The following is a 281666-nucleotide window of genomic DNA, read 5'->3' as shown; positions in this document are numbered from 1 at the left end:
ATTCCTCAAAGATGAGTTCCACTGAGTTGTTTGTTCAAAGTCACATGGGTATGAGACTGGGATTAGAGGCCAGTGTCATGTCTGCATGTGTACTGTTTTATCCTCTTTATAAGTTGTTCAGACCTGCATGTCCTGGGCCCTGGGCCCAGGAAAGATGTATGTATTTCTGTTCAGTCCTCATATGAATCCAGTGAGGTGGGTGTTACTAAGATCTCCTTCTCAGATGAAGAAACTACAGCTGAGAGTAGTTAGGAATCTTTCCCAGGGCTTCTGAACTAATAAATGGCAGAGTTGGGCACTAGACCTGTCTTCAAAAAACAGTCTTTTCCCACTGCACTGTGTGTCTCAAACCTTCACTGTCAGCCTCCTTGGTGAGATGCACCGGTACACGGAATTCACCCCTGTCACTCAGTGGAAGGGGGGCTTGGCCAGCCCCAGCTCAGTCTTGCCTGCCCTTCCTGTGTCACTGAGCACATAGGGCCTTTTTCATGGTGTCTGTTAGCAACTCTGAGCACTACCCTCACCCCCTTCTCTCTGTCCTCACATGCTTCTGCCTCTGACCCTCAGGGCGAGTTCATTGAGCAACCTAGCTGTCTTTGAAGCTGGGAATGGGCACTGACCTTGGCCCCAAGTTCATTCTGTCCCTGGGGTGCTGCTGCCGGTGTTGGGGGCAACTTTTTTTTTTTTTTTAATTTTTTTTTTTCAACGTTTTTTGTTTTTTGTTTGTTTTTTTTTTTTTTTTATTTTTGGGACAGAGAGAGACAGAGCATGAACGGGGGAGGAGCAGAGAGAGAGGGAGACACAGAATCGGAAACAGGCTCCAGGCTCCGAGCCATCAGCCCAGAGCCTGACGCGGGGCTCGAACTCGCGGACCGCGAGATCGTGACCTGGCTGAAGTCGGACGCTTAACCGACTGCGCCACCCAGGCGCCCCGGGGGGCAACTTTTGTAAAGAGGTGAGCACTGGATGTGGAGCTGAGCTGGCCAGATTGTTGCCATTTACTCTCTTTGACCTTGGCCAGGTCATCTGGTCCCTCTCTATGCCTCAGTTTCCTTCTCTGTAATAAACAGGGAGTTGGAGACCTGTCTCGTTTGCTCTTTCATGTCTTTGCCACCTAAGAATTTTGATTGTGTTCCACAAGCTTCTTTAAGCCTTCTCTCCCCCAGTGATCCAATTTCCCTTCTCTTGTTTCCTCACCCCACCCCCTCTTTTTCCTTCTGGCTCTGGCGGATAAACTCTGCACCAGGCTGATCATCAGGTCTGCTGGCTAAAGCCGTATAAAACCGTAGCCTTCCCTCCACGTTGACAGGTGGGAAGGGAATTCTTAGAGGCCACAGACCAACCAGACTGAGCTCTGACTGGTCAGACCGGCTGCATTTGCCTCTGTGTCCCCACTCCCCAGCAAGCAAGAGGGACCCCGCAGAGGTACCGGGTGAGGTGAACTGGGAGCTAGGGGACCTGTCCTGGTGGCTGTGGACAGGGCACCAGCCCAGAGCTGTGCTCCGCCTCCTCCCCTCTGCTCCGCCTGTTAAGTGAGTCACAGGCAGCACATACCTGGGCCCTCACACCCGTCTGGCCACTGTTTCAGGCGCTTGCCCTGTGTCCGGTGAGGTCACACGTGTGGATCCACCCTCTGATGGGCACATCGGCTGCTCCGAAGGCCGAGCTGCGTATGGCCTGGTCTCTGGGCCCCTCGGGAGGAAGTGAGTGGCCTGGGGGCCCTTCCCTGCAGGCTTCCTGCAGCCTGGGTCCCACAGGAGGGTGGATTCAGGGATGGGTCCCTGGGGGGGGGGGGGGGGGCGGGCGCTTCATGGCCCTGTGTCTTCCCCAGGCACAGGCTCCCTTGTGAGCAGCAGACCGGCCTGGTGGCTGGCAGCAGGACCCCCTCGCCTGCATGCTGAAGAAGATGGGTGAGGCCGTGGCCAGAGTTGCAAGGAAGGTCAACGAGACCGTGGAGAGCGGCTCTGATACCCTGGGTGAGTGAGGGCACCCTGTAGGCGGTGTGCGAAATCAATTTAGATGTGAAATCGAAAGAGAAGAGCAAAGAGACCGTGTCCGTGTGCGCCCTCGTCACGAGGAGAAGCGTGCCGGGGAATTTCATTGCGGTCGTTGTTCAGTTTGTGTATACCAGGCCGCAGTGCGAGACTTATCATGGCCACGGACAAAGAGGTTCGAAAAACACTACGTGAGGGCTCCCGCTTGCTGGGAGCCGATCTGCCTGCCCTTGCGCTGCCGCTGACTCTGAGAGTGTTATGTGCCCTTGACCCAGGTGACCATAGCTGGCACTGCCGAGTAGCCCCGTGTACCAGGCCCTGTGCAGGTGCCTCATGAGTGGTGCCGTATTGACTCTGCACAGTGGCCTTGTGATAGAGCGGGCACTCGCCAAGCATGACCAGCCTTGGTCTTCAGATAAGGACGTGAGGGTCGAAGGCAAAGTGGGCTTTTCCCAGGTTCCTCAGCCTGCAGGCCCCTTTTCACGCCACCGTTTTACCTCAGTTGTGTCTTATGTATTTTTTGCTTTGACTTGGTCATGGCATTTTAGGCCAGACAGTTATGCCAAGACTTCAAGCATCTAAGCAAACCGTCCTATGTGATTGAATTCAGATATTTATTGCCTGTTCGCGTGTACAAGGATTGTGTGCATGTGCATGTGTGTGTATGTGTGTGTGTCTCCCGCTGGCATGTGTGTGCCCCCTTAGAGCCACTGACATGTTGTGAGAACCCAGAGGAGGGGAGCACACTCCTGCCTTGGGGATGACTGCATACACAGAGTGGGATTTGAGTTGGGTCTTTGGCACCCAGAGACGAATTCACAGGTAGGTCGGGATATCTGTGCCCATGCGTGTCTGTGTCTCTCCAAGGAGCGTTTCCATGGAGGTTATTGGCCGACCAACAGCCCAGGGACTGGGAAGATAGAGTATTTCTGTGCGCAGCCTTTGGTCCGGCGTGTCTGAGGCTCCCGGACAGGGCGTGGTAGCCCGGAAAGTGGAGGGTCACTCGGCCTTCAAGGTGAGCTAGGTCACTGCCTCTTTCAGGAAGCCCTCAGCCCTATACCATCCACCCCTGGCTCCCTTCCTCATCTGTAGCAGTCATGCAGTGTCCCTAGAGGGCAGGGACTTTTGCCCCTGTGCCCCAAGAGCCAGAGCCGTGCCAGACGCCTTGGGCGCACAAAGCGTTTGCTAAACTGAGCTGAAGGGGGAGAGGCATCATCTGTGGCAGACGGTCTTGCGAGTTGTCGTCGGTTTTGGAGGCAAGGTTCTGGGGGAGGCTTCAGCTGGTGAGCTGACGGCCATAGGCCCTCAGGAAAAGCAGTCTGGATTGCTGTGCTGGCCGCTAAGGCGGTTGTACTTAGCCTGGTGTTCAAGACTCGCCACCTGACATATGGCCTGGATTGGAATCCCCACTCTGCCACCAAATAGCCCGATACCCCGGCAGGCTGCTTAACCTCTGATTTAAGCTGGTTTTCTTCATGGATGTAACGGGGGTGTTAACCGTGCCCACCTCGTCAAGGGAGTTCAGGGGAATGGGGGGTCTGTAGGGTGTTGCCTTCGGGTAGTTCAGCGAGTCTCTGAGGACTAGGGGCGGGGCCTAAGTCCCTCTCGGCCACAAACACGCCTCCTGCAGCTGTCAGTCGGCCACCAAGCTGGGTGTCTTCACGCTGTCTTCAGATGGGGAGTTCGGTGCAAATCAGCAAGTCTCTGCAGTGAATAACCTACCCCTGCCTTAAAATGCTGCCGGGGAGAGGGACACGCGTGCAGCTCAGCCTCTTCCAGATGCGTCATGGGAGCAAGGATGGAGGGGCGGCAGAGGCGGGAGGACAAAATTCTGACTTCCTGGAGTCAGTGTTGTTAGCAAAAGGACTTTGGGAGGCTGATGTCCCAGGCGGCGCTGGGATCTCATGCATGGCAGCACCACAGAGTTGCCCCCGTGGCATGGAGGAGCCGGGGGGACGGTGCCCTGCAGCTGGGGAGCCTGGAAGGCCACATGGAGTCTCGACTTAAATGTCTGTGGATCAGAGACTGCAAATGCAGTTCTCTGTGCAGGCGAGGTGCAGATTTCTGTGAAGAGTGGCCGCCCTGCAGGGGTGCGGTGCACAGGGCATCTAGAGTGGGGTGTGCTGTGACCAGCCCCTTTGCACTGCCCGGCGCCGTGTCCGTTGAAAACCCCGAGGCAGGCGTCTGCTGCTCTGCCTGGCTGCTATGGTACTGGGATTGAAACCCTGAGGGTCCGGCCCCAGAGCCCGGGAACTTTCCCTGCCACAATGTGTTGGGGTGGGGACCTGGGCAGTTGCTGGTCCCCGGCATTGTGCACGCTGCAAAGCTTTAGTCATCTTGGGAGGGGAGTCGAACCTTTCAGCCTTGGCTGTCTTGACTGGAGCTCCAGACTTTCACGGGGAGATGACTGTGTCTTTAAAGTTAGGGCAGACTGAGGGAGGCTGGTTTATTACCTTTTTGGTGCCCAGTGAAGAAGCAAAATGTCAGACCAGGCCACTGTGGGCACCTGCAACCCGGGCGCTTCGGCAAGTGGAGCTCATTGGGCTCCTGCGGTCTGAGGGGTCTGGGGTCTAAGCTGTCCGTATGTACTGATCATCCGCTGTGTGCAGGGTGCTGGGGGGCTCCCTAGGGTTCTGTGCAGTAGAGTCGCGGAGTCCCAGCCCACCACTGTGGGACAGAGAGCAGCGAGTGACACAAGGGCTCCGTGCTGGCCCTGGTCAGACACACACCGCAGGTGGTTGGAGTTCACAGGTGGGAGATGTTGCCAGGTGTTGAAGGCATCTAGGAAGGCTTTCTGGAAGAGGTGGGAATGGAAGTGGGTCTTGAAAGATGCGTGAAGGAACCCAGTGTGGTTCTCATGTAAAACAGCAAACAACCTGAAACAGCCTAAAAAACCAGCAGCGGGTAATCACTTTAATAAATTTTGTTACAGCTGTAAAATGCAATTTATGTAGCTGTTAAAAGTGGTGCATGAAATTTCATTACATGCTTGAATGAAGACTGGCAAATTTTTCCATATAAGATGACTTGGAAAAAAGCAAGGATCCCAGACGGTACAGACAGATACCAGTTATGTTAAATGTGTGTATACTGGAAAAAATTGAAAGGAAATAAAACGAGACACAAAATGGATGTTAGAAAATACTATTGTGCATTTTCAGAACATTCTGTGATACACATATTACTCCTTTAAGTAGCGAAGAAAGATTTTAGGGAGAGGACCACCCCCTTCCCAAAAACAGATGAGAGTTATGGAGGTAGCTCCTTGTGTAAGCCCTTGGGTGTGGAATGGGCTTCTCTGGCTTCTTCCTTCTGCTGGGTTCCGCTCCCTACCTCCCCATGCGCAGGTCCGGGATGCAGCCCTAGGATGGCTGCTCAGAAGCCTCAGGTGTCTCTCTGAAGAGTGGAAGGTCCCAGTAGAGACCCGGCTGGGAGAGCTCAGTTACAGGTTCTCACCTTACTCGGGTAGGTCACCCTGGAAAGCTCCACACACGCTCGGCCAGGCGCCTGTGGCTGCCCTCCGGAGCCAGGCTCGCTCCTCCTGCAACCTGAGCTGGGGTTCCCAGCCCTTGTCTCCCCACTGCAGGCCTCTTCATCCTCCGAGAAGTGGGTTCCTTTCCCTCTGGCCCCTGGTCTGCCCCTCAGCTAGAGTTGAAGCCACTTTTCTCCAGCCCCTCACCTCTCCTCAGCATTTTCGATTGAGCTTGTGCAGAGTCAGGAACTCAGGCTTTCCTCTCCATCCACTCCTTGTGTCCTCAGGTTAGTTCTTTCTCTTGGTAAAGGCCTCATGCACATCTGGGCTTCCTGGGTCCTTGAACCCCTGGGGGCCTCTGTCTGACCTCACTGTTCCCTCTGGCCAGTAGACTGGCGGGCCTCGATGCCCTGCACCCCACTTCTCTCCAGGGGAGAGAACCCCAGGCCTTTGGGGATGACTTTTAAAAACTGATCCTCATTGCCAAGGAACGGGGCTTGGAAAGGCCCGGCAGAGTGTGGGAAGGGAGGGCATGGCCGGCTGGGACAGAGGCCTGACAGAGCTGGCGGGAAGGAGTGCCCAGCACGAGCTGCAGAGGAAGGAGCCAGCGTTGCCCGGGGCCCGCTGTGTGCCGGGCACAGGTGTCTGAGACCACCTTTCTGTGGTCTTTGGCGCTTTCTGCCTGCGGATCCCCATCTGTGTTCATTTCACAAAAGTTCCAAGTCGTTAGCTCGGGGTGTGTGTCTGCCCCCTATCCCTCGGGGTCTCTTTGCCTGCACTTCCTCTTGGGGCTTCCATTCTGTGCGTCCCACCGTTGCACTAGTATATTTCCTGTCTCTTCCTCTCTCTGCTACATTTTGAGATCTGTCTGCTGGTTCACTATTTGCTTGTCCATCTGTGTTTAGTCTGCTCTCGAACCCCTCATTGAGTTTTAATTTTTACGGCTACCTACCTTATTTTCAAAAGTTCTGTTTGGTTCTTTAAAAAACCTGATTTCCTATACTCTGGTTTCTCTTCAGATCTGATAAATCTTTTACCTTTTCTTTTAAAAAAATCTGACTTAGGGAATAGTATCTTATTTCTGTTTTATGTGTTTAATCTCTTTTTTTAGTTCTTTAATCATTTGACTATACTTGTCTTTTTTCATCTTTTGTACTACCTTTATCACAGGGAGTTCTCAGCGGCCCACATCTCCTGTTCCTGTTGATTCTAGCTCACAGTGGGTTGTTCTGGGTGGATCTGATATAATTTGGGACCCTATACTCCTGGCTGATAGAGCCTGGCCTGCATGACCCTGGACTGAGGGCGTGTGCTCCAGAAGGGTTGTGTTTGCTTGCAGCAGATGCCTGCCTGCCGCTGGGTTAGAAACACATCTTTCTCAGCCCAAGGGGTGTCGGGGCCTCTAGGGAATTGAATATTCAAACCCTACGCCCACCTGTGGTTTCCAAATCTCAGGGGGGTGATTTGTTTGTTGTTGTTTTTGGTTTTTTTAAAGTAGGCTCCGCGCCCAGCTCAGAGCCCAACGTGGGGCCTGAACTCACTACCCTGAGATCAAGACCTGAGCCGAGACCACGAGTTGGTGCTTAACCGACTGAGCCACCCAGGTGCCCCTGTTTTCTTTTTTAATTCAGTGCCCAGGCAAAGACAAAGCAGCGTTCTAATTATGAAAAAGTGGGTCTTATCCCTAGTCCAGTCTTTCTCTGAAGGTAGTCCTCCAAAACCCCCGCTTTCCGCGGGGCTCTCGGCTTCAGCTTCCCTCAGGCAGGCCAAGCGCTGCATTCCTGACCTCTTCTAGGCCTTTCAGCCTGAGCCCCTTGGGAATGCCAGCCCTGGCCAGCAGAGCATCGGTAGCCTCCTGCCCCTGTGTCTTTGACATTCCTCTCTGACTCGTGCAGCTTGCTCTTGTCACACACCAGGCCGGGTTGCCGGCTTGTTGTTGCAGGCGTTGCGCCATTTAACCCTCACGCTGACTTTGTGAGAGGGGTGATGTTAATATCCCCACGTTACAGATGCAGTAACCAAGCCACAGACCTTTCTAAGTCCAGGGTTTCTAAGTGTTTAGTAGCACGGAGGCATTCAGCTTGCCCCTCCGCCGTGCTGCTTTTGAATTAGGAGTTCCCTTGTTTTCGAGAAGCTGGAGCTAAGGCTGAGGGCGTGACACAGGTGTTGGGAGGTGGGGCCGGTTTCATCACAGCTCTAGGTGACCCTTCCCACTGAGGACCTGGGGAAGTTGATGGGGAGAACGTGGAGCCCCTGCTCCCCCTCATGCTGGCCTCTGGCTCACACCGGTTGGAACCACAGTGGGGCCTGCCCTGTTCCTTGAAAAGGAGGAAAATTATCAGAGGCTAATATCTGCCTGGTCATTTAAGGTGTCTCCGGTGGTGATGGGGATAGCCGCCATGGGCTGCTTCTGTTACATACGGATTCATGGAGCCCACTCTAGAGCTTTAAAGGTGACATCCCAGGGTGGGCTTGGTGACCTGCATTTTAACACGAATCCTGTATGATTCTCCCCTGCCTTGAATTTTGAGAACCAGTGGTTTATGAATTATATTCTAGAACTTCCTTCTCCTGGTAGGTTCTGGGTGGCTGGGCAGGGAAGGGCATTGTCTGGGCTGGCCTGGGTGTGTGTGTGTGTGTGTGTGTGTGTGTGTGTGTGTGTGTGTATGTGTGTGTGTGTGAGAGAGAGAGAGAGAGAGAGAGAGAGAAAGGGAGAGAGAGAAAGAATGAATATGAGTGTGGTGTGACCCATCCTCAGGGAACTGAGCAGCTGGGCCACGAGCTGTGAGATGGTCAGGTGGGCAGATCAAAGCTAGTGACAGAAGGGACACATCCCCCCTCTCCTACTTCGCCTGTCTCCTAGGCTCACCCCTACTTTGCTGGGGTGAGTGCTTGTCTCCTCCTGCTCCCACCAGCAGGTGGCGCCCTGTCACCAGCCGACCGTTGAGCGTCAACTGAGACCCAGGCTTGACCAGAGTGTTGGCTGGGCATGAGTGCCTATGTCCTGGCGTCCTGATGGGGCTTCCACTCAGCCCAGCTCACGTCCTGTATTTACATTCCTAGCTGACTCCCACAGGATCTGAGTTTGCAGCTCCTTTCTTGAACAGGGGTACTTAGGAAGCACTTAAATAATACTCACTAAATCTGAAGAACGCCTTCTCTCAGGTCAGATACTGCCCCTTTTTAAGAAACACCACATTGAGCACTTACTGTGTGTACCTCACTTGGAGGAACCAAGTGGCCCAGGAGTGGCCAGTGCGGAGGGGGAGGAAGATAGACACACGTATTCTCCCAGGCACACTGTCAGGGAGGGGAGTTCACGGCCCCGAGCCCAGGAGGCCGATGCTGGTGGGGATGACGGATGTGTGTGTTGCTCACCCGTCTCCTGGCCTGAGGGTCAGCCAGGCACAGGTCAGATGTGTGGAAGAGGGAGTGGGCCCTCACAGGGGAGCCCTCAGCCTGGCCGGGGCCACCTGTCCGTTCGCTACGAGGGCTGGAAGCCCCTGATCTGCTGTCCTCAGCTTCCTGGCTCTCAGTTGGGAAGGCAGAGTGCTATAGCTATATACATTTGATTAAAACACACAAACAAGAAACGACAGGTGTTACATGTGCCCAGTGTGCAACACATGAGACCCAAGAGGTAAACAGTGGGAAGCCAGGCTTCCTCCGGCCCTGTCCTCTGTACCCTGACCCCTTCCTCCCTGGTATAGTGTCTTGTGGGAGCAGAGGGGGAGTTGTAAGGCCCTTCTGGGGTTACATTGGCAAGTTCTGGAATTGCTAGGGGTGAGGATGGTTAGCTGGTATCCCGAGGCTTTTTCAGGACTGTTTCTAGCCCTGGTGGGAGAGGACCCCAAAGCCCAAACGGATGTGGCCCTGGTCTCTCTATTGGGGTTCCCCAAATCCCCTTCTAGAACTTTGGGAGCTCCAATGACCAGAAGTCCCACCTGCCCCCACTCTAGCCCCACGGGGGACGGATGCCAAGAGTGGGGTTCACTGGTGGGCAACCTCCAGCACAGCCAACCCGTGTCTTGGGTCCCCAGTCACTGTGGTGCTGACACCGCGGCATCCAGAATGCATCTGAGGGGTGGATGGGCAGATGCCCTCAGCCTCTCAGGTGTGGGTGCAGAACACTCAGTGCTCCCCACTTAGTCCTCTCCCCTCATTCTTCTGTCTGCAGAAAGGAGATGGCCCAGCTGTGAGAGCTGGTCCAGCCGTGAGCAGCCTCCAGGAAGGCCCTATGGGAGGTGGAGTGCCCTGTACAGGAAGGAGGCCATGAACATATGAAATACTTACAGAACGAAAAATGAATCAAGCGAGGAGGACTTCTGCCTCTCCTGTCTTCGGGTGTTTATGCCCTGGGCGTTGCTTAGCGCCCGTGCTAAGGGGATTGCACGGAAGATGTGGCATTGTGGCTGAACCGTAAAGGATGGAGCAGGTTTAGGGGAGTGGGTGTGGGTCACGCATCAGGGGAAGGCCATCCTAGGTGAGGTGTCTGTGTGAGCAAAGACATAGCAGCATGCAAGCGGGCACTTGTGATGGGGACAGCCAGGCTGTGACACGGGAGGGTAAAGGGAGCCGAGGGTGGCTTCAGATCTGAGGGCCTCGAGTGTCACCTAAAGTAGTTTCTACAGTGGAGTCCTGTTGAGGCAAAATGAACAAACCTTTAGAAACTCTAAAAGTAAGAGAGAGGGGGCGCCTAGGTGGCTCAGTCGGTTGAGTGTCCGACTTTGGCTCAGGTCATGATCTCGCGGCTCGTGGGTTCGAGCCCCGCGTCGGGCTCTGTGCTGACAGCTCGGAGCCTGGAGCCTGCTTCAGATTCTGTCTCCCTCTCTCTCTGCCCCTCCCCTGCTCATGCTCTGTCTCTCTCTCTCTCTCTCTCTCTCTCTCTCTCTCTCTCTCAAAAATAAGTAAACATTCAAAAAAAAATGATGCGGGGTTCGAACTTACAAACCATGAGATCATGACCTGAGCCAAAGTCGGACGCTTAACACCCAGGCACTCCAATAGGAATGTCACTCTTGATCTCGGGCTTATGAGTTCAAGCTCCATATTGGGCATAGCGATTACTTAAAAATAAAATCTGAAAAGAAAACTGTCTTAAGCCTAGTTGTCTGTAAGTTTGGGCACTGAGACAGTAGTTGAACGTTTATATAAGTTACAGGAATCTTGGCAATTTTCTACAGATTGGGAGAGCTGTACATTCTGGGTTTCTGCAGTTAGTAAAGAAGACCATTGGGCCGCCTGGGTGGCGCAGTCGGTTAAGCGTCTGACTTCAGCCAGGTCACGATCTCGCGATCTGTGAGTTCGAGCCCCGCGTCAGGCTCTGGACTGATGGCTCGGAGCCTGGAGCCTGTTTCCGATTCTGTGTCTCCCTCTCTCTCTGCCCCTCCCCCGTTCATGCTCTGTCTCTCTCTGTCCCAAAAATGAATAAAAAACGTTGAAAAAAAAAATTAAAAAAAAAAAAAAGAAGACCATTGATTCATAATTACCTCAGAATCTTCTGGATTATATGGCAAAGTTAGATTTGGGAGGTGGCTAAATCCACCAAGTCACTCCTACATTAGAGTCACTGGTCGATAACCCATTTTTTTTTTTTTTTTGTCTTGAGCCATTCCATCCACTAAAATATGGTTTGTGAGCACATTGGATGTTTTGGCATGTTGGACAAGCTAAACTAAGTTCCTCCTGTTGTATGTAGCCAGGAGCTTTCACTGGCAATTGATAAATTGCCACCTAAGTTTATAGAAATGCAAAGGTCTATCCATTGAGTGTTATATATAATGCAGGTTACATTTGAGTCAGATGGTACTTCTGGAGAGGTTTTTCCTAATGGAGGCCCCTCATAATGTATAAACACCAGAAAGAAAAAGAATATTAGAACCTGTCCAAGAGGTCATGAACATTCTAGCCAAGTTCCCGTCGGAATGAGGTACCAGGGACGTATTTGACATTATGTTAGTTACATTAGCGAGTAACCAGGATGTAATAAAGGCAGAAATGAAAGCAAACAAGTGGGTTGACTGTCTTCTAATACTACAGTTTAAAAGGAAAGGAGCATAGAAACACAGGCCTGGTCCTGAATCTTGGGAGAGCAGTCTGCCCTGATGCCATCTACTTCTGATCCCGGCTTGTGGTTCGGACGGCTCTGATGATCTTTGCGTGGCCCACTGGGCAAGGGGCACAATGATTGCCTACGCGTGAGCTACTGTAGCGATCTTTACATCCGGTTCGGTTTGCAGGGCTTCAGGAAAAGAGGGCAGTTTTAGTTCTCAAATGATTCCGGGTCAGAAAGGTGGGAGAAAAATCAAAATGTTAGCTCGGAGAGGAGGACGTTAGCCAGGCATTGGAGGACACTAGAAGAAATCAGGACCTAGTCTCGTTTATAACGAGTAGTATTGAAATCTAATATCTAACACAAAGGTGTGTTACTGAAACGTCTTTTTTCTACAGTCACCCTGATTTTTACCAAAAATAGCCTTAAGACGAATTTGTTTGTAAAGCAAGTCTAGTTTTAACACATTTGGCCTCATTATGTTCATAAGCACTATTGATTAGTCATATAAGTTTTTTTAAAGTTTGTTTAGCGAGAAAGAGAGAGTGTGTGCACGAGGGAGGGGCAGAGAGAGAGGAAGAGTAAAAGAATCCTAAGCGCTGATAGCGCCCGATCCCACGAACCGTAAGGTCATGACCTGGGCCGAAATCAAGAGTCAGACACTTAACCTACTGAGCCACCCACGTGCCTCGGTCATATAAGTTCACTGTAATCTGCTTTGTGTAACTTTTTCTAAGGAATTTTAGATTGAACTTTTAATAGCATCTCAAGGCCAGAAGCCAAATCAAATACTTGCTGTCAGATTTTCCTGCAATACCTATAGATTTGAGTATATTCCTCTTCTCAAGGTCCCCCAAATCTTCTGAGGTTCCTGCACCTGCCAGGAAGTGACATTCTTTACTTACCTGGTAAGGCTGCTGGGAACACTGTAAGCAAGTATCAGGCCAACATTTCCAAGGGGCTCCATTGGCTTCATAAAGTCCACCTTAGTTCCTTCAAGCTGTCCTTTTTATTCATATTTTGTTCTAAGCCTTCTCTCGAAATAACCAGTCTCATTTTAGGACAGATTTTTTTTTTCTTCCTTCATGAAAATGTATTCCCATTCCTCACACCTTTCTTATCAACAACACATCTTCCATTCCTTGCATTCCGAGTTGCTTTCCTTATCATTTCCCAGCAGTCCTAATTGCATTTATCAGAACTTTCACCTTTAGAAACCTCAGACTCCAGTGAAAGCTAAGTGGTGACTGATGCGAACTGTCTGTTCCACCAGAAGTCTTCAGATTGGAAATCTGTGGACACATTTCATAATTTCTAGAAATGTGTATTGTTTTTCTCAGAGGACAACTTTCAGTAAAGCACAGAGCACATTTACCAACAGATCCAAGTATCTTGAGTTTCTCTGCAGTCAGAAGCCCAAAGCAGGCAAACCTACATTCAGGAATCAGTGCTTTAGTGTTCTCTCTTATTTGGAAAAGACTTAGATATCCAGTGAATTCAACCCAGCTTATCACTTAACTTAGCAACCCTTCGAAGTTTCAGGTTACCAAAGATTTTGAAAGCTATAAACCTTTTTATTTATGCAACTTATTTTTAAAATTAATTAATTTATTTGTAAGTGCTCTCTATACCCAACGCGTGGCTCAAACTCGTGACCCTGAGCTCAAGAGCTCAAGAGTCATGCGCTCTTCAAACTGAGCCAGCCAGGCACCCCTCAGCCTATTTGTTTTTAACAGTTACCCATGAAAACTTCATGAGACAGACGAAATTAACCATCATTTTAAGTCATTTTCTGCTGACCAATTGCAACAGATAAAACGTGAAGGTAACCAGTAAACTCAGCTGGAATAGGAGTTGATTATCTGTATTGTATTCGATGTTGGTGACTCCAAAAGACATATGTTGAACCTAACTCAAAAGACATTTTAGTTGAACCTACAAACTGAAGCTAGTTTTAATACTGAATCTTTTCCCAGATCCGATGAATTTGAAAAACATTTGCATCAGCCTCCATCTTTCTGAGTTTTAGAATGCCCGGTTCTTATAAGCGCTTGCCCTTTAACCAATTAGATAGAGCCCTTTTACCAATTAATTTTAGCAATGCCGTCTGAAGGTAGAAAAAAATCTCTCACATTTATAACACACACGCACAAACAAGATGCGAACAAAATGTAGCCTTTGTTTCATTAATATTTGTGGAGAGGACATCAAAGGCCCGATTTCCAGATTCCTCCCTTTTATGAAAACAAATCTCATTGCAAGATAGCATTATCATTTATAGATCCATTCGTTAGTTATTTCTCTTTTTTCAGTGAGAACACGACCAGTTCTGTCCAAAGATGCCAAGAGCTGCACCAACAAACAGCCAGATGAAGCCCAGAGGGCCTCAATGGGCATTGGTTCCCCCCCAAAAGCCAGGAGCTTCACCGAGTGACCTGAACGCCTTTCGTTTTTGGTTGCTTAGTCTTAACAGCCGGCTCTCTCTAATTGTGCTTGCTAGAAAACTAGTTTAGACATGTCAGAAGAAGCTTGTTTGGACCATCTGAACCTCAGGTTATCCAAAGTTACATTTTCCCATTTAAGTAAACACTTGCATGTGGAGGCTCCGTAAGTGTTGTACCTACAGCCTGCTGGGGTTCCTGTGAGTGGTGGTTGGTTTTCCGGGAGCTGTTCCGCTTTTGAAGCGTGACTCCCCCATTCACTTTAGTTTCAGTTTGGGAATAAGGCTTGAGAAGAATCTAAGGATATTAATTAAGTGTGGTGGATCGAGAGGGTGGTGCTTGTGAATGTCACTTTCAAAGGGGCATGATACTGTCTATTATGTGTCTCAGTCTCTCCCAGCAAGGCCTAAGACCACCAAGGGGGCTCAAAGCGTTGGATGATCAATGCTTATGTGTGTGTCCCCGGACAAGCCAATTGTTAATTACTTTATGCGATGGGGAATTCCTAGAGAACTGCTACACATCTCAAAGAATATCCTCAGACACTTTCCCCTAGGCTTTCAGTCACTGGAAAGCAGCATTTGGCCAGAAGGAGCAAGGGTCCCGTCTCTTCAGGGCTGAGTGGTTCAGTCTCTCTTATTTCTAGCCAGAAAATTGACTCAAGCCTTACGTTAATAACATCAATTAGAACAATGGCAATTTAAAACAACCACCCCATCCACTCCAGCCACTCTAGGTTATTCCCACCTAAAGAACATTACCAGTAACCCTCAACAGCTCAAATGAAAGTCAGGACCATTAACTTGAGGAGGTCTGGATACCAGGAGAACTCACAGATACTCCTGTGAGGTGCCCTGAAGTCAGAGGGGTGCAAGGCCCCTTGCTGGGCTGAGCGCACGATTCCACGGCACCCCCAGGTGACCTTGGGCACCTTGCTCTGCTATCCCACCGTCTACGCCAGGAAATGTGGACACAAAATGAACAAGCCTTTAGAATCTCTAAAAGTAAGAGAGAGGGTTTTATTCCAGCCAAGTTAGGACAGCTGCCCGGGAAACATGCTCTTTACAGGGAAGAAAGTGCTCTGGAGAATGAACAGTTTCTACAGGGTCATGTAGTTTTTACATCTTGGAAAAACTCCAAAGATTACAGATTAGCATATAGGCAGGGATTACGAGTTTTAAAGGAATGCAGGGAGTAGAGGCACTGATCACTATCTCAAGGTCAGGATGGTTTTTCTTTTTAGGCTACTCATTTACAAAGCAGATGTACAGTGCACACGTGGTGGGCAATGAATCAAGCTTTTCAACAAAGTTTATATACAGTCGTGTTGACTGAGAAAGAAAGCTAAAGTGGCTTCCCTTGTACATCAGACCTTTAGACAGTTTTTCCCTCATCACTAGCTATGCAGGGGTTAGGTTCTCAAGACAGCCTAAGAATGAAAATCACCTAGAGTCAAAATGATCCACGAATAACGATGAGCCCACACTTCCTTAATGCCCACGGTGTGCTAGACTGTCTCTGATAATATGTCTTGTCCAGTCCTCCCTGTGAGCCTGTGATCTGTTCACCACTCAGCCTTGTGAGGTGGCTGCTGTTATCCCCGATATTCAGAGAGAGAAACTGGCACAGAAGGGCTAAGCAGCAGCTCCACAGGAGGGGATTTGAACCCGAGCTCTCCAACTGCCGAGTTCACGTTCTTACCCCTGTGTTAACCAATAGCATGGGATAGACTGTTTTGACGGCTGGGGATCCGGGGAAGTCACCGGCTGTGGACAGCAGACCCATGTTGTACGGAGACACGTGCCTTCAGATGCGAGAGTCACGCTCGGCATCTGCGGTCAGTACGTTAAATGGGACCTGAGTGCCTCTGCTGTACTTGATCTGGTAGTTTCTGAGCAGGGAGTCACACGGTCCAGGTAAGGTTCGGGAGGGTCACCACTGGGTCCAAGACAGATGTGTGAGCAGCAGGAGGGAAACCAGGGAACGGCACCTTCCATGTGCCGGGCCTGTGCTGGTGTGGCTTTGTCCTGAGTGGGACCGGGGGGCAGGAGACCTGCACGGAAGGCTGTGGAAGGGGGTGCGCAGCTGATTGGTTGTGGGAGCGTGCAGTTTGAAGCCTGGTCATGCCTTAACAGAAATAGGGAGGTCTAGGCTGTTTGGAGGTGGATAAAGGGTTTCTGATGAGTTTGGGGGTCCCCCACCCCTGAAGAGGTGCACAGCAAGGGGACTGGAAATATTAGCACGGCCATCTAGAAATGGAGATTTCTGTGGAGCCTGGGAGCAACCCTGTCTGTCTCAGCCCCCACTGTAATTCTGGGGTCCCTCGCGGCCCTCAGAGCATCCTTCACCTCTCCCTCCAGCGTAGATCCACCGACACCTGACTGCCCTAGTGTCACTGGCGCTTGAAGTAGGCTTTTTTTTGAAGGCGAAGAGAAATATCAAAATCACTTGGATAATGTGCGACTTCAAAAAATACCTGTTGGCAGAAGACTTAAAAAGTTCTGCCTCGGGGCGCCTGGGTGGCTCAGTCGGTTGAGCGTCCGACTTCGGCTCAGGTCACGATCTCGCGGTCCGTGAGTTCGAGCCCTGCGTCGGGCTCTGGGCTGATGGCTTAGAGCCTGGAGCCTGCTTCCGATTCTGTGTCTCCCTGTCTCTCTGCCCCTCTCCCGTTCATGCTCTGTCTCTCTCTGTCTCAAAAATAAATAAACGTTAAAAAAAAAAAAAAGTTCTGCCTCAGAGAGATAACCAAATAGAACCTTCTGTGGCATCAAGAGCTTGTGTCGCTCAAGTAGGAAAGCGTTAGCGCCCTGGTAGTTCAGCGAGACTGAGGAGTTTATGGAGATCAAATGTTTCCAGAAACGCAGCCGTGGCTCTGGCTGATGAGGCAGCCAGGGACACAGCATACCCTGGAGGGGCCTGGCCCTGGAGCTCCGACAAACCCCGGGCTGCAAATGTGGTGACTGGCTGAAACGAGTGATCTCTGCCTTCCTTTACAGGTTAGGAAATTGTGGTTTATTCCGAGAGACCAGTGTGGCTGAAGGTCATTATCTTTGGAGGTGAGGTTGAATTCAGTAGCCTTTTCACCGGCATCCGCCTCATCCTGGTTGAATGTGTTTTGCTAAGACACGCGTTTTTGTCGTGCGCCAATTTATCCCCAGGATTCCTTATTCTGTCAGGTCAGTTTCGGCACACCTTTACTCGCTGTGTGCTGTGCCTGTCTATGTAACGCGCTGCAGAGGAGGGAAGGTGAGGGAGGAGGAGGGAGCTAACGATTGAGCTCTGGCAGGTGTCCCATCAGACCGGGCCCTTGCCTGTGTTTCTGCCAGGCTGTCCTTTGCCCAGATCTTTGCATCATGCCCTGCTCCTTCTTATTCTCGTCTCCGCTGAGTGTCGCCTCCTCTGAGAAGCCCTCCCTGACCACCCTAGGAAGTGGTCTTTGTCTCCATTACCTGGTCTGCCATTACACCATTTTCTTTTCCTGAGAGCAGTATTCCTGCTTGACATGGTCGCAGGTATCTGTCTGTATTTACTGCTCCTCTCCCCACACGAGAGTGTAAGCTCGGGGCAGTCAGGGACTCCGTCTTGCTTACCACCATATCCTCAGACAGTGTGAGCATGTACCAGATACTGAGGAGGTATTTGTCAAATGAATGACTGCGTCTGATCTCCCCAACGGCTCTGGCCAGGCGGTGTTTTCACGTCACTCATAGAAGGGGAAAGTGAGGCTCTGTGAGCAGCACTGGTTTGCCTGGAGTTTCACAGCCAGCAAGTCTTGTCCTGGAGTGTGCACTTGAGTCTGTTGGCCTCCAGGTCCCTCTGTAATATGCCACCCCACCTCTGTGGGACTCGATCTCTGCCCTCAGGGAGCTCTCCGCCTCGCCAGAAAGGGTGAGACAAACGCGTTACTAACTCTCACTTAAGACACACGGACATGCAGGGCAGGCATCTGGACGGAGGGGCAGACACGTGACGGACAGGGGCTGGGGTGGGCTCGAGGCCAGAAGCTGAAGCTCACTTGAAGACATGAGCAAAGGTTTCGTGGAAAGGCAGCCTGCAAACAAAGCCTTGTAATAGGGTATTAGTGAGAGAGGTTTTTGAGGCTAAGGGAATAGGGCCAGGAAAAACACAGAGGTGGGAAAGTAAAGAGAGTTTGTAGGGAACAGTGAGCAGTCTGGCTTGGCTAGAGGGTGGGAACTTCGAGGAGTTGTATGAGGAGCTTCTGGAAAGGGAGGTCGGACCCAGATCCTTCGGTGGGAACGCCAGCTGGCAGAGGGCGGGTTCCACTTGTGGGGCATGGGGGTCCTGAAGGTTCTTGACTGGGAAGAGGTATTTGGGTGATGGGGATGGAAGCCTGGGGCAGGGCGCAGAGCCAGGGAAAGGGGCTCCTTAGCAAAGGAACAGCCGTGGTCATCGTCAAGGTGGATTCCAGGGTTCAAGGCTGATTTCAGGTAACAGTAAGACCTTATTAGTTGGACTCATTACATATTGGCCGCAGAGGGCATGGTTCTTGCTGTGAACTCAAATATTAGGACAGATACTAGCTCACCGTTTACTGCATTCCCCAAAAGGGCCCCGGACCCCCATTTTACAAAGGGAGAATCCCAAGGCAAAGCTTTCTCGGTGGTGAAGGTATAGTTAAGTTCAGAAGTGTTTGCCCAGCTCAGTGCCAGGCCCGAGGGGTTGTCAACATACCTCTCCTGTCAAGTTCACCTCACATGGGTCCCAGATGCAAGTCTGCAGATGTTTACCAGTTGGGAGAGGATGATCCAGGACAAGCACTAAGGCAGGTGTCCTGAAGTTAGAGGTGAGGCATCCTTCCTGGGGGAGGTAGGGCTGGCCAGCCCAAGGATTTGTGGGGGCAGAGGAGAGAGGGAAGGGTGTTCTGGACTGTGGGAATGGCACGAATGAAGCCCAAGTAGTGAGTGAGCTCCACGACTGGCAGGTGGGTGAGGCAGGGTGTGCAGGCTGGAGGACAGGCAATGGTGTTTGACGGAGTCAGATGCTGAGCACAGATGCTGTTTCGAGGTGTTTGCTGCCCTTCCCTGAGTCCATTCATCCAGCCTGTGACTTCCAGAAGCCCAGTTACCGCTCAGAGAACTCATTCCTTACAGGGTGGATTCCTCATCGTCTCAAACCCTGAGCGATTATTTGGGGAGGAAAGGTGAAAACTCAAGTTAATCAGTAACCATGCAGCTCTATTGTCGTGCAGTCCTGTTGTGCCCTGGGCCCTGCCTTTGTGGGTAAGCGCAGTCTCCCCACTGTCCACCGCAGCCCCCTCACCATCTGCCCTGCTCAGAAGTGGGCTCCGGGCGAGCCGAGTTGTCTGGAGTCTCCCCACCCCCAGAGATGTCCACCTGTACGTGTGTGCTCCTGCCCCGTGGCCAGTGCCTCAGCCGTGGCAGGGGTACCAAGGCTTCTGTGCCCGGCAAGTCAGACCAGGGAAATGTCTTCTGGGACGTGCACTGGCCCCTACTGTGGATGAGGCACTGGGCTGGGCGCTGCGGGTGTTGGGGACGATGGGAGGGCACTAAGGACACTATTTTTGCCAGCAAGAAACAAGTGCGCACCTCCCTTCAACCATGTTGCAGGTGACCTTCACAGTTCTTGCCATGTCGGAGGGCCAGCTGTCCTCTTCCGTAGGTGGAATAACGTGGTCGACTCTGAAGTCGGGCTGCCCTGATTGGAAACCTCGCTCTGCCACTTGTTAGTTGTGTGACCTTGGGCAAGTTACTTGATCTCTGTGATCAAGTTAAGTCTGATCTCAGTTAAGTTTCAGTGTTCTCGTCTCTAAAAGGTCCTCACTTTGTAGAGTTGTAAGGATGAAAATTATGTTATCCCGGTACACGTTGGAATGGAGGCCAGCATATACTCAGTGCTATAAAAGTATTAGTCGTGATTATGTTACTTAACGTTTTTCTTGAAAGGAAATTAGCTCAATACAATTTAAAAAGGCCTTTATATCATTACTACAAATGGAAAATCAGTATAATTTTTCATAAATAGTTGATAACCATAAAAATAAATATGAAAACAAAACGCCATTACGAAATCTTAGGTATATGTGTTGGCTCAAATCTGCTCCTTCGTTGAAAAGGGGGTAAAGCAGGGGTGCCTGGGTGGCTCAGTCGGTTGGATCCGCGTCTGACTCGATTTCGGCTCAGGTCGTGATCTCACAGTTCGTGAGATCAAGCCCCACGTCGGGGTCTACGCTGACACTGCGGAGCCTGCTTGGGATTCTCTCCCTCTCTCTCTGCCCCTCCCCCCCCATAAAATTTTAAATAAGTTTCAAATAAAGTTAAAAAATAAATAAAAACAAATAAAATGAAAAAGGGGGAAAGCAAAGATGAAAGGGGTGATGACCAGCTCTGGACTGAGAGTTTGAAATAGGAATTTTCACCACCTGGCTCATTGTCATTTGTATCGTGATTACCATCCAAGTCCTGGTTCTCAAAGAAACAATATCAGCATCGCCAAGAAGTTCATTAGAAATGCAGATTCCTAAAAAAAAAAAAAAAAAAAAAAAAAAAAAAGGGGGCGCCTGGGTGGCTCAGTCGGTTAAGCATCCGACTTCGGCTCAGGTCGTGATCTCATGGTGCGTGAGTTCGAGCCCCACGTCGGGCTCTGTGCTGACGGCTCAGAGCCTAGAGCCTGTTTCAGATTCTGTGTCTCCCTCTTTCTCTGACCCTCCCCTGTTCATGCTCTCTCTCTGTCTCAAAAATAAATGTTAAAAAAAAAAAAAAAAAAGAAATGCAGATTCCTAGGGCCCACCCCAGACCCGCAGATTCAGGACAAGACCTCCAGGCGATTCATGGGTACACTGTTTTCAGGAGTCTGGTCGGTAGTCACCAATTTTGTGTGTTCCACACATGGAGAGAAATGAGCCAAGTTCATTCTTTGTATTTTACACATGAGGAACTTAAGGTTCGAGTGACCTGCCCGAGGTGACTTGATAAGTTAAGGGCAGCGGCATATCAGAATCCAGGTCTCCAGACTCACTCTGCAGGGCAACATCCTCAGAAGAAGTCAAGCTCCACCCCATCTTTACTTACTGTGTGACCTTGAACAAATTCTTAACCTCTCTGAGCCTTAGTTTCCTTATCTGCAAAAGGAAACTGATAACAGCGCCCTCCCTCAGAGGTGGTTCTCGGGATTGTCCAGAGAGGGTGCTCAGTCGGTGTTGGCCGCTGCTATCTTTGCAGAAGACTTCAGGGCCTGTCCAGCCTTCTCCAGGGCCTGGCTCAGCGTGTGGCCTCTGCTTGGGCCAGGTATGGTTGCTTCAGAGGTGTTGGTGACCACACCGTAGGTATCATTGTGACTGCTGTTTCTATTCCCTTTTGTCTCAACATGTTGGCAGTGAGTTATCTATTAAATTAAAATAATTTAATATCTCAGACGGTTACTGTGTGTCATTTGGTTGTATTCTGCGTGGGATTCATTTGCTTCTGATTTTAATTAAATATAGGTCTTTGTTGATTGGCTCGCTTGCCAGGAAGACGAGGGGTTGTTTTGATAAGTCCCAGGCTCTGCAGCACCATGCACGGTTGTCTCCTTGTTGTGAGGCTGTTCCAGCAGGGGACGGCCAGGCCTCCCTCCTGCGGCCAGGCACGGGGCTGAAGCCCATGCCTGTAACAGATTCCCACATAGAAGCGGTGTCTACATGCCCGCGGCAGCACCTCCTGTCCCTTGAGCGAGGCCACCTGCTGCCCTCCGCGCTAAGCCCCTCGAGGACATTTTATTTCCTGCTCAGAACAACCCTATTAGTTAGTTGGGTTGTTTTGTTCTCATTTTTTCTTAACTGAGGAATAATTCGTATTCGTCAAACCCTCCATTTTAAAGTGCAACATTCTGTGGTTTTGATCAGATTCACCATCACCACCATCAATTTCAGAACGTTGTCGTCACTCCCGAAAGAAACCCTGTACACGTTAAGCGGTCATTCCCTGTTTTTCCCCTCTCCCCGCCAGCCCCTGACGGTCTACTTCCTGTCTCGATGGATTCGCATATTCTCAACATTTTACAGCAATGGAATGATACAGTATGTGGCCTTTTGTGACTGGTTTCTTTTATGCAGCCTGCCATTTTCAAGGTTCATATGTGTCCTATCAGTACTTTGTGCCTTTTTAGGGCCAAGTGATGTTGTGTTGTATGGAGATAGCACATCTTGTCCATCCTTTGCTCCATTGATAGACGTTTGAGCTATTTCTGCTTTCTGGCTACTGCGAATAATGCTGCTGTGAATGTGCACATACAGGTTTTTGCGTGAATTCTTGTTCTCATTTTATTGAAGGGGAAACTGAGGCAGGGGTTAAGTAACTTGCCTGAGATCTCATGGCAGAAAAGACCCAGTAGAGGAAAGCCTCGTTTCGGATCCTGAGGAAGAGTGAGCTCTCAGGCCTCCCCTGCGGCCACCTCTTCCTTTTTAGGTCTCTGGCTCTCGTGGGGCTAGAGCGTGTTCTGATGGTAGGTGTGATGGCTTCCAGCGGGGGGGGGGGGGGGGGGACCAGAGGTTCAGCCTAGTTCTCCGAGGCGGACACCCTGCGTTCGTGTTATTTGCCACTGGGGAAAGGCTGGGGCTTCTGCAGTCATCGGTGAGGAAGTACCTCTGAGATCCGGGTTCCCATGTGTGCAGCATCTTGCAGCCCCTGTCCCCTGGTCCCCCTCAGGACCATCTCCACTGACCCAGCGTTCTTAGTACTTGAGGGAAGACGTTCCCATGGGTAGCTGGATGCTAAGGATGTCACTCTCTTTAAATTGAGGTTATTAGTAAGAAGTAATGAGTGCTTGTTATAAAAATATCACACAACGCAGAAATCTATAAAGTAGGAAATAAAAGAAACAACTCTCCCAAACCCATAGCCACGTTCAAATTAAATGGTTTGCCCACGTCCCAGAAGATGCCATGCCCGCTTACCCCTTATCCTGAAGTGCCTTTCTGCTCTTCTCTGGCTACCGGCCAGGGCCCAGCATAAATGCTGTTGTGCTGGAACTTTCTGGACTTCTGCGGTCCTCTGTGATCTCCTCCTGTGACCTTTTCTCTCCAGGGGGCATGACACAGGGAAAGACTAGAGATCAGGAGTTGAACAGCAGCAGAATCCCTGCACCTGAGAGTAGTCTGTGGAGAAGGGGGTTTGTGAAGAGAGAGTAGTGCCAGGCCTCCTTTCTCAAACCTTCCAGAGCTGGTTAGCTCGGTAAACACCGTGCACAGGTAACTGTTAAAATCCCGGCAGATTGTGTGCAGTGGGGCACCGGTGCCTGTCCTTGGTGACTGGTGTGTTTTGCTGGCCCTTGGTGTCCCGCATCCCCCAGCTCTGGAGACCAAGTGGCATTTCAGGGACCGGCAGCCGAGTCACGGAGGCCCGGCCGTCTGTGGTTTTGCTTCTTGTTCCAGTATGCCGGCCCCCACCCCTGGCTCCTGAGCATACCTGGAGGTGCTGAGAGTTTGGTCTTCTGGAAGGGGTGCAGACACCGGTCTACTTTTTTATTTTCGTGTTCCAGAAAAATCTTTTTTTCTCCATCAGCCTCTTGGATGAGAGCCCCATGCCGCACCGGGCCGCTGTTCTGATGCCCTCACATGATCCCATGTCTTGTGCTGTTGAACTGAACTCTCTCAGGGCAGGGGAGCTGAACAGCCTGGCTTTGAGCTGTGGTTCTTCTCTTTATGCATTGTGCGTCAGTTTCCATGATGATAAAATGGGGATGAGCATAAGAATACCTATCTCGCGGGTTTTTAAATTAGAGTATGTCAGGTGCTTAGAAAAGTCTCAGGCTTAGGTGCACGGGTACATATGGTACATGGGAAGTACCATATAAGACAAGCTGTGATTAAGAGGGCTTTTTGTTTCCAGGACTGTCTTCTGACCATGGTAGGGAGAGTAAGCATAGTATCGTAGTATAGTGTATAGTAATGTGTCGTGGAAAGACCATGAGCTTTGGGGTTGGGTTACTCTGGATTCTAATTCCGGCTCTGTACTCGTGGGCATGGGTAACCAACTTCAGCAAGCCTCAGTTCTCCCCACTGCAGTGCACATTCTAGCATGTTCTAAGGCAGACAGTTCAGAAACATTTGATTGCAGCTTGCAGCCTGTCCTTTTTGATAGGAGCATTGGCCCAAGAGCCACTGTTTAGTAAAATCGTGGAGCCACAGAATGTCCAGCCCGGCTGAAATGCCCCAAATCTCATAGTTCCAACTCTCCTTTTACAGAGAGGAGACAGGGCCCTTGGAGAAGCTGTTTCTCTCAGACTCCGTGGCTGAAAGCAGAGGGGCTGGGGCGAGAACGGGGGCCTCCTGAGTCTAGCCCATGGCTTCTTCCTCACCAAGGGTTGCCTGTGCCTCTTTCAGAGCTGGAAACAAGGCCAGAGAGAAGAATGAAGACAGTGGCTGTGTTTTGAAATAGCCTGGTCTAGGGGAAGCAGGAGGCATACAGGGCAAACCTCAGCTCCCTACACAAGCCCCGGACCGGCCAGCTCTCACTAACCGTGAGTGACTGTCACTATTGCTACCACATTGTCCTTAGGGCCAGTAACCGCTGCTGGTGGGAGGCCTAGGCCCTCTGTGCCAGCAATTCTTGGACAGGAGCGGGCATCGGAGTTGGAGGGCTTGTTCAACCACAGGTGGCTGGGACCTGCTCCTGGAGCTTCTGATTCTATAGGTCTGGGCTGGGATCTGAGAATGTGCCTTTCTAACAAGTTCTGGGGTGTTGCTGTTTCCATAGGTCCAGGGATCCCACTCTGAGAACCACTGTGTTGACCTGGCCCTTGCTACTGAGAGTGGTCCTTGGACATGCCTGATAGAAATGCAGAATCCCAGGCCCCATCCCAGACCTGCAACAACAGCAGCCTTGCCTTAGCAGGTGCCCAGTAGTCTGTGTGCACATTGTGGTTTGAGAGGCAGTGGTATAGTGTGGAGTTCCCCACTGTGGCTGCAGAGTGGAATCACCAGGAGAGCTTTGGAACCCGCGGATTCCCAAGCCCCAGCTCATACGAATTAGGTCAGAGTCTCTGGGAGTGAGACTCGCACATCAAGAGTCTATAAAGCTCCCCAGGTGACTCCTGTATCGCCACGTCTGAAAACCACCAGCTAGAATCCACAGTGGCAGCCACGAGGGGTCTCAGGGATGATGGGTTCCAAAGGTGGCATTGGATGCAAACCAAAGGCATGAGAGCGAGCCAAAGCAGCCTGCCTGCGGTCCCACGGCCGATAGTGACACATCCAGGCTCTGGATGTCAGATAATTCTTCTACTAGCTCTTTCAATTCTAAGTCCCCTTAGCACAGTTCATGTAGCTGCGGTGTACCAGTGTCCACAGGAATCCACCAGACCTTGGAAGATCGGTCTGCTCATTGGAAATACAGCCTCCGGTTGTATTTCAGAGCAGCCTTCTGTACTGAGTGAGAGTTCTCTGTTCTAGGCAGGCAGTGTGCGCGGTGGTCAGGGCCACGCACTGAAAGCCGGCCCTGCCACTTACTAGCCAAGACCTGTGGCTCTGCGCCCCAGGCTCTTCCCCTAAAAACAGGGATGGTAATGATAGTGGCCACCATGGAGTGATTTGGAGATGAAGGGTTAATGTGACAATGCTGAGGTCAATGATTTGCACACAGGAAGCGCTTTATAAATGTTAATTATTATCTCAGTAGCTGGGTGACCTTGGGTAAATCACATGACCTTGACCAATCCAGGCTTTTAACTTCTCTGTGACTCGGTTTCCTCCTCTGTTAAATAGAGGTAAGCAGAGAACTGACTTTACAGGGTGATTATGAGGAGTAGATGAAATTGTGACTCTAAAGCCATAAGCACAGTTTCCTGCACACGGTTGGCATCAATGAATAGTGGTTCCGGTCGTGTGTTACAGACTAAAACGCTGTGCAGGAGTAAGTAAGTTCTGGTTGGGGCAGGCTCTGAGTTGGGCCAGTCCTGACTCTCTAGAGGGAGCATCTAAGGCCATAGGGATTGAAGGCTTCTGGGATATTTTTGCCTGGAGAAAAGCTTATAATGCCCTTTATCCTCCTTGACGTAAAGGATTGTCATGCCAAGGCAGATCGACTATGTGTGATCCAAGAGGACAGAGTAGCAGTTATCATGTAGTTCATGAGAGAACTTTCTGATAGTTAAAACTATTCTGTAGAAGTGAGAGTGAGCTCTCCATCACCAGAGGTATTCAAGGAGAACTTTAAGTCCTCTGGTGGAAACATTAAGAGAATTTCAAGTCTGAGATTAGAAGCTACATTAGTGTTTCCCAGGTTTGCTTATTGGTAAGAATCATCTGGGAGCATTTATTAAAAACACAGATTCCCTGGGGCACCTGGGTGGTTCAGTCGGTTGAGTGTCCAACTTTGGCTCAGGTCATGAACTTGCAGTTCGTGAGTTTAAGCCCCACATCAGGCTCTGTGCTGATAGCTCAGAGCCTGGAGCCTGGTTCGGATTCTGTGTCTCTCTCTGTTCCTCCCCGGCTTGCACTCTGTCTCTCTGTCTCTCAGAAATAAATAAAGATTTAAAAATAAAGGCACACACACACACACACACACACACACACACACACACACACACTCCCTGCTGGTCATCCCAGACGAATTAAGCAGGCTAGTCCAGGACTAGCCCCTCCACATGATTCCTACTGGGAAGTTTGGAAAACATGGGCTAAATGACCTCCAGTCTCCTTCCAACTCTGAGATTCTTTGCAAAAGATTATGGGGAAACACATTCTGGGCGGGAATAGGTCACACTGACCCCAGGTCTCCTCCTGTAGCTTTGGGAGTCCTGCTTCTTGGCCAGGCCACGGAAACCATGGGCACACCAGCTTGAGTCCCTGACACTTGTTCCTTTGGGCCTGTACCTGGGTTGGCAGGGAGCGCCACCACCTTCTCTGCTCCCCCCCCTCCCCCCCCAGGGACCTGTCACCAGGCCCTGCTCTCAGCCCAGACTGAGCAGGGGTCAGAATCCTGTGTTTCTGAGAAACAACACGAATTTGTCCCAGCCCTCCTGGCTTCCTGCAGTAGGTTTTGTTTACTTGGATTTTGCTTCTTTTGCCCTGCTTCTGCCTATGGTTACTTTTCCTCGGCATTCATTAGAATTAACAAGATAACCATTAAAGGTTAAACCACAGAAAGACCTGTGCCTTGTGACTAAAAGTTGCTTTATTAACACAAAGCACTGTCCTAATTAGAAGTTTAGGGAGATGCAGTTTGGCCTCCTTGCAATAATAATTACAATTATGAAGATAATTTTGTCCTGTGTTTATTACAGTGCCTTTCTGCAAACTTCCCTATTCTCTGCTGCAGCTCAGGTGTCAGCACTGGGGAGGGCACCGGGGAAAGGCATGCTTGAACCCGGCTGCTGTCCAGATGCTGGTGTTGTCTCCTGTTGTTAGTCCCCCTGAGCTCCCGGTTGAGGTCTGTGGGCATGCACTCACCACCAAGTAGCATGAAGTGCTCCTATGCCAGAGCCTTCCCCTCTGAGGACTCGTGAGCAAGAGTGAGGCTCCAGGAAGATATAGAACAAGGCAGGGCTCAACGATGGAGTCCCAGAGAATAAAAGGCCTCTGGGCCTTTGTTCATGCCTTGGCCCACACCTGAGTTGCCTTCCCTCTTTCCTCTCTGGCTCTCATAATCTCTCATCCATTAGCATCCAGCCTGAATCAAGGGTGACCAACTCTCCTGAATGGCCCGGACTGCAGAACGATCCCCCAGGATGCAGGGCTTTCAGTGCCAACATTGGGAATGTTCTGGGCAAACCAGGACAAGTTGGTCACCCTGCTGGAATCTTTGCATTCACATTCTTTGTCCTTCAGTACCTTGCCAAAATGACCTTGGGCAGTTTACTGTCAACACGGGCCTCACTTTCCATCTGTGAGGATAGCTCATGGTTGTTATGAGAATTTAATGAGTTCATATATGAAAAGTGCCTATTACGTTTCTGGCACATACTAAACACTCAGTGATGTTAGCTATGTTTGTTCGGTTGAGTTGAGTGAAAATGAGATCTTTGAGATCCCCTGGCCTCCATGTGGTTCACGAATCCTCTGTGCGGTGAGTGCTTGATCACACCCCAGCATGTGGCACTCACTTCCTCACGTGGGAGCCTTTTCTTTACGACTGGTGCACTGTTCCTGTACTGTCAGCTCTGAGGATTCATAGAGAATGGGACCCCCTTCTTGAAGACATCCCATGGCTTCCTGAGGATTACTCACCTGTCTCCAGTCTGGGTCTTCTCTTTCCTGGGTGGGGTACCCCCTCCCTTAGGTGAGACCTGACTCCTAGCCATATGCTTGCTGTGTCCTCTGGGCCAGCTAAGGACGCTTTTCTCTACTGCAGACATGTGTAGCGGGGATAGATGGTGCCCATCCTCTGAATTAGACCTGAGATGAATTTCCTGAGAACAAAAGATGACTGGCCTCTGTCCCCAGAATCACAGGCTCTGAACTACAAAGATCTGTAGGATTTCTTTTAGGGAAGGCCCCGGTTTCCCTTTGAGATGCTCTGCATAGACTCCCCTTTCTTTGGCTCAGCCTACAGGCAGGTACCTAGGTACTTCTTAACTCAAGATTGGTTAGGACCCAGGGCTTCTGGAACAGCATAACCATCCAAATCTTACTCCCCTGGGGTACCTGGGTGGCTCAGTAGGTTGAACATCCAAGTCTTGATTTAGGCTCAGGTCATGATCTCACGGTTCATGAGATCGAGCCCCGTATCGGGCCCTGCACTGACAGCATGGAGTCTGCTTGGGATTCTCTCTCTCCTCTCCCTCTGCCCCTCCCCACTCGCTCTCTCTGTCTCTCTCAAAATAAATAAATAAACTTAAATCTTACTTCCCCTTTAGCTGTATGACCTTGGTCAAGTCACTTAATAGCAGTTTCCTCATGTGTATAGAGAGGAGATAGTTCTTAGAGCCTAGCATGTGTGAAATAGTAAGCGGTACTATCTATGGTTATTGTTAGCCCCACCCCAAAGGAACGAACATGAAGTATATCGCTCCTCGTGCACAGATAGGAAGATGACTGGGCAAGGCTGAGATCTGCTTCAGCACGTCTGGGACCTGGATCTCCGTGTGTTTGTCCCAGGGACCACAGAGAACTGTTCCCGAGATCGTGGGCCTGTCCTCTCAGCAGGGATTAGAGTCCCCATGCAGTGTTAGTGGCTGGTGCTGTGGCCTGGATGGGGCGGGCATGTTTGCACCAGCCACCGGTGGGCGGTTCTGCGGTCAGAGGATGGATGGAACATCCCTGAGAACGAAAAAGATCCTAGGGAAGTCACTAGGTACAGCGCAGAACACTGCCTGGCACACAGTAGGGCTATTTGGGAGAGTAAATGAAAGCAGCAGGTGTGGATATATTCCAGGCCCTTGGCACCCTTCAGATGTGGTGGCCATATGCTTCTGTGACTTTGGCTGGTTGTCCAGACGAGGCCGCACAGGCCCGTGTTACTTGAATTGGAGACTGGAAAGGGGGCATGAGGTTGGAATGGTGTGTGGGTAGCCCGGGTGGGAGGAAGGAGGTTGTGGGACTGGACATTTCTGGGCTGATGTACTTGGGGAAGACAGCTGCCATGAGGACCCTTGGAAGTAACTTGAATGACCTTGTGGCTTTATGTTTCTTCCGCATGCATCGTGAACACTCTCTCACCACTTTGGGGAGCGGGGGTGCATTGCACAATTGATTCTCGGTGCCTGAGCCCCGAAAGTTCCATCTCATATCCAGTACAGTTCCATCTCCAATCCAGTAAAATCCAGTACAGAATTTCTTTCTTTTATGGAGCTTTCTTGTTTCTCTTACTGATGAGGAGCTGGCTGCCCTCAGTTTATACTTGAATTTGCCAAGTTTTTTTTTTCCAATAAAAGGTATTTTTATAATAAATAAATTTTCTGTTTTAAAAGTAAATTATCACTATATATACTTGAAAAATATTTTTATTTAAATATATAGTGGTACTTTGCTTATTTTAGGTAAAATAAGCAGCAGGACTATAAGTAGTAATAAATTGCTCAAATCCTTTGTCATTGCTGTTGAACATTCTGGTTATTTTCCTTTTGATCTTATTTCCCAGGCATATGTACCTTTTTTTTTTTTTTTTTTTTACCTACTTTTACACGTATTACAGTGCACATATAATTTTTTTTATTCTGCTTTTTAAAATGGTATAACTTGAGGGGCACCTAGGTGGCTCAGTCGGTTAAGTGTCTGACTTCGGCTCAGGTCATGATCTCATGATTTGTGAGATCAAGCCCACATCTGGCTCTGTGCTGACAGTGCGGAGCCTTTTTGGGATTCTCTCTCTCTCTCCACCCCTCCCCCACTCATGCTCTAAATAAATAAATAAATAAATAAATAGCTGTTTTTTATATGCCATAACTTGAACCATTAAACAAGAAAAACCATGAATGAACATAGGTTGATAATACTATTTAAGAAGCTTGGGCACCTGGGTGGCTCAGTCGGTTAGGCGTCTGACTTCGGCTCAGGTTATGATCTCGCAGTGTGTGAGTTTGAGCCCTGCGTCAGGCTCTGTGCTGACAGCTCAGAGCCTGGAATCTGCTTCCGATTCTGTGCCTCCTTCTCTCTGCCCCTCCCCCACTTGTGCTCTGTCTCTATCAAAAATAAATAAATGTAAAAAAAAAAAATTTCTTTTTAAAAAAAGAAGCTCTAGCAACATTTGGGAGGTAGGGGTTGGAATGCAAGAACTCCAAATAGAAAAATAGCAAGAGACGTGAGCAAGCCTTGCCACAAGGGAAATAGAAATGGTTAATTAACTATGAATGATAATCAGTCTAATTATTGAAAGAGTTGATTAAAGCAAGGGATGTCATGTCCCCTGTTCATATTAGCAAAGATTTTTTTTTAATGATCCATTTACTTATTGGGCAGAATGTGTATTAATTGGCATAAATACTCTGGAAAGCAGTTTGGCAATACATTTCAAAAGCCATAGGTTTATCTGTTTACTAATTATATTCCCCTCGCCCCCCTCACCCCTTGTTAACATCTTATATTCTTTTCTTATCTCTCTCTCTGGTGGTCTTAATTTTTTAAATTAAATTACATTGAGAATTTTACATAATATAACTTTTTTTTTAAAGATAAATAATTTATAGATAGATCATTATCTTTTTAATAAAGACAAATTTATTTAAATAAAGATAATTTTTTTTGAGAGAGAGAAAGAGCGTGAGCGGGGAAGGACAGAGACAGAGAGAGAGACACAGAATCCAAAGCAGGCTCCAGACTCTGAGCTGTCAGCACAAAGCCCGATGAGGGGCTCGAACCCAGGAACCATGAGATTATGCATGGTTGAAGTCAGATGCTTAACCACTCAACCGGCTGAGCCGGCTGAGCCACCCAGGCGCCTCTAAAGTTTTTTTTATTTATTTACATAATCTCTACACCCAGCGTGGTGGGGCTGAACTCATGACCTTAAGATCAAGAGTCATGTTCTCTTTCGACTGAGCCACCCAGGCGCCCCTAAAGATAAATCTTTATTCTACTTATAGATCCTTTTCACAGTCTGTCTTATTTTTTTAAGTATCCGGGTGTTCTGTATGTTTTATACAGTTAGATTTGTTGATCTTTGTGACTCTTTTATGGCTCCTAGGTTTAGAAAATCATCTCCACTTCAGAGGTTGTATAAATATTAAGTTTTGTTTACTTCTGATTTTTTTGTTGTTTGATTTCAAAAAATATTTCAAGTGTAATTCTCTGTAGAGTTTACTTTGATTCTTAGGTTAATCGAGAGTCTCTATTTTGTTTTCCCAGAACTATTTTTTTTGTAAGTTTTTTTTTTTTTACTTTTTAAATTTTTAAATAAATTATTTTTGAGAGAGAGACAGAGTCTGAGTGGGGGAGGAGGCAGAGCGAGAGAGGGAGACACAGAATCCGAAGCAGGCTCCAAGCTCTGAGCTTTCAGCACAGAGCTGGACGCAGGGCTCGAACTCATGAACCGTGAGATCATGACCTGAACTGAAGCCGGACGCTTAACCGACTGAGCCACCCAGGTGCCCCTTCCCAGAACTATTAATTGGTTATTCTGATATGTTATTAATCCTCCCATTCCCCAATTTATTTGTGAGGCCTTCTTTAGCACTTATTAAATCATGACATATTACTTATGGACTACATTTTCTGGACTATTTTCTTTCTATAATCTATTTTTCTTTGTGCTTTATAATTTTATCTAAATTCAAGTTAGTTAACATATAGTGTAATAGTGGTTTCAGGGGTAGAATTTAGTGATTCATCACTTACATAGAACACCCAGTGCTCATCCCAACAAGTGTCCTCATCAGTGCCCATCACCCTAAATTTAGCCCATGCCCCCAGCTACCTCCCCTCCAGCAACCCTCAGTTTGTCCTCTGTATTTAAGAGTCTCTTATGGTTTGCCTCCCTCTCTGTTTTTATCTTATTTTTCCTTCCTTTCCCCTCTGTTCATCTGTTGTGTTTCTTAAATTCCACATATGAGTGAAATCATATGGTATTTTGTCTTTCTCTGACTAACTTATTTCACTTAGCATAATACATTCTAGTTCCATCCACATTGTTGCAAATGGCAAGATTTCATTTAAAAAATTTTTTTTAATGTTTATTTATTTTTGAGAGAAAGAGAGCACAATCTGGGGAGGGACAGAGAGAGAGGGAGACACAGAATCCGAAACAGGCTTCAGGCTCTGAGCTGTCAACACAGAGCCTGATGTGGGGTCCAAACCCACGAACCACAAGGTCATGACCTGAGCTGAAGTTGAATGCTTAACTGACTGAGCCACCCAGGCACCCCTCATTCTTTTTCTTTTTTAATGTTTATTTTTTGAGAGAGAGAGAGAGAGAGACAGAGAGAGAGAGAGAGAGAGAGAGAGAGAGAGAGAGAGAGAGAAAAGCAGAGGGAGAGGGGGACAGAGGATCCAAAACCGGCTCTGTGCTGACAGCACTGGGCCCGTTGTGGGACTCAAACTCATGAACTGTGAGATCATGACCTGAGCCGAAGTTGGACTCTCAACAAACTGAGCCACCCAGATACCCCAAGATTTCATTCTTTTTCATCAAATATTCCATTGTGTGTGTGTGTGTATACACACAAATATATATGTATACACATGTATATATGTATATGTATATGTGTATATACACACACACACATACATACATACATACCACCTTTATTCATCATTTGATGGATATTTGGGCTCTTTTCATATTTGGCTATTGTCGATAGCACTCCTATAAACATCGGGGTATATGCGTCTCTTCGAATCAGCATTTTTGTATCCTTTGGTTAAATACCTAGCAGTGCGATTGCTGGGTCATAGGGTAGTCTACTTTTAACCTTTTGAGGAACCTCCATACGGTTTCCCAGAGTGGCTGCACCAGTTTGCATTCCCACCAGCAGTGCAGAAGAGATCCTCTTTCTCCGCATCCTCGCCAACACCTGTTGTCGCCTGAGTTGTTCATGTTAGCCATTCTGACAGGTGTGAGGTGGTATCTCATTGTGGTTTTGGTTTGTGTTTCCCTGATGAGGAGTGATGTTGAGCATCTTTTCATGCGTCTGCTAGCCATCTGGATATCTTCTTTGGAAAAGTGTCTATTCGTGTCTTCTGCCCATTTCTTCACTGAGTTGTTTTTTGGGTATTGAGTTTGAGAAGTTCTTTATAGATTTTGGATATTAACCCTTTATCTGATATGTTATTTGCAAGTATCATCTCCCATTTTGGTTGCCTTTTAGTTTTGTTGATTGTTTCCTTTGCTTTTGATCTTGATGAGGTCCCAATCGTTAATTTTTGCTTTTGTTTCCCTTGCCTCTGGAGACAAGCATGAGAAGTTTCTGCAGTCGAGGTCACAGAAGTTGTTGCCTGTTTTCTCCTCTAGGATTTTGATGGCTTCCTGTCTTATGTTTAGGTCTTTTGTCCATTTTGAGTTTATTTTTGTGTATGGTGTAGGGAGGTTGTTGTCCCCTGTTTAATTATTGTAGCCTTATAATACTGGTTACGCTCTATCTTCTTCTTTGTTAGGGAGAACTTGCTTGCTTATTCCCCTAGATGAAATTTAAACCATTTCAAAAAATGGTTTTGGATTAAAAAAAATTTTTTTTGATGTTTATTTATTCTTGAGAGAGAGAGAGAAAGAACATGAGGGAGGGAGGGGCAGAGAGAGAGAGGGAGACACAGAATCCGAAGCAGGCTCTAGGCTCCGAGCTCTCAACACAGAGCCCAATGCGGGTCTCGAACTCACAAGCCATGAGATCATGACCTGAGCTGATGTCAGATGCTTAACCAACTGAGCCACCCAGGCACCCCAAAAAGTGGTTTTGGATTTTAAAGTTAAAAAAACTTTATGACTTTTGAGCAGGAATTACATGAAACAATCTATAACCTGATTTCTGGGAAAAAATTTCATTTCAGTTGTTGGTCATTAACGAGCATGTTCTGTATCTTCACATACAAATCTATTTTTAAAGATACCTTTGTGAACTTTTCTACTTTTATTAATATTGGTCAGATACATTTTCCATTCTGATTATCTCTATATATTCTATATTATTATTGCTATTTGAAATAGGATCCTTAAAAATTATATTTTATTGCTGGCATATGGGAATATTACTGAATCTTGTGCTTTTATTTTGATGAGCCATTTCGCTGAGACTTTTTTTCATTTGCATAGTTTGTCAGATGCCTACTTTGGTTTTTGGAGGTTATGCGGCCATTTCATGTGCACATGATAATCGTTCTGTTTCCAGTGTTTATGTTTTCTGTTTCTTTGGCCAGAACTTCCAAGACCATATTCAGGGATACTGGTGTGGGAAGGCGTCCTTACTTTGCTCTTCGTTTTAAAGGGAAAGCCTCTGCCGTTTTCCTTGATGTTGCCTCTAGCTTGAATGAGATCTGTCGCTTTTACCCAAAGGGGCTGTTGGATTTACAGGCACAACAAAGACTCCTTTCTAGCCCTTTGCGCATCTGGCACGAAGCACTAGGGTACTCATTGTTTGGAAGTGTTTGCCCTTTCTGGAATCCCCAGCTTGCCCTAAACTTTGAGCCTACAGAGCCAGTCCATTTCCAGACCTTGGTCTCCCTGGACGGAAAGCCTGACTTGTGGGGATTCATTCCTCCCTGCCAGGACCTCTCACTCTCTTCTGCCAGCCCTACCAGCTGACGTAAGGGCCGGCACCTGACACTGGATGGCGGCAGGGCTAGAGGCACCTGGCACAGCCCTGGACCAGGGGAAGCAGTAAAGGCACTTCTTACCAGGATGCCCTGCAGAGGACTCCTGCAGATCCTCAGCCATCTGGACTTCTGCCCTTACCCCACCTGTCCCCTTTCTTTTCTCAGACCAGCTCAGTGAGGTCACCAGTACCCCTGCCTTGCCCTCCGAGCCTGCTGGGCACTGCTGGCCCTGTGCTCTGGAGGCCTTCCTGGTCCAGTGGGAAAGCAGACACAAAGAGAGAGGTTAACACAGTCAGGATGAAGAGGTCCCATTCGTGCTCTTTGAGACTCAGAGGCTGGAGCAACTAACTGTTTAGAGCAGTCAGAGAAGGCTTCTTAGAGGAGGTGACATTTGAGCTGCTCTTAGAGCGAGAGTAGAGAGACTGTGAGGCAGATGAGGGAGAAGGGCTTCAATTATGATTATTTTGATAGACTTCACATTATTGTTGCTGTTCAGAATGGGCTCTTTAAAAACTATATTTTATTGCTGGCATGTAAGAATATTAATTGAATTTTGCATATTTATTTTGGAGCAATCTTTAGAGCCTCAGGGCCCTGTGGGTGTCTGGCCTCTTTGGGGACAAGACAAGAGTTTGCAGAGACATGGGACAGTGCTGTGTGAGTTGGGTGGTGCTCCTGGGGTTCAGAGGTGGGAGGGCGATCCCCAGTCACGGGGGTGATCCGGGCAGATTTCCAAAGAGGTGGGATGGGGGCTGGCCTTGAAGCCTAGAGAGGATTTGGCTAGAGGAAGGGGAGGGTAGACTGGAGGAGGTGCAGAGAAGCAGCATCCTCACTGTGCACCTGCCTGCTACTGTGTCACCACACTTAGTACTTTTTATACTTAATTTTCCTGACAGCTCTGCCAGGTAGATGACAAGACCCCTGTTCCACAGATGAGGAAACTGGGGCTCAGGGAATTTAAGTGACTTAGGTGAGCTGGAGAGCCTAATTTCTGAGCTTCCATGCTTTCAGTGCCTCCCTTTTTAAAATGTAGGTACCTAAAAAATTGCTTTATTGGGAAAGAACTCACACACCATACAATTCACCCATTTAAAGGGTACAATTCAGCGGCTTTTGTATATCCACAGAGTTGTGCAGCTGTCATTACAGTCCAGTTTTAGAACCCCCAGCCCTAGGTTGCCCCCCCCCCACCCCAGGACCCCCAGCCCTGGGCAACCGCTGCCCTCCTTTCCGTGTCTATACACTAGCCTGTTCCAGATCGTTCATGTAAATGGCCTCATCAAGCGTGTGATCGTTTGTGACTGCTTCTTTCACTTAGAGTAACGTTTTCAAGGTTTACCCACGCCGTAGCATATATTGGTACTTCGCGACTTTTTATTGCCAAACAATATTCTTGTTTCTGGATAATGCCACATTTTGCTTATCCATTCATCTGTTGATGGACATTTGGGTTGGGTGCACTTTGGGTGCACTTTGTGAATAATGCTGCCGCGAGTGTTCCCGTGCGACATGTTTTGTGTGGACATATGTTTTCATTTCTCTCCGGTGTAGACCTAGGAGCGGAATGGCTGGCTGGGCCGTGTGGTGACTACAGGTTTTACCATTTGGGAAACTGCCAGACTGTTCTCCACAGCGACTTCCCGGCTGCCTCTTGCGCATGCTTGCCTTCAGAGTGACAGGGCTGGGGAGAAGGTCAGACCACAAAGTCTGTGTGAGTTGCCTGTTTTCAAAGAAGATTGTCGGAAAGTAGTGTGAAGACTGCAGCTTCACTGTGGAGTCTTTGGTGATTCCAGAAGGAGGATTCTGCAGGAGCTCAAGGACGCTGCCACAAGTGCTGGTCGTGAGCTGCTCCTTCTGCTCATAGGCCATGCCACTAGACAAGGTGTTGAATAGACCCAGAGGTTCGGGGTGCCGGAGAGGGACAAGTGCGACCCGTGGTGATGAAGGCTCTCGGAAGAGGGAGGGCAGGGCTTCGGGGCTGGCACAGGGGAGACGAGTGAGAGGAAAGGACTTGGGGAGGAGAGGCAGGGTCGGGGCCTTGTGGTTCAGGGCAAGTCCCTGAGCAGCTGTGGCCAACTGTCCTCTGTCTTTGTTCTTTGGCTGCAGATCTGGCCGAGTGCAAGCTGGTTGCTTTCCCCATTGGCATCTACAAGGTCCTGCGGAATGTCACCGACCAGATCCAGCTCATCACGCTGGCCAACAACGAGCTCAAGTCCCTCACCAGCAAGTTTATGACCACGTTCTGTCAGCTCCGAGGTAGGCCCCGGTCCGCCAGACAGGAAATCATTCCCCAGGGGAGGCTTCGAGGATGGACCTGTGTCCTGCCTGCAGCCTGGAAGTCTCTAAGTGTCACTCCTCCCTCTCGCTGGCTGTGAATCAGACTGACCGATGGTCAAGGGTGTGGGCCCAGCGGGGTGTTTGGGGTCCTGAGACCCACAAGTAGTTATTTCTCAGTAGACCTGAACGAGCCCCCGTCCTCCTCCCCAGCCTAGCACTGCTTTCCAGGTTCAGGAGTGACAGATGCCGGGGATGTTGGTGTTTCCTCTGCTGGGCCCACACAGGGCCGTGGACAAGGGTGCCTGGCAGGATGACGGGCAGGGGGCCAGCAGGTGGGCATTGTAGAGTCTCTTGAAACGGCTCCTCCGGGTGGGCCCGCAGGATGCAGTGGCCACTGCAGTGCCGCACCCCCCCTCCCCCATCCTTCTGTGAGAGTCCGCTGCTGCTCAGTGAGCCGTGGGGTGGGAGAACCAGGGAGGGCACAGGAGGCATAGGAGAGGTGATTCCCACCTTCTGGAATTCTATCTGACAGGGGCATGAAAAAGGTCCAAGGGCCCGGTTAGAGAAATCCATATGTCAGATGCTGGTGGAGCGGGAGGGACATGAGCAAAAGCATACCTCCCACGGCTGATTTCAGGCCTCCTAGAAGAGGTGGGGGCATCGGGCAGAGGCAAGAGGGAGGCGTGAACTGGCAAACAGGTCCCAGGGACAGAAGGCAGCTTGTAGAATGCTCAGCAGCCAGCTATAGGCAGGACATGGATAGGCCACTGGCTGGGTGGGAGGGGGGCGTCCCGGGGCAGGACTCGGTTCCCCGGAGGCACTGTGGGTGCTTTTCACCAGGCTGTCCCGTCCTTCATTTTCTGGGGGCCACTTCTCTGTGCACATGAGACGGGCCCTCACGGCCAGCAGGCCCCATCGGCCGCAGTGGTCAGCCCTGGCAGAAATTAGACTCATCTGAGGAACTTTTCTACAAACACAGTTGCCTTGGCTCTACCCCCAGCCCAGTTGAATCAGAATGTCTGAGTATGGGCCTGGGCCTTGTACGCATCTTTTAAAACCTACAGCAGTCATTCTGAAGTGGCAGCAGCCAAGGTTGAGGCCATGGGTCAGGGGTTATACATGCCAATGCCTGAGAGACTAGCGTGCGAGTACTAAATGTCGCGGTTTGAGTGGTGGGGCCCGTGGGAGACGTACCCCTCTCCTCTCTGCCAGGTATGCCATGAGGATGTTGGGGTTTTGTCAGTAGAAGCTAGAAATATGGGTTTTGTGTGAATTTTTACCAGGTGTTCTATAACATGGAAGCCAATAAAACACCCTTGCACAGTAGATTTAGCCCATGGGCCATCAGTTGGAAGAATCTCCCATAATATATGAGATCTGTCTCTGCCATCTCATGTCATGGATGGAAAAGGAAGGCCAGGGAGACTGAGGCTTATCGGGGATCTCGGAGCAGCACCCCCACGTCGTCCACCTTGCAGGCCAGGGCTGCCTCTCCAGGCCTCCCGCATTAGCCCAAGGGTCCCCTGGAGATGTTTGCTTTGCGGAGGAGGGTGGAAAGATCGAAAATGGGTGGTGGGGGTTGGCTGGGACCTCCAGGAAGGACAATCAGGAAGGGTGCTTCCTTTGGGTAAGAGGAGAGTTCATTTATGCTTTCCTTCCTTGAACCTTCCCCGGAGCACCGCCATATTCCAGACCTGTGTCTGGAGGCTGGGAGACAAAGACTGGCAGACCAGCTCCCTCCCGGAAGGAGCCCAGGGTCACAGAACAGACTTGTCAACCACACCAAGTCCTATGATGTGGACAACATGCTGGGAACAATGGGAAGAAAACTTAATTCTTCCGGCGAGTGGTATGGGCAGTGGGTGGGCCGGGAAGCAAGGGCTTTCAAAGGACTTGACACTGGGCATTGCCTTGTGAGATGAATAAATAAGCCCTCTCCAGGGGGCACAGCGACACATGCCAGAGAAATGCGCTAGAACCCATTGTGTTTGTGGCTTAGCTGTGGAAATTTATTTATCATAAAATACCCTTCTGGTCAGAAGTCTATGGAAGGATGCAGTTTGAACCCCCTCTGTGCGGCTGGCAGCTGCTGACTCCCCCATACCACCCTGGATTACAAAGGAAAAGCTGCGATGTGCCCAGTAATTGGGTTTCACAAAGGTGGTGGCGCTGGTGACCAGGGGCAGGGAGGGGCTGGAGCCGAGAGTGGCACCTGGCTGCTGGCTCCTGGCTCCTGAAGAGATGCTCCCAGCCCCAGCCTTTATTATAGGTTCTCTTTTAAATAGAAAAGCCCCCTCCTTTTATGTGTGAAGAGGAAACTTGAATAGGCTCTGCTGAACTTCTCCCAGGCCTGCCGGCTTCCCCTTCCCTGTTCGTGGCTCTTGACAGAGAAGGCGGGCTCTCTTGGTGCCAGGGAGAAAGGCATCCGCTTCCTCCCTCCCTGCCACACTGTCTCCTGTGGGAGCCCCGGGGAGTGTCTTCTGCTGGGCTCGTGGCCTCCTCGGGTTTGCGTCCCCTTGACACCCTTCACCCATTTTATAGAAGGAAAAAGCCAGTGGCACAGATGGAATCTACGCAAAGGGCAGGTGCGCCCTGTGGAGTGGCGGGTTTCATTGTTGGACTCTGGCTCTTCTGTCCCCTCTTCTCCTGCGTGCCTGTCTCCCCACTTCCTCCTCTCATTCAAGTCATTCTGCTCCCGGACTGTGCCCGGGGTCTTCCAGGCCCCGGGTGTGCGAGAGACACCTGTGGAAATCCACAAAGAGCCCCCGGATGAGAAGCACAGGCTGTTTACTCCGAGCTGGCTCCCGCAGGGGAGTGAGCAGCTGGCGGGCGGCATTGAGGAGAGACTCAAAGGCAGAGGAGGGGCGGGAAAGCTTTGTAGAGGATAAAAGGCCAAGCTGGAGGCAGACCAGCTTGCAGGGGGCATCCTACGTGACTGGTTAGGGTGCATTTTGGCTTTCCGGAGTTAGCCCTAAGTTGGAAATTGGAATAAAAATCAGAGACATTGTCAGTAGACAAGTCCCGGCTGTTTGGGGCCAGTTGTTAACGGGAGTGTTACAGGGCTTCCTGGACCGTCAGAAGAGATGGCAGTCTGACTCCCTGCAAGTCGGACCTGGAGCAGACTGGCCTCCTCGGCTGGTTACCGTGGCTAGTGGGTTGGCTCTCTGGGCAGGGTGCTGCAGGCTGTGGGCCACGGTTCTGTTTTTATGTTCGGTCTGGCCGTTGTCTGCGTGTATAATCAGTTGCTCACAGCCCGTCTTTCAACTCGGCTCAGCAGTTCCTCAGGAGCACCTGTCGTGGCCCGGCTGGGGGCATGAGCAGGTGAGCGGTGGCCCGGGGGTCCAGACGCACTGGGCGCTGAGCCCTCGCGGCTCCACACGGAGGGCTTTACACGTGTCATCTCAGTTACCCCCTCCTGACACCCGCCATTTAGGATGGGGTGAGACAACAGAGACCTAGACGTGGTTCTTGGGGAGCTCCCAGGCTCTCGGGGCAGGTGGGCGTGTGAGTGGACAGCCACCTCAATGTGTGGGGGGTGACACAGCAGACATTTCCTTGAAGCCTGGCGTGCCAGGGGGCACAAGTCTATTCTGCTTTGGGTGGGTGGGTGGGTGGGTGTGTCGGTCTGCTAGCATCGCCACAACAGAGCACTGCGGCATGGGTCGGGGGGGTGGCTTACATTTACTTCTCACAGTTCTGGGAGCTGCATGTCAGACACCAAGGTGTTGGAAGGTTTGGCTTCTTCTGAGGCCTGTCTCCTCAGCTTGCCAGTGGCTGATTTCTCACTGTGTCCCCACGTGGCCTGCCTGTGGACACGTATTCCTGGGGTCTCTCTGTGTATCCTGACTTCCTCTTGTAAGGACACCAAGCAGATTGGATTAGGGGCACCCTAACGGCCTCATTTGAACTTGGGCACCTCTTTAAAGACCTCACCTGCAAACACAGCCACACTAGGAGGTACTGGGAACTGGGACTTCCGCATAGGAATTTGGGAGGCGGGGGGAGACATCACTCAGCCCAAAATACTGGGGAGTCGGAAGCCTCCAGAGGAAATGGCTTGGAGGGGCCATTGGACAGAAGGAAAAGGGAGAGTTCCCAAGGCCTCCTTTAGGAAGATGGGAGGTATGTTTGGGAAATGGACTAAAATAAAAACAATACCAGATGGAACATTACAGAGCAGAGGATATGGCGTGTCATCGGCAACTGGTCTGAGCAAGTGAGTGGTCCTCAGAGAGTCCGTCAAGGAGGAGCCGGGGCAAGTGACCCCAAAGCAGGGGGAGACGGGGGCTGGGCGGGGGGGGGGGGGTGTTTCCCTCTGTTTCCCGCTTTGCCTCGGCCCACTGGCTTACTTTTCTTTTTGCTAATGGCACTGAGTGGATGAAGGAGGAGAGAAGAAGGCATCCAGAACTATTTGGGGAGAGCAGGGCAGACACTGAAGCCTTGCAGTGGTCAGTTAGGCGCTTTGGTTTTAGTCTGGGATCAGGCAGATCTCCTCTGTTGGGCACACATCTGGTTCCCCCTGCATAGCCCACCACTGGGATAGCGGGGCCTGGGAGGGTCCTTCTCACCTGAGTCATTCACAGGGGGCAGCTCCCCATTGCTGACGATCAAGAGTTCCTACCTGATACCAAGGTGGTGATCAGTTTGTGGCCTTTTACATCAGTTTTCGCCATCAGTCTTCAAGGATGTCTGTCCCCTGGGGTTTCCTGGCCGAGCTCCGTGGGGCCAAGGCCAAGACTGTGTGCACGCTGTGGGCAGTGGGTCAGCCCTCCCTAGCAGAGAATGAAAAGAATCCCAAGTATTATGGGCTTTAGCATTCGTTAGGCTAGAATCCCAGAGATAGGATTACCAAGGCCAGTGTTTCCAGGCTGTTGGTCTATACTATGAGGTCATCAAGCCCTGATGTCACCCTGAGCCTGGGGCCCACCAGGTGAGGAGCCTTGTGGTCAGGCTGAACCAGGACCCACAAGATGAGAGGCTGGGCTGTTGGATGTTCAAAGCATAGACGCCCAGTTCTGGGGCGTGATGTTTTCTGTTTCCCTCTGGGTCCACTCTCCATGCTGATCCTACCCTCTCTTACCCTCTGGCTGTGGTCAGGTGGGGCCAGTGGGGAGACCCCAGGAGGTCAGGGGAAGAGAGAGAAGAAGCTCAGTGAATTTATTCCCCTGGCACCGTGAGGTCCATCTCGGGCTGGCTGTGCCCCTTGTCCCGAGGTCACTTCTCTCGAGCCAGTGTTTATGTGACTGTCCTCCCAGGTTTCCTCTGGCTGGTGACAGCTCCCTGCTTCTAACCCGGGGTTCCTGCACAACCCCTCGAGGTTTCCCTACTGCTTCCTATACCTTTGTAAACAGTTCATTGCAAATAAAGCCTCCATGATTATCCTGAGTTGAGTGTTTCATCTGTTTCTGGTTGGGGCCCTGATGGATGCTCTTTGCCACTTATTAGCTCTGTCACCACAGGCAGGTTGTCTAACTATTCTTTGCCTCAGTTTCCCCCGTGGTATTGTAGACTCATACTGGTAAAGCCTTCACCTTGTAGGGATCCCGTGAAGATTGAATGAGTTAGTGCATGCACAGCCCTGGGAGCCGCTGCGCCCCCAGCATTATCCAACACAGTCTTTGTACACGGCCGTAGGTGTTCAAAACTACACACGGAATGGGCGAACGAATGACTTCTCACCGCACGGTCGGTCGGCAGAAGAGTGACCCCCCACAGATGTCCACGTCCTAGTTCTTGCCACCTGTGATTATATTACCTCACACAGCAAAAGAGGCTTTGCAGATGTGAATAAGTTGAGATCCTTGACATGGATTAAGTGGGAGGTGGGTGGATGTCCTTGTAGGGTCTTCATGAGAAGGCAGGAGGGCTAGAGAAGATGTGATGGTAGACACGGCCACTGGAGTGATGTGGCCACAAGCTTCTAGAAGCCGTTTCCGGCTTCGGTCAAGGCACGGACTCTCCCCCTAGAGCCTGCAGACGGTACATACCTCCCCGGCTTGGTTTTAGTCCTCTGAGACCATCTTGGCCTTCTGACCTCCAGCGCCGTAAGATGATACACTCGTGTTGTTTAAAGCCACCAAGTTGGGGGCAATTTGTTACAGCAGCAGTAGGAAACTGATACACAGCCGGAAGAGTTGGGAGGGGGGCTTCTGCCTCAGTGTCCCCACTTTGCTTGCTTACTCTGCTCTCCCACTTGACCTCACTGTGGAGCCAGGGCTGGTGCCCCAAAGGGGAAACCTTCTCCAAAGAGCCACCATGCCCGCCTTCCTCGGCTGCCCCGTTTCCCTCGGCGCCTCCAGCTTTTGGTCCCTCCTGTGGCACGCAGGCTAAAGGCGGGCAGGGCTCAAAACGACGCTCCATGGGTCTTGTTCAGACCCCGAGCAGGAGCCACTACCCCCACCGCTGTGAAAGAGGAGGCTGAACAGTCCCGGTGGGGTGGAACCTGAGGCCTGCTTCCCTGTCCAGCGAAGCCCGGGCCTGGGACACTGGTGAGACGTGGCCGGCTCTCCTTAGAACATCCAGGCAAGTGTGTGCTGCTCCAAGGGTACTGCTGGCGGCAGAAGAGCTGTTTCTTGGCTCTATTAACTGCACGTCAAACCACCTTACCATCTATTGGTTTAAAACAACAGTGTGCTATTTCCTCCAGCTCTGTGGGTCGGCTAGTCTCTGCTGGCGGTTCTGCTGGGGTCCCTCATCCTCCAGGGCCTCGCTCCCCGGGGCCTCTAACCTGCTTGGACTTCTTCACAGTGGCTGGGCTCCCAAGAGGAAGTGGCTGGTGCCGAGCTTGATGCCTGAACTTGGACGTCTCCTGAACGTCATTTCTGCTGTATTCTATTCATCAGAGCGCTCGCAGGGCCAGCCCAGAATCCAGAGGTGGGAACGAGTCTCTGCCTTGTGACGGGAGTTGCCCCAGAGTCTCAGCCCAAAAGGCCTACAGCCCTCTGTGGATGGCTTTTGTGGTTTGTTAGCCAGACCTCTGATGGATGGCACTTCTGTCATTCTTTATGCGCTCAGCTATTTGTGGCCGCTCTTTGGCAGCCACTTTGCTAAGAGCTGTGAGGAACTACCAGACCCTGGCATTTCCAAGCTGTGTGACCTTAGGCAAATTATCGAACCACTTTGAGCTTTCATTTTCTCATCCTAAACGGGACATAATAGTAATACATCGTGGAAAGTGTGTAAATCTCATAGGCTGTTAATTTGTTCACTTCATTTGTAAATCCTTATAAACCAAACTGTGTCCTTTTTCCTGGAAGGTGACAATAAATAAATAAAATAAGTTCCCTTTGGAGGGGTCTTAGAGGCACCCTGGAGAGCTATTCCTGCCACACAAGCAGGAGAACGTCTCTATCCTGCACCTCGCCAACCCCCGGAAGCCAGCAGACCCAGGACTCGTGTACGTACCTGGGGCCCTGGGACATCTGCAGCTCAGCATAGGCTCTGATGCCTCAGTCCCGCAGCGCCCCAGCAAACATGTCCCGCTCCCCGTGTGACAGGGGGCTTTGTCATTCCCCTTCATTTCCCTGTTCCGAGCCCTCCTTCGCTCCTGGCTCTGAGATTTAAGAGTTTCCATCCCTCCTCTGCCCTTCTTACCCACTTCTCGTACGTTTCTCTAGTTGGTATAAAACTCCAAGGCTTCATTTGAGGTTCCTGCTATTTGTTTTGAACGGGCAACGGATGCACACTGTATGGTATTCCAAGGCTCAGAGAGGGAAATAGCGAAACAGAAGTCTGCCTGTTCCTCCCATCCCCAGATATCCATTTCCTGTACCCAGAGGCACCTGCTCTTACCAGTTCTAGAGAGGCTCCGTGCCAGTGTGAACACGCCAGTGTGAACACACGTGTATTTAATGTCGGTAGCACTTACAGGATGAGGTCAGTAGTGTTATCAGCTCTTTGTTTCAGATGAGGAACCCTGAGGCAAGAAAGGGTTTAATTAAATAACTTGCCCGAGGCCACGCCACGAGGACAAAGGGTCAGATCTGCGGGTCCACATCCAGAGCTCCTCTGTGAAGCTCCTTTGTAGGGTGTGTGAACTGTTTTTGCGATTTGTGTTTATCTCCTAGCAACGTGTGTTAGAAAGTGGTCCATGTCAGTACAATGAGAGTCCCCTTATTCTTTTCACGAGGCAGATGGTTAGCACTTCGTCTTAGTTATTTCCAGACCTGGTTAGATGAGTTTTCTCATCCCTTCCTTCCTTCCATCCACGTAGATGTGGCTTTTGGAAACTTGGCTCTTGTCTCTTCGCCCCTCTGCCCACTGTGGACAGCAGCTTTCTGTGCTGAGCATGGACCAATTGAAGGTCACCTACTGCCTCACTCCAGGAGCTGACTGCCCTACAGGGGGGCCCTCATAGGCAGCAAGCTACATGATTGCTCACTGACGCAGGGTCACAGCCACGGTGCTGGCTGATCCTCAGTGGGCAGGTATTTTTGGAGCTGGCACCTTCCCTCCCTGCCCGGCTACGTAATTACTACAGGCCAGCCTCATCTGTCCTTTAATGGAACCAGCAGGCTTCCTCTGTCTGCTGGGGTCAGTCCTAGGCCTCTGAGTCACACTTGGCAACTGTCCAAGATACGGATGATACACGGAAGTAATAAGAAAAGCTTGGGGAAGGAGAGGTCCATTAAACAGACACCGGAAACCACAATTTACTAAGGATAACAAATAAGGGAATGTCACGATGGGCTGTTCTCAGGCTGTGGACAGTCTTGGGAGCCGGATGGAATAAGGTCTTCTCCCAGGGCCCCTGTCCATTCTGGGAGCCCAGGTTGTTTGGCTCTGAACCCTGATGTAAGAGAGCAGAAAGAAGCATGTGGAGTCCCATTAACGCAGCCCCCTGGGACCAGAGGACCTCCGCCCTCTCTGTCGAAGAGAGAGGCTGGCGGGGCCTGGGCATTGTTGTGACACCGCCACGAAAAAGAGTATATCGTGGCCCCAGGGCTGAGAAGCAAAGCCAGCTTGGCTGCAGGTATGATTTCTTTTTGAAGCTTAGCCTACCAGCCAATCAGGTGGCTGGGGCTCTCATCCACACTTCTGTTCTCCCTTTGAAGTGGAGATGGCAGAGAAAACCTCAAGTGCCAAGGGTAGGGTGAGATAAAGTCGCGGGAGTTCAACAGGACTGGGACTTTAGGTGTGGTGGATTCGATCCCAAGAAACCTGTTTTCTTAGTCCTCCCATGGTGACGGGGGCCTGGAAGCTGTTCCACGGTTTGGTCTCCACTCAAAAGCTACCGAGTCTATTATGAACAGTATTGCACTCATAAATTTGACATAAATTCTCTAGGCCCAGGTGATTGCACTGGAGAATTCTATCAAACTTTTAAACAAGAATTAACATCAGTTTTACATAGTCTCTGCCAGAAAATAGAAGAGAGGGGCATGCTCTCCAACCCATGCTATGAAGCCAGCAGTGCCTTGATGCCAAATTTAGATAAAGACGGTACGAAAAGAAAACTATAGGCCAACGTGTCTCATGAGCTAAGACACAAAAATTTTTAGCAAACAATTAGTGATCAAATACAGCAACATACAAAAGAATTGTATGCCGTGACCAAGTGGGGTTTACTCATTTTTCCAGAGGTACAAGTTTGGCTCAACATTTGAAAACCCAGTCAGTGTTCCCCATCCTATCAAAAGCTAACAAAGAAGAATCCTGTGATTCTCTCTGTTGACAAAAAGGAAGCACTTGACCAACTAGGCAAACAAGAGAAGTACCTCAAGGTGGTAAAGAACATCTGTAAACGTCCTATAGCTGACATCAGACTTACCGATGAAGCGTTTGTTTTCCCTGTAAGTTTGAGAACAAGGCAAGGATGTCTGCCCTCATCCTGAAAGTTTCAACTACTGCAGCAAGACGGGAAAAAGAAATAAAAGTATAGATTGGAAGCGAAGAAATAAAACCGCCCCTGTTTGCAGACGGCATGATTGCCGCATAGAAAACCGCGAAATCTACAAAAACGAAACCCTCCTAGGACTCGTAAACGCGTTCGGCAAGTTCCCAGGGATACAAAGTCTACACAAAACGCGCACACGTTTTCCCAAAATGCTTTCCGTGGCTTCCTGTCTCACGAAGAGTCAACCCACTATCTTCCCGGGGTCTCAGACCCTGCCTAACCTGGTTGCAGCCTCACGTCTACCACTTTTCTCCCTGCACTCCGCACTCTGGGCACACTGACCCCTTTTCTGTTCCTCAGATGCGTCAAGTTCTTTCCTACCTCGGGGCCTTTGTACTTGTTATTCCTGATAGCTTTCCCCTGGACTCTTCACACACTAGTTCCTTCTCATTCTTCATTCTGGTCACAAATACCTTCCTAGCAATCTGAAATAATCTTCTTTCCTTATTTGTCTTTGTTCCTTACCCACCGCACCCCCTCCCCCCCCGCCCCGGCCCCACCGTTGGTGTGTAAATTGTTAAGGGAAGGAACTAGTGTTCGCCATGACTTCCCCCACAATCACGCAGGAGCTGCCATATGGGAGGTGCTGAGTGAGAGAGTGAAGGCTGTTTTGGTATCACTGTGTCTCAGTGACTTTCCCGTAAGTCATGTGTCCCAGCTGCATCCACCTTCTTCGTGATTTTCCCTTTCTGTTTCTGCTTTAAAGTTCGCTTTCAATTTTGGTTCCCATAAAGGCTCCAGAATCCAAGAACTAAGCCCCATGGGTATTGTACCTCCCTCACAGAAATTCCATTTATTGCATGCTTTTGCTTGCCAAAGATTATCCTTTTTTCATGTTCAAGTGCTGGGCTGAGCGCCTAGGGGGTGCTTAATGACTCACACATCACACGGCACCTCTGCCATTCACAGCCCCCTCAGGGCATCCTCTCATCCCTGCTGTAAATGGGCAGGGAAGACCTCCTCATAGGGCTGTCCGGGGGAGAGGGAGGGCCCACGGACACAGGAGGAGGTAGACTAGAACCAGCCCCTCCGGCTTCTGCCCCCTTCCCTCATTCAGCACGACATAAACAGGTTTGCTGAGTACCCTGAGAACAGATGTCGCAGAGATTCAGGATGCCACCCTGGAAAAAGCTGGGTACGCGGATGGCCCACTTCCTTTGGGGGGTGTGGCTGGGGTTCAAGCCCTGGTATTGGGAGTTGGGAGAGGAAAGTCAAATATCTGGGGGGAGAGGTTGGGGTTCGACCTTGGACAAGTCATTTCCTCTCTCTGCAAACTGGGGGTAATAGGTTATGATAAAATGAAAATGCTGCTTGGCTGTAAACCCTTAGAACAAGTACCCGGAACATACTAGCGTCCATAGGCGTTAACTACCATTATTCATTTTTGTTAGAAGCCCCATACCCAGGGAGCTACACTTCTAGTGTCCAGCAGAAGAGCTCTTCCCTAGAATCCCTCCCCCACAAGCCGAGCGCTTTAGCACGTGCCGAATGCAGCAGACCAGGGAGCCTCTGGGTTCCCTTTGAAGCTCCGTAATGGAGAGTCTCCCCTTCCCTGCCAAGGTTCAGTCCAGCCTCGTTGATGACCTTGCTGCAGTTAAGGACCTGAACGCCAAGGGCATGAGCCCTGCCCACCCAGCTGCTACTCCCTCTACAACTTTTGCTCTTCAGAAAAGTTTCTGAACTGTGAGAGAGGCCGCCTTTCAGACAGATCCAGCCCCTCCTCCTCGCAGCTGAGTCTTTTCTGGGAGCCTGTTGCTGAAGAGACAGACTTCAGAGAGCAGCCTTCCCTGGGGAACATGAAGCCGGGACTAGGGGGTGATTTTGTATCCACAAGTCTGAATCTTTAGAGCAGCGATCTCCAGAGGATGCACCAAGCAATGACTTGGAAAGCTGCCTAAGTTCTCTTGAAGGAAAAAGGCAGGTCTCAAAAGAGTACATAGTCTATGATTGCATTTGTGTTTTTTAATGTTTTATTTATTTTTGAGAGAGCATGAGCAGGGGAGGGGCAGAGAGAGAGGGAGACAGAATCCGAAGCAGGCTCCAGGCTCTGAGCTTGTCGGCACAGAGCCTGATGCAGGGATTGAACTTGTGAAATGATGACCTGAGCTATAGACAGACGATTAACCGACTGAGCCACCCAGGCGCCCCTACCTTTTTGTTTTTTTAAACAATGCTGGTCCATCCATTAGTCTACCCATCTGTCCATCCATCTGTTAGTACGTACACAGAAAAATATGGAAGATTGAATTCCAAACAACTCTGGTACTCCCTAGGGGTGGAAACACATACAATTTTCATTTTTCTGTGTTCCATATTTTTGTGATGTCTGTATTTCTACGGTGAGCATGCACTGCCTTTGTAAGCAGAAAATACATTTAAAGGTAAACCAGCCGTACCGGTCAGGGTAGGCCAGTCTCGCATGAGGAACAAATAATCCCAAATCTCAGTGGCTAGAACAAGGATTGGAGTTACAGTTGTCACAGCGGCTGGTTTCTGTGAAAGCTATCAGCACCGCGCAGGGCTAGGCTCCCTGCCACCTTCAGTAGCGATTGAGGACTGGGCCGTGACTTTCCTCCAGCGTGTAGCTCCACAGTAGCACATGCAGGGTCTGTGCACAGATGCCCCCTGTGTTCCGGGAGATTCGCAGATAAGGGAACGGGGAGATCCAATGACTGTCCCCTTTCCTCAGGGAATGGCAGGGTGGGGGGCATCCAGACACCAAGGTTGGGGCAAGGCTAGGTGGGGCCGCGGGGGAGCGGAATCTGAGGAAGATCAGCCCGGGGCTTCTCCACCACCAGGTGGGGGAAGCTTTTCATCGGACTGATGTCATTTTCACCACTGCTCAGTGCATCCCGCCGGGTCTCTTTCTTGCTATTCAGTAGCTTTTCTCTGCACCTCTTTATCTTGCTCCAGCTGTGAGTCAAGAGCTCTGCCTACCCCCTTCCTTTGCGTGCTGTTAGTGTGAACTTCACCCAGAGGCTTTTGTGAGATCACAGCCACTCCTCTTAGGACTGGGGGAGGAGCAGGACAGGAACCCCCTCTGCCCGAGGTGGAGCCCAGAACTGCTGAACAGTACTTCCAGGTCCAGTAGATGCAAAGACCTGCCCCTAATCAAACCTCTGCTCGCTCCAGTTCCCAGGCACCCTGGGCAGGCCGCCACGCTTGTATAACATGATTTATGTCCTTTCTCTTTCCTTCACCTTAGGAAAGGACAGAGTTAGTGTTTATTGAACACCCACCACATGCCAAGTGCTATACACATATCCCCTCCTTCAGTGTTCCTGGCAACACAGAGGTTAAGTTTTATCATCTCATTTTTTTCGAGATGAAGCGACTCAGAGAGGTTTGGTGATAGGCCCACCGTCACACAGCTAGTAAGTGGGGCAGCTAAAATCTGATACTGGATCTAGCTCCAAAAACATCATGGGCTGCCTCCAAAAGGGTAGGCAAAAGACTTTATAAGCAGTGTTGAATGGAGAGAATGATGGCTGAGATTGGAGAGGCTCAGACCGTGACAGATCCATGAAAGGCTCATTCGTCCAAGCTTTACAAAATGTCAAGTCCCTACATTTTGATGCCCCAGGTATCAGAAGGCCAAGACTGCTCCATCACCCAGCATGGTTAATTAAAAAGTACAAGCCCAACAAGGCATTCCTGCCTCCAGAAAGGTTTGCTCAAGAACCGCTCTGAACGGAGGGCTCTTCTTCCTAAGCTCTCTGACCCTCATAACTTTCCATTTTGCCTCCATTTGGTTGTTCTGGAAAAGGGCAATACTCACTCCTGTCAAATTACACCTGACTGCTCACATTCATGCACACCGTGCTGCGGGGTTAGCCCTGTGCTAGGCTGGGAGCAGCGGGCAGCATTTGAGGAGTTTCTGGCCTAATCAGCCTACAGCAGTTCCTTTGTTTCTTGTCAAGTGTTTCCCGAGTGCCCTCTCTGTGTCAGGCCTTGTGCTGGGCACACAGGATACGAGGATGCACCTCAGGGGTCCTGGCCCTCGAGGGGCCTCTGGCCCGGCCTTGGGTCCTGGTTTGGTAACTCACTTGTCTTTTTCCTTGGAGTTCAACTTTAACGCTTCCGTGTCCTCTTTGGTGGACCATGCCGACACCGCCCGCCTGCCTGCCTGGGGTTCTTGCACCTCATCCGGCTCTGCCTGCTTCCCCGTTTGCTGGGTTCCTCTGGCCCCTTCCTTCTCTCCCTGGCCCAGCAGTACCTGGTTACCCACCGCAGAGGAGCATTGCCTCTTTGGCCTGGGCTGTATCGATGAGACACTGGAGCCGGGCCACACACATACCTACTTGCCATCCTCAGCATGATCTCCTCAAACCTGGACGTAAGCAGCAGGTACCCACCGGCCTACGAAGCAAACCTGTCTGAGGTGCAGGAAAGAAAGCCCCTCTGGTCATTCTGGATACCTCCGTTCAAGGATGTCGTGGCCCCTAAACTAGCCTCAGTAATGATGTCCACGTTGCTACCTTGAAAAGGGGTGAACGACGGCTGAGGGCTTCCTAGACTGGCTGTACCCCTCAGTTTTTGTGTTCGGGGCACTGGGCGGAGCCTTCCTGCAGCTCACCTTCCTAGACTAGATGGCCCGTCTCTACCGTCCCCGACTGACTGATGGCAGCGTGTTCTCATGCTGAGCAGCAGAGACGGCCGGCAAGTGAGGCTTCTGCTAGTCAGGGATGCTCCCTCGGGGTTCCTGCAGTGGGAGCAGGCTGTGGGGGTGGGGTGCCAGGTGAGGCCGCTGAGACCCCCAGGGAGCACCCCACCCACGGGCCCTGACTGTGCAGGCTGCACAGGGAGGCAGGCTCCTGCAAGGCTCTCGGAAGCTGTCTGTAGCGGTGGATGCTTCGCACGGTACCCAGCCATCTTGGGGCTGTCGTTAGACCCACACCCCGCAGGGTTTGATAAAAGGCTTTTTTTAAACAGCAGTCCTGAACATGTCAAAGACTCAGGATTACAGAGCCAAGAAAGGGAAGATTCTCTTTCCCACCCACCGCAGCAGTTGTCCCAGTTGCCTCCCCCTCCCCCCCCCCCCCCCCCCCCCCCGCTGTGGGGTCTGGCCCTGGGGTATAAAGGGACAGGGCCAGCAGGTGGTGGGTCCCCTGACAGCTCGTGTGCTGTGCGGCTGTGATGCTGGGACTGTACTTGTCAGCTCCCCACTGGTCGGTGCTCCAGACACCTGCTCCCCAGAGGCCTCGGGACCCTGAGAGGCTGTCTGAAGCAGGAGAGGATGGTCTTGTGTTCACTATAGCTTCAGGCGAAGGGCGTTCTCTTCTCTTCCAAGCCCACGTTTGGGCAGTTAGGAATACGAACTTAGCAGGCAACTCATTACTAATTGGATTACTGCCTTCACCAGGTACCCGGCATGGTTTGCCTAGCTGTCTGCCTACCCGTCTGTCTCACATACTTACGTCACACTTGCTGTGTGCCTAGCACTGTTCAAAGCCTTTTTCGTGCCTTAACTCACTAAATTCACAGCAGCCCTGTAGCAGAGTCCGGTACTGTCCTCACCCTACAGACGAAGAGACTGAGGCAGAGGTAGATAAACAATTTGCCCAAGGTCACATAGTCTGGAAGGGGCGGAGTCCAACTCCGAACCCACAAACACCAGGCCCCAGAGCCTGGCTTTGTCACACCCCCGTGCCATATGGTCACTTAGCCACGGGAGGGGGCGGGGCTGTACCCCGATCTCACCGGTGTGGCCCAGCCGGTGAGGTCTGCCGGAGGAATGCGGCAGCAAGGCAGGGTCCAGTGCCCAGGTGTGAGGAAGCTTTCCCAGAGTTGGCATTCCCTGCCACGGCAATGAAACAAACCTGGGGACAGTTGAGAACGTTGGCCACCTCCCCGTGCATAACACCGACTGGCACCTGCCAGCGAGCTCGGCAAATGGAGCAGTGCCCTCAAAGCTGCCCTCTTCGTCGCCAGCAGCGGCCCCGTGGAGGCCAGACCGGCTCCCTGAGTGGCCCACTGCAGGCCCCACCCGCACTTGGACTGTGAGTGGGGGATATGGGGGTGCGCTGGCAGCCAGACTGCCCAGAGGGTAGCAGGCACGTTCTTAGAAAAGGGGGGCTTAGGGAAACACACCCAACAGGAACTGAACAGCCAGGAAAACTGGGCCAGTTCTCGTCTGAGAACAAATGTCCGTTGCAGGCAGGTGGCTTCGGAGACACTTCATGAGGCAGCCACCCCCCTGCCTGGGATGCTCTCCCCACACACCCCTCCGCCGGTGTAAGTGCGCCTGGGGCCCAGATCCCTCATTTGGCAACAGCCTCCAGGGAGAAGTGAATAACACTGTTCTTCTGGAAAGTAATGTTTTTTTTTTTTTCCCATTTTTATGTAATAACAAAGAACAACTCAGTTTGAGAAAAAACAATGTATAAGTGGAATAGAAGTTTGGCAGAATCGGGAGGCTGATACTCAGAATCGTTTATTTATTCATTCGTGCACTGGTCAGATACTGAGTAATCAGCATGTACCGGGTGCCGTGCTGTGGACATTTCTCTACGGCAGAGCAAAGCCCCGCTGTCGTGCGGCTCCCATTCTTGTGGACAGGTGGCCAGTGTACAAATAGGTCAGCAGAGTTAGGTGATGATGGTTGCTGTGGAGGTAAACACTGCAGGGGAGAGCACCCTGCTTTAGACAGGGTGACATTTGAGCAAGGACACACATGAAATGGTGCACAAGCACTGCGAATATACTGGTCAAGAACATTCTGGAAAGAGAAGACTACAAGTGCAAAGCAGCATGCTCGACGTGGCCGGCAGAGGCAAGCCCGGGAAGCACTGGACTGGACGCTTTCCCGCCTCTCTTCCAACACAGCGGCCTTATAACTGTGATCTGAATAGGGACATTTTCTGGTTTAAGGTGTGGTTATCTAACAGCCTGGCCGCTAGGGGGGTGCGGAGTTTGTGGGGGGCAAGCAGTGGTTCTCTGGAGGTGGGAAAATGAGAGGCAGGCCAGCCAGGCCCCCTGCATTATCTGTTTGCTCCCTGGGTGAGGGGTGGGAAGAGTCATTGTGCATCAAGTATTTCCTGAGCGACCACCGGGTAGCCCCTCAGAGGGCTGGACGTAGGGAACAAGATGAACCAGATACAGTTCTTGCCGGCCTGAGGCCCAGCGTGGCAGAGCAGGGGCCTGCGGGTGGCGTGGGTGCAGAGAGCCCATGGGCCGGGGCTCTGCTCTCACTGCCAAACCTTGGGAGGAGGCGTTGGCACCTGAGGGCAGCTCATCCCCCACAGCTCAGGGCTCTATCCTGGAGGGTCAGAGGGAGGAGCGTGGAGCACGGAGGGAGGAGCAGGGCCAGCCTGGTGGGGCCCAGTGCAAAATGAAAACGCAGGATCCTCTTTCAGAAAGCAGTGCCATTAAAGGAACCATTAAAGGAACATAAGCTTTTTCTTTTTTCCGAGGTCTCTCTCAGGGTGTCGTGGTACTTCTTATTTGCCATTTAATGTCCTTCTAATGAAAGAGCAATCAAAACTTTAAATTATTAGCGTGGATTTTAACCATCTTTTTATTTATGTTCATTTATTTTTGAGAGAGAGAGAGACAGAGCACGAGCTGGGCAGGGGAGAGAGAGACGGAGGCACAGAATCCGAAGCAGGCTACAGGCTCTGAGCTGTCAGCGCAGAGCCCGACGCAGGGCTTGAACTCCCCAGCCGTGAGATCATGACCTGAGCCAAAGTCGGTCGCTTAACCAGCTGAGCCACGCAGGCGCCCCTTATCATCCATCTTTATGCAGTACAAGGCCAGTTTTAGATGTGCGTATCAGAGCATTTAACTTGTGTGTAGTAAGATTACACAATTCATATTTTGTGACTCGTTTCTAGAGGGGGCCTTTTGTGGGCCAGGAGGACGAATTCAAGCCAGACTCAGGAAGGTTGTCAGGAGGAAGGCAGGAAGTGCAGCCTCTCGTCAGCGTCTAGGGTGTCCCTGCCCCCATGATGCAGGGCACGTGCACATGAACCTTCAGGCCTGACAGCCCCCACAGCACACTGGACCTCCACACTTTGTCCTGGCCGGGGACAGGATGTAGGGAGCTGCAGCCAGGCAGCTCAAGGATCTTTAAACCTCAGCCTCGGGATGTGTTCGAACCTGGGTCGGGGTGGGTGAGAGGCTCCCTCCTGCCTAGACTCATCCTCCAGCTGCCACCCACTGGACATACTTTGGTGATGCCAGCCAGGGGGCAGGGAGTGTGGGGGACAGCTGGCACCATGTTCCAGCCGAGATGCCGTGGGCACACGTGCCCGGCTGATGTTCCTTGTGCCCAGGCCCCTGCCGGGGACAGAGAGCTCACACAGTTGCAGAGCAGGGGTGAAGAGGGGAAGACCAGCCTGCCTTGGGGCACCGGAGGCAGAAGAGCAGCCTGTGCTGAGAGGACCAGGCATGACCTGACACCCCATGACTCTGGCTCTTTGTAAGACACAGATTCCAGGATAAATTTATTAGGACTTTGAAGGTAGTTCGATCTCCGGTGTGGGACCCTCCTGAACCTAGGACCTCATGTGATTGCACTGGTCACAGACCCACAAAGCTGGCCCTGGGAAGAAGAGCTGAGGTCATTCCTCAGGTCGCTTGGCATTTCTGGGCATCGGTTTCCTCTAGGTGACACAAGATGACAGGGTTCACCTGAGTCATGTAGCAGAGGAGGGGCTCACTCAAGGTCACGTGTGGACAGGGGCTGGGAAAGCCCCGGAAACCAAGGCCTCCGCTGGCCCAGCCTCTTTATCTTGGGCTCACGGCAGTTCTGCTTCTCGGTCTCCCCCACACTCCAGCCGCCAGCCGGCTTCCACTGCTCCCTTAGGTCCTTCCCTAATGTTAATTGAGCACCTACATGTGCCAGCCATGTGCTGGCGTATGCCTGGTCTTCACACAGCCCTGTGCTGTGATGGTAATAGCAGGGCATGTGAATGCGAACTTTGTGCCGGCCACCATGCCAGGTGCTTTACCCATGCTCCCGGATTCAAGCCTCCAACAACCCTGTGAGGCACTTACTATTATTAGTCCCTTCCTGTAGATGAACAAACTGAGACCTAATGTGGTTAGATAACTGAGTGAACAACTCTCAGGCAAGGTTTGAACCAGGCCGTGGGGACCCCCGATCCCCCCCACTCTTAAGCCCTGCGTTATGCTACCTCCCCGTTGACGCTTGGTTTCTGCCCCTCATGCCTGTCCTTGCCCAGGGCCCCCCAGGACCTCCCAAGGCTTCTCTCTGTAGAACACATTTCAGCTTCGGCTTCTACCATGGCCAGCCCTGCCTTAACCAGATCCCCAAGGGAGGGACTCCCATAGGCCCAGCTCACCTTCTTCCCGGGTTCCTGCATGGGTCACTGGCTGGCTCTCAGAGCAGCCGCTGTCGGGTGGGAACCCACGCTCATCTGGCCAGTTGGGGCTGAATAGGGGAGTGGGGTCACGTGACATAGAAAGACCTTGGCTGCCCCTGGCTGCTCCTTGAGCAGGGAGGGTGGTAGAAAGTGGTGTCCCTCAGCTGGGCTGTGGGTGTGGGTGTGTCCAGGGACCTGTTCTCTCGACGCCCAGAGTTGAGGCCTTGTCTGAGGAAGCGAGGAGCCAGCCCGTCCTGACCCTTTGTCTAAGCCACGCTTTGGTTGGGAGAGCCTTCCATTCTGGATCCCAAAGCGGAGAGCCCAGCTGGCATGGTGGGGCGGGCCCTCCTCCTGTGCACACATGCGGCAAGCCCCTTAAGGGGTCTGCCTCCATGGCTGGGGTTGCCTCTCTGCCTTCCTGGCCCAGGTGCCGCTGTCCCTGTCATCTGCCCCCATTCACCCGTCCTTCTCTTCCTTCCTCACACGGCAGAGCTCCGCCTGGAAGGGAACTTCCTGCACCGGCTCCCCAACGAGGTCAGTACCCTGCAGCACCTCAAGGCCATCGACCTCTCCCGGAACCAGTTCCGTGACTTCCCCGAGCAGCTCACTACCCTGCCAGCTCTAGAGACCATCAACCTGGAGGAGAACGACATCGTGGGTGAGCGGCCCCGGCCGTGTGGGCCCCGCGCCTCCCACTGTCTGCAGTTCCTCCCTCTGCCCTCCCTTTCCGCAGGGGCTCACGGGGTCACAGGGCACAGACATGGGGCTCCGGGGTCAGACTTGCACAGACATAAAGGCCAGGGTGAGCCTCCCAGTCTGAGACACCTGAGCACGGGGCACTGAGCCCGGGAAGGGAACCATTTTGAGGCCCTGCCACCTGCTGGGGCTGGGTTGCACACCTGGCAGGTAGAAGGCCTGGGCTTCCTCACAGCCTTCCCTGAACCAGCGGGCCACCCCGGTCTACGAGCTCTCTCTTGCATCTCCATCTGCTGGTCTGGGCTGCCTCCCAGACCCTCCGGCTTGAACCTTATATACATCTCCTTCCACCTAAGTTCCCCATCTCCCTCCCTGGACTCCACAGTGAGCTCCTCACTGGTAGTGAGCAGGGGCCGCCAGGCAAATGTGTTCAGAGCAGGGCCTCTGTGCCTAACGTTGCACGCCTACACTCCCCCCAGGGAACCCAAGGGTCTCCACCCTGGGTTCAGAGTGCCTTCTGCACACGGCAGGCCCAGCGGGTGGTCCTTTCCTCCTTGTGGGCAGTTCCCCCGGGCATCCTCCCCAGCTGCTCACCAGGGCCCCTCTGCCCTCCTCCTCGGCTCCCTCGTCTGGCTGCCTTGGCTCCCTCAGAAGCCCCTCTTCAGCCCTGTTTCTCGGGCCCTCTCACGTCACGTCTGATGTTGGCAGTGTCAGTAATAACCCCTTCTGGTTCTGCTTTTACTTCTGTAATTGCTTTCACAGCCATTATGCCATTTGACTAAAAGCAAGAGCTTTCTAGTGGTTTGGAGCTGGATGGAGAGCGCCTGCCTCCCGCACGTGCTGAGTATCCCCTCTGTCGGGGATGCTGCCTGCAGTACCCTGGCCGGGGCGGGGGGTCAGGACCAGGTAACCTCTGAGGTTTGGAATCCGTTCTTTTACAGATGAGTAAACTGAGGCTCAGAGAAGTTATGAGAGCCCATCAGGTTGCACAGTGAGACTCCAGAAGTGCCAGGTCGAGTATACAAGACTTGGCTCCGTGTCTAGGATGGGGTTCCTTGTCTGGTCCCTGGGAAGGCCCTGGGGATGCGCTCTGGTTTGGACTTTTCCCTCCCAAGACCAGGATCCCTGAGTGCCTTTGGCCCCGAGGTGGCTCCCCAGTCCCTTAAGCCCTTGTGCTGTCTTTAGGTGGAAGGAACGTGCCCAGAGGTGCTCTCCCTCCTGCGCTGGTGTGACTGACTGTGGTCTCGCCCTAAGCCCTTCCTTCTCAGCAGGCTCTCCTCACTGGGCCTTTCCTCCCCTGCCTCCTGTTCTTCAAGGCCATTCCTAATGCCTCTGTTTCCTTCTGCTACTTACTGAACGGAGCGGTTACCAAAGAGGGGCTCCTATGAGCTGATGCGGAGACCAGAACTGGGTTCATAGCTGCAGGCAGGCAGGCCAGGACAGGCCCTGGCCATTGGCTTCCCCCCTTCCTGACCGCAGCCTTGGAAGACTCCCATCACCTCTCTGTGCCTCAGCTTCTTCCCAGCTTTTAAACGGAGGTTCTCCCTCCACCCCCACTCCAGAAGGTAGCTTTGCCCTCAGCAGGGGAGCAGGGTGTGGGGGCCTCTGTCTGGCTGTAGTACGAAGTGAGCAGTCCAGGGTGGTACAGATCTCCCACTCCTTCCCCTCCCACCAGGCCACCCAGATCCCTCAGCAGCGACCGTTCCCGAAACAAAGATCGGCTGTTTTGACTCATTCTCCTGTATAGATATCTCTTCCTGTTTGTAAAGTGACAGTAATAACTGCATGTGGGAGCTCCTTACAGTTTTCCAAGAATGCTCATGCACAGGCTCAAGGCCTATTTGATAGATGTAGAAACGCAGGTCTAAGAGATTTCCCCTAGCCTTCATGGCCAGGGGTATGTGGTATATCTGGCCAAGGGAAAGAGACATCAACCCCTGGGCTGTTTCCCAGCCAGTTCCACCTGTACAGAGCATCCTGCTGCCCAGCCTGGGTCCAGGCCCGGGGAATATGGACATGCTGGGGACTGCCCCTGTTCGGCAGAGGCCCCTGCTTTCCCCCAAGTGCGCAACAGCTCCCAGAGGTGCTCGACTGGGCCACGGCCTGCTCCACTGCGGGAGGCCTCGGGGGTTCTCCCACATGCCCCCCAGATGGAGAGAAGGGGCACATGGAGGCAACTGCTGTTCCCTTGCTGGAGTCTCCTCGCTTCCTTTTTCTCTCTCTGATCTATCCTAGTTACTTAGATTGCTTCTAACTCCCCAAAACAGCGGGAGGGCCAGGCCACAGTCTTCAGAGCCCGGCGGGATGGAGGAGGGCTTTAATCAGTGAGGAAGGTGAGGGCTACACAGTCCTTCATTACGGAAATACCTTTGCACTTTTTGCCAGCTGTAGCTCGTCTGCAGGATCTCATTGGGATAATTGTAGTAGGAGCTTAGGATGCCTTAAGAGTGACATATTTTTCCCCTTCAGGGCCCACAGAGGGTGTTAGAAACTGTTTTTCCCTGAGAAATAGATTTGAGATGCGTGAGTTGCCTTTAGGCTTTAGTTCAGCAAGCAGAGAGCAGGCAGCTCTGAAGCAAGCCCCCAGTGCAGCACAAGGAGACTCGGTGTGAAGGGGCTGCCCCTGAGGATACCTCCAGCCTGGCCCTTGGAAGCCCTGGAGGCTTGCGGCACCCTGGGAGGGGTCGAGGTCGACTCCTTTCATCTCCTGCTTTCTGGATAACGCCGCTGCCCGATATTCCTCCACTCTGGGCCAGAACCGGGGGAGAGGAGAGAGGGTTGCAGTTCGCAGAGGGGGAAGGGATGGGCTAGGAAGGACAGGGACACTCGTGTCTGCTTTCTGATACCAGCTGCCAGCAGGTCACGGTGCTGCTCCTTGGTGCCCAGCCGGAGCTGAGTGCGCTCAGGTCGTGTATCTGGGTAGCATTGGTGGCCCCGTTGCCGCCCCCTGTACTGAGAGTCGTCTGGTCTGTGTGTATGATGTCTCCATACCCTCCTCTCGGAGCTGCTCTGCTCCCCATCCCCACCCAGCATCGAGCAGCGTGTCTGCCATTCAGCAGTTGCTCGGGTGGTTGAGAGCACTGAACTAGGCAGGAATTCCTAAGCCCCAAAGGCCCTCTGGAATTCCCGAGGCACGGCAGGGCAGATTGTTTCGAGTTGCCGGCTGTGACCCACTAACGAGCCCTGAAGCCAGATCAGATCCGAAGGTTGAGGCCAGAGCGTGATGGGCTGCGTCACCTGTAGCATGGTAATGCTGCTTTGTGACTTCTATTTCAGTTTCACGTACACACACAGACACGTGTACTGGGTTGTGATGTAAAAATGTATTTCTCACCGTGGGTCGTGATGAGGAAATGCCGGAAGCCACTCCCTTGAGTTGTCCTGCAGAGATCTGGGCTCTGTCCTCAGCCAGCCTAGCTACTTGTCCCCCGCAGCTCACACCGCCAGCCACACAATACAGCCCTCCCTTCGCTCTTCTCCACCCATGTCTCTGTCCATCACGGTCACCACCGTCTGCATCCTCCTGCTCACTAGTGGGGCTGGAGTGAGGACAGGCAGGGAGGCTTGGCTGAGGAGACGAGCTCACCACCCAAGTACGGAGTCAGGTAGATGACGCGTTCAGGGCCACCTGTTTATCCCCACCCATCCCCCCTCACCACCCTACTGGCCTGCACTCTCAGTCTGAAAGTCCCTCCTCATGTCTTATCATTTTCTCTGCCTGCCCACCCCCCCACCCCGGGGCTGCAGGTCTGGGCCAGGTTCAGGTGAACGTGAAGTCATGCAGATCAAGAGGCCTCGACCCTCCCCGCTGGCCGCCAGGCACACACACAGTAGCAGATGCCCCCGTCCAATGGGTGGCTGCCTGGGTCCTGGAGACAAGCCTACCAGGACATAGTTGTTTTCTCTAGGTGCTCCCGAGAGGAAGAAGAGGATTTGTAGCTCAGAGTATTTATTCAGACAGCAGCGAGTTAACAGGTTTCTGGGATACGGGATGGCCCCTCTATTTTCCAAACCAGAAAGTGGCGGATGGGCGCTTCTAAGTTTTCATAGACAAGACTCCCTGGGGCAAAGTGGTCTCTGGAGAAGAAATAAGAGCTGCCACGATGAATGAGGTGCAGGCCCTGACCTCAGGCCGCTTACAGGCTGTGAGGGAGGTGTGAGTGCAGGCAGGTGGTAAACCACCACATCAGAGAGAAGTCACGGTCAGGATGCCATGCAGAGCATGCCAGGGGGAGGATCCGGGCAGAGGGTGGCCGGCCACGTGTCCTTGGAAGGTGGGGCTCCCAGGAGAGGCCCGGGAGGGTTTCAGAGGAGGTGGAGACGCTTAGTCACCGTGGGCGGTGACATGAGGATGGGACGGATCACTCCTCCTGTGAAAACCCCGGAACCAGCTCCCTCACCCTGGCAGCTGCCACCCGTGACTCGAAGGTGGAGGCAGGAACCACATAAAGGCCACAGGAGAACCTGCTCCCGCACGGCAGTTGGTCGTACTCCTGGAACATGTGGGGGTGCGGACAAAATCAAGTAGTTAGGAGACTTCAATTTGCTAAGCAGGGGGCTTTTTCAGTTGAGCTGGAATCAATTTTCCATAACCCTCAGTTCACTGGGGTTTTTCCCAGCGTTCCAGAGAGAGCCGGAGATCAGAGGAAGACAAGCTCCTGCTAAGAATTTAACAGGGCAGTAGCACTATGGAGGCAAAAGCCAAGTGTCTGTATCACGCAGAGCAGCTTTGGGCCTCCTCTGCTTCATCCTCCCCTCGGGCTGTTTCACTTCTTACCATCGAAGCCAGTAGTTCTCAGAGTGGGGTCTCTGGGCAGCACCCGAGAACCTGTTAGAAATGCACAGCCTCCAGCCCCAGACCTCCTCAATCAGAAATGGGGAGAGGAGGGGGCAATTTGTGTTCACCGGCCCCCACCCACAGGCGATAGGGATGTGTGCTGAAGTTCGAGAACCCCTGCTCAAGGCTCCGGCTTCGCAAAGTGTCGTCTACTCACCCGCAGCGGGGGCATCACCTGGGAGCTCGTTAGAAGCGCAGACCCTCGGGCTCCACCTCGCTCCTCCGGGGTCAGAATCTGCACCTGAGCAAGGTCCCCAAGTGGTTTCTGTGCACAACGCAGGCTGGTCCAGGGCCGTTCCCTAAAGCCCCAGGTGCCATCTCAGGGCCGCTGTCTGTGCTGTTGGGCCCCCCAGTCCCCCCAAGCACGATTGGCTCTCCAAGCCTCACAGAATCCCACAGGGCGCACGCCACAGACCCCACATCCGAACCCCCCTGGAGTGTTGGCGAAAGAGGAAGGCTCCCAGGTCTGCTGTCAGACCTACTGAATCACAGTTTCTGTGGACGGGCCCGGGGTCTCCATTTCTAACAAGTGACCTAGGCCGGGGCAGCGGCGTGTTCATTGAGAATCTGTGCCCCTGCCCCCCACCTCTGGACTTCAGTGTCTTGTTGTAGTTTATCCGGGCCATGCGCCAGCCCTCAGACGTAAGGTTTCCACAAGTACAGGACGCTCGTCCTGCAGTACAAGGATGGGAGTGGGGGCGCCGTGGGGATTCGGAGGGAGCACGCCTGGCCTAAGGGGTCACCAGCACCCCTGCTGTGGCCCGGTGTGTCACAGGGGGCCTGGGCCCTGTATCCTAGCGTCCTCCCCCTTCTCTGACAGGCAGGGGCAGACAGATCCTTCCAGAGAGCCACAGCTGCACTCTGGCCTTCATCAAGAGAAGTCCTCCAGAACGCAGCCTCTGCTGTCCTCCTAGGCTGGGGGCACAGATGCCCGCCAAGACCTCAGGATCGCCCTCCCTTGATGTTCACACAGCTGTTCCAGCCTCACCCTGTTGCACAGAATAAACTGGTCAATGTCACAGGGGCAGAGGGAACACAACTTTGTTTCACTTGGGGGGCTCTAGCAGGCTGCCCAGCTGTGAGAGGTTCTGCAGGCTCCGGTTGCTGTGTGCGGGTGGGGTGGAAGCGCTGAGGGAGTGGTGGGCGTGGAGGTGGGCAGAGGAGGACTTCCTGGAGGAGGGGACCCAGTGGGACTGGTCCTTCTCTACCGCACAGCCCCCTGTCCCTCTAGTGGGAAGAGAGGGAAGTCTCACTAGTTCTTCCCCTAGACCCCAGAAAAAAAAATTTTTTTTTAAGTGTATTTATTTATTTTGGGAGAGAGAGAGTGAGCAGGGGAGGGACAGAGAGAGGGAGACAGAAAATCCCAAGCAGGCTCCGTGCTATCAGCACAGAGCCTGACACTTGACCTGAACTAAAACCAAGAGTCTGACACTCAACCGACTGAGCCACCCAGGCGCCCCCAGAAAATATTTTTATTTTTTTTATGTTTTAACGTTTATTTAGTTTTGAGAGAGAAAAAGAGAGAGCACGAGCCGGGGAGGGATAGAGAGAGGGGGAGACACAGAAACTGAAGCAGGCTCCAGGCTCTGAGCTGTCAACACAGAACCCAACGCGGGGCTTGAACCCACAAACCATGAGATCATGACCAGAGCCAAAGTCGGACACTTGACCAACTGAGCCACCCAGGCGCCCCTGCCCCGCGCCCCCCGAAAATGTTCTTTAAGCAGAGAAAACCCTGGAAGAGCAGAAGTGGAAATAATACTCTATTTCATCTAAAGAGACAAAAGTAGACAAACTTCTCATAACCTCATAGCTAGCACGCCTAGCACAGCTCCTCTGTAATTTACCTCGTTTAATTTGCTCAAGCCTGTCTTCTGGAAAGGAGGTGTTATCACCACTTGACAGCTGAGAAGAGAGGCTCACAGAGGGGACGCAGCCTGCACAAGGACGTGGTGGAGGTGGGATTTTAAGCCAGGTGTTTGGTCATCCCCGCCCATGTGTCTTTGGTGTTCCAGAGCCTGTCCAGTCTTCATTTGATGGGAGAGGAGGGGGTGGGTCGCTGTGTGCAGAAACAGGTGCCGGATGCCACGTGGCTGGTAGGCACCTGTAAACAAGTTGGCAGGTGGCAGAGGGATGGCTGTCCCCCACTGGCCTCACTCAGCCCTGGAAAGAGGGCCGGAGCTGTAGAGAAAGCTCGCCCTGGGAGAGGGCCCACTGCAAGGCCTCATTAGCTGGTGGTTTGCAAGAGGCTGGTTAGCAAACGTACTTCCTGTAGACGTGAAGGGTCTGTCAGCCCCTGAGACAGGTCAAAGCTGAGAAGTTGGCCTCCCGGCCTCCTCCTCCATGAAGCTGCCAGGCTCTGTTGGGGGTGGGGGCTGGTCTAATCTGAATAGGGATGAGTAACACGCTGCTCTGTCAGCGGGCCGTGCCCAGAGCTGCAAAAGTAACTCGTGAAATCAGCAGGTTGTATCTTGTGAGCGCCTCCATTTTCCACCTGGTACCACTTGGGGTTTAGCCAGGCCACGGTCCTGGTTGATCGGAACTGCCAGGCCAGGGAGAGACTGTGCCAAGGCCTCAAGGGCTTTGAGAGGTCAGGCGTGCCGCCCACCCTGCAGGCCCACCGGTGCTCAATACGATGAGGAGGCGGCAAGTGGGGAATCTCGGCCAAAGCAAATGCGTCTGGACACCAGGCCCTGCCTGCCGGCAGACCGGGCAATGGCATAAGTGGGGGGCTTGGCTCTTAGCTTTCCAGGGCAGGTGCTTGATCTGTCAGTGCCGGCTGCCCTCCGAACTTCCCCTGGGCCCAAGACGCAGCTTGAACCACAAGCAGGGAAGGCTTCTTAGAGTTTCCCCAGGCCTGCCTGCCTGTCTTCGCTCCGGAGAGAAGGGTGATATCACCCCATGGTGATAACAAAAGCAGAAGTCAGGGCAGACTCCTCTTCACCTCCTTCTGCCCCTCTCCTGGTGGGCTGGGGCCCCCTCCAAGGTAAAGAGCCTCTGAATTGGACTCCACTCAACCCTGACCGTGCTCCCGTCGTCCCTCCTCTCCTTTGGCCTCTCAGAGTTTCATAGCAGAAAAGGCACAGGTCCAAAGCCCCACTTACATCGTTGGCATGAACACGTCCCCTCCCCTCTGCACATCTCTGTTTCATCCCTGCTGCACAGTGGGGAGGATGGTTCCACCCTTTGGAGCTGGTGTCAGGGTCCACTGTGGTCACTTCCCACCAGCTGCTTGTCCTGCCATTCAGCCAGCCTGGAGTCCTGACTGCGTGCTGCCTGCTCAGCCTCCTCCCCTACTCCTTGCCCTCCAGCCTGCTGGGCCTCCTGCACTTACCCAGGGACCAGGACAGAGGAGGCAGGGGACATTGCTAAAAGGTTGGATAGAGGCTAATTAGTGGGCCACAGCATCCAGGGCAGGGCTCAGCTGGCCAAGAAAGGTTTGCCAAATTCTCAGAGGATTCTGAGAATTGCAGCACTTACCCAGGTCCCCAGGAACCCACCTCGCCTACCCTACCAGACACACACACACCCTGAAGCAGGCTGCTGTGCCATTTCTGGTCCCACTCTTGCTTCCAGGCAGGAAGGGATTTGAGACAGGCATGTAGTAGCTGAGAAGAGGGAATGACCACTGTGTGCAGGCTTTAAGGCTGGCAGGTCTGGGAGGACCCTTTTCTCCTGAGCTTGGATCTAGGGCTCCAAACCTGTCTGGGGGAAAATGTAGCCAGTCCCCTCCCTGGGCACTGGGTTCGGACTTCTCTTGAGCACAGCTAGCTGAGAGCAGTCGGAGCCTTACCCTGTCCCCTCCCCTCCAAGCACTGTCAGGGGTCATGGAGGAGAATGACTTGCCCTCAAGGTGGCAGCTTGCCTGAGCGCCACCGCAGACTCATGCTGTCTCCCAGAATGCCCTTGTCCAGCGTGACAGTACCAGGCTGTGCCCATGGGCAGCGAGCGGTGGTGCAGGCATCCCTCGAGCTGGCGAACAGCTTGGGGAGGTAATCGTCACACAGCGCAGGGAGTGCTGGCCGCCCGTGGAGCCAGGAGGTGGGACAGGCTGGGAGTAAACAGGCTTTAGCAGCAATTAGTGCAAGTTAGACATGGCCCCCAGATGTGATGGGGGGGAGCTCCTGTTTGCAACCCCTGCTCACGTGTCTGCCCACAGGGAACGAGCAAGTGGAGCTCTGAGCAAAAGACCTCTCACACACTTGGTCTCTGCCCAAATGGAATAGGATTCTCCGTGCCAGACACGGTGGTAAAGCCTTGGTTACTTGAAACCTCCAATTACCCGAGATGCTCTTGGCATTCTGTTGGTGGCACACAGGCGAACAGCAAGAAAAGAGTTATTTGACGTTTGTTTAAAACAAAGCACTTGCATGCTCCGCTGGGCAGCCAGCCAGTCTTCTGTCCCTGTCCAGAGTGCTGGAGAGTAGCTCCTGTGCTCCAAACCTCAGAGCTCAGGGAAAGAGGCTTGCAGGAGCATAGGCATGAATTTAGGCAGTGGACCTGTTCATTCATTCACCAGTGGTCATTTTTTTGGTTGAACAGCTTGCTGTGTGGCAGGCACTATGCTAGAGACAGATGGGATGGACAAGCCATGTTCCCCAGTCTCCTGGGGCTTGTGGCACGGCCAGTTACACTAGCTGATAACTCACTGACCATTACCTTCACATCTGATCCTCTCTAACGACTTTTTGAGTATGCTCTTGGCTAATCCTCATGACAACCTTATAAGGCAGACAGTTATTCTCCCCAGGGGAGGAAACCAAGGCATAGGGAAGTTAAGTACCTTGGCCATGGTCATGCTGCCTAGGCAGAGAGCCAGGGTTCCAACCCAAGCAGTCTTGCTCCAGAACTTCAGCTGTTCAGGACAGTGCTCGGCATAGGGAGAGATTTTTGCTGCAGGGAGATAGAAAGCCACAACAGAGTTACAGCGGAAGCACATAACTTTGGTTGGAAGGAAGCTCCCTTGGGGTGCATAGTAGGGTCTAAGATGATGAGGCAGGATTCCCCAGACCATGTAGGCTGTCAGCCCCGCTCCTGAAAGCTCTGCCTCACAGAGCAGAACAGCTGGCAGCATCCCAGGACGGAAGGGCTGTACGCGTACTTTCACTGGATTCTCCCGTCAAGCCTCATTCGTACGTCCAGCAGCGCTCGAGCCAGCTGCCCATTCACACCATCTGGGGAGCTTTTAAAAACCCTCATGTCCAGACCACACTCCACGCCAGTTAAAACAGAATCTCTCACGGTGGGCTTGGGCCTTGACGATTTTCTCAAGCTCCCCAGATGGTTCCAGTGTGCAGGCGTGATAGAACCGATGAGCCAGAACCTTCCCTCAGTGCCCACATCCCGTCATGAGGAAGCCGCAACCTCCCTCCTCCTCCCGGTGTCTGTCTCTGTGTGTGTCTGTAGCTACATCAGGATGAGAAAATCGACAGCCTGGCCCTGACCGCTGGGCTTGGCTGGGAGAGTGGCAGGGGTGAGCTCTGTAGACTTGCATCTTTCCCTTGGGGTTCTCCTTTCACACTGACCCGACTGTCCCCTGGACCCTGAGCATGGGGCCCCACTACCCCAGTGCCCCTGAACCCTCTCTCCTCCCTATAGCACAGCACGCATATCTAGCATTTTCAGGGGGAACTCTATATCAATAAGCCAAAGGCAACTGAGGACGCACGGATAACAAAACAGTGGGCCCGTTCCCAAGGTACAAGTTTATGCCAGAGAATCCTAGTTGAAATGGGGACTTGGCCTGAGCTCCGGCACCTTTCACTCAGGGGCCTGAGGTCCTGCTGGGGTGGGCTGCTCAACACGGCTCTCCAGCAGGGTGCTGGCGGTGCACGGTCAGATTCAGTGGCCTCACCTTAGTAGCTTGGAATTGGCCACGGTGGGAGTATTTGTACCACAAAAAAAAAACAAAAACAAAAACAAAACAGTAAATGCTACAAATCGGATTTTTCCCACCTCAGGGAGTAGATTGTTAAGCATTAGCCAGCACACCGCTGGCTCACATCTCCCCACTTCCTTGCTATTGTTAGCGTCTTGACCACTCTCTCCCACTACCACCTTCAGCTTGTTTTGTTTTTCTAGAAGCTGGTTTCCCTGGGGGTTGGGAGGTGGGGGCGGGGGCTACCTAGCTGCTTCTAACCTGGTGGTTATCTTAGGAGCTTTTCTTCTTTTTCCAATAGTAAGGGAGGTCTTAATTCTCTGACAGTGGTCCTAAATCTGAGCAGAAGGGTTTGTAAAGTTAGCATTAGCAACCTTCGTTTCCAAGCATGGAGGAGAATTTTCAAAGGAGCCATTTTCACATCTGCCCCCACCCCTGGGAGAAGAACCTTTAGGGGAGGTGATTATACTCCTATCTGCATATCCGGTCACCCCTGCCCTGCCTGACGCTTGCCATACACACAGCAGGTTGGACAGTTCTGGTCCCCCACGCCCGTGTTAGATACAGGCACACAGCCAGCTTGAGGGAGGGAGGGAGGGAGAGTCCACAACAGAATTGTCATTCTTTAGGCAGTTGGAAGAAAACTAAAAGAGACCAGCCTGGGGTTGTGGGTGCGGCGGGGGTCATGGCTCTGGAGGCAGGGGGCCTTCCAGTGGCCCACATGAGGGGGGTTGTGGGGGGAGAACAGAGACTTCGGCAGGGAGGAACAGTAGGCACAGTAGAGCAAAGACCGGAAGTCTGACCGGAAAGATAAATGCCAAGCAAGGGCCAGGCAATTTGATTTACTTTTTAGCTGTCTCCAGAGCAGCCAGTAAGACTGTGTTATTTATTTATGAGAATTGTTATGCTCCGTCTTTGATCGCCTATCAGAGCCGGGCCAAGGAGTGTGTGGGAGGAGAAGCTCGTCAGCCCTCCTTTGCTGGCCAACCTGGGGACGTGGAGGAGGGAATCACAGCAGGGACTTTTCTCCTCCTTTGTTTCTCTTTCTCTGAAGCTTGTTGTGAAGGAGAAAAAAAAGCGTGTCTAGGTTCATTAATGGATTCTTTCTTTCTTTCTTTCTTTCTTTCTTTCTTTCTTTCTTTTTTTTTTTTTAGTACAGAGGACCTCTCCGTTAGATCCGTTAGAGAGGATCAGATGTGAAGTTAATGGTCATTATTACGTTAGCTTTAGGTGTACGTTATTATAGTGATTAACAAGTCTACATGTTACCCTCTGCTCTGCTCACCACCAGAGAACCTACCGTCTGGCACCACAGTAGTGGATTCTTCTTTTTTTTTTAATGTTTATTTATTTTTGAGAAAGAGACAGCACAAGCAGGGGAGGGGCAGAGAGAGAGGGAGAGACAGAATCCGAAGCAGGCTCCAGGCTCTGAGCCGTCAGCACAGAGCCTGATGTGGGGCTCGAGCTCATGAACCTTGAGATCATGACCTGAGGCCAAAGTCGGATGCTTAATCGACTGAGCCAACCTGGGCGCCCCACAGTAGTAGATTCTTAAAACACTCCATGCTCCCCATCCTCTCCCTGAGGTGCCTACTACATTCTCCACAGCTTGGTAACCTTATCCCTCTTGGGGAGTGGGGAGCGCATTATGGTCCCCTCCATAATGGCCCCTGTGAACCCGTGAGGCTGAGGACCATTTTGTAGATGAGAGGTTGAGGTTCAGGGAGGTTAAGGGGCCTGCCTGAGGTTGCACAAATTTATTTTTTTTTAAGTTTATTTATCCTGGGGGGATGCAGAAGGCAGAGAGGGAAAGAATCCCAAGGAGGCTGACAGCCCAGAGACTGACAAGGGGCCCAAACCCACAAGCTATGAGATCATGACCTGAACCGAAATTGAGTTGGATGCTAAACCAACTGAGCCACCCAGGCACCCCGAGGTTGGAGCCACCCAGATGCCCCCGAGGTTGCACAATTTTAAATGGCAGGTCCGAGGTTAAGAACTGGGGGTCCCTGCCCTGTCCGCTCCCCCAGATGGCCTGTCTTTCAGCAGGGGGCTCAGAACCCCCGATCCACACAGTGTTCCCTGAGGGCTGTGGAGCTCAGCTTGCAGGATCACCAGGGGCCTGCACCGTCCTCTGTGCCTCCTGAGGACAGGGGCTGCTTCTGTGTTCTTCCTGTACCCCTCTCCCTGCCTCCCACCCCTGCTAGGATGCTCGGTCCAAGGTTCTGTGGGAAGGGGTAGGCTCAGACACTGTCCCCGTCTGGCTCCTTTCAAGCCTTCCGGAGGGACAGACCCAGCCGTGAGTGAGGGATGCACATGTAAATGTGCTTTCTTGTTACGAATGTAATTCCCTGTCTTGCCAGGTTACCATAGTTTGCCTCCTTGTCTCTTGTGGCATTTTGAGTGGGGACTCAAAGCTCTGCCGAGCTTAGCACAACATCCTTGATCTTAGTCGATTAGGTTTCCAGGCACCAAGGGTTGCGTCAAGGCTGAGGAATGGGGACAGGCCCGGCTGCCAGGCGAGCCTGGATTCTCGAGCACGAATGTGGCCACAGTCACCTGGAGAGGCTAAGATGGCTTCCCGGTCGCTGCCGATAGGCCTAAGGTGCCTGGCCTGGGGTGCTGCCCCTGCATCTTGACCCAGCACCTCCGAGGCCATTGTGAGGAGGTGTCCCAAAGGTGCAGACTCCACACTCCTCAGGGTCTTGGAAAATCAGGAATTCTGCCCAGAAGGAGATCATCCAGGTCAGAGGTGGGACAGCCAGCCATGTGTAAACTCTCCCGTGTGCTCCAGCCCGCGGCAGGCAACGGGCGCCATGCTTAGTTTCTAAGCTGCCAGGGAAGCCAGAGAACTTGTACCCTGGGCCACCAGGATAGGGAGCCCTGGACCCTAATTCCAGAAGGGACCTTAGATGTTATGGGGCCCAGCCCCACCCAAAGCAAGAATCCGAGGCTGCTGGTCCCTGCTGGGTTCTCTCTGTGCTGGGCGGCTCCCTCAATACCTTTTGCCACTTCTCTGGGCCCAGACCCCTTCTCCTCTCAGGGTCCTTTTAGACCGTGGGTGCCACATGTATGAAGAAGACCCCTCCGGAGTGCTTGTGTTTATCATCCTGTCTCTAGCGGGTCCTTCTGGCACAGAACAAGTTTTCCAGTCGGTGGTGCTAATGATTAGCGAAGTAAGGTCAAGCCGACCTCAGGGAAGTAATTTCCTCTAAATACTGCCCACTCTGAGTCCGCTTTTATTGATTACTGCAAGCTGCCACAGACAGAGACAAGAGTCTGGGATGGCTGTCTGCAGCGGGAGGAGGAGGGTCAGACAGGGCCTGGAGGCACCACTGCAGCCCGGTGAGGTGACAGGAAGGTGCAGTGGACTGTGCCCCACCCACGCTGCACTCCCGGTGTTGAGGCCAGGGTGGGGTCCTCCTTCTCTACCACGGGCCTCCGTGTGGCTTTAGGCCTCACCGTGGAAGCTCATCACCATCACAGCCATGCACTGGGGGCCCTGGGAGAGTCAGAGGAGCGTCATTCTGGCTTCATAAAAGTACTCTAGGGGCCTCTGAGTGGCTGAGTCCGTTGGTTTCAGCTCAGGTCGTGATCTCGTGGCTCATGAGATCAAGCTCTCCGTGGGGCCCTGTGCTGACGGTGCAGTGCCTGCTTGGGATTCTCTTTCTCCCTCTCTCTCTGCCCCTCCCCTGCTTGCATGTTCTCTCTCTCTCTCAAAAGAAATAAATAAAACATTTTAAAAATAAGGATTCTGGAACTCCCATCCTACATTCTGCAGTCACAGGCTGAGAGGTGAGGTATCCCCAGAATGCCTTGCGGACTCTGCCTGTTCGTTATCTGTCATACTGCAGGTTGAAAACAACTTGAGTGTCCCTCTCCATACCACGGGCGGCCACGTAGTCAGAAAAATGTCGCTGACTGGCAACCTGAAAAGCTGTTTACAATCCGTCATCGAGAAAAGCACGTTATGGCATAGCATCTAGGAGGCCATTTTTGAGCTCCTTACACGCACATGCAAAGCGAAGGTGCCGTAAGGCCACGTACTAACACGCTAAAGGTGATTGGCTCCAGATGGTGGGACATGGGTGATTTTGGTTTTGCTCATCAGTGTTTTCTCATTTTCTAAATTGGATGGCTGGTGCTAAAGGGCCTGCGACCTGTAACAACCTTGGTCCACAGACGCCTGGTCCTGCCTGGAATATGTGCACAGAATGGGTCAGGCCAGGGGAAGGGCCCCAACGCTTGAATGTACTGCGGTCAGAGTTGCTTAAGCAAGTGGTGGTGACAGTGGAGCCCAGCGCGGTCCCAAGCCTGAAAGAACTTAGGAGCTAGTTTAGGAGGCAGAACATTCATTCATTCATTCATTCACCCAGCACATAGTTGTTGAGCACCCTGTGGGCACTGTGCTAGGTATCGCATTTGCAGGGTGAACAAACATATCCATCGGTCTCAGAACAGGATCCACAGTATGCGTCTGATGTGAAGTGTTACGGGACTTTGGTTGTACACCGTAGAGAATGACAGGAGGCAGCCTGAGCTGGAATATGAGGGCCAGCAGGACATCGCCAAATGGTAACGAGAGCATGGCCCACGGGAGAGGGGAGAGTCGAGGCCCTCTTCCTCTCCAGATGCGCCGAAGTCCAGAGAATGGCTTCTGTTACCTCCGTGATGCCGATGTGCCTTGGTGGCCTCGGGAAGCGTACGTAACCTCTCCAGGTTTCTGTTTCCCCATCCACAAAATGCAGATCACTTCAGATCCTGCTCCACCCCGCAGCTGTCTCTGTCTCTCCTCAGGATGCTGTGAGCATACATTTTCCTCTTTAAGCCTTATCCAGAAACTTCTAGTTGGCCCCTTGGGCTTGCCGCTTCCTAGCTTGGCTGCTCCGGTTCGTCGACTCTGCTGTTTTTGACACGGTCTGCTGGCCCCACTGTGCCTTCCTCCAAGCTGCTTATACGGCTTGAACAGTTGACTCAAGGCAAGGAGCCATGCCTAATCCCGGCTCTGCACCCGAGGGGGCATCACTGTCTGTCAGCAGAGTGGCTTGGAGAGCCCCGTGGACCCTGGAGAGGCCGGCCCCGTGGTGGACTTGGAAATGACAGCTGGGAACTCAGGCAGCACTGCTGTCTCTAGGCCAGGAGTTGTGGGGATTTGCTCCAAGGCTGGGCTGCAACTGGTCTTCATGTCATGCCCAGCAGACCTGTGGCAGGGACGTCATCGGAAGACACCCCCTCCTCTGTCCCGCTCTCATGAGCACCAGTCGTTCTTCAGGCCCCTGGCCTCCCAGGCCCAGGGATGGAGTCAAGAGGCCAGAGAGAGAGAAATCCTAGTCCAACCCCCTCTGGAGAAAGTGAGGCAGGACCAGTGGTCCCCAGTGGCAGGTGGGGAGAAGGGGTGACTTAGCAGCTTGGAGCCTCAGTCCCCATCTCTGAAGTGAGGCTGTATTGACAGTCGAGGCTACGTTGCCCTCAGCTCGGGGCCCGGCCCTTAGCGAGTTGCTCAGTGACACCTGCTTGTCATGATTCCCTTGCAGGGGCTGAAGGGCCGGTGGATGGAGACCAACTCTGGCCTTGGCCTTACCCCTCAGCGTTGTGGGACGAAACACAGGGATCTGGGGATTTAGGAATTGTCCTGCCTTCACCACTTACTGGGCCCTGTCAAAGAAAAATCAGAGCTGGTCAGTGATGAAAGCAGTAAAAACAGATTTTATTCGGGACTGTTACACTAGAGAAGAGACTGCAGTGCAGAACCGGCTTGATCCCAAGTGCAGCGTGGACACGTGGGAATTGATAGCCAAGGAGCAGAGGCGGGGGGGGGGGGGGATCAGTGGGCGGAAATTACAAAGAGGAGGTTATCAGGGGTGAGTGAGGCTGAACCAACCTCCCAGGATTCTTGCTGCAGTCAGGCCAGGGTGAGCAGACCCCACCTGGGGGGTGGTGGAGGATGACGAATCCGATCGGATACCAAGGCTGGAGGATCCTGGCTAACCCAGTTTATCAGGATTCTAAACTAGACAATGAGAGTCGAGCACAGCAGCACAAAAGTCAGGCTCTTAATTTTAATTGAAGCATTCGGGGAAGCCGAAGTAGAGTCAGAGAATCTGTGTCATCACCAGGAATCTGAGGCTCAGCTTCCTTATCTGCAAAATGGGTTATTGTGAGAAACCAGCCAGCACGGGGCCTCCAATATCAGTCGCCAGAAGCAGCCTCCTTTGCTGAGCCCACTTCCACAAGGTGCTCAGCCTCCCTGAGCCTTGATGTCCTGTGTCACGTGGGGGTTACAATACCCTGGGAAATGACTTTAGCTCTGAAAAGCCCAATGCAAAGGGGTTTTCCGATCTGGGTGAGCGGGGGGCAGAGAGCATGGTGTCCCATGCTGGCTTCTGGAAAAGCCTTGTCTTTGCTTCCTTCTCTACCTGAGGGGCTCTGGGTCCCTCCCACCACCTCCTTCATCGTCCGTGTCCTCTCTTCTATCACGTAGGCTCCTGCCTGTAAGACAGGTAATGACCAGCTCCACCTGCCACCCTGGCGATTCAAGAACAGAGAAAATCCTCTGCCTTCAGGAGTTCAAGAGTTTTCTGTGCTGCCGGGCCTGGCGCGCAAGGCCATGGGCTAGGCCCTGTGCTAACAGAGCCGGGCCCTCAGGGCACTCAGAGCTAGGTCCCTCAAGGTGCCAAGGGAGGGCGAGCTCCTGGGAGGGGATTTGGCTGCCTGTGCCAGCCCTGGGACTCCTGCACGTGCCTCCTCTGGGCTCTGAGCAGGTCTCCGTCTCCACCATCAGCCTGGCCACCGGTGGTTCGTGACCTGGGTCAAAGTTGCTTCCTCCCACTGTGCCTCAGTTTCCAACTTCCTCCCGGCTCTGATGGTCTCTCTGCCATCGTCTGTACAGCCTCTGGCCGGCAACCCATGAAAATGAGTACGGTGAGGGACTTTCAGGTTGGCGCTCTCAGCAGAGGCCACGTCTGGGGCTTCTGACCTTTTCTGAGTGGCAGTGAAGGGCTCGGGGAGCTGTGGCACTTCCGGGGAGGGGGGGACATGTGTGGCTCAGAGCCTCTGCCCTGCCCCTGCTCTTCCATCCAGGTCATCTCCTGGTGGACTCCAGCCCACGGCTGGCTGAGCTCTGGGGCCGGCGCCTTCCCGCTCCGAAGCTGTGGGGCTTGTCCTCAGGGATGGGGGTGTTGCTCGGCTGCTGTGCACAGTGCAGGTGCCAGACCCGTGAAAGGGAGCAAGGGGCCCTACACCAGCCGCTGGGTGGCCGGAGCACTGCGCGGGCGTACCGCATACAGTCTCCCCCTTGGTTTCATCGTCTCCCTGCAGTTGACAGGCGAGAAAGCTCGGATTCCGAGATCCTCCCTGGGGCGATGGTCAGTCACTGGAACAGCTAGTCTTATCTTTCTTTCTTTCTTTCCTTTTTTTTTTTTTTTTTAAGTTTATATATTTATTTTGAGAGAAAGAGAGCGCCAGCAGGGGAGGGGCAGAGAGAAGGAGAGACAGAATCCCAAGCAGGCTCCCGGTAATCAGCACAGAGCCCGATTTAGAGTTTGAACTAAAAAATTGTGAGATCATGACCTGAGCCGAAGTCAAGAGTGGGACGCTTAACCAGCTGAGCCACCCAGGCGCCCCTAGTTCTCTGTTTCTGATTCCAAAGCTCGGTTTAGCATCTTAAACATCTCCCCCACCCTGCACTGTGACCCAGCACAGAACAAGGAGGCGTGGGAGATTCTGGAATGATTCCGAGAAATCTCCAGGAAACCTTTGCTCTCAGGGCAGGTTAGCAAAGATGCCGTGCCTGCCGTGGGGGCCTTAGAGGGCTCAGAGATTCTGTGTCCCTGGCTTCCCTCAGAGGGGGAGTCCCTGGGCTCTGGAAGGGAGCTATTCCCGGCTGGGTGGCCCAGAGAGCTCTGAGTGTCCTGGTCAGAAAGCCACATGCTCCTGCTGAGTCCCGGGAAGCCCCGTCGGAGGACTGTTCTCTGTCTCCTCAGGGCACCGTGGACGGTTCTCATGGCTGGTGGGGAGTTGGAGGAATGGATGCCAGGCTGGAGGGCCGGATAGGAGGTGGCCTGAAAAGCGTGGACTCGGGCCAGCCGGCCTGGCTTCATATCCCAGCACTTTACAGCTGCGTGACCATGGCCAGGTTACCTCTCCACGACTTTCCTCAACTATAAAGTGGAAGTAACAGTGGTACTCCGCCATGCGGCTGTTGTGGGGTTTGAGAAACTTAACACGAAGAGCCGAAATCACCAGCACTCGACACGGACGATCGTTAGTTAAGCAAAAAAACTGCTGGGAATACAGGAATCCATATCGATAATAAATAGATAAATGCGGGAGAGGGAAGGCTCTTGCCTCTGGTAAAATGCTGAGGGCCTGCTGGAGTTGGAGAGTCAATTTGCAACCATCATAAAGAACAGATGAGGCAAGAATCAGCAGGTGTTCAGTCTAGAGGCGATGGATTTTAATTTTCATGAGCAGGATATTTGCGTGCTCTTCAACTGTGTCCCCACAGACTTCTTCTACATTGCAAGGGAGGAAAGAAGACAAAACAGTAATTATACAGTGGGGAAATCAAGTAACACCTGGACTCAGTGATGACAGTTAACATCACTTATGAAGGACAGATGGGTGATACCCCAAGACCATGCCACCTCTGCAGTCTTTCAGCTGAGGACCCATAAAGCACCAGATAAACACAAACTGTGGGACTCTTTTTCTTTTTAACAGTTTTTTTTTAAAAAAACAGGCTCCACACCCAACGTCGGGCTTGAACTCATGACCCTGAGATCAAGGGTCACATGCTCTACTGACTGAACCAGCCAGGTACCCCAAAATGTGGGACTCTTTATCAAAAAGACAGATGATGGCCGTGATATTCTTCCAAAATGGTGGTGTCATAAAAATGACAAATGAGCCCAAAGAGGACAACTAAATGCAATACCTGACCCTATACTGGACCCTGCACTGGAGGGAGGGAGGGACTGCTACAAAGGACATGGTTAGGTCACCTAAGAAAACTGAAATATGGGCCGTATGTTAGGTAACTGTTCTCTCAGTAGAAACTCATGAAATTGACAGCTATGTTTGCAACAGAGAATGTCTATTCTTAGGAAATACACAATGAAGTAGGGATAAAGGGCCATGATATATGTTACCCTCAAGTCAGAAAAGTGTGTGTGTGTGTGTGTGTGTGTGTGTGTGTGTGTAGAGAGAGAGAGAGAGACAGCGAGCGGGCATATGCACAAATGATAAAGAGGGTGAAATGTTAATTGGTGAATCCTGGTGAAAGGTATGTGGTATTCTCCGTACTGTTTTTACCTTTACAACTTTTTATAAGTAAGAAATTATTTCCAGGTAAAAAGAGTAACCTGAGAAAATAATAATTTAAAATGTCCCCAAGTAAAAATATTCTTACACTGAAGGTCTAAAGCTGGACACACACTAGTAGGTTCCACTTGTCTTAAGCTTAGGGATAGGCAAATGAATCAATGGTGAAAAAAGTCAGGGTGGGTTGGGGTCCCTGGGTGGCTCAGTCGGTAGGCGTCTGACCTCGGCTCAGGCCATGATCTTGTGGTTTGTGAGTTCGAGCCCCGCGTCAGGCTCTGGGCTGACAGCTCAGAGTCTAGAGCCTGCTTTGGGTTCAGTGTCTCCCTCTCTCTCTGCTCCTCCCCCACGCACATTCTGTCTCTTTCTCACAAATAAATAAACATTAAAAAAAATTTTTTTTTAAAAGTCAGGGTGGGGGGCGCCTGGGTGGCTCAGTCAGTTAAGCGTCTGACATCGGCTCAGGTCACGATCTCGCGGTCCGTGATTTCGAGCCCCACGTCGGGCTCTGGGCTGATGGCTCAGAGCCTGGAGCCTGCTTCCGATTCTGTGTCTCCCTCTCTCTCTGCCCCTCCCCCATTCATGCTCTGTCTCAAAAATAAATAAACGTTAAAAAAAATTTTTTTTAAATAAATAAATAAAAAGTCAGGGTGGGGATAAACTGGAAAGAAACACAAGAGAACCCTATGTGTTATAGCTCGATCTGGATGGAGGTCACAGGAGTGCATACCTGATTGTACGCCTTCCTGTAACTGAAGCGTTTGCTTACATGTATATCAAAAAAAAAAAAATAGTGGTGCTCTGGGAAAAAACATAAATAGACTGAGATCTATAATACAGTACCATTGACCTAAGTTAAAATTATGTGGGGGCTCCTGGGTGGCTCAGTTGATTAAGTGTCCGACTCTTAATCTCAGCTCAGGTCTGGATCTCAGGGTCGTGAATTCAAGCCCCACGCTGGAGCCCACCTAAAAAATACCTATATTGCTATATTATAACATGTCAAAGTGGTCTAAAATTAAAACCGAAACAACCACAGGAGCAGAAAACCCTCAATCTGCCCAACGCAAGGCACGCAAAAGAGGTAGGAGTTGATTTTTGTCGTTACTAATGGCCTGGCCCCGTCCTGGCTGGAGTGGGAGGTCACACGGTGTGTGGGCTGCTTGCAGAGTTGGATCAGGGCGGAGGGAATGTTTGCCTCCAGAGCGTCTGGGCCTGCGTGTCATGGCATTGGCTCCTGGTTGGTGGCCGGCTGTGTGCAGCCACTGTTCTGAGTGCCTTGTATTAACTCCTCTGAGCCTTAGGACGACCTTATTGGATGGGTGGTATTATTCCCCCCATTTCACAGGTGAGGAAACTGAGTCACAGAAAGTTGGTTTAATTTGCCCAAGGATACACAGCTAGAAAAGGGCACAGCTGGGATTTGAACCCAGGTGGCTTGGAACATTCTCTAAACTACAACATGCCCTCTCCTAAGTAGACTGTCCCTTACAGTGCTCCAAAGTGGGGAACAGAAACACAGAGTGGTTGTCCCTCACGTCTCCCTGGGCCCCATGGGAGGGCCTGGCTCCCTGGGCTGAGAGGTCCTATAGGCCCTGGTGTTCCAAACTGCCTGCAGAGCTGTGCCCTCAGGATCTGGGCCTGAAAGATGCCATCTAGATGCCACTGACACAACCTCCCAGTCCCCTCACTGCGCCCAGCTCTCACTCTGGCATCCTGGCCCCATTCTTTCGCCCCTCCCTCCCTCCCGCCACAAATACTCCTTCCCCTCATTCAGATCCCACCTACCCTTCACGTCCTGGCTCGATTGCCATCTCTATGCCCAGCCTGGTCCCTTCCTCCCTGGACCCCTGCAGTCTTTTTGAGAACTCGGATTCCAACCTGGGCTCGGCTAATTATGAGTTTGTGACCTTGGGTTGCCTTGAGCAACTTCCTGAATTTCTCTGGGCCTCAGTTCCTTTTCATAGTAGTATCTGATGTTCATCAAGTACTGGGCGGAGTACATCTACTCTCCCGTTTGTCCTCAAGCCACCCGGCAAGGTATATCCTATAATATTATTAGGATTAGTCATTTGCTCACAGCTGTTAACGTGGCCTGCCGGATGTTGACCTGAAGACTGAGTGATCCTAAAGGTTAGATAGGAGACTCTACTGATAGCAAGAGCAAATATAGCTGCTGCCTTGTTCTTTCTTTTTTTTTAATTGAGGTAAATTTCATGTAACATAAAATTAACCATTTTATTTACTGATTTTTTTAAAAAAAATTTTTAATGTTTATTTTTGAGAGACAGAGAAAGGCCATGAATGGGGGAGGAGCAGACAGAGAGGGAGACACAGAATCCGAAGCAGGCTTCAGGCTCTGAGCTGTCAGCACGGAGCCCGACGCAGGGCTCGAACCCACGAACCGTGAGGTCATGATCTGAGCCAAAGTCGGATGCTCAACCGACTGAGCCACCCAGGCACCCCGTATTGATTTATTTTTAAGTAGGCTTCATACCCAGCACAGAGCCCAACGTGGGGCTTGAACTCACAACATGAGATCAAGACCTGAGCTGAGATCAAGAGTCAGACACCTAACCGATGGAGCCACCCAGGCTCCCCGTAAAATGAACCACTTTAAAGTGTCCAGTTCGGTGGTATTCGGTACATTCACGGTGTTCTGCAACCTTCACTTTACCTACTTCCAAAGTATACTTTCCTCACCCCAAAGGAGGCCCTGCACCCATTCCCCCACCCCCCCGGCAACCACTAGTCTACTCTCTGTCTCCATGGAGTTGCCTGTTCTGGGCCTTTCTTATAAATGGAATCCTACGCTGTGTGACCTTTTGTGTCTGGCTTCTTTCCTGGAGCGTAATGTTTCTGGGGCTCATCCCAGTCATGGCGTCTGTCAATGCTTCCTTCCTTTTCATGGCTGAATGGTATTCGGCTGTTGGGATTTAACCACACTCAGTGTATCCTCCCTCCTGTCGGTGGGCACTGGCTGCTGTGACTAGTGTCGCCGTGGACATTCGTACACAAGTATTTGGTTGAGTTCCTGTTTTCAGTTCCAGTTCTACCCAGGAGAGGCTTTGCTGGGACACATGACAATCCTAGCGCTGAACTGGGTTTGGGGGCATGTTTCCCGGAATGTGGTTGTAATGGGGTGATGGGCCCCGAGGGCCCCCCACCCGGGGCTGGGAGCCAGCAGCTAAGCCCAAGTGCGGGGGCTGATGGAGAGCTGGATCGGCGTCTTCCTGTCCCTACCTACCTGGGCCCCCCTGACCTGTCCTCTCTTCTCAACAGACGTACCCGTGGAGAAGCTGGCCGCCATGTCTGCCTTGCGCTGCATCAATCTCCGCTTCAACCCGCTGAACGCTGAGGTGCGCGCCATCGCTCCGCCACTCATCAAGTTTGACATGCTCGTGTCTCCTGAGGGCGCACGGGCCCCTCCACCTTAGGCCTCCCTCCTCGTGCCCACCCAGCAAGGGACAGAGGCCACCTGGCCTGGCACCCTGAGGGGAGGGAGTCCCACAGACCCATGGGAGGCCGAGCCTGGGGGGCTGGGGGCGGGTGGGCCAAAGAGCACGTGGTGGGAGGGGGTGCAGCCGGCCCCGGATAGATAGCTTAGAGCAGTAGCGGGCCCTGGAATGCCCAGACGGAGGAGGTGAGGTGGGGCTGGAGCCTGGCCGCTCACAGCTTCTGTGCACACTTGGGCAGGACCCCCACCCTCTCTGAGCCTTGTTACTGGGGGAAACGGGCAGTGGCGGAGAGGGCCTTTGCCTCCTCTGAGCTCCTTGGAGGCTTTTCGGGCAACAGATGCCTTCAAGTTACCTTCAAATCATCGGGCACCTTCTGAGCCCACAGATGGCCGTCGCCGAGCGCTTTCTGGGTCCCTGTGGGTTTGAGACCTTGTTTCTGGCGTTGAGAGCCAGCCTCTGCCCTGAGAGGACTAGAAGACAACCTCCATCCGTTTATCGTTTCCCGAGGACTGACCCACATGAGGCCCCCTCTGGGGCCCTATCCTCAGCCCTGTGGGTCTCTGGATTGGCGGGAGCCTGAACCGGGAGACACGGGAAAGCCGTGGCCAAAATGTGGTCGTGTGCTCTGGCCAGAGCTGAGAACGTGTATATAGGAGCCCAGTGGCCCATCGGGCCAGGAACCCGGAGGAGCAAATCAGGTCTGCTCTGTCCTTCCTCGTGATTAAGCAATCAGTGGTGTAGGAAGTTCTGAGGACAGACCAGGTGAGCCTGGCATCACCCCTTGAGTCCCAGGAGAGGTGACTGGAGAGAAACAAAGCCAATTGTGCCTGTGGCTCTGGTACGAGGTAGTTGGCTCTGGCATCTCCCTCTGGCAGCAGCCCCACTGCCTCACCATTGGTCCACCGGGGGGCAGAAGGCTCTGTGGACCATTGGATTTGTGGCTGGCCAGCTCCCAAGCTCCCACCCAAAGCCCGATGACCTAGTCATTCCTGGACCCTCCACCTGGAGTCCAGGATGTGGCCAGGCCACAGGGCTGTCTACCACCCCTGTCTGCCCAGGACTGAGGGGTTTCCTGGGACACGGGATGTCAGTGCTACCACGGGGACAGTACCTGGCAAACAGGGACAACTGGCTTCCTACCAGGAGAGGGCCTGGGGCTCTTGATTTCTGATAGCATCTGTGGTTTGGAGAATCCCTGATCTCTCAATCCCCCAGGTATCTAGCTCCCGTCCACTCGTCTGTGGAGCAGGCAGACTCGCAGTCCACAGCCCATCTGGCCCGGACCTTCGTCTTGGTCGGGAGACACCCAAGGCTGCAGGACTTGGGGCAGGCCAGGCCACCAAACCCTACATCCATGCACTGGTAGGCACTCTTCCACCCCCAGGGCTAAGCCATTCCCGGCCCAGACCTTCATTCTCAGACTGCTGTGTCCCTTCCCCCGCCGCCCAGGGCCCCTGTCTCTTGGCAAGGACTGTTGACCACCACTGTTGGCCCATCACTGAGCACTCAGTGTCCCGGGAGATGCTCATCTCATAAGGCCTGTCTTTCCAAACTCTGGGAAAGGGGTTTGCAGGGCAAGGAGGAGGTCAGGATGGGATTTTCAGGGCTGCAGGGTCTGCTGTGGATGAGTGAGAACTATGTCCAGGGCTTGCCTGCCCTGTGCCCTGGGGTGGGCTTACTCCTTGTCAAAGAGGAGGCGCACTTTTCTGATATGCACAAAGGCGCTGTATGGCCAGAGCCTTGCAACTCAAAGTGTGGTCTGTGGACCAGCAGCACTGACATCCATGGGAACTTGTTAGAAATGCAGAATCTCAGGCCCCACCCCAGAACTCCAGAATCAGAACCTGCATTCAACAAGAGCCCTAGGTGATTCCTGTAAGCACTTTACTGTTTGAGAAGTAACGGCCTAGGGGTGGCCCTGGGGCTGAGGTTCTCAGCCCTCCCCCTGCTACTCCAAGCCTCTGAGTCTGTGCTCATCCCCCTCCCTAAACTAGCTCTGGGAGACCCCGGGCCTTAGATCTTTTCAGAGTGTGTGTGACTCTCGCGGTGAAGGGAATGACCTCAAGTCACCAAGATATGAGGGTTGGGCTTGCCTGGCCCTCTGGACACTGCCTTTCTGGTTAACCTGCTTCTAGGTCCTCACATCAGGCCCGTTGCAGGAGTTGCTTCTGGAAGTTCTTTTGTACTCCTCTTGGAGAGTTTGCCCTCGCCTGTCTGGGAAAGCTTGAGCAGTCAGAGAAACCCCCTAGTCACAGCCCCCAGTGTGAATGAGCCCTTAGCTTCAGTCTGCAATAAAGAATGCATTGGTTTCATCTGCCTGATTGGCGCTTTGTTCATTCTGTCCACACAGACCTCCCGTGGCCTGGGTGTTAAACCCCAGGGGCTGCCCCTCTTGTTGGAAACTTGAGATTAAAAAGGATACCCTGGGGTGATACTCAGAATACTCCCAGATGGGTGCAGGCCCTGCCAGTAGGACTGATACGTGCCCAAGAACCATGCTGCTGCAGGACAGACAGATGCCAGCCCTGGGGGTGCCGCACACTTGGAAAAGGATGAAGGGACCTGCTGTTCCCTACTCGTGTGTGCACTCTCTCTCTCTCTCTATTTTTTTAAAAAATTTTTTTAATGTTTATTCATTTTTTGAGAGAGAGACAGAGAGCAAGCAGGGGAGGGGCAGAGAGAGAGCAAGACAGAATCCAAAGCAGGCTCCAGGCTCTGAGCTGTCAGCACAGACCCTGACACAGGGCTCGAACCCCCAAACTGGGAGATCATGACCTGAGCCAAAGTCAGACACTTAATCGAGTGAGCCATCCAGGTGCCCACACCCCCTCTCTCTTAAAAATGTCTTTAGGGGCGCCTGGGTGGCGCAGTCGGTTAAGCGTCCGACTTCAGCCAGGTCACGATCTCGCGGTCCGTGAGTTCGAGCCCCGCGTCAGGCTCTGGGCTGATGGCTCGGAGCCTGGAGCCTGTTTCCGATTCTGTGTCTCCCTCTCTCTGTGACCCTCCCCCGTTCATGCTCTGTCTCTCTCTGTCCCAAAAATAAATAAAAAAACGTTGAAAAAAAATTTAAAAAAAAATGTCTTTAAATGTTTACTTATTTTGAGAGAGAGGGAGTACGAGCAGGGTAGGAGCGGAGAGAGGGGAAGAGAAAGAAAGAATCCCAAATAGGCTATGCACCATCAGCGCAGAGCCAGATACGGGGCTCGATCCCACAAACTGCAAGATCATGACCTGAACCAAAATGGAGACTTGGACACACAAATGACTGAGCCACCCAGACACCACACCTTAAAAAAAAATTTTTTTTAAGTCCGATTTTGTTTTCTAAATCTGAAAGACCAACTCAGTTTGTCTTGAGTTTTGTGCCACAGACTCCATTATTTTTATTTAACAGAGTTTAGTGCCATCGAAGCAGATGGCAGATATTAACTCATTGAGTCCCGTAACAACCCTAGCTAGTGCGGAGCTGGACAAAATCCCTTTCCTTCTCTGGGCCGTTCCCTGTCTGTAAAGGGGCCGCACCAGAAGATCTCCAAGGGCCTTTCTGGAACATATGATCCACCTTTCTTCATTTTGGATCAACCTGGATACAGGCTGCCCACCCTCACCCTGAAGGCCAGACAGAGGGCTCCGTTTCTTCTGGCCCAACGCTGGCTCACCAAAAATAGCACCCGATCGGTCCGCTCATCAGACAAAGCTCAAGACTCCTTGCGGCAGAGAAGCTCTGCCTCGAGAGAGTCTGACTCATATCCTCCCTGTGGGAGGACAGAAGTCACGGTGGTTGGACTTCGGAGTCTGGTTTCAGGTGGGTTTTCAGTGTGGTGGAGACAGACACGTTGCCCGAGGCTGGGTGAAGATTATGGTCCGGTTTAGGGATGGACGGCATTTTGAGGCAAGGAGTTCAAAGAGTCTTAAGATGTACACTCTTGGCTGATGCTATTTACTAAAGAATTGAGCAGTTGCTTCCTTTAAATGATTGGGAAGCTCCCAGAATGAACAACAAACTTCTTTACAACTTTTACTTCCTGGGCAAGGGTTTCCTGGCATGGTACCATTATGCTGAAGAAGACGGTGGTATAACAAAGTCTTATTAACGTAGACAGTAAGCTGTGTGGGGCTAGAGGGGTTTTTAAATTATCATTGAGATAGAGCTGACGTATAACCTTATATTAGCTTCAAGCGTCCAGCTCGATGATTCAGTCTACGTACACATTGTGAAAAGACCACCTCAATGGCTAGTTGACGTCCATCACCACACGTAGAGGGTATCGATCGCCAGTCTCTCCGGAACACCATGTCGGACCCCGCTTGGGTGCTGCCCTCTCTGTGAGACGTGCCAGGTGCTTCTCAGAAAGCCGGCCCTGGTGTGGGAGCAGTTTCTGGAAGGGTGAGTGCTGGCGGCCGCCCCAGAAGGCCTGACCCGAGCCCCTGGAGAGATGCCAAGGCTGGGAAGGGCAGCCTGGGGACCACGTGACTCGGGCCCAGGAGCAGCCAGACCGTGCTGCGTCCAGACCTGTGTCTCAGGGCCCGGTGGGCCGGACCCCGCCCTCAGAGAAGGGCCAAAACCCAGCTGCTTTAGGTCTGAGCAAGAGCACCCAGTGAGCTCCTGCTGTTTACCAGCACCGGGCAGGCATGTGTGTGTTTCTCATTTACCATTGGCAATCAATCCCCCCCGCCTTGGCACCCACCGAGCAGGTGAGGAGACAGCGTCAGTGAGGGGTTAGCAAGGGCCCAGAGAGGAACAGAGCCGGGGATTGAACTGGGAGGCCGCCCCGGGCAGGAGAGACGACGGCTTTCTCCAGCTCACACGCGGCTTTTCGCATCACAGTCCTGTGAAGAGGCCTCTCTGAGCCTCACTCTCCTCATCTGGGAAACGGGTGCTCCCGCTGCCTTCCTTCCCTGATGTCGGAGGGGTTAGCCACAGATGATGCAGGGAAGCAGCCCTCGGTGAGGAGCGCTGTACCCGTTTCACACGCCCCAGAGCTTCCTCTCCCATCCGCGGACACCTGCGTTGTGTGAGCACGGCCCTAATGCTTCCGCAAGAACCTCCCGGCTCTCAGGGCACACACGCCTGTCACGCATCGCTGGAGCACATCTGGATGCTGGTGGGAGACCGACTCCCACGGGGAATGAGAAGACCGACAGACACCCCCGCCCGCCCCCCCCCCCTCCACCGCCACCTGCTCACCGCACGCTCACCGGTTCAGGCATCTCTGAAACTCTGTCGCAGGCTCTGGAGGTCAACAGATGACTCAGGATGGTGAGGCCCTCAAGGCCTTGGCTCGGGGCCAGCTGGGGCTCATGATGCACCGTGTGTGTGCATCCAAATTCTTACAGCCACGGGACCCGGGCACCCTCTTTCCTGTAGACCGGAAGCACTTAAATTAGGGTGTCTTCGAGGTGGCCCCTGCGGGACTGCCACCTCGCACGGCCCCAGTGGGCGTCATTCGTGATGCACTCTAGCTAACTGGCACCAGTTACACAGAGGACAACGCGAACGGGCTCCTGAAATTGTGCAAGGGACGGCCCTGGGTCTCTGGACCACACGAGTCAGTCACTTGGGTGTTTTTGGAATACGGGTTCCCAGGCCCGCTGGAGCCCCAGTAAGCCAGACTGGAAGCAGAGCCCACACCCCTGCACCTTGAAGGGCCTCTGTTCTCCCCTGCGCAGCACCCAGAGCGGCCTTCTAAATCCCAAGTCACTCATCTGCCCAAGTCCTGCGGCGGTTCTCCAATGCACTTCAACGCGAGTCCTTATAATGGTCTTCAAGCCTGATGTTTTCCTCCTCCCATTACTGCTGTTTCGTGCTACCCGCTCCTTCACTGCACTCCGGGCACACTGGCTTTTGCTGTTCCTCTAATACTCCAGGCTGCTCGTGCCTCAGGGCCTTTGCATCTCACCAGGGAAGTCTGCCTCCCAAGGACTGACAAGTAGTAGGACATCCTCCTCACTGTGGTCCTCCCATCCCTCACAAGCCACGAGGTACCGCGGCTGGGACTCTTCCCAAGTGGAGTGGCCGGTAGCTGGTACGCACAGGCCGCGTGGGCAGTCCCCTAGCACCCCCCACACCAGCCTGCCACTGTGCCTAAAGTCCCACCGCTATGAGACCACTGCTTATGTTTAGGCTCTCCCTGTGATCGATCTTATTCCGGCCCCTGTCAGGATGGCGAAGGGGGTTCCCTAGAGAACCTCCCTGAGAGGTTGCCCGGGCCCTTGCCGCTCAAAGCGTAGTCCTTGAGCGGGCAGCATCGACAGCACCTGGGGACGTGTCGGAACTGCAGAGGCCTGGTCCCTCCCCAGAACTTCTGAGTCCGAATCGCATTTTAACGAGACGCTCACGTGGTCTGCGGGCCCCCTGAAGTTTGAGAGCCTGGCTTTCGCCGGCTGAGGCTCAGTCTCACCACGTCAAAGTCCCTGTGGCAGGCAGCGCCCAAGTGTAATTTTCAGAAGCTAAAGACATGTGTCTTACGATAGCATGAACACGTGCCAAAGATTTCATTCAATTTTATTAACTGATGAGGGAATCGTAAGATGATAAAGCTGATTCCCAGAGCACTTGAGGGACTGGAGTTTATGTAGCTCTTTACGGAAGGAACAGCTGGGGCAAGAAATGGTCACCCGGGGCCGACGTTCCTTCCTGCTGTAAAACAAATCCACAAGTTCACTGGTAACTTCTTAAGAGCCTGTGCCCTTCGCTAACGGCAACTAACAAACCACCGTGGTACATTCACGTGGGCAAGCCTGTTGAACAGCACTTCGAGCGTGCACTTTCTGTCTTGGCGTCGTCTCTAGGTTTGGTAACATTTCCTAATCACAGAGTCCCCTGGGAGGGTGTGACTGTTCCCCGGCCCAAGCAGATCACCAGCTCTGTGTTTCCGTTAAAGGATCCAAACCTTGAGGGAAAGGAAAACCAGCACTGCAAGAAAAGGAACGGAGTAAAAAAAAACAAACAAAGAAACAACACCAAAAAATAAAAAAATTAAAAAAACAGAGGTGGTGAAAAAAGCAAAATAAAAATGTACACTAACAGCTTACCACGTGTCTGTGACTCTGCCAAGTGCTTTCCATTTCTTTTCCCCCTTAGTCCCCACAATGACGTAGGAGATCGCTACTTTTTGTGTTTCCGTTTTCTAGATGAAGACACTGAGGACTGGAGGAGCCCGGGATCCTGGCCAAGGTCAGACAGAATAACTGGCATTCAAACCCAAGCCTTTCGAACACGGTCGATGTTTCTTAGAATTGTCGTCCAGAGCCCAGGAAATGGTTTACAAAAGCGCCCCCCATCCCAACCTGGAGGAGGCCCCTGGGCGGCCTCCACAAAGCTGCCCCCCTTCCCCAAGAAGCTTCAACACCTTTGCCAAACATGTGTTCTTCCTGACACTGTGGAACTTGACCTGAACCCCGCTTTGAGCCAGAAGCCTGCACGGCCACCGCCCAGGGTGCAGGAGCCCACCCCGCCCCTCTTCCAGAAGAGACTTCTTCCAGAAGAGGCTTCTCTTCCAGAGAGAGACTTCTTCTCTCCCCAGAAGAGACTTACCTTCCAGAAGGTAAGAAGAGACTTACCTTCTCCAGAGGAGAAGGTAACTGGCAGAGTAAGAAAGTTCTTCTGGTCCGAACCTCTCTCATTTTGTTTTTATTCATTTATTTTTGAGAGAGGCAGAGAGAAAGAGAGAATCCCAAGCAGGCTCCGCGCTGTCAGCACAGAACCCTGTGCTGGGCTCGATCTCACCAACCGTGAGATCGTGACCTGAGCCGAAATCAAGAGCCGGACGTTTAACCCACTAGCCACCCACGTGCCCCAACCACTCCCATTATCTAGATGGGAACACCGAGTTCCAGAGGGAGTGTTCCAAAGGGCACGTGGAGAGGCTTGCCCAAGACTGAGCAGGGAGCTGGGGGCAGAGCCCTAACAAATGCACAGGCTTCCTGGCTCCTGCCTTGGGTTCTTTCTGGGGCCCTCCCTGGGGCCTGCGGTTGGGGGAGCTTGTCTGCTTCGCACTCCCCGCCTCTCCTCCAGGGCTATGCCGCTGTAGCCGAGCTGTAGGAGTGAGTCAGCCATTAGAGCCTTCACTCGTCATTTATAAATGCAGATAACAACTCGGACCTCCTTCCTTAGGGAGAGCTCACTAATCAGCATTTGAAAGCATTCTGAAGGAAGCGCTCCTCAGAGGCTGACGGGAGAAGGAGGGGCACGTCCCGGCTCCCAGAAAGGGCCCCCACCTCGGTCTAGACCCCAGCCTCTCTGCAGCTCCCCTGGCCTCGTCCTTCAAGGGCGTAGTCCCTCCTCTCCTAACCCCCTCCGCTACCACCAAATAGATGCTGGAAACCCCAGCAGCATGCTGGGGTCTGCTTCCCAGGGACCGTATTGCCACCAGGCTGAGACCCCTACCCCTTCCCTGTGGATTTGAACCTTTTCAAAATGATGGCTGTGCCGTCGGCCTTCCTTGCCCTAAAGGCCAAGTGCATTTTCATTTCCAGGCTGGGAAAGAGAGACTGGGTCTCCCATCAGAGATGCTTGGCTTTCCCACCGCCCAGGATTTCCCACAGGGCACCCTGTAGCTTCATGCCAACCTCTCCTCAGGCTCCTATCAACTCTCTCAGACAGCTCAAAACACACCTCCAATCCGGCTGAGAGGAGAAGGAGTTCGTGTGAGGGGCCGGCCTGGGCCTGTGCATTCCATCCGTACCCACCCAAGGCCTGTGACCAGGACACTAAACCTCCAAGGACTGGGGCGCCCGGGTAGCTCGGTCAGTTGAGCATCTGACTCTTGATTTGGGCTCAGGTCATGATCCCAAGGTCGTGGGATCGAGCCCCGCATTGGGCTCTGTGCTGAGAGTGGAGCCTGCTTCAGATTCTCCCCCTCTCTCTCTACCTGCCCCCCACCATCTCCCTCTGTCCCTTTCCCCCACTTATATGCTCTCTCTGTCTAAAATAAATTTGAAAAATAGAGAAAATAAACTTCCAAGGAGAAAGGCGGTCCTTCGGGCATGATATTGTCTCCTTTGACCTCCCTCACTGCCCCCCACCCCAGAAAGCTTGATCCTAAGAAGATCCCCCTCTACCTCCTCCCCTGCTCCCTTGAGACCCTTCTCCAAGCAGGAGTCCACATTGATTCTTCAGTACAGAAGGCTCTTCTCCTGTCCAGGACCTTCTCAGTCTCCCTGCCCTCATGCCACCTCCTGGTACCCAGCTCTTCAGGTGGAAATCTGTTTCCAGGACAGTGGGGCTTTCCGTGAAAAGATTCCTTGCATTACAGCTGATGGGGGTGGGTCGGGATGGGGAGCAGCCCCCCTGAGGATGAGGGGCCAGGCCAAGAGCTTGGCCAGAATGGGCAGAGAAGGAAGCCCCGAAGGGCAGACCCCCTCCAGATGGACAGAGATCGCTTCTGTGCCCTGGATGATTACACCCATAGTTTCTCAGATGCTGTCAGAGGGCCAAGACCCTCGAGGCTGGGGTGGGGGTGGCAGGGCCAATGCCCAAGGAGTCCAGAAGAGGGTTCTTTCTCTTTTAGCCACTGTCCAGCTGTGCGGTGTGGGGTAAGGCATCGACTAATGCAGTGGCTTCACATGCAAAATAGGAGCAGTGGTGCCTTGATTAAAGGGCTCTGGATCCGAGGTTCAGGATTGGGAAGTACCCCAGCCCTGCGGTCAGGTGAACCTGGGAGAAAGGCATGATCTAAACCAGAACGTTGAGGTGCCTCGGGTTTCCTGGGAGCCCCTTTGGGATAAGGAGGGGAGTGAAAGGGGGCACTTTTTTTTTTTTTTTTTTTTTTTTTTTTAAATCCGCATGGAAAGATCTTTACCCAGTCTAACTGTTTGGGGATAAGGAAGGGCACCGTATTATGGGCACCTGACTTCTAATCCCACAGCAGCCTTGACAAAAGGATCATAAATCTCGTTGTGCAGATGGGGAAGAGGAGGTTAGAGGGCTTAAATGACTTACCCTGGGTCACACGGGTAATAAATGGTGGAGGAAGAATTCACACGCAGGTCTTTCCACGGCATTGCCCTCCCTGCCCTTCAGAGGCTGGACCCACTGAGATCATTGTGGGTGGTGCTTGGGCGTGTTCGTGTACTTAGGCATCGTGCAAAGGTGGAAGAAGGAAGTCTGTGGAACAGGAGGCAGAAGGAAGAAAAAAGAGGCTTTGTGATCCAGAACCATTCAAATAAAAAAGATGGGGAGTGTGCGAACTTGGCCACAAGCCTAAGTGAATGCCCTAGAACGATGTGGCTGCTGAGGAAAAGTGAAAGGCAGGGAAAGGGGAAAGAAGGGGGGTGGGAGTGAAAAAGTGGGCTTTGAGTCAAAGCCTAGTGCCCAAATTAAGTCAGCTCCTATTTACTGAGCACCTGCTATGTTCCAGGCACGGTTGTAAGTGCTTGACTGTATGGTGGGTACTGTTATTATCCCTATTTTGTAGGATAGGGGAAACTGAGGCACAGAGAGGTTACGTAACTTTCCCCGAAGTCACACCTACAGTGAATGGCAATGCCAGGCTATGCGGATGTTACAGCGGTGCCCTGACCTCCACGTTGATCAAGGCGGCTTGATAGGACCTGTCACAGTCAGAGGGGCTCTAAGAACGGTGAGCACGTCCCTTGGAAGGTGGACTCAAGACGGTAATGATATGAGTAAGATTTATGGAGCACTTATATGTGCCAGCCACTATTCCAAGTGCGTCACATAGAGTAACTCCATTCATCTTCGTCACATAGAGTAACTCCATTCATCTTCAACGCGGCTTTAGGAGATAAGTACTATTATTTGTCCCATTTAACAGATCAGCCTGAGGCAAGCCACAGGAAGAAAAAAGACCAAAGAAAATCAGATGTTAAGCCTGCGGCAGGGCGGCCTCGAGAAAGTGCTCTCCATCCCCCCTTTTCTCTAAGGGCCATCTATCCCGGGCAAAGAGAGGGTGATTTGAGGATCCAGACACCTGCCCCAGGGCGGGGTTAGACCCAGTGGCCTCTAAGGCCTTCCAGTCCTGAGACTCGGACAGCCACTCAGGGCAGAGGAGGAGCTGGAGGGAGGCTAGGAAGGAGCTGGATTCCAACCCTGTCCTCAAAACCCCGGATATAGACCCCACCCCACCCCACCCCACCCCACCCCCCCCACCCCCAATACAGGAAGGAATGGGCCATTCACTCTCATCTGCCTGGAAACCAGGATCTTCGTTCATGTGACAAAAGTCTATGGCGGTGACTACTGGGGGATGATGAGGGCTTGGATAACTGGAGGGCGCTCCCATCCTGCTCAAGGGACCATTTGTTGGACACCTACTATGTGCTGGGCAGAAACTTTGACATCTCATGTACTCCCCTCGAAACCATTTCACAAACGCGGAAACGGAGACTAGGGTGCGATCTTAGAAACTTGCCCCAGGGGGAAAGCGGTGAACGCCTGGGCTCCCTGATTCCAAAGTCAGTGGCCATCTAGGAGACACATTGTCCCCACTCTCCTCGCAGAGCTCAGAGCTGATGGCGAGCCCCCACCTCCCTCCTTTGGCGCTCCTGTGTACTCACAGCTGCCTCTCATCCCCTTCTCAGCGGGGCCCCAAGGTCCTGGACACTAGGGTGGGTGACTAGGGGTCAGGCTGGGGTGGGATAAAGAGGAGGTGGGGGGACAGGGGCCGGGATGCGTGGCACTGGAGAGAGGTACAGAGTTAGTGGACGTCGCTGCCAGAGCTGCAGTAGGCTGTGGGGAGTGTCCCCTACTTTGGAGGGGCGTTGGGTCCCTGCGGAGACGGCCTCGTCCACGAGACGGGCCGGCGCACAGTGGGCAGGGGGCGCTGCGGCGGGCCCAGGCGTGCGGGTTGCCATGGCGACGGCGCCGCGCGCTGGCCCCCTCCCTCGCTCCAGCCTCGGGAGGCGAGGGGCAGCGGGCTGCCGGCTGCAGAGCGGGGCAGGCAGCAGCGCTGCGCGGGAGCCCGACCCCTGCCGGGCTCACTCTGGGCCCTGAGGGGGAGCGACACCCCGCGAAGGACCGGGCCCTGCGGGCGCACGCCCCTGCCCGCTTCCTGCCGGCCCCGGACTCGATCCGCTGAGCTCAGAGGTAGGGGCGCGGGCAGGCCGACCAACCCAGCGCCCGGAGACTTCCCCCCCTGCCCTGCCAGGTCGGAGGGGCCCGCTGTGCCCTTCCCCAGAGCCGGCAGGAGTGGGCAGCATGGAGGGTGAGTGAGCCCGGAGCTGGGGCTGAGGGTGGGCTCTGGTACTGACTCAGGAGCAGTGAGCCAAGGGAGGGCAAAGGGGCTGAGGTATCTGATCACTGACAGCTGTCCAGAGCCAGGCACTGTGACAATGTGTGTGTGACAGCAGCAGAAAGACACTGAGAGAGGGAGAGAGAAAGACCTAGAGTGCTCCGTACTGTGTGTGCGTCTATGTGTGTGCCAGAGACAGAGACAGAGAGACAGGGCGGGAGAAAGAGATCTGGTGCCTCTCTGTCCCTGTGTGCATGCACCCTGCCTCCTGCGTGGGCAGGGGGTCATTTGAAACCAGGTGAGCTCAGCTATTGACCTCAGTGGAATTGTCACCCACCGGCTTTGCTGGCTAGAAGCAGTGGGACTAGTGGGGGGGAGGGGGTGGCGATGGAATTCTAGACGAGACTTCTTCCATGCAGAGAGAATTTTTCTTTCTAGAAGAAAGGTGGATTTATGGACCTGACCCGCAGGACTCTGCAGGATAAGTCCCTGGTAGAAGACTGCTTGCTCCAACCTTACCAAGTGGGGGGTCCAGAGCCCCATCTCAGCCACGGTGGGCAAGGGAAACCATATTTAGACTAAGAGCCTAGAGGACTGAGGACTGGTCCGCTGGTTTGCTGGGTGTCTTTGGGGTGGTGCCTAAACCTCTCTGGGTCACTGGTTACCCATCTGGTTTTTTTTTTTTTTTTTTTAACATTTATTTTTGAGACAGGGAGAGACAGAGCATGAACAGGGGAGGGTCAGAGAGAGGGAGACACAGAATCTGAAACAGGCTCCAGGCTCTGAGCGGTCAGCACAGAGCCCGACGCGGGGCTCGAACTCACGGACCGTGAGATCATGACCTGAGCCGCAGTCGGCCGCTTAACCGACTGAGCCACCCAGGCGCCCCTTTACCCATCTGTTGAAGGGAGAAACTTACATTTAGCCGGCTTCACAGGGTGGGTGTAAGGGTAAAATAAGGCAAGACGCGTTGAACAAATTCATACCGGTAAGAGAGGCTACTTCAAGAGATCATAAAACCTTGAAATTCCAAGGAAATGATTGGACTGCAGGCAAGAAAGAAAAGAGAGTTTCACAGAATGTCTTGCGCCGCTGCACTTGCAGGGTTTGAAAAGCACACACACACACACAAAGATGCGGTGAGGAATGCATAACCCGAGATGAATCTGGAAGGTTGGCAGGATCCGCAAGCACAGTGTTAGCAAAACACCAAAGCTCGAGTGAAGAGAAGCCCGGGGAAATTAACAAAGGCAGAGCAAAGCGCTTTTGAAGGCTGAGTAAGGATAATAAGGAATTCGGCTCAGGGCTCGAGATAGGTGGTACAAGCTTAACGCACAAGGGAGGGCAGGCGGAGCAGGGCACAGGCAATTTTACTCCAAATGATAGAATAAAGAGCATAAGGAGGAAATTGAAACCCAAGACAGGTTGAGGGGAAGAAGGCATCGAAGCCCAGACAAGTGACATCCCAGGGACGTGGAGGCAGATGTAATCATTGCCTTAAAAGAAATTACAAAGGGTGAAAAAAATGCGAGAAAACTGAAGACGGGCAACTGTCCTGATTTTCAAAAAAGGAAGTAAAGGGAGATTTTTAAAAAAAAGAAAAGAAATCTCTAACCTGCTAAGATTAATACTGGCCTCTAAGAAAATGCCGAAATAGATTATCAAACACGTAGAGAAAACTTAGGAAACAATGAAGCAATTCTGAAGATCTCAGAATTTTGTCAAACGATGCCGTCCTGAACACTTACAAAGGTACATGCATGAGCTTTTTCATCGCAGTGCAAAACTGGAGACCATCTAGAGGCCCATAATTAAGTAAATTAAATGATGAAACACATCTGCCGTGGCATAGCATGTAGACATTAAGAACTGCATTGAGGATTGTATTTACAGGCATGAAAGTATGTTCCCTGCCCACTGTGAGTAATTTCATAAAAGTAGGTTTTAGAACCCACGTAGAGTACGATCCCCTTTATGCAAGATTACGTAGGCTTGTTATTGGCGATGTATGTAAAATGTCTGCAAAGAGATGGTCGCTAACATCTTCGTTTGGATTCCCCCGCTTCTGAAAGTGTACCCTAAGACAAGGGCTCAGCCACGGGGAGTTTCTCTGATGCTTGAAAGCGGATGTCAAGAGAGCAGAGTGGCGGGGGGCGCCTGGATGCCTCAGTCGGTTGAGCGTCTGACTTCGGCTCAGGTCATGATCTCACAGTTGGTGGGTTCGAGCCCCGCATCAGGCTCTGTGCTGAATGCTTGCTCAGAGCCTGGAGCCTGCTTCAGACTCTGTGTCTCCTTCTCTCTCTGCCCCTCACCCGCTCACGCTTTGCCTCTGTTTCTCAAAAATAAATAAATGTTAAAAAAAAATTAAAAAAAAAAAAGAGAGAGCAGGGTGGGAGAGGGAGAAAAGACAAGAAATTGGGTGCATGAACGAGCTGGGTTTAGCTGCGGGCACCTGAGGGCTCTGTCCCTCTCGGGACCCTCTGGGGAACGTGCAGAGAGCGGCCAAGATTTCCCCCACGTGAGATGGGAAGCTGGTGCTGTTTGCTCCTTTCCACTGGTTCTCCTCCTGCACTCCTAGAAGGTTCCTGTTCTTGGCTTCAAAGGAAGCAGAGCAGAGACACCCTCGGGCGCAGGCTTGGTGAGGTGCGGGAGGTGCCAGGAACGGTCCACCACAGCTGGACCTTCAGGCTGAAGGGGTCCACAGCAAGAGGCGTCACGGACACATTGGCCGCGGGGTTATCTCTGTGTGTGCGATTTCAGTGATGTTCACTCTCTTCTTTGATAGTTAGTGCTCAGGACTGTTTTATAAGAAGCGCATCATTGTTTTCTAAAAAAAAACGTTTTTTTTTTTTTCAAGAAGAAGGAAAATAATGTAGTACTCGTGAGTAGCCCAATATTAGTGTTGTTTAAAAGCAAATTGGACTGGGGGGGGGCTGGGGGGGCTCGATCAGTTGAGCCTCTGACTTCGGCTCAGGTCATGATCTCACGGTCTGTGGGTTCGAATCCCGCGTGCGCGGCTTGAACTCACACACCGTGAAATCATGACCTGAGCTGAAGTTGGTTGCTCAACCGACTCACCTACCCAGGTGCCCCCCAAATTTCTTCCTTCAGACTGGAACAAAGATGAGTTGCAGCATTTCGGCAGGACACAGCAAAGATCTTTCGTGAGAGCCCTGGAAACTGATGGAAAGATGTGGGAAGGGGCTGGAGGACTGATGACAGGGCTTTCATTAAAGGCTTCAGTGCAACGTAAGGGTCCCTCGGGCTCCCACTTGGACCTGACATTAAACAATTTAGAGGGAAATTGAAAGGCATCCTTATGAAATCTTTGGATAAGGACCACAAAACCCACATGGCAACAGACTGAAGATTTAAGGGTATCTCAACATGCAGATCGAAACCAAGAAAATGAAATGTAAATGTAAGTGAAATGCAAAGTCCTAAATTTCAGTCCAAAAAGTCCACTGTGTCCATTTACAATGAGGGAGCCCTGGCTTGTACTCCTGAGGACATTTACTGGACAGAATAAAGCGGACCGTCAGTAAGATGGGCCTAGAACCCCTTTCCCTGAAGAGCCCCTGGTTGTTCTGGTGGGACAAAGGTAGGGAGAGGGGGGTGATCCTGGGGACAGGGGCTCACTCTCGTTCCATGTGGCCCCAGGGATCGGAACTCGGACAGGTGGCGGCAAGATACATTAAGACGATTCAACTCAACCATCAGGAAGAACTTCCTAGCACTCAGAGCTGGCCTAGAAGCTAGCTCCTCACCACATCTCATTATCCAGCTTGGACTAGGGAGTGCTGATGGGAGCCTGAAGGGGGAATTCTTGGGTGGCTGGACCAAAAATATGGCCTGGAGGGGTCTCTGAGGGCCAAAAACCTTCTCCCAGGGCCTACAGATGGCCGCCGCCGTCTGCTAAGCTTCCTGCAGACTTGCTGGGGGCCAGCCGGGCAGTAACCCCCATCAGACTTCCCACTGGCCTTGGCCGTGGTGTTCCGTGCTCTAAGTCAGCAGAGCACAGCAAATCAGACCTATTCCCCACCCCCCCTTCCAGCCCAGCCCCCGTCTAGTGGCTTCCTTGGCACCCGTGGCAGCCTCCACGGCTGCCGCCTGGCCCGGGAGCCGTGTGGCCGAGGGAGGCCCCCGGGGCTGGGAGGAGGTACGCGTCCAGTGGCTGGAGGTGGGAGTACTGTGGAGAAGCGGCCCAGGCAGCGGAAGAAGGTCATTGGAGAGAGGAGAGGAGTCAGCCAGCTCATCTGCCTCCAGTGCACGACACAGAAACGTCTTGTCCGGGTGGCTTCTGCTTTTCCAGGCCCCCTGGAAACGCTGCCAGAGGCATTGTGCCCTGTGAGTTTTTGCAAAACACTTCACCGCCTTGGAGCTTCTCATCCCGCCGCGGAAGTGGGCAGGGAGACCACGTCACCTCCATTTAACAGACGATAAAATTGCGCTCAGGAGGTGCCGCTTGCCCTGGCTTGAGCTAAAGCAGGTCTGCTGGCTTCTGCACAAACGGCCCAGATTCTGGGGACACCTGGGGCTGCGGCCTCCATGGAGACCGGCTATCCGGCTTCATGCTGATGACCCTTGGCACCTTCCTGGCTTGTGAGGAGTGGAGAATGGGAGGGGTCTCAGCTGCCGCTGGGAGGCAGAGGCCAGGCAGATGCCTGTCTGTTTCTCCCAGGAGCCAGGGTCTGTCTGACGGCAGTCTGTCCTACTCCTACCAGTGAGTACTTCTCCAATCATTGTGTGGCCATTCCACTGCAAAGACCCCAGGTTATTAGAGCCAGGAGAGGCCTGGGTGAGCAGGTGCTCAACCCTGGCTTTAGAAATGAGGAAACTGTAGCACAGAGAGTGGAACTCACAAACACTGCTAATTTCTACCAGATCGACTTAGGATCCAAATGCAAAATAATTAAATTCAGTCTCTCCTCAAAAACCTTTTGCCACTCTCTCTTTAGTAACTAAAAATGCACCATTGGAGCTTTTTTTTTTTTTTTTCTGATTTAAGGTTTGACTCCCTTTGAAATGCAAACACCGAAAAGAGACACTGCACTTGAAGCTGTTATGAGTCATTTCCTCATCTGTGTGAACCAATTCATCAGGATTATTCCTGAAAGAAGATCATGCTAGAGAGAGCACATAAGGATCTTGGGACAGGGATGCTGAAGCTTCAGGTGGTGATGCCTGGTTGGGAAGTACTGGTGGGGGACGAATGGAAACCAAGGGAGTTAAGTGTTCACTCCCATTACTTCTCGATTGAGCTCAGGGTAGACTGGGTCTGGGTCCGGCCACTTGCGTGCCTGTTTCTTCAGGAAAGGTTTCAGATGATGCATGCATCGTGTCGGCTTTGCAGGTGTAGCCTGGGGAAGGCAGGGACCCCTTGGATCAAAGATCCCCAGTTGCTGCAAAGGGACACTGGAGATCTTAACAGGTGGCCGGATGATACCACGAGAAGAGGAGAAAATGATTGCAGGTGGCAGAACCAGATCAGGGGCTCAGGCTCAGCCTGGGTCACCTGGCTTCCTTGATGGACTCTGAATCCTCGAGCCAAGCAAAACTGCCTCCTTTGCTCCAAGAGCATGTCTCTGCTTCTGAGCTTTGATTTCCTATCTGTGCGATGAACAGTTCTTCCCTTGTCAGAGAGAGCTCGATGCTGTATCAAAAGTAGTTCGACAGTAATGGAAACGGTATATATCAGAGCCAATGGAATATAGCTAAAGCAGTGCTTAGAGGAAAATTGATAGCCTTCAGGACCTATATTAATTGCCACCATTTATTAATTGTCTGCATGTTCTGTGCCCTGTGCCTGATAGTGGGGATCTTTCTGAGATGGAACAGGCATTGTTTCTGTCCCTAAGGCATTTCTAGCTTCGTGGAAGAAAAAACATTTCTGCACATAGCTGATAGAGGAAACTGAATGTGACCAGTGCTACAGGTAGACCCTGGGGAAGAAATCAGAGAACCCAGAAAGGATGCTCCTGGCCATATGCTTAGCCTTACCCAGAGCGAGAGAGAGGAAAGTCCCTTCCCTTTCTGCTCTCCCTGTAAATTCCTTCTACCCTTATATTCTAAGGTCTGAAATTCCTTTAAATGAGCTGGGAGTATAGGCTTAATATGTGAGTAAAGAGCAGCTCAGTGTCGTCAATTGTCACCGAGAGGTAAACGATTTGCATCAGAACCTTCTTTCCGGAATCTAGCTTTTGAATGAGTAAAACAGAGAAATCTGGAGGGCTCCAGGAGGAAGTGAGGAGAGATGAAAGGATTCCAGAGTAGAAGGGAAAGTGCAAAAAGAGGCTGGTTTGGCTCCTTCAGCTGCTATAGGAACCCTTCAGTCCTCAGCCTTGGCCTTTGCCAACCCAAAGGATTCTTGGGAGGCCTACCTGCTCTTACTCACCAAGAAGGAGCCAGACTTGGGGCACCTGGGTGGCTCAGTCGGTTGAGCGTCCAACTTTGGCTCAGGTCATGATCTCGCAGTCTGTGAGTTCGAGCCCTGCTTCGGGCTCTGTGCTGAAAGCTCAGAGCCTGGAGCCTGCTTCCAATTCTGTGTCTCCCTCTCGGCCCCTCCCCTGCTCATGCTCTGTCTCTCTCACTCTGAAAAATGAATAAATGTTTTAAAAAAATGTTTTTTTAAAAAGAAGGGCCAGACTTGCAAGATCTGTGTTGCTGCAGTGGGTGCCTGGGATGTGGTGGGCTTTAGCTCAGCTGCCAGGAGGGACAGAAATGAAGTCACAGGTCTCAGGAAGCCTCCTTCCTCAGCAGTCATCGCCTGACACACCCACCCTTCACTCCCCTGTGCGGCCCCAACACAGGGCTTGCCCAGGCTGGTCTCCTTGGGAACAAACCCAAATCAACTGGGACCTCGCTATAACCCCTTTGTCCCCTGCAGCTGCCTGCCAGATAGCTGATATAGTCAAGACACAGCCCTTAGGTCTATGAAACCCTTTAGCATTTACTCTGATATCTTACTGAACCTGGGAACAACCCCCTGAGGTCGGGAGTCCAAGAAGCCCAGGCCATCTGCCTTTGAAAGCCACAGAGAACACAGGGAAGTGAAGTGGGTCCCCCCAGTTCACAGAGGCGTACCAAGGGGTGGTGTACAGGATTAAGCTCCCCCATCAGCGGTCCTCAAACATCCCCAAACTAAACATACCTCCTTGTAAAAACTGGGCAAAAGCAGCTTTAAGAGAAGTTCCCAAGCTTCGCCTTCAAATCAAATTCCCACACACACCCCCACGAGCCCCTCTTCCAGGCAAGTTTTGGAGTGACCACCCCTGGGCCAATTCTCAAGGCCATGTTTTCGGACTCCCAGGTCAATGTCCTCTCCCGTCTGCACCGGCAAAGACTTCATGGAAGATGGCATGCCCTGGTAGAGGAAGCATAGGGAGGGCTGATATCTAATCTGGGGAGGAGGAACCTTGGGGCTCTGTCCCTACCCCTTCCAACTGTTCCTGGGGTTTTGAAACCTGGACTCCACAGATTCCAAGGAGGCTCAAAGATGATCAACTTTGATGTCCTCGTATTAGTCAAGACGTTGAGCTACAAGCAACAGGAACGGTCTCTGGCTAACTTAATCATCAATGGGAACGCATTGGAAGAGTGGGGCTAGTTCATCCAACAGAAGGAGAAGCTGTGTTAATAGGATCCAGAGTCAAGTCCAAAGCAGAAAAGGTCTGATTGGCCATCCGTTGGCCAGGGGCGAGTGCAGACACCCGACTGACAGTCCCTCTAAGGTTTCACGCAGAGAGGGCTTACTCCCCAAGACGAGAAGGGGTAAGGGGTGCAAGGTGAGCCACAGCCCCACACGCCCACCACTCCCCTGAAAGTGTGTGGATGATCGAGGGCACTTCTGGAGCTTTCAAAGACGGTGAGTTCTATCGGGACAGGAATCATTTCTTGGTATATCAGGACAAAGCACTAGGGAAGCATCTGTAAAATGAATTCAAATGCACCAGGGTCTCAAAGAGTTTGGTGAGTCCCACAGTGTGACGCACTGACCAGAAGCGCCTTGAAAGCGCGGACCGTGATGAACGTCAATGGTTCGCAAATTCGTAACACGTGAAAAATCACCAGGGGAGCTTTTTAAGAAAAACGCCAGTGCTTGGACCCCATTCCCAGAGATTCTGATTCATTCGGAGGCAGTGCTGTAGTGTTAAAAGCCAGGTGATTTTGATTTGAGTCAGAGGTTAGAACCACAGGTGTAATCGGTTTAAAATCACATTGAGGGGCGCCTGGGTGGCTCAGTCGGTTAAGCGTCCGACTTCAGCTCAGGTCACGATTTCGCGGTCCGTGAGTTCGAGCCCCGCGTCGGGCTCTGGGCTGATGGCTCAGAGCCTGGAGCCTGCTTCCGATTCTGTGTCTCCCTCTCTCTCTCTGCCCCTCCCCCGTTCATGCTCTATCTCTCTCTGTCTCAAAAATAAAATGTTAAAAAAATAATAAAAAAAATTTAAAAAAAATTAAAATCACATTGAAAAATCAGAGCTTCTTCCTGATGGCAAAGGTCAAACTGCAAGTTAGTGAAAAGGAAAATAAAAAGCACTTGAAACATCCCTGTGGACAAACACTATTTTTTTTTTTTTGTCATTCGTACACACACACATGCACACCTTTTTACACGGAATGCAGATTTGTCATAGATATTATTTTGTAGCTACTACAACCCGTGGTCGCTATTTCCCCCCACACCATTAGATCTTGTTCCCTAGGATAAGTCCCTAGAGCTGGAACGGGCCGGATCCTGGAGCAAGTCCTCTGCAGGGTGCCGGATGGACGTGCCCCACTGTGAAGGTTGAGCTGCCGTGTGCCCTCCCCCTCCCCCCACCTACCCTCAGCCACTCTCTGGCCATCACCGAGCACTTTCCTTCCCCACCATCCTGCCTGATGAGAAGGGTGTTCTTTAAAACCACACTTGTTTGATCACAAACGAATTGCAACTCTTCGTCTCATGTGTTCAGCAGCCATTTGTGCCGTTTTGTGTCGTATTCTTCAGCAGGTCCCCGGAGCCTCCCGGCCCAGGTCATGTTCACCCAGGAGGGTCTCAGGAAGGGCTGTTGGATGGTGAGCCCCAGGTCTCCAGTGAGGGACGAAGCTCCCACGCGGTGCCAGGACGGATCGGCAGGTGGCGATAACGATGACGTTCCCAGAGGGGACCGCCGTGGACTCAGGGAAACAAATACCCAGCCTGGTTCTGTGCTCAAGGCATTCGTTGTGGTGGTGTTTGCTCCCTCGCACATCTCTCAGGCTTTGCGGGGTGGCCCAGACCAAGAAGATTATGAGGATCTCGTCCTCACATCCACGGTGTAACTTCCCACTGTCAACACTACCGATCACAGAGCTAAGGCGTGGGGTGAGCCATGTGCCCAGCAGTGCGCCCAGGTCCTTTTACTCGTTATTTTACTGACTCACCACACCTCCTTTCGGTACGTGTGAGCTTACCTCCATTTCACCAGAGAGAACTCTGGTTCCCAGGGTGGCGACGTGACCTGCGCTAGGTCATAGCCAGGCGTCGTGTGTCGCGATTTTCAAGATGGTAATGCTGAGTCCCCACAGGGGTGAGGCGGTGTTCCCGTCCTTCGGGGCTGCTGTAACAAAATACCACAGGGCGGGGCGCTGAGAAACCCCGGAAACCCATCTCTCCGTTCTGGAGGCAAGGAAGTCTAAGGTCAAGGCGCAGATTCGGTGTCTGGTGAGGGCCCGCTTCTTGGTTCACAGACAGCCGTCTTCCCGCTGTGTCCTCACATGCTGGAAGGGAGGAGGGAGCTCGCTGGGGTCTCTTTACAAGTCACTAATTCCATTCATGACAGCTGCCCAGCGTGATCTCATCACACCCCAAAGGCTCCACCTCCAAATCTCATCACATTGGGGATTAGGCTTCAGCTTGTGAATTTTGAGGAGACACAAATATCCAGCCTGTTGCCTGAAGTCACCGGGAAGAAGGTGGGGAGGAGGGCTGGGACTTTCCAGTCTGTGTGTGTCCACTATCTCCAGGGTCTTCGGTCCAAGTCCTTTAAATCTGTGGTTCTCAGACTAGACTGCATCGGAATCGCCTGGAGGAATGTGTTAAAACAGCTGCGCCTCTCGGTCCCCAGGGTTTCTGGCTCCCTAGATCAGAGGTGAGGCCTGAGAATTTGCATTTCTAACGAGTTCCAAGCTAATGCTGACGCTGCTGGCCCGGACCGCACATGGAGCACCAGCTTACCCCCATCTTCTCTCTGGCCCTGGGCTTGCTCTCTGCGATTATCAGAATGCCTTGGAGGCAACCCTTATTATATCCTGAGACCTCCAGGAAGCTCCCCCAGTAGGGGAATGCTTTAATTGGGCTCAGCGGAAGAGATTTTCACAGGCTTTAACGTATCCACATTGTAAATATACAATGTATACAAGGATAATGTATCCACTGGGCAGATCCCAGAAAGGACAAGTCCAGGGTGCTAATGAGGTCTCTGGCTGCTGGCCTGGCTCAGCTGGGGTGGGAGGCCTGGCTGCTCCTCAACCCAGGGGAGTTGTCAGGAATCCTTCCTCTTTGAGAAAGGATCATCCTGCAATGCCGGAAGCTGCACGAATAGTAGAGACGGATGCCCCGCTCAGCCAAGGGTCTAGAGATGGGCAGGGTCGCTCCCGGGCGCCTCCCAGGGACAGACTGCAGAATATGAGCTCACTTAGCAGTTTTCTGAGGCTCGAGGGAAGGGCAGAGGACAGACAGCCTGGAGTCTACCCATGCACATCCACGGATTTCTTCGAGTCATGGGGACCGGTTCAGAGCTGACCTGGTGCTCCGGAGGGGTGAGCTGCCTGGAGAGGCTCCCAACAGACACTGGGATGGGGGTTCCTTCCAGAGGAGCCTGTGAAGGCCTTCCGACACCAACAATGCCAGCTTATAGCAGGACCCTATCACCTGGTGTCAGAATCCACCTTTCCTTCCTTTTCCCCTCATACAAATATTTATTCATTCAACAGGCATTTATTGAACCATTTACTATGGGCAGGCACTGCAGAGATGCTGGGGCTATGGCTACTAACTGACTTCCAAGGGTGGGGGGAAAAACCCAGTAAACGTGAAAACAAATCAAATATTGACAGATGGAGGAAAATAAATAAGATTCTACGAGAGAAAATAAATGGGGGGGGGGGGCACCTGCCTGAAACAGAGTGATCGGGTTGGGCTTCTCGGAGAAGACGGCCTTTAAGCCGAGGGCTAAAGAAGGGGGAGGAGGCAGGAGCGACAAAGCATAGTGGGCAAAGGGGGATGTGGCAGGGAAGCGAGGTCAGAGATGGCAACAGGAAATCAGACCGCAGAGCGTTTGGGAGGCCAAGTAAAGAGTTTGGATCGTATCTGAAAGACAATGAGGGTTCCGCGATAATCCTTAGTGGATTCTGCCGAAAATATTGCTGAAAAGCGGACGGGACCCGACAGTGGAGGGATCAGGATGATGGTCAAGCTTGGCATTAACAAAGAGACCACAAGTGTGCGTTGGTGGTTTAGTGGTGAGCATAGCTGCCTTCCCAAAAAAAGCCCACGAGACACAATCTGATTGAGCCCTCAGATCTAATTGTCAATTACAGGAAATACAGCGGACAGAGTAAAACATGTAAAAATGACATCACAAGGGAGCACTCAGCAAAATCCAGCCTGTGAGAAATTCTACAAATGGCTCACTCAATTATACGACAAAGTGTAGGGGGAGAGAGGCAGAGGAGAACCTAGAAACTAAGAGATTCACCGCCACGTCAACCAAATGCAACATGGAGGTGGCAGTCGAGTTTACAGTGATGGACCTTAATGAATCACATTTGCAACGTCACATTACCGTCCCTCCTACTGAGTGGTAGAAACCATTTCTCCTGCAGCTTGAATCTGGGCTGACTCTGTGACGTGCGTTGGCCAACTGATGGTGGCAGAAATAATGACGTGAAAATTCTGGAGCCTAGGTCTTAAGAAGTCTGTAGCTTCTCCTCTTGCTGGCTCGGAAGCCTATGGCCACCAAGCTGTAAAGAAGCCCCATCTAGCCTCCTGGAGGATGACAGGGCACGTGGAGGAGAATGAAGACACCCCAGCCAAGAGCTGGCACTAACCACCAGCCGCATGAGGGAGGCCATCTTGGGCCTCCCAGCTCTGGTCAAGCCATCAGGTGACCACAGCTGTATGGGTGATCCCCAGAGAACCTGAAGAAGGGCCACCCAGATTGCCAAGCTCCAGTGCCACACCACTAAACTTTGGGGTGGTTTGCCACATAATTACAGGTAACAAGAATCTTGTTTGGATCTTCACTCGAGCAAACCAACGATTTTAAAAAGCACATAACAGGGGTGCCTAGAGGGCTCCGTCAGAAGAGCATGCAACTCTTGATATCCGGGTCGTGAGTTCGAGCCCCGTGTTGGGTGTACAGATTGCAGCAAATAAACAATGTTTAAAAAAAGTATGTAACAATCAGGGAATTTGAGTACTGGATGCTGGGTAACTGATAATATTAGACATAACGGTCAATTTTGTTGGGTATCATAATGATACTGTGGTTATGTGGGTTGTTGTTTTTTTGTTGTTGTTTTTTTTTTTTTTTAGTCCTACTTTTTAGCAATACAAACTGGAAATGTTTGTGGATGAAAGGAAGTGATGTGATATTCCAAAGAGAGGTGGGGCTATGGGTGAAACAAGATTAGCCTTGAGTTGCCCATTGTCGGAGGTGGAGGATGTACACATGGCAGTTCCTTATACTCTACTCCCTTGTAATGGTTCCCTGAGCTATACGCTCTTGTGTGCACTCACTATAATGTTCTCTCTTGTGCATGTCTGACATCTTCCATATTAAAATAAAGATGCTTGGATGCAACTGGACGCCCTGGAATGCCTCAGCAGGGGGTATCACCTCCTCCTCTCATCGTGCACCTGAGGTTTGCAGCGTCTCCACCCCCACCCCCACCCTGAGTGCCCCTGATACACCTGCTGGTCCCTCCAGCCCTGGTCACGCCAGCTCACTGGCCCTTAAGCGTCTCTAGCCTCCAGATCCCAAGCCTCCGTGGGGTCTCCAGGCTAGTGGCTGAGCTCTGGATGTGACAGAAGACTCCCCAAAGACTCTTCGTCCCCTGGAACAGACCACATTCAGTCCCAGAGGAAGGCAGGAGGAGAGTTTATGAGACAACATCATGAGTCACCACATCTAATGGCTTCCCAGAGGAGCTGTGGTTGGACACCGAACTGCTCCTTCCCAAAGGTGGCTGGAGAAGCACATGCCAAAGCCTGAAACTGACTCAGAGACACACAGAGAAGGACCACCTCTGCTGCATACGCCTGAGCCACCTTGAGAATGTCACAGAACCCCTCTGATCTCAGTTCTCCCATTTCAAATGGGGCTAATACCTAACATGTTTACCTCGTGGGGTGATTGGGAGGGTTCGATAAAATAACACATATGGAAGTGCTTTGTTAGACGCTGTGCCAGTGAAGCAGCTGATGCCACGATGGGACAGAGTGAAGGAGGCAGGGTAGCCTTGGCTTTCGGTGGTCTTCTGGTAAATTTAATGTGTGCCTTTGCTCTTACCCTGGTTCAGAGTCCTCTTTTTCTGTCCCTTTGTCTACTGCCTTCTTGCCTTTCCCAGCTAAAGTTCTGTAGAGGCGATGCGGAGGGACAACAGAGATTCCGAGGGTATAATAGTCAGGGTCCCAGGAGAAAACAGGCGGTTGACTCAGAAAGTGTTTATCTGAAGAGGTTAATAGGGGGCATTTATGGGGGGTGGGAGGGGAGGTAAGAGAACCAGCAGGGATGGACGAGCACCCAGGACTGGCGATCCCAGGGAGCTGTCAGTGCAAGGAGAGAAAATAGTGTCACTGTGGCCCTCAAAGAGCTAGAGCCATGGAAGAGGGTCACCTGGTAGGAGCTGTATCCGTAAAGACAGCCCTACAGGCAGAACTGGGCCAGGCATGGAGGGGGTCGGGAGATGAGTAACCTGCCTTCTGTCTTCTCCAGTCCTTCAATCTCCTTCAGTGCTTCCCATTGGCTGAACCTGGTCGGACACCAGAGGGCAAGGGAAACTGGCCGATGTAGTCCTTAGAGGTCAGCCTCTGGGGCAGACAGCGGGGCTAAGAAGGATGGAGCCCAGATGGGGCAGAGGCGGGGGAGTTGGATGGGAATGGAGGAGAGCCAACATCGGGGAGTGAGCTGTGGACGAGACAAGGTCGGGGTATGAGATGAGGGTTTGGGTGCTGTGGGTCGAAAGCGAATCCGGTTGCAACTGGAGTTGAACACACGATCGGGCGCGGTAGGGCATGGTCGGGATTGGAAGCATGGAAGGGTCTCACCCAATGGCAAGGAGTCAGTCAGCCCTTCTTTGCCAAGGCTCCTGACCTGTATGCTCCTTTGCTTCTAGGGGAGCCCGCCCAGCCTCCCAACAGCAGCTGGCCCCCAAGCCAGAATGGGAGTAATGCCAAGGCCACCCTGGCTGCAAACCTCACCTTCTCCTCCTACTACCAGCACTCCTCACCGGTGGCAGCTATGTTCATTGTGGCCTATGTGCTCATCTTCCTCCTGTGCATGGTGGGCAACGCTCTGGTCTGCTTCATCGTGCTCACGAACCGGCACATGCGCACCGTCACCAACATGTTCATCCTCAACCTGGCTGTCAGCGACCTGCTGGTGGGCATCTTCTGTATGCCCACCACTCTCGTGGACAACCTCATCACTGGTGAGTGGAGGCAGCAGAGGCAGTGAGAGTCCCCTTCGCCCCCGAAAGCGTGGTTGGCTCGGTCTCTTGGCCAAGATGTCATTGCCTCAAACTTAAGACAGTCTTGTGGCTGAGGGATTCGGTTAGAAATAACAGATACAATGAGTTAATTATTCTCTTTGTTCCAGGCATTGTATGACCTACTCTTCCTGCATTACCTTCATGAATCCTTAGAGCAATCCAATGAGCAATCCAATGAGCGTCCCACAAAATCCTGATTTTGGGGACGGGGAAATTGATGCCCAGAGTGATTAAGGGACATGTGTGTTGTTACCCAGCTAAGTGTCAAGTCCCATGGCCTCATGCCCATATTTCTAACCCGTGTTACTGTAGCTCCCCTGGGCAGGACTAGAACCAGTGGGAAGAAGTCGTAGGGGGGCAGGTTCCCTCTGAATAAGAAACTAATAATCCCCACTTATTTGAGTTGTTCTCCAACGAAAGAGAGTTCTGTCTGACAGGTAGTGAACTGCCTGTCACTGGAAGTGTCCAAGTAGAGACGGGCTGGCCATTTAGCAGTGACTTGGTAGAAGGGATTCAGGCAGAACTAGACCACCGAACCTCTAAATTCCTACCTGTCCATCTTCCAAATGTCAGAGGGATCACACTGTTGTCTAGTCTCTCCCACGTGATTTGCCTGCCTTGTTTCAGAATTAGGCTCCACACACCCTGAGACTCTACATGGGGAAGGACTAGTTTCCAGGGCCATGGAGACATCTAGAGATCTGAGCTCATAGGCCCTGAGCTCGGGGCTCCTGAGCCCAGATCCAGAGCCTGAAAAGCCCCAACCAGGGGCTTACCAGTGACTGACCCGACTTGGGGAATCACAGCCTGTGTTTCTGTAGGTTTCAGGACCCGAGTAGTAGAGCCAGGGCAAACAATTTCCCCTCAGCTGCACTGGCTCAGCCTGGTGGGCCCTTCACTCACTGCTGGATCTCGAGTTCTTTCACAGCTGCTGAACATAAACTGCTCATCCTTCTCCTTCCTGGCACACCTAGACCCACAGGCATGCGTGCACGCACACACATGTACAGGTGCACACACATACAGGCACACACAAGCAGCAAGCACAGTGATAAGGCAAAGTCACTAGCTGGGTAAGGTGGTGTCTTCCAGTCCTTTTCACATGCCTCAATTTTAAAAATTGTTGGAATGACCCATTCAGTGTGGAGCCTGCTTAGAATTCTCTCACGTGCTCAAAAAAAAAAAAAAAGAAAAAGAAAAAAAAGAAAAGAAAAGAAAAAAAGATTGCCTCTCTAATGGTGAGAACCGGCCATGGTAGTTTGGACTGTTCGGACTGGTCAGTTCCTCATTTCTGGAAGTGTGTAAGCAGATGAGAGGATGACCACCACCACCAGGACATGGAGGAAAGATCCGAGCCACCGTGAGGACTGGTCTAAATGGCCCAAGGTGTCTGGCTTTTTGTGGATGAGGCACTCGCTCTGTCATGGGCTCTGTCATTGCAGGGTGGCCCTTTGACAACGCCACGTGCAAGATGAGCGGCTTGGTGCAGGGCATGTCTGTGTCGGCTTCCGTGTTCACGCTGGTGGCCATTGCTGTGGAAAGGTGAGAGGGTTCCCGGCTGGGTTCTCCCCGCCTGACAGAGGCCCGGCACTAGGAAGAGCCTCTGTCTCCATGGTTGGGCATGACCATTCAGCCTGGGGCTGAATCGTGAGCCATAAAGGGAAGGGTTGTGGGGCTGTCTGCCCTCTATACTGGGGGGACCTGCAGAGAATTCCACCTCCTTCTGGAAGGCCCGGAGGCAGCTCCTGCCGAGGTTTAATAGGGATTCCTGGGTCCTATGAGAGCTTGAGGGCAGGCCTCGTTTCCTAAGCCGTGACTCCTGCCACTCATGAGAATGAGCCAGGAAAGCCAGTTTCCGAGGGCAGGGGGCTCAGTGTGCTCCTGCTCCTTCACTCCCCCTCCACGCCCCCCTTGCTGTTCCCTGGCAGCCCAGGCCTTACCACTTCCCCATGTCCACACTACCAGAAGCTACTTCTGGTCTCTTTCAGCCTCAGATTCCATCAGAGTCTCTCATAAGCATGGGCCCGCTAACAGAAGGGAGCCAGGGGCCAAGGAAGCTTTGCAAGCAATAAAACCCAAATTCATGCAACAGGTCCTTCTCCCTCCTCCACCTCAGTGAGCCCTTGCACTAAGGGTTCATCTGGGCACTTTTGCCCAGAGCACGGGAGGCAGGCAAGGACACTGGCCAAGATGACATGGGGACAGCCTGTCACGTAGACTCCACACCTGAACTCCCAAGGTTTTCTGGAGAATCTGTAAACAGCTAAAAGTGTTCTTTGATGCACCTACCTAATCAGCCTACTCAAGGACAGAATGTGCAGGCTGATCACTTTGCTAGCTGCCAGCTAATCAGTTTAACCCCCCGCGCCCCCCCACCAAGTGCACAGAAAGGATTGTTTCCCACTGCAGGCAGTTCCGTTCCCCCTCCCGTCCTCCTTGCCTTTGTTCCTTGACTACTCAGCGGGGAGCTGACTCCCTCTCAGGTGAGAAATCAGCTTGCTTGCAAACGAACCTAGATCTACTGCGGGAGCTGCTCTTGGAAGCTGCCCACGGTGCGGTGCGAGGATGCACGTGGCGTGCCCACACGCCCCAGCCCCCAGCCCCGACCAGGGCAGCCCTCGCCCCTGGCACAGGGGCCCCTGGGACCCGTCCCGAGCCCGCCTCTTTCCCCCCTCCCCGCAGGTTCCGCTGCATCGTGCACCCTTTCCGCGAGAAGCTGACCCTGCGCAAGGCGCTGGTCACCATCGCGGTCATCTGGGCCCTGGCCCTGCTCATCATGTGCCCCTCGGCCATCACGCTGACCGTCACGCGCGAGGAGCACCACTTCATGGTGGACGCCCGCAACCGCTCCTACCCGCTCTACTCGTGCTGGGAGGCCTGGCCCGAGAAGGGCATGCGCAGGGTCTACACCACCGTGCTCTTCTCGCACATCTACCTGGCGCCCCTGGCGCTCATCGTGCTCATGTACGCCCGCATCGCCCGCAAGCTCTGCAAGGCCTCGGGGCCCGCGCGGGCCGGCGGGGAGGCGGTGGCGCCCGAGGGCCGCCCGGGGGCCCGGCGCAGGGCCAGGGTGGTGCACATGCTGGTCATGGTGGCGCTGGTCTTCACGCTGTCCTGGCTGCCGCTCTGGGCCCTGCTGCTGCTCATCGACTACGGCCAGCTGAGCGAGCCGCAGCTGCACCTGGTCACCGTCTACGCCTTCCCCTTCGCCCACTGGCTGGCCTTCTTCAACAGCAGCGCCAACCCCATCATCTACGGCTACTTCAACGAGAACTTCCGCCGCGGCTTCCAGGCCGCCTTCCGCGCCCGCCTCTGCCCGCCGCAGTGGGCGAGCCCCAGGGAGGCCTACTCGGAGCGGCCGGGCGGGCTCCTGCGCGCGCCGGTCTCCGTGGAGGTGCAGCCCAGCGACTCGGGCCTGCCCTCCGAGTCCGGCCAGAGCAGCGGGACGCCCCGGCCCGGCCGCCTCCCGCTGCGCGGTGGCCGGGTGGCCCACCACGGCTTGGCCCAAGCCGGGGAGCGTCCCGGCTGCCCCCACCTGCCCCTCACCATACCAGCGTGGGATATCTGAGTGGCATGGGGAGGGCGGGCCCTTGAACCTGGGGGCCCCGACGGGACATGGGAGGCCAGGACGGGACTGCAATCGGGTGTGGTGTCGGGAGACGGTGCCTGGCGCCTCGCTGTCACATACAAGGCGGTGGCAGCTAGCGGTACCTCCTCTACCGCCTTCCCCCTGGCGGGGCGGGAGCTAACGTGGGCTCCACCGCACCCTTCCTTGCGGCGGCCCCGCGCACACCCGGCTCCCCGAATCCTCGCGAGACTTTGGGACTAGGTTTTCTGGTCTCCGCTTCTCCAGATGCGAAACTGAGGACCAGAGAGGAGGCGTGCCTAGCCGGGGCTCTCAGCTGGAACTCTCACAGGAGCCCCCACTCCAGCGCCTGTATGGGCATCTCCAGCTGCCTCCACAAGGGCCCCCGAAGGCGGGGCGCAGTGAAATGGGTACATCCTACTTACGCAGCTGGGAAGGATGGGAAAGCGAAGTTGCTCTGTCCATTCGATGCTTTGTGTCCATGTCCTGGAGTCCCTTATGTGTGACGGAAGCCACTCGGCCTCACCCTTTCCAGGAGAACCTGCTGTGCCCTTCCTGCCAACTCTGTGTAGGTTTGTCTTGTTTGTTCCAAGAGGTGTTCCGGGCCCTTCTCTTCTCCCCACTGTGCTTCAAGGGGACATCGCGTCCGGGCAGCTGCAGAAGGAGTGTCAGTTGCAGACACTCTGGGTCTTGCCCTTCGGGTCCTCACCCAGAGAAAACAGGAGGGCTCTCCACCATCACCCAGGCAAGAACTTACAAGGCGACAGGCAGCTGCAAGGCCACAGGGAGGCCTTGGTTTATTTATTCGTGGAGCGGAGGAAGGGAGAGCACCGGACCTGCTTGCAGCTTTTGGAAAGACATCAGCCCACCGGAGCTGCGAGCGCAAAGCCTTCGCAGGGCCCTGCTTCTCTGGTTCCTCGGGGCTCTGAAGGGAGATAGGTCAATCAAAGCTGGGGTGGCCTTTGGGGCCTCCTGGAGGACACACACTAACCCCCCTGGCACAGATAACTTGTCCTCTGAAAAGGGGTAGGGGCCAGGAGGCCCCCTTGTCTTCTCTGCAGCTCTCACCAGTACACCTGCATCGCCTCGAAGAAACGAGGTTTCTCTTCCAGGAGATGGGAGGAAATGGGATCGCCTCGGTGATCTCTGCATGGCCCCCCTTAATCCGAAGCGAACTGGGCATTTCCCCCCTCATCTCTATAGAAAACACCATGTTGCTAGAATTTTAGTGCATAGCAAGCGAATGTTTCCGGGGGTCAAGCCAGAGGAGGCAGCTCGGAGGCTTGATGGCTTCAGTAATGGACAATGACTTAACCCCGTTCACTCTGCCCTAAGCGCTGGACGTCACAGCAGCAGAAAGCTCCAAAACAGTTGTCCAGTACATTCTCCAGGCTTGTCCCCAGACACTGTCTCATTTGACCCATGCCAGATGTTGTTGCTGCCGTTTCACAAAGTAACTGAGGCTGCAGGGGGCCGAGGTCACAGGCCACGGAGCGGCAGGATGGGGATTGGAATTTGTCTTCTGGTGGTTTCTGCCCCTGCTGCGTTCTGCCTCTCAGGGAACGTGGGTGGGGCGAAATGGGGAGGAGAACCGAAGTTTCTACGGGGGTTTTCTGCCTGATGGTGAACCAGGACGCTCGTGGAACCAGACTCCCTTCAGGCTGCCAGTCTGGGAAATGGGAGTCTCTTGTGTCTACTCTTGCAATATCCAGACCGAGCTGCTCTGTGCACAATATCCATAACCCACATGCTGAGCAGGCTGCCAAGATCCATCATGACCCCACCCAGGCCCAGGTATCTGGGGGTGATGAATGCAGGGCTTAGGAGAGGAAAGGACTCCCTAACTAGTCCCTCGTCAACTAGCGCATGTATGGGCCCCATGTCTGGTGCTTGGTGTTGTCACATAGACCAGCGAGTTCCCGGCTGCTTCTTGTGAAGAACTCTGTCTCCAGGCTCTACAAGTTGCCCAGAGAAAGGGCCATCTCAAACCCAAATGCTTCTGCCTGTGGCTGGGTGGGATCTGTCCAGAGACACTGTCTGGTCTCTCCTCTGGGATGTTTCTCCGTTCGCATGGCCTCCCCAACCACAGAATCACAGCCTTTACAGCTGGGGGAGATCAGAGCGCTCACCCCAGCCAACCTTTCCACCAAGGCCCCTTTGTTTTAGTTCCCCCCGAAGACACCATGCTTGGAAAGCTGGGCCTGCCAGAGAAACCGCAGTAGGCATAATTCATATATTTTGCTGTTATTTTCCTCTCTCAAAATCAGTCAAAGGCGATGCCAGCCCATTCAGAGATTGGATCTGAATGGCAACAAGCATGCCTTTATGCTTTCACGAGGGGGTGAGGCCTTGTGGGTATGTGTGGAATGTTTGCTTTTTGTGTCTGTGGTAGAATATACACAACATAAAACTTAACCATTGTTCACTTTTGTAAGGGTACAGTTCAGTGGCCGTAAGTGCGTTCACATTGGCGTGTAACTATCACCACTGTGGATTTCCAGATCTTTCTTAACATCCCAAACTGTAACTCCGTACCCGTTGAATGACAACTCCCCATTTCCTCCCAGCTTCTGGTAACCACCATTCTGCTATCCGTTTCAGTCAATGAATCTGACTACTCCGGGTACCTCATGCAAGGGGAATCAAACAGTATTTGTACTTTTGTGTCTGACTTACTTCACTGAGCATAACGTCCTCAGGGTTTGTTTATCTTTGTTGCAGCATATGTCGGAATTCCCTTCCCTTCTCTCCCCTTCCCTTTCCTTCCCTTTCCTTCCCCTCCCCTCCCCTTTTATGAGAGAGAGAGAGAGAGAGAGAGAGAGAGAGAGAGAGAGAATGAATCCCAAGCAGACTCCATGCTGAGCATGGGCTCGATCCCACGACCCTGGGATCACGACCTGAGCAGAAATCAAGAGTCAGATGTTCAGCTGGCTGAGCCCCCAGGCGCCCCCAGAATTTCCTTTTATTTAAGGCCGAAGAATATTATATTGTATGTATATTCCACATTTTGTGTATCTGTTCCTCCACTGGGTGGACATTTTGGGTTGCCTCCTTATTTTGGTTATTGTGAATAACCAAAATAAGGTTTTAAGATACTGGAAGTCGTTCCTAAAAATAATGCCTGCGTGACCCTGAGGACAGATACCCCAGGTGGGGAACTCAGCACTGATGGGTGACAAAAGCAGAGGCTCAAGGAAAGCTGTGATCGCTCTTACTTCCCCGTGCCCACCCCGCTGCTCTGAGTCTCTGCTGGGCTTTACTTCTCCGCTAGAGAGGCGAGAAAGTTGTATGTTCCCTCCATGGGATGATATCTTACGAAGCTATCGTTATGATTATAGCTTTCTTATCCTCACTGGAGCCCTGTGTCCCAATACCTGGGCCCTATCAGGAACCTCGCCGGCTACCCTGAGGCACACAAGAGGAAGCAAGGCAGACTTCTTCTGATGTGCTGTCCTCCGCCTATGGGCTGGTTGGTCTCCTGAGGTAACTGCCCTTTCACAGGCGCAAAGCCTGAAGATGAATTGGAGGTGTCATGGGCGAAAAGGGCCAGAGGCCTGTTGACACTGAGCACCCTCACCCCAGACGACACTCGGAGGGACTCTGTATCCATCCCGCCGTGCTCAGCGTGAGCGGTCATCCTAATCGGGGGTCTCCACTGATGAATGGCCTCTTGCCTTCACCAAGACCATGCAGCAGCACGCAACAGACCAATGTGAGCTGGAGGCGGGCACCCGGCTGGGACCCCACAAACCACAATCTGCCTGGCCCTACACTGAGGACCTCCTCTTGGGACCTGGAGGACGCATGAGTTGATTTGGGTTGGAATGGAGGGCGGAGCTGGCAAAGGAGGACGCGAGCCCCCTATCATTAGTCTACTGTGTATTCATCCAGAAAGCCAGATGAGAGCCAAACCGAGAGCTGGATGGACAAAGCATTGCTATTAAGCTCTGTACCTTTTTGCATCCGTTTCCTCAGCTCACCCCTGAGAAGTGCCACTGAGGAAAGATAGATGAGAAGGAGGTAGCCCAAATGGGCTTCATTACAAGCAAACAATGTTGAATCGACAATAGATTCCTTGTTGAATAACCCAATTATTTATGCTCACGGCATTTTATTGTTGGTGTTTTCTCTCCCGACGCAAACACTCCATGATCGTTGTGGAAATTTTACAAAATTTAGATAAGCAAAGAGAAGAAAATAAAAAAAAAAACACACCCAAATCCCATCACAAGGGATAAGCATAAAGTCATCTTCTATGCACATATATCCACATGTTCTAAAATTTTGCAACAACTTTATTAAGGTGTAACTCGCCTACAACGAAGCTCACCTATTGTAATTGTGCACTTTGATGAGTTTTCGCTTTGTGTACAGCCGTGTAACCCCGACCCCACCCAAGATATTTCCAGCATCCCCCCCCCAAAACTGCCTTGTACCGTACCGTGGTCAATCCTCTCCCTCACTCCTGGCCCCAGATAAACACCCTTCTGATTTCAAAATGGTATATACCCAAAGCCATGCAGCGTGTGACTTTTTGAGTCTGGTTTCTTTCGCTAAGCTTGAGCTTTTTGTCAGAGCATGTATCAGTCCTTTGTTCCTTTTTATTGCTGAGTATTATTCCATCGTTTGGCTATATCACATTTTATTTCTCCGTTCATCAGTTAATGGACATTTGGCTTGTTGTTCAAGTATGAATTCATGAATTATGAATAACACTGCCATAAACGAGCTCATATACAAGTCCTTCCAGTATATACGTTTTCAATTGGGGAAATACCTAGGCGTGGGTTTGCTGGGTTGTAACTAAGTGTATAGTGTAACCATGTAAGAAACCACCAAAGTATCTTCCAAAGTTGCTGCACCATTTTGCACTCCCATCAGCAGTGTTCCAGCTGTTCTTGCCAATACTTAGTAGTACCAGTCTTTAAAAATGTTCCTGATGGGCGTCTGGGTGGCTCAGTCGGTTGAGCATCTGACTTCGGCTCAGGTCATGATCTCATGGTTTGTGAGTTCGAGCCCCACATCGGGCTCACTATCAGCACGGAGCCTGCTTTGGATCCCCTGTCTCCCTCTCTCTCTGTCCCTCCCCTGCTCGTGTTCTCTCAAAAATAAAAAATAAATATTAAAAAGAAAAATGTCCCTGATGGAGGCACCTGAGTGGCTCAGTCAGTTATGCATCCAGCTTTTGATCTTGGCTCAGGTCATGATCTCACGGTTCATGATTCATGAGTTTAAGCCCTGCATCAGGCTCTGCGCTGGCAATGGGTTCTGTCTCCCTCTCTCTCTCTGCCCCTCTCCCTCTTGTGCTCACTTGCTCTCTCTCTCTCTCAAAAGAAATAAATTAAATTTTTTTTTTAATTTTAAAAAATGTCCCTGATGATGCTGGGGATCTTTTCATAGGCTTATTGGTCATTCTTCTAGATTTGATTGCAACATGTTTTCAAATCTATCTTTTAAAAAGATGATTATATCGTAGAGACCTAAGTGCAAAATTTGCCCTAAATCTAAGAGGCACTTATCACTAATAGATGATTTTTAAACTCATCAAGAAAGGGTTTAAAGTTAGATAAGTAGATGGAACATGGTAGACGAGGGAGGGCTATTTTAATAGGTAATTAGGAATGGCCTCTCTGGGGAGATGACAGTTGAGTACAGATACGAAGAACTTACCGAGTGCCTGTTAAAAGCCGGGCATGGTACCGAGAGCTTTTGTCTGATTTCTCCCAACAGACAGTAAGCTCCATGAGGACAGGGACTAACTATGTCTATTTCACTCACTTTTGTAGACTCAGACCTAGGACACTGCCTGGTACATGGGAGACAATAAATGACTGTTGAATGGGTGAAGTAATAAAATAAGCAAGTATTTATTACTATGCCCATATTCTAGATGGAAAACTCAAGTCTCAGAGAAGCCAAGTCACTTACTGAAGGTCACATAACTAGATGGTGGTGAAGCCGAGACTCAAATCTTGATCCATCTGACCAGAGAGCACAGGTTTTGCGGATCCCCCAAGCTGCTGTGGATTCTCCTTCCTCTATTTGCGAAATTGAGGTTCAGAATAAAACAGGGAGGCTTGATGGAGGTCCCCCCCCCCTTTAATCCAAAAATAAAACCAGCCAGCCACAGGCTCCAGACTGCTGTTTTGGCCAGAAGGCCACATTTCCATCACATTCAGTGGCTTCCAAAAATTTGAGATGGAAGGAGTACCAGCGGTTTAGTTAAAAGGTGAAAATTTAGTTGGATCCAACACCACATCAAGCCTTCACGGGCTGAAAGAAATCATCCTTTTGACTCCTCTGTCTTGCAGTCATTGGTGGGGCAAAGGCTGTCCATCTGGCTGTGTCCTGTCTTGCCTCGAGTTGTTTGTGTGCTCTTGCTGGCTGCCATGTCCAGGCCTTTGAATCCCCGTCACCGACGAATACTGCTGTTGTCGTGTGCAAGCAACCAAATTAATGTGGGTGGAAAAACCCAAGCTTAGTGATTTGGGCAAATTAGTTTATCTGTCACATAGCCAGTGGTGGTGTTAAATCACTCTCTGTTTGAGGAGTAATCACTCCCCACCCGGCTCTGTCTTCCTCTCTGCGGGGAGGTTAGAACAGCCAAAGTCAAGCTGTTTTAGCGACAGAGCAATCTACATTTCCATGTTTTGACCACCCCCAAGGAAGAGTATTTTACGTAGCATATTTTGTTCATTCACAGTGCTGTCTGGCGGTCCTTCGAAGCCACCTCTGATGATCAAAATCACCCCTTCGCTCTCCTCTGGTCCGTGTCTTTGGAAAACGATGTTACCTATGCTATAAATTATGTAAAATAAACTCATTATGAAAAAGAGGTGAGTGTTTACTTTCTACTTTCCATCGCATTAGTAGCTTTCCCTCTCTTGCATCTTTACTGTGAATGAAGTTTCCAGGCAAATAGCCATCCCTTCAACATAGGTAGACAGCGGGCTATGTCATCACCGACACGATTGCGGTATTCCCGTTTTACAGATGGGAAACTGAGTTGCATAGAGACCAAGGCATTTCCTTGAGGTTCCCATGTCTTGTAAGTGGAAGAAGTCAAAACAAGGCTCCAGGTTCTGTGTGTGTTCCAATCCAGTGTTCTTGACACTTCACCGAGTTACTTACTTGGTTAGCTTCCTACTTTGATGCCTATGTGACAAGTTTAGATAAAACTTCATTCCAGCAAGTGTATGCTCCACAAGCCTAGTGTCTGTGGACTCTGGGAACATGACCTCTCACAGTTCAGTAGGCAGAGATAGAAAAGAGAAAAACTGTAATGCACTATAGTGCTTTTTACAATGGGATACCACGGTTGGCCAAAGAAGCAATGGGACAGCCTGAGGTGCATCAGAAAAGAACTCCTGTAAGAGGCTTGAAATACGTCTTAAAGACTGAACTAGAGACAGCCGGGTGGAGAGGAGGGTTTGAAGCAGGGAAGCAATGCACTAAGATCTTCACCCGTTAAAGCTTATACTGGCAGCAGGAGAGAGTGACTTGGAGGGGGATGAAGCTGGAGACCAGTGAGGCAGGAGGTATTTGGGGGAACCCAGGGGAGATACCCTGGGACTGGCTGAGGCAGGAGGAATGGAGAAGAGATGGCAAGTTCATGAGATGTTTGCGAGATCAATTCAATATTATCTGATAACTGCTCGGATGTGGGAGGGTGGGCCATCGTTCTATGATACTTTTAGTTGCCAGTAACCAGCTTAAAGTAAAGGTGTGCAAGTTAGTGCAGATGACTGGTGGATCCAGAAGCTCAACAATGTGTCCCCAAGGACCACATGGTCTCCATTCAGCTGCTCTGCCATCTACACTGTGAACTTGGCCCTCAGTCTGGCTTCCCTCGTGGTACAGGAGGCCGCTATCAGCAATCAGAGCTGTATTCTTTCTTGTTTACATTGAGAGAGAGAAGGAATATCTCTCCTCATGACTTTCTCCTAAGAGAACAAAGTAACTTCTCAGAAGGAGGCAGGAAACTTATATTGGTTCATATTAGGTCAGGTATCCATTGCTGAACCAGTCCCTGTGGCCAGGTTCTGAATCTCATGTTCTTTGATGGGGTTCTAGAACAGTTAAAGGGGATAGGATTTGGGGTGCCTTGGTGACATCTGACTTCAACTCAGGTCATGATCTTGTGGTTTGTGAGTTTGAGCCCCATGTCGGGCTCTGTGCCGACAGCTCGGAGCCTGGAGCCTGCTTTGGATTCTGTGTCTCCCTCTCTCTCTCCCCCTCCCCGGCTCATGCTCAGTCTCTTTTTCTCTCTCAAAAATCAATAAAAATTAAAAAAAAAAACATTTAAAGGGGATAGGATTACAATGATTGATTTAGACAAATCAAGGCCCATCTCTGGAACTGAGAGTCGATCTCCAATCTAGTTAATCTGGGGGAGGGAATGACTGATTGATGGGAAGTTGTATCCATTAGAAAGTCTTTCAGAAGCCCACAAGAAACATAATACTCTGAATCATATTATGTTGCCCACAAGAAACATAATACTCTGAATCATACTGTTTTAAATACAACAAAGTCAATTTATTATCTTACATAGCACATTAACTGTTAGTGAGGTCAATTTGTTATCTTTTCATAAGAATACCTAACGCAGGAAAGGCCCAGGGTTAATTAAGTCAGCAGCTCAGTGACATCAAGACCCAAGATTTTTTCACTTGGCATCTTCATTTTGGGTATATTCGTGTTACCTGCAGCCCCTCTCCCCTCCAGATTGTAAGACAGGTGTGGCTAGCAAATTCCATGACAAGGCGTAAAGGAAGCCAAGAGCATCTCTCACAGAAGCAAGAGAACCTTTGTCAGAAGACCCTACCCCTTAGACTGCATTGGTAGCATTTTGTCACATGCGTACCACCAGTCTGGTCATTAGCAAGGGGAACAGAACCACTGATCAATTAGACCTTCCCCTGACTATGGGACGGCACCTCATTTCCCAAACCACATGGCCACACAGGGGTGGGCAGATGCAGGTCTCAACAACAGAGCCCTGTTGGGAAGGAGAAAGGGGAGTGAACAGGTGTTGGGTGGGTGATCACTGGAGACTGCTACAGACCTTAACCAGGAAATGGGCTAGGAGGAACTTCTCGGTAGAATAACTGCGTAGTTCAGGTGCTGTTAACTGAGAGAGAGGGCTCAAGAGAAACAATGGGAGGCTCATTTTTGGACTTGGTGAATATGAGATGCTCATGTACCAGCCAAGCTGAGAAATCGAGAAGGCAGCTATATAGTTGATCACCCCCTTCTTAAAAAAAAAAAAAAAGTTTCTGTATTTTGAAAGAGAGAACACATGCGAGCAGGGGAGGGGCAGAGAGAGGGAGAGAGAGAATCCCAAGCAGGCTCCATGCTGTCGGCACAGCAGCCCAGGACAGGGCTCCATCCCATGAACCGTGAGATCATGCCCTGAGCCGAAGTCGGATGCGTAACTGACCGAGCCACCCAGGCGCCCCCTCATCCCCTTCTTCTTAAAACCCCATTTCTTTCTCTGGCTTCCAAGACACCACACGTCTTGTTTTTGTCTCCTCTCTCTCTGCCATTCCTTCTTTGACCCTTGCTTGGCACTTCTTCTGCCACCCATCCCTGAAATATTGAGATTCCCCGAGGTTCTGGTCTAGGCCCTCTGCTTAAAAAAAAAAAAAAAAAATGTAGGGTGGCCTGGGTGACTCAGTCTGTTAAGCTTCCCACTTCAGCTCAGATCATGGTCTGGAGGTTTGTGAGTTCAAGCCTGCATCAGGCTCTGCACTGACAGCATGGAGCCTGCTTGGGATTCTCTCTCTCCCTCTGTCTCTGCCGCTCCCCTGCGCTCTCTCTCTCTCTCTCTCTCTCTCTCAAAATACTAAATAAATACACCTTTTAAAAATAAATAAATAAAGGGGAGCCTGGGTGGCTCAGTCGGTTAAGCATCTGTCTTCGGCTCAGGTCATAATCTCACCGTTCCTGAGTTCGAGCCTCACATCGGGCTCTGTGCTGACAGCTCAGAGCCTGGAGCCTGTTTCAGATTCCGTGTCTCCCTCTCTTTCCTTGTCCCTCCCCTGCTTGTGCTCTGTCTCTCTCACTCTCAAAAATAAATAAACACTAAACAATTTTTTGTGATAAAAATAAAAATTTAAAAACCTGTATTTCATTACTATATATATTTCTTCTGGGTGGTGTCATTTTCAGTTGGCTTTAAATCAATGACTTCAGCCAACCTTCCTTTCTCTCCTGAGTTCTAAGTCCTCTAACCACTCACTGGACTTTTCAACCTGGACTTTTGTCTCTACTCACCCCCCAAAATCTCTGTAAGATTTTCTTCGTGATTTGTTACTGACAATTCTGGACATTTTTTTCCTCTGTCTTATATGATGGACTATGCAAATGTAACTTCAAGCTGCCTCCTTATCCAGCTCTGTTGCTATCCTGGGTCCCTGCTGTGTTTGTTGTGGGCAGGGGGCAGGGGCCAGTAAACCCCCAGAGACTAGGTTTCCCAAACTCCTGTGTCAGAGGAACATAAGATTATATTATTGTTCCCAATTATTCACTCTCTTCTCTGAAACAGGAGTACAAAACCCTTTATTACCAAGTGCCTTATAGCGCCTCCCTGCAGATAAGTACACTTCTCTGTGCCCTTGGCGTTAGACCTGGCTACATGCCCTGCTTTGGCCAATGGAAAGTAAACAGAAGTTCAATATCAACTCTGACCAGAAGCTTTAGGAGCCACGATGTGGTCCTGTTTCTCTCCTTCCTTTACCAGGAGACCAAGATAAGAGCTGCTCCCTCCGGCAGGACCCCAGAATAATAAATACCCGGAGCAGAGCCAAAGCCAATCTGTAGCCCTGATATGTAATCTGAGGAAGAAATGAATGTAGTGAGATTTTAGGGAGAGGGGGAGGGCTGTCTGTTAACACCACATTATCTAGAAAAAGCTGACTAACAGAATAATTGGTGCAAGTTACAGAATGCTGCGCTTAAATAGGTGCCATTGGCTTTGGGTCCTAGCGGCGGGCACCAAGTGGTGTCGACTTTGGTCGTTTAGAAGGCAGATTGTGTACCAAGTAGCTTGTGGGTTTAGGCAAAAAAGTTGGGAAACAGATTGTTATCTGTTTTGGTTGTTTTTTAGCTGCATTTGACAGGCTACTACAAGAATGAGATGAGCTCAGAAAAGAATTGGCTGTTCTGTCAGCAGAGATTAAAACTCAGTTTTGGGGGGCGCCCGAGTGGTTAAGTCAGTTAAGCGTCTGACTCTCAATTTCAGCTCAGGTCATGATCTTGTGGTTCGTGAGATCAAGCCCCACATCGGGCCCTGTGATGACACTGCAGAGCCTGCTTAGGATTCTCTCTCCTTCTGAAAATAAATAAATAAACTTAAACAAAACAAAACAAAAAAACAACAAAAAAACAACAACCGCAGTCTTGGGACAGAGGCCAGATCAAGGGCATGAGCGGTGGCTCCCAGTAAGTCCTTTGTTGGATAAAGCAGCTCTTAGTAGACTAAGAGCATGGCTCTCCAATGGCAGCTGGGTAAATTCAATTTACCTTGGCAATTATGCCTAGAGAAAGAGGTATGTCTTTATAGGTACGGTAATTTGCAAATAGAGCTGACTCGAATCAGGTAAAATGCTATTCAAGGTTCAAAGAGAGGTGCGCAGCCAAGACATGTCAGCTTGGGTTAAAAGATATGATTGCTGGAGACGAACATTGGGGCTCCAAAATTTCTGTAGGCAGGAAGGAAGCTGAGAAAGCTGCTCACCTCACAAGAAGCCAAAAATTATGAAGAGCAGGGGCTACTCCCAGGGACCTGAAATGGAAGTTAATCAAGGAATGTTTCCTACCCCCTGCAGGATTTTGGAATTCTAAGAACCAATGATGGTTGTGAGTCTCTCGGTTTTTCTTTCAATGAATAGAAGTGTTTGTTCAGTCTTAGTTCAACCATTTCATACAAGGTATAGATTTTGTGGGGGGGAGCTGTAGATAACGTTTGTTTGCTCGTTAGTGTCTAGATTAAGAGGACCCCTGTCTGGACATAATACAGAGACGAGATAGTGGGCTTTGAGCTTGATGTCATGACTGGTTGAAACTTTTGGGTGTCACTCTTCGCAGGAAGAGTGGGTATGTTTTTCTCATGCAAAAAAAGAGAGAAATGATTATTTATGACCAAGAAGGTCGACTGTGATAAGGGACTATTATTTTTACTATTTATTTGCTTCTCTCCCTGTAGGAGAATCAGACAGCCTGAGACGTGGCTACCCGTTTGCATTGTCAGCTAGAGGAGTGTATTTCCAGAAGACATTGGCATCAGGCAAGGTCACGTGACTTGCTTTAGCCGACTGAATGTGAGTGGAAGTGACACACAGCATTTCGAAGCAAAAGGTTAAGAGCCCCTGTGTGGTTTCGACAGTTCTTTTTCCCCTCTGCTTGGTCTTGTTGGGGTAAGCTGGGGGATGTTACTTCAGTCTCAGGCTGCCAATGAGATGACATGTAGGGCAAAGCCACAGGTGACTCCTATCACCACCAAGAAACTCGAACAAGAAATAAATGGTCGTTCTTGTAAGCAAACTGAGATGTTTCATAGTGTCTGTCACAGGGGCAAAAACTAGTCAACACTGGCTAGTAATACGGCTCACGTGTGGGCCCAACCAATGGGAAACACTGGCGGGAGACTAGAAGATGTGAGGAGGGGAAAACCGTGTCTCTCCTTCCTTTTTTGCCGCAGGCAGTCTCTCCAGCATCAACTTGGTCTCCTGGTAGGCAGGCCCACGGGGCTTCCTGCTCCTGAGGATGGGCCCTGTGCTAGTCCCTCTGGCTGACTCTGCCTCATCCTCTTGCCGAGTCCCTCTAGCCTGATGCTGGTGGCTCCCTGCGGTCGCTAATCTGTATTTGGCTTCTCAGCTGATTCCCTGCGTTAAAGTCCCTCTAATTTCAACATTTTGAGCCCTTTTGTCTAATTTCAGACTCGCTGATACACCATCCGATGCATACATTTTGGAGTAACTATTGATCACGGAGGTCTCAAACTTTGTGAGATTTTTCAAAAAAGGAAGACATGTTTGACTGTATCGTTTTTGGGTTTTTTTTTTTTCTTTTTTGAGCGTTGTAACCGTTTTTAAGGATACACCCCAGTAGCATTAAGAATGTTCACACTGTTGTGCAGCCATCGCTAGCATTCATCTCTAGAACTTTCTTCTTCCCAAACTGAAACTCCATATCCATGAAACAACATTAAACAACATCTCCCCATTCCTTCTTTGGCCCAGGCCCTGACAACGACCATTTCTCTTCCTGTGTCTGTGAATTTGACGACTCTAGGTACTTTATATAAGTGGAATCACATACTTGTCCTTTTGTGACTGGCTTATTTCACTTAGCATAGTGTCTTCGAGGTTAATAAGTTTATTTATTTGAGGGGCGGGAAGGGGCAGAGAGAGAGGGAGAGAGAGAATCTGACACAGGCTCCACATTGCCAGTGCGGAGCCCGATGCAGGGCTCCAACCCCGAAACCATGAGATCATGACCTAAGCCGAAACCAAGAGGCGGACGCTTAACCGACCGAGACACCCAGGAGCCCCGCATTCCCTTTTCAAGCAATCAGTCTCTCTCTTCCACTCTATCCAACCAATGATCAATTCCATTGATTTTACCTTAAACACAGCTCTGTCACTGCTCTTTTCTTTTGCCACTCAAGTTCAGGGCATGGTCTGCATCTTTATTTAACCTGGGCCACTGCAGCAGCCTCCTTGTTGGTCTCTCTGCCTCTAGTCTTAAAACTTCCATCTAGGCTCCAAGCTGCTAACAGAGCCACTTTCTAAAGCAATCCTGATCTTGTCATTTTCTTGCTAAAACTCTTAAGTTGCCCATTGCTTTTAGAAAAAAGTTCCAACCCTATGTTGTGCCTTCCAAGGCCCTCTGCCATTCAACCCTGACCTACTTCTCTGGTCTCCTCTGTTAATAATCCCTTTCTAGCTTCTGCTTTGTCTTCTTCATTTCATTAACCCCTTCTTATCCTTCAGGTCATAGGTTAAGGGTCACTTCCTTGCAGGGGTTCTCTGCTCCCATAATGCAATGCCCTGTACTTCCTCTATCACTCAACTTATCTGCATTTATTGTAATTATTTGTTGAAGTCTGTCTTCTCTTTGGACTAGGACTTCTTTGAGGGTCAAGACCATGTCTTTCTAAGTGCTACATCTCTAACACCTAGCACAGACGATGACCACAATAAGTGTTAAATAAAACTTAGCTGTAGATTTGTAAGTTTTCATGTTATGGGCGGGGGGGGGGGCGGCACCTGAGTGGCTCAGTCAGCAGAGCATCCAACTTTTGATTTTGGCTCAGGTCATGATCTCGTTTTGGATTCCCTCTCTCCCTCTGTGTCTCGCATGTGCTCCGTCTCTCAAAATACATGAGTAAAATAAAAAAAAAAATAGAAACTTTTTATGTTATAGGATGTATAGGTCCTGTAGGTGGTAGTCGACACCAAATACATACATGAGATAATCTAGGGAGAGGGTATCTCTAGAGAGAACATGAGAAGTAAGAAAGACAATGATGATTAAGACGAAGAGACGGATATGAAGCTAAGGGGGAAAATGAGAAATGAATGGCCAGATAAGTCAGAGAGATGTCAGAAGAGAATGCGGTCATAAGCCAAAGAAGAGAGTGCCTCAGAAAACTGGAGGCCCCCAACAAGGTCAACCACAGCAAAGAGAACAGGATACAGACTGAAAAGAAGTGCCAGTGGAGTTACAGAGCAAGAAAGATAATGTTTGACAACACTTGTTATCCTTTGTCAAACTAATGAATTCAAGAAGGTATTGCCCGCCTCCTTTTCATTACTTCCTCTATCCATTAACCGGGCATAGATTCATTAAACATCTACTCTAGGCCAGGTACTGTGCTAGGTCCCAGGGAGATAAGAGAAACAGAGCAATATCCAGTTGGGCTTGTGGATCTCACCACCATTGCCTGCAAGGGAAAGTTACCAAGCACTGACTTGTGCCCCAGCAAAGCCGGGGCTTGGCATTTTATGGGAGTTGGTACTGATGGACTTTCTAAATACACTCAGTGAAACAAGAGTTAATGTGCAAGTCCAGAGGTCAGCAAGGCTTTGTTATCTTGTTCTGAGCTGGCAGGAGGCAAAAGGGAAAGTGTATGTGGTCCACTATTGCCTCATTTCTGTCTGTTCCTAAGTCGGTCGCAGAGGGGATTTGGGGGTTTTTTTCCAAGAAAGCTAGTTCCTGTGCTCAAAGGCAGAAAACTGATAGAGCAACTCAACCAAAAAGCATCCCCTTAAGAAACTCTCTGAACTTAATCCTTAGTGCTCACTCTGCAGAGATTCCTTTAACTTCCAGCAATACAATATATTACTGACTAAATTACTGCTCTATTTTTTTTCCTGCCCTGTGCTCCACCTACAGTAGAACAGTGTGGTGTACTGTTCGAAAGGTCAATGAATCGTGCGTGAACTTCTAAAAATTAATGGGAGTCTGGATGGAGACAAGGGAGGGACACTCTTCCTAACTAATCAGAGAACTATCTTATTGGGTTTTCATTTAATACAGGGGGCATCTCATTTTATATAGTAGACATTGTTTTGAAATAAAAAGTTTAAATCAAAATGTCTTTAAAGCACATTATCTCTTTAATGCCCCAGAAAAACAAGCTCATTTAAAGAAACCCAGCTCATCACACTAGGCATTCTTTGAAATACTTATTATTATGGGGATGCCTGGGTTGCTCAGTCGGTTAAGCATCTGACTTTTGGTTTTGGCTCAGGTCATGATCACACAGTTCACGGGTTTGAGCCCCACAACAGGCTCCTCGCCTGACAATGGGGAACTTGCTTGGGTTTCTCTCCCTCTCTCTGCCCTTCCCTTGCTCTCCCTCCCTTTCTCTCAAAAATAAACAAACTTTTAAAAAAAGAACTACTCATTATTATATAATCAAATAGTGAATGGTCAGTTCCTAATTTATAATTTGGATTTTGAAATATGCTTTTTTTTTTTTTTTTTTTTTTTTTTTTTTTTAATATATAGGCTTGGGAAGTGATGCAATTAACTGACCACACAGGGGCCTCAATCAGGCAATCAGACTTTAGCTGTTGGGGTCTGGCCTGACTCAACAGTTGAAAAACAAGGTCCAAAGAACTTATGCCTGAGAGCAACGTGCTCAAGGGACTCTGAACTCATGCCTGGACTTTCCCAGTGCTTACATCTGAAAAGTCCCTGGGGGACCTAGGGCGGGTTGAGCAAGGAAGGGGGGCAGAGTAAATCCTTCTTCACCAGGGAGGGTAGAAATAACGAGTCATACTTCCAGAGTGCTTACAACAAGCCAGGCTCTTCCTCAGACTCTTTTTTACGTATTAAAAAACATTTTTTTTAACTTTACTTATTTATTTTGAGACAGAGACAGCGCGAGTGGGGGAGGGGTAGAGAGGGAGAGGGAGAATCCCAAGCAGGCTCTGTGCTGCCAGCTCAGAGCCCAAAGTGGGTCTCGAACTCATGAAAATGGGGGATCATGACCTGAGCGGATGGATGCTTAACCGACTGAGCCACCCAGGTGTCCCTCTTCCTCGGACTCTTGACATGTATCAACTCAGTTAATCATTCCAACAACGCAGGAAACAGTTACTATTAACTCTCCACTTCCCAAATGAGAAACTGAGTCAGAAAGGTTAACAGCAATTTGCCTGCTCTCCTACACTAAAAAATGGTGGAGCTGGTTACTCACCTGGTAGTCATCAGGGGCTTAGTAATATGCCTCAAATTCGCTTAAAATGCACACCTTTAAGATGAAAGGCAGGGCATGTCTGATGAAGCCTGTGACTTCAGAACGCCTTTTGAGACCAGGAATTACTCTGGGACGCGGGGGGGGGGGGGGTGCGGAGGCGGTGAGAGGAAAAGGTGAGAAAGGTGAGTTCCCTGTGTGCACGATGAAGGAGAGGTCTCTAGTCCATTCCTAGCTGGTGCAAGCTGAGAACTTGGACTTTTGCTGTCCTCGGTCAGACAGAGCCCTAAAGCACACAGGGCGGAGGCGGAAAGAACACTGCCAAAGCCAGGGATCGCGGCTAGCCACGTGGCCCAACATAGGAGCCAGGGGGGCTGTCCGCGAAGGCGGGGCCGGCGGGGCGGGGCAGGGCGCGGGGCCGGGCGGGCCGGGCGGAGTGCGCCTGCGCGCGGGATGGGTCGGCCGCTTAAAGCCGTTCCCCGCCCCACTCTGAAGTCCAGTCTCCCCGGTGCGCACGCGTGAAGCTTTCTCCTTGTCAGTCGGCGCCGCGTGCAGGCTGGTGGCTCTGTGGCGGCGGCTGCGGCTCGTCATCCGCACCATGAGCGGCTTCAGCAGCGAGGAGCGCGCAGCGCCTTTCACCCCCGAGTACCGAGTCTTCCTCAGTGAGTGTCGGCGGACCGCGACCCCTCCCCGCCCGCCAACCCATTCATTCCCGGGCCTCGCCTCGCCTCCTGCCCGGGCGCCGTCGGCCCGCGCTCCGCCCCTTGTCCCGGGCGCGGGCCGGGTTCCTTGGGCTTCCCGGGCCCTGGGCCGGCCAGGCCCTCCCATTTCACACGTCCCGTTTGAAACGGGTAAACGGGGTGGGGGGAGGGTGACCGCGGGGACGGTCTTTCTCTTTCACACGCGCGGTGGGACCCGACCCCGGGCCCGGCTAGTTTTGCAGGTGCCCTCGGGCAGCGTCTGATGGGAAGGGAAACCACTGAGTCACTCTAGAAAAGGTGTCAGGAGGTAAACTAATCTGCGTAAGAGGATTGCTTGATTTGTAGGAACGGGGGCAGGGTGGAGGGATGACTCCCTAAGGACCTTAATTCCTGAACTGTAGCTCAGCCTGTGGGCACCAGGCAGGGTGAGAGCCAACCCCTCGTTCTGCAGAGGGGGAAACTGAGGCCCGGAGCAGGAGCCGTCAGTGGAAGACCGAACCCATCTCCAGGAGGGCCCGGTCGCGCATCTGCCCCTCCCTCCCGCGGAGGTTTCCCCTGTAGCGCGGATGCTGGGAATGAGCCTTCTTGAAACAGAAAGCTGTTTCCCTCAAGTCAAACAGGTGACGTCAGTCTGGAAAACACGAGGGAGAAAGTGCCAGGTTTTTACCCCTGGGCAGGGAATCGACATCTGAGGGGTACCTACCCCAGGTCCACACCTGGAGCTGCACTTAGAGCTCTGCACGCTGCGGGCTGATGGAGCTCCGCTTTCCCTCGCCCACCGCCTTTTGTCTTGCAGGTGGAGGAAAGAAAGCTACCTCGGGTTTTATCTTGATCTCTACCCACCCCCCTGCCCAAGCCACTAGGAATAGATAACTGGAGAGAGCCAAGGCGTTCGAAAATGTGTCAGTAGAGGCGTTTCTGTTTTAACTGTAAAGAGCCGTTCTACTCGGAAGGAAATGGGCAGGTGCAGCAAATCTTTGCGGTGATGTGTGAAGGGCAGGCAGGAAATTGCCGGGTGGAGGGGACCAATGGGAACACGGAGAGAATGCACTAAGAGCCTAGCGAAAAGTAACCTGCTGCGGGAGGAAAAGGAAAGTGAACTCAGGTTTACACATGTAGCTAAAGATTACCATGTAAAATCCAGGAAGGACGGGACTCCCCATTTTATGTAATTTTGGACTTAAATAAGGGCAGTGTAGGATCTTTTGACTAATAATTCACTGAACTATTTTTTCTGTAGTTAGGATCTCTCTGTAGGAGGGATTTAGAGCGGTGACTCTCAAGTTTGAAGGTGGAAAGATGATTGGCTAATTGACTTCAAGCTGTATTTATTTGCACAGTTTTTACTTAGGTTAGGTAATGGTAGCAAGAATTTGATGGCCGTTGTGGAAGACCATAGCCATTCCTTGACTTTGACACTGGCTAATGTAATTTTTTATCAGATGGAACTCTCTGGGACTTAAAAAATACCAATGATTAGAACTGATTATGTAATTACATAATTTTAAGGTTTTTTTTAAAAAATGTTTTTTAACATGTATTTATTTTTTGAGAGACAGAGTCAGAGCACACGAGCAGGGGAGGTGCAGAGAGAGGGAGACACAGAATCGGACGTAGGCTCCAGGCTCTGAGCTGAGCACAGAGCCCGTCGCGTGGCTCGAACTCACGAACTGTGAGATCATGACCTGGGCCGAAGTTGGACGCTTAACGGACTGAGCCACCCAGGCGCCCCAAGGTTTTTTAATCATAGATTTCTTAGCACCCTTCCTTAATAGGAGAAGATTTTTTACCTCTATAGTGTTATATTTGTCAGTCTCTTTAAAACGGATAGTGGATTGGACTGTGAAGTCACAGGTGACTCTGAAGGGATCGTAATGGGACTCATGAAATGGAGATATATACTGTCCTTTTTCATTTTCTGCAAAATGAATTACAGAAAGTCATTAGTTCTTTTGTTAATTGCATTTCCAGATGCATTAAGTACACATTTTAAAAAATACTTAAATTTTTGGTCACTGCTCAGTTTTTCGTATTCCACCCTGGTTTTCAAATGTGAAGGGATATAGGTTCCCCTTAGGTTTCCTAAAGAATAGTAAGGAAGTTTTTTGTTTTTTTTTTTAATGTTTATTTATTTATTTTTTTGAGAGAGAGAGCGTGAACAGGGGAGAGGCAGAGAGAGAGGGAGACACAGAATCCAAAGCAAGCTCCAGGCTCTGAGCTGTCAGCACAGAGCCCGATGTGGGGCCCAAACTCACAAACTGTGAGATCATGACCTGAGCCGAAGTTGAATCTTAACTAACTGAGCCACCCAGGTACCCCTGTAAGAAAGTTTTGAAATTGCTTTTTGGATATGGTAGTTAAGTCTCTAGAATATAGAAATTACCTGTGAAAGGGTTATTGGAACTTGATTATCCTTAAGAAATATAATCTATCTGTCTTCCTGGAACATTGCCTAAAACAACATGGTTTTATAACTTAACAAATTGGTCCCTTCCCTTCCCCCCAAACCCAACTGTTTCATTAGCTATGTAAGCTGTTAAGTGATGTAAGATCAGTCCAAAACAATTTGATAGCCTTTTGTATGCCAGGCACTGCTAGAGTCTGAGGATACAAAAGTATGTAAGACAGCCCCTGCCCTTGTTATAGAGGTTAGTATCTGTTAGACTCCTAAGGAGAGCAGAGGATTAAAAGTTAACCCAATCTTGGAGGGATCCAGAAGGTAAAGTATACAACCAGCTTTTCTCATGTGGGAATAAAAAATGTCTACTTCACTATTCTGGTGAATGGTGTTGATAATGGGAAAGGCCATGCAAGTTTGGGGACGGGGTGTGTATGGGAAATTGCAGTATCTTTTTCTCAATCCTATGGTAAGCCTAAAATGACTCTAAAAAATCTAAGTGTTTTTTAAAATGTGTACTTAATGCATCTGGAAATTCAATTAGCAAAAGAACTAACGACTTTTTGTAATTCATTTTGCAGAAAATGAAAAAGGACAGTATATATCTCCATTTCATGATGTTCCAATTTATGCGGATAAGGTAAGATGTCCTGACCATTTAAACATAGTCTCTTTACTCAGATCAGTTAATTCCACATATGGATTTTCTTATGCGTCTTCATAAGTGCTTAAAATGCCTCACTGTGCTGCAGATTCAAGGTACATTGACTAAGAAGTCAGTCTTAAATCCAGATTATTTGGCTAAAGAAGGAATTATAATTTGGGGAAGGAGTAGAGGAACAGATAACAAATGTTTCAAAGCTGTCCTTGGGACTAAATCTTAGTACCTCATAAGTGGTTTTATTTTATTTTATTTTATGTTTTAATTTTAATTTTGTTTTATTCATTTATTTTTAATTTTTATTTTTTCTCATAAGTGGTTTTAAAATTGACCAGGTAGGGGCGCTTAGGTGGCTCAGTTGGTTAAGTGACGTTGGCTTATGTCATGATTTCATGTTTTATGAGTTCAGCTCCATATCAGGCTCTTTGCTGTCAGTGCAGAGCCTGCTTTGGATCCTCTCTCTCTCTCTACCCCTCCACTGCTCTCTCTCACTTTCTCAAAAAATAAATGAACATTTAAAAATAAAATAAAATACACCAGGTAGCCAGCACAAAATTTGGGTTGTGGGATATTTATTAAACAGCAAAAATAAACTATTTTATTTACAAAAGTGAAACTATATTATTCAGTGATATAATTTCCTATAGGAAAATTCAGTACTTTCAGTGGACTGTTAGAGTTAAGATGCAAATGGTGTTGGGGCGCCTGGGTGAGTGACTGACTTTGGCTCAGGTCACGATGTCACACCTCGTGAGTTCGAGCCCCACGTCGGGCTCTGTGCTGACAGCTCCGAGCCTGGAGCCTGCTTCGGATTCTGTGTCTCCCTCTCTCTCTGCCCCTGACCCACTCGCATTCTGTCTTTGTCTCTCTCAAAAATAAATAAACATTAAAAAACTATATAATAAAAAAAAAAGTACAGTGTTAATAAAGGTTAAGTCTACAGACTTCTAAAAAGAGGTGTCTGTTAGTATGCACACCAGTGAGCTGAAGAAATCTAGCACAAATTGATAGGCTGACCACAAGTTGGTAAGAATCTTACTTTGCTAGGAAAAAATGTCTACAACGATATATTCCAAAGTGTTTGTGGTCCTTTGGAAGTAAGAATTGCTAGTGACCCTTTCTGATTTTTATTTTCATTTTTGTCTTTTTATATTTTCTAATCTTTTTACAATGAGCATGGATTATTTTTACAAATTGAAATAGTTACTGTTATTTTTTTTATTCAGTGCTTGTTTTAGCCTCCTTCCCAGTAGGAGAAGTTTGTACTTCTGACACAAGGAACTGACACAAGGACGGATGCCTGCTGCTTTTTTAACCCTTTAAAAATTCTTTTTGTCCAACCGGGAAGCATGATTCACGATGAACACAAATTTTTTTGAGTTCTAAACACTGCACATAGATTGTTGATTTTCCTTGGCTAAATGCCAATTCATAATACATGCGAAGATCGCATTCCAGTGCAAGTCTAGAATACCATTATAGATGAAATCTTCTCCTTGTATATGCTGAGTCCTACTGTTTCTCTGTACTTGACTATCAGAGAGACATAGGCAAATTCGCCGAACTTGTACCAGGAAATTTGCTCCAGTTCCAGACTGACAACTTCAGCGTCGGCAGAAAATCCCAACTCAAGGTGTTGCTTCCTAGGAGCTTCCTTGTGCTGGGCTCCAACAGGAGATAGTAGAGCAAATAGCCTAAGGTCAATTATGTGCCACGCTGACAGGAGGGACCTCTAATTGGCATGTGTTCTCCTGTGGGATTCTCAAAGTTGTATTTATTCAGAAACTCTAATTTGTTATGTCTGATTTCCTGGGAGTTGGCATGAGCTGCAGGATCCTTCCTTCCTCTTGAATTGGCATCATTTGGTTGACTTGATTATCAGTTTGGTGTGTAATTAGTATGCGTATCAAAGTACTTTCCAGTAATATCTCACACCATTTTGAGTAGTTAAGAGGTATAAAATGATGACTGAAAGTTTATTGATAGTCACTTGACATGTAGATGTGCTAAGGAAGAAAAATATTTTCTTGACTTAGAGCTATTTTGTGTGTGTGTGTGTGTGTGTGTGTGTGTGTGTGTGTGTGTGTGTTTATAAGTGTCTTAGTCCATTTGGGCTGCTGTAACAAAATACCATAGACTGGTAGCTTATCAACAGCATGCATTTTTTACTCACAGTTCAGGGAGCCTGGAGGTCTGAGATCAGGGTGCCAGCATGGTTGGGTGAGGGCCCTCTTTTGGTCATGGACTTCTAGCTATGTACTTTTGTGGCAGAAAGGGCTAAGGATCTCTCTGGAGCCTCTTTTATAAGGCACTAATGCCATTCATGAGGGTTCCACCCCTGTGTCTTAAACAGTTCCCAGAGTCCCACCCAGTGTACAATCACTATTGAGGGTTAGGATTTCAACAAATGAATTTTGGGGGGACACAAACATGCAGACCATAGCTATAAGTAACTGATACAATATTCTATATTATATAAACTATGATTTTCTAGCCAAGGATCAGAATGTTCATAATAGTTGCGGTGCCCAGTTTTATTACTGCTTCAAGTTACCCCAAAATAGGAAACTGAGACTACATTTTGGTGCTATGTAAAACATCTTCACTCAGATTATTCTGCAACTCCTTGGAGTCTTGTGTGGGACTGATTTGGGCTATAATCTGGGATCACTCAAATGAAAACTGTGCCTTTGCACCGCCCTGAGCTGGCTCAGAAACACAATCTCTTACAACAACTCTGGATTTCACTAGTGGTCCAGACGTCAGTGAACTTCAGCATTTCAGATTCCTGTCTGAGAAGCAGGAAAGAGTTCTTTTGTTTTGTTCTGTTTTTAAGGAAGTTTAGTATATACAAAATACCAAAAGGGTGTGGTACACAGAAATTATTTTGGATTATAGCCTAAATAAAAGATCTGATTAACTCCATTGGTTACAGAAGAGTGTGCTTTTTTTTTTAGTTCCAATGTTATTAAGTTTATGTAAATACATTTTTAGTGTGTGGTTGTGGACTTTATCTCTAATATGGTCAGTCATTCAAAGGGAGATAATGAGGGAATGTATCTTTCACACAACTCTTACCACTCTACTGAGGAAAAATGCCCAAAGGCTTATATTCGGCTCTATGTCAGGACCTCTCAATGTGGACAGCCACCAGGTAATCAAGCCAGCCAGTTCTGGGAATCCATGTGACTCAAGCACCCTGCCTGGATTATTTCCAAATCCATTCGGTGGAAGAAGGCAAAGGCAAGGACTCACTGGATTTTGTCCTTTGCTCTGGGTCTATTTTGGGGTCAAATATAAAAATACCTGTGGCTCAGGGTGTCTTCTGACATAAAACTTTTTAGATGAGAGAAATTTTTAAAATCCGAACATAGCATAAACGGTGTGAAACAGTGGGTGGATTAACTTTTATCTAAATCTTAAAGTGCTTGGGGCGCCTGGGTGGCTCAGTCGGTTAAGCAGCCAACTTCAGCTCAGGTCATGATCTCACGGTCTGTGAGTTCGAGCCGCGCGTTGGGCTCTGTGCTGACTGCTCAGAGCCCAGAGCCTGTTTCAGATTCTGTGTCTCCCTCTCTCTCTCTGACCCTCCCCCATTCATGCTCTGTCTCTCTCTGTCTCAAAAGTAAATAAACGTTAAAAAAATTAAAAAAAAAAAATCTTAAAGTGCTCAAATATCATGACTTGATATTTAGATTTAGAAGTTTGGCATTGTTTTTGTTCTGTATCTTAAACGTTGATGTTAAATATTTGTTCTAACAATATAGGCTTCTATTTGTTTTCCAGGTGACTGTTGGGAGAATATGTAAATATGGAACTATTTTTTTTTTTCTCCTCTTCTAAAACTTCAGCTTATAATCAAATAGGTTGATGCCTCAGAAATTTAACAATATTTTCTGCAGTCGTGTATCATTTTTTTCCAAGATTTTATTTTTATTTTTATTTTTTTAATTTTTTTTTTTTTTAACATTTATTTATTTTTGAGACAGAGACAGAGCATGAATGGGGGAGGGTCAGAGAGAGGGAGACGCAGAATCCGAAACAGGCTCCAGGCTCCAAGCTGTCAGCACAGAGCCTGACGCGGGGCTCGAACTCATGGACCGTGAGATCGTGACCTGAGCCGAAGTCGGCCATTCAACCGACTGAGCCACCCAGGCGCCCCTCCAAGATTTTATTTTTAAGCAATTCCTACACCCAACGTGAGATTCAAATTCAGAACCCCAAGGTCAAGAGTCCCATGCTCCACCAACTGAGCCAGCCAAGCTCCCCCTGCTCTCATGTTATTCTTTTTGAAGATACTATTTCGCTGTACCTGAGCCCTTTAGAAGAGATCTACTCAAGCAGATGCCTGTTTGATTACTTCCTTCCTTCCGGGGTTTGCTTTGTTTCAAATTTTCGATGTCTTTTTATAAACAGTTCCTTAACTGGAAGTTTTTAAAATGTCACTGAATTAATTAAACACTGTTTTCTTCCCTAGCTTTGTACGTATATAGAATGGGTTTTCTGGATTTTTGTTTTGTTTATCTTTGGTTTCATGTTTTCTAAACCAAAGTTAGAACCGGGAACAGATGGGAACTGATGACCGTTAAGCTTAATCAGCCTGTCATAACTAAAAATAAACTCCTACTTTTTCCCTCTCCAGTGAGCATTCAGGTGACTAAATTTTGATAACAGATATTCTAACCATAATCTCTGTGGTCTGTCAACTTCGTTGAAAAGGTAAAGTTGGGATGATTAAATATGCATATAACATACCACAATGCCTGGCTTTATAGGAAAGTCTCAGTAAACAGTAACCAACCAAATAGGATGATGATGTTGAGCACAATGACTGATTGTTTCTTTAGCCCTTCAGAGCTCTATTTTATAGGGTAAAAAAAAAAAAAAATCACTGAATTAAGAGTAAGGAATCTTGACTTTAGTCTTGGTTTTACCACTAACTGGCTTAATGCTATTGAGCAAATTCCTTCCTCTCTGAGCCATGTTCATCTTGGTGGGTGTTTTAGATTACATTCTATGTTGACGTCCCATGATTCTGTGTATAGAGCTTATTGATGAACCCTCATTACAGATCATTATTTTAAAAAAGGCCCAAAATTATTGTTGATATTTATTGAATGATTCCTGTAACCTTAGGCACTATGCTAAAGCCCTTCTGTGGATTGTATCATTTGGCCATCACGTCATTCTCCAAGCTAGGTTCTTTCATTAGCCCCATTGTCCAGGATCAGCCACTAGAGCTTATAAGCAGTAGTGTCATGCTTGAAACCCGGCATTTTGGCTCAGAACTTGCGGTTTTAACCACTGTGTTCCACTTCCTTGAGTGATTATGGATATGTAGGAGAGGTGGATTTTACTTTGTACTTTTTATATGTTCCTAATTTTCTACAGTAGATATCTCTTTAATAATGCAGACAAAAAGGCTTGCTTGATTTTTTTTTTTTTTTCTTTTGCTCAGCGTTCAAAGGAAATGAGTAAGAGCTTTTTTTTTTCTTTGGAAAGGCTCAGAAGTCTTCTAGTCCAGGCATTCTTGGTGGCCCCGAGGCCCTCAAATGGCCACGGATGGGTTTCTGAGGTTCTGTGAACTCTGTGATACTGCGATTTGGTGTAAATGTGCATTTTTCCTGGGAAAGGTTCTATGTTCAAAATTCTTTGTCATCATGGGGGTGCCTGGGTGGCTCAGTCGGTTAAGCATCTGACTTCAACTCCGGTCGTGATCTCACAGCTTGTGAGTCTAAGCTCCACATCAGGCTCTGTGCTGACAGCTCAGAGCCTACAGCCTGCTTGGGATTCTGTGTCTCCCTCTCTCTCTCTGCCCCTCCCCTGCTCATGTGCTCTCTCTCTTTCTCTCTCTCTCTCTCTCTCTCTCTCTCTCTCTCTCTCGTTCTTTCAAAAATAAACATTAAAATTTTTTTTTTAAAAAAAGAGTAGAACTTAAGTATTGCCACACACACAAAGTAAATATGTGAGGTGATGAAGAGGTTAATTTCCTTGATGAGGGGGATCATTTCACAATGTACACATATACCAAAACCTCACATTGTACATCCTGAATACATGATTATTTGTCAATCATACCTCAATAAAGCTGAAGAAATTAAGTTTTTTAAAAAGAAAAAGTAAATGGGTTCCTGAATTATTTCATTGACAAGTGATAAAAGTGAGATCATGACCTGAGCCACAGTCGGACACTTAACTGACTGAGCCACCCAGGCACCCCTAAGATCTACTCTTTAAGCAAATTTCATTGAATCATTTTTAGTGTTTTTGAGGAACCACCATGCTGTTTTCCATAATGGCTGCACTAATTTACGTTCCCACCAACAGTGCACAAGGAGGAATCCATTTGCATTTAATAGTTTAGAGTATATCCTGTAATAAAAAACTGACACTGAAGCCCAAACCTAAAACTAAGGATTAAGAGCCACTGTCACTTGGTGAGCACTTAATAAGGTATAATAACCTCAGACAGGATTAAATCTAGTACATCTTTTCAAAAGTACCTGTTTGCAGGTGGAACATTTCCTTGTTAATTATGTGAGCTTTTCTGATAGGGATTTTATACTACAAAACTGTTCTAGAAGTTAAAAAAAAAAAAAGCTGCCCTTGTTTTTTATTAGCTTCTTGCTTGTTGAGTAATCTCGAGATGAATTTAGAAGAAAGTCCTCTCTACCACCACCGTTTTTCTGCAAATTTTACTGCAAAACAGAAAATAAAAGGAAGGACGATGGAATCAGAGAGTGATTTTTGTATTTCTTCCCAAGTCTGGCATTTACTTGGTTCCTGAAGTTATCTGGAGGGATACATGGTGGCTCAACTTGAAAATGTTGATTTAAAAGCCACTTATGTAAGTTTGCAATATAGCATGTCATGTTCACTAGGCTTTGGATCCAGTGTTGGAAACTGATCATAAGTCTTAAGGTGTTCATAGGTCTCCCAATAAAGACGCATTTAACTTTACTACTAAGATTCAGTGATGGGACATAATTAAATGCTCCCTATATACACATACTTAACTACACTAGTTATAATAGCCTACCAAATAGCCATGGCCTGTTCATTAGTAAACAACTTTTAGACTACTAATTTGATCCATAAGAAAACTAACCGGTTTGGAAATGAAACCCCTGATCACCATACTACTGAAATATTCCTGTTTAATCAGTGAAAGTAAAAGACTAATCAAGATATAGGTTGCATGTCTCCTACCCCTAAAATATTTTTATTTACACTTTTTGATTTAATGGAATGATATAATTAGTTTAGGCTTAAGTTTCCAATCTCCTTAGAATTTGAACACCTTTAACACTGGCATTCTTATGAAATGATTATAAAGCTGGGAAGAGTGATTGTTAGGTCTCTGCCTTTCGGAAGTCAGAGCTAAAGCTATAGTTTGCCATTCTTCTGCCTCCTACAGGCTTATCCAAATCATCCCACTAGGGATACTAACCCCTTTCTTCCTCTGAAACTATAAATAGGGAGCTGAGAGCTTGATGCCAGAGCGGGGATTTAGAATCAAAGCAGACTAGAAGTGGAGAAGAGATTCTCCTCTCAATCCAGGATTGAGCTAAGTAATAGTTGAAACGAGTTAGGATTAGAGAAAGAAGGCATGAATTTGTAACTGGGTAGTACTAAATGCCCTAAAGTCTTGTCTCAGTATTTTAAATGCATAAATGTTGGAAATACAAGAATGCATAATTTTTTCCAATTGTTAATTGTAAAATCCACGTAACATAAGACTGACTGTTCTAACCATCGTTAAGTGTACACTTCAGGGGTATTGATACATTCACATTGTTGTGCAACCCTTGCCACCCTTCATCTCCAGAACTCGCTGCATCTTTTTTTTTTTTTTAATTTTTTTTTTTTTTAATTTTTTCAACGTTTTTTATTTATTTTTGGGACAGAGAGACAGAGCATGAACGGGGGAGGGGCAGAGAGAGAGGGAGACACAGAATCGGAAACAGGCTCCAGGCTCCGAGCCATCAGCCCAGAGCCTGACGCGGGGCTCAAACTCACGGACCGCGAGATCGTGACCTGGCTGAAGTCGGACGCTTAACCGACTGCGCCACCCAGGCGCCCCTTTAATTTTTTTTTTTTTTAATTTTTTTTTTTTAACGTTTATTTACTTTTGAGACAGAGACAGAGCATGAATGGGGGAGGGTCAGAGAGAGAGGGAGACACAGAATCTGAAACAGGCTCCAGGCTCCGAGCTGTCAGCACAGAGCCCGATGCGGGGCCTGAACTCACGAACCGCAAGATCATGACCTGAGCCGAAGTCGGACGCTTAACCGACTGAGCCACCCAGGCGCCCCAGAACTCGCTTCATCTTTCAAAACTGAAACTTCATGTCCATTAAACATGAACTCCCCGTTCCCCCCTCCCAACCCCCTTGCGGCTACCCTTCTACTTTCTGTTTCTGTATGAATTTGACTTCTTTAGATACCTCATGTAAGTGGAATCACACGGTATTTGTCCTTTTGTGACTGGCTTATTTCACTTATGGCCTCAAGTTGTGTCCACACATGTTACAGCATGTGTCAGAATTTCCTTCCTTTTTTGGGGGGTTGCTTCTATGGTTTAGATATTGTGAATAATGCTGCTATGAACATGGGTGTACAAATACCTCTTCAAGACCTTGCTTTCAGTTCTTTGGGTATATACCCAGAAGTGGACTTGCTGGGTCATATGGTAACTCTATTTTTGGTGGAACCGCGGTTTTCCACAGTGGCTATACCATTTTACGTTCCTACCAGCAGTGCACAGGAGTTCCAATTAGAATGCATAATTGAACAGTAAAAGTGCTTCCAGCAGTGGAATTGGTTGGATTTCTTATATTGCCCTGAAAATGTTAAGGATCACTGTTCACCTGAACAACTCCCTGAATTGTAGCAGCCTCTAGGAGAAACGAGCTACTCCTCAGTAGTAGTTCCTGTTAAAGAATGAACCCCCTCCTTTTTATATCAACATACTTAATACCTTCTGTTGTGATCATTGATGGGGTACGTAATGACTAAAAGCTCCTATAAGTTCATTGCTTTAAAAAAAGGCACAGTACTCACTAGGGCATCTACATACACTTAAAAGTGTGCTAAGCATTCATTTTACAGGTAAGTTCCCTCCCCCAGGTTTATGAACCCCACCCTCCCCACCCACACACACCCCCCACACCGCACCCCAGCCCCACTGTAGCCTGAGGGCTCCATGCGGAGGCCTGGATTTGGAAATCTAACTTCGAGGGAGTTCAAAGAGCTTTTATGGGGCACCTGAGTGGCTCAGTTGGTTAAGTGTCCGACTTCAGCTCAGGTCATGATCTCGAGGTCTGTGAGTTTGAGCCCTGCGTCGGGCTCTGTGCTGCCAGCTCAGAGCCTGGAGCCTCCTGCGGGTTCTGTGTCTCCCTCTCTCTCTGCCCCTGCCCAGCTTATGTTCTGTCTCTCTTTCTCAAAAATAAATATTAAAAAATAAAAGAGCTTTTATTCTGTTCACTGCTAGTCTTCAGTGCCTAGGAAAGTAACACCCAACAGTGGCACCCAGTAATTAATTAATTATTGAGAGAACATGAATGATTTGGCTCTGAGGCTTTTTGCAGGATCCTCCCTGCTGTTTTTTGGCCTAGCTAATTCCTAAAAAGCACCAAACTGGGGCACCTGGGTGGCTCAGTCAGTTGAGCTTCCAACTTCAGCTCAGGTCATGATCTCACAATTTATGGGTTCAAGGCCCATGTCGGGCTCTGTACTGACAGCTCAGAGCTTGGAACCTGCTTCAAATTCTGTGTCTCCCTCTCTCTCTGCCCCTTTCCTGTTCACACTCTGTCTCTCTCTGTCTCAAAAATAAACATTAAACAACAACAACAACAACAACAAATTAAAGAATAAAAAAATAAAAAGCACCAAACCTTCAGGCTTTTGGAATTCCTCTGTGCAGTGGAGTTGTCTTAACTATTTTCAGAAAGATGTTTTCTTTCCTTTAACGTTCTTTCTTTACTTGCTTTCCATTATAGTTACGTAGGTTTGTAATATTAGGTAGTGGTTTTTGAGGATCTATATGCATTTATCACTTATTCCATTAAAATGTTCAATATAGTTACCAGATTTCAAATTTGTACATTTTGGCCCTATTTGCTACCTTTTTTCTTGAGGTAATTTATTCATTTGGTAATGCTTTTTTTTTTAATTTACTGATCTCTTTGTTTTTACTTCTCAGTTACTCTTTCATGTGGTAACAGCTCCATCTTGTGAACATTTAGGGTATTGCTGCTGAAAACTTAAAGTCCAGACTTGCTTGTAGACACATAGATCTTTCATTTTAATACTTGAGGTGTGGTACGAGATAGATGCAGTTCTTGAAAAGAAATCACATTTCTTTGATTAAATCTTGAAATTGAATCAAAGATTGGGTCTTCCCATGAACAATGTGTTACTTTTTCTAAACCACACAATTATCACTTAACATGGATAGAGCACTTAACTCAGTCCTGGATTTTAAGATCTCTGTTTTTTGTGGATTTTATGTTATATCAAGTAGGTGTTAAGAGGCTTGAAGCAGAAACGCATGAAATCTTCTTGTCTCCCTCAGTTTGACCAAGAACTTAAATAAAGGGCAGAAGTTTGAGACTGTAAGCTCTAGCTTTTCTGCTTGGTTAAAAGTAACAGCACAGTAATCATTGGCTCAAAACCTTTGACTTATGCTTTTGTAGCTTATCAGTCTCTGTTTTTTGTTTTTTGTTTTGTTTTTTGGTGCAAAGTAGCAGAAAAATAACTCTAAAACGTGTAACTAAGTGACTTACACTGAAAAAAAAATGTTTTTTTTGAGAGAGAGAGAGAGTGAGCATGGGTTGGGGAGAGGGGCAGAGGGAGAGAGAGAATCTTAAACAGGCTCCATACTCAGTGCAGAGCCCGACATGGGGCTCAAACCCATGACCCTGGGATTATGACCTGAATCAAAATCAAGAGTTGGACAGTCAACCGACTGAACCACCCAGGTACCCCATGAGTGACTTTCATTTCAAATCCACTTTAAAAAATACACATTTTATAAAAGAATAATTGCAAATTTGGCCTCGTGTATACCTTTTGCAAGGCTATAAACTGAAAAACTGACCATTTAAAGTTTTATTGATTGGGGTGCCTGGGTGGCTCAGTAGGTTAAGCGTCCGACTTCGGCTCAGGTCACGATCTCACAGTTTGTGGGTTCGAGCCCGGCATCAGGTTCTGTGCTGACAGCTCAGAGCCTGGAGCCTGTTTCAGATTCTGTGTCTCCCTCTCTATCTTCCCCTCCTCTGTCAAACTAACGTATGACAATGTAAGTAAACTGACTTAGGGCTTGTCTTCCAAACTGCCACTGAGAGAGGAGTTCTGAAAACATCTTGAGCAATTGCAGTGTCACTGGAGGAAGCGAATGGGCTTTGGAGATGATCTCTTTGAAGATGGTCTTCCTCGGAGATAGAAGTTCTGTTATGTTTAAAAATTATTTCCTTTCTTTATAGTAACATTCTCCCCACCCCCCCCCAACATTTTATTATGAAAAATTTATTATGTTTACTTAAACACACAAAAATTTGAAAGAATTACAGATTGGACAAGAATACACCCACCACCTTAATTCTACAGTTACTTTGCATATTTGGTCTGATTTTTTTTTTAAGTTTATGTATTTATTTTGAGAGAAAGCGCCTTCAATATCACGAACCATGAGATCATGACCTGAGCCAAAATCGTCGAAAATCAAGAGTCCGAAATCAAGAGTCGGATGTTTAACTGACTAGGCCCCTGAGGTGCCCCGGGTCTGATTTTTTGGCTGACTTGTGTTGAAAGCCTATTGACTTCAAAGATCCAATACAATGAACAGTTTAACTTTGGCCGAACCAGTGAAACGCTCACTGGGGTGAGAGAACAAATTAGCTCCTGTGACCATTTCACCTTCTATGTGTTTTTCAGGACGTGTTCCACATGGTAGTTGAAGTACCGCGCTGGTCGAATGCAAAAATGGAGGTATGTTTCTCCTTACACTGATGATCAGACTTAGGATATTAATTTTGATCCAAGCACGCTGATTTGCATTTGCTTGAGGGTTCAACCGCTGAAGCCTAAGGTTTTCTTCTTGCTGGTCCCAATCTCTTCTCCGGTTAGGTTGCATCGCCCACTGCCTGCCAGTCTTCCCCCTGGGCTCTGAAGCGGCAGACTGTCCTCCCCACACCTTTGCTTCTGGCTTCTGAAAGCCTAGAATTACCTGTTTCTCCTGTGTTCTTCCCTTTAAATCCATCAACGACTCCTCCATGGAGTCACCGGGCTTTCTTTAGTTACCCCAGCCACCTGTGATTGTATTGGAATTTCTGTTGCGTTAATTTCTTTCTGATGACTCCTAATAGATTCGGCTTTTTGTTGTGGATATTTGTTACATTTCTTATATCACCTAATTAAGCTTTTTGACAGTAGCCATATTTTGCATGTAATATACACTCAAATATTTGAATAATTTAAAATGTTTTAAGGCAAGCCTAAGTTGGATAATATTTATTTTGCCCTTTTAATACAAATCTTAAAACATGTCTCAAATGTTAGGATTTTTATTCCAGGTAATTTTAGTTTTTGCTTTCTTGAATAAGTAAATTTTGGGTTTTTTTTTTTTTTTTTTTTTTAGTGTTTTTTTACCCTTCTTGATAGTTCCTGTGTACCTCAAATAAGTTTTCCAATTTAAGGCTGATTATGGAAAAACTTTTATATCAAATCATAAAAATGTTAGAGGCAAAATACTTCATTAAAGTGGAATTACAGGATATGCATTCCATAATTCATTTCCTCAAATCGTTATTTGAATAGTATTTTATATCCAAATATACAGTAATTTGAAATTTTTTATTTCAGATAGCTACAAAGGACCCTTTAAACCCAATTAAACAAGATGTGAAAAAAGGAAAACTCCGTTACGTTGCAAATCTGTTCCCTTATAAAGGATATATCTGGAATTACGGTGCTATCCCTCAGGTATGTATCTGTGCAGTGGCTAAAAATGTACTTTTTAGCTTACAAAAAATTAACCTATAGCTGTTAGTGGAAAAGATTTAAACACCTGCAGAAAGTTTATGCCATAGTAGATTTTACCAACATAAGAGTAATTATTATTTTTAATTTTAAAAAAATTTTTAAATGTTTTTATTTATTTTTGAGACAGAGAGAGACAGAGCATGAGCAGGGGAGGGGCAGAGAGAAAGGGAGACACAGAATCCGAAGCAGGCCCCAGGCTCAGAGCTGTCAGCACAGAGCCCAACGTGGGGCTCGAACTCACGGAGTGTGAGATCATGACCTGAGCTGAAGTCGGACGCCCAACCGACTGAGCCACCCAGGCGCCCCAAGAGTAATTATTTTAATACTTCCTTGAATAAACTCATTTTCAAAATAAACTGAAGATAAATGTTTTATGATATTTAAATTCACATTTGAAAGTTCTTTTCTGAAATATTATCTTTCTATATGGACTGGTTGTAAACCATATGCTTTGTTTCTTTACGGAATGAGTGGCAAAGAGGGACCGTGTAGGCTAGTGGTTGAAAGCATGGATTTTTGGCACCACATCCCATGTCCACCACTTGCTGGCTCACCTAACTTGCCTCTCTTTCCTCCTCCCTGAGGCCAGTCTCTCTGAGATTATGAGCACTTAGCTCATATGGCTATTGTGAGGAGCCTGGCACAGGTAAGCTTTCATGTTGAGAGTCCTGATTTCTTCTTCTTAATGCCAGTCTTTTTGTGGTAAAGTAATAATGCGGTTCTGTTTTCCTAAACAGACAACACCTTTGAGGAGGGAGGATGTCTGTATTATATACCAATTTATCCCAGCACAATGCCAGTGTGTATAGTAGGCTCTTATTTAATATTTAAATGAAGAATCACTAGAATCATGTCTATTATGAGTAAATGATGGATATTTAATTCCAGTTTGGCTAGGCTAATGCCTGTGGTACTTAGGATTTTTACATGAAATACTCAATTTACTTTTTCCTGTTGATAAATGGTTTGTTTTTATTAACCATTAAGTCTATTAAGTCGAGTCTACTGTGAAACAATCTGTAAGTTACCAAAACATAGATCAAACTGAGCTGGTAATCACGAAGTCATTTGTCTGCCTTAATTATAGCACTTCACCTTGCATTCCAGGTCATTTAGTAGTTAGCCTCAAAATATTGTCCATCTGGGAAAACATTGCTGAAATACTTATTCTTCTGGAGGTTGGATTTGGCTTTGTTGGATCTGGTCTTTGTTTACCCCACTTCACTTTTATCTTTTTGCCTTTATTCCAGCTGAATAGCCAAGAAATATGTTCTAGATTGAGGGAGAAAATAACTAGAACGATAAGTACATTTTAAACATCCAAGCAAGCACAAGCCATCTGTAAGATCTCTGCAGAGATTCAGGAAATAAAGCTAGCAATTGAAAGCTCCAGTAGATCCTGATTAAGCTTTTCAGCCTTGGCTCCTGGTTGGTGATGACACTTACCATCAGAACATCTCATTTCCCTTTTAGCATTACTGTCTACCTACCTCTGTTTTGGAAATTTATTTTAAATAAAATCTAGTTCATAGAAGATAGTGAGTACAAAAAGTTCATCAAAGCACTTTTCTTTTAATGTATTTTTCAAGTAAATATTTGGGTCTGTATTTGTGTTGCGTGTTGTCTCAACTATTAGGTGGTTGGGTTTTGTTTCTTTCAAATAGGATTATTGTTGAGGCACCTGGCTGGCTCAGTTAGTAGAGCATGGGACTGTTGATCTTGGGGTTGTAAGTTCAAGCCCCACATTAAGTATAGAGATCACTAAAAATAAAATAAATAAATAAACTTTTAAAAAAAGTATCATCTGTTTTAAAGCTTAAATTTAGGGGTGCCTGGGTGGCCCAGTTGGTTAAGTGTTTGACTCTTGAGGTTTGTGAGTTCGAGCCCTGCATCGGGCTCTGCACTGACAATCTGGAGCCTGACTTGGGATTCTCCCCCTCTCTTTGTCCCTCCCCCACTTGCTCTCTATATCTCTCTCAAAATAAATTTAAAAAACACTTAAACTTAAAAAAACAGAAAACAAAAATAAGAAATCTTAAATTCAGTTTAGCGTATTTAGCATAGAATATTTAGTTGAGTGTATATAGCATATTGAGCATAATAGGGTCCTAGCATTTAATTAAAATTACTGTGTGTAGTGAAGATTCTTAGATGTAAATCAAAAATTTCTTAAAAATGAGAAAAAAAATAGCTGAAGATTCATATTTTTGTAGAAAGACTCATGGGCTGTTATCTTTTAATGCAAATATGATCCACTTTGTCAGTAGCTTGTATAGAAATGATATACTCTCAGACTTAATTTTTTTTTAATTTTTAATTAATTAATTAATTTAATTTTTAGACTTGGGAAGACCCAGGACACAATGACAAACACACTGGCTGTTGTGGTGACAATGACCCAATCGATGTGTGTGAAATTGGAAGCAAGGTAAGGGAATCTGAAATGTTTTTCTGTAGTGTCAAGATGATAGTAATGAAGTATACACAGTTCATACTTTAAAAAATATCGTGAATAAAATATATGCATATTAGTGAAATAATGATGTCTCTTTGATAAGTTAAAACTTCTAGTTCTGCTAAGCATTTGTATACTATAATGTGTGCATTTAAACTTAGTCTTGGGGCGCCTGGGTGGCTCAGTCGGTTAAGCGTCCGACTTCAGCTCAGGTCACGATCTCGCGGTCCGCGAGTTCGAGCCCCGCGTCGGGCTCTGGGCTGATGACTCAGAGCCTGGAGCCTGCTTCCAATTCTGTGTCTCCCTCTCCCTCTGCCCCTCCCCCGTTCATGCTGTATCTCTCTCTGTCTCAAAAATAAATAAACGTTAAAAAAAAAATTTAAAATAAAAAAAAAAATAAACTTAGTCTAAAAAAATGTATGTATACACGCATGCAGAAGAAGCAGTTGTGTTCTGCATTTGCTTTGGCAGGCAGATGACTAGTCAACAGGTAGAGTACCAGGAGGCAGACTTCATCTCGATACAAGGCAAACCTTGCCGACTTACTCGGAACGGTCAGTGAACCGACCCGTGTCAGCTAACCTCAGGAGCTGGAGATCTATGGTCAGAATTTCTTTATCAAGTAGGGCAGCTCTAACATCACGACTGTAGTTATCATTTCCTTACGATACTGCTCAGGCTGAGGGAAATAGTTAACAACCGAAAAGAAAGTTGGCATTCAGTTTTTTAACTCATTAAGTTAAATCATATTGTTTGACTTGCCTAATTCAGTTGTTTGAATAAAATAAAAAGTAAAGAAAGCACATTTAAATATGTGTTTGAAACATATTATGGAGGATTTATTTTTTGGCCCAATCAATGACACCTCAAAAAATATGAATTATCCTCAACTACGTTACTGATTTTCTCAGGGCCTCCAAGGGTACTTATTTTCAGTTTTGATAAGACAGGGATCTGCTTGTTTAGCTTTTTAAAAATTGCCTAAAGAAACCATTTTATGGTAAGTTTGCAGAAACTTGGCATCTTCCTTATTTCCTGTTATCTACCAAGTAAAACTTTTCTTCCAAAGTTTCATTCTGTGGTATTGTCCTAACTGTGGTTATTGACTCTTAGGTATGTGCAAGAGGTGAAATAATTAGTGTGAAAGTTCTGGGCATACTGGCTATGATCGATGAAGGGGAAACCGACTGGAAAGTCATTGCCATTAATGTGGATGATCCTGATGCAGCCAATTACAATGGTAAGGAAATCTGAAGATCTAAAGTCTTTACATCTAAATCTTACTCCCCACCAGATTTAACCTATAGAGACAGAATTACCTTCAGTAAGCACTAAGGAATAAGCCCACGCCTTCAAACTGTTAAAGAATGGAGAAGCAAAACATTTGACAAAGCACTGTTATTCCGCACAGTGAACTTCTTAGTAATTAACTTAGTAATTGAGTAAATTTTCTCCTTCATTCCAGGAAAGGAAAAATCTGGTAGTTTGTGTTTACTCTTTTCTCTTTTCCTTCCATACATACTAGCATTCTCTTGCTTTATTTATTAAAAAATTTTTTTGAGTGAGATATGATCTGCATGCTATAAAATTCATCATTTTAAAGTGTACAATTCTACGATTTTTAATATATTCACTCTGTTGTGCAACTGTCTCCATTGTCTAATTCCAGAATGTGTTCCCTACTCTAACAGTAAGTTCTGTATCCATTAGCAGCCACTCCCTGTTCCCATTTCCCCCAGTCCCTGGCAATCACTAATGTATTGTTTGTCTTAATGGACTGGCCTGTTCTGAACATTTCACACAAATGGGATTGTATGTTAATGTGTCTGTCTAGCTTCTTTGACGTAGCATAATGTTTTCAGGGCTCATCTGCAGTGTAACATGTATCAGTACTTCATTACCCACCCCCCCTTTTTTTTTTGGTGGTAAAATTCACTTAACACAAAATTACCATTTTAACAATTTTAAAGTGTACAATTTGGTGGCATTTAATACATTCACAAAGTCACACGACATCACCACAGTCTAGTTCCAGGACATTTCATCACTCCAGATGAAAACTCTATGTCTAAGCAGTCACTCCCTATCCCCTGCTCTTCCCAGGCCCTGGCAATCCCTAATCTGCTGTCACCATAGATTTCCCGATTCTGGATATTTCTTGTACGTGGAATCCTAAAACATGTATGTGGCCTTTTGCCCTGCAGTAGAGGCTCTTGGAGTACTGAAAACTTTCTCTGGGCGGTTGGCCCCATGCTGCAAATAGCATGCAGCTTTCCCTCCAAGTCAGCCTAAGATAGTGTCTGTCTGTCATCTGTTATAATCTGAAGAGTTTATTGGCATTGCTAGTGCCATTCTTCACTCTGCTATTCAGAGTGTGCTATTCTTGTGTGCTGTTCAGGTGTGCTATTCTTGACTAGCCACACCTCTGGGAGAGATACGCACAGAGCCATGGAAGAGGACTACTTACCACTAAAGCAGTCAGTTCAGACACACTGATCCTCTTGGTCGTTGTGGAGCCCCGATAGCCAGATCGCCCTGCTAGTTTGTGGCAACCCGCGAAAGTAAGCCTGGGGTTCCATGCTTGCTACAACACCAGGACTGCCGGGCTGGTTAGGAAAGCCAAACCCAAGAGGGAACAGCACAGAATTGGTGCTGTCTTTGGTAGGCTCTTGATGTGGCATCAGGAGGCAGTTCTGGTAGCTCTGGAGACCACTCCTGGGTCTCTGTATGCAGCTTTGCAAGGTGAGGAACAAAAGTTGACTGGATTCTTTTTTGCCGACCTTTTCTTTTCTGGATCTGGTGTTCGGGATTCTCCAGTCCGGATCCAGCATACCTTTCAATGTCTGGTTCGCAGTCAGAGAGTTAATCAGCTCTGACAGTTTTCCTCACTGTGGTATAATAAAAACATATTTGGTCTTTTGTTTCCAGTTCCTGGCAGAAAACTCTCTGTCTAATAGAAGTTACTATTGTATTGGTTGTTTTCTTAGTACTTAACATCACAGCCATTCTAAGACACTAGATGATTTCCTTTTAATGTCTGTGTGTTCCCTCTTCAGCAAGGTGGTTCACTCTAACGTTATCTTGAACTTTTTTGATAATCCATCCTATCGCTCTCTCAAAGTACGTACTTGATACTTGTATTGCATGAACAATTACATATTCATCTTGCAATCTGCTTGTCCTCTTCTTAGATATTAACGATGTCAAGCGGCTGAAACCTGGGTACCTGGAAGCTACTGTGGACTGGTTTAGAAGGTACAAGGTTCCTGATGGAAAACCGGAGAACCAGTTTGCTTTCAATGCAGAGTTTAAAGATAAGGTAGTGTGTCATATAGAAGTGTAGCTTTCGGCCCGTTTGTATCGAGACCAACTTAACTATATCGTTACCATTTAAAGACTGTATGACCATAAAACAAATGTTTAAAGATATAGGTAAGACAGCCTTGATATCGATTCATTTAAATGTCCTCTTCCATTTCTGACACAAGGAAATGAATTTAGAAAAGACAAAGTTCTCAGGCTTTGGCAAAATGTTGATAATAAGGAAAAGACACTTATCTGTCTTTGTAATGCGTATCTTCAAATTACAGGATTTTGCAACTGATATTATTAAAAGCACTCATGACCACTGGAGAGCATTAGTGACGAAGAAGATCGATGGAAAGGGGATCAGTTGGTAAGCAGGAACTCTTCTCTGTGTGTTTACCACAGAAGGCAGACCAGCTTGCTCCAAAGGTTTTAACGACCATAAACACACTGTATTATTACATTCCTTCGAAAAGGGATGGCTGGTTTGTGAGTCAGTGCTAAAGTAAGTGGGAAGGTAGATATATAAGCAACTGAAAAGTACTCATGAGATACTCTCTGAACAAGTACAAACTAAAACTATAAAAGGGACCGTGGGATCAGAGCTTTGTGAGGGTAACTAGAAGGGCTTACAAGCAGAGTGCTCAGAATGTAGTGAGTGAAATAAGGTTGAGTGCAAGAGTTTTGCTCTGATCTAAATATGTAAGATGTGTTGCAGCTAAACCAGGATCTACCATGCACACAGAATTTACTACTGCTAATAATAGCTAGTACTTACTGAGCAGTTAATATTTGCCAAACATGTAGCAGAGATGCAGGGAAATTAAACTTAACCAAAGTCATCCCTCAATAAGTGTTTCATGGTTAGGACTCACATCCAAGTCTGTCTGGCCCCCAACTCATGTCCAGGATCAGATGCTTCCTCTTGGGTTTTTAGAGATTTACAAGAGAATGCCCACTATCACCACTTAACTAATGTCGTTCTTGAAATAGTAGTCAATGAAGTATATAAGAGAAATGATGTATTTTGATGCAGCAATGTTGGAAATGGAGGATCAAATTGTCATAGATGATATGATCTTGCACCTAGAAAACCCCAGGAAATAATTCAAAAAGGTGCCCTATTACAAAATGAGTGTGTATGTATATTGATAGCATTCTATACAAGTGATTACAGAAACTATAATGGAGGAAAAGGTCTCATATGGAATAGTATTTAAAACAACAAACAAACACCAGGACACCTGGTGTCCTAGTTGGTTAAGCCTCCAACTTTGACCTAGCTCACGATCTCACCGTTTGTGAGTTCAAGCCCCACATCAGGCCCTGTGCTGATAGCTCAGAGCCTGGAGCCTGCTTCAGATTCTGTCTCAGTCTCTCTCCACCCCTCCTCTGCTTGCACTCTCTCTCTGTCTCTGTCTCTGTCTCTGTCTCTCTCTCTCTCTGTCTCTCTCTCTCTGTCTCTCTCAAATATAAATAAACATTTAAAAAAAAGAAAAGAAACAGATTTGTATCTAAAATATACATGATACTCAGGGGCACCTGGGTGGCTCGATTGGTTAAGTGTCTGACTCTTGATTTCAGCTCTGTTCATGATCTCACGGTTTGTGAGATTGAGCCCTGTGGTGGGCACTGGGATTCTCTCTCTGTCTCTCTGACCCTCCCCTGCTTGTACACATGCGTTCTCTCTCAAAATAAATAAACTTAGAAAAACAAAACACCAAGGTATAAACAAGACAGTGCAAGACCCAGAAGAGCAGTTTAAGACTATTGAGAAATATAAAATATGATAAAAAGAAAAGTAAACTATGTTCCTAAATAACATTCAATTTCATTAGGAAAAATTTGCATGTGAAAATAGCCAGGAAAATTCTGAAAAAAAAAAAAAAAATGAGGGTAGCATTGGGGGTGGGGGGAGGAGTGTTAATTATTTTCATAATGTTGAGTGATATTGTTTTACCCAAAGTTTGATATTGAAGAAGAAAGTCAAATTACTCAGTCCTGTTAGAGTTTGGTGGACCAATGCCATATGGGAATTTAGTTTATAGTAAAGTATTACGGATGAATGGTGTTGGACCAACTGGCTGTTGAGGAAGAAAACAGGCTAGATCCCGACCTTCCTCCTTATTCTCCTTATGGCAGATGCACACTGGCAACCACTACCATGTTCTGGCTGTTTCGATTTGTGTTTAAAAGGTGCTGTGACCAGGTAGGTGCTTCATGAGCTCCCCAGGGAAGCAGCTCAGCATGTTTTCCTTGTTTAATTAATGCACCCTTATTTAATTGAGTGCAGCCTGTCGGCCCTCGTCTTACATTAGTATTTAATTCCAGAAACATAAATTTTGATGCAAAAAAATTATAGAATAAGTACAGGTTAATCTATTAATTAGCTTATAGTAGAGAAGCCCTTTCTAAATAGAACACAGACTCAAAATCCATAAAAGAAAGGTTTACTTGTGATATTTTTATGTATCAGGAGACCATTTTTCCCAGTTTTTTTGTAAAAAAACACAAGGGGCAAAATAATTTGTAAATAGCTTATTCGAGTTGATAAGAAAAAGACAACTCAATAGATGGAGAGAAAAGATAGAAAAAGGAAGTTTACATATAAGAAGGTGTACAGACTCACTCATGATTTATAAAAGGCAGTTCAGCAAGATAATGCCCCCTTAGATTTGCAAAAATTAAAAAAAATTAGATGATAGCCAGGGTTACCAAGAGCATACATTCATGGTTGTTGAGTGTATAAATGGGTACAGGCTTGGTGAAGGGGAATTTGACAATATCTAGTCCAGAAGTTAAAATTGCATGTATTTCTTTATACCACTACTGCTAGGAATGTATCTGTAGTTCACCAAGATACATGTATAAGGATGTTCATTATAGTGCCCTTTATAATAGCAAAAAGGAAAAATGTAATGGTTAAGTACATCTATATGATAGGACAGTATATGGCACGTTAAAAGAATATCTTTATATGTTGATATGGAATGATCTCCAAAACATATTAAGGGAGAAAAGCAAAGTTCCTAGTAGTGTACTTAATATGATCCCATTTATGCAAGATAAACACATACTCCACACTCACAACAGCACCTATTTATATTTAAATTTGGGGGGGCACCTAGGTGGCTCGGTTGGTTAAGTGTCTGACTCTTGATTTCAGCTCAGGTCCTGATCTCACAATTCATGAGGTTGAGCTCCACATTGGGCTTTCTTTGCACTGAGCACAGAGCCTGCTTGGGATTCTTTCTCTCCCTCTCTGCCCCTTCCCCATGCATGTGTGTGCTCACTTTCTCTCTCAAAATAAATTGAAATAATAATAGTAGTTAAGATTATATTGCATCTATAGTTTATGGTTTTTGTTTTTTTTAATTTTTAAAAATGTTTGTTTATTTTTGAGAGAGAGAGACAGAGCATGAGCGGGAGGGAGGCACAGAATCTGAAGCAGGCTCCAGGCTCTGAACTGTCAGGATAGAGCCCATTGCAGGGCTCGAACCCACAAACCATGAGATCACGACCTGAGCTGGTCAGATGCTTAACCAACTGAGCCACCCAAGCGCCCCTGATTTTTGACATATTTAACACGATAAGTATTTCCCCATGTCATTAAAAAATGTTTTTATAATATGTAATATTCCATCTCTGTAAAATATCCCATCTCCTAGATATACCATTTTTTTTTAAGTTTATTTATTTAGAGAGAGAGCACACAAGTGAGTTCGAGCCATGGCTTATTCATAACTGATAATTGGTACCTTTGACCCCCTTTACCCATTTCACCCACCCTCCCTTCTGCCTCAGTTAACCCCCAGTATGTTCTCTATATCCATGAGCGTGGTTTTGTTTTTTGTGTTTTTAGATCCCACATATAAGTGAGATTACATGGTGTTTACCTTTTCCTGTGTGACTTATTTCAGTTAGCATAATGTTGTCACAAATAGCAAGGTCTCATTCTTTTTTATGGCTGAATAATATTCCTGAGAGTGTGTGTGTGTGTGTGTGTGTGTGTGTGTGTGTGTGTGTACACACTACATTTTCTTTATCCATTCGTTCATTGGCGGACCTTTAGGTTTTTTCCATGTCTTGGTTGTTGTAAATCACATTTCCCATTTAGTGTTTTTGTATTCTTCAAATAAATACACAGAAGTCGAATTGCTGGATCAAGTGGTAATTCTATTTTTAATTTTTTGAGGACACTTCATACTGTTTTCCATAGTGACTGCATCAATTTGCATTTCCACCAGCAGTGCACAAGGGCTTCATTTTTCTTCTACATCCTACTAACACTTATTATTTCTTACCTTGTTGATATGGCTTGTTGATAATAGCCATTCTAATGGGTGTGATTCACACTGGTTTTGATTTGCATTTCCCTGATGGTGAGTGTTATTGAGCATGTTTTTAGGTACCTGTTGACCAACTGTATTGTGTGTCTTTGAAAAATTTTCTGTCTGATGCTCTTACCCATTTTTTAATCAGATTGATTGTTTGCTGTCAAGCTGTACGAGTTCTTTATATATGTATTTTGGATCTTAACCCCCTATCAGATACATGATTTGCAAATATTTTCTCCCATTTAGTAGGTTGCCTTTTCATTTTGTCGATGGTTCCCTTTGCTGCGTAGAAGCTTTTTAGTTTGATGTTGTCCCACTTATTTATTTTTTGCTTTTGTTTGCCTGTGCTTTTTGGATAAATCCAAAAATTGATCCCCAAAAGTGATGTCAGGGAGCTTACTGCCTGTGTTTTCCTGTAGGAGTTTAATGGCTTCAGGTCTTACATTCAAGTCTTTAACCTATTTTGGGTTAATATTTGTGTATAATGTAAGATAGTGGTCCAGTTTCATTCTTTGCTTGTGCCTGTCCAGTTTTTCCAACACCATTCATTGAAGAGACTGTCCTTTTCTCATTGTATATCTTGGCTCCTTTACCATAAACTAGCTGACTTTATATGAATGGGTTTTATTCCTGGCTGTCTATTCTGTTCCATTGATCTCCGTGTCTGTTTTTATGCTAGTACCATACTGTTCTGGTTAACGTAACTTTGTAAGGTGGTGTGAAATCAGGGAGTGTGGTGCCTCCAGCTTTGCTCTTATTTCCCAAAATTGTTTTGGGCTACTCAGGGTCTTTTGTGGCTCCACACAAATTTTAGGATTGTTTGTCCTGTTTGAAAAATGCCATTGAATTTTGATAGGGATTGCATTGAATCTGTAGATTGCTTTTGATAGTATGAACATTTTGACCATATTCTTCCAGTCCACGAGCATGGAGTATCTTTCCATTTATTTGTGTCTTCCTCAATTTCTTTTTATTAATGTCTTACAGTTTTCAGTGTACAGATCTCCCACCTCCTTGGTTAAACTGGGGTGCCCAGCTAGCTCAGTTGGTGAAGCATGCATGTCTTGATCTTGGGGTTGTGAGTTCAAGCCCCACATAGAGATTAGAGCATACACAGAGATTACTTAAAAAAAATTTATTCCTGGGTATTTTATTCTTTTTGATGCAACTGTAAATATTATTATTTTCTTTCTTTTTTTAAAAATTGTTTTGGTAACGTTTATTCTTGAGAGAGAGGGAGGTACAGAATCTGAAGCAGGCTCCAGGCTCTGAGCTGTCAGCACGGAGCCCAGCACGGGGCTTGAACCCATGAACCGTGAGATCATCACCTGAGCTGAAGTCGGAATCTCAACCTACTGAGCCACCCTGGCGCCCCAGATGTTACTATTTTCTTAATTTCTCTTTCAGATGGTCTGTTATTAGTGAATAGAAAATGTAACAGATTTCTGTATATATTGATTTTCTATCCTACAACCTGAGTAAACTTGATTCAGGTAAACCAAACTTGAATCTCATCTGGCTTCCTATCTCAACCTGTTGGTTTTTAACTCTTAATAGACAGGTTTCGTTACTGTGACTCGTGACTACTTTTGTTTTCTTTCACAGCATGAATACTACGGTGCCTGAGAGCCCCTTCAAGTGTGATCCTGATGCTGCCAAAGCTATTGTGGATGCTGTATGTAAAATTTTCCTTGAAAAAGACCGTTCCTGGTGGCTAAAAAAATCTATGCTAATGGGGAAGGAAAGTACTTCTTTCAACAAATATCGGAGTTCCTCCTCATGCATATTACCGTGTGAGGTCTTGAAATTGCAAACGATGAGCACACACAAGTAGACCTTTGACTGAAGGAAGAAGCTAAGAAGGATGCTAGTCAACACTAACAGGGCGGATGAGAAAACAGTATAATTTGTAACAATCAAAATGATTCCAGAATATACCGACTAACCCAAGTGCCTACATACCTATCACAGGCCATTTTTCACAAAAGAATTAATGGGAACTTACTTGACTTTTTATAGAAAGGACTAAGAAAGTGGTCAAGTTTCAGGCACCATGCAGGAGTGGTTCATAATCTTACAATTTTGACTTTGTATTATTTTCAATTATTTGGATTAACCAAAAGACTGAACTAGATAATCCTAAATTATTCTTATTAACTATATTAAATAAGGAAAACAAACAGAAAACATGAAGTCTGACTTCTTACTAGTAGCCTTGTAAGTGGGGTATAGTACAAGGAAAAAGAATAATTTAACAACGAAGCCAGTATATTTAGGTTTGTCTTTATATATGAATCCTGACAACTTTGAGGTGAATAGGAAAAATTAGAAGGGAAAAACCATTGGCTAACAATCATAACTTTTCAGTGAGAACGCTCTGCCTACTTTTTATGTATGTGTGTGTGTGTGTGTGTGTGTGTGTGTGTGTGTGTGTATACATATATATATATAATCATTGCAAATGCATAAATCAGTTATCTCAAGATGCATTTCCTTTTGTTTATTCTCCCGTGTGCCTTCAAAAGCTAAGAGGCCTGAATTTGTTTCTTGGCAGGAGAGCAAACATTGCCTTGTTTCTATATATTATAAATTATTTTTAGGACTTAAAAATTGGGAAAGTCCTCTTCTGTTCAGATTCTTTTTAATATATGTGTTGGTATACTTTTTTAGCTTATTTTTTTTCTGGCATTAGACTAATACATTTTCATATTTTATTTTAGTTACCACCACCATGTGAATCTGCCTGCACAATACCAACAGATGGTAAGATCTCCATTCTAGTAAAACTACACTAAACATTGTATGTATGTGTGGGAAAATTATATCTGTGTCTACAGATACATCTTACATACCACATCTACGGAGAAAGAGAAGGAAGGGGAGAAGAGACATTTCTAGAGTCCCATAATGTCTGTGGGAAGAAAGATAGCTGCACGGGCTCTCCTTCCCCCCAGCCCCCATCATGGCAGTTTCCCAACCACGACCCAGTGTTCTCCTCTGGGTGCTGGGTAGATGCCTTGTAGATGTTGGAGCAGGTGGGGCTCTGGATCCCATTCTGGCCACAGGCTGCTTCACCCAGAAAACAGTTCTCTCCCCCTGTAGATTTAGAATTCTCTATAAGGTTCTTCTGGTGAGAATTACGTGTGTATTGATTAGTATCAAGAGTAAAGAAGCCCAAAAGAAAACACTGTGATTAGTCACCTGTTTTTGCTTGTAAATGTCACATGTAATGTCACATTGTGAAATGTCACGTCTAAGTTTTTTTTTAAGGCAACCCATGGTAGGATATATGTTGGGTATGTTTTGATCCTTCTTATTTATTTAAGAAAAAAAAATTTTTTTGAACATTTATTCATTATTGAGGGACAGAGACAGAGCACAAACATGGGAGGGGCAGAGAGAGGGGGAGATACAGAATCTGAAGCAGGCTCCAGGCTCTGAGCTGTCAGCACAGAGCCCGATGTGGGGCTCGAACCCACGAGCAGTGAGATCATGACCAGAGCCAAAGTCGGACACTTAACCGACTGAGCCGCCCAGCTGCCCCGGGTATGTTTTGATTCTTAATAGAGATTCTAATTTGGTTTTCTTTTCTCCAAATACAGTGGATAAGTGGTTCCATCACCAGAAAAACTAAGGAAAATTCTGTGGAACACAAGCTGATATTGCTGCGTCCTATTCATCTGGAGTATTAGATGCAAAAGTAGTAGCTTTTCAAAGCTTTAAATTCATAGAGCTCATCTAACTAAAGCAAATTCTGCTGTGACCAATATTCAGAATGTTATCCATCTAAAAGCATTTTTCATATCTCAACTAAGATAACTATTAGTACATGTTTCACTGTCAAAGCAGTTGTAATTTGGAAGTCATTTGTGAATAAACATGCAAGATAACTACATATTGGATGTATATGTTTACCATGTGTTAGGAAATAAAATTATTTTGCTGAAACTTCATTTATAATATTTTTACTTTAATCTGAAGCCTGATGTTACCAAGGAGGCGTGGGTTGCCGTTTAGCGTTTGTTTTCTATCAGTGATCTTATAACTCAATTTTGTAATCATTAGGCTAAAATTTGCTTGATTTTTAGGAACCTGAGAATGAAACGCCTTGTGTTTATAGTAGTCTCGATACTATGTTCTTACCTAATTCCTAGCATCCCATTGTAAAGCAGAAGTTTTTTATATTAGCAGAAAGCAAAACCTTGCTCAGCTTTTGAAATGATATAGTTACTTTTTTAATTTCTCTAATCAACTAATTGGACTCTTGAGTTATTTACATTATATTCTGAGTTATTAGCCCAGGTAGCTCTGTGATTAAGGTCATGTGTTTTGAAGCTGTACAGACCTGAATTTTCAATCCTAGCCTCTCGACTTTAACTCTGTAACCTTAGGTCAGTTACCAACCACCCAACTTCAGTTCCCTCATTTGTAAATAAGATGTTACTTGTGTAATGGCATGTATTAAGTGGATTTTTTAAACTGAAATTTTTCATTGAGATCAATGTAGATTCACATCCAGTTAGTTGTAAGAAATAATACAGAGAATCTCTCTCTCTACCTTTCCCCGTTTCCTCCAAAGGTACGATTTTGCAAAGCGATAGTATAATGTCACAATCAGGACAATGGCTTTGAGACAGAATACTGATCTTATTCAGATTTTCCAGTTTTACCTATACTCGTTTGTGGTGTGTATTGTTGTGTACAACTGAGTCACCTAGGAAGGTTCCTGTACCCTACAAGATCCTCAAGTTTTGGCAACACGACCTCCTGTCGCCCTTTTATAACCACGCTTTCCTCTTTCATGGTCTTTCCACCCCCCCATCCTTAATCTCCAAATCAGCAACTGCTAATTTGTCCTCTAGTTCTACAGTTTTGTCATTTCAAGAATGTTCTATAAATGCTACCATATAGTGGGTAACCTTGGGTTTGGCTTTTTTCACTCAGCATAATTCCCTGGAGATTCTTCTAGGTTGTTGCATGTTTTCGGTAATTCGTTCTTTTTTATTCATCCCTTTTTGTTGAGTGGTATTCCATGGTATGCATACCAAACTTTGTTTTGCCTGTTGAAGGACTTCCAGGCTCGTTGCAGTTTTTGGCTGTTACAAATAAAGCTGCCGTGAACATTCCCATACACATTTGTGTGTCAGTATCACCTTCCATTGTAACTGCTAGGTCAAATGATAGATGCATGTTTATTTTTTTTTTAATGTTTATTTATTTATTTTGAGAGAGCACGGAGGAGGGGGCAGAGGGAGACAGAGAAAATCCCGAGCAGGCTCCTCGATGTCAGCTGGAAGCCCGACTCGGGCTTGACCCCACAAACCGTGAGATCCTGACCTGAGCTGAAATCAAGAGTCAGATGCTCAACCGACTGAGCCACTCTGGCACCTCAATAGATGCACATTTAGTTTAATAAAAAGAAGCTGCCAAATTGTTTTCCAGAGTGGCTCCACTATTTCACATTTAAGATAGTTACTGCTATGCTTGCATTGTATCCTGTTTGGGGTTTGCTCAGCTTGGGTCTGTAAGTTTGTGTCTTTCACCAGATGTGGGAATTTTTCAGCCATATTTCTTCAAATACCCTTTTAGGCCTAACCCCCCTCTCCTTTTGATCTGATGATACGAGGGTTGGATCTTTGGTTACTGTCCCCAGGCCCGTAGCTCTCTTTTCCCAGCCTATTTTTCACAGTGGGTGAGCTGTGTTGTTCTGTCCCCAAGTTCATGGAGGCTGTCCTCTGTCATCTCCACTCTGACAGTGAACCACTGAGCAAGTGTGCCATTATAATGGAACTATGAAGTTAACTGTATTTTTAGTTCTATGGTTTTTATTCAGTTCTTTTTTATAACTTACATTTCTTTGTTGAGATTCTCTATTTTTTAACCTATTTCAAGGGAGTTTCTAGTTGACCGTCTAATGGCAGTCTTAAGATGGCTGCTTTAAAATCCTTGTCACAATTCATCTCAGTGTTGGCATCCATTGTCTTTTTTCATTCAGTTGCGATTTCCTTGGTTCACGGTATGATGGGTAATTGTTAGTAGTATCCTAGACATTTCATCTGTGATGGCCCTATTTAAATCTCATGTCTTAGCAGGTGTCACCCCACTTAGGGCTGACACATGGGGCTCGGCCTACTTTGGGGACTGCGGTTTCAAAGGCACTTTAATTTACAGCAGCTTTGCAGTGTTACTTTGGTCTGCCTGGTTTTATCTGGTGCCCTCGGAGCTTCTGTTGGTACCTGCAGGTGCCGCCTCAAGGGCCTGGTGGGTATCTCTTGGTGGGGCAAGCATGTGTGGGTCCCCAAACTGATCCCCTCCATCTAGCCAGGGACTAGGCCAGTGTCTCTGGGTCGAGGAGGAGAGTCTTACTTAGGCTGCAGGGATAAAGAGGCTTCCTGGACTCGTCCACCTGCGATAGCTGGATTTCTCCCTCAGGCTCAGCCTGCCCACCCACCTAGGATACTTGGTGGAGAGTCTGTAGGGAAGGAGAATACCTCCCTGGTGGCTTATTCCTGGCTGGACTCCCAGCGATCCCCCTTGCCAGGTAGTGTCACACCCACCAGCGAGACACCCATTCTCTAAGAGGGAGGAATGAGTCTATCTGGGCTGCCTTCTATTGCTAGGTTAAGGGTTGGGGAAGGACTCTCCCTTGGGTGGTAGGACGCATGTGCCCTGACACTGTGCTATTCTCTGGTCCTGGTCCCAAACCAGCTCACCTTTTACCACCTTCCGGGGTTTTCCTTTGGTTGTCTCTTTTGCCATTTCCACGGTCTGTAGTTGTGTGTCGCCGTGAGGAGCAAGGAAAAACGGGGCTATGCCATCTTGCCTGGACCCAGAATCAGAAATGTCAGCATTCAGATTTTAGCAATATTTCTCATACTCCTTTTGTAAGTCTGTTTTTAAATGTTGCCTCAGTCATGGTCATGCACGACTGCTGAAGTGATTTATTTGTCAGGATGAGGAATATGTTTTGTAACGAAAGATTATACAACGTGGGGGACTTCATAAAAATTGGCCCAACAGTTAGGAATCAGTCACCAAGGTTTTTGCCAGTTTTTAATGCAGCAAATGACTGTTTTTCCCCCAAGGACTTGGAAGTCAAGCCTGACTATATTATTACCATGGTTAAGTTACTTGGCCTATCTGAGCTTTAGTTTTTCCATCTGTGAGATGGTCATTGAATCATCATCACAGGGTGGGAGGAATGGAGGTGAAGGACTTCCCCAGTGCCGGGCTCAGAGCAGGTGCTCAGTGGAGGCTGGTTGTTCATAATTGTAATCTCAACAACACCGAGTGGGATCACTGCATTTTTTTCAGATAAGGGAATCTGCAACATTGGCCCAGTTGTGTAAAGGGTCTGACTGAGCGCTCCAATTGGAAATTCAAAATTCACTTGCACCATTGCCGAGCCCTGGCCTGCATACGCTGCAGCTGTAAAGGCAATTATGTCCCATCTGATCAGCATATTTGCTCTGCAAGGGCTTCAGTTGTGCTTTTGCACAGAATGTTCTTTACGTGTATAAAGAGCTGCCCCGGGCTACTGCTTTCTGGGCAGAAGGGAATTTGCTTTTTACGTGGACAAGAATGCAGTGCAAATTGCTTCATGGCGGGCAAGTATTTATTAAACAATTATAAACTTGAGTTCGTTACCACATAGTTCATTGTCCCCTCTGTTGTGGTGGAATCTTTCCCTTAGTTATTACAAAAACTTCAAATTAACGAGAAAATAGTCATCAGCAGGAAGATTACACAATGAAAATCACAAGGTTATGTGGCAATCTGAATTTAAGAAGAAGCCTAAGAGCAGTCTGGCCATCTCTATCAAAAGTTTAAACTCCTTCTTACCCTTGGACTCAGCAATTCTGCTCAGAGAATTCATTCCAGTTGACTGAGAGTAGTCAACCGAGCGCACAGCGTATGGCAGCTTTGTTTAGTACGGCAAAACCTGGAAAAATGTCTAATTGTCCAGTTGAGAAGTGGCTAAGTATATTATCAGTACCATGTAGCGGTTCAAGAATAAAGTCACTGCATGGGCTGATATGGAAAAGATGTTCAAAATACATAAGTGAAAAGACAAAATTGTACTCTAGCAGCTGTGGCCTGTGGGCCAAATCCAGCCTGCCACCTGTCTGGTAACTAAAATCGCTTTGGAACACAGCCACACCCATTCATTTACAAATTGCTGTGGCTGCCTTCAAGCTACAATGGAGAGTTTAGTAGTTGGGACAGAGACCATATGGCCTTCAAAGCCAAAAATATTTCCTATTCAACACGTTACTGAAAACATTTGCCAATCCTTGCTCAATCCTCTGATCCTCTTCGTGTTTTTGACCAAGTGAGCACGGGGGAAAAGTTATACATTAGTGGATATGCTTGTACGGACAGAGACCATTTCTGGAAACAAACCACAGTTAACCATGATTATCTTGGGGTGGGAACGCAGACATAAGCACGGAAGCAGTGGGGTCCAGGGAGTTTCCTTCCACTTCATAAGATTCTGTGCTCTCTGGATGGTTTTCCTAAAAGCATGTGTAACTTATTTTAATTTTTTTTTTTAAGAAAATCAAATGAAGTAGAACACCAATGGACAGTGCTCAGCACAGCTAGGGGCAGAGGGCTCCCGGCTCCAGGCAGCCGGGTGCAGGTGACCCTTGCACTACCAGCACTGAATCACCTTCGATATTTATAAAAAATAAAGAAGTAAATACAATATATATGTATAACGTAATATGTATAATATATATGTATACATATATAACATAATATGTATAACAATATACATATTACATATACTTAATACATATATATGTATTCTAGATATATATTCTATATGTATGTTCTATATATATTCTATCTATATGTTCTGTATACAGTCTATAGTCTCTATATATGTGTGTGTGTATATATATGTGTGTGTGTATATATATGTGTGTGTGTGTATATGTGTGTGTATATATGTGTGTGTATGTGTGTGTGTGTATATATATATATGTACATATATATATATATATATATACACACACACATATATATCCTACTCAATTAGACCCAGGAGGTGCTAGGCCCTGAAATCTAATTTTGAACCAGCTCCCCCAGGTGATTCTAACATACCTTGATGTTTGAAACCACTGCTCTAGTCATGAATCTCATAAATCGGCGACAGATTTCTCAGTGGGTTGTAATATAATCAGCATGAGATAACCAGCAAACATCTACCACAGCAGCAGCAACAGCAACAACAAAAATAGCTCCCATTTGTGCGGCCCCTGGCTGGCCCAATTAGAGCATACGACCCTTGATCTCGGGGTTGTGAGTTCACACCCCATGTTGGCCGTAGAGACTACGTAAAAAAAAAAATCATAAATAAAAACCCCCCCACTTGTGAGTACTTGCTAAATGTCAGGCCCCGTGCTATATGCTTTATGTACTTCCATCTTGTTTAATTCACTTGCAACACGGAACCAAGGAGGCCAAGGGACTGTGGTCTCTGAGCGCCTGGGGCCAGGCCCTTGGTGAAGGGCAGGGAATGTCACATCATCCCAGCCCCATGGCCCTCCCCGCAGTGAGGGGCCGGTCTCCTTTGTCACCTGGCAAAGCTACATAATACTGGCTGCAGTTGGTCAGGTGGTCCCAAGACACTAACTGGCTGGGTTACCTTCAACACACAGCACACGGCTTCCGCTCTTGGGAAATGAGGTTTGACCTGGGTCCCCTTGAAGGCCTCTTCCAGAGCTGACACCCACGCCCCCACCTTAGAACCGTAGTATGGGTGTTCCAGTGTGACATGTGGCTCCTCGCTGCTGCACCCTTGCGCCTGGGGCCATCCTCCCCTAACCTGTCCGCCTGCTCCTTCCCTGGGAGGCAGATGGTGATGCTGTTGCACGCCTGAGTCAAGTCTACTTCCCTAGCATCCCTGTCCTCCCTCGCATCTCTCCTCTCAGCTCGTTAAAATATACCCACGTGGGGGCTCCAGCACCCCACGGGGACGCAGCCTGTGCCCAGGGGTCCTAGAGCCACTGCGTAGAACTGTGCAAAGACCTGCAGCTTCTATATTACTGGAGGGTGAATAATCACAAGGTTATTCATAGGTTAAAAGACACACACACACACACACACACACACACACCAGACATGCTGTGGTTTTGAATGCTGGCTTCCCACGGATTTTGAAGAGAAACATGCTATCTCAGGGCAAGGTGCTACCTGTGGCTTTGCTATTTAGGGCTATGCCACCAGATCCCTGGAGTCAAAGTTCATTCTCCTCTGGTCTTGGAGTAAATTCAGAGGTACTTTGCAGAGCACTGCAGGCAAAGAGCTCTGTGCTTCCAGTCGTGAGCCTTGAGTTCTAGCTCTGGCTCTGTGTGACATCAGGCAGATCTTTTGACTTCTCTGGGCCTCATTTTCCTCATTTCGTATAATAACAGAGTGGACTCCTACCTGAGCATATATTTTAACACGGAAGATATCATGTCTCTGTGACTCTGATGTAGTCCAGTGGAGCAGGGATGAGCTGGGGAAAGAAAAGTTTCTCTCGGTGACTCGCACTGGGCTAAGAGCTGGAGGGACAGAAAACCGCGGTCTCACCCTCTTTGCCTTCAAGAAGTTCACTGGTATGGAGGTACACTGAAAAATGATTGTACATGTAGAGAAACTGGACCCCCCCATACACTGCTGGTGGGAATGCAAGATGGTGCAGCCGCCTTGGAAAACAGGCGGTTTGAACATAGTGTTGAAAAAGTTGAACATAGTGTTAACCAGATCACACAGCAGTCTACCCCTAGGTATGTACCAAGAGAAATGTGTCCACACAACAATTCGTACAGATGTTCATAACAGCATTGTTTGGAATAGCCAACAAGTGTAAATATCCCAAATGTCCATCAACTGCTGAGTGGATAAGTGGTATGACCATGAAGTAGGTATTTTTCAGCCGTGAAAAGGGATGAAATATTGGCACGTGCTACAACCTGGATGAACCTAGAAAACATCACGCTGAGTGAAAGCAGCCAGACACAAAAAGCCATATATCTTGCACGACTCCATTTACATGAAAGTCTAGAATAGGAAGCTCCATCAGGACAGAAAGTACATTAGTGCTTGCCAGCGGCTGGAGTGAGGGGGAGCGGGGCTAATGGGTATGGGGTTTCTTTGGGGAATGGCGAAAATTGAGGTGATGACTGCCCAATTCTGTGAACATACTGAAAATCACCGAATTGTACCCTGTAAATGGGTCACTTGTATGATATGTGAATTACATCTCAATAAGGCCATCATGAAAGAAACAAAAATCATTGTAAGCCCAACACCAGAGGTGCTATAAGTGGAGAAAAGAAGCAGAGGGACAATTTGGGAAGGGGCCACCCGGGAAAGACTGACTGCGGGGTTTTGCCTGACCAGAGTCTTGAGAAACAAGGTGCAGAAGAGATGGAAGGGTGTTCCAGACACAGGGAACAGCCCACGCTAAGGAAGTATTCCCAAGGCTAGAGAGGATGTCGATGGTAACGCTCAACCTTTATTGAATGTTTGCACCATTCATTCATTTGCATGCCAGCAAACTAAAGTTATATGACCTTATTTAATCTCCATAAAAATCATTACTTCATTCACTCCGTCAGTTATTTAACAAATTTCATCGGACACCGCCTAGGTGCCAGGAACAGAGCTAACCACCAGAGACACTATGCGGAGGTAGATGCTTGTATTATCCATTTGAGGCACATTAAGATTAAATAAGTTACCCAAAGTGAGAGTGTAAGGGGAAGAACTGGGATTCAAACCCATGTGGTCTGATTCCAGAGCTCATTTTCAAAACGTGTTCTTTGATACATCCCTATAAATAGTAATCATTTAGTGTAAATGCATAAATACCATCACGTTTCTCCCTTCCTCTCTCTCTTACTCTATAGCGCTCACTCTTTTTTTTTTTAAGTTTTATTTATTTAAGTAATCTCTACACCCCACTTGGGGCTCAAACTTGCGGCCCCGAGATCAAGAGTTGCAGATTCCTCTGCACCAGCCAGGCTCTCCCCTCCCCCTCTCTGTCAATCTTTTTCTTTTCCTAGTTTGGTCGAGAGGACACTGTCAGATGACAGCATAAGTTGCAAGGTGCACGACACGTCGGGGCTCCTGGCTGGCTCAGGCAGAAGAGCATCCAGCTCTTGATCTCCGAATTGTGAGTTTTAGCCCCACGCTGGGTGTAGAGATGCCTTACAGAAATTTTTAAAAACTTAAAGAAAAATCGAGGCGTACGACATATTGATGAGATACACCTACGCGGTGTAAAATGACTACCACCACAGCGTCAGCCAACCCCTCCATCATGGCGCCTCAGGTCATTCACCATTTCTTTTTTGTAGTGAGAATATTTAAGACCTGCTCTCTTGGCAACTGTTAAGTATGTAACACAGATCACCCTACTCAACCGCCACTCCACTCTGTTTCTATGAGTTTGGCTTTTTCTGGATTCCATGTGTGAGTGATATCCTAGAGTACTGACTTCTTTTTCTGGCTTATTCCGCTTAGCATAATGTCTGCAGGCTCGTCCGTGTTGTCACGAATGGCAGGGTTTCTTTCTCATGGCTGAATAATGTTCCATCGTGTACACGTACCATGTCGTCTTTATCCATTCAATCATCAGTGGGCATGTAGATGGTTTCTGTGCCTTGGCTATTGTGACCAGGGCTGCAATGAACATGGGAGTGCAGGTATCTCTTTGAGCTCCTGTTTTCATTGTCCTTGGATATATACCCAGAAATGTAAGAGCTGGATCATAGGGTAGTTCGATTTTTTTTTTTTTTTTGAAGAAACTCCATACTGTTTTCCACAGTGGCTGCACCAATTAAGATTCCCACCAACAGTGCACAAGGGGCCCCTTTTCTCCACATCCTCACCAACACTTGCTATCTCTTGTCTTTTTGAGAATGGCCATTCTGAAACAGGTGTGAGGCAATATCTCACTGTGGTTTTGAGCTGCATTTCCTTGATGGCTAGTGATGTCACATACCTGTTGGCCATCTGTATGCCCTTCTTTGAAAAAATGTCTGTTCAGACCCTCTGCCCATTTTTTAATCAGGTTGGTTTTTTGCTATTGAGTTGTATGAATTCTTTATGAATTTTGGAGAGTAACCCCTTATCAGATATATGATTGGCAAATATTTCTCCCATTCCATAGGTTGCCTTGTCATTTTATTTTTGTATATTCCCTCCCTAGCCCTAGAGTCAGCCATGTCTCAAAGAGCCTCGGTTCCTTTCATTGGAGAATGGTATTAGAAACCAAGATCTGGGTGGTGGGTGTGCTCATTGCTACTGAGTTGCTTCTAGGTCCTCTCAGTGGACGCGGCAAGGAAAAATATGTGGGTATAACAACCTGTATAAATACACATAGGTATAAATATTTCCATGTATAGCCATCTGTATCTATATTAAGCCAAATATGAATGCATACTAATGGCTCCAACTCTAAACCTACCCCTCTGAAGCCAGGGCCTACACTTTGAAAGGTCCCTGCAAAGAAGGGGGTGAAGGGACCCAAAGAGAAAAAAGGGAAAGTCAGTGCTGATGAGGATTGGAATAACCCTGCAGAAAATGGAGATGCTCAAATGGACCAGGCACAGAAAGCTGACAACACTGGAGGTTCCGTGCTGACTTTGGCAGCACATATACTAAAACTGGAATGGTAAGGGAAAATTAGCATGGCCCCTGTGCACGTATGACACTCAAATTTGTGAAAATGCTGGAGGTTTCAAGTGAAACATGTGCATTAAAAAAAATTTTTAGGGGCACCTGGCTGGCTCAACCAGAGGAGCATGCAACTCTTGACCTCCGGATCATGAGTTCGAGCCCCACGCTGGGTGTAGAGATTGCTTAAATAAATAAAACTTAATTCTTTTTAAAATTGTGATAAAATACACATATCTTACCATTTAAGAATTTATATTAACCATTTTTTAAAATGTTTTTACTTATTTTTGAGAGAGAGAGAGCATGTGTGCACAGCTGGGGAGGGGCAGAGAGAGGGGGAGACAGAGGATCTAAAGCAGGTTCTGCACTGACAGTAGAGAGCTCGATGAGGGGTTTGAATTCGTGAACCACGAGATCATGACCTGAGCCAAAATCAAGAGTTGGACGCTCAACTGGCTGAGCCACCCAGGTGCCCCATGACTGGCTTATTTCAATTAGCATGTCCTTAAGGTTCATTCATGTTGTAGCGTGTGTCAGATTTCCTTCCCTTTTAAGGCTGAATAGTATCCATTGTGTGTATATATCACATTTTGTCTATTCATTTATCTGTTGATGGACACCTGGGTTACTTTCACCTCTTGGATGCTGTGAATAATGCTCCTGTGAACATGGGTATACAAATATCTCTGTCAGATCCTGTTTTCAATCCTTTGGGATACATAATGAAGAAGTGGAATTCCTAAGTCAGATGGTAAATCTATTTTCAACATTTTGAGCAACCACCATACTGTTTTCTACAGCAGCTGCACCATTGTACATTCCTACCAATAGTGCCCAAGAGTTCCAGTATCTCCACGTCCTTGCCAACACTTATTTTCTTGTTTTCTCCCTTCCTTCCTTCCTACCTTCCTTCCTCTCTCCCTTCCTTTCCTTTCTCTCTTTCCCTCTTTCTTTCTTTTCTTTGTTTTTTGGGTCTAGCGATCCAAATGGGTGCGAGGTAGTATGTTGCGTCAGTTTGATTTGCATTTATCTGATGGTTAATGACGTTGGGCACCTTTTCATGTTTTTGGCCATTTACAGATCTTTAGAGAAATGTCTGTTCAAGCCCTTTGCCCATTTTTGTTTTCTTGCTGAGACTGCTACATTTGACTGGAATGAAATGATATTATGTAAAATCATTGGTACAAAGATAAGGCATGTCTCCTAATAAAAACGCGACAAAGATGGCTTGAAAATCTCCCTGAGTGTCACAGTGCATATGCCTTGCTCCAGTTTCCTAGAGAGCTGAAGACACAGGGAGCTCTGATTTGCCTTTTTCTTCTGAGTCATCTTGAAAAGAGTGAGGAAGGGGCATTTTTGCTTATTAGGTTCCTCAACTCTTACAGGAATGTAACAGGGGATGAAGAAAATAACATACTGTTCAGAAGGACATGGGGTTTAGAGAAAAAATAATTTTCTTTTCTTTTAGTGATTTTTCTGACTCCAAAACCCTTTCAGTTTTGGATGGATTCCCTGTCCATGAGGAAATCTAAGGAAAAACTTATGTTTGTATAACTATTATGAGCAAGGAAACTAGAATCCAGACATACAGATATTTATAAGAATGTATTTCAGAAAAGGACTTGACGTTAGGTGCCCTTTCCCTCTCTTTTGTAAACTAGGAGATGTACAGTTACTTTAAGAAGAAGTAAGTTTTTTTTTTTTCCTGATTGCACTCTAGATTATGTCAAAGGGGAAACGTGGAAAATTTAACGCTTTCCTCTCTTTAAATTTTAAAACAGATTGCTTTTCAGGACAATTTTTCTAATCAACATTATATGCAATCCTCCAGATGACAAAAAGTGCAATGTTTACATTCTTCTCAAGAGTTGAACGAATTTCTAAGTCTTGACATAGATGGTATTCCAGCTTTTACTACCGAGCAGAAAGGTATAATTGATTTTCATCAACGATGACTTTTTGGTTCACCTCTTTTGGTTCTCCTCTCCTTCACCGCCACATTGCTAACGACATTGTCCAGGGTCACTGCCCCATTTCCTCCTCTCCACAGTCTCTTCTAAGGTCATTCCAGTCCAGCACACATACTCGGTACTCCCCCCAAACTGCGTTTATCAGGCTCACCTATGACCCGCATGTTGACAGTTCCAACAGATGCCATGAAGGTTAATTTTACATGTCAACTTGACCCAACTAAGGGATGCCCCGGTAGGTAGGAGAATCTTTCTGGGTGGGTCTGTGAGAGCATTTCTGGAAAAGATTAGCATTTGATTCAGTAGACTTGAGTAAAGAGATCCGCCCTCACCAATGTGGGTGGGCATCACGCAATCCCTTGAGGATTCAAATGGGTCACAAACGCAAAGGTAGGGCAAATTCTCTTTTTCTCTTCTTGAGCTGGGACATCCACCTTTCCTACCCTCAGATATCAGAGCTCCTGGTTCTAGGAGCATACACACCAGCAGCTGCCTGATGCTCAGGCCTTTGGGCTTGGACAGAATCATACCACCTGCTTCTCAAGCTTGCAGATGGCGCATCTGGGACGTCTCGGCTTCCGTAGCCACGTGCGCCAATTCCTCTAATAAACCCCCTCTTATATACGTATCTATATATATGCTACTGGTCCTGTTTCTCTGGAGAACCATGACTAACACAGATGCTTTTCAACTCCATTCTAGGGGCGCCTGGGTGGCTCGGTCGGTTAAGTGGCCGACTTCAGCTCAGGTCACGATCTCGCGGTTGGTGAGTTCGAGCCCCGCGCTGGGCTCTGAGCCTGAGCTCAGAGCCTGGAGCCTGTTTCAGGTTCTGTGTCTCCCTCTCTCTGTGACCCTCCCCCGTTCATGCTCTGTCTCTCTCTGTCTCAAAAATAAATAAACGTTAAAAAAAAAAAAATCTCCGTTCTAGTTTCGGAGTCCTGTCTACCTACCGTTGAGCCTGTGTTGGGGAGTAAGAATAGAGTGGGGGAGAATTACATAAAATTCCTCTGTTCAAACCCTCCACTGGTTCTGCAGATCACTCACAATAAAAGCTAAAGTCCCCACCGTGGCCTCCAAGGCTCTAAAGATTTGCCCCCTTTTGGGAGACAATTCTCCCCTTCTTGGGGCAGAGTTATTGTTGCCTTTGTTTGGACTGTCTTCTTCAAGGTGTTTATACAAGGAACAGCCTGGGAAGACAGAGTCCCAGCCCGCCGCCGCCGCCGCCGCAGGAGACGGATTTAGTATCCCGCGTAACAATGCCTCCCTCTAGGTCAAAGGTCAGGCGGGTGTGCTTGCCGTCCACCAAGATTTGGGTTCTCTAAGCTCTGGGTTCCTCGGCTGTGATGCAAACCCCCTATATGGGCAGCATCCACGTGGGCTGCTCCGTGTCACCCCTGATGGCATTTGAAGTGGGGTTCGTGAGCAAATCACAAAAGACATCCTTGAGACGTCCTCAAGAAAGAATCCTTGAGACGTCTTTGGTGCAAAAAGGTGATTTTATTAAAGCACGGGGACAGGCCCCATGGGCAGGAAGGGCTGCACTGGGGTTGTGAGGAGCGACTGATTATATACTTTCAAGTTTGTGGATGGGGGGGGGGAGGTATATAAATATAAGTGTCCAAGGAATTTCTGGAAGCTGAAAGAGGGTCTCCTAGGACCCTAAAGATTTAGCTATTGTCGAGATAAGGATGCTTGTAGTTTTTAAGGAAGCATAAACATTACAGCATGAAGGCGGCCGAAAACGTTTGGGCGAATGTTACACGCTGCAGGTCTCCGACATCTATCAAAGGGCTGCAGGCTGTAAGGGAATGTACTTTAAACTGCATTTTTCTTGCCTTTGTTTCTCTCATCAACTCCCAAGGATCTAGCAGGGGCGAGCAGAGAAGACACAAACCTGAAACTCATACTACTTGCTAAGCTGGAGGTAATGAAAGCCTGTGTCTCCGCCAGTAACCCCCAAAATGTGCCGGGCTACCTCGTTAGCCTGCAGGTAAGGTGAAGGCTCAGAACCCTCTTAACTACCTACCCCACACATTCTCTCACCTCACCTCCTGCCGTTCTTTCCCTTGTTACCTTGCCCAGCTACACTGGCCTCCCAGCTGTTCCTGGAACCTTCCGAGCACAGTCCTGCCTCAGGGCCTCTGCTATCAGCCTGGCAACATTTCACCCTCCCCGCCATGTCCTCAGGTTCTGTCCCAATGGCCTTAGTGGGGCCTTCCTCAACGAGTCTTAAAATAGCCTTGCCACCAGTAAACAGGTGCGCTTTTGTCAATCTAATGGGTTTTGAAAATAGCATTTCAGTGAGTTTTAAATGTCTTACCTTCTATTATTTCCCATATCTATATACGCTAGAATATGTCTTATACCTCCATTATTTATCATCCTTAAAGACCCATCTATATTTCCCTGCCAATTGTCTGGTACTATTCTTTGTCTATTTTCTAACAACAGTTAGTCTTTTTCGTATTAATCTCTCACTTGGGATGCAATTATGCCTATTTTCCCCCAACTTGCCATCTGCTGAGTTTATGGTGTCATCGTTCTTGTGTCTGTGCTGTTTTGCCATATGAAACTTTTCTATTTTTCTGTAGTTGACTTTGTCAATCTTTTTTTTTTTTAAGTGAGAAATTGCAGGTTTATTTTTTAATTTTGACAAAGACATAAAAGACAAAAGACAAAAACAAAAGACAAAACAACCAGGCATATAAGTATAGAAAACCAGGAGAACAAAGTGCAGGGTTAGATGTCTGAAAGCAAGGCTGGGCTCGAACAGACTTCTGGTGAAACACAAGCAAAAGTTTTGCTTAAGTGTCTCAGCAATGTTGAGCGACATTTGAGACACTATGACTGCTCTATACCCCATCTGCAAAAGTCACCAACGTAGGCTTCAAAGCATCTCTCCTGCTTGTTTCGGCAGGATATTTTTTTGGTAACAATCCTGCTTCGTTACGAACTATACTTGTCCACTGTGTTGAGGGCTTCTTGTGTGAAGAAGTGTGATGAATACAAAGATCGACGTACACGTTTTAAAGTAAGAGAGAACCGAAGTCTGAAAACAAGTCAGGGATAATCACAGTACTTGTACAAATTAATACGTCCTGAGGCTTAGTATTAGTAAGTGTCTGTATACCACCCCCTTTTATATGCACAATAATCTCAGATAGGGAAAATATTCTGAGCATTTTGTAAGGTAACCCTCTAAGAGTTTTGCATAATGTGCCCTTTTCTTTTCTCTGCTCCACCTTTCTTCTTTGCCAATTCCTAAGGCTGCCAGTGAACATCCTCAGGAATTGCTTAGTGTGTCAGGGTCCCTAAGACACGCCCATCCGGGTTTGATGACGTGTGGGGGGCATTCACAGGACTCGGCATATCGTTGTACACGCGGCTGTAGCTTATTACAGCAAAGCATACAAAGTACAAGGAAAAGGTGCATGGGGCAAAGCCCAGAGGAAACCAGGCACTAGCTTCCAGGGTCCACTGCCAGTGTTGTCACACAGGATGTGCTCAATTTCCCCAGCGATGGAGCGGTGACATGTGTGAAATGGCTTCCGTGAGAGCTCACGAGAGATGCAGCGCCCAGGGTTATTACCGTGGGCCAGTCACACAGGTACCTTCCTCCTAACATGTGCCAACATTCTAGACTCCCAAAAGGAAAACAGATGTTTAGCACAAACCACACCAAACAAACATCTTAGTCACAGTGAGCAACTCTTACCAGTGAGAGGGAAGGGAACCTTGCTGACATCTAAGTTCCCAGATGGCAGCCGAGGACCAAAAAGGTAAGCAGGCCTTTCAAAGGAGAGCACTCTGGTTGGCTGTGTTGTTCTTTTCTGCAACAATTTCAGTGACAATCCCACAGGAACGGTCAATGTACTTCCAGGTTCAAGAAAACTCTTCTAATTCAGAAACAAAACATTAAAAAGAAAAGACATAATCAAGCCTGCTACCTGAGATATGGCTGATGCCTTCACATTAATAAATTGTAATCGTACTATTTGATCTTCCCGAGCTTTACTGAAAAGTGGAATGAAAATAAATGAAAAATGAAGGCAAATTCAGTTTGGACTTGATAAACTTAGAATCTTAGTCCTTCAACATAAAGAGGACTATTTCAGGACTGCTAGCAGCAAAGCTTAGAAATGCCCATGTTATGACTGAACTTCGCATGATTACATATAATTAAGCAAAAACAGTTGGTAACCACTTGGACTTAATAGTTTAGACATGAACTTTAGAAGTAAAAGGTAAAGGAGGCATTATAATATCATGTGTTGGAAGCTAACTTTCTTCAGCTAATATTTTGGGGGTGGATACAAGAGGAAACTTCCTTTTGCTGTTCTTGCCACTTGAGTACATTCTCTGCCAGGTCTTCTGTCTCAGTCATCAAAAGAGCCTTCTTTGCTAAAGCCTTGTTCATTTTCTCCAGATGTGCCTCTGCATGAGGGGTATTTCTAATTGTTTCAAGATGGTTTGCCAATCTCTCAATGAAAGTCACCACCAACTCCAGCCAAGGTACCATGTTTCTGTGATGAAAAGCTTCAACAGGCAAGTTTTGCTGGCACAAGGGCTTCAACAGCCGTTGCCTGGGGGACCCTCTTCTTTTTTTTAGCACTGCTTCCAAATGATTTATTCATGCCTCGCAGAGTATGACACTCTGAGCCAAAAAGGAAGATGCACATTGGCTGTATCTTTTCCCTTATCTTAGGAGTTCAATTTCTAGGTTTTTCTGATAGATTTCCGCTTGAATATTTGTGATCTGCTGCAGCCACATAACCTATTTATCCTATTAGTACTTCTATCGGAATTACGTTCAACTTATAATTTTACTTAAGGAGAACTGAGAGGTTTATGTATGGTACTGAGTCTTACTATCCAAAAACATCATTCATCGTGTCAGTTGACTTAGTTTTTCTGTCTGTAAAATTGGAATAACAATACCAATCCCGTAGGGCTTCAGAATTAAATGAGAAAAAGTTTGGGAAGGACGGCAGAGTAGGAGCCAACGTGCTGCTCTGCCACTGCGTAGCGTAGGAACTTGGGTCTGGTTACTGGCCTACACTGAACTTCGGTTCTCTCGTTTGCAAAACGGGGATAAGAATAGTATCTGCTTCATAAGGGCTGCTGTCAGGGTCAAATACGACGAGGGCACGACCTGGAACATAAACACTCAATGCGTATTCGCCGTTCTTCTAAAAACAGAACTGCGACTCAAAGCAAAGGCATTCTGGGATCCACCCTAGGTCGAGGGCGGTCGGGCAACTCTTCTCTCTGAGAACCTACCTACCTAGCCGTCGGTCACCGCTCCCGATTTTGCCCGAGCGCCTGCGAAAGCAGTCGGACTAGAAGCGGCGATCGGGGGGAGTCTAGACGCACCGCGAAGACTCCAGACTCCGCCCCGCCCTCGGAGCCCCAGCGCTGCCACGTCTCGCGCGTCCAGCCGTCCAAAAGGGAGGGGGCGGGGCCAAGCCGGGCCCGCCCCTGGGATCGCTGGGCGCTTCTGAGGCCCGCCCCTCCGCAGCCCGAGTGGTCGGTAGGCGGCCCCGGCGTTGCAGAGCGCAGTGACGCTACGAGGGGGCGGGGCAGGCACGCGCCCGGAAGTCCCGGGGGAGGGGGTGTTACGTATATCCGGCGAGTAGCTGGCGGTTTCGGTTGCTGCTGGGCTGTGTGGTGTGAGGGAGGGTCGAAGCCGCCGCTGCTGCCGGAGGAGCCCCTCGGCCGTGAGTTGGGGGCTGCTGCGAGGGAGGGAGCCGGGGAGCGGGAGGGGCTGGGGCGGACGGCGGGGAGGGTCGGGGCGGAGGCCGGCGCAGGCGGGGTTGGTGGGGGGAAGTGACACGCAGGCGGTTCTGCGGGGCCGCGGGGTTGGTTCTGGGTGGGGACTGGCCGACTTGGCCGGTCTGCTCCGTTTCCTGACAGACCCTGGGATATCGGGTCGATCTGCATTTCTTTGAGGGTCCCGAAGCGGCTGGGCGGGATAACAGGTTTCTTGTCTGTACTGTGCGCTCCTGTTTGCGAAACGATTTCACATCTCGTCTCGGATGAGCCTCACAGCCCTTGGTCAGGCGGGTGGGAGTCCTTGATGATTATCCTTGGTTTGCAACCTGGGGAATAATAAAGCTCGCCGAGGCAGTGAGTTGGTCAAGGCCTCGCAGAGAGCAAGAGTGAGCATTCGAACCGGATCTCTTGGCTCCTAGTCCAGCGCGCGCCCCCCCCCCCCCCCCCCTTCAGCTATGTTTTATCTGAGGTCTTGGGTCGAACCCTGTATTTTCTTCTTCCACCTTCCTCTTTTCCTCCCTCTCTTCAATGCGTCGACAAATGACTTCATGCACGTTTGGTATAGATTAATGTTTTAATGATTCTAGCCTAGAGGTCAGAAGCCCACTTGTCTCTCTTGTAATTTCTCCCTTGCTCTTGTGTTTTCTCCTTTACCTCAGTCCATCTGCTTAGGTCGTGATAGAGGACTTGCGGTGCTTTGCCTTGGAGCTGACCTTTGACATTTACCCTGCAGCTAAGCATAGTTTCTTAGCTAAAAAACCAGAAGCTTGCTACCCCAGATCTGTCTGGAATGGTGTGTCAAAGTTGTAACGAGTATGTGTAAGAAGTAATGAGGATGTATAGAAAGTAGTGTATATATTGGCTAGTGCTCCTCTTTTATTGACTTCAATCAGTCCTGAAATTTGCACAGTTTTGGATACACTGGCAGTGCTTTTGTGTTAGTTTGGAGTTCTTAGATTTTAGAGTACTCTGATTTGCCATAAGATGCCGTGAGGTGGTAGGGTGGATCAAGGATAGGAAATAGAATGCCAGTTATTAAAATGCCCTTTTGAATGGTTAAAATACCATTATTAAAATACCATTCAGAAGGTGTGATAAGTTGTAAGGAAGAAAACTTCAGAAGATTATCATCTGTGTAGCTCGTGGGTTAAGGAAGTTTTAATGTTCCTTTAAAAACCGTTTTGTTATTTGGATTTGAATTTTATGTGATATTAACAAGAAGAGCTTTGGCTTTGGAATTTAAGAAGGAGGGTTTTGGTCTTGGCACTGATACTTCTTTTAGTTGAGCAGTTTTGGTTAAGTCAGCTGACTTAGGAGTGTCAGCATCCTTGTCTGAGGCTAAGGACTCCTCCCCAGTAAGGTGTTGTGTGAGGTTGAAATGAGATGTGTGTGCAGGCATTGTACAAAACTGTGAAACTATTCATGAGGGGTGCGAATCCTAAGATCTCATGGATGGAAGAGCCATCAAAGACATATCATTAACTTTGGGTGGCCAAATAGTGCAACTCTTTGGGTCCAGTAATGGTTTTTATTATTTTTCAACATCACCTGAAGAGTTTCTTCAAGCATTTTCCATAGATCATTTTGGAGGGAAGGTTTATAGGACTTTCTAAGCAGGGATGTCAAGGGAAGGTGAATTGGAAAATCAGACTAGTTCAGTTATCATGAAAAATTCCTTAAAGTGGGGTTTTCTCCTTGTCACCTTTGGAGAAGTCATTGAATTGGGGATAATTCTAAAATGATGTGGTAAAACTTCAGAGAGTCCATAAAGTATTGATTGCAAACCAGTGTAGTACAAGTGAATATGTAACTGTGGGTTTTAAAGGAGTGATCAGAGTGGGAGTACTCTTAATGAGAGGTGCCCTGTAAAGGTGAGCCGTGCTTCTCCCAAGTGGTAGACTGAGAAAAGTAGGGAAGGATGACTGGTTTGGGGGGTTGCAGAGAAAAGGCACGTTGTTCCTTTACTTACCTACAGTGGAAACTTAAGAACAGGAGCTTTGTAAGTATAGATAACTCATTGGACTTCTGAAAGTGCAGACTGAGTTTCCAGACACATTATTTGACGTGCTAAATTTGGTCTCTGCCAAAGTATATTTTAATGTAACTGAAAAGGTCAAAAAAACTTACTTAATACCTTTATATAAAAGCTTTTGCCTTAGCCTTCACCCTCACCCAAACTCCCAAGCTTCATTTGGCCTTCCATGAGAAGAGTCATAGAAAATAAGCATTAAGCAATCCCTAAAGTTTATAGATCAGGCTTGATTTAAAAACAAACCCCAGTTATTGGACAGAAAAAAGAAAATTAACACATATTGTCTTCATTTTTCAATTTTTTTAAAATCTAGCATTCTTTGAAGAATATAGGTGTGTTTTTGTGGATACGCCTATTAAGGTCACTAGTAAAAGTAACAAAAGTGAATTTTTGCTTATTATTTTAAAGAAACAAAAATTCATGAAAGTTATATTTGATAGCAGTTGGTCACATCTAGTATAGCCTTGTGTTCAGATGCTCTTGCTGATGGAGAGAGGAGTGAAAGTGGGGGATCTTTCTTTTATTCTGCACCAAGTCTGAGGTATTGAGGCAAAAGTTCAGTGACCAGAAAATGCTGACTCTGAGAAACTTTAACACCACCACTGGCTCTAGATCTTACCCTCTTTAATTTCTTTCAGAAGTCCTCTTGCTTATTACCAGTGTATTTTAATTTTTTTTTTTATGTTTATTCATTTTTGAAAGACAGAGAGAGACAGAGCACAAGCACGGGTGGGGTGGAGAGAGAGGGAGACACAAATCTGAAGCAGGCTCCAAGCTGTGAGCTGTCAGCACAGAGCCCGACACGGGGCTCGAACTCACGAACCGCGAGATCACGACCTGAGCCAAAGTCAGACGCTCAACTGAGCCACCCAGGCGCCCCACTTATTACTAGTGTATTTAGACCTTTTAGTAGCTTTGAGTCATCTTTTGTTTTGAGTATTCTTATTTTAAGAAAATCCATATTTGTAAAATGAGTTAGGTCTTGATTATTCACATTACGGAAGGATTCTCTTATTTCTTCATGACTCTCCAAAATAGTGATATTGTCTCTTTTTGTAAGTTGAGACACATACCTGCAAGAGAGGTTCAATAAAAGTTGTTAAAGAAAGATAACATTGCTAAGTGGAGCAGGACAAATTATGTCAGACGATAGGATTTGGGTGACTTTGTTTTTCAGAGCTGTTTACCAGGAAGGGTTAATATGCTTTTCATTCACGTTAATGTGCTTTGCATTCTCATTTTCTACTTAGTGTATTGATGTGACATTTTGATCCAGATTATTGATGGGACTGATTTCCTAGAGGTGTTGCTAACGGGTAGACAGCAGCGATGTATCTAGAGAAATGTGAACGAGCAGCTGCCTGGAGGAGTAAGTCATACAGTAAAAGAGGAAGGTTTATCTGTAACTCCTAGTCTTTGGAGCATCATACATTAAAGACTGTTAGAAAACCAGGAGTTTGTGCAGCTCTGAGGACCCGAGAGACTTCCCTCCAGGGTGCAAAATCCTTTTATTTTCTTGGGCCTGAAAACATGGGACTGTAAACATGCATCAGGGCTACGGAATAAGAGTTAACTTCTCCGGAACTGTGCTAGCATTCAGAAAGCTAATGTTTGCCGCTTTCCTATTTTATACAGGTAGGAAGCATTAATAATGTCTTTCATCTTTGAGTGGATCTACAATGGCTTCAGCAGTGTGCTCCAGTTCCTAGGTAAAGCCATTTCCTTAAAATATATCAGAGCTTTCAAACTTTGTACATTTCCTCCAACAGTCTAAATACAAGCAGCCTTTGGTATGTAGAAAGCAAACGTATGTAAAAATATTTTTCTTTTTTAGGGCTTTACAAGAAATCTGGAAAACTTGTATTTTTGGGTTTGGACAATGCAGGCAAAACCACTCTTCTACACATGCTCAAAGATGACCGCTTGGGCCAGCATGTTCCAACACTACATCCGAGTAGGTTTGAAAATACCAGGTGACCTTTTGATATTTGAAGGACAATGTTAGGGTTGGGGGAAGAATCCCCAGTCGATGGAGTTCTTGTATTAACGGAGGTCCTGAAAGACAGCTCATTTGAAAAAATTCCCTATAGGACACACTCAGGTCGTATACTCCTAAGTCTCAACCTCTGGAACTTTGTCAGTATTTATTTTCACTAGTTCTGTAAGGGAACAACACCTTTCCCATATCTACTTATTTTTTAAGTTTCTTTTAATATTTATTTATTTTTAAAGAGAGACAGGTAGAGACAGAGTGCAAGTGGGGGAGGGGCAGAGAGAGAGGGAGACCCAGAATCTGAAGCAGGCTCCAGGCTCTGAGCTGTCAGCACAGAGCCCACTGCGGGGCTTGAACTCACGAACTGTGATATCATGACCTGAGCCGAAGTCGGAAGCTTAACCGACTGAGCTACCCAGGTGCCCCTCCCATATCTACTTCTAAGGAGCAGCAAACACTTTGGAGAAAAAAACTTGGCTTTTTAGAATAATTTCAGAATATTTTCACTCTTGTATCCTTGACAAAGTAAAAGCTTCATTAGGTTTTGCATTTGTATTGGCTTACAATACTGGTAGCTGAGCCTTGTTGGATGAAGTTTATTTTTTTTCTGTTTTAACAATTTTTCAGCCTCAGAAGAGTTGACAATTGCTGGAATGACTTTTACAACTTTTGATCTTGGTGGGCATGAGCAAGGTAAGACAACTCAGTAGAAGAATGGTATTGACTTACGGGTCACCATTTTGGTTCTTTTTATGCCTCCCTTTTTTTTTTTCTTTTTTTTTTTTAAGCAGTGTGTCATTTTTACCTCTTAGGCTGTGATTAAATTATGATTGAGATCTTATTACTTAAATGAAGTCGTTTTATTTACTTATTAAGTAATACCAAACTTGTCAAAAGTTGTATAAATACAGAGAACTCTACTCCTTTATACCTTTTGCCCTGATTTATTAGTCTCCCTCTCTGTGTAATACATATTAACATTTAAGTTATCAAACCCAGGAAGTTTTATTTTTATCTACTCTGTAGTGTAGATTTCTCTTTTTGTCAATTGTGTCCATAATCTCCTTTATAACATTTTTCTTCTTGAACAAGATCCAGTACAGTATCACTCACATATCAGATTTAATCATGTCTCTCTTCTTTATTCAGTGGAGTGTAAGTATGTAGAAAATTGTTACTTTTTGTAAGTAATTTCAGATTTGTCCAAAGTTGCAAATATAATACAGGGATTACTTGTGACCATTCTGATCTATTTTGTATAATCTGTCCTCTTGGGGTGGTTGGTAGGACATTTCTTTCCACTTTCTTGTTCCCTTAGTGCTTTTTGCCTTATGCAGGCTGTGTTCGTTTAGTTCCTAGATTCCTATCAGATATCTTGTGTGGTTTTTAGAAATCTACAGAATGGGGTATTTTTCTGGTGGACACTCACTTTGCATTTGACAAGACTCTAAGCGTAGGAATAAAGACATTTAAGAAGTAGGAATAAATATTCTGGGAAAGTAGAAAAAAGAAACTATTGAAATTCTGTCATATTTATTCATTTGTTATTAAATTCAGTTGAGAAGTCTCCTTTTGGAGCATTCATTAGGTTGAATCTAATATAGCTTTTTAAAAATGTAGTTAGAAAAACCCTAAATATTGGCAATTTTAATGGTTTAGCCAAGTTATGTATTTATTCATTCATTCATTCATTCATTTATTTTAATTTTAGAGATCACGTGAGCGGGGGAGAGGAGCAGAAGGAGAGGGAGAGAAAGAGAGAAACTTAAGCAGGTTCCATGCTCAGCATGGAGCCAGACATGGGGCTCCAGCCCACGCATGGCCCTGGGATTATGTGTGACCTGGGCCAAAATCAAGAGTTGAATACTCAACCACCTTGAGCCACCCTTTAGCCAGTGGTTAAAATTTTGGTAATTTTAATCAAAAGGCTAAGGAATGATCTAGATGATTTTGTATTGTGTCATTTCATTAACATAGAATTACATTTATTTTATTCATTTAATACTTAAATGAATAAATACATAGCCCACAGAATCTTATGTAGTATGATCACTATCACATAAAATACCTGTACAGAAAAAAGAGTGAAAGAATATATACAGAAACATTAGCATATATGTGTTTCATGGAAGATTACAGATGGTCTCGTATCCTTTTTTTCTATAATGAGTTTATGTTATTTTCATTGCGGTAGAAATGGGCGTGTGGTGGCTTTTCTGCTTTCAAAGGATTTAAATTCACAGATAATATAATTATAAGATGAACGGAGACCATTTGGAGAATGCAGGCGTAGAAGTTTTTAGGCACCTGAACTGAGAATTATGTTATTTGGTGTGTTAAGTTTAGCTTTCAGGTTTTGATAAAGAAGGGAAATGTGTTTTATATAGTTTTGTTTTGTTTGAGGAAAATTTATTTAACAGAAATACTTATCATAATAACTTAGTTACCATTTTACAGAAGTTACTAAAGTGCTATACATATGAAGATTTCCTTTTTTAAAAAAACTTTAAATGTTTAATGTATAAAAGTAGTCCAGGCTCAGGGTGCCTGGCTGGCTCAGTCAGAAGAGCATGAGACTCTTGATCTCAGGGTTATGAGTTCGAGGCCCATGTTGGGTGTAGAGGTTACTTTAAAAAAATAAAGTAGTCCAGTCTCAGCGTAACAAATTCAGTATACAGTCAACTTAGGAATATGGAAGGTGAAAATTTCCCCAGCCTCTCCTTCCCCATCCCACTCTTCAGAGTTAACCAATATATTAAAAAAAAATTTTTTTTATATTTATTTAAGAGTGAGAGATAGCGTGAGTAGGGGAGGGGCAGAGAGAGAGAGTGACACATAGAATCCGAAGCAGGCTCCAAGCTCTGAGCTGTGAGCACAGAGCCCAATGTGGGGCTCGAACTCCTGGGACCTGAGATCTTGACCTGAGCCGAAGTCAGATGCCTAACAGACTGAGCCACCCAGGCATCCCTGGAGTTAACCAATATTAACTCTTTGATATAGAGATGTTATTCATCCCATTGAAAGTACTAGAAATGAATGGCTTAGAAATTATAATACAATTAAAGCATTGCTTCTCAAATCTTTACCACTTCATGGCTTAAAAAAATAAAATTTATAAGGCATCCTGGTTTAAAGTTTATTTATTTATCTTGAGAGAGAGGGAGAGTGCGGGTGAGTGCACGAGCTCAAGCGAGTAGGGGAGGGGCAGAGAGAGGGAGAAAATCTCAAGCAGGCTCCCTACTATAGAGCCCAATGGTGGGCTCTGACTCACGGATCGTAAGATCATGACCTGAGCTGAAATCAAGAGTGGAGACACTTAACCAGCTGAGCCACCCAGGAACCCCAGGCATGCTGGTTTTAAACATGGGACCCTGGGATAATTGCCTGGGAACTTCAACCACCTGTCAGACCCAGGCTTCTGAGGACAGAGCAGGTGAGTGTGTCAGTACAAGCACGCATTGGTTAGTTGGGAACTAAATTGAGACTGTAGGTATGTGGATAGGTAATTGGCATCCTGAGGAGTTTAACTCAGAGGTTGCAAACAGCTTCGGGGGCAAGGTAGGTCATTTGAGTAAAAGTGACTGGGTGACAGACCGTAGGGAGCGGTGGAAGCTTTGCCAAACTGGAGCCCAGACATCGTCTGAAGGGGCAGCCACAGTTCCAGCTGATGACTGATGCGTGGGTGGGTGTGTGCGGCATTGCCAGGTGTTACAGTTTGGCAGGATACCTTGACTTTTGAATTTGGAAAAAGTCAGATTTAGTTCATGGGCCGTCAGTGTATACCCTCGGTTCTGATTTCATACCGGTTAGGACGTGGAGAATCCATATGGAGTCGACTGTTACTGAAACCTAGCCAAGATTTGCCCATTTTCGGGCAAAAAAAAATATAGAGGGAGAGATTTTTCAAAATCTGTATTTTTTTTTTTTTTTTTTTTTTATCAATGCAGCTGTAAACTTTGTCTTTCAGCACGCCGGGTTTGGAAAAATTATCTCCCAGCAATTAATGGGATTGTCTTTCTGGTGGACTGTGCAGATCACCCTCGCCTCATGGAATCCAAAGTTGAGCTGAATGTAAGATTATAGTCTTTCTTTTCTCGGCTTGTGTCTCTCTCTCTCTCTTTTTCTCTTTTTTTTTTAAAGTTTATTTATTTATTAGAGGGAGAGAGAACGTGTGTGCACACATACTCGTGGGAGGGGCAGAGAGAGAGGATCCCACGCAGGCTTCTCGCTGTTGGCGTGGAGTGCGACGCAGGCTCGATTCCATGAACTGTGAGATCATAACCTGAGCTGAAACCGAGAGTTGGTCGCTCAACCGACTGAGCCACCCAGGCGCCCCTTGGCCTCTATTTCGTTTAAGAAATACAGCTCAGTAGCGCCAATACTTTGTGATTCCAGTTAACATTTGATGACAGTCCTGGCTACAGGAAGAGAGTGTTTTAAAAGCTAAGATGTTGCTTTTCAGTGTCCTGAGGAAACTCAGCACGAACTTGAGTCAGTTAACTTTGTTGATATCTATCATAGGGTGACTGTGTCCGGTTTGCTCGGACACCGCCCCGTTTATGCCGGTGGCCCCAACATAAGTAATCCCTTTTCCTTTCACATGTGGTCACTGTATATGAAGCGATGGCATAATGCAGCCTTAGGAGAGATACTAAAGTTCTTTATGTTTTTTAATCTGGGTCCTCACCTTGTGGCTGCCCACCCTTGCACCGAATGACTTCGCCAGTGTGATCACAGGCTGTCCTCGGTGTTCGGTTTTGGTCGCCGGCAGCATTTGGTACTTTCGAGGACTCGCTTCAAGCTTTCTCTCTCCTCAACACTGCATTTCCTTGACTTCACAGTTTCTGTCATGTGGCTTTTGTTATCCCTCCTGCTTCACCCTGTGCCTCTTTTTATTTGGTTTGTAACTGTCTCTCTGCGTTCTTGTTTCTGGCACTGTGAACCTGTCACCTTTATTTGTGAGTGTGTTTCTTGAATCTACAGCTCTCATCTCTGTAGACTCGCTGTAGGGCATCCCTTCCCTGACTCGACCTCTTGGCGCTGGTATTCTCGCTTTCTTCAAACTCCCATTTACGTTCTTGGTTTTGGTGTGCCTTCTCTGGCTAATACTTCTCAGATTCTTTCACGAGCACCCATTCCCCTGCTTAGCCCTTAAATCTCGGTGTTCCCCAGGGTCTGTACTTTCTCCCAGGCTGGTCCAGGTCACTCCCATTCCTTCATCTGCCACCCACATACCAGTGGCTCCCAAATGGATTTCTTTTGTTTAAACCTCTCTTGAGCTCCAGCCTCATACATGACGCTACCTGCTAGACAACTCTACCTACCAATTCTGGTCTTCCGGAATGGAACTCATCCCCACTGTCTACCTGGACACATGGTCTAGATCCTGTGAATTACTATAGATTTCACTGCCCCCTCCCCCCCTGCCCCGCCCCCGTCACATGCCGTAATGCTAGAAGGAACTTTTTCAGACTTGTCATTGGCCTACTTAACATCCTTCAGTAGCTCTCTTACTTTTGGGATAAAATCCACAAATCTGTATGGCATGTAAGATCTCTCCTGATCTTTCCTCTGTTTTATTTCTCCAGCTGCTTTTCTCTTTATTACCTACCTTGAACTATCTTCCAAAAATAGAGAACAACTCGTCCTTCCTTCAGTATGCACAAGTGGCTGTCCCTGCCTGGCTTTCTCATCTGACCTCACCCCCTTTTGCTGGTAAATTAAAAAATACCCTTTAAGAGATCTCAGAGTTCAGCCATGATCTCTTCTAGGAAGCCTTCCCTGACCTCTGAGATGGTTAGTCTTGCCGCCTTATCAGTGTCTGTGGTCTATACTGGTTTTCTTGTAGGTCTTGTCATCAGATTGTGAACTTAGTAGGGACCTAGTCTTGTTTCTTTGTGAAACCCTGGCACCTAGTAAAGCGTCAGACTTACAGTTGGCGTCTGGTTAGTATTTAATGAATGAATGACATCCTTACTCTGATCTTGTCTAACATTTCCTGGAACGTAAGATGGTCAAAGTGTGTTCCCCTTTATCCCTTTGGCTCTCCTGTTTTCCTAGCTTTTCCTGTCAGTGGTCACTGGATTCCCAGGCTTGAGATCTCTGCCAGCTCTGGCCTTTCTTTTATCTGTCTTTTCATCTAGAGGGCAACCTCTTATCTTCCTTCCCCAGAGTGCCTGCACTGCTCCTTGGACGCTTCTATCTTAGGCTAGATTGTTGTCTCTTACCTGAGCACAGATTCTGTGAATTCATTGTGTTTTTACACATAGGTTCTATCCAGGAGCTTCTGGATTTGGGGTCTTTAGGATCGATCGCAGCTAACTTCTCACCCTGGCACCATAATGGTAGTTATGCCTTCCCATTCTGTTTACTGTGTGTCAGCATAAAGGCAGGCAGTGCTCCTTGTGACTTTCTGAATTCTTTTCCTACTGTAAAGCCACTGCTTATATTCTCCTCTTTTCTACCTATCCAAATCCTGCCCCCTCTTTCAGAGCTTAGTTTGGGTTCCTCAAGACTCGCTAAGACTTTCCTCAAGCCCATCATTTTCCTCGCCTTTGATTTCTCAGAATATCTTTCAGTATTTATATTCTGTCCCTGTTCATTGTGACACTTAGTCATCCATTTGCCTTGCTTTGTTGACAGATGGATGAACATAGAGTGAGGATTTCTTGAGGCCACAGATAGGTCTTCCCCTTCTTTTTGTATCCCTCTCAGTGGCAGAGACAGTTTGCACACATGGGGCACTCGGTGACTACTTGGGGACTTCCTGTGGCCAGAGCACTCTGTCTTCTAGGACCGCGCAGTGGATAGCCCGAGGGTGGTCTGTGCTGGGTGACGGATCTGAGAGTTAAGGTTGGGAAAGTTCTCCTGCCTTGTAAATAGACCCAGCCTTAAGTTGCAATTGTTTGGAGGCTCTTAGGGGATTTTTAAACGTCAAAGTAATGTGTAGGGGCTTCTTACCTAATGTTCAGAGTGTTGTATCATATCAAGATTTTGTTAATTGCGCAGGTAAAAGATGATCAGATTTTCACTTCACATTTGATGCTTTATGGACAAGAGAAAGGTAGAGTTGCTTTCATTATCTGGTGGGCATTCATAGATTCCTCAACTAGCTCTTACGTTGTCTTTAGGCTCTAATGACTGATGAAACAATATCCAACGTGCCAATCCTTATCTTGGGTAACAAGATCGACAGAACGGATGCCATCAGTGAAGAAAAACTGCGTGAGATATTTGGGCTTTATGGACAGACCACAGGAAAGGTAAGAGAAAAATCTTCAGGGGACCTATTACAAAGGAAACTCACAGCTTTTGAAACATACATGTTTTGCTATCTAGATTTTTTTTATTTGTCTTTCAAAAGTTTAACTGGGCTTAGGGTTTGTTTTACCGTCAGTGATTTGTGATCACTCTGAAGGCGGGAGAATGTGTTTTCAGTTTTCTCATGAGATTTTCCTCAGGTATATGAGGATGAAGAAATGGGTAGGAAAGGCAGACTGACGAATTTAAGAGTTTTCTGACTCCCTTTCAAACCCAATTCAGAGAAATCTTTTTTTTTTTTGTTTGTTTTAGTGTTTATTTTTGAGAGAGAGCATAAGCCAAGGAGAGGGAGGGGATGAGGAGAGAGGATCCGAAGTGGGCTCTGCGCGGACAGCAGAGGGCCTGATGCTGGGCTCAAACTCACGAATCGCGAAATCATGACCTGAGCCGAAGTTGGATGCTCAACCGACTGAGCCACCCGGGCACCCCTCAAATCTTTTTTGAAGGAGGCCTTCTTAACCAGAAATCAGTTTTGTTTTTGACTGGAGATTTCAGGTTATGAAGAAGAGTGATCTTTCTTTCATATCACTTTCCAAGCAGTGAAACCCAGCACTGGATTATCCCCAGTGTTCCTTGCTAAGAGAGGTAGGATTGTTGTCCCCATTTTGAAGATGAGTTGAGGAATAGAAGCCAAGTCTTCCGGATCAGTAGGCTGTGCTCTCCCCACGTAGGAGAGCTCTGTTGCAGAGAAGCGCTTGTCAGAAAAATCCGTATCAGTGGTAGTTGAGCAGGAATTCTGGCTTTTTCAGCTTGCAGTTTTGGGATCACTGATAACTTTCTGACTTTCTTACATGGTTTCTTAGTCTTGTCTCTTTTTGGTTAGCAGTATCTCTCTAGAAACGCTTGCTTTAATTAATTTAATTTAGTTTCCCCTCTTTTACATGAGTGTTACGTGTAAAAGAAGACTCTTCACTTTCTCGACGTAACCTGTCATCAGTGTAGATTTCTGAATGGTTGTGTTCCTGATAATGTCCTTATTTCTGAACAGTCTTGGGGACTTCTGTTCGTCAAAGAACACACTGGTTCTGTGGGACCTAGTGGCCTTTGTCTTGGTTTGCTGCCATAACTTTCCAGATGTCTGTGCGTTCTCTTTACAAAGAGAGTCTGGGACTAGGACTGTGCCGCTTATTTTCTCCTGAGAGCACGAAGCCCTGGGGAAGTCATGTGTATGGCCTTGACCGCATTTCTGTCATGAATCCCTACTTCGGTCTGTTTTTGAGGGATGGAGAAAGTGATTCCTGTGATCACTCTTTCAGCCTCTTCCACCATGGGGGTGCTAACAGGCTTTTCTCGGTTTTGCCTCTCGTAGGGGAACGTGACCCTGAAGGAGCTGAATGCCCGCCCCATGGAAGTGTTCATGTGCAGCGTGCTCAAGAGGCAAGGCTACGGCGAGGGCTTCCGCTGGCTCTCCCAGTATATTGACTGATGTTTGGACAGTGAAAATAAAAGAGTTTTACTTCTCTGGACTGATCCCATTCCCAGCTTCCTCATGAACTTTTCTAATAGAACAAGGAAAGCTCTTCAACCGTGTGTGGCGTTGAGAAGCCAAGAGTCTCTGTCCGCCCTCTCATCGCCCAGTGGTGACATGTGCTTTCTCCACACTATTGGGAGGTGACGCTGCCCCACATGCCAGTGCAGGTCAGCGTCCCGGGACTCGGAAGCTGGCAGGATCTGCTGGGTAAAGCTGTATGCCATCATGGGGCACCTGAAAGAAAAACACGTCTCACCACTGTGGTTGATTTCAAAAGAAAGTGATTCTATTTTTTAAAGAAAGCGTTGTTAATGTAATTGGTGTCCCTCTTCACTTTTTGAGTTCAGAATTTACTTGGTCCAGAGTTTTCTATTCTTCTTTTTTTTTTTTTGTTTTTTCCTCCTCGTGATCTAGTGAATGGCATTTAGAGACTTCATAAAATTATGCACCAAAACACGTCGGAGGCCAGAGCTCAGTCAGGTGAACTCACTTGTGTTGAGATAACAGGTTAGTGAGAGAAGTCCCCCCCCCGCCCCGCCCCGTGTCTCTGCCTGCCTTGTTGCGGTGGGCACCACCTTCTGCGCAGAGAAGTGGGAAAGGGCGGAACTTGGGCCTGGCAGTTGCAGGAGGTGTCCGCTGTGGCCAGCCAGGCCCCTTCCTCGTCGGGGCGTGTACAGCAGGTTGCTCACTGTGGAGGGGTTAATTATAGAGCGGTTATTTTCTTATTTTACTTACAGAGTTGCAAACCGCAGCCGGTCTTTGCTTTTGCTTTGCTTTTATACTGTTGGGAAACTTCATTTCTCTTCATACACCTGTTTGATGTTCAGTTATAAGAAATGACGTTTGCCTCCTAAAAGAGAACACCTCCCGAATTGCCCTACACCGCAGGTGTGTGTCTGTTACTTTTGCACAGATTCTAGGGAAGAATTTTCTGCATCGGTGAATCGCAGAGGACAAAGTTAGCCACTGAAGGGCTCTTAATTCTGTGAGTTGAGAACTTAAAAAATCTGCTATTTGTATCATTTGTTTGGATCCAGGAAAGATTTATTTAATGGGCTTTAAAATCTTCACTTGCAGGATTTAGTCTCTATTGGACTGTTCGTGAGCTCTTTTTATCGATTACCTGTTTTTTTGGTGTTTAAAGGTTAACATCTGTAGCTAGATGATTTTTTTTTTTTTTGGTATGAAATTGCCTTTCTCCATTCCAGAAGTAAGCTGCGGAAACTCTAATCTTAACTTTGTGTGGTGGTGTTCTTTTTGAGCCAGCGTCACTTGTCAGGAAGACCTTAGTATAAAAAGCCTCAGTGTCCCCAGTAGTGTGAGGATTATTTTTATAGCATTCCTTTTTCTTGGTGTCACCTGTAAAATTGGGATTTTCATGATCTTAACCAATATTAGACCCTTTGTTAAGATGGGTGGATATCTTCATTTTTTCCTTTAATGAGAGATTGGAAGTTTCCTCAGAATTGAAAATTGTGATGATGATGCTTATTTGCAGAGGATTCAACTAAATTCAGTAGAATCTTGTGTCTAATGTGAAGGCAGGGAAAGTGTGGATAACAAATTGCAGGGGGGAGAGTATTGTTCTTTAATGGATTTCTCATTGTTAGTCTTCACCACTGACTTGTTAGGAAAGCATACTTTTCCACTGCCGGGTACCCAGTGCAGAGGCTCAATGAAGGATCAACCTGGGAAGAGCATGCCTTTCATTTATTAGCAAGCATAGCTGGGTTAGGACAAAATTCGTTGGTTCAGAAAGGGGTGAAAGCCTTAAATGAACAAATCTAGCTAATGGTGAATGAACTAGGTCGTTAACATGCATACTTTTAATTTCCTTTGGCTAAAGGTAACCCATACTTCTTTATCCAGAGACATGAGAAGTATGATTGCAGTGCTAGTTTTCTTGTTTCTTGTTTTTTCCCTATTTGTCCCTAATCACTTTGTAGCAAGCTAGAAAACTATGGATTCTACACAGCGCAGCTCTTTGTGAAAGTGGTGCATTTTGGCCACTGGAGAAAGAGGAGATTGAAAAGTCAACTGGCACCCGTCTGTTTCTTGCTCCACAGAAAACACTGTTCCTTTAATAAGGTTGCAAAAGAAGCTGACGTGAGGAGCTTGTCTCCTAACAGTGAGGATCAGAGCTTTGTACAAGAACTCCCATGAATTGAGACTTTTCATTCTGTTTTATCAGAGTGCATATATGTCCTATTTCAGGAAAAGTAAAACAGTCATTTACAAAAGAAGGTCAATCTGTATCCTAAGCGTTTTAATAAAAAGTTAAACTTATTATCCTGTTCCATTTTATTTATTTATTTGTTTGTATTGGCTTGTTCTGAGTTTGAACATGACATTTGTTGGAGGTGGGAAAGCAGAAGTTCTTTTCCTAGTTACAGGAAGAAATAGTTACAGATGATACGAAAGACAAGTTTTGCTACCAGGAGGAAAAAAAAGCTACGCCTATTCACACACTTCATCCAAAGAATTTAGTTATCGTCTGAGAGGCTTGGAACATGTGCTGACCCCGGGATTGGTGGCCATCTTGGCAATAGGATGCACGTAGTGGACTTTTTAGCAAAATCTCATATTAACATGCTAGCAAGGACTGGATCCCGTTTGGCTGCTTATCACTCATCATCTTATACAGAATTGGAGAGATTCAGTTGAGCGCTACATTTGGTAAAATAGCGGAAGGAATGAAATGTGTGCCTGTGCCTTTACTAGGCTTGCAGGAAGCCTTGTTTTTAGAAAGCCCAAAAGAGATTTTAAAACTAATGGGACAAATGGAATGGGAAGCAAAATGCAACATACTGTTTTTGACCCAGTACTAAAAGTATTAGAGGCATCTTGTGATTGAAACTAACGTCCGTGTTACTACATTGATGCCACGGGGTCTGTGTGTTTGTATGTATTGTTTGTTGAGTTAAAGGGGAACATGAGAATTACCTGCTGAGTCCGTGAGCCCAGCGCTCAAAGGGTCTCACCTTGGCTGTTGGCTGTTGGCTGTTGACTTAGGACTCTATACCCTAATGTGCTGTAAGCAGAAAAACCTGACGCACAACAGTTCAGGCTGGAGGTTTGAGTGTCATTAAGGGAGAATCACTGGACTCTAGAGAGAAAGAAACTTAATTACTAGGAAGTTGGAATAGTTAGATTTTACTGTGATCAAGGCACCTTCTGTGTCAGGGAACCAAAAGACAGTGCCTGCTATGGAAGACTGCTTGCTAATTTCAGTCCCACCTCCTACTATAATGGGTCATCGTTTAACTCCCTCAAACAGGTTTGTGTCACTGGGACCATTGCAAGCGCTAACCCTTGGGCTGGGAATACACTGAGCAGCATTAATTTTATTCAGAAATTGGGGCAAAAAGGTTTTATAGTTTAAGTACCAACTGAATAATTTTTGTTAATGCTGACATAAATACCTTCTGAAATCTGGGCTGCTGCCTGTTTTTGTATAGCCTGTGGGGGGCGGGGGGGAGGTTGCTATTTTATGACACATAAAATTCAACTTTCAGTGACCATGAGGAAAGTTTACTGAACACAGCCACCCATTGTTTGAGCTCTCACATGTTACAAATCTAGTTGGGTATTTGAAAGGGAACGTGTGGCCTGCAAAACCTGAACTATTGACACTCTGGCCTTTTACGGAACAAGTGTCTGGCCCCTGACCTAGATGAACGCTAGGTGGTGGTGATAAATGTTATGTAAAATGTGCATACCGCACAGTTAGGGTTGTAAAATTAAAGTGTGACTTCGGTTACTCTTCATAATAGTTTTAAAGGGCAATTTTATTTTGCGAAAACCGTTTTCGTAAGTTTTGTCCCGAGCATCAAAAGGCCCTAGGTGTAGTCCTGTCAGCTGCATGCCACCTAGTGGATCGCTGTAGGACCTACTTCCAAAATTTCAAATCACTGAAATTGGTCAAGGAGTCAAGGATTTCCTTGCCCTTATTACCCCGGGGGTCGGAAGCCGAAGTTTCAGACCTGAACAGACACTCAGGTCCTGTCTTAATGGGCAAATCTAGGCATGTCGGCCCTTATTTCTATTCCTTTTCCTGCAGCCCAACGAACAGAGAAGGGATCCCACCTTGCCCAAGCCCCGTCTCCCTGCAAAACCACACGCCGGTCACTCTCCCCACGCTCACCTTCCAGGACAGCTTCTCCCGCTGCGTCGAGCAGGTGGCCCGAACCCATGAGGGCGGGGAAAGGGACGGGGTCAGTCTGGGCAGCCAATCAGGGCTCGGCCCCAAGCCCAGCCAATCGGGCCCGACAGTTGGGGCCTAGCCAATCAGGCCCGACAAGGAAGAACTGAGTCAGTGTTTGCGCCTCTCCTTTCCAGCTTTGGGTGGCGCCGCGGGGGATCAGGGGTCCCGGCCGGGCTCCTCGCTCGCTTTCCACGTTCCCCTGGAAACCCCGTGTGCACAGTCCTAGAGGACATGGCGCGGCAGTGGGGGCCGTCCATGAGGGCGGCCGAGCGGGCGGGCTGCGTGGTGAGCGCTTCCCGGGCCGGGCAGCCCGAGGCCGGCTCGTGGAGCTGCAGCGGGGTGATCCTGAGCCGCTGCCCGGACCTGGTGCTGTGCCACGGGGGCATTTTCACCCCCTTCCTGCGGGCCGGGAGCGGGGCGCTGAGCGCGGCCGGCGCCGCCTTCCTGCCCGGCGACAGTTGCGGCGACGACCTGCGCCTGCACGTGCAGCGGGGTCCCGCAGCCTCGAGCCCCTCAGGCCGCGCGGAGCGGGGCCGCCCGGGGCTGTGCACGCCCCAGTGCGCGGGCCCAGAGTCAGGCCCTCAGGGCCGACCCCGCGGGCGGCCCCTGCAGCCCCCGCGGCCCGCCGAGCTGCTGCTGCTGCTGAGCTGCCCGGCCTTCCGGGCCCACTTCGCTCGCCTCTTCGGGGGCGAGGCGGCGGAGCAGTGGCGCTTCGCGAGCGCGGCGCCGGAGGACGAGGTGACGGAGGACGAGGAGGAGGATCAGCTGAGAGCGCTGGGCTGGTTCGCGCTGCTGCGCGTGCGGCCCGACTCCGAGGAGGAGGAGGAAGAGGAGGAGGGGGAGCGCGGGCCGGCAGTGGCCGTGGCGCCTCTCGGGGCCGTGCCCAAGGGCGCGCCGCTGCTGGCCTGCGGCTCCCCGTTCGGGGCCTTCTGCCCGGACATCTTTCTCAACACGCTCAGCCGCGGCGTGCTCAGCAACGCGGCCGGCCCGCTGCTGCTCACCGACGCTCGCTGCCTGCCGGGCACCGAGGGCGGCGGCGTGTTCGCGGCGCGGCCCGCGGGGGCGCTGGTGGCGCTGGTGGCCGCGCCCCTCTGCTGGAAGGCCCGCGAGTGGGTGGGCCTCACGCTGCTCTGCGCCGCCGCCCCTCTCCTGCGTGCCGCCAGAGCCGCGCTGGGCAGCCTGTGCCCCGGCACCGATGCCCTGGCAGCCCTCCTGCCGCAGGAGCTGAGCGCCCCATGGGGCCTGACCCTCCGAGACCCAGGGCCCCCGTGGGCAGCTGCGGCCGTGCTGGTGGAGTGCGGCACCGTCTGGGGCTCTGGAGTGGCCGTGGCGCCCCGCCTCGTGGTGACCTGCCGGCATGTGGCCCCTCGGGAAGCGGCCAGGGTCCTGGTGCGCGTCACGCCCCCCAAGTAAGGCCCTGCAAGGTTGCCCCACCTCTGCCCCCTCAGCCGGTCTCAGAGCGGAACTCTGAAGATTAGGGAGGCCTTCTGGCATCACGATGATGCTTTGATGGTGTAGTGTGGGTAGAGACCTGAGTCCCTCCCCTCATCCTTGGCATTCAGAACCCTAGCCTAGGGGGTTCTGGGCCTCCTTCCTGGCGGGGGGCAGGGGGGGTGGTGGCGCGCAGTGAATGGGGCTTGGGCAAGATGCTGAGCAACTCTACATTGGGGAACTGTGGGAAGTCACAGCGTCTCTGACTAGGCATCTTTTAGCACCCTGTCCCCTCGGTCTCCCGCCCCCCTCCCGCCCAGCCTGTTTTCTTTCTGAAATCTGACTGCTCTTAGAGCAGGCACACAGCACTGGCTCCTTGAATGCAGACTTCCTAGCCCTGTTCTTTCTCCCCTGAAAGCGGTAGTGAAGTCCCAGAGGCCCAGGCTGCTGCCTTCCTGGGGTGATGAGAGGGGGCTGTTACTCTTACTTGATTGCTCTCTTAGATCTTAAACAGATCTTCCCAGCTGGACAAAAATGACGGGTGTCGGGCTCCACCTAATTAGAATGTGGGAGTGAGGTCAAGCACACAGATGTATTTTGAACAGTCTTTGGGTGATCCTGGCGGCCGGGTTGGGACTTCAGCCGTTTGTTCCCTCTCTGCAGGGAAAAGCACTCTTGCCCTCCTTTACCTCCAGTTGCTCAGCAGCCTTGGCTTCCTGGCTTGTGTTTTCCTAATACCTGTTCTATTTCTGCTGTAGTCCCAGGCACTTAACTTAGGCAGGAGCAGAGCAGTATAGCACCTTGGTGTTAATGCCTGAAGTTCTGTACTTACCTCAGCCTAGCCACGCAGCCCGGGCCTTTCCAGATCCCTCTACCGAATTTCCAGGGTTAACCCAGCCCAGCTTCGCCGTAGGGTCTCCACTGGTGGCCAACAGGACAGCCGTGACTTTGTAAGGAAGACTGATAATGAGGACTTCCCTGTATGTGTGGTGCCCCATCCTCTGCCCCGTCTTCACCACACACATACTCTTGCTTCTAGGGAACCCACCAGGTCCCCTGGAAGCTATCCCTGCAGAGTATGTAGTGGGGAGCCCCTGTGTGAACCTGGGCAAGTCAGTCTAAGCTGCCTTTCCGTGAATTGACATGTGAAGTCTTGGAACAGAGCCCGGCCCACAGTAAGAGCTGCAGATGTGCTAGCATTTATGTGTGTAAACGGGGACACAGGACTGGCAGCATTGTTTGCCTCAAGTGAGGCAGTGAAGGAGAACACTGGGAATGTTTGCCCTGGCTTCTGCCACCTATTGTGTGACCTTGAGAAAGTTACTCAACCTCTCTTGGCCCTCAAATGCACCATTTAAAATGGCGATGATAAAAAAAAAAAAAAAAAAAAAACGGCGATGATCGCAGCGCCTAGCTCTGAGGGCTGCTGGGAGAACTAAAGGAGATGATGTGCCCAGAGCATTCACAGCAGCCCTGGCCTGCAGTGCTCTCCAGGTGTCAGGTGTTCAGGAAACCCGGTGAAGTGCAGGAAGCTAGTGGAGAAGTACGTTACGGTGGGCGATGCACATTTGGAAGTACCACAGGATGGCCAGGTGACGTGCCCACATGTGCCGGCCTGGTACGGTTCGGGGCTGATGCCACATCTTTGGGCTCCCAAGTCCGTGTTTTTACTGTCACTCTCATCCCCTTGCTTCCTCCCCGTACTCACGGGTCAGCGTGCGAGCCTGTCATTTTGTTTCCCTTGCTCCCAGGAGTGCTGCCATCTGGGGACAAGTGGTATTTGCCACCCAGGAGACATCGCCCTACGACATAGCGGTGGTGAGCCTGGAGGAGGACCTACCCGATGTCTCCCTGCCGGTGCCTGCCGAGCATTTCCACGAAGGTAAAGGACGAGAGGGCTTCTGGTGTGGGGCGGACCTCAGGAAGCACAGTCAGTGTTGGACATTCTAACCCTCTAGATCGGGGGGCCAGTCCCCCAGGCAGGCCCCCTGCCCCACCCCTGCTGGAGGCGTGGGGCAGGGTGGCGTCAAGCTGGCATGAAATCATCCTGGTTTCAGGGCCTTGGCTGGAGTTGCTCTTGGAGGCTTCTCTGCTTGTGCCCGGCATGCCCCCGGTCCCGGGGGGCAGGGGGAATCCTTGCCGAAGCGTAGGGCACCCCTCTTGCCTGCGGCCCTGCAGCAGTGTCATGTGGAGCGGCTGAGCTTGGGGGCTCCTGCCGGCTGGCCAGAGCGGGGTTGCCCTCTTGAGGCTCCACTGGCGGGGCACGCCGCCTTGGAAGTTCCAGAGGCCTCACTGTGCAGATGCGGCGTGATGGAACAGCAGAGGCCACAAGCTCTCTACGCTGGCGTCTCTTCTGCCACTTGCTAGCCCTGTGTCCTCGGACAGGCAACTGAGTATCCTCTGCCTCAGTTTTCACATCTGTAAAATGGGGATAGCGCTCCCTACTCCCGGGCATTGCGAGGAGTGCGGTGAGACGTGGCCCGTAAAGCATCTAGCCGCATGCCCTGTGCGTTCAGAGCACTCGGTAAAGGCAGTTGGAGGGCAGCCTGGAGCCCTCATCACCGCTCCTTTTTTCACCAAGGCTCCTTAGTCCGAGGAGGAGATGGGTGTTAATTTCACGAGCGTTGACTGAGCACCGGGGTGGGTGCCAGGAACCCTAAAAAGTAACTAACTGGTCCCGCAGGGAAATGAAGGCTGGAGAGTAGTCTGATGCTGAGGACAAGTGGTGAGCAGGTGCTGGGAGATCAGCGGAAGTCCAGTGGGGACCTGGGGCAGACTCCCGGAGGTAGGAGTATCTTCACAGCAGCCTGAAGGGCAGAGAGCGTTCGGAACTTTGGAGAGGCAGAGACGGCTCCCCAGCTTCACCCTCCTTTCCTCCCTGGCAGGCGAAGCTGTCAGCGTGGTGGGCTTCGGCGTCTTCGGCCAGGCTTGCGGGCCCTCGGTGACCTCGGGCATCCTGTCAGCTGTGGTGCAGGTGGATGACACGCCGGTGATGCTACAGACCACGTGTGCCGTGCATGGCGGCTCCAGCGGGGGACCCCTCTTCTCCACCCGCACAGGAGACCTCCTGGGTAACCAGCTCCTTGGCCCTCTCCCAGCCCCTCCCCTGCCAGAGCCTCAGTCCCATCTAGTGAGGGCCGGGCGTGCAGCCCCCGGGAGCCACCCTCGGCCCGGGAAGATGGTGGGCCTTACGCCCAAGAGGCAGTTAGCCAAGGTTTTCGGGCACTTGTGCTCCTGGGAGTGGAGAGGAGCGGATGCTGAGCAGGGAGGGAAGAGATCTGAGGTCTAGTTCCTTCTCCGCCTTAGGTAAGTCGCTTAATCTTAGTTAATCTATGAAACTCAGGAGTTGGGTTCATCCAAGAGTCACAGGTAAACGAATGGATGAGTGAGTGAAGACGGCCGGGATGGAGGGTCAGGGGTGAACCGGGGTGAACACCACTCGGCTGCAGCACATTGGCGCCTCCTTCCATAGGAATGTGGGCCTAACATTGCTTGATTCTGCAATTTTTTTACTAGCAACGGTAAACCTTTTTGTTTGTTTAATATGGGGTCGTTAGATCTTTTGATTTGCACATATACTGATACGTGGATACGGACATAAGTATAGATACATGTGCAGGCATGAGTTGGCGGGTACGTGTGCGTGTGTGTAAAAAATCTAGCTCTGTCTGCTGAGAGGGGCTAGAAGCAGTGACACCCCAGTTGTGATGACCACACCGAGAACCCAGACCTTGGTTCCTCTAATAAAAGGCGCCAGGAACTGACTCACTCCCGGGCTCAGGCAGGGAAGATCCAAGATGAGCCCAGAGCACCTAGTGGTGCTGGAGAGGAAGGAAAGGCTAACAACAGAGTGATCGGCACATCAGATGTGTGACGAATGAAGAGCTGACTTGAAGGAGCTCCCAGGAGAACAACTTGAGCCGCAAACCACACAGCGATAGGGTTGGATGGTAACTCAAAGAAAAGAGTGAGTATCTGAGTCCACACTTACATCGATAACTGAATGCATCTTGCAATGGAGACAAGTGACAGCTCTTCCTGACAGAAGAATTCCAGGTGATAAATGTAGAAGAAATGAGGGAAGTAGAAAATCACTGTTAGGACACCACAGAAGGAATTGCTGCGGGCAGGACCCACCGATGAATGGAAAGTAGAAACGAGGATATTTGCCTGATCCTAAAATATTTCGTACAAGAGGGAAAACAGTAAGCCTGCAATAGAGAAACCTGGCAGATACACCACCTTAGCCAAGTGATCAAGGTTAGCGTCTCAAGAAATGCTTTTGGACATCACGCACCTCCTGACAGGGTGCCCTGAGAAGGGCACGGGACGGCATTTTCAATCTTGGAAAACCTTAACCTTAGGAGAAAACATCCGGTAACCCCACATTGAGGGACGTCCTGCAGAGTAAGTAACCTGTACTCCTCTAAGTGTCACGGCCACGAAAGATAGGGAAAGACTGAAACTGACCCAGGAGGCATGATAGCTAGACGCTTCTGGGACCCTGGATTAGATCCTGGAATAGAAAAAGCATTCATGGAATCACTGGTGAAATCCAAATGCGTTCTGCACGTCAGTGAACAGCATTGTTCCAAGGTTAATTTCCTGGTTTCGATCGTTGTTTTTTTGCAGTGACATGAGGAGAAGCTAGATGAAGGTTGTACAGGGACTCTGTACCGTTCTGGCAAGGCTCCTGTAAGCCTAAAAAAGTACATCCGGAAGGGGGCTTGGCTGGCTCCCTCGTCGAGCATGTGACTCTTGATCTTGAGGCCGTGAGTTCAAACCCGCGGAGCCTACTTAAAATTAAAAGCGACGACAACGACAAAACACATCCACATGCACACACATCCACGTGCACTGAGCAGGCCAAACAAAAAACTTGCATGGGGGTCTGATTCACTTAGTCAGTCAACAAGTATTTGTTGAGTGGCGACCCTGCACCAGGCACTGGGGAGCCTGCCTGAGCAAAGCCCGTGGGGCCGCTACTAGGTGGAGAGAAAGGTCACAAAGGAAGTGCAACATTGTCTGTTAGGTACTGACAGTTAAGGAGAGAGTAAAACGGGGAAGGGGCACTGGGGTGTGGGAGCCAGAGGCCATGAAGGAGGCTGGGTGTCTGTCACTATGAGGGGGGTTCAAGCCCCCGGTGGTCCGAGGGCCTCACTTCCCATCCGTGTGCCCTCTGGCTCATCCCCTCTTTCCTCTTGGACTCCTCAACAGGCATCGTGGCCAGCAACACCCGGGACAATAATACAGGGGCCACCTACCCTCACCTGAACTTCAGCATTCCCATCACGGTGCTCCAGCCAGCCCTGCGGCGGTATGGTCAGACGGGTGACCTGGGCGGCCTCCGGGAGCTGGACAGCGCCACTGAGCCAGTGAGGGTGGTGTGGCGGCTGCAGCGGCCGCTGGCGGAGGCCCCGCGGAGCAAGCTGTGAGCCAGCCCTCTGGAGAGAAGAGCCACCATGTTATGCCACAGGATGAGCTGAGGGTAGTGGCCTCAGGACCCTGCCCGGGCACACCCCAGCTGGGCTGCCTCCCCATCCCCACCCATCTCGTTCGGCTCTGGAGTCTGGACCAAACTTCCCTTCGGCCCCATGGGTCTCCAACCTGGAAGCCTGTTTGGGGGTGCTTTTTGGAGCCCTCACCTCTCTCTGCCCCCTGGCACTAAACTCTGTTATTTCTCCTTCTGGGGAGCCCCGTCCAGCTGCCCAACAGCCCTGGTCCTGAGGGACAGGTGCTGGCTGGAAGGCAGGCCCAGTCCTGGCTCTGCGTCTGTTCCCTGTCTCCTGATGGCCGCTGGCCACCAGGAGCACCTGCTTCCCTGGGGCTGGGGCTTCCTCAGAAAGGCCTGCTCTGAAGACCAAAGACAAGAGGAAAAGAAAATCTTTCTGTTCTACTGCACCTCTAGGTGGAGTCTCTGAAAGTTAGGATTTGTGGGTCTTCATATGTTGAGTGTCACTGACCTCCAGGGACGCTCTGACACAGTGCCTTTACTTTTCAGCCCATAAAATGGGCCTCAGGGATCTCACAGGGGAAAATGTGTCTAGTTGGGGATTGGGAATAAAGAGGACATATAGAAGAAAATCTCTACTTCTATCTAGCAGGTTCTCTTTTTTTCTTCTATGTTTTGAAAGTTGCCCTGGGAGTAGGAAACCATCAGGCACAGAAATACACCTTTTCTTTCCTCCTTTCTCAGTTGGGGTGTGAGCTCATGGCATACTTTTTTTTTTAATTTAATTTAATTTTTAATTTTTAATTTTTTAAAATTTACATCCAAATTAGTTAGCATCTAGTGCAACAATGATTTCAGGAGTAGCTTCCTTAATGCCCCTCACCCGTTTAGCCCATCCCCCCTCCCACACCCCCTCCAGCAACCCTCAGTTTGTTCTCCATATTATAGGAGTCTCTTCTGTTTTGTCCCCCTCCCTGTTTTCATATTGTTTTTGCTTCCCTTCCCTTATGTTCATCTGTTTTGTCTCTTAAAGTCCTCATACGAGTGAAGTCATATGATATTTATCTTTCTCTGACTGACTAATTTCACTTAGCATAATACCCTCTAGTTCCATCCACGTAGTTGCAAATGGCAAGATTTCATTCTTTTTGATTGCCGAGTAATGCTCCATTGTATATATATACCACATCTTCTTTATCCATTCATCTGTAGATGGACATTTAGGCTCTTTGCATACTTTGGCTATTGTTGATAGCGCTGCTATAATAACATGGGGTACCTGTGTCCCTTCGAAACAGCACGCCTGTATCCCGTGGATAAATGCCTAGTAGCGCAATTGCTGGGTCGTAGGGTAGTTCTATTTTTAGTTTTTTGAGGAACCTCCATACTGTTTTCCAGAGTGGCTGCACCAGCTTGCATTGGCTCATGGCATACTCTTGTGTCAGACTGAACCTGGCCTCTGGTCCTGACTGGCACCAGTCAGCACTGGGTGGGGCTTGCAGAGCCTGGAAGGTGGGGATCTTGGCCTGGCAGCAAGTGTTTACAGAGTGTCCGGGATGTGTCCAGGCCTGTCCTGGGCCCTGGGGGTGGGTTGGGGAGTTCAAAGTTATCAATGAGACCAAGGCAGCCCTGAGGAGCTAAGACCAACCCTACAAGTCAAAACATGTACTATGTACCCAGGGCCCTGCACAGGTAGGCCCTCAAAAAATGAAGTCACTGACAGGTTGAATACCTTTTGGGGGATGACTGGGGGGCTAATTCTCAGCAGTGAGAATTGCTGGCAGTGCTTGGCTTCTAACATCTACCTGTGGAGTGCCAACTCTGGGCGGCCTTTATGTGACCACCTCCTGTGATTGTCATTCTCCCCTTCACAGAGTAGGAATGGCCCAGGGGGCAAAGTCAGTCCACAGTAAATTAACGGAAGCAGGGGGTGAGGGCTGAGGTCTGACTTAACTGAGAGGGGGAGGGAACGATGCATTCCAGTGGGCACCCAGGAGCCCAGTGTTCTGGGGAGACTGGTGTGCCAGCCCATTAGCGTGACGAGCAGGGCAGCTCTGGCCGCTCAGGTGGAAGGCTGTGTCCTCGGGCCCAGGGAGGGGGGGATGAGGCAAAGCCTCATCTAGGTGTCTTAGGAGCCGAACCCCAGAAGGAGGGCAGGAAATGGGGACGGCGTTCCAGGTTGAGAGCAGCGGGAACTGGGATGCAGAAGTGTGAAACCACACGTGTGTTCTGGCAGCGCTGAGTGGAGGGGAGTCCGGAAGGAGCGGGACTGGGGAACCAGCTCCACTGGCCCAGGGGAGGGAGAAGACGGCTGAAGCAGGACTGCCGGGCATGGCGAAAACCAAAGCCAGGGCACAGGAGGTGGCACAGACTGCGTGCGGGCCAACGCAGAGAGAGAGAAGAAAAGGCAAACGGTGCCTGAATTCCTGACTAGGACAATAATGAATGGCTAGCAAGGTTAGGGACCAGCTGTTTCCTTGGAGTGTCTGTGGGACCTCATGCAGAGAAGTGGAGCCAGCTGTTGAGTTAGGATAATGTAGTAAAAGCTCCCCCCCACCACCCCGTCCCCCAGCTCAGTGGCTTCAGACAGTAGAAGTTTATTGCCCGCGTAAAGCCCAGAGTAGTGTACCTGACTAGGAAGGGAAGGGAGGCTTTTATGCAATAGCGGTCGAGGGACCTAGGCCCCTTCCCTCTGCTGCTTCTGTCACTGATCTGGGACCTCAGAGTCTCCTGTCATGTTCTCTGTAACTGGTGGGTGGATGGGGGAAGAGAGAGAGGAGATATTCCTGCTTCTCTTTAAAAACTAATTTTATTTTGGGGGGCGCCTGGGTGGCTCAGCCGGTTAAGCGTCCGACTTCAGCTCAGGTCACGATCTCGCGGTCCGTGAGTTCAAGCCCCGTGTCGGGCCCTGGGCCGATGGCTCAGAGCCTGGAGCCTGCTTCCAATTCTGTGTCTCCCTCTCTCTCTGCCTCTCCCCCGTTCATGCTCTGTCTCTCTCTGTCTCAAAAATAAATAAACGTTAAAAAAATTTTTATATAAAAAAATAATAAATAAAAAATAATTTTATTTTGAAACAATTTCAACATAAAGTTGCAAGAATCCCCATACACCCTTCACCCAGCCACCCCCTTCCACTTTTGCCAAATGCTCCTGTGATGTTCTTTTTTTTTTTTTTTTGAGAGAGAGAGAGAGAGAGAGGAAGAATGCAAGAGGGGGAGGGGTGGGGGGGAAAGAGACAGAATCTTTCTTTTTTTTAAGTCTATTTATTTATTTTGAGAGAGACAGAGACAGCACAAGTGGGGGAAGGGCAGAGGGAGCGAATCCCAAGCAGGCTCCACATGGTCAGCACAGAGCCTGATGTGGGGCTCGAACCCATGAACCATGAGGCCATGACCTGAGCTGAAACCAAGAGTCAGCATCCTCTCTGCTTTGTTCCCTCTCTTCTTTTTTCTTTAAGTTTATTTAATTTATTTTTGAGAGAGAGAGAGAGAGAGAGAGCACGAGTGAGGGAGAAAATCCCAAGCAAGTTCTGCACTGTCAGCACAGAGCCTGGTGTGGGACTTGAACTCGTGAACCGTGAGATCATGACCTAAGCCGAAATCAAGAGTCAGACACGTAACCAATGGAACCCCCCAGGCACCCCTGTCCTCCCTCTTCTGCCTCCTCTGCACTCAGTCTCTCCTTCCTTGTAAGCTCAGTTTGCAATTGGCCATCCAGACCTTTCTGGCCCTTCTGTCCATGCGCTTTGATCTCTGGCTCTCCTTATCACATGCCCCACTTTCAGATTTCGTCAATAAATGCCAGAAAGCAGATTATCCGATTGGGCCCATCATCTTCTCATGCCTTGCTACAGCTGGGGCCGTGTTTTCAGAGCAGCCACGGTCAGGGTGGGTTCATTTAGGCTGGGAGAAGACCTACACTGCTGTCTGGATTGCACCCCAGGCTGCTGTCAGCTGAAGCTGTGGATGTAGGTGCAGTGAGGGCCTGGGGCCACCAGTGTTTACAGGACAGAGGCAGAGTGGGAGCCTGCAAGGGGGCTGAGAAGAGACAAGCAGAGGCACAGGAAGAAAACCAGGGAGGCTAAGACCTAGCTCACCAGCGTCCCTCTTCCTCCTGGGTATGTGCTAGACTGCATTTCGTGGCCACTCTCACAGGTGTGTCCATGAGTTCCAGCTCACGGCATGAAAGCAGAAGGGAGGTGCACCACTTCCAGGCCTCGCTAGAACAACCTCTGTGTACTAACCCCTTCCCCTGGTGGGAATGGAGGTGACCCCTAAAAGAGACCTTGGAAGCCTCTTGTTAAAGATGGCCTCTGTCTGTCTGGTCCCTGGATGACTGTGTGCAGCCCATAGGCCTGGTGTTGCTACCCAGGCAAGAAAAGCACTTCTTTTGTATTTGAGCCATTAGATTTGGGGGTCTCTTTGTCACGTAGTAGAAGCTACCCTCGTGAATGTAGTCTGTCCCCAGCTGGAAGCACTATAACCAAGCCACATTTTGGGGGAAAGATGAAGAAACAGATTCCTCCTGTCTTTTGAGGCTTATGAATTCAGCTGGAAGCACAGAAGAAGGAAAACACTCACTGGGTTTGCCAGGGTTAAGGGTCGCCTCTTCCTCCAGTGGGGATACGTCGTCTGTTTCTCCCAGCCCCTGGTTGACCCCAGTACCCTGGAGCTCCTCCCAGCCCTGGGGGGCCAGCAGCCAAGTCACCTGTTGTCAGGAAATCTGAACTCATGACTGAGAGCCAGCAATGCTCCCTTCTCTTAGATTCTGTGACGTGAGACAGTCTGTCCACCATTCCTGCTAATCGTTAAAGTTCCATACTGCCAGTGTTTCTGCGTCCAAACCATACTTTCCTACTACCTCGGGCACTTGCAAATTCAAAGGCAAAAGTCCTTTGTTAGAAGGCAAGGAGCCCCGGTTTTCAGTTCCAAGGCTCCGAGTTCCACAACTGTTGAGTGGGAAGAGAGGAGCGGTGTGGGGTGAGTGGCCTGAGGAAGTGAGTATGGGGTTGCTTTTTGGACTGATGACAATGTCCCTGAGTCAGATAACGGTGACGGTGGCACAGTGTCACATCACTGAACTGTACGCTTGAAAAGAATGCATTTAATGGTATGTGAATTATATCAAGAACCCCCCCCCCCACATTTATCTATGCAAACATTAGTTTGCACTCCTAGGGAACCAGGTGCTGGGATGGATGCCAGATGCCGGGGACCCAAAGTCCAGCAAAGCAAGGTCTTTGCCCCAGAGAGCAGGTCAATTGTGACTGTTGCCCTCCTTGGTGTCAGTTTAACCTCAGCCCTACTTTTCTCTAGGAGTGTCAGGAGGGAAAAAAGGAGATAAAAGCTATTTGGAAGTTTGCAAAGCCCATGACAAATGGAAGGCTTAGGACATCCAAGCTGTGGCTCTCTGATGGTTCCCCAAAGGCCAGGATTAGGACATGGCTCAGAGGGCCATGAGCGCTCTGCATGGTTGCTTTTCTGTGGCCGCAGGGGCTGAGAGACGGAGGTAGAGACTCCCACACCTCTGAATCCCCTCCTTCAGCACGATTTCAGGTGGCAGAGTGCCAGCCAGGATAGGAGAGAGGCGAGGATTCCAAAGAACTGGGAGGTGCAGCCTGGGCTATGCAGGCTAGTAATGTGAGTCGGGCGCTCATGGGAGGACACCAGTTTCCTTCTCAGCTCAGGATGGTTCTGGGCACCAATGTCTTCTAGGTGGAATTGATCACAACCCTTCCCATACCAGGAGTATTGGATACAAGGCCCTTGGCCACAGCTTTTGGAAAAGGTACAAAACAGGTCACTGCTAGTGTGAACATTCACGAAAGCTGGGAAGACTAAGGGCAGTATTCTGGGAACCAGGAAGCTGCCAACATACCCTGTAGCCTTGGGCAAGCTAATCTGCCCACATAAAACACCTATAATGAATGGCTAAGTGCGAATACTTGCATTAAATAGATGAAGACGGCTCATCTGTCACCCAACTGGCTACATCCTACCACCAGGTTCGCATCATTGGGTTTCTCTCTAGATCCTAGCCAAGCCCCTTTGTCTCCAGGACTGCCCTGCTGACTAGTTCCCCAATTTCAGGGAGCCCTGCCATTTCCCGATCCTTTCACCACAAAACAGAACTCAGACCTGTCACTCTCCTGCCTAAAGCCCTGCGGTGGTATCCCATTGCCCTGGGGATGACACGACCCCACCAAGTCTGTACACCCTGCCCACGCTGGGCCACCCTGTCCTGTGACCGCCTCCACCACGCCCCCGCTGTTAGCTCTTTGTCCTGCCTCTGCGTCTTTGCACACCCAGAGCACAGCTGCCTTCTCTCCGCCCTCGTCCAACTCCTCATCCTTGAGGAGAGGCCTTGGCAAGCTTCCTTTATCCCCAGTCTCTCGTAGTGCGGTTAGCGATACAGGTTATGTGTATTTACTATTTGTCTTTCCCCGGAATGTCAGCTCCGCGGAAGGCAGACACGGCGTCTGTTTTGCTCTCCATCCCGACCCCCCCCCCCGACCCCCCCACGCCGCGCACAGTGCGGGCGTTCAGCGGGTGCCCGGCGGCGCCTTTTGCCGAATTGCGATTTACAGGCGAGCAGCCGGAGGCTGGTGATCCGTCCGCTGTGGAGTCGCGCTGAGCTCTCGGAGCTTCCGAGGGGCCTGGCAGACAGGCGGCCGAAGTCAGAGGCGTGGGGAAAGCGTTCCGGGCTTCGAGCGCTCGCTTGGGCCCGGGAGCGCTCGGCGTCGCCAGGGGTTGCGGGTGTCGGTGCCACGGCCGCAGCTCCCCACGCTCCCTCCGGGGGCGGGCACGTACCGAGCCACGCCCACGCCCGCCGGGAGGGGCCTGGGGCGCGCGGCAATCCCAGAGCGGACTGGCCGAGTGGTGCAAGGGGCGGGCTCTCGAGGCCCCGCCCCCCCGCGCGCCCGCCCTACAAGCGCCCAGAGGGGCCTCGCCGGGCCTGAAAGACCTGGCGGATTGCGTCCGAGCTCCGGTGCGCGGGGGTTGTGGCCCTGGCGGGGGAGGGCGGTTGCTCTAGGTACCGGGCCCCGGCCTGCCCCACCCCAGTTCCCTCAGCACACGAAAACTGGGAGGCTTAGGCCCGGCGGCAAGGGTAGGGCAAACTCGCCTCCTCCCCGTCCGCCCCTCGAAACTTCTGAGGTCTTCCCAGGTAAGACGGGCTGCCCTCTCCACGCCCCCATCCTGGGAGTGCTCGCGGGTCACCTCTGGGTGGAAGCTAGTGTCACAGGGCAGGGGGAAAACCTCCGTCTGTAGGAAGGAAATCCCTCGGGTTACCCGAGCGCCCACAGTCTCCGGGGTGCCCTAGGAGGTCTGCTTCTCCACCCCCCCCCCCCATGAAGTCCCAGTTCCCGCGGGGACAAAGGCCAGTGGTCCCGAACTAACTCCGGTGGAGCTGGGAAGGCCGGGAAGCCTGAAGTCCACCCGGAGCTGCTTTTAGTGGGTGATGTCGGGCGTTTTCCTTCCAACACCACCCACTTAAACTCACTGGCCTTTCCCCTCCAGCAAGAATCCTTCTGACCCTTGGATGTACAGTCGGGGTGGGGAGGGGAGAGGCCCTTGGGAGCTGATGATCCCGCAGGAGGACAGGCACTGGGCAGAGGGTCAGACAGTTTGGGAAGGGGTTTTCGGGTGTCCCAGCCAGCTTCCTACCTTGTGTTCAAAGGCCAGCATGTACAATATGTAAATGTGTAAAATATCAGGGGGGCCTGCCCAGGCTGGTGTGTATAATGCGCATGACCACACTAGTGTCCAAACTCTCAGGCCCCCCTGCCCTCACCCTTGCGCCTAGAGAGGAGCCCTGGGAGGAGCGCTGGGTGAAACCCGGCGTCTGGAGGGCTTCTGCCTTAGGGGAGGAGACCCAGGCCCACTTGGGCCTGGCCTTGTTCAGGACTCCTTAGCGGTGAGGGGGTGGACCTGGGCTGAGCCCGTGTCCTCCAGGGCCAGCCGGGTCTTTGGCAGTGAAATGAAGAAGCCAGGGTCCAGACACAGGCAGTGAGCAGACTGTTGGTGGGGGTGTTTAGGGAACCACAAAGTGACTTGCTCCCAGGAGGGTATACAAGTTCCATGGCCTTGATTTTCTCTTTGAGCGTATGGAACACCTGAAGGAACATGTCTGCCCAGAGCTGCCCCGTGCTGGGCCATGAAAAGACAGCCCCTCTTCAGCCTTTCTGTTCCTTCAGGAACTGGTCTTTTTTGGGTTATGTTCTGTGTGTGTCCCCTCAGGGGCCAGTCATGGAAGGCCAGCTCTCAGGCTGTCTAGTGAGGGAGGCTGCCTGCCCCTCTCCCTCCTGCAGGTAGGGAGGAGGTTCAGGGTGAGTCACACTCTAGTGGCCCCCTTATCCGAACTGCCATTATGGAAACATGGCTGTGGAGATCCACCCTTGATATGACTATGATGACTCAAAAAATGGCCTGTTTTATTTGTAATCTCTGTGAAGCAATGCTGGGGCAATGTCCTTGCTCTGATCAGAGCCCACATGGCTCCTGTATTTCTGAAGCATGACCTCTTAACAGCTTTGGCATAAATGTGGCTTCCTTGCTTTTCAGTAGATTCCTAACAGCCCCTTGTTTGTGTTATTAGAGAAAAATCATCCTGTGGTCAGGCTGGTGTCCTTGGTAGAGAAAGTAGGATTGACTGAGAAAATACAAGTGTAAACCAGATTGTGTGTGCGTGTGTGTGTGGGGGGGGGGGCAAAGGTAAAATATAGGAGTTGCTGGACATGTAGGAGTTGTTTTCGTGGATGTTCTTTTATTTATTTTTATTTTGAGAGAGTGTGTGCGTGTGCTCATGTGCAAGCAGGAGAGGGGCGGTGGGGGGGCGGGGGGGGGGGGGGGGAGAGAATCCCAAGCAGGCACGGCACCATCAGAGCGGAGCCTGACATGGGGCTTGAACTCACGAACCCTGAGATCTTGACCTGACCTGAAACCAAGAGTCAGACATTCAAGGACGCTCAACCGACTGAGTCACCCAGGAGCCCCTGGACGTTCTCTTATGCTGACATTCCTGAGTCTTGACAGATTTCGTTAAGAGTCTCTGGGGTCTCTCCCTTGGCTTGATGTTCGGTTCAGAATCAGACGGTGGGATTGGCAGTTCTTCAAACAGTTGAATCTAGAATTGCCCGACACCTAGCAATCCCACTCCTGGGGATATGTACTCGAGAGAATTAAAAACAAGTATCCACACAAAAACTTTTACACAGATGTTCATAGCAGCGTTGTTCGTAACAGCCACCAGGTGGAACCAACCCAAATGTCCATCAGCTGACAGATGGCGAAACAAAATGTGGTATCTTCGTACGATGGAATGTTAACCATAAGAAGGAATGAAGGGGCACCTGGGGGGCTCAGTCGGTTAAGCGTTCGGCTCTTGATTTCGGCTCAGGTCATGATCTCACGGTTCATGGGATGGAGCCCTGTGTCAGGCTGTGCCCTGACAGCGTAGAGCCTGCTTAGGATTCTCTCTCTCCCCCTCTCTCTCTGCCCCTCCCCTGCTTGTGCTCGCTCGCTCTCTGTGTCTCAAAATAAATAAACATGAAAAATAAAAAAAGAAGGATTGACATGGCAATGCATGCTACAGTTTGGACGACTCTTGAAAACACTATGCAAAGTGAAAGAAGCCAGTCACAAAAGGTATGGAATAGGCAGTCTATAGAGACCAAAAGATTAGTGGTTGCCAGCGGCTGGAGGGAGGGGGGGACGGGGAGTGAGTGCTAATGGGTAAGAGGTTATTTTGGGGTGATGCAGATGTTCTGGAATTAGGTCATAGGGATGGTTGCACAACTTTATGAATGTACTAGAAACCACTGAATTGTATACTTCAAAATTTTATAATATATGAATATCTCAACTTAAAAAATAAATGGTAGGAGGCCTGCCCTGCTTTTAAACTCTTATTATTTCTGTAAAAATGACATACCCAGTTAAAAATATTCCACAAATACATGGGGCACCTGGGTGGCTCAGTTGGTTGACTTTGGCTTGGGTCTCAATGGTTTGTGAGTCTGAGCCCCACAGTGGGCTCTGCTCTGACAGCAAGGAGCCTGCCTCAGATCCTCTGTCTCCCTCTCTCTCTCCCCCTCCCTTGCCTCTCAAAAATAAATAAACATTAAAACAATATTTACAACACACACACAAAAAGTTCGAAGAAGAAAGTAAAAACATCACCTGGTGACCACTGTTAGCATTCTGGCTCAGAGTGCAGTTCTGGTCAGAGCGTTGAGGATTGAACTTGGACAAATTATTGAACTTGTTTCCAAAATGGGGACAAAACCCCACACCTGTTCAACACGGAGATACGGATAAAAGCACAAAGAGTTCTCGCTGATGTGATCATTACGTGTCTGTGCGTCTGTGTCTGATTTGCACACACCGTGGGATTAGGCTTCGCATGCCTATTACCTAACTTTTTATGGATAGCCTTTTTCTCCCCCCTAAGACTTTATGTTTTTATTTTTTTATTTATTATTAAAAAAAAATTTTTTTTAAGTTTACGTATTTATTTTGAGAGAGAGAGAGGGAGCGAGCGGGGGAAGAGCAGAGAGAGAGGGAGAAAGAGAAAATCCCAAGCAGGCTCAGCACCGTCAGTGAAGAGCCCGATGCGGGGCTTGAACTCACGAACCGCCGAGTCCATGACCTGAGCCAAAACCAAGAGTTGAGCGCTCAACCGACTGAGCCACCCAGGTGCCCCTAAGACTTTATGTTTTTAGAGTAGTGTTAGGGCACAGCAAAGTAGAGGGGAGGGTGCAGAGATTTCCCCCGTGCCCCCTGCCCCTACACAAATATGGCTTCTCCCATTGGCAACACCACTTTTCCAGAGTGATACATTTCTTAGAGTTGATAAACCTGCATTGACATAATCATCCAGAGGCCATAGGGTTAACTCTTGGTTCTGTACATTCTATGGGTGGGGACTAGCCATGGACAGAATTTTCATGTGAAAAATCATCACTCTAAAAACAAATGGCTCCAGAATATTCCATCGTATGGGTGTATAATAGTGTCGTCTGCCATTTATGGAGGTTTCCATTGATTGATGGCATCTCCCATTTATTGAGGCCGTTTGCGCAGCCATCCTGCTATGTTAGCACATATAATTCAGCCTACACTTTTTGACCACCTTTAGGCTATGTAGCTGGGAAGGCAGGTCTATGACCTAAGCCCCTGGTTTCGGCACGCTGCAAATTAAGTTGTGCCTAGCAGGGTCTAGCTGTCCTTGGGGCCATGGGAGAATTGGCACTAGAATAGCCAAGGGAGGGTTGGCGTGTCCGAGAATGTTGGGGAGGGGAGGCTGCTGGGGAGGAAAGGTGGAATGGGCTGGGGAGCTGCCAGCCTCCAGCCCCCAAGTGGGAGTGTCAGAGGCTAGGGGAGGAGAACAGATTCCAGGAGAGGCCTCAGGCGGTTTGGATTGTAAAAGAGGTTCCTCTTCCCTGGCCCGGCTTTGGCAGCCCCTCCTAGGCCTGGCTCTGCCCTCGGGCCCCAAACCTTCTACTGGGAGCTCTGGAGAAGCAATTTGCTTTTATTGAGGGGTGTACCTATTTGGGCAAGGCCAAGGTTAGGCTTCCTTTGGGGAAGCCAGTTGATGATCTGGGGGGTCTGAGGGAGCAGAGATTCAACTCCTTGGCCAGCCCACTGTCTGTCAGGCTTATGCTGGGGTTGCTGGACTTTCTGCCCTGGGAAGGAGATTCTGGCCTAAGCTTTTCTTTGGTGGTGAAGGCCCCTGGCCCCGGCTGTTTTTCAAGGCTCCTCCTTGAGCTGCCCTGCGTGGTCCAATGTGACCCAACCCTTCCCAACAAGCTGTGTATCCTCTCTAGGGCCTGTGCCCTACTTGGAGGCAGAGTTCTCTGGTTTTTGTCCGACCTCCTTGCTGACTGCTGGCCCCAAGAGTAGGCTGGCACAGAGGGGGCTGTGTTGAAGGGGGCCGGTGAAATGTATCTCTTCCATAGCTTGCCTCACTGTCTCCCACATTCACAGGCCCTGCTCGGCTTCTGGTATCCTCTCTTGGCCTCTGGCTGGGTTCCTGGGCCCTCTTGGGTCCTGGCCTTGGGAGATATTCTCCTTCTGGCCCAGTTGGCAGATTCAGACTGATGAACACACAGGGGCCAACTCTGGACAGCCTTTCTGAGGGCCTGGAACAGTGAAGGTGGCGCTGCATGCTGGGGATTTGTCTTGGTCACAGCCCTGCTGAGGACTCAGTTTCTTCATCTGTAAAATGGGTGGGATGTACAATCCTTGATGCACTGGGAACCATTCAGCCAATGAGAAATAAAGTTAAATCTCTAATGATTTCCTGTGCCAAAGCTACCGGCTCTGCCGGAGCTGGTTCTGTCTCCCCCAGGGGAGAAATGAGGCAGCGGGGATTTGAATGCCAATGAGAACGGTGCCTGGAGGTCCATCCAACCTTAAACTGCCTTCATAAGTAGGGGAAGATCCACGTCTTGGAAACTTACATGTGCAAGGACATTTCAGGGTGTCCCCTCCCATTACAGGCCCAGAGAGGGGAGGGGTTGTGCCCCAGGCCACACAGATGTTGCAGGGACGTGTAGTGGCCTTCCAGCTGCCTGTAGTGCTGAGAGGGTCCCAGATGGCCTGGAACGTGCTTCCCCATCGAGCCTTTTGACAGCTTGCTGTCTGTCCTTCAAAGTTGCCCGGAGTTCCAGTTTCTTACTTCTCTGCCTCGCCTCCCCCTGCTTCCCCAAAACACCCCTTCCCTGAAGCCCACAGCAGCTGTTGGCCTCTCCTGCTGCTTTCTGCGTGCAGCTTTTGTGTAAGCTTTTGTTTCTTTCCTCAGCATTTCTCTCCGGCAGCCTGGCTTATTTCTGCCTCTCCTTGGAGCCTGGCTCAGGCCAGGAGCTTTGCTTGCCTGTCGCCCCTGAGCCAGCATCTCCCGGCAGGATGCTCTCAGGATCTCAGCTGCAGTCAGGACTGCTCCCCACAAGGCTCCCACCCGAGGGAGCCCAGAGGCCTGGACCAGGAGCGCCCTTCTCCGGGGCTAAGCTGCTCTGGAGACCAGGCCCCTCGCCACAGCCCCAGGCCAGCCCCTCAGCTCTCCATGGAGGCACCAGGTGACCCAGGCCCTTGGGAGGGTGAGCCTCAGGGACAGCCTCCCAGACTGGCTGGGAGAGCTCAGGTAAACTGCTCTCTTCTTCTTTTTCCTTTGTGCTCAGTGGTTCGGTGCCTAGTGACCCCTGCCTCGGAAGTCCTCTAGCGTCCGCTTCAGTTCTGTGCCAAGCAGTGTGTCCCGAATCTCAGCTCCTCAGGGATTCAACCATAGTTGGTTCTCAGTCTGCCAGGAGCTGGTCAGGCTGCCCCAGTCCACGTGTGGGCGTCAGGGGCACACTCGGCCTACAGATCTGGCTTCCACCCTCTGCGGATGCTCTCACAGATGACCTGTCCCAGGCAGGGAGCAGGACCTCGCACCCCACTCCCTCTGACCGGAGTCTGCATGATGAGTGCTTCTCCCTCACCCTCCCTCCCTCACCTACCAGCAGGTGTTCTTCCTGCCCCCCTTGGGGGATGTTGCTCAGCCATCTTGGAGCGCCTCTGCTGTCCCAGGAATGCTGGGGGCGGGGGTGACTTGCCTACCGCAGGCCCCTCTTCATGACCCCAATCATACCACACCCTGTTTGCACCTTGATTGTCATAACCTGCTAATTGATCTCCTTAGAGACCTGGGGTTCTCCCTCCTTAGACCTGGGGTTCAAGGCGGTGACCCGTGAGCCGGGCAGAATCGGTGTCCGCTTGGTGCAGTGCTTAAAGAATTTTGCTTAGTTCTTTTAACGTGGTCTGTGCGTGCCAGTTCCCCATGGGCGTGCCCACCGCTTCTCGTTGCTGTGTGCCTGCCTAGTGTCGCTCATCGACATTATCCACCTCACCCTCTGAGTCTGCAAGTCCTGCCTTTACAAGGGCAAGGATGGTGTCCATCAGTCTGTCTGTCTGTCTGTCTGTGATTACTGCGTCCACAGCACAGAGCGTGCCCCAAAGCAGCAACTCAGTTAATGCATGTTGCTGAGTGGACAACTATACTGAGTGAAAAAAGTGCACAACAATTTGGTTAATGTGGGCAAAAAGTAATATTGAGGGTGCACAGAATATCTCTGGAAGAATTCAGATAAACTCGGTAATAGCGGCTGCCTTGGAGGAGGGAGCTGGGTGGTTGGGGAATGGGATGGAATTAGGATACACCTTGTTCCTCTGGAATTTAATTCAAATGCCACAACATTGCAATTTCATTAATAGACAGTTACATACTTTAGAAAGATCAAGTCCCCGGGTGCCTGGCTGGCTCATTTGGTAGAGTACGTGACTCTTGATCTTGGGGTTGTGAGTTTGAGCCCCATGTCAGGTGTAGAGTTTATAAAAAAAAAAAAAAGGAAATAAAAAGATCAAATCTTGGCATTTGGGGACTTTCTTGCTGTGGACCACCCCTGCCCTCCCAGCTCTTGAGGCCCCTGACCCTATTGTGGTGTCTTCTCCTATCCCAGGAGCACCCGGTCTGAGATGGGGTCCCAGGTCTCCGTGGACGTGGGAGCTGTGAACGTGGTGGTCGTGGGTGGGGGCTTCGGTGGGATCGCCGCCGCCAGCCAGCTGCAGGCTCTGAACATCCCCTTCGTGCTGGTGGACATGAAGGACTCCTTCCACCACAACGTGGCAGCCCTCCGGGCCTCCGTGGAAAGCGGTAACAGCCTCTTTTCTGGGGCTTTCTTTGTGCGAACGGTCTTGTTAACCACTCTGGGTCTGGAGGGGTTTTCTCCACTTAGGGCAAGGCCTGAATTCTGCCTTTAGACAAATTCCAGAGATTCTTAAGAAGGTCACTGGCCTTAAGCAGCGCCCGTAGCAAGGCTGCAGAAGTAAGAGCTGGAAACTTCCCTGAGGACCTGGTGAGGCCCAGGCTGGTGCTTTTAGGGGGTGGTGGTATCCCGGGAATACCACTGACTCGGCTGTTTGGCCAAGGATACCCCTCAGGAAAGGTTCTGAGTTTTTGTGGCCTCCTATGGGCAGCTGACTTTTACTCTGTGACCTCCTCTGTGTCCATTCCCCAGGGTTTGCCAAAAAGACGTTCATTTCCTACTCGGAGACCTTTAAGGAAAACTTCCGGCAGGGGCTGGTAGTAGAGGTGGACCTCCAGAATCAGACGGTGCTGCTCGAGGATGGTGAGGTGAGCGTCCTGGGGGCTGACCCGACCCTCAGCTGGCTTCGGGAGGCCCCCCACCCCCACCCCGGGGGCTGCGGCTGCTGGTGGGGAAGAACGCGGCCGGTCTCAAGGGCTGAGAGAGTCATCTGTGGCCCCTACGTGGTGCCGGGTGGACAGCAGATGCCTCATAAGCAACGACCTGACCACAGCGGCCACAAGAGTGTGGTGGCACTTCTCCTCAGCCTTTCCTGTACGCCACGCACCGTCTTCAGCCTTCCTGAGTCGCACTTCGTGCCCACCATGACTGTGAGGGCGGTGGTATAGCCTCACTTTACAGGGAGGTTGGTTAAGCGGCTCGCCCAAGATCCCACCCCTTGTAAGAGACTCAGCCAGGACTTGAACCCAGGCTGTTTCACCCCAGGGTCTACACTCTGAAAGCTGGGGTCCCAGACCAGGCCCGGGCCCGGCCAGCCTGTGGGGGCGCTCCAGGCTGTGTAGACTCGGTCATGTAGGTGTACACGTGATCCCACATCCCCCGGATTGGGAGGTGACTGGGGCAGAGGTCTTCGCTCGTGTCTGCAACCCCCAGCCCCGGGTGGAGCCCACGGCCTGGTACCTGCAGTGACCAGAGGTCCCTCAGTGAGCTGCCGTGTGTCGTATTAAGGGTCACCTCCAGTCTGGCCCTCTGCTCTATTCAAAGCTCAGGGGGGACTGGAGAGAGGGGACTCCGTCTCTGTCCTCAGTGATTTAGCGTGACTCGGGCTTTCTTGAATTAATTTTCGGGCTGGGGAATCTCTTGGTTGGAAAGATGACCGAGTCTCCTTGTCCTGTGGTTTGGGCCACGGGGAAGGGGCTGAGTGGGACACAGCCCCTCCGTTCTCCCTTCCCCCAGAGCAGCTCTGGTTTTGTCAGCTTTATGTATTTAGGCTCCAAACAATTTCCCTCTTTCCCTCCCTCCCTCCCTCCCCCCCCCTTTTTTTTTGGCCTGTAAAATCCCTAGGAAATTCTAAACTGACTCCACATGGGAAGTTCGAGTCCTGCTTATCGCCACGAGTAGCTTCCTGTCCCTGCTCACCTGCCCGCTGTGTGGGGGTGCATCCCTCCCGTTTCCGTGGGGGGAGGAGGCTCTGGCAGGAGGTACAGGCCGCTTCCTTAGGTGTATCCTGGGGTTCTGGTGCTACCCCGTGGCTGGGCAGTGTCGTGATTTTGCTCCTTTCAGAGGAGGGCGGCCTCAGTGTGCCCAGAGGGGCCTCCCCGACCTGGTGCCTCTTGCCCAGCGGCCTGATGGCATTCACTAGTAGTCCGGGGCTGCCCTCACTTCCTTTCCCTTGCTCCCTACAGGCCCTGCACTTCTCACATCTTATCCTGGCCACTGGCAGCACCGCGCTCTTTCCGGGCAAGTTTAACCGGGTGGCCAGCCGGGAGGTTGCTATCCAGGCCTACGAGGACATGGTGAAGCAGGTGAGCCGCCCGTTGGCCAGGGCGGGCTAGCGAGGGCCAGGTGGACCCCCGGAGGGTGGGACCACTATGGCGAGCCCCGGGCGCAGCCGTGAAGGTGGGGCGTTACTAGGGAGAGACTCCCTGGGGGGAGGCCTTTGTTCCTGTCATCGAAGTCTGGACATGGGCACCCCAGACCTCACGCAGTGACTGGTGTGGGTCCCCGACTTGTCTCTGTTGGGGTCCCGTTTGCACAAGGCTTTGTGTTTCACAGAGCGGGCTCGGATCCATGATCGCAGGCAGCTTTCACTGAGAGGTGGGCGGGCGGGGTCCGGCACCACTGGGGTGAGGAGTGGAGACCCAGAGAAGGATCCCGAGGCAGCTGCTACCGCGTGACTGCGGCCAGGCCCTGCCCTCTCTGCCCAGCCGCTGAGGAGCCTGGGGAACCTCTCTCGCGTCGTCAGGGACAGACAGATGTGAGTGTCAGGGTCGGGATCCCGGCTGTGAACTCAGGCAGACCTGGGCCGCGGTCACCTGCCCCTTGGGGCTGATGCAAGAATCGAGGGAGCAGACGCAGGGAGATGGCCGGCCCCGTGGAAGCACATTTGAATCCCAGACTCGGAAAGGCTTCTGTTCTCTTCTCGGGGCCAAGGGGCCCACGCCCTGGCCGAGCCACGGGGCGGACTGGGTCTGAGGGCGCGTGTTACACTTCCTTCCGCTGCAGGTCCGGCGCTCGCGGTCCGTGGTGGTGGTGGGAGGCGGCTCTGCCGGAGTGGAGATGGCGGCAGAGATTAAAACCGAATTCCCCGAGAAAGAGGTGGGCGTGCGGCCTTGTCTTTGCACTCGGGGCCCAGCTTCTCTGCACATCGGCCTGGGTGGCGGTGCTCTGTGAACTTGGAGCGCGAACGCGTGTTTCCGCGCCCTGCTCTCTGCCGTGGGGCGTCCCCTCGAGTTCCTCTCTCGGAGAACCAGGGCCGGTGAGGGGTCCCGCCCTCCGGTCCAGCCAGGAGGCGTGAGGTGAACTCCCGTGTCCCCTGCCGTGTTCCAGCCTCTTGAGATACAAACGTAGACCTTGGTTCCCTCTTTTTGCCGGCCCGCAGAGACCCCTGCGGTGGGTGTTCCGTGTGAGGCAGGCAGCGGCTGTTTGGTCTTCAGGAGACCGTGGGCCTGGCCCTGGGTGGCTCCGAGAAAGGAACCTCACTGGCCGTGCTGGGGAAGGACTGGCCAGCACCCCCGCCCGGGGACGGTGGCCTTGTTCCCTTTTACTGATGGAGGGGTGGAGAAGCTGCCTGGTCCCCTGGAGAGAAATAGGACACCCTGGCGGGATGTAGAGGCTCGGCCGAGGGCTGAGTGGTGGTGGGTGATTATGGGACCTCGATGCAAGAGCTTGCTTGCAGCTGATGCCGGACCAGCTTTCGAGAGCCACATGGGCCCTGTGGCTGTTCTTTTTCCCTAAGGAAGGGCGGGTTGGCTTTGAAAAGTAAGATCAATATGGACGAATTGAATTACATGGCTGTTCTGCGGCAAATTATTGGTAATTATTATGAGCGATTGATGTAAAAGTTTGTTAATTTTGATTTATGGGGTAAAGACCAGTCTGAGGTAGTTAAGTCAGTCAGTATGGCTTCCGTATGTTTATAACGGGTGGACAAATCCAGGTAATACTGGCCACCCTTTATTTGGCACTCAGTATGTGCTTCATACCTGTTTTCCCGGTTCATCATTACAAATGTGCTAGGAACGGGAGTGGATCCCTGTTTGACGGACTCTTTGGGAAGTGTAGATTGGGTATCTGAGATGAGGCTTCAACTCAGGCAGTCTGACTTTAAAGCCCAAGCTTCCGGGGTGCCTGGGTGGCTCAGTCGGTTAAGCGTCTGACTTCGGCTCAGGTCATGATCTCACGGTTCGTGAGTTCGAGCCCCGCACCGGGATCTGTGCTGACGGGTCAGAGCCTGGAGGCTGCTTCGGATTCTGTGTCTCCCTCTCTGCCCCTCCCCCTCTGCTCTGTCTCTGTCTCTCTCAAAACTAAACAAACGTTAAAAAAAATTTTTTTAAAGCCCAAACTTTGAGCATCATTCGGGGCTGCCCCCCACTTCCCTGTGCTCACCCAGACAGCAAGGAGACGTGCCTGCGAGTGCCAGTTTTAGAACCAACTTTAATGTCAGTGTCAGCCTGAGTTGTAGTTAGAATGTCAATGGTTTATATATAGACTATAATTATAGGTGCCCGAGGTTGCCTGAAAATCGTTTTCCACGTGGCCCCGGGAGCGGGGTGGGGTATGGAGCACTGGTACATTCTGAAAGAGTCTTTGGCCAGGCGATGTGGGCTCCAGCCCAGCTCGCTGTGATCTGGTTCCGGCATTGGGCGGATGACTTCTCCAGGGCCTCCGTTTCCTCACTTGTAAACTGGCGGTTGGCGAGGAGGTAGAAGAGATAGACTGATGGCATTTTTAAGCCTCTTCGTGTGAACAGGAGACTCAGTGGCTCCTTCTCTGCTCTGTGGTCATTTGTCCCAGGTCACTCTCATCCACTCCCACGTGGCCCTTGCCGACAAGGAGCTCCTGCCCTGTGTCCGGCAGGAAGCGAAGGAGATCCTGCTCCAGAAAGGCGTGCGGCTGCTGCTGAGTATGTGTGCAAGTCCCCCCGCCGCCCTGCCCCTCTGCCTGGCCCCGTGAGATGTGCCCAGAGGCTTGGTCCCTGCCCCAGCTGGAGGACCCTCGGTGTCCTGGGGTCGAACCTTGTTGTCCAGCTGGAGGCTCTGTGTGTCTTCAGACAGGCCAGAGGCCCTGGGACTTACAGCATTCCCCTGCCACGGAGGCAGCGCTGTCCTGACTATTGCTTTGGACACAGTGCAGGTGGTACCGGTTTGCGGAACGATTTAAGAAATCACCTAAAGGATCTGACCTGAATTATGATGACTCTGTGGTAGCGAATGGTGGGGGTTTTTTTGGTTTGTATTCAGAAAGTGGTGAGGAGTGTAGCCTTTGATGAGAGCAGGAGGGGAGGGCACCACCCAGCTCGTTCAGAGAGCCGGGCCCTAACCCCTGCGCCGTGACCACTCCGTTTCCGGGGCTCAGCGTCTGCGCTTTTCACAGGGAGGCGTGACGTTCCTGCTCCATGCAGACCCCTCCCGGCTCCTGGTCCCTTTGTAACTGGCTGTGCAGTACTGTGACCACCTTTGCTTTGAGGCAGTGTGGAAAGTAGGCTGGCTTCTGGACTTTTCTTGCTTTCACCTCAGTGGTGCGCCTGGAGAGCCTTCCTGCCTGGTTAGGATGATGTAGCTGACTCTCTGGGAGGTGTGGCGGAGGTCTTCCTCAAACAGCTTTTCCCAGAACGTCTTGGGAAACTCAGTTTCACTTTTGCACGCTGCTTCGGGGAACCTTCCTCCCTTTGGATCCTCTGGGGTGGCCGGAAGTCCACGCTGCGCTTCTTGGGGCAGCAGGGTGGACTGGCAGAGGGGCAGGGGGGACGCCGGGAGCAGAGCAGTCGCCTAGTTGGGCCCCAACAGCCCAGGGCTTCCCGGGTCACCCTTGGCTTGGGCCCCAGCCCCCTGCCGGCCTCCTGCTCACAGATCTCCCTTGACAGGTGAACGGGTGAGCAACCTGGAGGAGCTGCCCCTCAACGAGTATCGAGAGTGCATCCAGGTGCACACGGACAAAGGCACAGAGGTGGCCACTAACCTGGTGATTGTCTGCAACGGTATTAGGGTCAACAGCGCCGCCTACCGCAGTGCGTTCGGTAAGCAGGGGCTGGTGCCCACTCCCCGGGCCGCCTCACCCTTCAGCCGCTGCAGGCCGAGCAGGCCTCTCCACCAGGAATCCGGTCGCCATCCCTTCCCCCTCCATCCCCACCGCTCAGGTCTCTTCTGAATGGTGACATCAGACTTTAAGTTCAAGTCTGGATCCGCTCTTGTTGTGCCTTCTTTCGTTGTGGCCGCGACTTAACCCCGGGGGTGGCCCAAGTGACGGGTCTTTCAAAATTGGAGCCCGCCCCCTTGTGGTGAGAGATGGGAGCAGGGTTCAGAGCCAAGGAAAGATCCATTGTTTCACTTTCTTGGTACCCGAAGGGGAGGAAATTCCTGGGTCAGGCCTTTTACTATTCACAGGTATGCCGTTCTCCCCAGGCCCCGATCCAAACATTTGGCCATTCAGCTTGGAATGACCATTTGGGGAGTAGAGGCAATCATGCGGCTTGAACTCTCCTGCTCACTGAAAGGTGAGAAGAGGCGGAGTCTCGGCCTCCGTGTGTGAGCCAGGGACCGTGACTCTTCCTCGGCCCCGTGATTGCTGTGTCCCCAGGTCCCTATCGTTTACTCCGTGGCACCCTTCCTGGACAAGGAGCTCCTGTTTGGGTCCTACAGGAAAGAATTGGCCAATCACAGAAGAAGGAAGCTAGTCCCGGCCATGAGTAGGGGTAGGATTGAGTGCTTATAATGCACAGAGATCCCAGAATTTTACACCCGTTGGTCTTAATGTTATATTTTCTTTTTTTTTTTTTTAATGTTTTATTTTTGAGAGGGGCAGGGGCGGACCCACGGGAGGGACAGAGAGAGAGGGGGAGACAGAGGATCCGAAGCAGGCTCTGCACCCTTAGCGCAGAGCCTGATGCAAGGCTCGGACTCACGAGTCGCGAGATGATGACTCGAGCCGAAGTCGGACGCTTAATGACTGAGCCACCCAGGCGCCACTTAATGTTACATTTTCAAAGATAATTCTTTTAAGCCCCTTAAAAAGAAAAGTTTAGCATTTTCTAGAGCCCTACATTTACTTTCAGAATCTGATCCGTGTTCAGATGGAAATTCAAGACTTGGTTAAGTTGCAGCTTGATCACTGTAAGGTAATCAGCGTTAAGCACGGTAACTTAGAGCGTCAGATGCATTATATAAGGTGGCACTTTCTGTCTTTCTGACCAGTTTCCAACCTGGAATAGTTACCTGGCCTCTGCAGGAAGAGTTCTGAGATGGGGACTTTAGGCAGACATGAATTGGGTGGCCTGCTCGCCTCCTGAGGCCGTGCCCCTGGAGGGCGGCCTAGCCGGCACCAGAGGCCATCTTCACTGTGCCCTCGCGGCCACTTGACACGGCAGCTCGGGAGCCTGGTTTCAGGGTTGGCTTTTCCTGGCAGAAAGTCATCTGGCCAGCGATGGCGCTCTGCGAGTGAACGAGTATCTCCAGGTGGAGGGCTGCAGCCACATCTATGCCATCGGCGACTGCGCAGATGTGAGGGAGCCCAAGATGGCCTACCACGCCGGCCTCCACGCCAACGTTGCCGTGGCCAACATCGTCAACGCCAGGAAACAGAGGCCCCTCAAGGCCTACAAGCCAGGTGAGGAAGCCCCAGGTACTTCTCGGTTTGCGGAGAGCTGGGTTAGACGCGGTGAAGACTTTGCGAGCTTTCGGACGAAGTGGGCCTAGAACACCCTCTCAAGGCTGGCGATGGAAGCGTCCCTCTGGAGCTCGTTAAAAATAAGTCGGGACTCGCCCGTCTTCCTAAAAGTCATGCGCGTTTCCCTGTCCTCAGACCGAAGGCCCCGGGGAGGACTGTGCTCTGGGGATGGCAGGTCCGCGAGTGGTGAGTGGGAGTCGAGCGTGTGCGCACATGTCTGCTCCACAGGCGCGCTGACGTTCCTCCTGGCCATGGGGAGAAATGACGGCGTGGGCCAGATCAGCGGCTTCTATGTGGGGCGGCTCATGGTTCGGCTGGCCAAGAGCCGGGACCTGTTCGTCTCCTCGAGCTGGAAGACCATGCGGCAGTCTCCACCCTGAGCGGGAGCTGGGCCGGCGCCAGGTGAACGGATTGCTTGACCAGAGGTACCCACCTGACAAAGGCCAAAGAGCAAAGGCTCGTTTCCTAGAGTAAGGTGCCAGTGATGGACTGACCAGAAACCCACCTTACGGAAAACCAAAACCGGGAGAGAAAGAGAGAGCCAGAGAGGGAGAGAGAGGGGCATTAGAAAAGACACCCCCTAGAGGATGCTTTCTGGGGTTGGAGAGGTCGGCTTGCAGTTGTGCTGGCTGAGGGGTTCGCCTGGTCCGGGGGAGGGCATAGCCAGCCTTCTCTACCCCGGGCTCTTCGTGTGTGTGTGTGTGTATGTGTGTGTGTGTGTGTGTGTGTGTGTGTGTGAATGCACGTGTTGGCATTCAGGACTCTCAGAGCAAGAGAGAGCAGGCTCTCCTGGTGGCTGAAATCCTGTCTTATTAGGGCAGGCAGGGGAACCTGCATGGTGGGACCATCTAAGGAGTGGGATTTGGGGTCGAGATGGTCTGCACCCCGAGCCTCTCCCATCAGATCATGGGTGGGGAAGCCTGTGCATTCTTCAACACCCAGGTTGTTAATAGGAGCCTAATTTTAAACTGTTAGTCCCTGTAATCTCTAATCTTCACAAAACTTTATATATTTCCATTTCTAGGTCCCGATGATATACCATAGGTTACATTTAAGAAGAAAGAGTTAGATAAATTTCCCTCCCGGTTAGCCTATCCTAACAGTGAGTTTTTCCAAAGCTAACAGGTTAAGACAGAAGCCTGGCCCGCCAGCCACTGGACATGTTAAGGAAAGGCAGCCGAGCTAACGGGACCCTTGGGTGGGTTGCCACTGGGCTGACGTTCAGGGAGCAGAGGGGGGCTCAACATGCTTCTAGGCTGCCATCACGGTCAGTTGTGCAAGGGACAAAACTCCGGCTGATGCTGGGGGTGGGGGACCCTGTGGGAACCTCTGGGGTTTTGTGCTTCTGGTTTCCTGGACAGCCCCAGTGACATTTACGTGGAGGCCCAGCCGTGTGGCAATGCCTGCCACCGACCGTGTTAAGGCACATAAAGGACTCGTCTGTCTGGGAGAAGACTTCCAGTTGGGGGGAGGGAGTTTATTTTGGAAGACGTGGGTTAAATCTCCATAATGGAAGTGGTTGGTGATCTCACTGGAATAAATTCAGGCCCGGCTCACTTTTGATGGTGGCCTCTGGGTACTTGGCCAGAGTCCTTGGGACACCAGCCTCACCAGGGTTCTGAGTGCTCCCTGTCTGGGCTGTGGCCTGGGTCGGTTCCATTTGTTACCCAGGCCTAAGTGACACGCGTGCCTCTCTCCCAAAGGATGACTACCCCACCGGAGGCTTCACCCAGGGCTCCGCTCCTGTGGGCCACGGCCAACCAGGCTCCCCTTCTGGAAGCAGGACCTGCTGCCTGAGAGACAAAGGCTATTCTGTGCTGTCTGACCTGGGGACTAGCAGGGTGGGAGTCTTGGCTCATTAGTGACAGGCCTTGTCCTATTTATAACATTTTACAAGTGTCCCCCCATGGGGACTTGGTTTTTCCAAACTGAGGAAAATATTGCAATAAAAGAATATGTTGTAAGAAAGACACTGGATCTTCTGTGTTTTTTTTTTTTTTCCTTTCATTTTCTTTTTCTTTAAAAAAACAAAACAAAACAAACAAAACCAAAACAAAAGCCTGAAGCAAAATCTTTTTAGGAGTAGATACAGATATTATTGGGTGGGGTGGGGGCACTAAAACAGAAAAGAAAAGCACCAGTGGGACGCCTCTCTCATTTTCTTCTCTCCATCACTGAACACAGACAGCCAACAAAGCCCAAGTCACTTTTATGCCCTCTTCCCTTGCAAAAAGGAGAAACAAGGTTTTAAGAATTTTGAAAGGATTTTTTTTGTGTGTGTGTAAAAGTCAATGCTATAAATCTAAAACGAAGTCTGTTTTTTAAAAAAGTTCTAAAACAACAGGAAGAAAACACATGGAAAGAAACCCCTCGTGGAGACCTGGTTAATTACAGACTGAGGCTCTTTGAAACGAGAATATAAAATGCAGAGGGCTCCTTCCGTGGGCGGGACCTGCTCCTGCGGCCTCTGCTCCCCGCTTCCCTGCCAGCTGCCCTCCGCTCCCCTGCCGTCACACTTCCTCTCTCCTTTTACAAAATAAAACCCCACTCCTGTGACTTCGATCCTCCGGCCGGGCACGGGCACGGGGCGGCTACTTGGCATCGAGCTTGGCCATCTCCTGCACGTAGATGCCAATGCTCTCGCTGTCAAAGAGCAGGAAGTAGACATTCTTCAGCGAGGATGCGCTCGAGTCGTCAAAGTGGGCCGAGATGGCTTTGAGGGTCACCTGGGCTGCCGTCTGTTTGGGGAAGCAGTTTCTGTGCCAAAGGAAGAGAAGAGCTGACGTTACTTTGGTTCCCGGGACCCGCGGGTAACTCCGCTCTCAGCCTGGGGTTGGGGGGAAGCGGCCTCTTCTTATCTTTGCTTCCGTCTCCCGGGGTCTCACTGGGTGTAGGCTGGGCCACTATGGTCTTTGGTTGTCCTCACGGGGACAGCCCGGGAGTGGGACAGGCAGGAGACGCTGTCCCCACTTTCCAAGAGCCACGCTGGCTCAGTCGAAGTCACAGGGCTGGCCGGTGGGCAGTGCCTCCTGCTTGGACGAATCTGCGGTGCCTGCCTCGAGTCGAGCGGGGTTTTAAAACCATGACCACCTCAGCATTTAAGCATAGCTAGGCTTTATTAGCTCCCTCAACACTGCTTTACAATGTGGGGGCGCCTGGGTGGCTCAGTTAAGCATTCGACTTCAGCTCAGGTCATGATCTCACAGTTCGTGGGTTCAAGCCCCGCGTTGGGCTCCGTGCTGACAGCTTAGAGCCTGTTTCTGCGTCTGTGTCTCCCTCTCTCTCTCTGCCCCTCTCCCGCTTGCCTCTGTCTCTTTTTCAAAAATAAACATTAAAAAAAACAAACAAACTGCTTTACAACGTCAGATCGTTAAAGGGCAGAAATGTGCACTCAAGAGCATGTCTTCATAATTCCTTTTTTGTGCACCTCGTGTGCCTTTCACTAACCCGTATGGACATGCCGCTGTAAGTCGGGGACTGGTGACTCTGGGTAGGGCCCTTGTCACCAAGCTGAGACGGAGCTGCCCACCAGGCTGGGCCACGGCACCAGCCTCCAGGGACACGGCCGCTGTGGCGATTGAGGGTCAGCCGCCAACCTCCCTGGGGCGGGCGGGTGCAGGACGGGCCTGTCTGATAGGGATTCTTCTCACTGGGATGTCGTGTCCTTGCGGCACGTGGTCCTGGCCACGTGGAGAATTCAGCCCGCCGTGCCTCTGGGCCAGGCTGTGGAGACCCAGTGCTGTTTGGGTTGAGACGGGATTACAGCGGGAAGCCAGGCCTCACGATTTCCCTCTCAGCCTGCCCGTCACTCGACTATAACAGACCATCTTCAGTGTGTAAATCCTGCCCGTGTTACAGACGGGCATCTCTCAAGACAGAGGGTGTTGAAAACTGAAGCAACAGCTTGCATTGGCCACGAGTGTGACAGGAGAGGACAGGCAGGCTACCTGTGAGGACAGAGATCCTCATTATGTACCTGCTATGCTCCCAGCTGGGGTCTGTGCCGATCAGAACGATCACTTCTCCGAACTCCCAAAGCAGACCCCGGGGGACAGCCTGTCCCTTCTCTGGGTGTGTCTGCCAGGGCCTCGGCCTCTGGCCTCTGCTCCCCTCCACCCCGGCAGCGCACGAGTCCCCCGGGGATTCAGGCTGCGGCCTGAAACTCTGTACTCTCACGTTCCGACACAGCAGAGTTACTGGTCCATGGACCGCCCTTAGAGTAGCAAGGCCTTCGGGCCTGGTGTTTTCTTTCTTTTTTTTTTTTAATTAAAAAAAATTTATTTTTGAGAGAGAGAGAGCAGGGGAGGGGCAGAGAGAGGGAGACACAGAACGCAAAGCAGGCTCCAGGCTCTGAGCTGTCAGCACAGAGCCTGACGCGGGGCTTGAACTCGTGAGCTATGAGATCATGACCTGAGCTGAAGTCGGACGCTTAACCGCCTGAGCCCCCCGGGCGCCCCAAGCCTGGTGTTTTCTGACCACGTGTTCGGATGGGCAGCAGGCGGGGACATGGGCGTTGAACGTGGCAGGCTCTCGGAGAAGCACTGTCTCTTGCTCCTCTCTGAAGCTGCCTTTCTCTGTGTTTCGAAGGGTGGAAATTGGGGTTTTCGCCCCATCCCCTGGTCAACATGCTTGGCCGGGCCGGCAGCCCTGGGTCACGTCTTCTGGAATGGTCAGACTGGATGTGCATAAGTAGGAGGGCAGCAGGCCCCCGGGAGTGGGCTGGACGAGCACATTCTGAACCTCCCGCCCACCCCGAGGAGCGCGCCTTACCTGCCGCTGGGAAACGGTGGGAACGCCACAGACTTCAGCTTCTTGTCCTCTGCCGCCGACAGGCAGTTTTTGATGGTCTCTTCGAGCTGTTCTTCACATTTGTCGGAGCCCCACTGAGGGATGTGACAGTGGATGACAAATTTGGCTGCGAGTCCGCTGGATTGGCTGACAGCGGCTGGGACAGGAGAGAGAAACACTGCGGGTTATTTCCCAGGTCTCCGCCTTCCTCCTGGGGGCTGGGCGGAACCCCACCCGAGCCTCTCAAATGTGTGCGGACAGGGAAGCCAGAGCAGCTAGCTGGGCAACGTTCCGTGCTTCTTCTTTTTTTGAATTTATTTATTTTGAAGGAGAGAAAGCACCAGCTGGGGAGAGGCAGAGAGAGAGAGAGAGAGAGAGAGAGAGAGAGAGAGAGTCTCTCAACAAGGCCCCGCACAGCGCAGAGCTCGACTGGGGGCTCGAACTCATGAACCATGGGCTCATGACCTGAGCCAAAACCAAGAGTTGATGCTTCACTGACTGAGTCACCCAGGCACCCCCGGGTTCTGTGCTTCTGATGGGGCCGTGCATTTTCGCTGTTGGAATTGCTCTGGACGGTCAGCACCAGCTGCAGACGGATGCGTTAAAAGCCGATGTGACTTGCCCGTGCTCTGCCACCCCGTCACTCGGCCAGGCCACCTACTGACGACGGCTCCCAGTCAAAGGTACACACCAGAATCACCCCGACAGCTGAGGCATGGCCTTCCCCAAATGTCCACGTCCTCGTCCCTGGACCCTGCGAGCGTGACCTTACGTGGCAGAAGGGACTCTGCAGGTGTGATTAAGTGAAGGATCGTGGGACAGGGAGGTTATCCTGGGTTAGCTGGGTGTGCCGCCAGTGGATCACCCGGGTCCTTCTAAGTGGGAGGCAGCAAGGCCAAAGGCAGGAGAAGGCGAAGTAAGGACGGAGCAGAGCTTGGGGCGATGTGTCCAGGAGCCCCGAACGGCCCAGCCCGGAAGCTGGGAGGGGCAAGGAGCGGCTTCCCCGCGAAGGAACCCGCTCTGCCAACAACCTCATCTTAGTTCTTTCACACTGACCGTGGACTTCTGACCTCTGACACTCATCGAGAGTCGGTCTGTGTTGTCTGAAGCCACTAAGTTTGTGGTAGCTGGTCACAAGCAGTGATAGGACACGAATACAACAGCTTTTAATTAATAGATGCGTAGGCCCTGCCGCCCCCACCGGGCCCCCAGGATCCCGGCTCAGTAGGGCCGGTGCGGGACTTGCACGTGTGTGCGTGCGTGTGTGCGCGTGCGTGTGTGGTCTAGGGCCCTCCGTAAATTGAGAACCGCCGCACCACTCCATTGCACATGCCCCCGGGCAGGACTGTCTTTCGGTCAGTGAGGAGCCCGCACTGGGGGCAGGGGTTCAAAACGGGTGGTGAAGTCGACTTACACCAGCCTTGTCTCGTTGCTTCCATTCGTGCTCCTTTTTACTCCCCCGATCCCACGCCGAGCAGTTGGGTCTGACCCACTGGCCATTCTCCGGCCACAGCCGCGTGCTACCTCCCCTAAGCCGCCCACCTTGCGGAGCTGGGGCTCCGTGCCCCTCAAGGAACCGGGTGTGCTTGTAACATAGACGGGTGCCTGCTGCGTTCTGGAGCGGGGTGGGGGGTTGGTTAGAAAGATTTAGTTGAAATACACGATGCCCGCCTAGTTTTTGAGAAGTGTTTCCTAGCAACATCCACAGTGTTGGGGAACTGAGGGCTGCACCTGCCGGGTTGGGCGGGTGGACACTCTTTGTGGCCCTTTGGGTCGGCCCGTTGCCTTCCCAGAGCCCTGCTGGGTGCGGGCCGCCTGACGGGTGAGTGAGTGAAGGAAATTTGCCAACATAAATACAGGAGGCAGGGGGCGTGACCGGGTGGACTCTATGACGGTGTATATTTGCACACCAGGAGCAGAATGTCCCCGGGTCCGGAGTCCGGGGCTGTTCTCCAGAGAACCGGAGACACTTGGCATTGGTCCCACTGCTGGGGGCAATTTCTCTGAGGCTTCTCTACTCTGGTCTGCTGGCTCTTCACATACTGGGTGGATTTATTTTACATAAATTTAAAGTATAATCATGTTACCAGCTGAATGGTGTCTTTTTAATGTAAAGTCATTTACAGTATTTTTTTAATGTTTATTTATTTTTGAGAGACGGACAGAGTGAGAGTGGGAGGGGGCAGAGAGAGAGGAAGACACAGAGTCTGAAGCAGGCTCAGGCTCCAAGCTGTCAGCACAGAGCCCGATGGGGGGCTTGAACTCCCGAATGGCGAGATCATGACCTGGGCCGAAGTTGCTTAACTGTCAGTCAGATGCTTAACTGACTGAGCCACCCAGTTGCCCCTAATGTTTACTTATTTTTGAGAGAGAGAGAGAGACAGTGCACACATGAGCAGGAGGGGGGTGCAGAGAGGAAGGGAGAGAGAATCCCAAGAAGGCTCCATGCTGACTTGGGGCTCAATCCCATGACCCTGGGATCATGACCTGAGCTGATATCAAGAGTCAGATGCTTAACTGAGCCCCCCGGGAGCCCCTAATGTAAAGTCATTTAAATAACAGGAATATGCTCCTAGATGGCAGTATTACGTCAATCATTGAATCTATTAAAACAAACCCTTCTCTTCCCTTTTGAGACCCTCGACTACACTAGATTTTGAAGGTATCCTAAGACAAGGTTTTCCCGTGGCAACTGAAAACGGACAATACGGCTTGAAGCTGTAATGATATAGAATGTTCCCTTGATGTGCCCAGGACAAGGGTTAAGGTATCTTGGGGACTGGGATGCTGAGACTTGGTAGAGGCACCAAGGCACTGATGTGGTGTCACCTGGGGAGCCACCTTCACCGGTGAAGACCTGTGCTCTCAGGGCAGCAGTGTCACAGCGAGGAGACTCCAGAACCTTCCCTCAGGCAAGCCATCACATTCTGGAAGGCCCTGCACCTTCTCAGAGTTACCGCAGCTGAAGGGGGCTCCGGGGTGGCCCTTTGGCCTCAGTTTCCTGCAACAGCCTCTCTTCTTCCTCTCCGTCTGGGCCCGGGTCTCTTCTCGCTGCTGCAGACGGCACTCAGGCAGCTCCCGGGCAACTACCTGCAAGCCATTTTCCTCCTCAGCTTTTCCCAACCTCTCACCAGGGACGTGCACCTCAGCCAACTTTCCGGTGCCCCTGGTTCCGAAGCCCGATTCCCCTCTTCTCCATCTGTCACTGGAAACGTCAGCTGGTTTCCTCTGACTTGTCTCATTCAAAGACCCTCTGCTTCATCTCTCCCGCTTCCCATTCAGCTTCCCAGCTGGAATCAGGATGCATCTTACGACGGCTGCCAGCCCGGACTGAGCGGAGTTATTCCAGACAGAAGTGGCATCTGCTTGTCACCTGGGGCCACTACCAAACCGGTCTCATGTTCCACTAACCTCCCTGCCTGAGGTTTCTGGGCCGCACTGGATTCGACAGCAAATCCACAGGAGTACCAGCTTATGGCTCAAATTCTCTAGTGGGGTTTTTTTCCCCCTCAGTCCACCCAAGGTCAAGGTCAAGATACATACTTGCTGCCCTTTCTGCGTGGTGGGTTCAAGTCTTGCTTGCTCTCGAATGGAACATTCCCAGCTTTATGTGGGGTCTCCTATTAGATATCCCATCTTGGATGGTTATTCCTTTTTTTTTTTTTTAAGGTTTATTTATTTTTGACAGAGACAGAGCACGAGCAGGGGAGGGGCAGAGAGAGAAGGAGACACAGAATCCGAAGCAGGCTCCAGGCTCTGAGCTGTCAGCACAGAGCCCGATGGAGGGCTCGAACTCACAAGTCGTGAGATCACGACCTGAGCCGAAGGCGGAGGCTCAACCTACTGAGCCACCCAGGCGCCCCTTGGCTATTTATTCTTTCTTAATGATATATACAATTAGGGCATGTCTTATAAGGGATGGCATTTTTAAACTAAATGTCACACTGATGTTAAACCCTGATGAGCTGTCTCCCCTCTTCCAGATTCAACCTCACCAATCCCTTCTTCCAACAGAGCTACCACGGATGGGTCCCAGGCCACGGGTGCTTGGACCTAACATACCTGCCCCACTTTCTTAGCTCGTGATTATTCCTGAAGCCTTCCCCTTCCTTCTGGATTCATTTCTCTCCCGTGGGCCTCGCAGCAAAAGGGCCTGTGAGTTCTGCCACCCAGCTTGTGTGTGTCCGAACACGGTGTCTTTCGCGCCACCTCCTGAATAGTAACAGAGCGGCGTGTGGAATTTGTGGTTGATGGTATTTCCCCTGGGGGCTTTGGAGCCGTTTCTTTCCCACCTCCAAGAATCCTCGGTTGCTGATGAGAAGTCTGTGGTCAGAACGGTCTTTACGTGGTCTGCCTTTCCCCTCAGCTTGCTTTGCAGGTTTCTCTTGATTTTTTAACTTCTTTATTATTATTATTTTAATTTATTTTGAGAGAGAGAGAGAGAGCTCATGCACATACAGGCGAGGGAGGGGCAGAGAGAGAGAGGGAAAGAGAGAGAATCTCAAGCAGGCTCCGCGCTCAGCCCGGAGCCCGACGTGGGGTGCCGTCTCAGGACCCTGCAATCCTGACCTGAGCCAAAATTGAGAGTTGGATGCTCAGTTGACTGAGCCACCCGGGTGTCCCTTGGCCATGTTGTTTTAAAATGTGTTTTTACTTAATGTTTTTTATTTATTTTTGAGAGAGCGCGCGCATGAGCAGTGGGGGCAGAGAGAGAGGGGGACAGAGGATCCAAAGCAGGCTCCGTCCTGACAGCAGCCAGCCCGACACGGGGCTCGAACTCGCGGATCATGAGATCATGACTTGAGCCGAAGTCGGACACTCGACCGACTGAGCCACCCAGGCGCCCCCAGCCATGATTTTTTAAAGACTGCTTCTCTAGCTTCTATTTCTGCCTCTGGAACTCTGTTTCTAAGTGCACTGGAGCCTCCCACCCTGTGCGGAACAGCTAGTTTTCTCTCCTTCCCACCCTGGCAGCAGTTTGTTGGAGGCCTTCCCCCACTCCTGACTGGACCTGGGGCCCGGCGGCCTGCGGCCTCGACCTTCCCCGCTGCTGCCGCGTCCCGCCTTTCTGCCCCTGCCCGCCCGAATGGTTGTCTCACATGTCCACGCGGCTCTGTCTCACAATTTTAAGTGTGAAATTCTATCATTGCTCTATGTATGGGGCGTGGTAGGTGCAATTAGAGCAGATTCATGTTTTCTCTTGACTGGAAGCCCCTTTTCTTTTCTTTTCTCTTTTCAAAATTTCATTTGAATTCTGGCTAGTTAACATACAGTGCGATATTGGTTTCAGGAGTGGAATTCGGTAATTCATCAACTACATACAACACCCAGTGCTCATCCCAAAAAGCGCCCTCCTCCGTGCCCATCGCCCGTTTAGCCCATCCCCGCCCCCTCTCCTCCATCAACCTTCCGTTCGTTCTCTATCATTAAGACTCTTCTGGTTTGCTTCCCTCTTTTTTTTCCCCCTCCCATGAGCTCATCTGTTTTGTTTCTTAAATCCCACATAGCCCCATTACTTTTCTGGCCACAGATCTGATCACGACAGGGCCCAGCTTAAACTCTCAAATGCTGGCTCAGGACCCGGGCCTTGTCACACATGATGCCCTCACTGCCCAGCGTCCCTGCCCCCAGGGGTTCTTACACCCTCGCTGGAGCCTCCCCAGCTCCAGAGGGCATGGCTCCCTCCCTGTGCCCCTCTTATGTTGTCTGTCTCTCCTCCTGGACCGTCCAGTGCTTGAGGGCAGGAGTGGGTTTCATTGCCTTCGGAGCCCCGGCATCGGGACAGCACTTGGCACGGAGTACGCGGTCCCCGGAGGTGATGTGTGTGCACGTGGGGGGGGGACAAGGATCTGAAGTTGGAGCCACCTGTCAAAAAGTTACCCAATATCCCTGAAAAACTTGAGCAACAGTGTTCACGCACAGCAGCTCTCTTTGCAAGAGCCAAAGGTAGAAACAACCCACCTGATGAAATGGGTCCACATAATGGAATATTATTCAGCCCTAAAAAGGGAACAAAGCGCTGATGCATCCTACAACGTGGATGAACCTTGATAAGATTATATAAAGTCAGGGAGGCTAGATACCAAAGGTCACATGGCCCGTGATTCTATTGACGTGAAATGTCCAGAACAGGCACATCCATGGAGGCAGAAGGCAGACTGGGGGTTGCCAGGGGCTGGCGGAGGGGGAAGGGAGTCACCACTGGGGGTGACAGAAGAATTGTGGGGTTGGACAGTGGTGATGGTAGGACAGCAGGATGAGTGTAAGTTACCCAACAGCTTCATTCTGGGGTGATCTGATGCTAATTGCCTTGAACTCTCCAGACCCATTGTCGTCCCCAGAGTGCGTGAAACGATGTACGCGGGCCTGCGCGAGTTGTCTGAGAGATGCCGACTCTCTGACTCGCTGAGGCCTATTTTGCTCGGCAAACTGATCATGGCGCTGGCGGGGAGGGTGGCGAGGCGGTGCCGGGAACACGGGCGCCACGCCGCGCTTACCTTCGGCGACTTCCAAAGGGCCTTGGGATTTGCGGAGCTCCTTTACCGTTTCCAAGAACTCTTTCCCGCCAGCCTTTTCCAAGGCCTTACCTGCGGAGAACAAGGGAAGCCATGGCTGTTGTCCTTTTCAAAGTCACCGGTCACACTGTTTCGCATAGTTTCAGTAGGCCAGAAAACAGATAACCAACCGCACTTGCAAAGCAGGAATCTCACTCTGCAGTCGGGTTGCCAGCGGTCCCTGCTGGCAGGGGTCTCTGGGCTTCTGTCCAGCAGGGCTTAGATTCTAGCAAACTCTTTCAAAGGGCCTTTTTAAGGGGCGATTTGGCCATAAGCAGTCTCACGACATGAATCCTGAAGGTGATTTTTAGAAATCGAAGTACAGTGGACACACGATGTTACGTGAGTTTCAGGCGTGCAACATAGTGACTGGACAACTCTACACATTGTGCTGTGCTCCCCATCTGTAGCTGCCATCTGTCACCACACAGCACGGTCACAATACCATCGCCTATATACCCTATGCTGTACTAAGGGTGAATTTATCTATCTATCTATCTATTTAGAGTGAGCAGGGGAGAGGCAGAGAAAGAGGGAGAGAGAGAGAATCCCAAGCAGGCCCCGAGCTGCCAGCATAGAGCCCCACGTGGGGCTCGAACTCAGGAACCGTGAGATCGTGACCTGAGCCAACACCCAGAGTGACACTTAACCAACTGAGCCACGCAGGCACCCCTAAAGGTGAACTTTAAAAAAAGTTGCGGCTCCGGTGTTCTGATCTCTGGGTTCAGGACCGCACGCTGTGTTGGTTAAATTCAGTGCCTTGGTGATTCGAAGGCCCACACCGGGGCGCATCGCACAGACCATGCACCGGGTCCTAAGCCTGGCGCCGGGCCCGAGGTGACAGCAGGAACCTCTGGGTGCAGACTCCAGGGGTCCCAATCCCATTTCACCACCACCTGTGTGTAGTGAGTCTGGTGGGCAGAGGCCAGACAAGGCCAGGGCAGCCTGCGGTGGTGTTCCACCAACTTGGGCCTGGGTTTTCAATGGAAACACGCAACTCTGAGAGGCACCCCTCTAAGGACCTTTCTGACTGGAGAGCCCTTGGGTCTCTGATGTTAGGACAATTCCCAACTCGGTATTTCAGGATTGTGCTTCCGCGGAGGCCAAGTGGACCCCCCAACGGATGGCAGGACTCCACCTCTGGCCAGCAGGAACCCCGTATCTGGGCGCTGGGGCTCCTCATGCCTCTGAGATGACGTAGGGCGTCTTGTCCACGCTAGGTGGTTGCTGCCCTTGGTGGGGGATGAGGCCTCTCCCCCCACGTGTTTTCATCTTCTAATGAACTTGGTGATCGCGCTGTCTGGGGCAAGTCTCAGCTCTCTCTCTCTTCACGGTTACGATGGTGGGAGCTGGTGAGGGAGCTTCCCACTCCCCACCCGCACCCTCAGGCGTATTTGGAGAGCCGCAGGGCGTTGTGCGGGTTATGGAGGAAAGGTGCCTGTGCCAGCAGTCAGTTTCCACTGGGGCTGGGAAGGGGCGGGGATTTCTTCACGAAGGTGCTTGGGTTTCAGTGATACAATTTGGAAATGGTAATCTTGGGCCTTCAGAGTCTCCTTCCTGGCCCTCAGGCTCCCGGCCAGTGCTGATCTGCTGGGTCACAGAAGCCTGGAGAAGGCCAGGACCCGCAGCCAGCGGCCCCATACATGCCGAGAAGCATCGGAAACAGGTGCATTGTGCACCTGCACTCTGCACTGGGGCCAAGGGCCAGATGGGAGCGTGTAAAAGGCAAGGCGAGCCCACCCTCTTCCCCAAAGACTCCCAAGCATGAAGCAACCTGAAATGTCGATGGGGGGACTTTCTCTCTATGGAAGCATTCCAGTGAAGAAAGGAAGGAATGCTAGAATTAGGATATGGCTCCCACCCACACAACCCCTAAGGAACGGACAAACCTGGAGAAGGAGCATCAGTGGGAGTCACCTGCCTCCTGATGTAGAATATCCCATCACTGACCAAACAGTCTTCCCCCCAATTTTTGAGCCTGAATCTCATTAGGACTCTAGATCCAACTACCAATTTATAAGAAGAACAGAGAAGAAACAGGTTTAATGGCATCAGGAGCATGTAATCCATAAAATCCAGACTTGGGAAACCCTACAGGACAAATGGCCCAGCTTCTTCAAAAAATAAACTGGAAATAAAAAGAGAGAGAGAGAGAGAAAGAGGGAAAAGATATGAAAGGGGAACCGAGGGGCTATAAGAGATTCATCAGCTAATTGTGATGTGTGGACTTATTTGGATCCTGAATCAAACACATTAAAAAAACAAACTGGGGGCCGCTGGATGGCTCAATCGTTTAAGTGTCCAACTTCGGCTCAGGTCATGATCTCTCGGTCCGTGAGTTCGAGCCCCACGTCGGGCTCTGTGCTGACAGCTCAGAGCCTGGAGCCTGCTTCGGATTCTGTGTCTCCCTCTCTCCCTGCCCCCCGCCCCCCCACCCCCACACTCTGTCTCTCTCAAAAATAAACATTAAAAAAATTAAAAACACAAATTGGTATTTGTGATACAACTGAAATGTGAACAGTGACCAGTATTCGACAACATTACTATTTCTAGCTGTGATGATGGTACCGTGTCAAAAAATTATGCTGTAGAAATGCTAGCTCTGATCATTCCGAAGAGCCCACAGACACGATGACGTCTGGGGGGTGGGGGTGGGTAGCATGAGAGCAGGCTCGGGCAACTGGGTGTATGGGGTTTTCGTCATGCTCTTCCGTTATTTTTGTGTATGCTCGAATTTTTCTGGAACGACACACAGTGCTTTAAAAAGACTAAATCAGGGTCTTATCTGCAGGGGGTGATTGGTTTGGGTGATGGTCGTGGAAAATGGAATCATGATAGGAGGGACCCCTTCTAAACAGCACAGCAACAATAAAAAAAAAAGACCATCACTTATCAAATGTTTATGAGCCCGGCACTGTGCTAGCCTCATCCGTGTGTTACCTTATTTAACCTTCACGCTGTCCCTGTGACATGGGTGCTATGGTTATCCTCACTTATAGGGGGAGGCAAGTGAGGTTCAGAGAGCTTGAGGAATCTGCCTAAAGTCACACAGCTCGGAGGTAATGGGTAAAATCTAGGACACAGACCCATCCTGACCCCAGAAGCCTCATTGCTGCGATCTGAGTTTTTGCCCCATTATCGGTGTTCTTTGTATCCTATTACCACCCTGTCACTTAAAAAAAGAAAACTATCGTGATTGCTTTCCTGATATAGAAATGCAAACTCTAGAAATGATAGAATAGCACTTGAAGCAGATTAAGACTAAGGCTACTGGGGGGAGTCTTTGCATACAGTGGGGGAGTTCAGGGCAGTTGACAAGGCCTGGGCTGGGTCTGAACAATGAAGAAGGAAGTTTTACAGTTTCTATATACAAGAGAAGTCCTGTTTCTCTGCATTGTGGTTCACCCTGCCCCCAGCACCGAGGCTGTCCTATCTCCTTCTCAGCAAAGCAAGTGGCCTCTGATGCCCCTGGGGACACCTAAGTGAGCCCAGTGGCCTGGGCAACCCCCCCTCCCCCCGTCACCAGTCCTACCAACCCGGGGCTGAGACCCAAGCCCTGAATCCCAGGGATAAAGACCTTTTTTGCTCACTTTCTTTACTTTTTTCAATGGAGGGTTTAAGGCACTTCTGTCTTGTAAAAGTGGATAAGGTGGTGACCATTTAGAATGCCATTACTTCGAGTGCCCTTGAGAGCTTAGCCCTCCCTGTTCCTCCAGCTCGTCCGGGGAACAGCTCCCTTCCACCACCCTCGAGACAGGCTGCGATCCACCGGTAAAGTAACTCAACACACAGCCTCACAGACAACTTTCTCCAGATGTCCATTTCCTTTTTACCGAAGGTGTTCTTAATTTTTAGGCTCAAAATAAATGGGGAGGTTTACCCCAAACACGTACGACAATGTTTACAGCACTACGCATCATTGCCCAAAGTAGAAACTACGCAAACGCTGTCGATGGTAGAAGGTCACCACGTTCTGGTGTGTTCCTACAGTGGAATACCGCACGGCAAAGAAAATGAGCGAACTGCAACCACGCCCAACAATACGGGCGTGTTTCATAGATCCAAAGTCGAGCAAAAGACACGAACAAAGACGCACCGCATGGTTTCATTTATATGAAGTCCAGAACAGACGGCAGCCGTCTGTGTTGGGAAGGGACAGGACAGCGGTTACCCGTGGAGGGAATGGTACGAGGGATGGGGGAGGGAGGGGGATTCTGGGGCGCCGATAGGGTTCTGCTTCATGATCAAGGTGCCGGTTACACAGACACGTTCACTGGGAGGAAAATTCGTCAAGCTGTGCACTAACGATCTGTTTTTACACGATGCGTCCGCGAACACTTCAAAAATATATCCAGATTAAAGACAAAATTAGTTACTTTCTGGTAGTGCCATCTAATTACACCCAAAGGACGGAGTGTGATGTGGTCCCCCAAGTAGAGGAGATCTGGTCGACCACGGCCAACTTGACAAGAACTTGCCCGAACAGTGGGCTCGCCTTTGGAACCTCTACCGAATTCTCAGGACCTTACCTATGTCTTCCTTGAGGTCAATTTCGGCTGTGGTTGGGTGGACAATGCCCTCCACTCTCATGGAGCCAATATGGCTGATGTCACTCTGGGTCAGGGAGAGCTGCGTCAGGAAGGAAAGACGGAGAGTGTGGGAGAGATCAAGTCCTATTAAAAGTCTTCATATTTTACCTCCCATCTGTTAATTCTCTCAGTTATTTACACTGAATTGTCACCATAAAGGGCCGCGGTGGGAGCGACCGTCTCGGGGTGTTTGGTCTTCCGGAAGCTCTTCTGAGCCCAGTGGATTTGACTGTCACACTGAGCATCAAATCTGTCTCCTCTTCCGGGAGCAGGAATGGGCCCTCCCTGTTTCTTCCTTTCCCTCTAGCTTATGCCTCCGTTTCCCAGTCCAGATGGCCTTGGTGTCCGGTGGCATGTGGTCTGAGCAGTTCCCGCCAGGGAAGCCCGGGATGGCTCTCCCCGGCTCCCCTCAGGTCCCTGCATCCTTCCCAGAGCAGGGGACAGGAACGTGTGGCCGACGACCCTGATGTCCCCTCCGGGGACAGGGATGCGTGGCCGACGACCTGGCTCGAGAATAGTGGCGGGCTCTAGGATTCCAACCTGCCTATGTCTGGCCACCTTGCCTTTTGGGGACCACACTCTTAGGGCTACGCTTGTGACAGGCCGCCCTGCGCGCTCATAACTGAGCAGAATGCAGAACATTTTCCCTCGTCTCCCCGTGCGAGCGTGACAGTTCCGTTCCCCTGAGACAAGCCAGAGAAGACCAGTTACCATGCGACCGCGGCCAGCCCCTGGAGGGGACTTCAGCTCCACACCTTTGCTTTCCTGCTTTCGTCAGTGAAGAATTAGGAACCCACCACATACACACTCTTTTGTAACACGCTCTTCCCAATGGCTTCTCTAGAAGTGCATCCTATTATCAGGCTGTGAACACTCAGCCACCAGAGGTATGATTAACTGACTGTTGCCTTGTGTATCTTATTTCAGCCCCATTTGATTTGGTAGATAAATTGTCTGCTCCGTAAACTGTATGCTAGTGGGAATGAATTATTTGCATGTCCGTCTGGGCTGCTGCTATGCTGCTGAAGGCTGTTCAGATGTATAGCCCGCTTGTCCTCTTTCTGCATTCCAGAAAGGCAAGCAGACTGAATTATTGGCAAATGATTCATTTCTAACACCAGGGATATTCAGGAAACGTAGATCTCTATTTTCTTGCCCTGATACATTACATCGAAACACGCAAGGCTGGCCTCCCAGAGTCGTTTGAGAAGGTTAGCTAAGGATGTGTGGGGCAGGCGCAGAAATGAGTGGGGCGCTGGGGAGTTCCCGGCCACGATGCCATTCTATGGCCTGACCGGGAAGATGGCCTATGCTTACCTTTGGCTGACCGGCGCCGGCATGAATAATTCTCGGCACTAAAGCGTTTGTTTACTCTCACAATGTAGACGCTGCCATAGCTCTTTAGTGTAAGCGTGAATAATTCAAGACCGGAGTGAAAGTCGTGTTAGGGGAACGAGGGATGAAGGAAACATCATTGCCTGCAAACGGTAGGTTATAAAAATGCACCAGTGTTTTACTGCAGCACATGACAATTCTCTTTATTACCTTCTGCCCCAGAACGAGGCTTTTAGATGACAGAATGGTGAATCCGTCCCCCGGCCCATCTTCGGAGGTGGAATTTGAAGTTCCTTCTTTATCGCTGTCTTTTGGTTTGGACTGTTGGTAGAAATCAGAAGGACAGGTGGGAGATAATTCAGGAAAAGCCCAGAGTGGCTTTATCAAGCCCTCCCTATGGCTATCACCACCTTGGATATGAAAGGAAGTGGCGGGTGTTATGTTCTGCCGTCCTCGATGGAGGGACGCAAGGGAGCAATAGGAGGGAAAGAGAAGGGCGTAGCCCAAAGTAAAGTGTGTTCAAGAGGTCCACAGGTATGTGTAGACCTTCCTCCGACTGGACACAGGTACACTGTCGTTCTTTGCAATGCCTGCAGCTTAAGATGGCAAGCATCGGAACCAAGTGGGGTCATTCATAGCCCACTGTTCAACCTCCCTTCTCCCCAGGATTTCCTTGGGGCACAGAGGCAGTGGCGTGAACTCTTACACATCTTTTGTGTTATCGCGGAGGTCTGCGGAATGGAAATTTGACGACCTTTGTGGCAGCGCTGTCTACTAGAACTTTCTGTGAGCACGGAAACGCCCTCTGCCTGCCGAGCACTTGAAATGTGGGTGGCGCAACCAAGGAACTGAATTTTGTTTTAAAATGTCCCCACACGGGCTCTACACTGTTAGTGCAGAGTCCAATGCGGGGCTTGAACTCACAACCGGCAAGCTCGTGACCTGAGCGGCTGCCTAACTGACTGAGCCACCCAGGTGCCCCCAAGGAACTGAATTTTTACTCTGATTTAGTTTTAATGAATTCCAATGCAAAGAGCCGCACGTGGCTAGTGGTTGATCGTGGTGGCCAGCTGATGGAAGCATCTCCGAGCTATAGCTACCTAGCACATGAGGCTGTCCTGAACGCCTGAAATCCCACTGGCTGAACCCAGCCGACCATCTGGGGGAGACAGACAGTCTGTGACAAACACAGACTGGAGCTCTGAAGAGAAATACAAAGCAGAGTTCCAAGCTATCATCTGTCCCTTACGATTTTGTCGGGGGCAGTGGAAGCATCTGGAAACATGAAGGCCACCCAGGCGTTGGGTTTGGAAACCTCTAGTAGTCCCTGCTTGGTGATTTAAGCTCTAGTCTCAGAGGCCCTTTACCATTTTCTCCCAGTGCGGGGAGTCCCCAGCCCATCAACAATGATGGGGACTCTGGATGCTTCAACCTGCTCCTGTTCTCCGAGCATCCCTGGCTCACACAGGCAACCCAGGCTCACCTTTTTGGACGTCCGTGGTTTGGCAGCCTTGGATTTCTTGCCTCCCTTCTTGCCTGACGCCGCCTTCCTTCCTCTTTTCTCTGGGGGAGGGGAGAGGATAGTTTCCGACTTGCCTTTGGTCCCTCGCTTTTTGGCCAGCAGTTCGGGATGAATTCTGGGTAGGACACCTCCACTGGCGATGGTCACTCCTTTTAGCAGCTGAAGAGAGAAACGCGTGAGCTCGGGCAGCCAAGAGCTTGCTGGTCCCGGATTTAATACAGTTCTAACCGATGGCAAAACAAGTGTTAAATCTGGCCTTTGCTTTCCCAAAGCATGATGGGTGGTTTAACTAGCTTTCCTGTTCCACTGGTAGAGCGAGTCTCTGTAGGTATCATGGCATCCTATGGTCTCATACAGAAAGCAAAACCAACAAGGGAAGATGAAAGGGTAAGGAGGCTGAAACCTGTGCTCAGGGAGGGAGCACAGCTTGACAAAACTGGGTTCAAAGGTCGATGTTAGGGCTAGACCCAGTTAACAACAGACCTCCACACTCTTGAGCACGCATTCCATCAGTAAACTATGTTTGACCATGCACCTCTCAATTAATACGTTTACTTTCTAAACAATTGACATGTACTACTGCATTAATAGAGTCTGCACATCCCCAAGTAGTTCCCGTCTACAAGGTGTACAACCAGGGCGGGTCCATGGACAGTTAGAGTTACTGTCAGGGTCAAGAGAGATACAGGAATTGCAAGGAAGAGTCCAGAAACTTTTACAGCAACCTGACAGAGGTATCGTAGATCTATTGGATCTATTGGATCTGGCCAAAAGATTGTGGCTTGTGGTCGGTATGTTGTTTTTTAAAAACTTTTCTAGCAATTATTTTTTATTGTATTTTTGGAAATTATCAGCCCACGATGGATTGGAGATAAGAACTGATTCTTCACATCACGCACACTTTGAAAAGAACAAGATTAGAATACAAATTCTTGTACTATCTACTGACTAGCACTTCCTGGGAGAGGCATTCATGGCAACTTTGGAGTTAGTTCCGTAATATAGGGAAGATTCTCCTGCCCTCATCAGAATGAGTTGTCAACAATGTTTGCGCGAAGAAATCATGAACAACATGTATGCACGGCACCTTGCCCAGCTACACGGAGAGCTTGCTTTTAGAGAGGACAGGAAGGTCTGGAAAGACCCAAATATATAATGGGTCATTTCCAGAGGCAATTTTATTTTCTATCTGAATGATATAGCCAGCGGGATTTCTTCATCTCTTACATGATCTGGAAAATTCGTTGTATTAACGTGATTGGGAACTGTAGCAGGAATGACTTATAACCAACGGGGTCCGCATGCAACATTGTGTTTGGCAAACCCATTCTGCAGCTTGTGTCCGTGCTTCAGACAGACCTACCTGATTGAGTTCCTCATCGTTGGCAACTGCTAGCAGGATGTGTCTTGGGGCTATCCGGGCCTTCTTGTTGTCCCTTGCGGCATTCCCAGCCAATTCTAGAATTTCCGCTGAAATCACAAGAGGGAGTTAATAGGCAATCTACAGAATGGGGTCTGAGGTTTTTGGAGCTTTTCTTTGGAAATGGTCTCCGAATTGGATCACATTTATTCGTTTGTCAGTCTTATGTCTGGGCCTGGAAAGAAATCCAGAATGCTGGAAAGAACTCAGGTTCCAGATGAGTAAGATATTTAAGCAAGACCTGATAGACGATCCTGTGGCAGTCTTCGAGTTGCCCTTGACATTAATTCTGCACCATCTTCCTTAATATTTGGACCTATGATTTTTTTTTGTTGAGCCCATAAACACAGGAAGGAAGACAGGATTTCCCAACCTCCCTTGCTGAGAACTGTGATCATGTGATTACATTCTGGCCAATGAAAGACAAGTAATTATACTGTATGGTGCTTCCAAAAATGTCCATCAATGAAGGGAATGTACCTTCTTCCCTTTCTGCTGGCCAACTGGGGACGTGATGGCTGGATTTGGCCAAGAGGAAGAGCAAGATAGAAGGAACTGGAGTTTCTTATGATGGTGGTGACTCCTGACTAGACTGTCCTTATTCCCGGATGGTCTTCTACAGACTTATTTTGTATGAGGAGAGAGATAAACTCTCTTGTTTAAGCCACAGGAGTTAATTCTTGTTAAGCACGAGTTAATTCTGACCAATACAGAGCCCTAACATAGGACCTGAATTTCTTTTAGCCTAAAGAGAGAGGGTCATAGTTGAGGTAGGTTAAAGTCTGTCTTTGGTACCCATTGGGACCCTTTTTAGAATCTCCCTTTCTTCTTTGCTTGGTGCCCTAGGTCCCTCCTGTCCTAAAGGAAAGGGATGGGGAAAACTAACTTGTACCGTGGGGTGAGGATATGCTTAGCCCAGAAAGTGAATTCTGAACAGGGATACCTACAAAGCCTGGAAAGGAAGGTATTTGGGGCTTGGGGGGTTTCCACATATCCCTTAGGATCTAAGCATGACTAAGCACGTTTAAGAAACATGTCATCTGATAAATGTAAAAGAGTTGAGGGGCGCCTGGGTGGCTCAGTCGGTTAAGCGTCCGACTTCAGCTCAGGTCATGATCTGGTCGTTCATGGGTTCGAGCCCCGTGTCCAGCTCTGTGTTGACAGCTCAGAGCCTGGAGCCGGCTTCGGATTCTGTGTCTCCCTCTCTCTCTGCCCCTCCTCTGCTCATGCTCTGTGTCTCTCTCTCTCAAAGATAAAATAAAAGATGAAAATAAAATTAAATTAAAAAAATAAAAGAGTCGATAAAGAAGAGTTTTCCTGAAACTATTTTACATGTCATCAAAATTTGTATTTATTTATTTATTTACATTTTTTACATAGTGTTTATTTATTTTTGAGAGAGTGCAAGCAAGGAAGGGGCAGAGAGGCGGACAGAGGATCTGAAGCAGGCTCCAGGCTCTGAGCCGACAACGGAAAGCCTGCTGTGGGGCTCGAACTCGTGAACCACAAGATCATGACCTGAGCCGAAGTCGGATGCTCAACCGACTGAGCCTCCCAGGTGCCCCTGTTATCACAATTTTTAGTCAAAATTAAAAAAAAAATCTGTAGACTTACCATCTGTTTGTTTTCCCCTTCCTCCTCTGTCTCCTATTTCTTTCCTCCTCAATTTCAGAGGGATGTTCTGCTAATCAAATTTGTCTGCCTTCAAAAGTATTAATGAGCCCTCAAAGAAAAATTCTTTCCCTTAGAAAACTAGAGGCAATGTGCCAACGTGTTGTCTCACTGATAATGTGGTGGCAAAGTGTGTGTGTGCGTGCGTGTGTGCTGGGAGAATTTGCTGGTACAATGGCATAAGCGCTAAGCCCTAAAATTAACAGGCGATTCTGTGTGAATCTTCACAATCAACCTAATTTCAAATAAATAGCACATAAAATTGCCATCACTCATAAAAATCTATGGCAATAAAAACCTGCCTAAGTGTGCCGTATTAACTAAGCAAATGTGATTAACAAAAAATTAGAATAAAGTAAGCATTAGAGTTAAATATTTATATGGAATTTCCATAATGGAAGGCGCTAAATCACTGCGAAATCACTCTCACAACATCTTTTCCAGATTATTAAGTAATGAATATTGTGTTTACCAACAATCCATTTATACGGTGACGGTGACACTTTCTGAATCAGAGCCCGGGGGGCCGTGGTTTGAGAAGTGTGGGCATACTTGTTGGGACAATGGGATAGAGTATTTGAAATTCATGCCCTATTAGATCATCTGGTTGGCTGCATTCAAGCTGCTGCCCGGCCCTTTCCTTCCCTTAAAAGAAGGGTACGCATCATGGAGAACTGTGGCTATAAAGCTTTCACAAATGGGCTTCCTTTTCTGACTCTAGGGTAAATGTGCAGCTCCCCATTGTGCCCAATAAAAAGGAGTTATCTGCACCTGCCCAGCTTGGGGGTCCCACACCTGGGAGGAAGGAGCACTCACCACACCCGGGAGGAAGGAGCACTCACTCTTTTCTATTCTAGATTGGATGGGGTCAAGGAGCCTCCCAATTTTAAGCTTCTGAGCGACTGAATTTAATTTAGCATCTTGGACTATCACTTTCCTGCCTGTGTCACCTGCCCTGAGAGGAAGACGTTAAGCATCCTGCTGAGTTCCTCAAATTAGCTGTCAGCATGAGAGGCAGCGCTAAATGGGAAGCCTTACAGATCTGGAGCCTTCGGGAAGCCCCCCGGGGTCAGGTTATTTTCAGCCTGACAGACGGAGGCACGGACACTGGATTCACAGATGGACAATCTGCCGGAATCAAAGGCAGCTCGGCCAGAGACGAAGGGCGGTGATTCAGCAGGCAGACCCACGCGGGGCACACAGGCAAGGCTCGGCGGGAGGCCACTGGGCTTCTGGACCTGCCCTTCCGAAATCAGTTATGAGAGAAAACCTTGATTCTGCGCTCTAGTGTAAAAGCAGAGGTAGAGTTTTTCTTCTAGGAAAACTTAAAAAAAAAAAAGCTTTTCTTTATATATTTAGAGGGTGGAGGGAAGGGGCAGAGACAGAAAGACAGACAGAATCCCACTCAGGCTCCATGATGACAGCACAGAGCCTGAGGCGGGGCTCGATCTCATGAACCGTGAGATCATGACCTGAGCTGAAATCAAGACTTAACCGACTGAGGCACCCAGGAGCCCCAAAGAGAAAAACTCTTTCATAATACACAGCTAGGGGCGCCTGGGTGGCTCGGTCGGTTAAACGTCCGACTTCGGCTCAGGTCATGATCTCATGGTCCGTGAGTTCAAGCCCCGCGTCAGGCTCTGTGCTGACTGCTCAGAGCCTGGAGCCTGTTTCAGATTCTGTGTCTCCCTCTCTCTCTGCCCCTCCCCTATTCACGCTCTGTCTCTCTCTGTCTCAAAAATAAATAAACGTTAAAAAAATTTAAAAAAAAATAATACACAGCTGAAAATCTAGATCTGGGAGTTCTCTTCTCTGCAGGATGTTTAGTCTGGGCACGCCTTGGGACAAGGACTTCACGGTTTAAATGTCTGAAATAACTATCACTATTACTATTTTTCCAATGTCATTATGACAAATATAGTCACAGGAACTGTATACAGTAGTTACATTCTCGAGTGATTTTACTGGTCTTGAGAGCACAAGTACCCTTCTGCTGGCAGCCAGTAGGAAAAACGGATTTATAGAGCCCAAAGGTGTTTTGCTGAAAATTCTGTGAGAAGATTATTATTCTGTTAACTGGTGGAGATTTCCACGGAAGTCTGTATTCTCGGAAGTCACACCTCCAGCTATAGGAAGCATCTGGAATACAGCTTAGAATTTGGTAGTAAAAAAAAAAAAAAAAGATTTCTCTAGCCAAAAGGGATGTTGGAAAGCTCATCGTGCACATAATTTTGGAAGAGCCGTGTCCTCTCATTTTGTCCAGGATTTAAAACAACATTAGACATCCCGGCCCACAGGACATGGGAGACAGCACAGTAAATGTAGGGCTGGGACAGGGGGCATGGAGTGGTCGCTCCTTTAAGACTGTCTCCTTCCTTAGCCCCTTCTTTCTTGCCCGTTTGCCCATGAGGTGACGGTGACCCCGAGGACCATCTGGGCCCTCTGGTCTGCTCAGGCCATGCAGTCTTCTGGGAAAACCCATCCATTCATGGCTCGAGCCACCCTTGCCCATGTTATCAGATCTGTACCTCCTGCCGTGATGTCACCTGGACAGCCTCACCTGGTGTTCCACAGGTCAATCAAACTCACCGCATCCCCAAATCCAAATCATCCCCCTTGGGGTCGGCACACCATTCGCACACAGCTCCTACCGGAGACCTGAGAATCAATCACACACCTTTGGCCAACTTCTCCACACCTATTGCCATTACTTGAGTTAAGACTCTCTTCTCTTTGAGCCCAGATAATTGTAATGGCTGTCCAAGTGGTTTCCCCGCCCCCACTTTTGTCCTCCTCCAGATCCATGGCAGAGAGGCCACTGCTGGCCCATAGGTGCCTTTGTACAAATTAGAAAAAGATATTCCTTCTGCCAGATGCTTTACTTCTCTAGAACAATACCCTTTACTGCCATCTGCCGGGAATGCTCGTAATACACATACAAATCTTTGAGATCTGTGATGCGAACGATACTCCTTTGGATGCGTGCCCTTGCACAGTGTACAACCTGCACAACCATACGTGTGGCCCTGGCTGCCAAAGGGATCTTTTCAAAACATAAATATTATAAATGAAAATCATTAGATAAAAAAGTGTTTGTGTTAAATGGGTAGTCCGAATTGTCTGATATGATGTCAACGAAGGTCTTCTATGTGGCACAATGACTTAAGTCACCCTGAGATTCAAGCTTTTTAAAAAACCTATTTATCCTTTCAATTAAAAAATGTTACAGAACATTTTCTCACCATAAAAACGATTTCAATTCTTCATTTTCAACATCTTACATTTACATTGTATCTATTGGTGGTAAAAACAAAATTATTTCCCAGAATTTCGGGCTTGCTTTTTTAGTCGATTTTCCCTCGCTAACATTGGAGACGTGCACTGGATCAACGTTTTACAGATCGACAAAGTAAAGTATGAATGTGCTGTCCGTTCTGGGAGGCTTGGGACTTCTCAGGTGGAAAGGATGTTCTAGATGAACGGTCCAGCATGTGCCAGATTGTGTCACCTCCTCCTCTTTTGGGGACTAGACACACCTCATGGCTCTAGCATCGGGGTGATGTGTGAACCCAGGCCCAGCCAGGAGGCCAGTCTGGAGAAATCAGGCAGGCAGACTGCTCTCTCTCACCCAGAGTAGCTGAAAATTTGTGCAACTTTCTTTTTCGGCTAAGTAAGCCCCCCCACCCCCAAGCCTTCTCTTACTGGCCGTTCACGTGGCCCTAGGTTCCCTTTCTGAGGCACTGAGTGGGAGAGAGGATCTTCAGAGACCCCAGTCATGAATCTGAAGGGAGTGGTAAGCTGGCCACGGGAAATCGCCGACCCAGGCCTGGTCGACCCTGTCCTGGCCCGCTGCCAGGACATCAGCGGGCAAATTCCAGGTCGCTGCTATTGACATCAGGGCAGGAGGTAAGAGCGGAACAGTGCAACTTAAAAGCTGCCTTAGGAGGTTCAGCTTGGAGAGTCGGCGAAGGTGATGCTCTACGTGGAGGAGGAGGGTGTCTGCCAGAGGCCGATGGGACACTGTGGTGTGCTCATCTGTCCCCGGCAGCCCCTCTCCTTCTGGGAGCCTGGGGAGGGACCTTCCCCCCTGACCAGAGCCTCCAGCCAGCTCTGGGGTCCCCGGGGGCCCCATCTCCCCGATGAGCTCCTTGTCTCCGGCCTCTCCCCCCTCTGCCAGGGGAATCATTGTGGTAAAACAGGCGTGGCATGAAATTGACCATTCTGACCATTTCCAGGCGAATAACTCAGTGGCATTCAGTAATTCACAATATTGGGCCACCACCACCGCCATCCACCCCCTGCCCTTCGTCTTCCTTAAACCGGAAGCTCCATGCCCATCAAACTCTAAGGCCCATCCCACCCCAGCCCCCCTCGGCCCCTACAGCTGCCGCTCTCCCCTCTGCCTCTTTGCACTTGACTAATCCGCTGGCTTATTTCCATCCCCTTTTGCACAAAGTCTTCGAGCCTCATCCATGCTGTAGCACGCGTCAGAATTTCATTCCTTTAAAAAAAAAATTCTTTTCAAGGTTTATTTAGTTTTTGAGAGAGAGAGAGAGAGAGAGAGGGGGGGGGAGGTGCCGAGAGAGAGAGGGAGACACAGAATCGGAAGCAGGCTGTGCGCTGTCAGCCCAGAGCTTGACGCGGGGCTCAAACCCACGAACCGCGAGATCGTGCCCTGAGCCGAAGCTGGACGCTTAACCGACGGAGCTGCCCGGGGGGCCTCAGACTTTCATTCCTTTTTATGGCTGAATGATATTCCACTGCGTGGATCCACGGCTTGTTTATCCACGCATCTGCTGACACTCGAGTTGTTTCCAGTTTTTGGCTATCGTGGTAGTGGATGTGTATAAATGTGTGTTTAAGTCTCTAATTTCAATTCTTTTGGGCATATACCTAGAAGTGGAATTGCTGGGTCATAAGATAATCCCATGACTCTTTAACTTCTGTTTTTAATAAGCATTTTCTTTTAATTGCAATATAGTTAACATACAGTGTAATATCAGTTTCAGATGTATAATACAGCGGTTCAACGAATCCATATATCATTCAGTGCTCATCACAACAAGTGCACTCCTTAATCCCCAGCATATATTGTACCCCCCACCCCCCACCCCCTCCCCTCTGGCAACCATCAGTATGTTCTCTATAATTAAGAGTCTTTCTTGGCTTGTCTCTCTCTTCTTTTTGCTCATTTGTTTTGTTTCTTCAATTCCACATATGAGTGAAATAATATTGCATTTGTCTTTCTCTGGATGACTTATTTCACTCAGCATAATACTCCCTTGATCCATCCATGTCGTTACACATGGCAGGATGTCATTCTTTTTTTATGGCTGAGTAGTATTCCACTCTGCGTGTGCGTGCGTGTGTGTGTCTCACCTCTTCTTTATCCATTCATCTATGGATGGACACTTGGGCTGTTTCCATACATTGGCTATTGTGAATAATGCTGCAATAAACATAGGGGTGCATGCGTCCCTTTTAATTAGCGATTTTATACTTTTTAGATTGTAGAGTCATTCTCTTTTTAACTTTGTGAGGAATCTCCATACAGTGGCCGCACCAGTTTGACTCCCACCAACAGCGCATGAGGGTTTGTACGTGGTGTAAGAAAGTGGTCCGGCTCGTTCTTTTGCGTTCTTCTTCTCCCCTTCTTTCTACTGAAAGCTGTCCAGGTTTCCCAACACCATTTGTTGAAGAGACTGTGTTTTTCGTGTTGGATCGTTTCCTGCTTTGTCAAAAATTAATCGACCATATAATTGTGGGTTCGTTTCTGGGTTTTCCGTTCTGTTCTCTTGGTCTATGTGTCTGTGTTTGTGCCAGTACCATACTGTCTTGATGATTACAGCTTTGCAATACAGCTTGAAGTCTGGGATTGTGCTGCCTCCAGTTTTGTTCTTCTTTTTCAGGATTGCTTTGGCTATTCGGGGTCTTTTGGGGTTCCATACAAATTTTAGGATTGTCTGTTCCGGTTCTGTGAAAAATGCTGTCGGTGTTTTGATGAGGATTACATTACATGTGTAGGCTGCTTTGGGAAGTATAGACATTTTAACAATGTTTGTTCTTCAGATCCATGAGCATGGGATATCTTTCCATTTCTTTGTGTCTCCCTCAATTTCTTTCATCGATGTTTTAGTTTTCAGAGTACAGGACTTAACCTCTTTGGTTAAGTTTATTCCTAGGTATCTGGTTCTCCTTGGTGCAAGTATAAATGGGATTGTTTCTTAATTTCTCTTTCTGCTGCTTCATTTTTAGTGTAAAGAAATTCAACAGATTTCTGTACGTTGATTTTGTATCCTGTGACTTTGCTGAATTCAGTGTATCAGTTTCAATACTTTTTTGGTGGAGTCTTTAAGGTTTTCTATATAGAGTGTCATGTTCTCTGCTAAGAGTGAAAGTTTTACTTCGTCCTTTCCAATCTGAATGCCTTTTATTTCTTTTTTGTTGTCAGATTGCTAGGGCTGGGACTTCTAGTACTGTGTTCAATGAAAGTGGTGACAGTGGACGTCCTTGTCCTGTTCCTGACCTTAGGGGAAAAGCTTTCAGTTTTTTCCCTTTGAGGATGATGATGGTTGTGGGCTTTTCATACAAGGCTTTTATTATGTTGAGGTATGTTCCCCCTAAGCCCTCTTCTTTTGTGGTTTTCATCATGAGTGCATGTTGTACTTTGTCAAATGCTTTTTGTGCATCTATGGAAATGACCATACGGTTTGTATCCTTTCTCTCATTGATGAGGTGTATCACATACATTGATTTGCAAATATTGAACCACCCTTGCATCCTGGAGATAAATCCCATTTGATCGTGGTTTATGATTTTTTTTAATGTATTGTTGGATTTGGTATTTTGAGGAGGATTTTTGCATCCATGTTCACCAGGGATATTGGCCTGTAGTTCTCTTCTCTCTCTGGCTCTCTCTCTTTTGTGGTGTCTTTATCTGGTTTTGGTGTCAGGGTAATGCTGGCTTCATAGAATGAATTTGGAAGTTTTCCTCCCTCTTATATTTTCTGGAATAGTGTGAAAAGAATAGGCATTAACTCTTCCTTAAATGTTTGATAGAATTCGCTCGTGAAGATGTCTGGTCCTGAACTTTTGTTTGTTGGGAGGTTTTTTGTTTTTTGTTTTTTTTTGTTTTTTTTTTTTGCTAACTGATTCAATTGCATTGCTGGTTATCTGTCTGTTCAAATTTTCTATTTCTTCCTGCTTTGGTTTTGGCAGTTTATAGGTTTCTAGGAATTTATCCATTTCCTCCAGGTTGTCCAATTCATTGGCATATAGCTTTTCATAGTATTCTCTTATAATTGTTTATATTTGTGTCGTGTTGGTTGCTAGTTTTCCTCTCATGGGTGATTTTGTTTGAGTCCTCTTTCCTTTCTGGGAAATCTGACTCCCTAGTTTATTAATGCTGTTGATCTTTTCAAAGAACCAGTTCCTTATTTCATGGATCTGTTTTACTATGTTTGTTTGTTTGCTTTTTGTTCTTGTGTTTTGTTTTGTTTTGTTTTTTTAGTTTCTCTATCATTCGCTTCTGCTCTAATCTTTATTATTTCCTTCCTTCTGCTGGTTTGTTTGTTCTTTTTCTAGTTCCTTTAGGTGTAAGGTTAAGTTGTTTATTTGAGATTTTTCTTGCTTATTAAGGAGGCCTGTGTTGCTATAAACTCTCCTCTTAGAATTGCTTTTGCTGCATCCCAAAGATTTTAGACCACTGTGTTTTCATGTACTTTGAAAAAATTTCTTCTTTGATTTCTTGGTTGACGTCCTTGTTTAACTTTTTGAGGAATCCCAAACTGTGTTCCACAACAACTACACCAATTCATATTCCGACCAGCAATGCACGAGGGTTCCAATTCTTTACATCCTCATCAATAACTGTAATTTTTTTTTTTTACTAGCCACTCTAATGAGTGTCAGGATAAAGTTTTAAATGCATAAAATACAATACAAAGGATGACAGAGAAAACCAATTACACTGAAATGTAATTTTCCAAGTATTAAAAAATCTGGGGGGCACCTGGGTGGCTCAGTCCGTTAAGCCTCTGACTTCAGCTCAGGTCATGATCTCGCAGTCTGTGAGTTCGAGCTCCGCATCGGGCTCTGTGCTGACAGCTCAGAGCCTGGAGCCTGCTTTGGATTCTGTGTCTCCCTCTTTCTCTGCCCCTCTGCCTCCCATTCTCTCTCTCTCTCTCAAAAATAAATAAACATTAAAAAATTTTTTTAAATAAAAAAAATCTGGGATATAACAGTCTGTGTGCTTGTTTTAAAAAATATATAATTTATTGTCAAATTAGCGTGTACATTGTGCTCTCGGTCTTGGGGGTGGAGTCCCATGATTCATTGCTTCCATACAACACCCAGTGCTCATCCCAACAAGTGCCCTCCTCAATACCCACGTGGGCTTCTTTATTAACACGTTAAATAACAAGATCTAGTCTATTAACTACTGTGATTCTGAAGTAATGATAAGTATAAATGATATTTCTATACATCTGTAACAAGGGGAATCTAATAAGAAGTGATTTCAGTTGGTCAAAAAGTCCCAGGTGCCACTGACACACTACTGTGGTTTCTTGCCCACGACAGATAGAGGAAGGAAATGCTGAGGTTCAGGTATGGCTCGGGAAGTTGAAGACAGAATCTGAGGACCCCAGGCTCAAGCTTGTTCCGTGTCGCACCCCCTCCCACCTGCCGCACCACCAGCTATCGACTTCTCTCTTCCCTTCTTCTGAGCCAAACTCCCTAAAATAGTCTCCACCCCCTTGGTCTCCTGGCCACAGCTCCAACTCCCCAGCCCACTGCAGTTTGGCTTTGACCACCCAGCCCGTTCTCACCGGGGTCACCATGACCTTGAGATGGCTAGATCTGTTGCCCCCGTCTGGTTTTATTGGCGTCACCTTTGAGGGTTAGTTACTCTCCCTTGGTTTCCCCCGCACCGACTCTCCCATGAGCCCGTCCTCCCTCCTCTCTGCTGTCCTCCTCGGTCTCCCTCGCCATGCCTTCCCCCTACTTGGCTCAGAAACCCACACATGCAGATGTTGCCAGGGCCGGTCCTGGGCTCCCCAGTCTTGTCGTCGTCACACTCTTCTCTGGGTGACCTCACTCACTCTCCCGGCCTTTATTGCAGTCTCCCCACAGTGCCCGTGTCTACACCTCCAGCTTACAGCTCCCTGCTGGCTCTAGACATGTCCATAGGGCTTCACTCAATAACAACAATAGCCCTATGGGCGGGTTGCTACCATGGGTCCCAAGCGGTGCTAAGTGCCTTTCATGCATTATCTTATGTAATTCTCACCATGACACTATGAGGGTAAAGCAACACACTCACAGTCCTTAGCTGATAGGTGGCAGAGCCAGAATCTGTCCTCCAAGACACCTTGCACAGACCGGAGCCCTACGGGTCCCCCTGAGCCCCTCGCCCCGCCCCGTTTCTCCCCCACTATTGCCTGCTTCAGCTACGGGCCCCATTCTTGTTCGCCAGCTACTTTCCTCTTCTCTTCCTCTTGGCCAGGCTCCATATGTAAATTCTCCAATTCTCCCCTTGGAGTGGAGTCCCCATGCCCATTCCTCAACCCATGGCAGCGTGGCTGGAAAGCAAGTAGCCGCCCAAGGCTGAAAGACTTGTGCCTTCCTTGACACCCCTTTCCCCATCTAATCCATCATTGAGTAGAGCTGACTCTACCCCCTTCCGCCGATACCTCCCCAATTTGTCCATTCCTTCTCATCACCCCCTCTGGACAACTCTGCTCTGGCCACTGTCAATTCTCAGAAGTGACACAAAAACAGCCCCCAGTGGTCTCCTGGACTCTGATCTTGCTTCCTGCCACTTCCCAAAGCCCAAGTGATGTCCCCCAAATGCTACCTCCTCCCTTCTAGGCCTCCCCCTAACGGGTGTGTGTACCTGTGTGTGCACAGCGTGTACATTTTTATCATGGCCCTCAAGGACCTGCTTGCCCACTGCGATCTCATCTCTCACCCCCTCCCTTTTCCTGGCTCTGCTCTGGGCACGAACTTCCTCCAGGCTCCAGCTGGGGACACACGCTGTGGGCCTTCACCCTCGTTCCTACCCCGCCGGAAACTCTCCCCCTGGCTCAACACCCCCATCAGAATCTACTCAATTCCTACTAATTCCCCACTCTGGATGCCGTCAAAACCATTTGAGGGAGGGGCACCTGGGTGGCTCAGTCGGGTAAGCGTCCAACTCTTGATTTCGGCTCAGGTCATGACCTCCTGGTTTGTGGGTTTGAGCCCTATGTCGGACTCTGTGCTGACAGTGTGGAGCCTGCTTGGGATTCTCTCTCTCCCTCTCCCTCTGCACCTCCCCTGCACACACACACACACACACACACACACACAATCTCTCTCTCTCTCTCTCTCAAAATAAATAAATAAACATTAAAAAAATCCTGATGTCCCGAACATAGCCGCAGAATCTCTGGGGGTGAGCCCAGTCATCAGGATTTTAAATCAATCAACTTAAGAAAAACCAAGGTTGCACACCTGGTTTAGGTCCTAACAACTCTTACTTTACAATACTTTACCCCACCCCTACAGACCCTCCCCAACTTTCTCCTGTAACTTTCCTGCCCAACATGCATGCCCATCTTGCTGTGTTGTGCTTAATGCCTGTCCGCTCTCCTGGTATGCAAGCCCAGCCTTCGGAGGTGGGGCTACACACGTCTGCCCTCCTCCGCATCTTCAAGGCCTGACCCAAGGAAGAAACTCAGTCAAGATCTGCGTCATGAGTGTTGAAGGTCATTTCCAGGATGATAGGAGGCTCTCATGCTTTGAATCTTTTTTCCTAAGCAAAATCAATTGGTGTCCACCTCCCACCCCCAAAGTAACAAAAACCACCCTTTTGCTTTCTCCACAGTGGCCTGCAATTCTACCAATAATGATTCATTCCTTTGGCTTAAAACTTCTTGTCTCAGTAAAATGCAAGCACAGCCCGAAAATACAACACTTTAACAGAGTTAGCCATTATACTTTGCCCTGAATGATTTCATCAGCTCTTAACAGACGGGAGAGCAGAAGAAAATACCATTTACTGAGTGTATCCTATAAACCAGACATTATCCACGGGCTAGCTCATGAATGGAGTTGAACGAGCTAGTTCTGGAAGCACTGGAAACTCAGAGAGGTTCAGGAATCAGCCCAAGGTAACAGAGCTGGTAAACGGATGCACCAGATTTAAACTGACAGGAAGAGAAGGAAGGGACACCGAGAACACAGGCCTGGGCTTCAGAGGACCTATCGCCTCCTCCACTTGACCTGGGACCCCACTGGGTGCTGAGACTGGTCCCGGGGGGAAGGAGTGGTATTGGCAATGGCATCCTTCCAGGTACTCATCCTCTCTTCTTCTTCGTCTTTTTTTAAAAAAATTTATCATTTTTTTTTTTTTTGAGAAAGAAAGAGAGAGGGAGGGGCAGGAAGAGAGGGGGAGAGAGGATCCCAAGTGACTGTCATCACGAACCCGATGTGGGGCTTGCACTCACGAACCGTGAGATCATGACCTGAGCTGACATCAAGAGTCGGACGCTTAACCCACTGAGCCACCCAGGCGCCCCGGTCATTTCATGCACCCCCTTCTATTTCATGTCCAAGCCGCTGGCAAACCCTGTTGACTTTTGGGTACTCTGACCACGTCTCTACACCCCCTCTGCACTTTGCCTGCTTCCGCCCTAGCAGCCCCTCCCCCCAGGGTCAGATCACCTCTGCCTCGGCTCAAAACCCTTCAGAACTCCCACTGCGAGCTCTTAGCTCCCACCAGCCTCACTTCTCAAGCCCCACTTACAGTCCAAGCCCCTCCCGGGGTCCCAACCCCCTGGCCCACTGCTGTTCCTCCAACACCCTGCTCCTGCCGTCCCCCTGCCCGGAGCACCAGCCCGCAGACATGCGCGTGCCCGCTCCCTGCCTCCCCCTCAGTGGGACCTCCAGACCAGCACTGTTCACCACCCCCCTCACCTCCCCATTCCTGGAACACTCTATCTCTCTCCTGGCTTTATTTGTCCCCTTGCACTTATCAGCATCTGAGAACCACACACCCTTCACTTCTGTGCGTTTGCCATTTCTCTTCCCCAGAATGCACCTGCTCGAGGGCAGGGATTCCCGGATTCTGTCTTGGTCTCGGTGGTATAGCAGCCTCAGCGTCGAGAACGCCTGGCATATGGTAAGTGTTCAATGAAAGTTTGTCGAGCGAAGGGAGGATTGTGAGTGATCAACTTGAGAAATAAGGCGATGTTCTACCTCGGGGGATACTACAGATCTCTGAAGATGTTTTGGCTCACGTTCCAGAGGGTGATGTTCAGGCTTTAGTATGCATTGCTTTGGGGTCTGGTGGCTCTAATCCAAGATAAATTAAAAACCCTATCAGTGATCCAGTTCTACCCCCAGGGAATAGTCTAAGGACTTACCGTGTACATTGACATGTAGACGCTTAATAAATATTTGTTAAACGAATGAATGAAAATATAAGATTTGATTGGAGCCGAAGACTAACAGAGACGCCCGTGATGCAAAGGGCCACATTTTGTTCTGTTATGCACAAAGTTCAGACCTTCACCAAGTAGAGGCATAGGATGTACTTCCTTTGGTTACACGAACATTACGATGGGGCAATGTAGTATAGCAGAAAGTATGTGGCTTAGGGTTGAGGGACCTCAGGGAACCCCAGCTCCCTTCTCGGAGGCTGTGGGATCTCTGGTTACTCAGTGCCTTCCAGCCTCACCGGGTGATATGGACCTAACAGGTAGTTTTATTTTTATTTTTTTAATGTTTTTTCCCCCTCTGATGGGAGTTTTTAATTTTTTTATGGTTTTATACTTATATTTATTTATTCATTTAATATAATTTATTGTCAAATTCGTTCCCATACAACATCCAGTGCTCATCCCAACAGGGGCCCTCCTCAGTGCCCATCACCCACTTTCCCCTCTCCCCCAGCCCCCATCAACCTCCAGTTTGTTCTGTGTATTTAAGTGTCTCTTATGGTTTGCCTCCCTCCCTCTCTGTAACTATTTTTTTCCCTTTCCCTTCTCCCATGGTCTTCTGTTAGGTTTCTCAAGATCCATATATGAGTGAAAACATATGACATCTGTCCTCTGACTGACTTATTTCACTCAGCATAATTCCCTCCAGTTCCATCCACATTGCTGCAAATGGCCAGATTTCATTCTTTCTCATTGCCAAGTAGTATTCCATTGTACATATAAACCACATCTTCTTTATCCATTCATCAGTTGATGGACATTTAGGCTCTTTCCATAGTTTGGCTATTGTTGAGAGTGATGCTATAAACATTGGGGTACAAGTGCCCCTATGCATCAGCACTCCTGTATCCCTTGGGTAAATTCCTAGCAGTGCTACTGCTGGGTCATAGGGTAGGTCTATTTTTAATTTTTTGAGGAAACTCCACACTGTTTTCCAGAGCAGCTGAACCAGTTTGCATTCTCACCAACAGTGCAAGAGGGTTCCCATTTCTCCACATCCTCTCCAGCATCTATAGTCTCTTGATTTGTTCATTCTGGCCACTCTGACTGGCGTGAGGTGATATCTGAGTGTGGTTTTGATTTCTATTTCCCTGATGAGGAGCGACGTTGAGCATCTTTTCATGTGCCTGTTGGCCATCTGGATGTCTTCTTTGAGAAGTGTCTATTCATGTCTTCTGCCCATTTCTTCACGAGATTATTTGTTTTTTGGGTGTGGAGTTTGGTGAGCTCTTTATAGATTTTGGATACTAGCCCTTTGTCTGATATGTCATTTGCAAATATCTTTTCCCATTCCGTTGGTTGCCTTTTAGTTTTGTTGATTGTTTCCTTGGCAGTGCAGAAGCTTTTTATCTTCATGAGGGCCCAATAGTTCATTTTTGCTTTTAATTCCCTTGCCTTTGGAGATGTGTCGAGTAAGAAACTGTTTCGGCTGAGATCAGAGAGATTTTTTCCTGCTTTCTCCTCTAGGGTTTTGATGGTTTCCCGTCTCACATTCAGGTCTTTCATCCATTTTGAGTTTATTTTTGTGTATGGTGTAGGAAGTGGTCTAATTTCATTCTTCTGCATGTTGCTGTCCAGTTCTCCCAGCACCATTTGTTAAAGAGACTGTCTTTTTTTCACTGGATACTCTTTCCTGCTTTGTCAAAGATTAGTTGGCCACACATTTGTGGGTCCAATTCTGGGTTTTCTACTCTATTCCATTGGTCTATGTGTCTGTTTTTGTGCCAGTACCATGCTGTCTTGATGATGACAGCTTTGTAGTAGAGGCTAAAGTCTGGGATTGTGATGCCTCCCGCTTTGGTCTTCTTCTTCAATATTACTTTGGCTATTCGGGGTCTTTTGTGGTTCCATACAAATTTTAGGATTGCTTGTTCTAGCTTTGAGAAGAATGCTGGTGCAATTTTGATTGGGATTGCATTGAATGTGTAGATAGCTTTGGGTAGTATTGACATTTTGACAATATTTATTCTTCCAATCCATGAGCACGGAATGTTTTTCCATTTCTTTGTGCCTTCTTCAATTTCCTCCATAAGCTTTCTATAGTTTTCAGCATACTGATCTTACACATCTTTGGTTAAGTTTATTCCTAGGTATGTTATGATTCTTGGTGTGATTGTAAAAGGGATCGGTTTCTTTACGGCTCTTTCTTTTGCTTCCTTATTGGTGTATAAAAATGCAGCTGATTTTTGTACAGTGATGTTGTATGCTGTGACTTTGCTGAATTCATGTATCAGTTCTAGCAGACTTTTGGTGGAGTCTGTCGGGTTTTCCATGTAGAGTATGATGTTGTCTGCGAAAGCGAAAGTTTGACTTCTTCTTTGCCAATTTTGATGCCTTTGATTTCTTTTTGTTGTCTGATTGCTGACCAGTACTATGTTAAACGACACTATGTTAAACGACAGCAATGAGAGTGGACATCCCTGTCGTGTTCCTGATCTCAGGGGGAAAGCTCTCAGTTTTTCCCCATCCTAACAGGTAGTTTTAAAGGTTCATTTGCCTCTCCCTCCCTGAGCCAGCAGATTTTTCCATCAGATTCCTGGGTCCCATTCCAAACCCGGTGAATCAGACCACAGCACGTGTATGTGGGGGGCTGGGGGATGCAGCCAGGATCCTGTATTTTAAAGCATTCCCCAAGCCTTTAGGCTGCTGCTACAAGACTAGCCACAGTATCGCTCCTCTGAGTGGTCCCAAGACCAGCATCAGAATCAACTGGGGGCCCATTAGAAATGTCGAGTCTTGGGGCGCCTGGGTGGCTCAGTCGCTTAAATATCCGACTTTGGCTCAGGTCATGATCTTGCGGTTCATGGGTTCGGGGCCCAGACTGAGCTCTGTGCCGACAGCTCAGAGCCTGAACCTTGCTTTGGATTCTGTTCTGTGTCTCCCTCTCTCTCTCTGCCCCTTCCCTGCTCACACTGTCTCTCAAAAATAAACAAACATTAAACAGAAAGAAAGAAAGAAAGAAAGAAAGAAAGAAAGAAAGAAAGAAAAAAAGAAAGAAAGAAAGGCCAAGTCTCAGGCCCCACGTCGGACCTTGTCAACAAGATCCCGGGAGTGGCTGGCACTTTAAAAACACTGCCTTCTCACGCTGGACTGAACCAACTTTAGAGCCCTCCAGCCCTCTCTCTAACCTCCTAAAAGGTGCCCATGAAGAACTTTTGGCTCAGAGACAAGCCTTTCATTTCCCGATAAGGAACAGGCTTAAGATGCTGAGGTCTGCCTGAGGGACAGGAGCCCCAGTTATGAACGTATCCGCTGGTGGACCAAGGTAAGCCTTTCATTGTGACGGATGGGGGACCAAGAGGGCAGAACAGGACTGAGCATCTAAGAGTGAGGAAGACATTGCCCCTGAGGGAGAAGGAGGAGGGGGAAAAGGGACCTGGGGATAGAAGCTGGGTCTAGCCCTGCCACACCCCCGTGGGTTTTCATACTGTGGCCGCAGGCGGCTCGGTTTCTCAGAGAGACAGTTTGGGGAGGTTTGCTTTACAGGGGGCTTCCCAAAAATTTAAACCTGGCACCCCGGGCAAAGTCAGAGACATTGTTGCTCGTGGCTGAAATGACCCCTTAAGGAGCTACTCGCACTGACTTATACATATTTTTATTCTTATATATTTTATTTTAAAATATTTTATATATTTATATATATTTTAAAAGCATCCTGGAAATTTTGAAGTATGGTGTCTGTTTTACTCTGACAGAAGAGAACAACAAGAAGAAAGCTAAACAGAAAGCTATTCAAATAGATAAAGACCACCCACAGCAAAAATCTCGTTCTGCAATAAAAAAACATAATGTTAACAACCAACATGGGCAACTATTCCTCGTGTACCCATTGTATACAAAAGAGGGCACAACTGGGACATGATGGGCTTCATGGAACCAACTGGAGATGGTTCTGATGCTGGGCCAACACTATTCATGGACACTGAGCCCTAGTTCCAATACACCAGGAAACCCAACGCTCAGTGAGGACCTCAGAGTAAAGAGCAGACCCCCTGTTACAAAATGAATAACCCCCCTGCAGCCCCCAATCCTCCCGGTAGATTCTCTTCTGTGGGAACCTGGATTTTTACCTCCTGGGTTTGCCTAAAGCAAGACACACATTTTTGGGGCTGGTCTAGAAAAGCCACTGCATTGTGGGTTCTCTTCTTTCCATGTTGATCATCTGCCATTATGCCCTCTTCCCTCCCCCAAAGCCTGCAAAATGAATCTGAGCTGAGCAGGCAAGCTGAAACCCTGTTACCCGCCCCCCCCCCCCAGTACCCTGGAGCCAGCCACAGAGGGAAGCCGTCCTCTTTGTCCCTGGGTGGCAGGGACAGAGGGGAGGGTGGGGATCCGGGAGTGGGTGACCTGTCCCGCGTGTTCACATTACCTGCCAGGTACTCGATGACGGCCGCCATGTAGACGGGAGCCCCCACGCTGATCCGGTACTTGAACGTCCCTTTCTTCAGGTAACGCATCAGCCTCCCCACGGGGAAGATGACACCGGCCCTGGCTGAACGGGACAGCTTGGACATTTTCTTCTTCCCGCTCCGGCCCGACATCTTGCCTCAGTTTCCCTCTCAGCTTGCTGACACGGTGTTCTTCCGGCACTACCACGATGCTGAAAAGGAAAGAAGGCAGGGTGAGGAAGGATGGTCGGCAAACACCTTGGGGACAGTGATGTGACACTAGGGCACCGTGTGACACATCAAGTAGCCCTGGGGAGGTGGCTGAGACCTGGCTGCCGCTTCAGGCCACGAGATGGGCAGGGGGACTTCGCAGGGCATCGGCAGCCCCTCCCCAAACACCTCCCCACGCGTCAAGCCAGCCCAATCTTAACAGGAGAGGCCAAAGAAACTCACTAGAGAGAGGGGTCATGGTGCTGTAGTCTGCAGAATAATGGCCCCAAAGATGTCCACTTCTTCATCCCCAGGACCCTTGCATATATCACCTTATATGGCAAAAGAGACTTTGAAGATACGATTAAGTTGAGGGTCCTGACATGGGGCGATTATCCCGGAGTATTTGGGTGGGTCTGATGTAATCACCAGGGTTCTTTTTTTTTTTTTTAATTTTTTTTAATGTTTATTTTTGAGACAGAGAGAGAGGCAGAGTGCATGTGGGGGAGGGGCAGACAGAGGGTGACACAGAATCCGAAGCGGGCTCCAGGCTCGGAGCTGTCATCACAGAGCCTGACACGGGGCTCGAACTCAGGAACTGTGAGGTCATGACCTGAGCCGAAGTCGGACGCTTTACCGACTGAGCCACTCAGGCGCCCCACCGGGGGTTCTTTTAAGAGGGGGCAGGACATCAGTGAGTAGTGACAGGTGCAACGAGAGAAGAAATGGATTCTCCCCTCGGGGCCTCCAGAAGGAGCCAGCCCTACCAACACCTCCACTTTAGCTCAGAGAACCCGATTTTCCCCTTCCGACCTCCAGAACTGTCAGGGCATCGATCCACATTGCTTCAACCCCTAAACTGGGGCTAATTTGTTATAGCAGCTGCAAGAGAATGAATACAGTTCCTCTTCGCTCTGATTTGCTTCTGCCTATTTGAATACATAGTGTTAGCTAATATGGCGATGCCTGTAATGGTTAGCTTTGACCCACAACTCAGAGCTGATGTGCATGTCTCAGATGGAAATGTTTTTCTAAATTCTCCAATAATGTAGCATTCTTTTTTTTTTTAAGGTTCACTTATTTTTGAGAGAGAGAGAGACAGAGAGACAGAGTGTGAGCTGGGGGAGGGAGAGAGAGAGACAGAGAGGGAGACATAGACTCCCAAGCAGGCTCCATCCAGGCTCTGAGCTGTCGGTACAGAGTCCAACGAGGGGCCTGAACCCACGAACTGCGAGATCATGACCCGAGCCGAAGTCGTAAGCTTAACTGACTGAGCCACCCTGGTGCCCCAATAGTATAGCATTCTTAAAAACAGAAGTATGTCAGAAGATGCAGGTTAGCAAATATGCTAACGCAGAGTAACCAAACCTAGCAAATTAAAAGCTATAATGCAGCCCAAGCTTCTGCCCCTTGAAATGAGGAGTCCAGGCCGATTCGGGGGAGAAACCCCAGGAATCAGCCAGAAGAGGGGGTTTCAGTACAAGGCACCGAGAGATGTGTATATAATTCATCGTCATTTTAGGAAGCGATCTTTTGTGCGAAGATAAGATAATTACATACTTCCGAAAAGCTAATTCAGAGAATTATAATAGAGCTCAACCTGTTGGTTAAGGGAGTACTGTGACCAAAAAATGGAATATAATCCAGGATAAAGTAAAAGCAAATTACCAAGGACAAACAAGCACAACCAAAAAAAAAAAAAAAAAAAAAAAAAGACGGAAACAGAAATCTCTAGGAAATGTATTAATGAATCAAAGCTCCCTGCTCCAAGGACAGTATCATTCTCGGTGGCCGTTTTGTTTGGGAATGGGAAGAAGAGTGTCAAAAATAAATTGGGATTAGATCTACCTGTTGAGACAGTCGTCTCGAATGCTGGCTAGATTTGTTTGCCAACAGCCAAGGTGACAATGACAAGGCCTAAGAAAGTGGGTAAAACCATAACGGAGGGAAGCATGTGGATGCATGAAAGATACAAAGCTGGGGTTTATTTACTCCAGATGGAAGAATGAACGGAACGGCGTTCAGTTTTCTAAAGTAGCTGATTACTCTGTTACGATTGAGGAGTTTTATGTAAACACTACAGAACTGGCAACCAACCCCGTTCGCGACATCCTCCTCTCCTCGAGGTGAATGATGTGAACTTGAGGCATTTTATTACATACTTCACATAGATTGTTTGTTACATGCTCATACGTACTCACTATATTCCTATTTTATGAGTCGTTTTGCCACCAAGAGATGTCGGTATTCATCAAAGTTAAGCACAAGCAAAGAGGAGCAAATAGCCTTAGCATATTATCTCTTTCCCAGCGAGGCACAGGGATCAGACAGTATCGCTGTTTCTAGAACTTCCACATTGTCTGTACTTCTGCTGTCCTAGGCTGCTAACGGTCACGAATCCGCTCAGATGTCCTCTCTGGGGGGAAGCAAGCGACTGCAATCCTAGGGTCACAGCCATCAATTTATGTTAAGGAAACTGAGGTCAGGCATCCATCAATGTCCGGAGTAGCTGCTGTCGGTTATCCCTGTTCCGGGACTCAGGGGACTCATAAGGCAATGTGAACCCGCCCTGTCCTCAGAGAGAGGGCCACGGCAGGTCTGCCAGCTGCTGCTGGTGGTGTTCAAAACGGAGGTGACTCCTGGTAGGGTGGAAACCTTCCAGGATTGGGTGCAAGATGCCCCCGGTGAGGTCCCATGTCTACATAACTGGCTACACGATAGGTGTGGGCCTATCTGTAAAACACGGAGGTGACTCACTGATCCTGAAGGTCATTCCGACATTCGAGAAACGCACTTTCAAACAGTTCTGGAAAAGAAGCTTTAGTGCCTTTAGGAAATGAATTCTGAAGAGTCGAGAGCCTGTACAGGTTCATAAAGATGCATTAGTATTGGTGAGTCTACTAAGCCAATTATGTGCTTTTTTGCCGTTGCTGGTAAGTTGGGGGAGAGGGAGTGATCAGGAGGACCGGTTGCCAAGGAAACCACCTGAAAAGTCCATCACGGGATGGACTTGCCCTGTGGATACCGTGCACGCTACACGGTCATCATCTCTCATAGCAGCAGAGAGAGGGACGCATAGAGCCCAGACACCACAAGGGCGGGACCCGCTCATCCCTCGCCGCCGCCCTATTCTTCTCAAACAAAAGTAGCCAGAGGATGACTAGGTAGGCAGGAAAGAGCCACTTAGGGACGCCCCCAATGTCAGCCAAGAGGAGTCACAAGTTCCCCTAAAAACGGGGCATCAGCAGCAGTACAAGGAAAACAGGTGACTTCAGGGCCCTGGCACTCATGAAGAAAAAACAGCCAAGGAAGGAAAACCGGGGCTAGGTCAAATGGAGAAGCATGCCAGCGGCACAGCGGCAAATGGAGGGATCACCCTACGTTCAACATTTTGTAACCAGACCACTTTCCTCCAGGTTAGGGCCTTAGATCTGGGGATGTGGCTCCGTCTGATGTCTCGGCGCGAGACTGTGTATGTGGAGAAACTCTGTGCCTGGGGGAACCTGTCTTTGCAGACACTGTGCTGGCCTTAAGCAGCTGGGCGTCTAACTCCTGGGCTTCCCGGCCCTGGGAGGCTCCCGGACATTGTAAGAATCAGACCACATCGGGAATCCCTTAAGATTCCGGGAGGAGGTTGATGGCGCTGACCTGTCACACTTATGGGGCCCCACAGGTGGAAGGAAGGGTTTGGTGCCCTCCGACCCCTCCAGAGAAGACCCCGCTTTTGCAGACCACCCCTGCCCCCAGCCTGTGCCGGACTCTGCCCAGAGCGGTGAGATAGTCTAACCCCTGGCTTCCTTCGTTCCCAGGCCACCTTTTCCCCGGACTCCATCCAGTCTTGGGAAGTCAGGAGTGAACAACTCGAACGGGTTTTTATCCACCTCCTGCGACTCTCTCAATCTCTGTGTAGGGCCACTCAGCTAAAGAGAAAAGAACTATTGGAATGTGAAATTTGTTTCCATCAGACTAATACTTAAATGTTTACATTTATTTACCTTCTGCTCTAAAACAATGTTTTCTCTAATTAGGCACAGCTAAGGACTACAGTACATTATGTTTGTTTACAAGTTTGAAGAACAGAATATGGCTGAAGCTTTTCTAGTGGTTACAGACACCGTGTGGGCGCCCCTGGAGGATGTGCATGGCCAAGTTCAGCTGGCCCCACCCGCCAGGCCAATCCTGGGGTATTGTGGGGGTGCTTAAGAGGAATTTGGGGGGTGCCTGGGTGGTTCAGTCGGTTGAGCGTCTGGCTTCAGCTCAGGTCATGATCTCAAGGTTCATGGGTTTGAACCCCACGTCGGGCTCTGTGCTGACAGCTCAGAGTCTGAAGCCTGTTTCAGATTCTGTGTCTCCCTCTCTCTCTGCTCCTCCCCTGCTCATGCTCTGTCTCTCTGTCTCTCTCTCTCTCTCTCTCTAAAATAAATAAACAGTAATAATAATAATAATAAAGAGGAATTGGGAAACAGACAAGATATAACCTAGATCTGCAATATATATCTGTCTTTTCATATCGGAGAAACCAAGAATAACCAAGGTATAAAGTCTCGTAATTATTTGCAAAGTAAATGGGAGAGTTTTCGGCACGTTAACAACAGGGGCTCAGGGAAGGAGGAGGGAGGAATACAGTAGCTCCTGCTCATTGTCCTATTGGCTCAGGTCACAGTTTGTGGGTTCGAGATCCACGTTGGGCTCTCAGCTGAGCACGGAGCCTGCTGGAGATTCTCTGCCTCCCCAACCCTCAAAAATAAATAAATAAACATTAAACCCCCCCCCCCCCAAACACTGGTTTTGTGTACGCTGGGAAGAGGGCACGTTCGGACTGTTTTGTTAGGGTTATTTATTTTGTGTTAGGGTTATAGTTATGGGGTTTTAAGCCCATAAGGACACCGATGAGCTACATTTTACAGATATCACAGGGTAAACATTAAATTGCAGCACTGACTCAGACACGGACGATAAACTCATGCCAGGCTATTCAAATAACTACTGTATATCAGTGATTTTATGATCTTTTTTTTTTTTTTTTGGACATTTTACTACCTCTAGAAATCAGTATGCATCTTCCAACCTACGATATCATCGATTCGATGAAAGACAGTATTTATGAAGCATTTATTACTGAATAAGAAACTACATTAGATGTGGAATATACATGACCCTTGTCCTCAAATATTTTCCGATGAAGTTGCAAGACAGATCATGATAAAATTTCAAATAGATGCCAGAGACATGGTTCCCAGACTGCACCAAGGTACTTGGGACAAGCCAGCAAATGTTTAAGCTTCCGAGGGGAATAAAGTGATACTCAACCTCTGTTGGACCTTACAACTACCAGCTCAAAGTGTTCCTACCAGTGGTTCGCAGTAGATTGTACTATCTTCTTCTTCTTCTTTTTTTTTATGATGCCATATCTTACAAAGCTGAGTTTTTGGTGGCTGCTGTGATTAAAGCAAGTGCCAGGGAAAAATCGATGTGGAACAGAAAATGAGAGTGGCAGTGTCTGACCTGATTCTAAGGTTTGAGAAGTTGTGCAGTGCCCAACAGATGCACACGTCCTATTTGTAATTCATTGTGGCTATTTAAGAATGGGATACAAATATCCTTTTTTCTTCTTATTCATTGTCAATATTTTTTCAAATAGCTCCTAGCTGTTAAGACATAAATACTTATTGTTTGGACCTAACCAGGTAATAAATGGAACTGATGGGTATTCCTTCTGGCCTAGGCGCCCTGAGAAAAAAATGTCTGAGACATTAAATTCTCTGTGAACTGAGAAAGTTTGGGAACTTCTCTGTTAGGGCCTATCACCAACAAGCTGAAACACGATTATGACTTGCGCAAGGTCACCCTGAAGCAAGGAAAACAAAAAAAGTTAAAGAAGTTATTTAAAATTTTGAGTTTGGCGGGGGGGCCTGGCTGGCTCAATCGGTAGAACATGTGACTCTTGATCTAGGGGTTCTAAGTTTGAGCTCCACATTGGGTGTGGAGATTACTTAAGAATAAAATCTAGGAGCACCTGGGTGGCTCAGTCGGTTAAGTGTCCAACTCTTGATTTCTGTTCAGGCCACGATCTCACATTTTGTGGGTTTGAGCCCCACTTTGGGCCCCACGCTGACAGTGCAGTATGGAACCTGCTTGGGATCTCTCTCCCTCTTTCTCTTTGCCCCTTCCCCACTTGCTGTCTCTCTGTCTCAAAAATAAATAAACATTAAAAAATAAAATCTTGGGGCACCTGGGTGGCCCCGAAGTCGGTTAAACAGCCAACTTCGGCTCAACTCATGATCTCGTGGTTCATGGGTTCAAGGCTGGAGTCGGTCTCTGTGCTGACAGCTCAGAGCCTGGAGCCTGCTTTGGATTTGGTGTCTCTCTCTGTCTCTCCCTGGCTCGTGCTCTCTCTCTCTCAAAATAAATAAATCTAAAGAAAATGAAATCTAAAATAAAGAGTTGAGTTTATTTCGCCTTTAAATCTAAGTAATGCTTGCACATAGTATTATAAAGCAAAGAGTAAAGAAATGCATAAAATGCAGAGCAACAGTCTCTCCCCAACTCTACCCCCAATCTCGCTTCCAGAGGCCATTCCATGCAACAGTTTAAAACAATCTTTTAACTTTATTTTTGAGAGAGAGAGAGAGAGACAGTGTGAGTGGGGGAGGGACAGAGAGAGAGGGAGACACAGAATTCAAAGCAGGCTCCAGGATCTGAGCTGTCAGCACAGAGCCCGACGTGGGGCTCGAACTTCCGAACCTTGAGACTGTGACCTGAAGCAAAGTCGGACTCTTAACCGACGGAGCCACCCAGGCGCCCCATCATGCAACAGTTTTTAATTTCACTTCTGGTGGTCACCTCCAAAGCTCAAGTGTTTATAGTTCTACGTCACAATTTACTTCCACTTTTAGACAGTCTCTGTCAATGCCTCAGAAGGATGAGAACTTGAGTCCCCATTCTCTTCTCTTTTCCAGCCATTGACTGCATACTTCCGTTTTTATTTCCTCTGCTGATGACCTTGGGAACTTTAAAGAACACACTGCAGTCTCTGACTCCCCCAACCCTAGATGTTCCCTCTTGAGTCATGGTTATGTTGGACGAGGATGTGCGCCCTGACCTTTCCCTGGCCCCTCCGCTCCCTACCTCACCTCCCCATTTCTACCTCTGTCCTCCACGCTGCCACTGCCTCCACTCATCACCTTTCTGTTTGGTCCTGTAATCACAGTGAAGTCTTCCTTCTGTCTCTAGGCCGATTTCGAAAACGAAATGCTCTTAAGCAGCATTTATATGATTGCGACTTTGTGAATACTGTTCCCTGCAGAATCGCATGCGTGCTAGCCTCACGCTTCCTTTCCTGGGGTCCAGCACCTGCCTCGACAAGTGGATTCTCTTTGTTCTGCAAACGGGTTGTTCAAAATCATTCCAACATTTCACTTGGCTTCACATTTAGAGCACGTCTTTCTTTTACAGCTTCCTCCCACCCCCAAGTTCCTAATCACTGTCGATTCTCGTTAAGTGCAGTCGCTGTGTTCTACAAAGCAGCCGGGAACACTGGATTAGTGAAGAGTGGAGCACTGATCCTAGGGGAAACAGGGTTAGGTGGCCGCGAGCCTCTGGTCACAACTTTTTCATCAACGAATCAACACATCACCTTGTTTTATGTGCGTTTCTGTTTAAAGACGCCTTATATAATACGTATTGTCGATTCACCAACACTGCGCTCACGGGAAATCGCGCCGTGACTTAAGCCTGCACGAACCTCATTGGACACATATATTTTCTCCAGAAGGCACATTCCTTCACAGCCTTCTTGTGCTCAGGAACACTAGACAGCGCTTCAGGACGATGCTTGGGGGCCACTTTAAACAGTGGAATCGCCAATGGGAAGCACAAACATGTGAAAACATGGCACTAGAGAGACCATGGGAAGGGCACTAATTTCCAGCGTGACAGATGAAAGAGGAAACCAGGCCTTGTTAGAACTCAGCAGGGAAAGTGACCGATGGATGGGTGGCTCAAATGTTTTGCCGCCCCGTGCATGTCCTTGAGAGACTGAAATGCATTGATTTGGGGGTTCCAAATAAATTTTAGCAGGCAGGCAAATTCGCTGATATGGAACCCGTGAATAACGATGATCTATCAGTCGTACTTTCCTTCGTTCTTGTTGACAAAAGGGAAGTGTGGCTTTGCCACAGCCTAAAAATCACCAAGCTTCTTGGTCATTGGTCTTCGCAGGGGCCACTTTCTTCCCAGAGACTTTTATCCTGAAGCCCTTTGACTTCATGCTCCAGTTTGGAATGGTTATTTTACCCAGAGGTCATCCTGGGAATGTCTTCCCTCATGCCTCATCCATGATCCAATCATCCCTCATCCAATGACCTCCTCTTTCTCGACTTTCTCCCTTATATTCTTGGTGTCAGCCTCCTGTAGCTTTTCACGGACAGTACAGAGAAGTAAACTTTGTTTTCTTACGTAAATGAAACTGTCTTTACTGAATGATCTCTGGATTATCCTTGGGTGGGGTATAGTTTTTAGCATCCACATCATTTTGCTTCAATATTTTAAAGCCATTGATCCACTGGTGTTTTCATCCAGTGTTACAGGTAAGTTTGGTGCCCCCCAACTCCCAAGACTTTAGATTTTCTCTTTATGTTCTAATACTCCACAAAGATGTGTCTAGGTGTGAGTCCCCCCCGACCCCATTCACCCTGCTCTGCATTTGGCAATAAGCCTGTTCACTCAATCAGAAGACTTATCTCTTTAATAACTTCAGGAATTTTCTATTACGGATTTGATTATTTCCCCCCATCTCTTTATTTCTCCCACGTGCCCCTTCTCTTACGGGGATGCTTGTGAACCAGGGGTTGGATCTCCTGGGTTGCTCCTCTCTCTTACCCCTTCCCTTCCATTTTTTTCCCCAGTCCTCTTAACATCTAATGTTGGCAATCATATTATTAATGTCCAACACCTCTTTCTTGTCTCTGATTATTCCTTTTTCATATCATCCTGTTCCTGTATGAAGGCACCATGTCTTCGAGTTTCTCTGAAATTACTTAGGGTGTGTTTATGTTATCATCTGTTCTTTCGATTATCTCACCCAGCTCATCATCCTATGTGTTCATTATCATCTTTCTCTTTCATGATGGCTTTTCTTAAATGTCTGGTGACCTTTGGTCAGGCCTTGATACTTAAGAATGATAGACAATGCTAATGATGATAGGCAGATGGAAAAGCTTTCCTCAGCTCTCTTTTGGTAGGCATGGTTCCTGCTTGGGACCTCTGGATGTGTGCATAGCATATGTCAGTCAACACCTCACCTGAGCGTGTCCAGTCAGGGACTGAGAGCCCCCGAAGGCCAGAACGAGAAATTCTAGAAATCCTAGAAATCCTAGAAATTCTAGACCAGCCCTGAGTTGTTCAATTTCTTCAGAGGGGAAGCCTCAGACTGTTAGCTGGGGGAGAAATGGAAGATCCCCGGAAGCTCAACTGGGAGAAGGGGAGGGAGAGAGGCCAATCCACTTGGCTTTTCCAGAAACAGACCCACAACGACTCCTCACTTCTCACCCTGCCCACCTTCAGTGGAGCTCCCTCTTGCATTTACCCTTATATTATTTTTTATTTGAGAGAGAGAGAGATAGAGAGAGAGAGAGAGCAAGTGGGGGAAGAGGGGCAGAGGGAGAGAGAGAATCTCAAGCAGACTCCATGCTCAGCGTGGTGTGGGGTGCAATCCCACAACTCTGAGATCATGACCTGAGTTGAAATCAAGAGTCAGACCCTCAATTGTCTGAGCCACCCAGGTGCCCCTTGCATTTTACTCTTCTTACTTGTGGCTTCCCCTGTGACATTGTCTGCATAGTCCCAGGTACTTCCAGTCTTCCAGAAATCTGTTGAAATCTCTCACTTGCTAATGAGCAACACCACCCCCTTGCCCTTTTGTTGTTAAGTGTTTATTTTCTTTGCAATTCTTTACCAGTATTTCTGTGGGCTCCAAGAGAAGGAAGCCCATATACTCCATCCCTCATGTGGAACTGGAAACAGAAAGTGTCATTTTAATTTAACATCTTCACAAACATCATTTGGGAATTAGCCTCGAAATGAGTATTCTGGTAAGGAGAAAAAGTTCAACTGTGTTATAATTGAGTAATAATGTCATATTGAAAAATTTAGATCACTTTCATCACCAGGTGAGTCATTGGTCTTGAGATAATTGAAGAATATAAAATTTCATATCAAGAGATTATATAAGACCCATTAATATAACAGGATCAAATTCAGTGAGTCTGTATTTGCCCGATTGTAGCATATGGGATTCCTATAAATAATATTTATAATTATACTGTAATCCCAGAAGGGAGGAGAGGAAAGAAAAGAAAAATGCCAAGCATCTGCCCTTATTGAATGAATTGCTTTTGGTGGGAAACAGCAAACTGTACTCAACACACTGACTGCCTCTGTAAAGGAAAAAATGGTCTGGTTTCTTCAGACCACTATTTTCTTTTAATTTAAATAAGTCCTTTCTTAAGCATAAAGAGCTGATAAAGAACATTTTTTTTTTTTATGCCTCAAGCAACTTCTGGAAATTTTTATTATATGTCAACTGATGGGGACTATGACAAACCCTAGCCAATCAGCAAGAAGGTCCACTGGAAGCCGCCAGCAGTCTTGATTTAAGTGACCATTTTCCTGCCATCCAGCTTCTGCAAATGCTCACAGGGTGGGCTTGGGTCTCACGCCTGCCTGCGTGCTCCTGGTAGGTGGCGAAATCAGAGGCAGATCCGGGCGCCAGCTGCCTCTTCTTTAGTGAGGAGGGACCCCCAGGGGCCGGTGGCAGGGGAGAGGGGAGCCCGAGCCCCGAAAATCAACAAGACTTGGGGTCTCGCTCTTTTTGTTTATGACTCTATCCCTGCACTAGCACAAGCCTTGGCTCCTAGAAGAGTCTCCATAAGTTTCTGCAGAATACATGAATGAAAGAGCCAATTCCCGCGAAAAAGTATACAAATCAAAAGGCTTTCATATATACGTTACTTTAAAACTGGAAATAAGAGGTCTTGTAGCTTTTTAATGATGGAAATGAATTTTTTTTTAACTTCAAATACGGTTTTAAAATTGCTGAAATGTATTCTTTTTTAGGCCCCATGACATTTCTCTAATCTGTAGTATCGTGTGTCAGAATATCTCATATTGTAAATAATTATGAAAAATAAAGTAGACACCACAATGAAGCATCTTCACTCTGTCGGTTCCAAACCATCCTTTGGGAGAATGAAATGAGATGGAATAAAACTGGGCAGGACCTAAGGGAATTCAATACCAATGTATTAATTATGTGTAGAAATATATTTTTAAAGGGCATTAAAAAAACCTCTTAGCCTCCCACCTAATAGAATTCTAATATATTTTGGTGTGTTACCCTAAGGACTGTATTAAAATAATAATAGTTTGTTAGTATTATTTTGTGGCTGTGAAAACCATTTTCGGTAATCCCAGCTAAATCACTTGCTCTATTACACTTGCATTTATGAAGTCCAAGGGCAAATATATTATCGCACAAGTTAATACTTTCCAAACCGTTTTCTTCCAAGGCCACCTTTAAGTGAATGAGCATAGTCAATAATTTTATCCTCATATATGTTAAAGCACATTAACAATTTATAATGTAAAGGGCTATAGCAAATGCAATTTCATCAAAATGACACACGGATCAAATTAACTAAATTAACCAACCATGAACGTTAGAACCAAGCGTTAGCCCAATTTATTTAAATTATACTATTGGGTTACAAATCATTCCTTTTTTAAAAAAAAGTCTTTCAAGCCATGTCCTGGAATAATCTAGGGGGAAGCTCAACCACCCATGCGTTCTTTATAAGCCACAGTTGGAGCGGGTGTGCCCACATCCTCCTAGAAGGGATGGGGAGAAGAGGGCAGAGCAAGCGGGGGGGGGGCGGGGATAGATATGGCATGGATTTATTGTATAAGCTGTTACTGCAGTACTTGGTGACTTTTTTTTTAATTAAAAACTTTTTTTCTTTAATTTATTTTTGAGACAGAGAGAGGGAGAGAGAAAGACAGAGCACAAGCCAGGAAGGTGCAGAGAGAGAGAGAGAGACAGAATCTGAAGCAGGCTCCAGATTCTTGGACGTGGGACCATGAGATCCCTCGAACCCGCGGACCATGAGATCATGACCTGAGCCAGAGTCTGACACTTAACTGACTGAGCCACCCAGGCGCCCCAGTACTTGGTGACTTTTAACAGGTTCTGCTGCCTTTGTTGAACGTGAGCTCAAGTTTTTGTTTTTGTTTTTTAAAGACTCAAAGGGACCAAGTTGTTGATATATATTTGGTTTCTTCATTATTGGCCTTCTGCTATTCTCTAATATAATATAAATATATTTGGCCACCTATGGTACTAGTCGGATGAGAAATGAATATAAGCAAATGGATAAAAATCAGTTTTGTTCTTGTTGGATCTTAGTAATGCACCCCAGAAGAAAACGTCTTCCTGAATCTATTCAGTCATGGAGAACAAAATAAAAACCAAAACCCTTCGCTGCGTCCAGCTGGGTCTCTTTTGCTCTTGACCGCTGACAAACAGGACCAGTGGGCAGGCTATCCTGTCTCCATAAAATCCCATAGTTTCAAATTAGTCGTGAGGGTGACTGTTAGAGACAGTAGTCCCCTGAGCAGGGAACTGACTTTGTCTAAGCCAAGAGCTTCTCAGGTGAGGGGTGAGGGGACGCGGGAGTTCCCTCTGGGGCTGGGAGTGAGCAAACCAGTACAGACAGCAGGTAGGCTGTGGTCCCTGGTGCCACCTCATCTGCCAGAAGCTCCCGGAGACACCCACTGCTGGGCACATAGGTGGGGCCGGTTGTGGGCTCTTGGGGCAGAGGTAGCTGCCCCGGAACCCCTCTTCCTCCATCCCTCCCCTGCCCGTTTCTCCCTCCCCTGTTTTCCTCACTGTCCGTCCTAAGGTGGTGGCTGCAATGTGGCCACAAGTGGCAGGGGCCGGGGGCTCCAGGTGTAGTGCGGTGTCCTCCCCAGACAGAAGGTATGGCGGACCCCAGCAGGTGTGTGTGTCGGGGGGCAGGGGTTCCAGTGTTGGACTGACCACCTGTGGCCCGGAGCCAAACCCGCTGATTTTTTAACAACCTCCCACCCCCCAACTCCGCCAACTTGGCTCGAAACAAACAAAAAAGAACAACCTTTCAGGAGATCCAATAGTTAGAGCAGATGGAGGGAAGGGCAGCTGTCCTGGCTGGAGTGGGGAGGTGCCTGAGAACCTTCATGGCTGGGTCCCCACATTTTCTGGTTTGGGGCTCTGAGAAACGACAGCCATTACACCTGCTAACTTGTGAGGTCCCTTCCAACAGAAAGAGGCTTCTGTTCTACGAAGATGCTCAAAATGTCACTCTGTCTGACCCCCCCTCTATGAAATCTACAGACCTGGAAAAACCCGGTAGAATTACGTCACATCCAGGTGATCTTTCCTTTGAAGTGACTATTTCATCACCCACGATAACCACAGAATAGAACAACCGGGCCTGAAAATTCTACCTTGGTTTTTTCCCAAGACTGCCTCTTCTCCACTCCAAGGCAATAACCTATAGAGTTTCCTGAAGCGCGACTCCAGTGTTGGACAGCGCTGTGCTGAAATTCACGAAGATCTGTCAATTTGCAAATCTAGTACTCTGATGGGGGACCCGGTGAACTATCATCGGACCTAAAAGTTTATGTTGTAAATTATAAAAGCTATTGGAACTTACTTTTGCATATTCTACCACCACTGTTTAATTTTAACGGCTTTATTGAGCAGTGAAGGGAGCACAGAGTACAAGTTGCATAATATATGTCATTATTAGTGCCAGGCCTAGTAAACACAGGGCCCGGGTTTTCCAGGATCGGTTTGATTTTACTTTGTGATATTTTTGGCCTGTTGTTATGGAAACGCCCCGTATTTAGGCATCCAAACTATATCATCAGGACCGCCTCTTATATCCAGGAACAACCCCCAAATCTCTGATCAGATTGTGTGTTGCGATTTAGGGTTAAACAATATGGTCGCGGCCGCAAATTCTGGAGTCCCGGGATCAGCTGAAGTAAACGTGCCCGGACCGAGGCCGGTGGTCCGGTGCATATTTCCACGCACACTTCTGTCAAAGCACGAGAATTCCGACTTGAATTACTTACTCCATTCCACGTCCAAATTGGCAACGCCAGTCAAATAAATCGGGCCAAGGATGATGGATGGTGAGATGGATAAATGAACAGTAAGGGCTTCAGAGAAACCACCAAATTCATCTTATTTAATACGTGGCGACAAGACAGTTTAAAGTATAGGGTGATGTGGCTCCATCGGATCATCTTTATCTTTCACCTGACATAGGCAGGTAACACAGTGATGCAAATAACAAGTTTTAGAATAAGAATCTGCATAATGAGAAGCGACCCCCTTGCTCTCCTGTCACGGAGGTAAGGATGTGGGGCTGTGGCGCGAGGCTGCCTGGGCTGGGGTCCCAGGTCTACCTCCGCCCAGGTGTGGGCAGGTCCTCAACCTCTCTTTTCTTTTCTGTAATTTGGGTATAACAATGGCATCTACCTAAAGTGCTGTTGTAAGAATGAAATGAGTTAATGCACATAAAATGTCTGGAACAGTGCCTGGCAGGCAGGAAGGCATTCAATAAACATTAGCAATTGTGACTTATTTCCATGGAAGCAACAGTTTTAGAGAACGATTTTCCTGGGACGCAGGCTGGCACTTCCCCTCTGTTTCAAAAGCAACTATTGCAACACTATAGCGTTTGATGTCCTGTGTCTACCAGGAGGCTTGAACTCGGCAACATCTATTTCCCTCACTGATCTTAAGGGCGGTAATGAAATGTCAGCTCTGGGGAAGCTCCCAGAGCTACCTAATCTACTGAGAACCTTGTGACAGTGACCTTTTATTTTTCCCAAGGCGGGGCACTTTGGGGCCCCTCCTAGTCTTATCCCATATCCCCCCAAAATCCCCTCTGCCAGGGAATTCACATTCATCATGAGGTTAGAATCATAGGATTTCACAAAATCATGATCTAAGACTGAAAGGGACTTGAGCCATCAACTATTTTTAGGGCCCCCTCCTAATTTCAGCCACCGTAAAAGGTGTGGCATGGGAGGAGCTCATGAAACAGCTTGTCCATGACCCCATGGTCTGTGTGAAACCAGACCTAGGACCAGCCCCCTAACCCCCACTTCTGGAACCCTGGTCTGGGGCTGTTTTTCCTACATTGTTACCCTTTGCATAGTGTTATGTACACATTTGACCTTAAATGAGTGTTTGAAGGAAACTAGCCTTAAGTATTTGTTTCAGAAGTATTTTGAGGGTGCCTTTTGTGATTTTTCTGGTGGTGGTGGGGAACGAAGTAGCCTCTCAAACACTTATCTTTCCCTCCAACTTAATTCCCAAAATATATCCCAGTGTGCATCCAGGAGAAAACAAACCCTCCATCCTGAAGTTTTCACTACCTTTTTATTTTTTTATTTTTTAACATTTTTATTTATTTTTGAGACAGAGAGAGACAGAGCATGAACGGGGGGAGGGCCAGAGAGAGAGGGAGACACAGAATCAGAAGCAGGCTCCAGGCTCTGAGCTGTCAGCACAGAGCCTGATGCGGGGCTCGAACTCACGGACCGTGAGATTGTGACCCGAGCGAAGTCGGATGCTCAACCGACTGAGCCACCCAGGCGCCCCTTCACTACCTTTTTAAAATACTACCTGCCAGGGCGCCTGGATGGCTCAGTCAGTTGAGTGTCAGATTTCAGCTCAGGTCACGATCTCAAGGTTCATGGGTTTGAACCCTGTGTCAGGCTCTATGCTGACAGCTCAGAGCCTGGAGCCTGTTTCAGATTCTGTGTCTCCCTCTCTCTCTGCCCCTCCTCTGTTCGTGCTTTGTCTCTCTCTCAAAGATAAATAAACATAAATTTTTTTTTTAAGTACTACCTTCCAATACCATAAAATTGTTAGATGTCATACCTCTATTGGCTCATTTTATCTTTCCTTCTAAATCTAATTTAATGGGTGGCTCAGTCATTTGAGCCGCCAACTCTTGATTTCGGCTCAGGTTACGATCCCCGGGTCATGGGATCCAGTCCTGCATTCTGGTTCTACACTAAGCGTGGAGCCTGCTTAAGATTCTCTCCCTCTCCTGCTGCCCCTACTCCACTCGTGCTCTCTAAAATTAAAAAACAAAAAAAGATAGAAATGATAAACTGTTGGTTTAGTTCTCTTTGACCTGAACCCTGGCAGGGCAGGTGGGGACTCAGCCTCGAAAGAGAATTTATGTGACGACAGTCTGGTCAAGCATCCTTCTGCCTGCCTTGGACCCTTTCCCCCTCTCCTCCAATCCTCCTGCGATGTCTGTGAAGCTTGGTCCTCCACCCCCCCGCCCCCCCCACCCCGTTCCAGCCTAAAATGCTGTTCTCCCTTTAAAAACTGTTGTAACATTTTATTGTGGCTTTTATTACACATTATCAACCACTTGTATCTTAATTGTATTTAGTTATGCAAGTAATATAGAAATCAATTCAAATTGTAAAATTTCAAACGTTGTAACAATGGTTACAGATGGGTATGAATAATTGTATGACTAATCTCTTCCTTGACAATTCCTCCAGTTCTCGTCTCTTCTAGTGGGTGTCTTTACAGCCCTATCTGTTTTTGTATGTATTTTTACTTATGGGAATGTATAGTATTATTATTTTTTTAACAGTCCCATACAGTACGTATTGTTCTGTAATTGCCTTTTTCTTTAATAATATGGTTTGGTGACCTTTCCGTCTCAGCATATATAGACTTACTTCGTTCTTTTGAACTGTTGCCTAATTATCCAGAAGTAAATGTGCCATTATTTAGCCATTCCCTATGATGGCCATTAGGTTGCTTTTACTTTCAAAACTACCAAAACTCTGCACCCTTGTGCCCGCTTCTCTAGGATATATACGAAGAAATGGAATGGTTGGGGTCATAGAATGGGCACATTATTAATTTTAACAGTGCCAAACTGCCCTTCAAATTGGCCGTTTCAATTTACACGCCTGTTAGCAGTGCGAGAAAGCCCCGGTTTCCCACTCAGCTTGCCAAGATTAATTACTTTTTACCTGCACATTTTATCTCCTAGGCTTAGGATGTAAGCTCTCTGAGAGCAGGGCCCATGACTACCCCATATTTGCATTTCTTTCCGCATGCAAAGGTGTTTAATAATTGGTGCCCAATAAATGTTTGTTCAGTGATCTCCCACCATAAGTTCTTTGCTCATCTCTGCGCAAAAAAAAGCATTTACCGAGGGTGCATCTTTGAGGCTGTTTCTTTTTATTTTTTTTAAGTTAAAAAATATTTTTAAGGTTTTATTTACTTATTTTTGAGAGAGACAGAGTGTGAGGGAGGGGAGGGGAGGGTGGGAGAGAGAGAGAGAGAGAGAGAGAGAGAGAGAGAGAGAGAGAGAGAGAATCCCAAGCAGACTCCATGCTGTTAGCACAGAGCCCAATGTGGGGCTCGAACCCACGAAACTGTGAGATCATGACCTGAGCCGAAACTAAGGGTCAGACACTTGACTGACTGAGCTACCCAGGCATGCTTGAGGCTATTTAAGAATGAAAAACATTTTTTAAAAAGTTGCTCATGGGGTGGGTGCCTGGGTGGTTCAGTGGGTTAAGCATCAGACTCTTCATTTTGGCTCAGGTCATGATCTCACGGTTTGTGAGATTGAGTCCAGCCTCCTGCTCTTGGCTGACATCAGGGAGCCTGCTTGGGATTCTCTCTTTCTCTCTCTCTCTCTCTCTCTCAAAAAAAAAAAAAAAAAAAAGTTGGCTGAATTTTTGCTCTCTCTCTCTCAAAAAAAAAAAAAAAAAAAAAAGTCGGTTGAATTTTTGCACACCCTTCCCCCTAGCCAAGTTACAGATATCTTCCATTTAAAGTTGCCTGCGGAAAACAGGACTCCCTCCTGCTCTGCTTGGCAGGAGGCAGTGAAAACAGACCTGGCTGTCTCAGACAATAGCTGGTAGGGTGTCTCACCCACTGGGAAAAGCTACAGAATCCCTGGGAACTAGACAGAAGATGGGATGGGGAGAGAGTAAGGTCAGACTCTTTGGAACATTCTGGATCCAAGGAGCTAAATTCTTTGACAGAGTTTTGAAAGAGAGGAAACCATTAATAATGTCCAAAGCACGTCAATAAATGGATCCAGGCGAGGAAGAAATTGACAGGCTAGCAGAACTGGAGTGCAGAGGTGGGCATATATACATTTTTAAATTTGGATACAGGAAAGGGAGGTTTTAAAGGTGTGAATTACTCGATCCATGATAAACTTTTCCTCCAGGCAGAGCCTATTTTTATTTACATGATAATCTCGGCTACAGCGATTCTAAAAACCATGAGCGTGTTTCCAAATCTTGGCGTTCTCAACACTCATTTGAAAAAAAAAAAAAAAAAAAAAAAAAGGAGTTTTCCAAAGGAGTAAGTGATAACGTTCAGTTAAATATGAACGAACTGAGAATTCTGTGTCGCTTAGTTTGTTTCCACAAAGGAACTGGTCCTAAATAAGAAACAACACAAACGGAGGCGCATTTCGCTCTTGATAACGTTTCTGTTTCTCTCACCCATTAACAACTGAGCAGCCCAGGGAGGGGACAGTCGGATTTCGACACAAACACAAATGAGGAAAGTGAGGAAACCAATTTGCTAGGGGGTGCTGACCACCTCCAGGAGAACAGGCCCCTGAGGCCCGGGGATCTAGGCCCGGGCCCCGGGTGGACTCCCCCCTGGCCGAGTAGAGGCTGGAGCGGCACCGCTGTTCACCGGCGTCGCGGGAATGCGGGGACCACCTTTACTGTCCGGGCCTCACCGCCCCATACACACAGGGACCTGCGCTTTGGTTCCTCGGCCCGCTGCTTCTGGCCTCCTTCACCTCTTCGCCCGTCGTGGGACGGTTGCCATTAAACCCCGGCAGTGACCGGGCCGAAATCACGCCCGCGGTGGCTCCGGAGCGATCGGCGACAGGAAACTCCTGGAGAGGCAGGCTCATTTGGCCCTTTGGGGGCTCAATGCCCTTTGGCCATTGTTGGGAGGAACAAAGAGGGCAGGAGCGGAGGGCGCCCCCACGAGGAAAGGCGGGGAAGGACACCCACGGGCGCGATTTAGGCGGCGGGCGAAGCTGGCACCGGGGTGCTCGGAGGCGCGGGCTGCGAGCCGCGGAGGTAGGGCCGGTCCCTCCCGCCGCGCCCCGCACGCGCTTTGCGCGCCGTCTGGCGCCCGCCGCAGCCCTTTCCTTCGTCGCGGCCGCTTTACTTTTGTCCCTTTTTTCCTTTTTATTACCATTATTATTATATATTTTTTTTTTCCCGCGCAAAGCGGGAAGCCGGGACTGCCCAAGCGGGCGGCGGAGGGGCCGCCATTTCCCGGGGACAGCGCAGCGCGCGGCGGCACCGGGCGCCCCGGAAAGGGAACCGGAGGGGAGTGCCCGGCCCCGAGCCCTCCTCCGCGCCGGCCGGGGGCTCGCGGCGCTCGTGGCGCCCGGCGACCGCGCGGCAGCCCCCGGCCTCGCCCCCGCCGCCCGCGTCCCCGGCCTGACCTTCGGCGGCGCGGCCCGCCCCCGGCCCCCGGCCCCCGGCCCCTTCCCTCCGCTCCGCGCCCCCGCGCCCCTTCCATTGTCAGCCCGGAGCGGCCGGCGCCCAGCCCCGCACCCTCGGAGGCCCCCCGAGCGGCCCACCGCCCCGGAGCGGTCCCCTCGGCGGCCGGGCGCCTCCCTCCTCCGCTCCGGCGCCCCGAACTCCGCATCCCGGGAGCCCGCCGCTCCCTCCCTGGCCGGCCTCGCCGCGGCCCGCCGCCGGACCCCGCATCCCGCTGCCTCCTCCCTCCTCGCCCAGGATGCCCCCGCTCCTCGCCGGCCGCTGCAATTTTACCGCTTCTTTAGCACCCCCCCCCACCCCCCGCCTTTATTTCCCGAGGAAGCAAGTTGGGCAGCTTGATTTATGAATTCTTCTCTCTTTCTTTTGCGGGGAGGGTCGGCTATCGGGGTGCGCCGGCAGGGGCCGGGCGGCGGGAGAGGCAGGGGTTCTCTCCGGCCCCTGCACTGCCCCCGCGGCGCGTTTTGTTTCCAGACCCCGGAGCCCCCTGAACAATAATGCCATCGCCATGGCGGGCTCACCTGGTGCTGCGCCGCCTGCTCCGGGCGCCCGGTGCCCTCGGCGCGCCGCTCCCGGGGCGCAGGTTCGGCCCGCGCGGCGCCGGTGCCGGGCAGGACTCTTTGCCTTTCTTTGGGTTCTATCGGTGCTTGTCAATGGCGGCAAGCGGCAGTTCTCCGGGCCGCGGATAGTAGCGGGGGGAGGAGGAGGAGGGAGAAGGGATTGCTCCTTCTCCACATAACCACCTCTAGGAGGAGTCGCTCAGCCTCATCCCCCGCCAGCCCAGGCTCCGCGACGGGTCCGGGGCTTTCGGTGGGGCTTGATGAGCTATTGTCCTTCAGGAGCATTAATGATGAAACCGCGCGGCCTCCGCGTCGCCCGCG

General features: G+C 49.2%; 7 protein-coding genes, 1 long non-coding RNA gene, 1 other non-coding gene and 1 pseudogene across 17 annotated transcripts in view; 7 read left to right on the top strand and 3 right to left on the bottom strand.

Annotated features, from left to right (window-relative positions):
• LRRC20 (leucine rich repeat containing 20) overlaps positions 1–88055 on the top strand; it is a 92125-nt gene extending 4070 nt beyond the window's left edge. Inside the window, exons 2-6 of one of the 4 annotated variants that reach the window (XR_006209059.1) lie at positions 1832–1976; positions 37199–37348; positions 57081–57248; positions 80602–82139; positions 82913–83089. Coding sequence is in view for 3 of the 4 variants with exons in the window: in XM_007095727.3 (XP_007095789.1) it covers positions 1895–1976; positions 37199–37348; positions 57081–57248; positions 80602–80756 (555 nt within the window). In the remaining variant the exon portion in view is untranslated. Of the gene's footprint in view, positions 1–1831; positions 1977–37198; positions 37349–57080; positions 57249–80601; positions 83090–87911 lie in introns of those variants that run through there. The other 3 variants (XM_042960327.1, XM_007095727.3, XM_042960328.1) reach the window with 3 other exon arrangements.
• On the bottom strand, positions 87267–92574 carry LOC122231811. Of its 2 annotated transcripts, none has more exons than XR_006209061.1 (4): positions 92490–92574; positions 90721–90885; positions 87813–87945; positions 87267–87693 (listed from the first exon to the last, which is right to left on the bottom strand). It is a non-coding gene; the product is annotated as an uncharacterized LOC122231811 (long non-coding RNA). The 2 variants fall into 2 exon arrangements; XR_006209060.1 differs by having other exon boundaries at positions 92298–92556.
• A 165-nt stretch (positions 92575–92739) lies between these two features.
• Positions 92740–111830, top strand: NPFFR1 (neuropeptide FF receptor 1). 2 transcript variants are annotated; one of them, XM_042960453.1, is made up of 5 exons: positions 92740–92944; positions 106930–107016; positions 107330–107644; positions 109147–109246; positions 110387–111830. In XM_042960453.1, the coding sequence occupies exons 3-5, from the start codon at positions 107455–107457 to the stop codon at positions 111270–111272; spliced, it is 1176 nt and encodes a 391-aa protein (XP_042816387.1). In that variant the 5' UTR covers positions 92740–92944; positions 106930–107016; positions 107330–107454; the 3' UTR covers positions 111273–111830. The 2 variants fall into 2 exon arrangements, with proteins under 2 accessions (XP_042816387.1, XP_042816386.1); XM_042960452.1 differs by lacking the exon at positions 106930–107016.
• A 16661-nt stretch (positions 111831–128491) lies between these two features.
• On the top strand, positions 128492–158852 carry PPA1 (inorganic pyrophosphatase 1). Its single transcript, XM_042960628.1, has 11 exons — positions 128492–128663; positions 131682–131740; positions 143695–143748; positions 144622–144741; positions 147143–147229; positions 148370–148496; positions 150448–150575; positions 150847–150932; positions 156505–156574; positions 157620–157662; positions 158502–158852. Exons 1-11 carry the CDS (start codon positions 128600–128602, stop codon positions 158531–158533), a joined length of 870 nt encoding a protein of 289 aa, XP_042816562.1. The 5' UTR covers positions 128492–128599; the 3' UTR covers positions 158534–158852.
• A 9681-nt stretch (positions 158853–168533) lies between these two features.
• On the top strand, positions 168534–168639 carry LOC122232225. Its single transcript, XR_006209570.1, has one exon. It is a non-coding gene; the product is annotated as a U6 spliceosomal RNA (small nuclear RNA).
• A 6086-nt stretch (positions 168640–174725) lies between these two features.
• On the bottom strand, positions 174726–175317 carry LOC102955491 (annotated as a pseudogene).
• Positions 175318–176170: 853 nt separating this feature from the next.
• SAR1A (secretion associated Ras related GTPase 1A) lies at positions 176171–189138 on the top strand. The gene is made up of 7 exons (XM_042960606.1): positions 176171–176263; positions 179986–180059; positions 180185–180304; positions 180971–181036; positions 184311–184414; positions 187474–187605; positions 188973–189138. Exons 2-7 carry the CDS (start codon positions 180002–180004, stop codon positions 189087–189089), a joined length of 597 nt encoding a protein of 198 aa, XP_042816540.1. The 5' UTR covers positions 176171–176263; positions 179986–180001; the 3' UTR covers positions 189090–189138.
• A 4291-nt stretch (positions 189139–193429) lies between these two features.
• Positions 193430–200304, top strand: TYSND1 (trypsin like peroxisomal matrix peptidase 1). Of its 2 annotated transcripts, XM_042960783.1 has the most exons (4): positions 193430–194747; positions 196521–196651; positions 197655–197840; positions 199987–200304. In XM_042960783.1, the coding sequence occupies exons 1-4, from the start codon at positions 193570–193572 to the stop codon at positions 200202–200204; spliced, it is 1713 nt and encodes a 570-aa protein (XP_042816717.1). In that variant the 5' UTR covers positions 193430–193569; the 3' UTR covers positions 200205–200304. The 2 variants fall into 2 exon arrangements, with proteins under 2 accessions (XP_042816717.1, XP_042816718.1); XM_042960784.1 differs by lacking the exons at positions 197655–197840; positions 199987–200304 and adding an exon at positions 197453–197531.
• A 6839-nt stretch (positions 200305–207143) lies between these two features.
• On the top strand, positions 207144–224151 carry AIFM2 (apoptosis inducing factor mitochondria associated 2). Of its 3 annotated transcripts, XM_042960815.1 has the most exons (11): positions 207144–207385; positions 213023–213361; positions 214716–214909; positions 215274–215389; positions 216707–216826; positions 217527–217619; positions 219318–219426; positions 220387–220539; positions 221925–222125; positions 222414–222610; positions 223889–224151. In XM_042960815.1, exons 3-10 carry the CDS (start codon positions 214732–214734, stop codon positions 222563–222565), a joined length of 1122 nt encoding a protein of 373 aa, XP_042816749.1. In that variant the 5' UTR covers positions 207144–207385; positions 213023–213361; positions 214716–214731; the 3' UTR covers positions 222566–222610; positions 223889–224151. The 3 variants fall into 3 exon arrangements, with proteins under 3 accessions (XP_042816749.1, XP_042816750.1, XP_042816748.1); XM_042960816.1 differs by lacking the exon at positions 213023–213361 and having other exon boundaries at positions 222414–222587; XM_042960814.1 differs by lacking the exon at positions 213023–213361.
• A 142-nt stretch (positions 224152–224293) lies between these two features.
• Positions 224294–261087, bottom strand: LOC102954628 (core histone macro-H2A.2). Its single transcript, XM_042960576.1, has 8 exons — positions 260916–261087; positions 242337–242443; positions 240935–241132; positions 239662–239772; positions 238057–238156; positions 233471–233560; positions 226956–227130; positions 224294–224942 (listed from the first exon to the last, which is right to left on the bottom strand). Exons 1-8 carry the CDS (start codon positions 261085–261087, stop codon positions 224777–224779), a joined length of 1119 nt encoding a protein of 372 aa, XP_042816510.1. The 3' UTR covers positions 224294–224776.
• Between the last annotated feature and the right edge of the window lie 20579 nt (positions 261088–281666).

Source organism: Panthera tigris, chromosome D2 (genome assembly GCF_018350195.1).
Source record: "Panthera tigris isolate Pti1 chromosome D2, P.tigris_Pti1_mat1.1, whole genome shotgun sequence".
NCBI classification, from domain to species: Eukaryota; Metazoa; Chordata; class Mammalia; order Carnivora; family Felidae; genus Panthera; species Panthera tigris.
The sequence above is the reverse complement of the archived record's forward strand: the minus strand, read 5'-3'. Positions and strand labels throughout refer to the sequence as shown.

Excerpts from the sequence above, each read along its gene's own strand:
- NPFFR1 (XM_042960452.1), top strand. Across the intron at positions 107,645-109,146 it reads CGTGGACAACCTCATCACTG|GGTGGCCCTTTGACAACGCC; the intron begins GTGAGTGGAGGC and ends CTGTCATTGCAG. Across the intron at positions 109,247-110,386 it reads GTGGCCATTGCTGTGGAAAG|GTTCCGCTGCATCGTGCACC; the intron begins GTGAGAGGGTTC and ends CCCTCCCCGCAG.
- PPA1 (XM_042960628.1), top strand. The coding sequence starts at position 128,600 with ATGAGCGGCTTCAGCAGCGAGGAGCGCGCAGCGCCTTTCACCCCCGAG. Across the intron at positions 150,576-150,846 it reads ATGCAGAGTTTAAAGATAAG|GATTTTGCAACTGATATTAT; the intron begins GTAGTGTGTCAT and ends TTCAAATTACAG. Across the intron at positions 156,575-157,619 it reads CCAAAGCTATTGTGGATGCT|TTACCACCACCATGTGAATC; the intron begins GTATGTAAAATT and ends ATTTTATTTTAG.
- SAR1A (XM_042960606.1), top strand. The coding sequence starts at position 180,002 with ATGTCTTTCATCTTTGAGTGGATCTACAATGGCTTCAGCAGTGTGCTC. Across the intron at positions 180,060-180,184 it reads CAGTGTGCTCCAGTTCCTAG|GGCTTTACAAGAAATCTGGA; the intron begins GTAAAGCCATTT and ends TTTCTTTTTTAG. Across the intron at positions 180,305-180,970 it reads TGTTCCAACACTACATCCGA|CCTCAGAAGAGTTGACAATT; the intron begins GTAGGTTTGAAA and ends ACAATTTTTCAG.
- TYSND1 (XM_042960783.1), top strand. The coding sequence starts at position 193,570 with ATGGCGCGGCAGTGGGGGCCGTCCATGAGGGCGGCCGAGCGGGCGGGC. Across the intron at positions 196,652-197,654 it reads TGCCGAGCATTTCCACGAAG|GCGAAGCTGTCAGCGTGGTG; the intron begins GTAAAGGACGAG and ends CCTCCCTGGCAG. Across the intron at positions 197,841-199,986 it reads CCGCACAGGAGACCTCCTGG|GCATCGTGGCCAGCAACACC; the intron begins GTAACCAGCTCC and ends ACTCCTCAACAG.
- AIFM2 (XM_042960816.1), top strand. The coding sequence starts at position 214,732 with ATGGGGTCCCAGGTCTCCGTGGACGTGGGAGCTGTGAACGTGGTGGTC. Across the intron at positions 214,910-215,273 it reads CCGGGCCTCCGTGGAAAGCG|GGTTTGCCAAAAAGACGTTC; the intron begins GTAACAGCCTCT and ends TCCATTCCCCAG. Across the intron at positions 216,827-217,526 it reads ACGAGGACATGGTGAAGCAG|GTCCGGCGCTCGCGGTCCGT; the intron begins GTGAGCCGCCCG and ends CTTCCGCTGCAG.
- LOC102954628 (XM_042960576.1), bottom strand. The coding sequence starts at position 261,087 with ATGTCGGGCCGGAGCGGGAAGAAGAAAATGTCCAAGCTGTCCCGTTCA. Across the intron at positions 242,444-260,915 it reads CGTCATCGAGTACCTGGCAG|CGGAAATTCTAGAATTGGCT; the intron begins GTAATGTGAACA and ends TTGTGATTTCAG. Across the intron at positions 227,131-233,470 it reads CCCTTTGGAAGTCGCCGAAG|CCGCTGTCAGCCAATCCAGC; the intron begins GTAAGCGCGGCG and ends CTCCTGTCCCAG.